This window comes from Chiloscyllium plagiosum, unplaced genomic scaffold, assembly GCF_037043375.1.
Source record: "Chiloscyllium plagiosum isolate Xiang-an unplaced genomic scaffold, Cpla_swu_hap1 HiC_scaffold_3, whole genome shotgun sequence".
NCBI lineage: Eukaryota > Metazoa > Chordata > Chondrichthyes > Orectolobiformes > Hemiscylliidae > Chiloscyllium > Chiloscyllium plagiosum.
This window is the reverse complement of record NW_028270141.1, coordinates 98,224,688-98,473,220: the sequence shown is the minus strand read 5'-3', so window position 1 is coordinate 98,473,220 and position 248,533 is coordinate 98,224,688. Positions and strand designations below refer to the sequence as shown.

The 248,533-nt window shown below is 40.4% G+C and overlaps 2 protein-coding genes and 1 long non-coding RNA gene across 6 annotated transcripts; 2 read left to right on the top strand and 1 right to left on the bottom strand.

Annotated features, from left to right (window-relative positions):
• Window positions 1-50,500: 50,500 nt before the first annotated feature.
• On the bottom strand, window positions 50,501-132,351 carry snx17 (sorting nexin 17). Of its 3 annotated transcripts, none has more exons than XM_087981782.1 (16): window positions 132,151-132,347; window positions 110,084-110,158; window positions 108,995-109,112; window positions 107,758-107,822; window positions 106,573-106,683; window positions 93,097-93,187; window positions 88,383-88,470; window positions 83,036-83,105; window positions 81,202-81,294; window positions 70,017-70,220; window positions 67,645-67,767; window positions 64,964-65,041; window positions 62,735-62,809; window positions 61,162-61,203; window positions 57,904-57,976; window positions 50,501-51,141 (listed from the first exon to the last, which is right to left on the bottom strand). In XM_087981782.1, exons 1-16 carry the CDS (start codon window positions 132,208-132,210, stop codon window positions 50,930-50,932), a joined length of 1,578 nt encoding a protein of 525 aa, XP_087837908.1. In that variant the 5' UTR covers window positions 132,211-132,347; the 3' UTR covers window positions 50,501-50,929. The 3 variants fall into 3 exon arrangements, with proteins under 3 accessions (XP_087837908.1, XP_087837909.1, XP_087837911.1); XM_087981783.1 differs by lacking the exon at window positions 50,501-51,141 and adding an exon at window positions 53,707-54,605 and having other exon boundaries at window positions 132,151-132,351; XM_087981785.1 differs by lacking the exon at window positions 50,501-51,141 and having other exon boundaries at window positions 53,707-57,976.
• A 7,549-nt stretch (window positions 132,352-139,900) lies between these two features.
• Window positions 139,901-199,255, top strand: eif2b4 (eukaryotic translation initiation factor 2B, subunit 4 delta). 2 transcript variants are annotated; one of them, XM_087981761.1, is made up of 13 exons: window positions 139,901-139,976; window positions 141,871-141,902; window positions 155,030-155,180; window positions 161,668-161,853; window positions 162,547-162,626; window positions 168,924-169,015; window positions 171,290-171,404; window positions 176,917-176,993; window positions 180,203-180,305; window positions 182,970-183,097; window positions 183,890-184,064; window positions 185,273-185,453; window positions 187,256-199,255. In XM_087981761.1, the coding sequence occupies exons 1-13, from the start codon at window positions 139,910-139,912 to the stop codon at window positions 187,450-187,452; spliced, it is 1,584 nt and encodes a 527-aa protein (XP_087837887.1). In that variant the 5' UTR covers window positions 139,901-139,909; the 3' UTR covers window positions 187,453-199,255. The 2 variants fall into 2 exon arrangements, with proteins under 2 accessions (XP_087837887.1, XP_087837884.1); XM_087981758.1 differs by having other exon boundaries at window positions 161,665-161,853.
• Window positions 199,256-214,304: 15,049 nt separating this feature from the next.
• On the top strand, window positions 214,305-224,069 carry LOC148150626 (uncharacterized). Its single transcript, XR_015751879.1, has 3 exons — window positions 214,305-214,377; window positions 218,698-218,895; window positions 222,835-224,069. It is a non-coding gene; the product is annotated as an uncharacterized LOC148150626 (long non-coding RNA).
• The last annotated feature ends 24,464 nt before the right edge of the window (window positions 224,070-248,533 follow it).

Below are 248,533 nucleotides of genomic sequence, written 5' to 3'. Positions count from 1 at the left end.
GCAGTCTCTCATTTTTTGACAGAAAATTTGAACTGATTTAATTATTTTAATAAGCTGGCATTCATGAGCAAATAGTACTGTATGTTTTCTCTTAAGAAACTGTTTGAAAGAACAATCTGTATAGTTGCAAATCACTGACTCTTCTGAGAAAAAATAATTATTGAAAATGCCATTATTGAAATGGATTGTAGCTTTTCTGTGCGAATTACTGGATTAAGATTTTGACTACTGTTGTAAAAGTAAGCATTTTAAGCCATTGAAAAATACTTATCTAATATTAATATATTTACATTTCCAAATTATTGGTGCAACTTTTTAATGCAATGTTATGCAAGTTATAAATGTGTGGTTCTGCGCGAGGTCAGAGGTTTATAAGTTTCTAAAACATAAATATCAAGAAAATCATTTTTGTATATAAAAGAGGACCAATAACTATCTCAATGATAATATATGAGCAAAGCCCTGAAGTGAGATACGCAATGATTATAGATCATATCCCTCAGTAATTCACATTTACTTCATTCTCTGTATTACTCACTAAAATTAACTGCAAAACCATGTTTTAAATATAACACAAATTGGGGACTTGTTTTAACCAAATCACTAAAATTATCCTTCACAGTTGTCATTTCTTAAAAGTATAAAATCTAATATGGTGACGTCCTGGCTCTCTCTCACCTATACAATGATCGTGGATAGTAGATCTTAGCCAGTTCATCATGTTTTCTAACTAACGTTTGAGATCTTTGTGTATTATGTTTGACTAAAGTAGAATCTTAACATTAACTATAATTTGTAACCACCAAAGTTCATAGATTACAAACGGAATCAAGCTTATAACTTTAACAATGAAAGTGATTCAAAAGGTGCGAAACCTTAAAAATCGATTCTTTTTAACTTTGATATTATGAAATGGCTAAAGACATTGGACCCATCAATAAGCCTTGACAACTTTGCAGCTCTACTGTTGGCTTGTGCTCTAGAATTAGTTGTGCCCCGAGCCAAGCTGTTCCAGTACAGCTACAGCATTGGCATCTATCAATGTGAAAAATAGCCCAGAGGTGCCCTGGCCACAAAAGGTAGGACATATCCAATCCAGCTTCTTACCATCCTGTATCAGTCTGTAGTCAATCATTAGAAAGTGAGGAAAGTATTGTTGACGGTGTTACCAAGCAGCACTTACTCATCAATAATCTGCTCACCAGTACTCTGTTTGGGCTTTGCCAGGTTCACTCAACTCTAGACCTCATAGCCTCTGCCTAAACGTAGATAAAAGATCTGCCTTCATGAGAGAAAAGTGATTATTTTTGTCGCACTAAATCAAATGTTGCCTTGTTGTCATTGTGGAGCCCTAGCAAAATTACTTTAATGATAATTGGAGAAAACTCAATTGACTGGAGTCCTATTTGGCAAAAGGAAAGTTGTTGTTGTTGTTGTTGTTGTTGTTGTAGAAAGCTGATCATCTCAAAACCAGGACCTCTCTGCCTGAATTCCTCAGGCTGGTGTCCCAGGCCCAACCGTGTTCAGCTACTTCATCGATGACCACCCAGCATAAGATCAAAGTGTTATCATTGACCAGAAAATGAACTGGACCAACTAAATTGACTCAGTGGTTAGCACTGCTGCCTCACAGCACCAGGAACCCAGGTTGTTTGTGTGGTGCTGGTTTGCGCATTCTTCCTGTGTCTGCATGGGTTACCTCCAGGTTCTCCGGTTTCCTCCTACAGTCCAAAGATGTGCAGGTTAGGTGAATTGGCCATGCTAGTCTTCAGGGATGTGTAGGCGCATTAGTCAGGGGAAATGTAGAATAATAGAGTACAAGAATGGGTCAGGGTGGGTTACTCTTTGGAGGGTTGGTGTGGACTTGTTAGGCCAAATGATTGTTTCCACACTAGATATTCTATGATAAATACTGTAACTCCCAAAGCAAGTCTGAGGCTGGAAATGTGAGCCATCTGACTCCAAAAAACTTGTCAACCATCACAAGTTTGGAATGTTCCACTAGTAATTTCATTCATCTGGATAATCTTCAAGAAGCTTGAGGCCATCCAAGACAAAGGAGACTAGTTGCTTATCTCTGTACCGTTGTAAATTTTCACTCATCACCATGCACAGTGGTTGCATGTGTATTATATGCAGGGTACACTACAGTAACTTGCCAAGTATCTTTGACAGTACTTTCCAAACTTGTAATCTCTACTACTCAAGTCAAGGGTAGGAGATGCATAGACCCATTACCTCATGCAAGTTCTCCTCCAAGCCATACACCAACCTGACTGGAACAAAATCATTGTTCACTCATTGGTCAAAATCCTGGAATTCCCTTTCTAACAACCCTGTTGATGTATTGATATCATGTTTACTACAGCGGTTCAATAAGCTAGCCAATCACCATTTTCCTGAGGACGATGAGGAATTAGCAACAAATCCTATTTTTGCCAGTGCTACTACATCCCATGAGTTTTTTTTTTAAAAGTCTGTTAAATGTATCTAATTATAAACGTCAAGGCCTACTTTCATCAGACATCTTTTTTTTTAAAAGACTAGGAGCTAGATAGCTATAAGGCTCTCAATTCATATGTTCTAGTGGTCAGCAAGTAATATTTGTTATGCAAATATCTTTTCAGTTTATCCATGACTCTCGTGCTTTTGAGAAGCAAGAACCTGCAAGATACAGGTATTGCAGATACCAAACGTAGCCGTTTCACATACGTCAGCCTGTAGATAGAAGAATTCGAAAAACAATCTCAGATCCTGATTACATTGGTCGAATCCGACATTATAATGATTGTGTGAAGTATGTGTGGTTGTTGCATAGGAACATTGTGTTTCCTCACTTGCTAAATGCATTTTAATTCCAATTACAGATTTCCATAAATCAGTTATAATTTTTTGGTGAAAGTATTTGGTCACACCAACATGAAAAATTCACAAATCCTGGTTCTTAAAGCATATAATATTTTAATGTTACTTGTCACTAGATCTATTAATTGACCAGTCTGATGGCTAGTAGGACATTGTTCATGGAGTTGTATTCCCATTATACAAAATTTCTTCACTTTTCTTTCTCCAGTGATATAAAGAAATCCCTGTGATAAGTGAAACAGTAGACCTAATGTCAAATGTTGGACGTTAAAAGACAAAAGTCTCTTTGCTTGCTAATCTTGCAAATTTAAAGGAGGAATAAGGCTGCTAAACTATAACATGCAGGTTGAGAAACAGAAGAGCATGTAAAATTTTATTTCACAAATGCAACATCTAATTAGTCCTTCCCACACTTGAGCCACACATTACTCCAGTTTTCTTAGCTTCAATTTAACTTACAAAATGTACATTTTAAATGAAATAACAATCTGTCTGCTAATGTTTGATGGCACATCCCAATGATGAGTACGTCTTTTTTTGGGAAATGTTCTACATTAGAATTTTCTTTCATTGGGATGTGAAAACAGAGTACATGATCCTTACTGTTATATATTTACCAGTTTTGTATATTAAATTACATATGTTTGCTGCTAATAAGTGTTTTTTCTGTTAATTTCCATGTTGTATTTCCTGTTAAATTTGAAAAGAAACACATGAATACATATCTGAAAATCAAAACCTTGAAGTGTAAGGGAAAGTAAATTTAATCTTTAGGCCCTTTATCGTCATGCCTCGTTTGTTAAACTTTTCAGAAGCTTTTTGGTCTTTCTGCTTTTTTTAAAACACTCTAAGCATGTGACTTAACTGATAATTTGTTTAATTCCAACTATTTTTCTGAAAGGTTGTCACGCCCTGGACTTAACTGGCCTCAGATGAGGGGAACCAAATGAGGAGATGAGGGTGGGATAGTGGACAGTCAACTAAAGGAACTCATTTACCCTAGTTACCTCTCTGCTAAAGGGAGTCAGTCCTTGCTGCCATATGTGAGCCAATGGACAGAAGGGTTGCAGAAAGGAAGTGGAGTCCTGTTTTAAATTATAAAAACGTAAGTTGCTGGAAAAGCTCAGGTGGTCTGGCAGCATCTGTGAAAAGAAATCAGTTAATGATTGGGGTCTGGTGACCCTTGCTTAGCAACCTTTGTTTTTGTTTCTGATTTACAGCATCCACAGTTCTTGTGGTTCCTGTTTTGAATATGTAGAGCTGACCTAAACTGCAACACCTATCAAAGGTTTGAGCTGAGAGTAGTGCTAACCGCATCAGTAGTTAAACATATCCTGGATCAGAAATTAAGATTTAACGTTTATTTTTATATTTCTTTCTTGTCCAGGAGCTCATCTCCATCCCATCAGAGTGCTGTGTTGCCATTTCACCAGCATACCCACCTCTGCTCACAGCAAGGCAAATCTATCTTTCAATATTTAGTATCACAAGCATGTTATCTCTTGCCAGTTCTGATTTACCCCCTCCCGATTGGCACCACCTGGGTGTTTGTTGAGTTAGTCTTTTGTGATGAAGACATTGCAGCAAGTTACTTAAGTGAAGCAATGCTCATTGAAATGCCATGCCTTGAATTGTTGGGTTTACCCATACACACCCACACCTTTTCAGCAAATAGCAGGGCCTTAACATTGATGCATTTAGACATAGCTGCACACGAAATAGAATTCCGCCACGCTGGAAGCAGGCCAATCAGCCCATTGAGTCAACACTGACTGTTCAAAGACCATCACACCCACCCCCTTACTCTTTCCTTGAAACCCTGCATATCCCATACTAATCCAGCTAGCGAGCACATCCTTGGACATTGAGCAATTTAGCATGGTCAATCCACCTAAACTGCACATCTTTGCTCTGTGGAGGAAACCGGAGTACATGGAGGAAATCCACGCTGACACTGAGAATGTGCAAACCTCATGAGACAATCGCCCGAGGCTGGAATCAAACCTGAGTTACTGGTGCTGCAAGACTAACCACTGAGGCTTCATATCGCCCACTCTTAGTAGCACATTCTTATTCATAACAACAGGAAATGATCTGTTGTGACAGAAAGGAAATTGATTTGACCATTTTTTTTGTTTTAATTGGGTTTCATTGTTTTTTAAATATGATTACACCTCTACAGAGGTTCATTCTGCACACAATGGTACTTATATCACACTACGCTGAAAGCTAGGTTCTTGAGTGAGAGAAGACCATATAGTCCATTGATTGTGCTCTGTCATTATGAGCTTTGGGTTGACATACACACACCCCCCCCCCACTCACCCCCCCCACCCCTGCCTGTTTCATTACCCTTCATCCCATGTTAGACCAAGGATTGGATTTTGATGGAGAAAGACAGATCATCTTTCCCCTTCCCCTTCCTCAGTGCCAAACAACTGGATTTAATAAACATGTAATAATCATTAATGACATTTAATAAAAACTCTAATAATTCGGCAACTCTAACAGTCCTAGCAGTAGCACAATACAACAATGGGTGTTGCTGACACTGTACTGAACCCCACAGAGATCAAAGTAGGATATGAGATAAAGGTAAATCCTGGGTTTTCAGGTCAGGGAGGATTCGACCTACTCGGGAGAGGAGCGAGTTTGCCAGGCCAGGCGAGCAGGTGCAAAGTGGGGCCTAGAAGAAAAAAACTGGAAAACTTTCGAATGACACCCACTGGCCCAATCCATATATTTTGGAATGGCGGTCTATTACAATAAGTACATTAATTTTTGTGTATTATAAGTTTCTCCCTCTAGGTATGTAAAATCTTTGTGATTGGTGCCTCTCAAATAACCAACGTCATCTTTCTGCCACCCTGCAGTGTATTATGGCAGTGGTAATATGTCGGCAATAATTGGCTGCATAAGGCCCTTAATAGACCTAAGGGCAGCTAGGTTGGTGGATGCCTTCCTCTGTTTCATGTCTAATAATAGACATGAATGCGGTGGTCTTTTGGACAATGCATCCTGCATGTTTTGTGTGTTCTCTCAAACCAAAACTGTTTTGGAGGGAGATTGTAACGTTCAACTTAAACATATTTAATCACACTACATCTACAACTCTGTCAAGAAGAGAAATTACTAAAGTTTTCAGATTTTTGCATGGACAGGAGAAAAATCCTCTTTGCAGTCTTAAGCGATTAGTCCCAGCCAGGCAAACAACCTCTGAATACTTACCCTATCAAATTGCTTCATAATTTGGAATATTTTAAGGAGATCACCTGTCATTCTTTTGAAACTCTGGAGAATAAAGACCTAATTTATTCAGCTTCTGTTCAGAACAACCCAGATATCCCAAGGATCAGTCTGTGAACCTGGTATTGCCTCAAATACAGGCATATCCTTCCAAACTGCACCCAATTTTGAGGCGTGCTCATGCCAAAGCCCTGCACAATTCTAGCAAGGCTCAGTATTCCTTGCATTCCGGTTCCCCTGCACTAAATATTAATACACCATTTGCTCTTATAGTTGTCTGCTATACCTGCATGCTGTGTTCCTTGTCCAAGAATATCCAAGTCTCATCAACTAATTTTCTGTTCTGAAGACAAAAGTGAATAGCTTTGCAATTTCTTATGTTTGCACTGTATCTACTCAGTGTCTGTATATATGTGAGGCAGAAATCACAATCAAAAGGAATTGTTGAGGGGTTTAATGTGGAGCTGGGTGTCAATGACATTCTTGAAGCCTTTTAGCCAATGTAACCAAGAAGATGGAAGAGAAACTGAAGGAAACAGGCATTATACAAATACAAAGTTGTACAAGTGAAGACATGTTTTAAGACTGCAATCATTGGCAAAATGTGCAAATGCCACATCACGGGTTAGAAATTATTTCTTTAGATCAATTACTGTTTGAAACCATGTGAAACCTTACTTAGTTTCATCAAATGTTGAAATATTGCACTAATGTGCATTAACATTGGTAATTATTGTTCATTTTTAGACTGAAGCTTCCACATTTACACTACTTGATATTGATTAACTTTAGTAATTTCAGTATAGCGAAAGTTCCCACAATGCTATTTAGATAGCACTTTTAACTGGTTTCCACTCTTGAGCAGTGACTTCTTTGCTCGAGAAGCTTCACTGACTTTGAGATGTTAAAGATGCTGTGTAAATGTACTTGACACAAACTTCAATTGATATATTCAATACAAATAGAGGACTAATCAATTTTGTCAATGTTTCTGCAGTGTAAAGGAAGGCATTTGTGATAATATCAAACTTTGTAATTTCTCATTACAAAATTTTGTAAATATCCCTAAGGCTTGTGGAAATCAGAATCCATTATTTTGCTAGTGAGGAATGACTAAACAATTGCTGGTTTCACTAAAACAGAGGAAAAATTAATTAGTTCAAGACTTCATTTAAGGGGTCGCCTATTCTGCAAGGATCGGTCACAGTTTGGTACTTGGGTATTGAAATATGGAACCATCAGAGCGATGCTGTCAGTCCCCACATTGCAGGGGCACTTGAATTGTATGCCTGGGTGGTTGCAATCACAATGAAGCTTCATTAATCAGTATCTGAATTACCTTTAACTATGGACAGCTGGCATGACCTCAATATTAATGCTAAAACATTCTCAATCATGTTGGAAGACACAGCACTAGAGAATAGTTTAAACTTTACTGCTGTGGGTGTGAAGTTCAAATAAAGTGAGATTACTGCTTGGGCCCCCTCTCTCACAGCTTGCAGAAATGTGTCATGTGACTTCACCTCCAAATGAGACAATGTTGATAGATTTAATTGAAGTATAATTAATTTGCGTCCACACACAGTCGAATATTTAGTACAACAACTAATGAGAGGCACAAGCTGTTTCCTAACTAAATTTAAAACATTGGATGGTCACCATGAATATATTCAGTTAAAAACTAAGCCATTCAAAGCAGGAAGTTGTAGGAGGTTATGTGATTGCAAGCTCAATGGGAAATTCACCATGAGTTTCTAAATGTGCTTGTTTTTCATTATGAACTTGTTTCTCACTTTTAATAAAAGCTTTAGTTTTGCTTGCTTATCTTTTCTCATTTGCAGCTCTGTCTTTTAAGTTGTTGATTCCTTTGTTGGGATCAGGTATTATCAAATATCCTGTAATATCACACTCAACTGGTCATAGTCATAGGTAACAAGCTAGGAACATAGCAATACACAATGTTGGCAAAGGGCAGGGTCTCTCAAAGGCTAGGTCAACATTTATCCAGATCATGTATTTATTGTGGGAGCTTGCTGTGCACAAATTGGGGACCTATTTCCTACTGTACAACAATGGTTAAATGTTAACAATATTTCATTGACAGTGAAGCACTTTGGCATGTCCTGACATTGTGAAAGGCACTATTTAAATAAAAGTTATTTCAAAACAAATTTTCAGCATTCACTTCATATAGAATTTAACACAATATTGTGACTATCTGTTCTATGTGGTCATTTAGTATTAAGGTATTTCAAGTGAAACAAGTTATGCAGCATAACTAGTATATATGCTATATACTATCTTCCATTCCCCTTTATCTCACCCATCAACATATCCTTCCATAGCTCTCTCATATTTACTTAGCATCCTTCAGTGCATATCTGCTTTTTACATTCAGATTGTTGTTTTAACTAGACTCTGGATTGAGGGTTCTCCTGAAATTCCTATTGGATTGATTAATGACTGTCTAATGTTTTTGCCCCTTAGTTCTGGTGCAATCCACAAGTGGAAACATCTTTTCTACATCTGCCCTATCAAATCCTTTCTATGCTGGTAACTTGTATCCGGTCAGTTCTCAGTCTTATATTTAGATTTTGTTGTCATTTACTCAAGTACAGGAGTACAGTGCAAAGTAGGCGAAAGTGAGGACTGCAGATGCTGGAGAATAGAGTTGAGAGTGTGGTGTCAGAAAAGCACAGCAGATCAGGCAGCTTCCGAGGAGCAGGAAAATCGACATTTCGGGCAAAAGCCCTTCATCAGGAATGAGTCTGGGAGCCTCGGGATGGAGAGATAAATGGAAGTGGGGTGGGGATGGGGCTGAGGGGGGTTAGGTGTAAGGTAGCTGAGAGTGCGATAGGTGGATGGAGGTGGGGGTAATGGTGATAGGTGGGAGGGAGAGGGTGGAGTAAATAGATGGGAAGGAAGATGAACAAGTCATAAGGGCGGTGCTGAGCTGAGTTGGAACTGGTATAAGGTGAGGAGAGGGGAAATGAGGAAACTGGTGAAATCCACATTGATGCTATGGGGTTGGAGTGTCCTGAGGCGAAAGATGAGGCATTCTTCCTCCAGGTGTCGGGTGATAAGAGAGTGGCGATAGAGCAGGCCCAGGACCTGCATGTCCTCGGCGGAATGGGAAGGGGAGTTGAAGCATTCGGCCATAGGACGGTAGAGTTGGTTGGTGTGGGTATCCTGGAGATGATCTCTGAAGCGCTCTGCGAGTAGGCGTTCGGTCTCCCCAATATAGAGGAGACCACATCAGGAGTAATGGATGGAGTAAATGATGTGTGGAAGTGCAGCTGAAACTTTGGTTGTGGAAGGCTCCTTTGAGGCCTTGAATGGAGGTGAGGGGGGAGGTGGGGGTGCAGGTTTTGCAATTCCCGCAGTGGCAGGGGAAGGTGCCAGGAGGGGAGGGTGGGTTGTTGGGGGGCATGGACCTGATCAGGTAGTCACAGAGGGAACGATCTTTACGGAAAGTGATAGGGGTGGGGAAGGAAATATATTTCTGGTGGTGGGGTCTGTTAGTAGGTAGCAAAAATGGGCAGATGATGCGAATTATATGGAGGTTGGTGGGGTGAAAGGTAAGAACCAGGGGGGTTCTGTCCTTGTTGCGGTTGGAGGAGTGGGGTTCAAGGGCGGAAGTGCGGGAAGTGGATGAGATGTGCATCATCAACCACGTAGGAGGGAAATTGCAGTCTTTAAAGAAGGAGGCCATCTGGTGTGTTCAGTGGTGGAACTAGTCCTCCTGGGAGCAGATGCGGCAGAGGCTGAAGAATTGGGAATAAGGGATAGCAATGTTACAGGAAGCAGGGTGGGAGGAGGTGTAATCCAGGTATCTGTCGGAGTTGTAGGTTTGTAGAAAATGTCAGTGTTGAGTCGGTCATTGTTGATAGTGATGGAGAGGTCCAGGAAGGGGAGGGAGGTGGCTGAGATGGCCCAAGTGAATTTAAGATCAGGGTGGAATATGTTGGTGAAGTTGATGTCTCATCCCTGTTTGACCCCTTTACTGTCAGGGAGGATCATTGCTGACATTTTGTTATGGAGGAGACAGGATAGGTTGATGAATTTTACTGGACAGCCAGCCTTTACCAGGGTCTTCCATAGGACTACCCGATTGACTGAGTCAAAAGTGAAAAGTGTCTAATGTCACCACACGCCATCTTGGGTACAAAGGTACCTAGGTACAAAAAAAAGGTACAAAGTAGTGAAAGAAACAAAGTTGAAAAAGTTGAACATTTTCATAGAATAAGTTGAAAAATAAAGTAGTAATGTAATAGTTAACATTGAAGCCCTTAATATAATTTAGAAAAATATAGGAATAAAGTTAGAAGTTCAACAGTCTTTGAGTTCTCCCCTTCGCTCATTCTCCAGGAGACCTCAGCTGCCTGTTCTTGCTGCTGCTGCAAATACTGGTGGACCTCCCTCACAGCTCACTCTTTCCACATTGGGCCACGATGCCTTCATTGCTGCTGTTGAAGCTGCTGCCTGTCTGATCTCGTCCTCCTGCCTCTGGAACGTGCCCGGGCAGAACCCGCTCGCACGCCAAGATACTGCCACTGGCCGCTGAGAGGCCGCCTCACCAGTTCCACACTGAGGCCAGGAGTGAAGAAAAGGAAAAATTCAGAAAGAAGCGAATTAGCTCTGGCTGAAGCATCCTACTCCGCAACCATCTGTGGCCACTTGTAAATTTAACTTTTTAAGGGAAGATTTGGAGGGTGTGTGCAAATGGCAGGGGAGTTGGAACAGATTTGCAGCATCTCTAGAGTGAGTGTATGTGGGCTGAATGGCCACCAGTTCCTGTGATCTGTGATACCGCTTCTTCTATTCTACTACAGAGTCTTCTCTCCACTACGGAGGTTGAGACCCAGTGTCCGCTTTACATCTCCCAGTATAATCCAGCATGAATTTGAACTTTGGACTCCATTCTCAAACACCATGACTCAGTTTCTTTGCACTTATCCAGCTACATAATTCGGCTTCCTCCAAGTTGATTTCTTCTGAATGAGGATCTTCCATGTGTTGCCATCTATATTGCATTTGGGGGAAGTCTTTAAGAAGTCTTTAAAACTCTTTCTTTTCCACCTCTCATTCGAGTGCCTTCCTTCAGCTGGGCGAAGAAGACTTGCTTTGGCGGTTGGAACTCAAGCAACCCACCAGAGTTGTTTTCAGATGATCATAGCCTTGATGCTGGTGCTATTGGCGGTTTCATGGACACTGAGATTAGTATCCTAGTCTTCCTCGCTGATGCACAGAAACCTTGTCAACCAGCATTGATGGTACTTCTCAAACGTGCTGAGGTGACATCGATACATAGTCCAGCCACATAGAAGAATTAGAAGGATGACTGACGCACGAACAATTATCTTGGTTTCAGTACAAATGTAACGATCCTCAAAGTTTCTTATCCTTATGCTTCCAAAGGCAGTATTCTTAGAATGGATGCAACGTTGAATCTCTGCATCAATGATTTGGAGATGCCGGTGTTGGACTGGGGTGTACAAAGTTAAAAATCACACAACACCAGGTTATAGTCCAACAGTTTTATTTGGAAGCACTAGCTTTTGGAGAGCTGCTCCTTCATCAGGTAGTTGTGCCATTAGCATAACCACCTGATGAAGGAGCAGTGCTCCGAAAGCTAGTGCTTCCAAATTAACCTGTTGGACTATAACCTGGGGCTGTGTGTTTTTTAAATTCTGCGTCAATGTTAGTCTTAGTTGAGGATTGGCTTCCCAGGTAGAGGAAATGTTTCACATTTGGGAGGATTTTTCTGTTGATCTTAATGGAGGGTTGGACCAGCCGAGTTGGTAAAGGATTTGAGTCTTCATGAGGTTGATGCGGAGACCCATTCTTCAGTGTGCTTTCGAGAAGGCATTCAGAGAAGCTTGAAGATTCTTTTCCAAGAGAGCAGAGGAGACACTGTAATCTGTAGACTGAAGGTCGGCCTCAGTTTGTTCTTGGATTTCAACTGGTTAACATTGACAACTTTTCCTTCCATTCTGTAGTCAATGTTCACACCACACGATCCAGCATTGTGGTGATGTAAGAAAGGGTGGAGACAATGTTGCATCGCTGTTTGACCCCTTTACCATTGGGGAGGATCATTGCTGACATCTTGTTATGGATGAGACAGAATAGGTTGATGTATTTCACAGGAAGCTAGTATTTACAAGGGTCTTCCATAGCACTACCTGATTGAGTCAAAAGCCTTGGTCAGATTGATGATGATGTAGCGTGGTTGGTGTTGTTCCTGACAACTCTCTTGGAATTACTCAGCAATGTAAATCATGTCCATAGATGCACAGTTTGATTGGAAGCTACCCTGGCTTTCAGGAAAGATTTCCTTCGAGCTAGGGAGAAGGTGCCTGGCGAGGATTTGGCAATAATCTTCTAAGCAATGGAGAATAGGGAGATTTCATGGTAGTTCCCACAGTCCACTTTGTCTTCTTTCTTGATAGCTGGTGGTGATGTCAGCATCCCTGTGATCGGTAAGGTTTTCTTCTTTGTTCCAAATTTTTAGGACTAGTTGATGGAGATGATGCATAAGGTCTGCTCCTCCAAGCTTAAACATTTCTGCTGGTATCCCAGCGACTCTTATTGCTTCTTCACATGTCTAATGATAGCTTCAACTTCAGCCATACTAGGTGAGAGTCCAAGATCATTTTTGATGGGGAGTTGGGGGATTTCCTTAAACACATCCTCATCAGCAATTGGATTATGGTTTAGGAGTTCTTTTACATGTTCTCTTCATTGGAGGCTGGTGTTTTCTCTGTCTCACAAAAGGGTTCCACACCTGTTTGAGGCCAAGGATATAGGGTCCATACATTATCTTCTTTGTAACTTGGAATTTGCTTTTGATGAGTTCTCCTCTTTACTTCACTGGTGATGTAGTTTTTACAGGCTTGGAGAGCCTTTTTTTGCTTGTCAATGAGGTCTTGGATGATATTGTAATGATCATCAAATCAGTCTTAGTGTTTCCTGGTCTTGTAGCTGGTGGATTCTTCACACCGTGAGATGAAGGTTGTTTTTAACATTTGCAGATTTACTCCACTCCATTAGAATGAACTCTTTTGAGATTTTAATGAAGACATTGTTAGAAGTTCACTGGTCTGCTTGGTTCTTCAAGCTGCTTAATGTTGAGTTTTTTTTCTGAACTGTTTCTTTGTCTTCAACTGCTTCTGGTGGCATTTGATGGACATTGAGGAGCAGATGAACCTGCAGTCTGTCCAGCAGTCATCTGCAATGGTCATCATTTTGGTAATTGTTCAATTCCAAGACCAAAACAATGGCATAGTTGATCTTGTACCAGTTCTTTGATCATGGATACCTCCGAAAAGTCTTGAACTTGCCTTTTTGGTGAAATAGTTTGTTGGCAATAACCAGCTGTTCTGCACGTTTAGTGAAAATCACATTGGACTTCAACTTCCTGACTCTTTCCTTTTCAATGGTTACTTTCCAGAGTTGGGAGTCCATTCCAACCCTGCTGTTGAAGTCTCCAAGTAGGATAATTTTATCTTGCTTAGCAATGGTGAGTATGGTGTCCAGGGTGGAGTAGAAACCTGCTTTAGGCTCATCAATGGCATCAGGTTTTGGCACATTGGCACACACAACCATTGCCTACAGGTTCTTGACAGATTGTTGGCAAGTGTCATGAGGTGATTATTGATTGGGATCATCCTGGATTGATCCTTAGGTTTTCCTTGCCATAAGACAATGTAATTGCCACCTTCTTCCCTCAGCTGCCCTTCAACTGCTCTGACTCTCCTGCAGAGCAGTGATATCAGTGTTGAAATGGATAAAAACAATGACTGCAGATGCTGGAAACCAGATTCTGGATTATAGTGGTGCTGGAAAAGCACAGCAGTTCAGGCAGCATCTGAGGAGCAGGAAAATCGACGTTTCAGGCAAAAGCCCTTCATCAGGAATAGAGCCTGATGAAGGGCTTTTGCCCAAAACGTCGATTTTCCTGCTCCTCGGATGCTGCCTGAACTGCTGTGCTTTTCCAGCACCACTCTAATCCAAAATCAGTGTTGAAATGCCTGAGTCCATGGGCAGTCAGCGCAGTTCTTCATTCAGGATGACTGTTTACTCGTTGACTATGAGGGTTTACACATTCCAGGTCATGAGATTGAGTTTGACTTTGGTTTTCAGTTCACAGGTAGATGAACCCATTTGATGCGGTTTTCTTATAATACAGACAACATAATACTCATCACACTCATTTAATATACTCACTTAATAATGCACATTTCATAGCACAGAACCTGAATATTGCTAAAAATTTGTTTTGCAATGATCATGACCAACACAAGAAAGCAAAATTTCAAATTATCCTAATATATTTTACAAGAGAAAAGCATGCTGATTGGTTAGCATCTTAATTCTTATTGGCTGAGGTATTTACTGAGAAATCAAAGAGGTTGCCAAGTTCCCAAATGACGCATAAAAGACACAAGAAAACAGATCCATGTTAAATATATGTAGCTTCTAGTGAACAAAGATGAGCTTCATTATCTTAAATTGGCTTTACATGTTACTGTTAGTGCATTCAGGATTGTTCAACGCTTTCTGAGCAATCACCGAATCACACCTTACAGCAGATGTTCGGTTTTAGTTTCGCAAGCATGGGTTGATTGATTTTGGTCTGTATTCATAACATAATGGACAACGCAAGGAACATGCAGTTCAGAACTTACTCAACCAAGTTGGGTTTGCAAAACCTAAAAGGAAACGCATGCTGTTAGATGTGATTCCACGACTAGATTACTGTTGCTGAACCATCAAGCATGTCCTTATAGTTACACTAAAAAGAAATAAAGATAATCATCAAGATCATAATGTGATTCATTTATGCTTGCTCAAAGTGACATACATTCATGTCACTATGAAACTAATGTGACAGAGTTAATGGTTCAGGTCCTATGACCCTTCTTCAGAACATTCTATTCCTCTGATAAAAATGGATATCCACATTAGACTCCTGCCAAATCTTAGCCCGTTCACCTAATCTATCCATATCCATTTGTACATTTCTTATTTTTTCATCTCAACATCACTGCATGCTGTATTCAGTCAGTCCTCCATTAGTGTGCATTCACTTCCCAATTTCCACACATTAGCCTTCCCAAATCATCCAGCCCCTTTTGTGTTAATAAAAGAAGCAAATATATTGCACATAGAGTCATAGAGATGTACAGCTTGCAAACAGACTCTTTGGTCCAACTTGGCCTTGCCAATCAGATATCCCAACTCAATCTAACCCCACCTGCCAGCACCCGGCCCATATCCCTCCAAACCCTTCCTATTCATATACCTATCCATATGCCTTTTAAATGTTGCAATTGTACCAGCCTCCAGCACCTCATTCCATACATGTACCACCCTCTGTGTGAAAAAGTTGCCCCTTCGGTCTCTTTTCTATCTTTCCCCTCTCACCCTAAACCTATGCCCTCTAGTTCTGGACTCTCCCACCCCAGGGAAAAGACTTTGTCTACTTATCCTATCTATGCTCCTCATAATTTTATAAACCTCTATAAGGTCAGCCCTCAGCCTCTGACGCTCCAGGGAAAACAGCCCCAGTCTGTTCAGCCTTCCCCTATAGCTCAAATCCTCCAACCCTGGCAACATCCTTGTAAATCTTTTCTGAACTCTTTCAAGTTCAACAACATCTTTCCAATAGAAAGGAGACCAGAAATGCCCGCAATATTCCAACAGTGGCCTAATCAATGTCCTGTACAGCTGCAACACGGTCTCTAACTCCTGTACTCAATACTCTGACCAATAAAGGAAAGCATACCAAACGCCACCTTCACTATCCCATCTACCTGCGACTCCACTTTCAAGGAGGTATGAACCTGCACTCCAAGGTCTCTTTGTTCAGCAACACTCCCTAGGACCTTACCATTAAGTGTATAAGTCTGCTAAGATTTGCTTTCCCAAAATGCACTACCTTGCATTTATCTTAATTAAACTCCATCTGCCACGTCTCAGCCCATTGGCCTATCTGATCAAGATCCCTTTGTAATCTGAGGTAACCTTCTTTGCTGTCCACTACATCTCCAATTTTGGTGTCATCTGCAAACTTATTAACCATACCTCTTATGCTCACATCAAAATCATTTATATAAATGACGAAAGAAAGTGGACCTAGCACCGATCCTTGTGGCACTCCACTGGTCACAGGCCTCCAGTCTGGAAAACAACCCTCCACCACCATCCTCTGTCTTCTACCTTTGAGCTAGTTCTGCATCCACATAGCAAGTTGTCCCTGTATTCCGTGAGATCTAACCTTGCTAATCAGTCTCCCATGGGGAACCTTGTTGAATGCCTTACTGAAGTCCATATAGATCACATCCACCGCTCTGCCCTCATCAATCCTCTTTGTTACTTCTTCAAAAAACTCAATCATTTTTGTGAGACATGATTTCCCACGCACAAAGCCATGTTAACTATCCCTATCCGTCCTTCCTTTTCCAAATACATGTACATCCTGTCCCTCAGGATTCCCTCCAACAACTTGCCCACTACCAACATCCGGCTCACTGGTCTATAGTTCCCTAGCTTGTCCTTACCACCTTTCTTAAACAGTAGCACCATGTTAGCCAACCTCCAGTCTTCCAGCACCTCACCTGTGACTATTGATGATACAAATATTTCAGTAAGAGACCCATCAAAACTGTTAGACACTTGCTCTGGTTAGGCCAGTTTTTAATTGATGTCTTGTGGATCTTTGTAAGCCAGTGACAAATGCCTTTATGAAAACTAAATCATTCGCAACCAATGAATTTCCATTTGCCTGCAAAATCTCACATTTCTTGAATAACCTGTTAACATTCACACCACACCTAACCTACATACATTTAACATGGATCTGTCTTCTTGTGTCTTTTAGGCATTATTTGGGAACTTGGCAACATCCTTGATTTCTCATTAAATGCCTCAACAATAAGAATTGACATGCTAACCAATCAGCATGGTTTTCTCTCGTAAAATATATTATTTGCATTTCACTATGCTTTCTTTAATATTTCTAATTCACAGCAGCTATTCGATCCATAGTCTACAGTTGTTGGCTAATCCCAATTCTCTTTCTTTGAGGATTTCCAATCTCCATGATTGGAAAATGACTGAAACTTCCATTATTATATGACTGAGTTAACCCCACACCCCCAACCTTGCCTGACCTTTCCTCACCTCTCATACATTAGTAGTTGGGGGAGTGGCACCTGACATTCAAATTAGATGCTTGGACGTGAATGCTGAGTGCCTTTTTACAAAACTTTGGAAAATCTGACTAACCAATTTAAAGAAAAGCTGATGCAAAAAAAGCATCATAAATCAAAAAAACATTGTAATGCTGAAAAATAGTCCTGAGTAAAAGCCTGTAATCATTGCTTCATGAAAGCTGGCTGAATTTCTATTTCCTTTACAGTGCAGTGCAGGAAAATTCTGGATAAAACCTTGGTCAGGAAAAGACTCATTCTCATATGTTTAGACCCATTCCCAAATGTTGAGACCATGAATCTATATTTATGTGGAGAAATGGAAGATATTGGATTATTTGGACACTTTGTGGATTAAACAGGGTTTCACCAAGGAACATATAATGATATTACCATTGCTGAATCTCCCACTATCACACTTCCACTGAAGAAGCTAAATGCAGGGAGGATGTTTGCAGTAGTTGGATAGTCGAGAATCAAAGGATCTAGGGTAGTCCATTTAGGACTGAGATGAGGGAATACCATTGAATAGAGAACCAACAATGATCATATTTAATGGTGGACAAGGCTTGAAGGGTTAAAGGCCTACTTCTGCTCCTAATTTCTCTACGCATAAATTATTCATTTGTGTTGCATTATCTTAGCTTTCCAACTCCATATATCCTTACTAAAAGAGACAATCTGCTGCAAAAGAGATGATCTTTCAATAATTGGTCTCTCAAGGAACCAGTCAGGAAATGATGTCACTAAGATGATTATTATTTTGAAATAAACCAATCAGAAATTGAACAGCCAATACCAAGTCAATCTAAGGTTGATCATGAATGGGTTCATGTACTAATAAGACAGAGTTTAGGATGTTTCTGATCATAAACTGGCATTAGCTGGCCTGTAAGGGTTAATAAGTGCTGTGCACAAGAAAGGAAAACTGAAGACAGAAGAAGAACTTCAACAGAAAAGAATAAGAGATCTGTGCAGTGTCAACCAGTGTTGCACACTGGAATCACTAAGTGAAATCACTAACTGAAAACTGTTGCTTTTATTAAAAATCACTTCTTTTGTCCTTATATGTTTGTACTTGGAATGGGTGTTGTAACGAATCAGGATTAGAAACAATTTAGATTTGTTCTTTCAAACTCAGTCTATAATTTTAACAGTTGAACTCTTTTCAATGTTCTCTCGATTCAGGATCAGTTCCTGCAGATTGGAGGGTGTCTAATCTTGTAGGGAGAAAGAAAACAGGGAATTATAGAGCGGTTAGCCTGACATCAGTGGTGCGAAAGATGCTGGAGTCAATTATAAAAGATGAAATTATGACTCATTTGAATAGTAGTAACAGGATAGGTCAGAGTCAGCATGGATTTATGAAGGGGAATCTGGAATTTTTTGACGACTTAACTATGAAGATGGACAAGGGAGAGCCAGTGGATGCAGTGTACCTGGGCTTTCAGAAAGCCTTTGATAGATTAGTGAGCAAAATTAAGGCACATGGTACTGGGGGCAAAATACTGACATGGATTGAAAATTGGCTGGCTGACAGGAAGCAAAGAGTAGTGCTAAACGGGTTCCTTTCGGAATGGCAGGCGGTGATCAGTGGGGTATCACAAATTTCAGTGCTGGGACCACAGCTGTTTACAATATACATTACTGATAGAGATGAAGGTATTAAAAGTAATATTAGCAAATTTGCTAATGACACAAAGCTGGGTGGCAGGGTGAAATGTGAGGAGGATGTTATGAGAATACAGGGTGATTCGGACAGGCTAGGTGAGCGGACGGATGCAATACAGATGCAATTTAATGTGGATAAATGTGTGGTTATCCACTTTGGTGGCAAGAACAGGAAGGCAGATTACTATCTAAATGGAGTCAAGTTTGGTAAAGGAGGTACAACGAGATCTAAGTGTTCTTGTACATCAGTCAATGAAAGCAAGCATGCAGGTACAACAGTCGGTGAAGAAAGCTAATGGCATGCTGGCCTTCATAACAAGAGGAATTGAGTATATGAGCAAAGAGGTCCTTCTGCAGCTGTACAGCAGCCTGGTGAGACCGCACCTGGAGTATTGTGTGCATTTTTGGTCTCCACATTTGTGGAAGGACATTCTGGCTATTGAGGGAGTGCAGCGTAGGCTCACGAGGTCAATTCCCGGAAAGGCGGGACTATCATATGTTGAAAGATTGGAGCGACTGGGCTTGTATACACTTGAGGTTAGAATGATGAGAGGGGATCTAATTGAGATATATAAGGTTATTACAGAATTGGACACTCTGGAAGCAGAAAGCATTTTCCGCTGATAGGTGAGTCCAGAACCAGAGGACAGAGTTTAAAAATAAGGGGTAGGCCATTTAGAACAGAGTTGAGTAGAAACCTCTTCACCCAGAGAGTGGTGGATATATGGAATGCTCTGCCCCAGAAGGCTGTGGAGGCCAAGTCTCTGGATACTTTCAAGAAAGAGATGGATAGAGCTCTTAAAGGGCGGCACAGTGCCTCAGTGGTTAGCACTGCTGCCTCACAGTGCCAGGAACCCGGGTTCGATTCCAGCCTTGGGTTACTGTCTGTGTGGAGTTTGCACATTCTCCCCATGTCTGTGTGGGTTTCCTCCGGGTGCTCTGGTTTCCTCCCACAGTCCAAAAATGTGCAGGTTAGGTGAATTGGTCATGCTAAATTGCCCGTAGAGTTAGGTGCATCATTCAGGGGGAATGGGTCTGGGTGGGTTGCTGTTCAGAGGGTTGGTGTGGATTAGTTGGGCCAAAGGGCCTGTTTCCACACTGTAGGGATGCTAAAAAAATGATAGTGGAATCAAGGGTTCTGGGGATAAGGCAGGAAAAGGATACTGATTGTGGATGATCAGCCATGATAATAATGAATGGCCTACTCCTGCACCTATTGTCTATTATGATGAGGTGGTGATGACCCTATTCTGAGCCAGGAGACCTGGGTTCAAGTCCCACTTGCTCCAGAGTGTGTAATAATATCTCTAAAGGTTGATTAGAAAATATCTATAATTATGTTTGACTTGAAAGGTTAAAGTGCAGCCCAAAATCGTACAGGGCATCTTTCTTCATCCACGACCGATTAAGACCTGTAAGCAGTCATTGAATGGTTTCTGAAAGGCATCAACCCACCACCTCCATGATCATTTGCTTCCCTGGTAGGCATGAAAATTGGTTAGTTTCCCAATCCGGAAGCTGTGGTGATATGTCTGTGGGTTGTGGAGGAGTTGCCGGGAGTAGTGAGGTGGGCAGAGGCATTTACTCCAATTAGCCCAATTAAGGGCAAATAGAGGAACAGATGGGGTTATGGAGGTGCCCTCTGAAAGCCACCTCACTGCCCTTAGCCCCTTTTCTCCTGATTCCCTCCTCCCACCACCCATGAGAAAAGCGCATAAAGCACACACCTTCATCCAGTTGAATCAGACTTCAGGACTGGCCTGTGATTGGCTAACAGCTTCTGGCGACCTGGGACACCAACAGCAAGGCCTGTGATTTGTCAAATCCTACTGGTTGGTTCTTAATGAGCTGATCGCCAGGCAGTATGGTACATTTTCTCGGTGGTGGGGGTTGGCCTGTTAGTTTTCATCTGACTCACTCGCTCCTACACTTGCTTCAAAAAAAGCAGCAACTGATGTTTGTTGAATGAATGGGAAAGGATGTTGCATGAACTTTACCCTGATATCCTGCTGTAGTATGGGTGTTTAAAAATTTGCTTTTATGAATTATAAACCTTACAACTGGGAGATCTTCTTGTTATTACTATAAGGTTATGGGATGTAAATATCTACCTTCAAATTCCTGTACTGCAGCTGTGCCATTAGGGGGTGTGTAGGTGACATGAAGTGGTGAGGGCATTGAAAAAACTGGTTAGCATCCAAATTTGATGGCAGCTTAGTTATGGAAGTAATGTTTCCAAACATCTCTCTGTCTAGTTATGTGCTGTTTCTTAGCAAAATGGCTGCACAGAATATGTTTGACTCTGGACAATACCTGAATTTTTTTTTCTCACCTCCTGAGTTGAGTGATCTTGATGTTTTCTGCAAAATAAAACAAATACAAAGCTTCACCACCAATTTACACCAAAAAAGAACTCAGACCTCACTTCTGGGTTGGGGATGAATTGGGAAGTTAATGCTTCGGTTTGCAAAGAACAACATTAAAAGAATATGTCATCCCTCCTTCAGAGAGAGGTATGTACATGCAGTTCCCTTTTTAGATCTCTGCATCTTTCCAATTCTGGCCTGTTCAGCAACTCCAGGTCATTAGGTAGCCCTGTCTTCAGATATGCCGACCCAAAAGTCTGGAATTTCCTGCTTAAACCTCTCTGCCTCAGTAACCCTTCTTTTCTTTCAATAGTTCCTTAAAATTTACTTCTGACCAAATTTTGCTTGCTTGTCCTAATATCTCTGTAAGTAATTCAATGCCAGTTTTTACTGATTGAGGCCTGTGAAGTACTTTTGACATTTTTAGTACAATAAAAACTCTATGAAATAGAAAAAACATAATAGAAGCACAGGTTGCACTTAATTAAAACAGCAATGATACTTCAAAAAAATTTCACTTTGAAGCACTTTAGATATTTTGAAATGCGCTATATATATGCAAATTTCTATCTTTCTGATGTTATTGGGAAAATAAAGGGGAAGATGAAAAGATTTTGGAGACTTGCACTTCCTCCCAAATTAAGTTATCTGAAACCTTATTACTAATTTGTAGATCTTACCAACTCATTGTGTACATGTGTGTTTACATCACTTTTGTGACTTTAGTTAATGCCTCGTACCCTGCCATCACATCCCATGTTACCACCGCTGTAATACACAGACAGTAGTTAGGGAGCATCAAGTTTGAACAGTTTCTGGTAAGCAACATCATACAATCAACTTTCTTGCCAATCTCTGGCTGTGTGTCAACACAATCCACAGACAAATATTCAGGGCAACTTTTGTTGAATTTATGACAAATGTTTAACTTTTGCAACCAGCAGCTATTGAAATAATGAGCACCTTTTTCAAATGAAAGTGAGGTGCAATTAATAATAAAACAGACATTAATCAGGGTTGACTAACAAAACTATGCTGTGCCACCAACTCAGCACACAGTGACTTTCATTAAAACTGTTAATATCAAGACAATCTTTCCAGATTGCAACATTTAAAAGGCATCTAGATGAGTACATGAATAGGAAGGGTTTGGAGGGATATGGGCCGGGTGCTGGCAGGTGGGACTAGATTGGGTTGGGATATCTGGTCGGCAAGGACAAGTTGGAACAAAGGGTCTGTTTCCTTGCTGTATATCTCAATGACTCTCTGTCTGCCACTAACTTTTGTGCCTCCATTCAAATACTGTATGACTGAAATGAAACTCTTCCCTCATTGACTGACAAAACTATGCTGTGTCATCAACTCAGCACACTGTGACATTCACTACAACTGAACTTTTGGCTGGTGCCCAATTGGAGCTTAAACATATTATCACATTTTTCTTTTAATTGAAACATTAAAATGCTGCTTCTATAAAATACCTTCTGCCACCTGAAGCATCAACTGTTTTAACTATGCAGGTGATTTCCAGACATAGGGAGAAGCTGGGTGGAAGTGCACTGTATACTTTTCACATTAGAAGTTTCATAAACAATCAGGGAATTCTAGTCAAACATAATTTCAAAAACTGTAACCTTTCAGGGTGTTGTCCACAGAAATATAATTCGATATATAAAAGAACCTTTTCTCAGTATTTTTTGGAAACCACGTTTTAACCTCTTGACTTCCTTTGCCGTTTCATTCCATGATGAGCAGCACTTTTCCAGAAAGTTCCAGTGTTGCTGCCCTCTATTCATATACTCACTCTGAAATTCTTTCTTCAAATTAGTTAAATCATTTTAAATTATCCCGTAAAATACTGTGAGTCATCATCTCTGTATAAGTGCTGTAGAAGAGATAAAATGCATTGAGACTACCCTTCTTTAGATGTGAACCTTGCATTGGTTGCAATCTGATGCAAGTCTACTAAAATGTGATGATCGGTTTAACAGTCTCCTCATCACAAACACAGGAGCAAGCATCTGTTCAATACCAGGCATCATCATAAATTGGTTTGCATGCTAATGGAATAAGTACGATAGCAATTAAGCAACTATGCTAAGCTTAAATCAGGGTAATTACCATAAGACCGTAAGACATAGGAGGGGAAGTAAGGCCATTTGGCCCAGCAAGTCCACTCCGCCATTCAATCATGGCTGATGGGCATTTCAACGCAACTTACCTGCACTCTCCCCATAACCCTTAATTCCTTGCGAGATCAAGAATTTATCAATCTCTGCCTTGAAGACACCCAACGTCCCAGCCTCCTCTGCGTTCCGTGGCAATGAATTCCACAGGCCCCACCACTCTCTGGCTGAAGAAATGTCTCCTCATTTCCGTTCTAAATTGACCCCCTCTAATTCTAAGGCTGTGCGCACGGGTCCTAGTCTCCCTGCCTAATGGAAACAACGTCCCAGCGTCCACCCTTTCTAAGCCATGCATTAGCTTGTAAGTTTCTATTAGATCTCACCTCAACATTCTAATCTCTAAGTGAATACAATCCAAGAATCCTCAGCCGTTCATCATATGTTAGGCATACCATTCCAGGGATCATCCGTGTGAATCTCCACTGGACATGCTCCAGTGTCAGTATCTCCATCCTGAGATGTGGGGCTCAAAACTGGACACAGTATTCTAAAGAGGCCTAACTAGAGTTTTATAAGTCTCAGAAGTACGTTGCTGCTTTTATATTCCAACCCTCTTGAGATAAATGTCAACATTACATTTGCTTTCTTAATCATGGACTCAATCTGTGAATCTTTAGAGAATTCTGGACTAGCACTCCCAGATCTCTTTGTACTTTGGCTTTATGAATTTTCTTAACATTTAAAAAAATAGTCCATGCCTGTATTCTTTCTTCCAAAGTGCAAGACCTTGCACTTTCTCACATTGAATTTCATCAGCCATTTCCTGGACCACTCTCCTAAACTGTCTAAATCTTTCTGCAGCCTCCCCACCTCCTCAGTATTACCTGCCTGTCTGCCTAACTTCGCATCATTGGCGAACTTCGCCAGAATGCCCCCAGTCTCTTCATCCAGATCATTGATATATAAAGTGAACAATTGCATCCCCCACACTGAACCCTGTGGGACCCCACTTGTCACCAGGAATGAGGGCAGTGCTGACTGGAGTGAACTGAGAAGGAGTTTAGCAGCAAAAATGGTTGAGGATCATATTAAAAGTTTGAGAAAATAATTCATGGCTCACAGAGAAGACATACTCCAGTGAGGAATACAAATTCTATAATGGGGATAAGCCAACCACAGTTAACCAGGGAAGTTAAGCATAAGAATGTTTTTTCAATCTGGCAAAAATTAATGGAAAGCCAGAAGATTGGGAAAGTTTTAAAAACCAACCAAACAATAGAACATAGAACATAGAAGAATACAGCGCAGTACAGGCCCTTTGGCCCTCGATGTTGCGCCGATCCAAGCCCACCTAACCTATACTAACCCACTATCCTCCATATACCTATCCAATGCCCGCTTAAATGCCCATAAAGAGGGAGAGTCCACCACTGCTGCTGGCAGGGCATTCCATGAACTTACGACTCGCTGAGTGAAGAACCTACCCCTAACTTCAGTCCTATATCTACCCCCCCTTAATTTAAAGCCTATATCTACCCCCCCTTGTAATAACCGACTACATACGCGGGAAAAGGTTCACACTGTCAACCCTATCTAACCCCCTAATCATCTTGTACACCTCAATCAAGTCACCCCTAAACCTTCTTTTCTCTAATGAAAACAGCCCCAAGTGTCTCAGTCTATCCTCATACGATCTTCCTTCCATACCAGGCAACATCCTGGTAAACCTCCTCTGCACCCGTTCCAGTGCCTCCACATCCTTCCTATAGTATGGCGACCAAAACTGCACACAATATTCCAGATGCGGCCGCACCAGAGTTTTATACAACTGCATCATGACCTCAGGACTCCGGAACTCAATTCCTCTACCAATAAAAGCCAGTACGCCATATGCCTTCCTCACCGCACTATTTACCTGGGTGGCAACTTTCAGAGATCTGTGTACATGGACACCAAGATCCCTCTGCTCATCCACACTACCAAGTATCCGACCATTAGCCCAGTACCCCATCTTTTTGTTATTCTTCCCAAAGTGAATCACCTCACATTTAGCTACATTGAATTCCATTTGCCACCTTTCTGCCCAGCTCTGCAGCTTCTCTATATCCTGCTGTAACCTGCCACATCCTTCCTCACTGTCAACAACTCCTCCGACTTTCGTATCATCCGCAAACTTGCTCACCCAACCTTCTAACCCCTCTTCCAGGTCATTTATAAAAATGACAAACAGCAATGGTCCCAAAACAGATCCTTGCGGAACACCGCTAGTGACGGCACTCCATGAAGAAACTTTGCCATCAACTACTACCCTCTGTCTTCTTCCATCCAGCCAATTCCTAATCCAAACCCCCAACTCACCCTCAATGCCATATCTCCGTATTTTCTGCAGTAGCCTACCATGGGGAACCTTATCAAACGCCTTACTAAAATCCATATATACCACATCTACCGCTTTCCCCTCATCAACCTCCTTCGTCACCTTTTCAAAGAATTCAATAAGGTTTGTGAGGCACGACCTGCCCTTCACAAAACCATGCTGACTATCCTTGATCACATTATTCCTATCCAGATGTGCATAAATCCTATCCCTTACAATTCTCTCTAAGACTTTGCCCACAACAGAAGTGAGACTCACCGGCCTATAGTTACTAGGGTTATCCCTACTCCCCTTTTTGAACAAAGGAACCACATTTGCTATCCTCCAGTCTTCTGGCACTACTCCTGTAGACAAAGAGGACATAAAAATCAAGGCCAATGGCTCTGCAATCTCCTCCCTTGCTTCCCAGAGAATCCTAGGATAAATGCCATCAGGCCCAGGGGACTTATCTATTTTCACCTTTTCCAGGATTTCCAACACCTCTTCTCTACATACCTCAAAGCCATCCATTCTACTTATTTGTGACTCAGTATTCACATCGACGACAATGCCCTGTTCCTGAGTAAATACTGAAGAAAAGTATTCATTCAGTGTCTCCCCAATCTCTTCCGCCTCCACACGCAACTTCCCACTACTATCCTTGACTGGACCTATTCCTACCCTAGTCATTCTTTTATTCCTAACATACCTATAGAAAGCCTTAGGGTTTTCCCTAATCCTACCGACTAAGGACCTTTCATGTCCCCTCCTTGCTGCTCTTAGCTCTCTCTTCAGGTCCTTCCTGGCTACCCTATAACTCTGAATCGCCCCAATTGAACCTTCACGTCTCATCTTGAGATAGGCCGCCCTCTTCCATTTCACAAGGGATTCCAATTCCTTATTAAACCACGGCTCCCTCGCACGACCCTTTCCTCCCTGCCTGACAGGTACATAATTATCAAGGACACTCAATAGTTGCTCCTTGAACAAGCTCCACATATCATTTACACTCTTGCCTTGGAGTCTACTTTTCCAAGCCACACATCCTAAGTCATGCCTCACCGCATCATAATTTCCCTGACCCCAGCTATAACTCTTGCCCTGTAGTACACACTTATCCCTCTCCATCACGAGAGTAAAAATCACCGAATTATGGTCACTATCCCCAAAGTGCTCACCTACCTCTAATTCTAACACCTGGCCTGGTTCGTTACCCAGAACCAAATCCAGTATAGCCTCACCTCTTGTTGGCCTGTCTACATATTGTGTCAGGAAACTCTCCTGCACACATTGAACAAACACTGACCCATCTAACGAACTTGAGCTATAGCTTTCCCAATCAATATCAGGAAAGTTAAAGTCCCCCATAACCACCACCCTATTACTGTCACTCATCTCCTGAATCACCTTCCCTATCCTTTCTTCTACGTTTCTAGGACTATTGGGAGGCCTGTAAAATGAAGAAATGATGGAGAAAATAAACTTTGAGGGTAAACTAGCAAATAATATCAAGAACAACTGCAACAGCTTCTTGAATTTACATAAGTCCTTTAGAGAATTAGGCTGGCAAATAATAATGGAGAACCAGGAAATGACAAAGGAATGACAAAGGAATTAAGTAAATAATTTGCATTACTATTCAAGTTAGAACACATTAATAGCATCCCAAAATTGCTAACTATTCAAGGGATAACAAAATGGAGGGAGAATAAATACAATAACTATTGTGAGAGAAAAAGTGCTTGGTAAACTGGAGTTGTAGATCGACAAGTCCCCTGGAAATGATGGGATGCATCCTAGGATAATGGATGCACCGGTAGTAATTTCCCAGGGATCCTTAGTATCAGGAAAAGTCCAAGAAGACTGAAAACTGCCAATGTAACCCAATTTTTCAACAAGGCATAGAGACAAAAGAAAAACAGATAACTATAAGCCAGTCAGTTTGACACTTTTTGTTGGAAAACTGTTAAAGTCTTTTATAAGGGGCATAATAGCAAAGCATTTGAAAATGCATAATGTAATCAAGCCAGAGTCAACATGGTTTCACAAAGGGGAAATTATGCCTGACAAAGTGATTGCAGTTCCTTGAGGAGGTAAGAAGCACAATAGATAAAGAGGAATCAGTTGTTGTAATGTACTTGGTTCTCTAAATGGTGTTTGATAAAGTACCACATGTAAGACTACCTAATAAAATAAGTATTCATGGTGTTGGAGGTAGAATATTGAATATAGAATATAGAACGTTACAGCGCAGTACAGGCCCTTTGGCCCTTAATGTTATGCTGACCTATGAAATTAATCTGATGCCCACCTAACCTACACCATTCCATTATTATCCATACGTATGTCCAATGCCCAGTTAAATGCCCTCAATGTCAGCAAGTCTACTACTGTTGCAGGCAAGCCATTCTATGCCCCGCCTACTCTGAGTGAAGAGACTACCTCTGATATCTGTCCTAAATCTATCATCCCTCAATTTAAAGCCATATCCCCTCATGTTAGCCTTCACCATCTGAGGGAAAAAGCTGTCACTGTCCATCCTATCAAACCATCTGATTATCTTATATGTCTCGATAAAGTTACCTCTCAACCTTCTTCTCTTCAATGAAAACATCCTCAGTTCTTTCCGCCTTTCCTCATAAAACCTCCCTTCCATACCAGGCAACATCCTAGTAAATCTCCTCTGAACCCTTTCCAAAGCTTCCACATTCTTCCTGTAATGCAGTGACCAGAACTGTACACAGTAATCCAGGTGCGGCCTTACCAGTGTCTTGTATAGCTGAAGCATGATCTCATGGCTCCAAAACTCATTCCCCCTACCAATAAATGCCGACACAGCATATGTCTTCTTCACAACCCTACCAACCTGGGTGGCAACTTTCAGGGATTTATGTACCTGGACACTGAAATCTCTCTGTTCATCTACACTGCCAAGAATTTTACCATTAGTGCAGTACTCTGCATTCCTGTTATTTCTTCCGAAGTGAACTATCTCACAAATTTTGCACATTAAACTCCATTTTCCCTTCTCAGCCCAACTCTGCATCTTATATAAGTCCCTCTGTAACCCATAACATCCTTCGGCACTATGCACAACCCTGCCTGCCTTAGTGTCATCCGCACATTTACTAACCCATCCTTCTACGCCCATATCCACATCATTTATAAAAATGACAAACAGCAGTGGCCCCAAAACAGATCCTTGTGGCACACCACTGGTAACTGAGCTCCAAGGTGAACATTTCCCATCAACCACGACCCTCTGTCTGTTAAATCACCTTCAATTCCAAAACTATGTATTTTGTGCAATAGCCTACCATGTGGAACCTTCTCAAACACCTTACTGAAATCCTTATACACCACATGAACCGCTTTATCTTCATCCACCTGTTTTGTCACCTTCTCAAAGAACTCAATAAGGTTAGTGAGGCACGTCCTACCCTTCACAAAACCATGTTGACTACCCTAATCAAATTATTCCTTTCTAGATTATTATAAATCCTGTCTCTTATAATCTTTTCCAACACATTAACCATAACCAAAGTAAGGTGCACTGGCCTATAATTACCAGGGTTGTCCCTACTCCCCTTCTTAAACAAGGGAACAACATTTGCTATCCTCCTGTCTTCTGGCACTACTGTTGTCGACAATGATGACATAAAGATCAAAGCCAAAGGCTCTGCAATCTCCTCCCTAGCTTCCCAAAGAATCCAAGGGTAAATCCCATCCGGCCCAGGGGTCTTATCTATTTTCAGATCTTCCAAATTTGTTAAGATCTCCTCTTTGTCCCATCTATTCTAGTAACCTGTATCTCAGTATTCTCACTAACATTGCCCTTTTCCAAAGTGAATACTGATGAAAAGGATTCATTAAGCACTTCCCCTATATCCTCAGATTCCACACACAACTTCCCACTACTGTCTTTGATTGGCCCTAATCTTACTCGAGTCATTCTTTTATTCCTGACATACCTATAGAAGGCCTTAGTGTTTTCTTTGATCCTATCCGCCAACAACTTCTCATGTCCCCTCCTGGCTCTTCTTAGCCCTCCCTTTAGATCTTTTCTGGCTAACTTATAACTCTAAAGCCCCCTAACTGAGCCTTCATGCCTCACATAAGCCTTCTTCTTCCTCTTGACAAGAGCTTCAACTTCTTTAGTAAACCATGGCTCCCTCTCTCAACAACTACCTCCCTGCTGACAGGTAGATACTTATCAAGGACCTGCAGTAGCTGCTCCTTGAATAAGCTCCATATTTCAAGTGTGTCCATCCCCTGCAGTTTCCTTCCCCATCCTATGCATCCTAAATCTTGCCTAATCGCATCATCATTGCCTTTCCCCCAGAAATACCTCTTTTCCTGTGCTATATACCTATCCCTGCCCATTGCTATTGTAAATGTAACCAAATTATGGTCACTATCACCAAAGTGCTCACCTACCTCCAAATCTAACATCTGACCAGGTTCATTTCCCAGTACCAAATCCAATATGGCATCACCCCTTGTTTGCATGGATAGAGGAATGGCTAACTTATAGAACACAGAAAGTACAGATAAAGAGAGCATTTTCAGGATGGCAGTCTGTAACTTCTGCCCACTGTTAATAACAATATCTTTCAATGACATGGATGATGGAAGAAGATGTACTGTCAGCAATTTGCTGCTGACACAAAAATAGGTGGGAAATCAAATAGTAAGGATAGCACAAGTAACCTACAGAGGAATACAGACTGGTTAAGTGAATGGGCAAAAATCTAACAGATGAAACATGTGGGAAAATATAAAGTTGGGCATTTTGGATTGAAGAATTTAATATTATTTAAAAAGGAAAGACTACAGAAAGCTGTAGCACAGAGGGACTTGGGGGTCCTCATACAAGATTCACAAAAAGCTAATGTCCAAGTTCATTGAGTAATGGGGAAGGTAAGTGGAATGTTAGCTTTTGTTTCATGGGAATGGAGGATAAAATAGGGATGTCTTGCTAAACCGTGCAAAGTACTAGTCTGACCACACCTAGAATACTATGAACATTTTGGTCCCCTTATCTGAGGAAAGATATATTGATATTGGAGGCAGCACAGAGAAGGTTCAAAGTGTTTGTCCCAGATATGCAGGAATTTTCCATCTATTGAGTATGGAGAGGTTGAGTATGTTGGACCTGTAATAATTGCAATTTAAAAGAATAAGGGGAGACATAATTGAGGTACATAATATTCTTAAGAGACTTGACAGGACAGATGTGGAAATATTCGTTCACCTTCTTCCAAAGGCATAATCTCCGAGTAAGGAATTACCTTTTAAGACAAAGATGAAGAGAATTATTTTCTCTTAGAGATTAGATTAGATTACTTTACAGTGTGGAAACAGGCCCTTCGGCCCAACAAGTCCACACCGACCCGCTGAAGCGCAACCCACCCATACCCCTACATTTACCCCTTACCTAACACTACGGACAATTTAGCATGGCCAATTCACCTGACCTGCACATCTTTGGACGTGGGAGGAAACCGGAGCACCCGGAGGAAACCCATGCAGACACGGGGAGAATGTGCAAACTCCACACAGTCAGTCGCCTGAGGCGGGAATTGAACCCGGGTCTCTGGCACTGTGAGGCAGCAGTGCTAACCACTGTGCCACCGTGCCGCCCATAGGCCCAGAGGGTAGTGAATCCATAGAATTCTTTACTGCAGAGGGCTGTTCAGGCTGTGTTGTTAAGTATTCTCAAAGCCGAGATAGACAGATTTTAATTTAGTAAGGGAATTAAGGGTTATGGGGAAAAGGCAGGAAAATGGAGTTGAGGGTTATCAGATCAGCCATGATCTCAATGAATGGCAATGTAAACTTGGTACGTCTCAAATTCTACTTCTGCTTCTATGTGTTATGGCTTTATGATATTCTGTTGAAACTGGTGAAGTAGTGTTTTAGTCTCCATCTCTGACATTTTTGATTATCTGGTGACTAAGTAATGATTAGTAATAAAAAGAGATGGGATAGTTATGGTTTCATAAGAACATGATTAAACTGTCATGCTGATAACCTTGACTAACTGCAAATGGAGAACAGCCACAAATCATTATCACTGTAATGTCAATTACTTGATACTTTTCTCATGTAATCATACAATTTTCATTATTGCATCACAGTAAATAAGTTGTTTCTTTAAATGTGCTGTACTAAAGTTTTTTTAAATGTAATCATATAACTCATCAATGCCACATAAACATGCACAGCAGAGAGCTATAAGCTTACTACAGCTAATGGCAAAAGCCATCATAAATGTTCAAAGTCTCATTTTATTCTCATTTTTTAATTTTTGTATTTCTTTGTCACTAAGATTGTTTCAATCTATTCAGCTGACTCTGCCTCAAGCACACCCAACCAAAAATCCTTTAATGCTGGCCTTTGCCCCGGCCCTGAACTCCAATCTCTCTCTCGTTCCTCTCCGAGCTATTGACATGCCCTCTCTGAGTTCACCTCATTCAGGAGATCAACCTTCTGTTGCTCAACCCTATTCCCACGAAACTGTTGAATACCTATCTTCCCCTTCTGGTTCCAATGTTACTTCCTGAAAGCGGTTTTCCCTTTTTAGGTGTTGTACCTCTCTCCTTTAAATCTGATATCCTTGCCCCTCACCTCAGATAAACAGTCCTCTTTACTCCAACATCTTTACAAACTACCCACCCAGCTATAACCTCCCTTTCTTCCCAAATCAATTCTTATCTTTCCCAGAACTCCATGTTTGAAGCTTCCCAATAACGTTTCAATCCCTGCCTCAGGAGCAAAATGGTTCTTATCCAAGCACAAATGACAACAATTGATTGGACAAAGGTAAGGTTGCTCTCCTTATCCTGATGTAATTGTCCACATCCTTTGACAATGTTTACAACATCATTCTTCTCCAATATTATCCATCTGGGTGGGACTGCACTCATGTGGTTCCACTCTTATTTATCTCATTGTTGTCAGAGACTCACTTGTCATCATTCACTCACCATTATCTCTGGTGCCTTCAAGGATGCATCCTTGGCCCACATCTATTTCTTATCTATCTGTTGCTATTTGGCGCCATCATCTGAAAGCAAAATTCTATCTCACAACAGTGCATCTTGACTCTTCCACTGTTGCTAAATTATGATTTTACTTATCTGACATCCAGTCTGGTTAAGCAGAATATGTTTCTTAGAAATTATTGAAAAACTGGGGCCACTGTTTTTGATCTCTACTCTAAACTTTATTCTCTAGCTACCAACTCCATTCCTCTCTTTGGCAACAGCCTATTGCAACCTTGGTGTCATATTTAATAGCAGGATCACGAATTTCATGTTTGTACTATCTTTAGAACTACCTATTCCTACTTTCATAATATCACCCAACTTCATCCTTGTTTCAGCTTACCTGCTGCTGAAACCCTCCTTTGTGCCTCTACTTAATTATTCCAAAACAATCCACATTTTACCCTCTGTAAATGTGAAGTCATTCAAAATTCTGCTGCTTAAGGTAAATTCTCCCCTCACTTAAGGCATGGTGACCCCCAGGTTAAACTACCACATCATCTCCCACTCCCTCTCTCTAATGAGAAAGGAGCCTCTGGTCCAGGACGTCCATGGAGACTTTACCTTATACTTTTACCCTTGTCTCTTCACTCACAGAAAGTCTTTTTCCTCTATAACCCCCGTGCTCACCGATGTACATCAGCTCATAGTCAAGTGATGCCTTAATTTCATAGTTCTTATCCTTCATTGTTTTCAAATCCCTTCATCATCTTGCCACTCTACATCTCTGTAATCTTCTCCAGCTCCCCCATCCTGCTGAAATATCATTCATACTCCTCTAATGATCATCCCGGTATATTCCCCATTTAATTCTTCCACTATTGATGGCTGTGCCTTTAATTGCCTAGGTCCCAAGTTCTGGAATTCTTTACCTTCATCTCACTACCTCACTTTCCTCCTTTATGGCATTCCTTAAAATTAATATCTTTGACCAAGGTTTTGGTCATCGAATCTATTATTTCCTTCGGTGGCTCAGTGTCTGTGAAACACTTTGGGATACTTCTCCATATTGAAGATGCTACAGAAACATCAGCTATTGTTGTTCAGTAGATCAGTCACAAACTGCAGAAAATCTTACGATCAGAATTTTATTTCATCCTGACAATGTAGACACAACGTGCTTAAGTGGACAGATTATGTTTCATTAGATTTGCTGCTGAAAGGGAATCACTGACAGTGTCGTGTGTTCTTTCTGTTTTTGCAGACTCCGAGGTTTTGGACTTCCTGCAGAGTGCCGATGAAGCTGGAAGCCTGCTGGACACAGGGAATGGAGCGGTGGAATCTGGCTCATTCCCAGGACTGTTACTTCCTCTCACTTGCCAGCGGTGTGGCATGGTGCTGGATGACTCTGTACGGGCAACTTGTTTGGTCGGCCAGCACTGCCCAAGGTGTGTCTTTGATGGCTTGATCCATGGTTTCGGGGAGGAAGGGGAAGGAGAGGATTTAGGAGGAGGACAGAACAGCCCAGAAAAAGGTGACAAGGTTTTCCCTTGCAAGCTGTGCACTTTTATCTCTCAGTATCCCAATCACCTGATGAGGCACATGAAAACCCACAGTGGTGAAAAACCATACAAATGCTCGCAATGCCAGTACGCTTCAGCTCACCTTGACAATCTCAAGAGGCATGTCCGCATTCATACTGGTGAGAAGCCCTTCAAGTGTGATCGGTGCAATTATGCCTGTGGCAACCTGGCGAACCTGAAGAGACATGAACGCATCCACTCGGGTGACAAACCATTTAAGTGCCATATCTGCAATTACAGCTGTAACCAGAGCATGAATCTCAAACGCCACATGCTGAGGCACACTGGAGAGAAGCCGTTCAAATGTCCCCAGTGTGAGTACACCACTGGACATTGGGACAACTACAAAAGGCACCAGAAGACACATGGATGGATGGATGGATCCCAGAAGGACTTCCAGGAACAAAGACAAGAATCAGGCATGACAGGCTTGAGGAACATGGATTGATTACTCTTTGTCAGGATGTTTTGTCAACAACTGGAACCTATATCAGTGCTACACAAATGGTTGAATTCCATTTTTATTGGACTTCTATTGTGAGTTTTTTTTCTAAGCAAAAGTCTGATTCGTACATACCACATGAGCCTCAGGAATACTTGACTTATAATCAAACCCGTCTCACAACATGCGCTTCTTGACAGTACGCCGAAGCATGACATCCTGCACCAAACCCTGCTCGTGTTACTAGAATCATAGAGTCATACAGCATGGAAACAGACCCTTCAGTCTAATCAGTCCATGCCGATCATAATCCCAAACTAAACCAGCCCCGTATCCCTCCAAACATTTCTTATTCATGAACTTATCGAAACGTCTTTTAAACATTGTAACTATATCCACATACTCCACTTCCTCTGGAAGTTCATTTCACACACGAACCACATACTCTCTGTAAAACAAAACTGCATCTGATGTCTTTTTAAAATCTTTCTCCTCTCACCTTAAAAATACCCCCCCAGTCTTGAAATCCCCTACCTTAGGGAAAAGACATCTGCCATTCACCTTATCTATACCCCTAATGATTATATAAACCTCTATAAAGTCACCTCTCAACCTCCTATACTCCAGTGAAAAAGTCCCAAGCAAGTTATAACGAGAGCAATCCAGCCTCTCGTTATAACTCAAACCCTCCATTCCAGCAACATCCTGGTAAATCTCTTTTGAACCCTCTCCATTTTAATAATATCCTTCCTATAACTGCACCAAACTGGACCAAACTGCACCAGAAGAGGTCTCACTAACATCCTGTACATCCTCAACATAACATCCCAACTCCTATATTCAAAGGTTGAGCAATGCAGGCAAGCATGCTAAATGTCTTCTTAATCACTTTATCTATATGTGATACAAACTTCAAAGAATTATGTACCTGAACTTCTAGGTCTGTCTGTTCTACAACACTACCCAAGGTCCTACTTTTAGTTGTATAAGTCTTGTCTTTTTTTTCCAAAATGTAATACATCACATTTACCTCAAATTGAACTCTATTTGCCACTCTTCAGCCCAATTGATCAAGATCTCTTTGTAATCTTAGACAACCTTCTTCACTGTTCACTAATCTTGGTGTCATCTGCAAACAAACATGCTTTCATTTTTTTTAACTCATTCTGTCTGAAAGCCACAAGGTTGCATAAATACTTCTGGACATAGAATTCATGTCAGTTTGTCAGAGAATGTGAGAGAAAGACAATTACAGGATGCTATAAATCACTTATCATAACTAACAGGTTAGCTGGACCCTCTGAGACTTACCTACCTGCTATATAGCTTTACAAATGGCAATCCCCGATTGAAGTATCATTGCCCTCAAGGTTTCAACTGAGTAATGTAATTGCAGCAAAGGGCGAAGTAAATCACCTGTTCACTCAACTATTTTCCGCTGGAAGCTACTTTCACTTCTACCTTCTGATAAGATATTCTATAGGGTAGAAATAAACTGTCTTCATCCATTCTTCTGTACCTGAGTGGAACTTACTCGAAAGGAGAGACTCATTCTCATATTAAAACATTGCCTTGTGAAACTTCCAGATTTCCAACAGATCCGGATTTTAAAAAATAATCTGACCGCTGCTATCAGTCAATTCACTGAATGTACTGTTTGGTTCTGGAAAACTGGAATTTCTGACTTACAAGCAAAAGGCTCTTGCTGGCAATCCTGTTATAGTGTTAATAATTGCGTAAACCACAGTTCATATATGACTGTAGGTAATGGGTACATAACTATGGAAACAGGAGTAAAACATTGGAAATTATCTGCTCTTGCGAAGGCAACGTCCTCAATCACCTTCACTATTGTTACTTTTCTTTTGGGTGGAACCCTTTCAGTAACAGTTCACACAAATGATTTCTCATTCCGAAATAAGAAGTTTACTTATCTTACTGGAAACAAAATGAGAACAGGAACCAAACAGCTCAGTCAGCATTTGCAAAGAGAAACAACAAATGAATGTATCAGGTTCATATCTACATCACAGTTGCCTCTCTTCTGGTAAAGACTCATATCCCACAGTGGATGAAATCCCAGAAAATTGTCGTTTTCCGCTAACTGTGAAAATGATGGACTGTGCATGTACAGCACTGCACTTTCTATTCCAGGAAGTAAGTTTTCTTTGAAATTATTTTTCTGTGTGGATAAGCAAACATTTGTCTCACAGTGAGTAGCAGTAAAGTGTACAATTAGTTATGAAGAGAACTTAGACTGGAGCTGCTTTCCTTGGAGCAAGGGAGACTGAGGGAGGCCATGACTGAGATGTATAAAATTACATGGGGCGTACATAGGGTAAACAGGAAGAAACTTCTCCCCTTGGTAGAGGGTTCAATGACATAGATTTCAGGTAAGAAGCAGAGTTTTAGAGGGGATGTGAGGAAAATCTTTTTCTCACCCAGATGTTAGTCGGAATCTGGAACTCACTGCCTGTAAACAGACAGAAACTCTCAGAGCCTTTAAGAAGTACTGTATTTAGACATGCACTTGTGATGGCAAGGCATACAAGTCTAGAAAGTGGGATTAAAATAGTTAGGTGCTTGTTTTTGACTGATACAGACTCAATGAACCTAAGAGCCATTTTCTATGCTGTAGACCTCCATGAATTCTGTAAGCAAATTAACAAAGGTGGAAACATGAAGGTGGGACTTTGCTGTCTATAATGAAAGGTTAACCTGTATTTTCTTTACCCAGATATGTTGCACTGACACATACGTAGCTCCAATGCAGTATTGAAGAATGACTACTTCAGTCAAGCAGGGAGGCAGAGCCTCCTATCCAGAAGCCATGCTCTGACAGCACTGATCCTCTACACACTGATGGAAAGCTCTTACCTTGGGAGCCCGATTCAAAGATAATGATAAATACCTCGCTACCTTGAGGGCTGAGTGGCTTGCTCAGCCATTTCAGAAAGCAGTGGAGAGTTAACAATCATGTTGTGAGTCTCGAGACACATGTGGGTGAAACCAACTAAAGATGACAGATTTTCTTCCTGAGGGAACAGCATGGTGGCCCAGTGGTTAGCACTGCTGCCTCACAGTGCCAAGGACCTGGATTCAATTCCAGCCTCGGGTGACTGTCTGTGGGGAGATTGCACATTATTCCCATGTCTGCGTGGGTTTCCTCTGGCTGCTCCAATTTCCTCCCACAATCCAAAGATGTGCAGATTTGGTGATTTGGATATGCTAAATTGTCTACAGTGTTCGGGGATGGGTAGGTTGGGTGCATTAGTCAGAGGCTAAGTGTAGGGGAATGGGTCTGGGTGGGCTACTCTTCGGAGGGTCGGTGTGGACTTGTTAGGCTGAAAGGACTGTTTCCGCACTGTCGGGATTCTAATTAGAACATGAGTGAACCAGAAGGAGTTTTACAACAATCAATAATGGTGACTGCGAAATTATTATTGAGACTAGACTTCAATTCAACACTTATTATTGAATTCAAATGCCACCAAATGTCCACCTCAGCGCATACCCAGGGCCTATGGATGCCTAGTCTAGTAATAATACCATGATGCCAGCATTTCCCCTAACTTGATGCATATAAATAGGCCCCCTGGTTAAAGTGGCCTATGTATGTGGCATCAAGACCTTCAATGCAAGAAAGTTGAAACAGTCCACCTTGTGTTCCCTTCTCCGAGTTGTCTTCTGCCCTCAATTGAAGCAGGTGATTCTACACATAATTCAGTCACTCTTTGTATGATTCCAGCCGCAGGATCTCCAATCAGAGTAGGCATCAGAACGAGGCCAGATCCTGTCCTTGCTGGAAATCCACATTTATTTCACAGCTAGTCAGGGTCACTGAAGTATGGTGAGGATCTGGACCCTTGGCTGATGGTTCTTTTCACTTGGAGCACATGAAGAAGTCTCTGCAGTTGTCCCAGTTGTGACCAGATAATTGAGTGGAGACAACAATCAAACCTGGACCCTTCAAAATTACATGCATTGCACATTTCCCAGTCGCATTATTGTGAAGCCAGCCTCTCTCTCTACTTCATAACAATCAAGTTTATGATCACACAGCAGTTCTAATTGATCATAATTGCAAGGACTTTGTGGTAGGATTTGTAAAGTAATCATAATGCGTAACTGCGGCAGTATTGGGGATTAGACTGAACTGTTCTGGAGTACTATTCTATCATTTACACTATGGACATTCTTAAATTGCCTACCTATGCTCAGTTTATGGGTTTCTCACACTCTTGTTATGACGCGGAGGTCGACACTCTCCAATTAAAACTAAACACCCAGAAAAGCTCGCCTCATCTCATGATCTGTTAAAATGTGAGTGAGTGACAGAGAATTTCTAATTTCCACGACTTAAAGAAACATAACAATTTATTTTCCTAACCCTAATAGTAAACACTAAACAAAAACTATTCACAAATCCAAGCCCCCTTTTCTTAACTACTTACCCGAACTCTATACAAATGCTGTACCAATAACACACTTACTAAACATTACATTAACTTAATCTCAAGTCCACACGCTCTCTTTCTTCTCCACTATCTTTGATCTTCTGTCTGCGGATCTCCCTGGGTCTTCTTTCTTTTTACTACAGGAAAAGGTACCTCTGATGGAGAGTGTCGTCTAATTTCTTTGAGAGCAAGATTTTCGATGGGCAGTTGCTCTCCTAATCAAATTTTCAAAATGCCCTGGTGTTATACCACCCAACATTGTTCCCTCTCATTTTTGTTCTCAAAACAATAAATTCAAATTCAATTAGGTTTTAGTATCCTGGTCATAATTTAAACTAATTGGTTAAATTTGAATTGTTGTTAAAACAGCAACCAAAACTCAGGTATCCATTTAACAGCCAATTATTACACGTATCTAGCACTATTCTAATCTGGACTCTATTTTGGAACAGCCCATCTCCCAGCTGTTCCATTCAGGCAGTTGAGCCTGCACTTTAAGTTTACTTCAATATTCAGAAAAAACTTTCTATTTTAAAGTGAACATACATGCTTTTGACTTTGTAACACTCTGAACAAAATAAATGCACCATTGTGACTGCAGTAACCTAGAAATGCAGACATCGCCACATGCCCTCCTTTAATTGAGTAGAATTCACAGCTTGCTGGATCTCTAAGTCTAACATAGTCAGTACTTCAGGATTACATAAGCAAAGCCAGCTCTCTCCTGAGTAAAATTCTTTAGTTAGTAAACAATAATAATATTCACATCTGTTATGATTTAACTACAGCAATCATTCCCATTGACCCTTAAAACCACAAGCACCAGAAAGCATCATTGTAACTTATGCTTCAATGGAGATGAAAAACAGATGCTAATGTATCAGCTACATGTTCTACTGTCCACCCAGTTCGAGTTAATGTGGCACAAGGGATGGCCCATACAACATTGCCCACTTGGCATCACTATTGTTCCTTGTGTTAGTGACTCATTGTATGAAGATCTTATCTAACATAAATTTGACTCTCCCATTACCTACCTCTGTTCCCTTGTCTTAATTTCTCAATTAGTTTTCCAGATCTACTTGATTTGTATCATTTACCATTTTATCTACTTTATAACTGAATAATATTAACAGCTATAAAACCCAAATTTACAATCTTTCACTTTAAGTTGATCTTCTGAAGCTAGGTAAAAGTCTTGTTTTTTTTAGAAGCTCTAAGGCTCCAATGTATCACTTGTATCTTAGTGAACCATCTTGGACATTAATATGATGCACTCTTGACCAGTAAATTTCAAAGCTTAAGAATCTCCTTTCCTGACTTATTCCCAGCTGTGTTTTGTTTAAAGATTTTTATTTGTGGATTACTGCTCCACTGTGATTGGACATCTGAAACATTTTGTTCCTTTAATTAGGTATTAATGAGTACAACTTGAGGATGTTGCTATTGTGATTGGTGATGTAACTTGTTATGATGCTTTCTGAAATGTTGCAGAGCAATGGGACCTTATTTAAATACAGGCATTACAAGTGCCATTAGTATATTGAAAGTTTCCCTGATCCAGTCCATCAGATGTTTCCCATCAGGGTGATTTACAATTGAATTATTTGACCATGTACGCTATCTATAGTGACTTTTTTTAATTTCAGGCATGCAATTTTATCTCTAGATTGTTTTCCAACTTTAAATGGTTGGTGTATGTCATACACAATTGCTCGCAATGGGTTCCATGGTTATCCTAGACCGGTGGACAATATGACTCTCTGTAGTCCTCCAGGTCTGTTATTGTTTGATTTTAAGAAAGAATTAATCATTCAGTTTCTCTGAGTGAAATCTTCACATCTCTGTAATTTCACGTCAAATGATTGTGATCCATACACCGGAATGACTTAGCAAAACAGCCCCAGCTGAGCACATTCCAGCTCCCTAATTGACCTTCCTGAAATTAACAGACTGGTTGCAGTTGACCTGCAATACTGACCATGGCACAATCTCATGATTGCAAGGACATGATTGGAACAAGCATCTAACTAACCACAGCTAAACATCTAGAATTGGACAAGCCTCTTGAATAACTGTGGCAGCATCCTTGACTAGCTTTGACCCTACAAAGGACTAATCCCCTTTGACTTGCACACAGGGTTATTTGGTTGAAGTGCAGTTTAAAATGCAGGGTGTTCGACACACAAGTTGCTGGCATGGCCTGTGGTTGTGATATTGATGTAACAGGTTCTATATCTCAACATGTCCACTCCCTTGACAATCAGTGCTGCTTACAAGCAGGAATAAACAATGCAAGTCACTGAGGCTAGCATTGTTCATTAAGCATGATATATACACGTACTAATATTGGAGAGAAACAGAGAAGATGAGTGTAGCTTTTCCAAGGAAGACATGCAAATTCGTGAAGAATGAATAAATGAAGCTACAATCCAGAAGATGCACTGTTTTGAGGTGAATGTGTGACCCTCCATGCAAAGTGACCAGGCAGAAGCAGGCAAGTTGTAGGTACCTGTGAACTCCAAAATCAAGTTCTGAAGGGCTGAGAGCTGGACCCAGAGCAGACATGATGATGTGCTGAGGCTGGTGGTTTGGCAATGTTGACTTGCTTGGACGAAGGCTGGTGGAGGATGGTGGTCATCGAACATGCAGCTGCATTGCGGTGAAGATAAAGTTGGATAAAGGCCTGCATTTGGATGAGGTTTGCACTGTTTTTCCTGGAGAGGTGATTTGACGGAAGTTTACAAGATCATGAAGGTCTAGGTGGAGTAGAAAGAGAGAAACTGTTCCTAACAGCTCAGACCTGCGTGTCGGGAATTTGTGCTGTTGAGTTTCTCAAGAAACAAGAGGAGAATTGGAAGTGGTGTTGAAATTCAGCAACAAATGAGGTGCAAATGCATGGAAATAAAGTGGTTGCTTTTTAATAAGAAGATTCGGACGTCTCCATGTTGCAAAGATTAGATTAGATTAGATTCCCTACAGTGAGGAAACAGGCCCTTCAGCCCAACCAGTCCACACCGACCCTCCGAAGAGTAACCCACCCAGACCCATTTCCCTCTGATTAATGCACCTAACACTATGGGCAATTTAGCGTGGCCAATTCACCTGGCCCACACACCTTTGGACTGTGGGAGGAAACCGGAGCACACAGAGGAAACCCACGCAGACATGGGGAGAATGTGATAGGTTCAGAGTTCTTTTTCATTTTTGCCCTATTTTCACAACTTTCTCCCCATTGCCCACTTTGATCCATGGAGGGAAACCTCCTATTCCTACTTGTGGATTTAAATTGCTTCTTTTGCAAATTATGTCTCATCTGTGTCCTTTTGTTCTCAATTCTTTTATAAGGAACAGTTTCTCTCTTTCTACTCCACCTAGACCTTCATGATCTTGTAAACTTCCGTCAAATCACCTCTCCAGGAAAAACAGTGCAAACCTCATCCATCTATCTACTCTCCCTTTGCAGCAAGTGTTCAAAACCCTCCTATCTGCCTTCAGTTGTTTAAAATGAACACTCTCGGATTTCTCTTACACCAAAACTGGCAAATTACGAGATATATGTTTTAAGTAACAGCATAGGATATTTAGAAAGGCCAGTGGCAGGAACTTCAAATGTTTTAAAAATTTTTAACTACCTCATAAGTGCTTGAGACATCAGACATCTATAAATGAGAGCTAAATTTGGCAGCAGAACTGTGAATACAAAGTGTGGAAATGAAATGTGATTTTCAATCTACTAAACCCACTTCTTTCATAAAATCATAAACTGATACAGCACAGAAGGAAACCTATCGCTCCACCATGCCTCTGCCTGTTTCTTGAAAGACTTATCTGTTTGGTCTCAGTGATCTTCTTCCATAGTTCAGCAATGTATTCTCACCAAGTATTTATTCAATTTTCTTTTGAATGTTACTGCTAAATCTGCTTCCACGGCCCTTTCAGACAGCATATTTCACAAGATAATTACTTATTTATTGTTCAAATAAATATCCTCATCCCTCTTCTGGTGCTTCTCCAAGTTAAATTGTAATATTCCATTTACTGATGCATTGGTGTAACTATATCATTATTCCTTAAAAGGCTGTTCAACAACAGCTTAAATTATCTTTTATTTTAAAGACAGCTACTTGGTTTATGTTGTGACTGGGATGGATCTTCTTGTTTGAGCATTGCAAAATACTTTTTGCCACAAAGGTGCAAGGAAAAGATTTGAATTCTGGAATTTGATTTACTACTGAGTTATGATGTCTGGATATGTGTCTCTTCAGCCTTGAAAGGTCAATGAAAAGGATTCTTGTCAAGCTAGCAACTAGAATAAGAACAATGTTAACATTGAGCCCTATTTCAAAAATTATGATTACAAGGAGAAGAGCACATCGTATAAACTGATAAAGGTTCAAGACTAATGACAGAAAGTACTTTTCCACGCAAAGTTATTATTGGATAGTAGAATCAAACGCTCAAAAGCCTTTCAGTCCTCAGTCAGATTCGTGATGGGAGGTTCTTGATTTCTTTGGAAAGAATTGTGGAATCTACTTCACCTTTGTGATTAATCAGCCAAATGTGTATCAGTACCAACATTATAGGATTCTAGTTATAACACTGTGCAGTGGCTGTCCTGTGGTGCAGTGGTAGCATCCCTATTCCTGGGCTGGGAGGTATAGGTTCAAGTGCAACCTGCTCCAGTGGTGTGCAAAAACATGCCTGAGCAGCTTGGTTTGAAAACTAGGTTAATTTAAAAAAAAACACACTGTGCAGCATAGTGGTCCTTGTGAAATAGCATCTTTCCTTAAATTTGGCATTGGTTCTGATGTACCTTTATTCTTTGTAATCACCCATGATATCTTATAATCATTCAGGTGAGTTCACTTTATGATTAATTCTATGGCTGTAGGTTTTAGAAATTCAGTAGATTATTTACCACATCCCTCTTGAAAGTTTTTCTTAATTTTACTGTACCTATTTAAATGTCTTATTTACTGTATCATGTGTCATTCTGATGTCTTTTATTGTATGGTATTATATTGTGTTTTGACTCTGAAAAGATTCTTTGTCTAAGTCTGTCTGTAAGTGAAAGCCATTATGTCTCAGATACAGAAATTGTTGGTTAAATATTAATAAAAGGTGATGTTCAAATTTTAGAGCATATTACATTGAGAATGATCATTTATAGAACCCTCTTTATCCCTTACCGTTTATTATTTTGTGTTATTGAAATCAGTTAGCTATTTCCTCAACAGAATACCCTTTTAAAATATTTTAGATACAATTCCAAAAGTTAAAGTCATAGAGATGTACAGCATGGAAACAGACCTTCAGTCCAACCCCGTCTATACCGACCAGATGTTCCAACCCAATCTAGTCCCATCTGCCAGCACCTGGCCCATATCCCTCCAAACCCTTCCTATTCATTTACAAGGCATCTGGTTGGGTATATGTTGCATTTGTACTAGCCTTCACCACTTCCTCTGGCAGCTCATTCCACACACATACCACCCTTTGAGTGAAAAAGTTGCCCCTTAGGTCTCTTTTATATCTTTCCCCTCTCACCCTAAACCTATGCCCTCTCATTCTGGACTCCCCCATCCAGGGATAAGACTTTGTCTATTTACCCTCTCCATGACCCTCATGATTTTATAAACCTCTAAGGTCACCCCTCAGCCCCCACCTATTCAACCTCTCCCTGTAGCTGAAATCCTCCAACCCTGGCAACATCCTTGCAAATCTTTTCTGAACCCTTTCAAGTTTCACAACATCTTTCCGAAAGGAAGACCAGAACTGCACACAATATTCAAACAGTGGCCTAACCAATGTCCTGTACAGCCGCAACATGACCTTCCAACTCCTGTACTCAATACTCTAACCATTAAAGAAAAAGCATACCAAACGCCTTCTTCACTATCCGGTCTACCGCAACTCCACTTCCAAGGAGCTATGAACCAGCACTCCAAGGTCTCTGTTCAACAACACTCCCTAGCACCTTACTATTAAGTGTATAAGTCCTGCAAAGATTTGCTTTCCCAAAATTCAACACCTCACATTTATCTGAATTAAACTCCATCTGCCACTCCTCAGCCCATTGGCCCATCTGATCAAGATCCTTTTGTAATCTGATGTAACCTTCTTAGTTGTCCACTACACCTCCAATGTTGGTGTCATTGGCAAACTTACTAACTATACCTCATGCTCACATCCAAATCATTTATATAAATGATGAATAGTAGTAGACTCAGCACCGATCCTTGTGGCACTCCACTGGTCACAGGCCTCCAGTCTGAAAAACAACCCTTCCCTGCCACCCTGTCTTCTACCTTCAAGCCAGTTCTGTATCCAGACAGCAAGTTCTCCTTGTATTCCATGAGATCTAACCTTGCTCACCAGTCTCCCATGGAACCTTGTCAAATGCTTTACTGAAGTCCATATAGATCAGATCTATTGCTCTGCCCTCATCAATCCTCTTTGTTACTTCTTTAAAAAACTCAATCAATCAATTTTGTGAGACATGATTTCCCACGCACAAAGCCATGTTGACTATCCCTAATCAGTCTTTGACTTTCCAAATACATGAACATCCTGTCCCTCAGGATTTCCCCCAACAACTTGCCCACCATCGATGTCAGGCTCACAGGTCTATAGTTCCCTGGCTTGTCCTTACCACCTTTCTTAGACAGTGACACCACATTAGCCAACCTCCAGTCTTCCGGCACCTCACATGTGACTATCAATGATACAAATATTTCAGCAAGAGGCCCAGCAATCACTTCTCTAGCTTCCCAGAGTTCTAGGGTACACCTGATCAGGTCCGGGGGGATTTATCCACTTGTGTTTCAAGACATCCAGCGGTTCCTCCTCTGTAAAATGGACATTTTTTCAAGATGTCACCATCTATTTCCCTACATTCTATATCTTCTATGTCCTTTTCTACAGTAAATACTGATGCAAAATACTTGTTTAGTATTTGCTCCATCTTTTGCAGCTCCACACAAAGGCCACCTTGCTGATCTTTAAGGGGCCCTTTTCTCTCCCTAATTATCCTTTTGTCCTTAATGTATTTGTAAAAACTCTTATTACAAAAATATTTCTGCGGTTGAATTTCTGCCTGTGTGTTTAGGCCCATACTATGCATTTAGATACTTATGAATATGTTCTACCAGATTACATGGTATTGAAGACCATATACCACATTCCCCAAAAGGAATAGCCCCTTAACAGATGTGAGCCTCTATGTGGCTCAGGAAGAGATGAGAATTTTTTCAACGTCAACCACACCAGGTTCCCACTAAGCCTTTTAACACAACCTGGCAACTTTCACAATTGTAATACCACTTTTACTGGAATCAACATTACAATTTATCACAGAAAAGCAGAGTACAGCAGTTGCTGATATAGAAACAGGAAATACTGGGAAAACTCAGCAGGTTAGGCAACATCTGTGGAGAGAAAAGCAGTTAATATTTCAGGTCAAACAGAAAAATGTTAACGATCTAATAGATCTGAGCAAGTGGTGTGTGGATCCAAGTCTGTGATGGGGTGAGTGGAAGCAGAGATTAATTAACAAAAGAACAGGTCCTCCAGCACCATCATGAACGGAAAGGGTAAAGAAAATAAACAAAAAAGTTGTACCAATAGCAAGAAGAAAAATTATTTAAAAATCAAGAAAATACAAATTGGGTACAAGATTTACCATCTGAAATCAATGAACTCGTGAACCCCATTATGTTTCATAGTGACCACATCTGTAGCAAGTGTTGGCTGCATGAGGAACTCCTACTCAGAGTCGATGAGCTGGAGTCTGAGTTTCAAAAACTGCAACACATCAGGAAGGGGGTGTGTTTCAGGAGGTAGTAACCCCTCAAATTTGGTCAGTGGTCAGGGACAGGAGGGTGGCCAAGGCAGGTAGAATGTTCTCAGAGATAGTGTTGAAGGCACCTCAGCCCTTGAGATTTGTGCTCCGTGTGTGGATGAGAGCAAGGGCTGAAGGGAAGATGAGCAGACTGATCATAACACCATGTTGTAGGGAGCCATTCGAGGACTGTAGTTGCAATTGGGGATAGTATAGTCAGGGGAATAGACAGTTTTCTGTGGCCAGGATTGACAGCCCTGAAGGTTGTGTTGCTTGCCTCGTGCCCAGGCTCTCATTTTGACTGCAGAGGAACTTAGAACGGGAAGGGCAAGATTCAGTTGGCATGGTTCATGTGCGTACGAACGATACAGGTAGAAAGCAGAAAGACATTCTATTGAGGGAATATGAGCAGTTACGGGCCAAATTAGAAAGCAAATCCAAAAAAGATAATAATTTCCAGATTACTACCTGAAGCATGAGCTAACTGACAGAGGGTGAAGAAGTGTAAGCCTGATTGGGAGCAGCACTAACATTGTGAACGAATTAAAGTGCAAACCTGATCTGGAGCATGACACGGGGCAGAGAGATCAAAGCACAAGCTTGAGAAGAAGCTGTGAGAAGATTACAATGACCTTCTGAATAGGAGCAGGGAGAGTACAGGGAGAGGATGAGAGGGTGATCTTCAACAGGAATAATGGAAACAGGTTATGACCAAGGTAGATTGGGAGCAATGAAAATGGATTAAACATGAAAGCCTGATGGAGAGTCATATAGTCAGTTTTTATAGTATGGAAAGAGACCCATTAGCCCATCATATTTGCACTGGGTCATCAAACATCCATCCATTCTCATCCCATTTTCCAGCATCCGACCAATATTAAACTAAATAGTTCTTAAATATCTTGCAGGTTTCTGCCTCTACCTTTTAGGTAGGAATTTTGATCACCTGGATGAAAACGTTTCCCCCTCCTGATTCTTACCTTAAAATTGTGCCCCTAGTTATTGATCCCTTGACTGAAGGGAAAGAGTTTTTTATCTACCCTGCTCACAGTCCTTAAAACCTCATGCACAAGCAGATCACCTCTTAGCCCTTCTCTGTTCTAAGGAAAAAAAACTCCAGCCTAAATCTATCTTCCTATCTGAAATACTCCAGCCTAGGCAACACTCTGGTGAATTTCATCTGCACACACTAATACAATTACATTCTTCCTGCAGTTCTTGTAATCAGTATCTCAACTAATAAAGGCCCTTATGTAATCTTAAATACCTTATCGAAGATTCTGTGGACATACACATCAAGTTCCCTCTGATCTTCTGCAATGCCCCAAAATGTTGAGCTACCAGTCCTGTCCCTCTCTCAACTATCTGTGATTTTAAAAAAATCACATCAAATCAACACCCTCAAGACGCCTTGCACCAAATGCCAACCAGCCTTGCCATGCTCTCCAGCCTTGACTATATTTATGCTGCCTAAATTAACTTGGTTCTATAACTTTTCTGTACATCACTCCCTATTGTACTTGCTCTCTGCATCCCATCCTCTGCTACATTATACATCCACAACTGCACTAACAATTTTTTCCTGTTACAACACAGCAGTGAAACCTTCTGTTAATTAAACCAAACACCCAGAAGAGCTCTCCTTGCCTCGTAATCTGCTAAAATATGAGTGATAGAAAACGTACAAATTACACTATTTAAAGAAAATATCAATTTATTCTTTAACTCAACGTGAACATTAAACAACTATTCACAACTCTTAGCTCCCCCCTCAACTGCTTGTTATCTGCCTCCAATTCTAACAATATACTGTTCCAATAAAAACCCGTATTAAAATTGCATCAATTTCAAAACCATAGAGCAGCCGTCATCTCCAGTGTTTTTCTTCTTTCAACTGAAGATCTCAGAGTCGTTGTCTTTCTGTGAAGATGTTTTACATGAAAAAGATACCTTTGACAGTGTTTTGCTAGCAGTCACTCTGTCTAACTTTCAAAACATTTGTTCTCTTTATACCACAAACATCTGATTGTCTCATTGGTTCGAGGTTGGCAAAAAAAAATTCAAACTCCACTGGGTTTTAGTATCCCGGGGCATAATTTGAACTGATTGGTTAAATTCAAATTGTCAAAACAGCAAGCAAAAGTCAGCTGTCCATTTCACAGCTAAATGTTTTACATATTTTCAATTTTCCAGTACACAGACTGCTAGATCTTCTTATAAAAAGGTGCTTGTAAGCTCTTAGCGAAAAACAGCATTCACTCTCAAAGATACAGTACACGTCTTCAAACTCATAACACTCCACAGATTTATTCTGTTCCATTTCTGAGCCTTGTAACGTCTTTTCCAGAAGTAACTGTAATGCAATCTCCTACTTATGTCCTTATGTTCTTGTTGCAAGGCCTCCTCTCTTTCTACTAACTTTATTGATTACAATCTGAACAACAATCTCGGGCAGTTCACCCTCCCCCTTCAGAATATCCTGCAGCTGTTCAGTAACATCCTTGACCCTGGCCTCAGGGAGGCAACATACCATCCTAACCAGATATGGCAAATCAATTATGCTTGCATTTTTCTCATTCAACCATCTTTTATTCAATTCAAATTGAATCATCTTCCACAATGATTTGACATGATAAACCCCAGACTAATGGTCTGCAGATTAGATTATTGGTCTTGTGATATTACCACTACACCACTTGTTCTTATTAGATTCGAGCAGTGAGTACATTACAAGTACTAACCTGATTGGGTGCAGTAAGGGAGAAGTGAGTGGATTAATATGAAAGCCTGATCAGGACCTTTGAGAGTACAGTGAAGAAGAAACCAGTGAGAGATTTGAAGTGAAAACCTGATCATGAACAGTGAGAAGACTAAAGCACAAGCCTGTTCTTCAGTAGTGACAGTAAATTAAGATGCCATCCTGATTGGGAGAGAATTAAAATGAAAGTCTAAATGGGAGCAGTGAACTGGATTAAAGGACAAACCTGAGTGGGAACAACGTGAAAGCAGAAAATTGGTCCTTTGTCCAACAACCTTCAGTGGCCTTGCCTCCATTATAAGGTTAGAAGTGGGGGATGTTCACTGTTAATTGCACAATATTCAGTACTATTCATGGACTGCTACAGTATCTGAGGGTCATATCAAAATGCAGCATGACCTATACATATCCAGATTTGGGTTGGTGAGCAGAAAGAAACAGTCAATATACATGTTCCAAGCAATGACCATCTCCAACAAAACAGTATCTAAGCACCACCCCTTGACAATCAATGGTATGACCATCACCAAATCTCCCATTATCAGCTCTGCTTTGTAGATCAACAGAATATACCAAATAAAATCACGTTATGAAAATATTTTTATTTGCATATTACACAATTCAAGCTTTTTTATACAAATTTAAGTCTGCTTATTCATGAGACATCTGCTGGTATAGGAACATACAGGAAAACAAGCTATAATACAAAACTAGGCAATTAGTGTTACATTAAGGTGCATTAGCTTTATTGGATACTGAGGATTAGATAAACATTTTTTTAATGCCACAAGATAATTCTTACAGCATGAATGTTAGAAAGCAATTAGTGCAATACCATTTATTGCAACACATGATCTGGAATAAACAATCTTTCACAAGTGTTCAGATGAGGAATGGAAATGGTGAGCACAAAGGAACCTGTTAAACCTTCAACATGCTGAAAATAATATGGAGTAGAAATCCATATTTAAACTATGCATTAATAATGATGAAATAATACCTCAATTCACATCAGTTGTTATAAAAAATCAAGTCTACTTCAGATCGATCAAATCCCAAAATGGTCATACCAATATTTAGAGCAAGTAAAGAAATTTTTTTATAAGATGGATCTGTCCCAATTGCCACTCTATAAAAGATACCGGTTACAGTTGCCATATATCTAAAATCTGTCGCTCTTTGGATCTGATCTTGTTTCCACTCCGAGGTTTCTCTGCACCTGTCTGGTTTTGTGAAATCAGAATAAAAGAGTCAACATCCTGTACCACCTACTCTCACCAAACAAAAAGTTGAAATAGGATTATATTTGAAACAGATTTTTAAAATCTGCAACTGGAGAATGGTACAACAGATTCCGGGATACATCTTAGAATAAGTTTTCAGCTTCATTAACACTCCTCCCTCCCTCCTTACTTTAAGGAATATGCATCTTGACAATAGAAACGTGGTCATACATATGTGCAAACATTCTGGTGAAAAAAAGTTTCAGAATTTAATTTCAATGTCAACATATTTTAAACTTTTTTTTACAAAAGTAACTCAGTATTTCAAAATTCTGACAATATATCCACATTAAATCCACAATTATTTGATCGGAATACTTGGCCTCATCTGAACACCAAAATATCAATGTCAGAAGCTCAAATAATGGCAGATTTCTAAATTATAAAGCAATTGCTACAAATTTTCCACAATTTAAAAATGAAAGCTTAGTTTGGAAAAGACTGCTATCAAAATGCCAACCAGGGGTTAGATCAGAAAAAAAAACTGTCAAAAATGCTCTTCCAAGAAATGTTTCCACTGTTATGAAAATACCCTGTATGAACAATGTCTACCACTGAACCATAACAAAGCAGCTCCTTGTTAACAAAATTAATTTGGTTTATAGCATGACTTATTATAGGGTAGTTGCTTTCTGAACCACATTTCCTGGATTTAGAAACTGAATAAGCATTAAATTCTGACTCTTAAAAATTCTAAGTTCCATTCCATTGTCTTTTGCTGAAGTGAATTTCGAACGAGTGTGTAGCACGGCATACAGACACCAAAAATGATACAGAACATATCGAGATTCAAGTTCCATTACAGTCTTGAGTTATGAAGCAATTAGCAAACAAATTCAGATGCTTTTTAATGAAAGGGTCACAAATAATTAGCTTCATATTTATTCATTGGTCTGATAAAGGATGCCTTCTATAGTCATTCGTGTTAACAAACTTAGTCAATATTGTCATTTGAAATAAGAATATTGAAATTAAAAACTTGCCCTCCAAACAATTAGATGGAAAATATAAAATAGATTATCCAAATGGTGGGGCAACAATGCAGATGAAGCTGTTGCAGATCAGGCGTCATAGGCAACTACACTGACTTAAGACAGCATTCTGTGGCCTACATTTCTGATAATAATGTAGACACATTTGATGTATTTTGTATTGTCAAACTCTTGTTGCATTTATGGAAATTGAAAACTTCTAAAGATATTATAAATTTTACAAAACAAAAATAGTTAGCTTATGTTATGGGCCACAATATAAAACATATGTTTCAATAAGCAGAATATTAAACAAAGGAGATTCCAAAGTACCTCAGAGCAACCATGGACTTTGCTGCAAGGCCCATCGGAAGTCTATGAATGCACTTCTGATTATGCTTGATATTTGTAAGTATCTTGTCCAGATGAATAGAGGAAATACAAGTCTGCACACATTAAAAGTCTTATTTTGAAAAAGCTGAATAAGATTTTCTCGACCATAAGCAAAAATATAAGTCTACATTTAAGGACAAAGCACAGTCTGATTGCCTATGCTGGCCACATATATGTAGAGAATAACCATATAGAGAAAAAAATTTATACAGCAAACAAATTAAATCTCCTAAATAAACTGGAATGCTTACTCGCACCTTTATGGTGCATTCATACAATCAGGTTATGACTTATCACCTAGAATTTAGTCCCTGCAGATTACTGTTAAAAACACAGCATTCAACTTCCTGGGACTGTCATGTAGGAATCCTACATAAAGCACTTACAAATTTTAAAAACAAAAAAAGGATCAGCAGGTTATATAAGGCATTACTTCTGCTAAATTTCTAAAATAAGAGATTAATAAGAATAATAATTGTGATAAGGAAGACGAACCAATACAATCCATAACTGGTTGCCTAAACAACCAACTCCCCAGTTTTCAAAAAGTGGAAACAGACAGCTTCATTGGCTACTTGGCCACAACTGCCATTTTCAGAAAAAATATTTCCAATCAACAACTAACAATGAACTCTCTCAATTTTGATAGAATTGGATCACATTCTGTTTTTTAGAAGGTTAGAGACTGCATACAACCCATAAAAATGTACATACTTATTAAGTTCACAAATGCCGTAAAGTTCACCTGTGTACTAATGGTTGCATTTCCTACATCAGGAGTGAGCAAGGAACATACTACATATGGAATTCCAAAGAATATCTCCCATTTGTCCAATGTGACTTCGAAAAGCCATAGAAATAAAAAGTGACATGCTTTTGTTTCCCTCCAGTGGCATCACAGCTCTTCTCTAATGAAAATCAGGGACTCCAAGCAAATTCAACTCCATCCATTTTCTGAACAGAGGGGAATAACACAAGACAGCACTAGTTCCTTAGAAATATTCTGAATGAGTGTGAACAGTTACACTTCATTGCTCTTTGCATTCCATCTATTCAATGATATTCATATTATTAACCCATCAAGGAATTTAAAGACAAGTTTGCTATTATCAATCTTGCATTTTTGTACTAATAATGGTAGGGAGAAATGGAAAATACTACAGCATCACAAATTAGCATTTTGATTTTTGGAAACATTTAAGGGAAAAAGTATCACACACGTTACCATCAGGAGTTTCTAAAATGGATTGTTTTTTCAGTTGTCTTCTTTGGAATTAGAAAATTTAACTAGTATGCCAAGTGATATTTACCAGTATATATCATAAAAGTCAAATAAGCCAGAAACTTTATATTTTGTATCAGAGTTTTCCTGTCCCTTCTCCATAAGCCAAAAATATGGAAAGATGGATTAAGATTTGAGCTTTAAAACACTAGCCATGCAACTGAGGAATAACTTATTAGGTAAGAGTTTTGGTAGTCACTGTACATATATCAAGCAATACAAAATGTTGGTTAAAATTAAGGACATTTAAAGATGAAAAGCAACTCCATTCAGATAAAATCAAAAGATGACTCCATTTGTACCACATACTTGGTGAGGTGTTCACAAATTATTGTAGTAGTGACCAGAAAGCACAATTAAAATATTGTGACTGAATATGGAGCCTGTGACCTCGTTGAAATTTAATTAAACAACTGCTATGGAGAAGCCAAAAACAGCATATTTGGTAATGTGAAAACTACATATGCAGTAGTCCCGTGTGTTGCAGGACCAATCTATCTAAACTGTGTTTGCACACTGCGAAGAACTATTTCCTTATTTATGTAAATAATTTTATGTAATTATAATGGCCAGGAGATGCAGTGAAAGAGGAATACTACAGTAGTTATACTTAAGATGATATATGAACTCTAATACTTCTAGTGCACCTTAAGTTTTGATGAAAGTTGAAAGCAACACATTAGTGTTAAGGCAAAATACTGCAGCTAATAGAAAACCTGAAACAGAATAGTGAAGCAATTCAGCAGGTCTTGCAGCATCTGGAGAGAAAAAGAGAGTTAACAGAGTTCAGTATGATTTGGAAACCAAAGAAATCATACAGACTTGAAACATTTCCTCTATTTCTCTATCTATAGATAATGAGACCTGTTGAGTTTCTCCAGCATTGTGTTTATTAAATATGAATTGCTCCATCTAGTTAAGACAGACTTCACTTTTATTCTTTTGATACTTCCAAGTTTAATTATTTTTCCAAACTTTATAAAGAATGAGGACCCAAATATTATTAGAGCACGCATCTTAAATATTCCTACAAATCTGCTCACTAGGTAGGCAGCCCACTGAATATGGATGTTGGATCAGCATCACCATTTCAGGTATAGTCAGATAAAAACAAAGGTGACACTAAAAAATAGAGATAGCTTAAAGCAAGGTTCTGAACTGTACATCTTGACAATGAAAATTAAATATTAAATCCTCCTCTCAACGTGTAATATACTTTCAATGTCTTAATTATTTTATTACAGTATCCTTTTGTATGATCAGATTGAAAGATTGAAAGCCCTTGATAAATGTCTTCCACATATGAACATTTCAATTTTATTTTATATTTGGTTTTGCAGAGTGCCAACTGCTGAAAGATGTAATAGGAAATGAATATATAAGCTATAACTCTTCACTAGAAAGAGGATCTAACTCATGACATTCTTATCCAGAAATATGTCCTACTGTATAGACAGACAGATACAAATACCTTGCTGCTATTTGAGAATAACAACTTACAGTAGGAAACATTACGTGAAATTAAGCCAATTTTCTAAACAAATTATTGAATCCAATTCTGACCATGATGCGTCCTCAATGTTCCTGGCTAGCCAAATGCACAATTATAATTAGACGCTTCTGGTGTGTCTAGATTGTCTTTTTGGAAAAATAATGCCCCAAAATTGTCAAAACTTCCATTTTAGTAATGCTCCTTGAAAAACAAACCTGGGCAAAGTTTGTGCGTGTGTGATTTGACATTTACAATTTTGTCCCAATGAGTTACCCTCACACTACATCAGATTTTATTTCTGATCATTCATTTTATCTTCCAGTTTTGTTATAACAAGTTTTGAATTCAATACTCTTCCAACAGTTTATCTTTGTTTCTTCTTCTATTGATGTACAATTCGCAGTTACCTCTTTACCTGCTCTTTACTGAATTCATGGAGAATACTGCTACCACTGTATTTACAGAGATAGCTTTACAATCAAACAGCATCAGGCTTTTGCAACACTATGTTGAAAATTCTCTGCCAAAATTTAGCCAGCTAAGCAATCAATGACTGGAATCAAGGCAACACAAGGTTTCAGAATATGGTCGTATAGGCTTGAATTATGTTTCTTTGGGCTACTTAAAATGGCTTCTGATCCTAACAAAGAGTTATAAGTAAAACAAAAGGCATCAAAAACTTTTGGCACCAACATCACGTCTTTGCTAACTAGTTTATGGGGTAGGGAAGGGCTTGGTTTAATATTAACTAAAGACAATAGCTACCAGTGAAGTACAGTACCATTACCAGAATGCTAGTATAAGAGAATGAGACAGCAATTAAAAGCTGTTTAACTAACAGAGGACTTCAAAGCTTTTAAAGCATTTGCATTTATTTTTGCTCAGACTGGTGGATGGCTAGTGGTTGTAAGAGAGTCAATAGTTGAATCTAAAATAGATGTTACACCTTGGTAAAAGGAGAAACGTACCATTTTTAGGAACAACAAAATGAATGGACTCTTTACTATCTTAATCTGTATCATACTTGCACATGTGCTATGTAGTTAATATAAGTCAACCAAGAAGCAATCTTCTAGTATCGCTGCATACCCATGTTATTGCTTAAATCACTTAACAGTAGAGTACTTCTACATGCATCCTGTCTGAAAAGAACTCAGAAGATTTTGAAGAGGATGGATGTACTCATTAGAATACAATAGCGATTTTCATTTCAAGAAGACTTAAATGCTTCACAGCTGACTTTACATAAATAACTTTAAGCATAGATCAAATAATTAGAAAGGAAATATGCAAAAATCTAACTCTGCTCAGTTTGGTACTAAGGTTTCAAACAACATTTCAGAAAGGAGTAAAAAAAATGATTGGAACCTCTGTAGGTTTGGCACTCATCAACAATGCAATCCTGAAGGCTTCAGCAGAATCTCTCAATCCTGCCTGCTGCAGTATTCTCTAAAGTTAAGATTTGGTCTGCATTAAGTTGTTAGCAATTCAATTGCAATTTTACGCTGAATTGTTTGGTTTTCCACATGCCTTGTTCTGAAGATGCAGATATTGTTCAAACAGGATTAAATTTGCAAGATGGATAGGGAAAACATTGATATTTTAGTGTGTCAATTAGAGGGCTAAAATAATTAAACCAATCTTAAAAATTAGGATCAGCTTTTTATGATCTACTCAATGAATAAGAGGGTTATCTAGATACAGCCTCCAATTTTCTGCAGTTGAAACCAAGACTGTGGACCAAAATTAAATCAAAAGTAAGTGAACAATTTGCCTTGTGCAAGTATAATATCAGGTCACTAAGTGGAATTAAATGTATTATTGCGCAAATAAACATTTAATGAGTTTATACAGATGGAAATATGATTGACACCAGCATAATGTACAGTTACTGCAAAGAAGAGAATACAAAGACATTTTGATCTTGTATTGAAATAATAAGATGGCATTCAGAATGTACAGTAACTTTGCCACAGTGATCACCAATGGAAAACAGGCTACACTTTTCTCTGCAACCTGGATTACATTTTAGTAGTCAATCTGGTGCTTTATATCTAAATGAAATCTTTAGTTTCTATACTAGCTGGGTGCTCTGGCTTGGCAACAAAACCACTGCTACAATTCCGTAAACAACTTAGTGTCACCGTTCAATTTTTTTTTAAAAAGTAGAAGACATTTTCAACTAACTTCAGTCTGCAACGACAGTTTTCAGGAATCATTGAGAAATACTGTTAACTTTCATTAATATTTTGTGTAAACATAAGCAAATCTTATGAATTTTCAAAAAAATTTGAATCATTGTGCAAAATACTCTAGTAAACGATAATTTGGTGTTAATCATGATCATAAACAAAAGATCATGACCGTTTAACTTTGTTGCTTCTTGACATATCATGATCCATGATGACATCTTCCAAACAACAATCATGGTTCAATCCTTCGGTAGATTCTGTGCAAACTGATCAGATGCAAGTGCAAGATTTCTGTTTTCCCCAGGCAGTGAATGGTTCACCTAGCAAAACTTCACAAATCATCATCACCAATTCCCTCAAAGGCATAGTTACCATGGAAGTCATTAGCACTGATGTCACTGGATGAAGTTCCGATTCCCCGGATGCTAACAGAAGACAGCTTACTCTACAAGATGACAGATGAAGAAAAAGATAAAAATTCAGTGAATAAAATCCTTCAGTTGAAAAGAAACAAAGTTAAAATATTTAAAACAACTAAAATATTTTATACCTGAAGAGGTTAGCACGTATTCAGAATTTAATAAACTGAATTAAGTGGATAACTAGTAAAATGGACATTGAATGGATCAGCACAGTATGGTCTTATCTTCATAAGTCAGAACTTAAGACTGCTAATGAGTGACATGATGCCAAAGCTTTTCATTATGCAGCTATCAGGATGCATGCAAGAATTCCAAACTTCAGTCAAAACTTTATCACAGGAGAAGAGGGGTACTGATTGGTGGCCAAATCTAGTTCTGATTGGCTGAGACACTACTATGGTGAATGCAACAAAATTAGGACTCACCCCTCTTAGACTTTGAAAGACTTTAAATTTAGTTGTACAGCTAATATTTTCTATCAACCTGCAAATAAGTGCTGAGAGACAAGTTCCTATGGAATACAATTTTAACATTCGTTAAGTGCATTCGTGAATTCAACTTCTTTGTGAAAAAAATTCCCATTCGCCAAATATGTTAAGGCTTGATTTCTACTAATGGACACACTTGCATATCAAACAGTTTCACCTTGAATTTTGAACACCTCTGTCAGGTATACTCATAATTTTGCGTTCTAAGAATCTCAGCTTCCCAAATCTCTTTCACACAATCTTCATTCCAGCAACACTCCCTTCTGCCGCTTAAGGATTGACAATTTTCCAAAACTAATGCTCCAAGAATTACACAGTTCATCAGAATCGAGAAAGCTATCCACTCACACTGGTTCAATGGGTTCAGAAATAGTTGATAAGTCCATTGCACAACCTGCAAACTTTGCCACATGTAGGACAAAGACTTGAAGGGCACTTTGCATGCTTTTGTATCTAGTACCTCAATTCACAAAGCCAAGTATGACAGGCACTTACCTAACTGCCTTATTAACTTGCCTCCTCTATACCTCAAAATATTCATGCTTCTGTGTCATTCAAAATTGTATGGCTCAAATTATATTGTTGCTCCATATTCTTCTAAAACAATGTATCACTTCACACTTAACCTGCAATTGCCAGGTGTCTATTCACTTTGCCAGGTGATGCACTCTTACAGCCTGCTGTTAACCTGCTTATTATTTCCTACATTGAAGGTTTTTTTTAATGGAAATTTGGTAAAGTTATATTCTTAATATCATACTTAGGCCAAAGATAAATGTGATAGCAATTGCCTAACAGTGACCTGGAGACTCCTATTTTATATTACCTTCTGTCAGGAAATCATTCAGTTACATCCTGCATTGTGAAGGAATAGGTACCTTTACCATCAAGTACCCAAGTTACCACCTCCCTTTAATTCCACGTACTTCTATTTATTCACACAAGGAAGGCGGGTGGTAATTATGTTTGTTTTCAAAGCAAATATGTACAACATTTACATAGTACCTTTCTCTGTCCTTGCTGTTTCAAAGAATTTAATCAGGTTGATCAGATACAAATAACCTTTAAAACTCTGTGCTAACAGTTCTTGAACTCATGCTTTCCAAGTAAAAATAAACTTTTTCTTTGACAATTGTGCCTTAATTTTTTATAGTCAAAATAGAAACAGACTCCCAGTCCATGACGACCAGATATCCCAATTTGATCAAGTCCCATTTTCAAGCATTTGGCCCATAACCCTTTAAACCCTAACTATTTATTTAGTCATCTAGATAGCTTTTAAATGTTGTGGACTAGGGTGGACGAAGTTAAAAAAAATCACACAACACCAGCTTATAGTCCATCAGGTTTATACGGAAGTACAAGCTTTCCAAGCACTGCTCCTTCATCAAGCAGCTACTGGGGCAGGATCATAGGACACAAAATCTATAGTAAAAGATCAAAGTGTCATACAACTGATGCAATGTATTAAACAAAATTCTGTGCCCTACGATCCTGCCCTAATAGCTATCTGAGGAAACAGCAGCTCTCTCGAAAACTTGTACTTCCAAATAAACCTATTGGACTATAACCTGGTGTTGTGTAATTTTTAAACTTTTAAATATTGTAATTGTACCTGCCTCCAGCAATTTGTTCCACACACACACATCACCCTCTGCATGAGAAAGTTACCCCTTGTGACCCTTTTAAAATGTTTCCCCGCTCACAATAAACTTATGCCTCGAGATTTTAGAGTCCTGCCCTGGGAAAAAGACCATGACCAATCACCCTACCCATGCCCTTCATGGTTTTATAAATCTGTGAGCTAAATGCCCAGTCTCCGATGCTCCAGGGAAAACAGCCACAAACTTTTCAGTCTATCTCTTTAGACCTTCCAGTTCCAGCAACATCTTTGTAAATCTTTTCTGAACCATTTCAAGTTTCACATCTTTCTGAAAACAAGGAGACCAGAATTAAATGCAGTATTCCAAAAGTGGCCTCAACAATGTCCTGGCCACAACATAATGCCCCAACACCTTTATTTAATGCACTGAACAATGAAGGCAAGCGTGCCAAATCTTTCTTCCCTGCCTGGTCTACCTGCCACTTTTCTTTCAAGGAGCTATGCACCTGCACCCCTAACTCTGTCTTCGCCAACACTTCCTAGGACCCTACCATTAACTGTATAAGTCCTGCCCTGACTCGCCTTACCAAAAATGCAACACTTCACATTTATCTAAATTAAACTTCATCTGCCATACCTTGGCCCACCTGATCTTTGTTTCTTCGTACTCAGATAACTTTCTTCACTGTCCACTACACCACCAACTTTCATCAATACTGTCTATTTATGCAGAAAAATATCCATTGAGCTAACTTTTGCCTGTTGTCTAAATATTCTAAATAGACGGTATACTCTGGAAAATACAGAACAATTTTTTTGATAAATGGAGTAACAACAATCTAAAATTTAACATGTAATTCACCATATTTCAATTTTTAAAAAAAATCCTAATACGTGATTTCTGCATCACAGTCAAATTACATGGAAAAGTAGCACACTCTAAAGATAGTTCATGTTTATTGTGTACAAGCAGCAACAGCCGTATTGATGGTTACCTAAACCTTTCATGTTAAGTTGAAAGAACACTGCTTAGACATCAGCTAAAGGAGTAGCAGACCAACATTTAGTCTGCAAAGTAAAAGTCTCATTTCAAGCCAGCTTGAATAATTTTACTCACTGAGAGCTTGACAATAGGTTCTCTGTTTGAATCAGGAGAATCCTAGAGAATTAAAAAAAAAGTTAAAGGAATGGCAACAAACAATCATCATAGAAAAGTGCTACACCCATTGATTTAACTTCAAAACAATTAATTTCACCATTTACTTCAAGGAAATACCAACAAAATTCTAGAAAACATTGAAAAAGGATCAGTTATTACTGTAGCAATTTATTTTGCAAGGTCAGTAAATGAAATACATTGATTGTATTGATGGTGTAAGTTGTATTTGGAGTGAGATGGTTTACATCAGTTAGGTCAAAAGTCAAATTGTAAGACTAATATGAAATCCCATAGTTATGCAGTTACTTGTTACTCAAAGCTAGATCACAAGTTATATTGCTTAGTCCTGGTCATGTACATTTTTCTTTGTAGTTTCCATTCCTGGGCACAAATATTGCTACCAAAGGCTGTATTTATTGCTCATCCACAACTGCTTGCAAAGGTGGTGGTTAGCCCCTTCTTGAATAGCTGTATTCAATAAAGACAAGGACAGAAATAGGACATTCTGCCTTTTGAGTCTGCTCTACCATTCAATTAGATCATGCTTGATCTGATAATCCTTAACCCCACTTTTCTTGCTTTATCCTCATAATCCTCGAATCCTTAATGATTACAAATCCATGTCTCTCAGCCTGGAATATACTTAATAACCACGCCTCTATGCGAAAAAATTCTACAAGTTTACTACCCTCACAAGAACTTCCTCATCTGCCCCTTAAATGGGTGATCCTTTATTGTGAGATTATGTATACTGGTTCAAGGTTCTCCCACAAGTGGAAATGAACTCTCCCTATCTACCCTGTCAAGCCATCCAAGTATCTTTGCTTCACTCAAATGGATTTCAATACAAAATTCTTTCTTACAAATGAAAATAAGAAAGAGATCAGTACATTAAGAATGCTGAACCACCTTCTTTCTCATTTTTCCTATTCCTTCTAAACTTCAAATATCCTTGGATATTCTGTTCCACTTAGTCACTCTGTGGCGAAGTCTCCATAATAGCAATTAAATCACACCCATTTACCATCATTTTCCCAAATGAAATTTATTCATTCGTTTGCCTAATTGTTTTTCTCTTTGGGCTTGATCTCCACCTATCATTTACTCATTCCTCCTCCCCTGCCCCTTCTTGAGCATATATACCAACCTTCACCTAGCTACAGTTCTGAAATATCACTGGACTCAAAGCATTCATTCTGTTTTCTCTCTACAGCTGCTGCCAGACCTGCTGCGTTTTTTTCCAGCAGTTTCCAATTTCCAGCATCCACAGTTTTTTCATTTTTTGGATTTAATAAATGGGTTAATGGCTTTGATGCAGCAAGCAGTTTCGTATATACATGACATAGCATGAGAGTCACGAAATGATCACAATACAAAGCCCCAGTTTCATCATCAGCTTTTTGCACTGTAAATGGTAGATCCCAAGATAGACAAGGGAGTTACGTTTATGGTGAACATGGCAACAAAAAGCTATCTCCTTTTACAGAACGTACTCAGTAGAAAACAAAATTGCAAATTAAAATTTTCTAACCAGGAGTGGAGGAGATTTCACAGCTTGCTGACTGTCTGACCGACGTAATGCACCATTCATGCGCTTCTTTAGCATCTAAAATTTGAAGAAAACAGAAAACATTTCAGATTTAAGTATGGTTCATTCTGACTGAACACACTTCACTTGTCTACATCTGGAGCAAACCAAGGATTTGATTGACAATCCCAAGGAAGCAATAATCGACATTTGTGGATTAGAGAAAACTTTATAGTGGTGCTTCCTGGGATTGACATGAGGATTCATGCTCTTTCTGATGTATATTAATGACCTACACCTTAGCACATAGGACAATTTCAAAATTTATAGATAATATAAAACTGCAAGTTGTGTGTGTTAGTACCAGGTCAATGTAGAATTTCAAAAGAACACATTGGTGGAGTGAGCAAAAAAGTGGCAGATGAATTTTTTGCAAAGGAATATAAGTGATTCAATTTGATAGGAAGAATGTAGAGAAACAATGTGAAGTAAATGGTACAATTCAAGGGAGGGTGCAGGAGCAATGAAACTGGCTGTTACGTGCATTAATTATTTAAGGTAGCAAGACAGATTGAGAGAGTGCATCATAAACGTGCACCATTAATGGTGACGGAAAATACAAAACCAAGTAAGTTATGTTAAACCTGGAGACATCAGTTTAGCCTCAATTGCTGCATTAAACCCAGGTCTGGGCACTATACTTTAAGAAGATTGGGAAAGGAATATATGCAAATGAGATTCACGAGCATAGTTCCAGGGATGAGGAACTTGAATTACATAGATAGAATGGAGAAAATGAAACTACTTTCCGTGGAGCAGAGAGAGCTGGGAGGAGATCAGATGATAAATTTTCAGAAGCATGAGGAGCTGGACAAAGTAGAGAAACTGCTCACACTGATGGAAGGACTGAGAATAAGCACGCACAGATTTATGGTAATTGGCAAAAACAGAAATAATGACAAGAGGAAAGCTTTTTCACTCAGAGCAGTGGAGGCAGATTCAACCAAAGTATTCAAAAGGAAATTGGAATATGGTCTTAAGAGGAAGAACATAACAGTGTGGCATTAGGTCATCTGCTCTTTTAAGAACCTGGCACAGGCATGGGGCAAGTGGCTCCTCCTGACCTGTAGCCATTTTGTGATATACCAGCTTACTTATGGACTTTGCCTCCCACTGCCGTGTTATGTAACGGATATGCTATTTGAGTCATCATCACTTTTTTAGTACTGCCTTCCAAATACAAGCTCCACCTGTAGGAGGCAAAGTGCAGCAGGTGTACTGAAATATCATTATTCAGGTCACACATCATATTGACTTGGACATATTATTACTCCTTTCTCATTGACACCATCACAAATCAGCCCACTTGACTGGCACCACATCTACAAGAATCCACTCCCTCCACCACAGATACTCAGTAGCAGTTTGCTACTATCTCCATGATGCACTGCAGAAATTCACTAAAGACAGCACCTTTCAAACCCACAGTCCATGTAGAAGGACAAGGGCAGCAGATGCATGGGAACACCACCTGCAAGTTCTTCTCCAAGCCACTCATCATCCTGACTTGAAATATTTTCATTCCTTCACAGTTGCTGGGTCAAAAGTTTGGAATTCCCTCCCTAATGGCATTGTTGGTCAACCTACAGCATGCAGACTGCAGTAGTTAAAGGAGACAGCTCACCACCATCTTCTGAAGGGCAACTAGGGATGGGAAATAAATGTTGACTAGCCAGCAATGCCCACACTCCATGAATGGAAAAAAAAAAGCATTGTAGAAGCATCTTCACTAAACATATAGTTGTGGCTTCATTTATTGTGCCACCATCTTCTCAGGAGGCATCTAGGAGATGAGTAATATATTGGCAAGAACATCAGTTTTTCAGGGATTAATTTTTGAAAAAAATTCCCCCAAACAGTTAAGTGAACTTTGATGAATCAGCACAGCATGTAGGCTTTTAACATTTATGTTTCGAACTAGGATCACTTTTCCATCTGACAATGTTCCTGTCAAACGCCTTGAAGTTGTTATGCTATGTTAAAAATATTTTAGTGCAAGTTATTGGTACTGAGGCAGGTTCATGCTCACATTATGCAAAACAAATGGACAGGCTGCATATTTCCCAGTAAGCATGGAACATGACATCCTACACCAGGGTTGTAGGATAGACTTTTGCTTAAAATTTATATACCTATATGACCTAAGAAACTTAAATAAAAATATTAATTCACCTTCTTTATGTTGCCACCTGATTTCTTCACCATTAGTTCATCCACCATTGCTTGCAAAGAAATACTCATCATTATTGCCTAATAAAAATATCAAAAGAAGTCAGACAAATTTCAGCTCTCGGCAATATATTAAAACAATGCATGTTTTACTATTGTATGTTGTTCACATATATGTTTAAGACTGCACCAATCATGGTGTTGCATCACAGAGTTCCACAGTGCTGCCATTAAGTTTAAAGCTAAATAACATTACGTCTCTAAGTGCAGACTGCTGATTGTACCTGGTTAGAGACAAAAACTGCAGATGCTGAAATCTAAAACAGGCAGGCAGGAAACTGGAATAACACAGGAAGTCGAGATTTCGGGTGTAACCCTTCTTCAGGATTGGGGTGGATTTGGGGGCAGGGCGGTGAAGTGGGGATAGGTAAAGACAGGTAGAGGATACGACCTGGTTGGTCAATGGGAGAAATGAATCCAGATAGTGGCAAGGAGCAGTGGAAGGAATGGAAGGGGCTGGGTAGGAAGTCAGGGGATGGGAAAGGAAGTTATTTGAAATTGGAAAGCTCAACATTGAGTCCTCTGGGCTACAGGCTATGAAGCAGAAGAGGTGGTGTTGTTTCTCCAATTTGTGGTGTGGTTCGTTGTGGCAATGGAGGGGGTCAAGGATGGTCATGTCGGAAAGGGAGTGGTTGGAGGAATTGAAAGGAGCGGTAACTGGGAGGTCCAGTTGGCTCCTGCGGGCCCCGCCATGATGCTCAGTCAGCCATTCACTAAGTTTATATTTGGTCTCACCCATGTACAGAGGACCACATTGGGAGCATCTGATGTAGTAAACTAGGTTGTAAGAGAGGCAGGTGAACCTCTGTCTCACCTGGATCACCAAGCATCACAGCCAAGACCAAAGGGGCCAACTGGACCTCCTACTCACTGCCCATTTCAATTCCTCTAACCACTCCCTTTCTGACATGACCATCCTTGGCCTCCACTCCTGTCACAATGAACCACTGCGCAAATTGGAGAAACAACACCTCATTTTCTGCCTAAGCACCGCATAGCCTGGAGGTCTCAATGTTGAGCTCTCAATTTCAAATAACCTCCCTTGCCATCCCCGAATCCATTCCCAGCCCCACACCATCCCTTCCACTACTCCCTCCCACCAACCGGATTCATTCCTCCCATTGACCAACCAGGTCGTACCCTCTATCTGTCTTCACCTATCTCCACTTCACCATCCTGCCCCAACCACCCTTTTTATCTGCAGCTCCCCCCATGCTCACCCCCAGTCCTGAAGAAGGGTTTACACCCGAAACGTTGACTTCTCCACCCCGATGCTGCCTGGCTTGCTGCGTTCCTCCAGCCTCCTGCCTATCTACACTGATGGTACCCAGCAGGAGCCAAAAAGGAGAAAACTTTAGAGGACAAAAGCTCAGAGTAGCCCTGGACACTACATAAAACTGCACGTCAGTATTGGCTGAGGCCTGCATGAAAATAGTGTCTTTAAGGTGGTGCTGAATTTGGGGAAAAAAGTCCAAACATCAAATTCAAATTCATGGAATTTAGAAATACAATTATGATGTTTCTGGGTATCTGAACCAACAACAGATTAATCTACAGAGAAATGAATGGTGTTAACTTATCAAATGCAATTATCCTTCATCAGTAGCGACTTGAAATGTTAACTGTGTTTCTCTCTATAGATACTGCCTGTAATTTCCCTTCTGTCTCCTTTTGTTGAAGGGATGAGTTGCATTCGATATTTTCGAATCGAAATAAACCTTCCTGACCCAAGAGTGTTCCAAAAAATTAAAACTGAACTTAATTATTTCACTAACCATTTAAGATCTGCGAATGAAGGTGATGAGGACTTAGCAAGTTGTCAGCCTGCTATTCCATACATTTATTCAGTTCTACTTCCTGGTGATTGTGATTTTCTTGAGTTGATTTCTCCCATTGTCTTCAGTATTTCTGGGATGTCATTTGTACCTACTATAATGGATCTGATGCAAAATAGCTCAATTCCCTATCTGCTACCTCATTCTCCCCCCCCCCCCATAGGTCCAATTTCATTTGATTAGCTTCTTTTAAATATCTATAGAAACTCTTCCAACTGCTTTACATTTTTAGCAATTTTCTCACATGCTCCAACTTAGTTCAGACAACAATCACATCAGCCAGGACCCTGTTGAATGGCAGAGGGGCCAAATGGCCTACTTCTGCTCCTAATTTACAGAACAACCTCAATTATCCGAACGAGATGGGTGGGGACTATTTTGTTCGGATAACTGATCTAATCGTAAACAAAGGAAGCCACACCGGGACCCTGAGATCTTGTTTGGATAGTCCAATTCAGATAATTGATGTTCAGATAACCGAGGTTGTTCTGTATGTGTTTGGATTAAAATAAATTTTTTTTAAAAAAACCATATTGATGCTTTGCCACCACTGAAACCTACTGCACTTAAAACAGATCCAAATTCAACCATCACTATTTTTAATGTGACGGAGAGATTCATTGAAATAAAGTCAAACTTGCAAACCCTGCGAAGTAAAAGTGGATATTCATTACAGGAGCTCTGTGGGTCAGATAACCTAACAGTGTCAAAGTGAATATCTCATTTACTTTATTACTAGGCCACTGTAAGTAAAATATTTTAATGGTTAAAATCAATCATGTGCCTCACCTGGGGGCTAGAAATGGTCACCCATTGGAGTCTGTCTTTGCTCATCAAATACTCAAAAGCCAATTCCAATTTGGTCTCTGTCTTTCCTGGGCTGTTTGCAGTGCCATTTGATAGTGGAACTTGCTAGCATTTAAGAACAGTAAAAATAATACAATTAAATATACAAGCAAGTTAAAGCAAATCTCAATTTGGTTCAACCTTTGGATTATCAAGAAACTGAATTCATGGCTTCTGCAGCTATTTAAATCACAGTAATCTTAAATTTAATACAAACAACTCTCATTCAAAATCAAGACTTTAAAAAAAAAGGACAACTGCTTAATACTATTTTCTGAATAAAGTTGGTTTATGGATTTAAGTCTTAGAAATATAGCTGATAACATCAAGATTATGTCAAAGACCATCTAAAGAAAAACCCACATTAAAAAGAAATGGTTACTTATACTAGAGAGAAAAGAGGAGGAGGAAGCTTTCAAACTAATAAATATTGATAATTAATAAGTAAATATTGATAACACCAACTATAAAATATTAGAACTGTCATACATTTGAAAATTCATAGCTTAGAAAACAATACCAAGTGGAGAAATGAATGGGAGCCTAAGAAGGACCTCAAAAGTTAAGTAATCACAAATATTGGGATGACTACAGCTACATAAAAAAGAACCCACTATCATTCTTCTAATTCAATGACCTACTGTCAGAGAAATATACAACAGCACCAACAATGCACTGAAAATAGGCCTCAGATGCATGGATTAGTTTAATATAATATTGCTCATTATTCCCGGCAAAGGAATTAAAAGCATGACTAAACAAATGCCACAAAAATTCATTCTTGATGTAGACAATATTGCAAGGACTCCAACTCAACTTTGATAGCTAATCTAGTACCATAATCACTATACTAATTATACCTAATAATTAAATCTTAAAGAGCTGGCACATCATTGGAAGCTAGGATAATTCATGTTATTGATTTAGTGAAAGGATGTATGTTGGCCAGGATACCAAGCATACCAGTTTCTGAGCTGTGCAAAAGCATATAGTGCAATTATCACATCCACCCGAGTAGAGTGATGGAGCACAAGTTTAACATTTCAATCAAAGGCTTACACATCAAAATATGCTGGATTTACTCAGTACCATACCTAACTATGCATTTTTTAGATTAGATTAGATTCCTTCCAGTATGGAAACAGGCCCTTTGGCCCAACAAGTCCACACTGAAGAGTAACCCACCCAGACCCATTCCCCTACCCTATATTTACCCCTGACTAATGGGCAATTTCGCATGGCCAATTCACCTGACCTGCACATCTTTGGATTGTGGGAGGAATCTGAAGGAACCCCACGCAGACACACTGGAAGAATGTACAAATTCCATACAGTCAGTCGGCCAAAGCTGGAATCAAACCCTGGTCCCTGGCGCAACGAGGCAGCAGCATTTCTACTATGTGTTCAAAACCGACCTTGACTTGAATATTTAATTTTCTGACAAAACGAGAGAGAGTGGGGCTACTATTGTTGTGTTAAAGCTGTTGTGCATCACTTTGAAAAGATTACTTGTCAAAATCAGTACAGTCTTGAGACAATGTGAAACTGTACGGTAAAGTTGCCATTGGCCCAGAAGACCATAGGGCTCCTCTTTCATTAGAGAGAGAAGACTGGTGATGATTTAACCTGAAAAGCACAAGCCTTCAGGCAAGGGGCGAGGCTGAGAAAATGTAATGTCAGTCAGTACTGTAATACTCCTTGGGTTACACAGGATCTGTAAATAGAGAGTCATAGAGATTGTACAGCATGGAAACAGACCCTTCGGTCCAACCCGTCCATGCTGACACGATATCCCAATCCAATCTAGTCCCATCTGCCAGCACCCAGCCCATATCCCTTCAAACCATTCCTATTCATATACCCATCCAAATGCCTCTTAAATGTCGCAATTGTACCAGTCTCCACCACTTCCTCTGGCAGCTCATTCCATACATGTACCACCCTCTGCGTGAAAACGTTGCCCCGTAGGTCTCTTTTATATCTTTCCCCTCTCACCCTAAACCTATGCTCTCTCGTTCTGGACTCCCCGACCCCAGGGAAAAGACTTTGTCTATTTATCCTATCCATGCCCCTCAATTTTGTAAACCTCTATAAGGTCACCCTTCAGCCTCCGACGCGCCAGGGAAAACAGCCCCAGCCTGTTCAGCCTCTCCCTAAAACCATAAAAGACAATAAATTTTGAGTTATTTAAATCAAAAATTGAGTGAAGAATTTAACGTAATTTTAACTCTTTAAAAAAGTTAAGAATTTTCTGTGGAGAGCTTGCCAGAAATAAAGGGACAGTAAGGTGTTTAAAAACCTTCCATAATACTTACTGAGGACGTGACACGCCAGCATCTCATGCGTGTGACCTTGAAACTACCTTCCTTGATTTGGTCACTGGGTAACTTGACATGAAAATTCAGTTCATTGTTACCAGCACTGACTATTACATGACATTCTTTCTCTGGAAAATCAGTGATGCAAGGGTCAAACTTGATATATCCATAATACTTCAGCGTTTGAGCCAGGCTGATAAACTGCACAAAAACAGAGATATTTACAGCTTTACAGTTGGTACCTTTAAGGGGTGATAAAATTCTTTGTTAATATGGAAAAATAAAATTATGCATACCAAAAACAAACAAAAAATGCTTTCTTCCATCAAGAAAGCAGGAGTCGATAGCATGGTGACCCATTAATTTTTACATACCACAAATGGAAAAAAAAAAGACTTCCATTATGCCTTATATTCCCTCAGGATTTTCCAAAACATACTGTGGCCAATTAAGTACTTTTGAAATGTATTCACTGTGCTAATGTAGAAATTACAAGCAATGCATGTAAAGCAAGGCTCACAAACAGCAATTACATAAACAAGTGGATTATTTTGTTAAATGCAGATTAAGAGATAAACCCTATCTTAGTCATTGGGGAGAGAACAGGTTTATAAGAAGCTCAAAAAAAATTAACCCTCATCTTAAGGGGGGACTGGATTACAAAGTGTTTGCAAATTATGCTGCAGCTGTATAAAGCTCTGGTTACACAGTCTCATTTGAAAGTGTTTATACACTTCGGACATGTTCACTGGTTTTGGAGGGCGTGCAGCAGGGACTCACCAGAATCACAGTAATATCAAACTGTTAAATCACTAAGATAGGTGCACAGGCTCACTTTCTATTATTCTGAGTACAAAATACTATGGAGTGATCTAAATAAGATGTCCACATGAACAAAGCATTTAATAGGATAGCGAGAAAGAAAATATTTTCTTTGGGTGGATGTGCAGAAGTGTGGAGCATAAACTTAAAATTAGAATTAGACTGATCAATGCCAGCAGTCCCTCTAAGCTGTGTGGCCATGCAACCACAGGATCTATGCATACTGCTGTACTGTTATATCCATTTGTAGTTTAAACAGCTATTGCCAAAAACACCTTGGAGGTCGACAAATCAGCTGAGAAAATTAGAGGGAACATATGTCAAGGAAACATTCAGGAGAATTATTTTACAAAACTGATAGTGGAACACTATAACACTCAATCTGAAGATAGAACATTCAGAAAATGTATACTATGGATTGGGATATGGATGAAAGGCAACTGATAAAAGTTTGTGATGCAGAGAGATCATCCATGATTTGACTGCATGACAGCAGCATTGTACTCCAACTTAATCTTCAACCTCATAGTCCAACAAAACCCCCACTCTATCATTACCATCAAGACAGGGGATCAACACGGGTTCAAAAAAAAAGTGCAGAGTGCATGCCTGGAGCAGCAGCATGCGTATAAAATGAGGTGTCCAGCTGAATCTACAAAACATAACTATTTGCATGATGAGCAGCAAATGACAGATGGAGTCAAGTGATTTCACAACCAATGAGTCAGATCTAAGCTCTGCAGTCCTGCCACATCGAGTCATGAACAGTAGTGGTCATTTAAACAATTCACTGGAGGAGGCATCTCCTCAAAAATCCCTATCCTCAATAATGGAGTCCAAAACATCAGTTCAAAAGGTATAGCTCAAGCATTAGCAACAATTTTCAGCCAAAAATGCTGAATTGATGATCTATCTTCTCCTTCTTCAGGAGGTCAACTACAATAATAAGTGCTTGACTTCAGCCACTTCTATTCACTCCACATGGCGTCAATAAACTTCTGGAGGCACTGGATACCACAAAAGGTTATCGGTCTAGACAACAATACTGAAGAACAGGCTGTTCTAGTAGAACACTGACATCTACCTGATCAGGTGAAGGATTGCCAATATACATCCTGTACTCAAAAAGCTGGACAAATCCAACTCGCCCATTTACCACCCATCAGTCTCCTCTCAGTCAGTAAAGTGATGGAAGATGTCATCAACACTGCTTCAAATAGCACTTGCTTAGCAATAATCTGCTCAGTGAATCTCAGCTCAGTGCTGCCAAGGCCACTGAGCATTTGACCTCATTACAGCCTTGATGCAAACATGTCCAAAAATGCCAAATTCCAGAGGTGAGATGTGACTGCCCTTGATATCAAAGCTGCAATAGACTCAGTATGGCATCTGGAATCGGAATCAGGGGAAAATTCTCTGCTGGTTGGAATCCTATCTGGCACAAAAGGAAGATAATTGCAATATTTGGAAGTCAGCCATCTCAGCTCCAGGACATCTCTGCAGATGTCCCTCGGGATATATCCTTGACTCAAACATTTTCAGCTGCTTCAATGACCTTCCCTCCATCACAAGATCAGAAATGGGGACATTCATTGATGACTGCACATTCGCAACTCAAATAATTCAAATGCAACATCAGGACAATAGCCAGGTTTGTGCTGACAAATGGCAAATAACATTCACACCACACTAATGCCTGGCAATGACCATGAACAGAGAATCTAACCATTACGCCTCGATATTCAATAGTATCACAACCATATAATTCCCGACTATCAACATCCTTGGGCCTACTATTGTCCAGAAACTGAACTGATGTGATCTGATTTCCCAAACCTTGGCAGCCTTTTGTAAAGTATAAGTCAAAGGTGTGATGAAATATTCCCCACTTGCCTGGATGAGTGCAGTTCCAAAACTCAAGCAGCTTATCATCCAGGAAAAAGCAACTTGTTTAATTGGGACTAGTTACAAACATTCAGTTCATCCACCTCCAATGCTCAGCAGCAGTGTGCACCATCTACAAAATATACTACCATCTAAAAACGACAAGGGCACCAGATGGATTTGTGAAGGGGAAATCATGCCTGACAAATCTGTTGGAATTTTATGCAGATGTAACTAGTAGAGTTGACAAAGGGGAGCCAGTTGATGTGTTATATTTGAACTTTCAGACAGCATTTGACAAAGTCCCACATAGGAGATTATTATTCAAGATTAAGCACATGGAATTGGGTTGGTGCATTGAGATGGATAGGAAACTAGTTGGCAGAGGGGAAACAAAGAGTAGGAATGAATGTGTCCTTTTCAAATTGGCAGGCAGTAACTAGTGAGACACCACAGGGATTGGTGCTGGGACTCCAGCTATTCACAATACATATTAATCATTTGGTTGAGGGAACAAAATGTAACATCGCAAAGTTTGCAGAGGATACCAAGTTGGGTGGGAAAGATGCAGAGATTCTTGAGCATGATCTGGAAAGGTTGCGTGAGTGGACAAATCAATGGCAGATGCAGTATAATTTGGATAATTGTAAGGTTACTCACTTTGTAAGCAAAAACAAGGAGACAGATTACGATCTGAATGGCTAATAAACTGGGCGAGGGGAGTGTGCACCAGGTGCTGAAGGTAAGCATGCAGGTGCAGCAGATGGTAAAGACGACAAATGGTATTTTGGCCTTCATTGTGAGTGGTTGCGAGCACAGGAGCAGGGATGTGCTGTTGCAGCTATTCAGGACCTTGGTGAGACCAGACCTAGAATACTGTGTGCAGTTTTGGTCTTTTTTTCTGAGGAAGGATGCTCCTGCTGTCAAGGGAGTACAGTGAAGGTTTACCAGGCTGATTTCAGGGATGGCAGGACTGACATAAGAGGTGATACTGACTAGGTTAGGATTGGATTTACTGGAGTTCAGATGAATGAGGCGGGTATCTCAGATTTATAAAATTCTAACAAGACAAGACAGGGTAGCTGCAGGGAGGATGTCCCTGGAATGTCATGTGCAGTTTTGGTCCCTTTATAGAAGGGAGGATATACTTGCCATAGAGGAGTGGATCACTGGACAAGTTCTATGGATGGTAGGACTGTCCTATGAGAAATTGACAAACTTTGCCTGGATTTTCTAGAGTTTAAGAACAAGAAGGGGATCTTGCAGAATTGCACAGAAATCTTAAAGGGCTAGAAACAGTAGATGGAAAAGGATGCCACTTGTGTCTGAGGGCTTAGAACCACAGGCCAGTTTAAATAAAAAGAACAAGCTAATAAGACTGAGATGAGGAAGAATGCCTTCACTCAGACATTACAGAGCTTTTGGGATTATCTATCCCAGACTGTCATGGAAGCTGGGAGAAAGTGAGGACTGCAGATGCTAGAGATTAGAGTCGAGGGTGTAGTGCTGGAAAAGAACAGGTCAGGCAGCATCCGAGAAGGAGAGAATTGACATTTTGGGAAAAAACCCTTCATCAGGAATAAGGCTTGTGAGCCAAGGGGGTGGGGAGATATATGGGAGGGGGGTGGGGAAGGTAGCTGTGAGTGCAATACGTAGATGAAAGTGGGAATAATTGTGATAGGTCAGAGAGGAGGATGGAGCAGATAAGTGGGAAGGAAGATGGACAGGTAGGACAGGTCATGAGGGAGACACTGAGTTGGAAGGTTGGATCTGGGATAAGGTGGGATGGGCGGGGCGGGGATTGAACTTCTTCCTCCTTAGAAAGTGAAACTAAAATACCAGGTCAGCTTCTTCAGTAAGGGATACATGTGTGTAACAATGGCCTTGGTTAAGATACTGACATGTCGACTGTTTGAGATGAATTAAGTAATAGCTGGAATGAGGACTTTCGGGGCAGCAGCAATATGAATCACAAGTGCAAGGTGATAGACATCAAAACTAGCGAGAAGGGGCAAAAAGAACACATTTAATATAAAACCCCAAAAACATGCAGGGTCTATCACGAATGTCATTACTGTCTAACAAATGTGATTTTCTAGAACTGCTATCACTAAGAGCCCACTGTCATTTGTTGCTTCATTCTTTCATTAGCTTTACTGTTGAAAGATTGACTTTCAAGTTCATATGTTCAATTTTCAAATGATTGAGTGTAGATTTTAGCACTTACAAAAAAGTTGCTGGTGACTGAAGTTCATTATACCAAAATAAAAGGGAATATTGATAACATCTAAATTAATTTGAAACATGTGCTTGAAAAGTTTATAAGTAGATAATCCAATATGCATCATGATATGGCATTCAAATGACAGACAAGATTGTTATGCATAGTCTATTTTCATTAGGCTTTAATTCTGTTCCATCAAAGGAGTCTATCAATTACTAAACTATTATATCTTCATGATTGAGCAAATATACCATGAAATAGGAAAGAACAGAGTAAGGTTACCTTGTATCAAAGTTTTAATGCTTGTGCTTCAAAAATACATGCATTTATGCACAAAAAGACCAGAAACAGGAAGAGGGAAGGGAAATAGTAAAGTACCCGACAGACGCCAATAAAAGGAACAGAAACAGAATTTGCTGGAAACTAAGTTCTGAGGAAGGGTAACCAGTTCCAAAATGTTAACTTTGATTTCCCTTCACAGATGCTGCCAGACTTGCTGAGCTTTTCCAGCAACTTCCGTATTTGTTTCTGATTTACAGTACCTGCAATTCTTTCAGCTTTTATTTACTGATAAAAGGAAAATCAGGATAAGGAATGCACACAAACTCATACGAAATGATAAAAATACTTTTTTCCCCCAAGATACCAAGACAAGGAATATGATGAGATGAGACGAGACATTAAAGAGAGCAAAGAAATAAAAATGTTACGACCGAAAAGCTGAGATATGAATGGCTCAAGCTAACAGGATAAAACCTGCTGTCCAAATTGGTAGTATCCTTACATATTATAAAACATTGGGGAAAAAGTGGCTGAGGACTTTTTACATAATGTATTAAGCAGAACAGTGACAGGCTGTCTTCATGCCATGGAGTTAAAGACAGATTCAGATCAGTGGCGAGGTAGGAAATGGTGCTCAACATAGATCAGTAACTGGAGCACTGCTGTCCAATATCTGCATAAATGAGATGACCTCAGGGATAGAATGTCAAAACCTGTAGGTAACAACAGGTGTCAGGTGTAGACAACTGTGAAAACGAGAGGAATAAATTAACAAAACTTGCAGAATGGGCATTTAATTGATAAATAACAGACAACTCAACAAGGTAGAACATTTTGGTATCAATTCAGAGGCTATGTACTCGAAATAGTATATATGGAGTGAGGAGCAGATAATTCCAAAAGTACACATACATAAATCAAAGTTGTGACACAGGTTAACAAAGTAATTGAAGTAGTAAGCAAAGCATGGGAGTTCACTTCAAAACAGAACTGAAAAGCAGAAAGGCTGCGAAAAGCACCTTTAAAAATTTGGTTGGGTCACACTAGTTCTACGCAGTTCTCATCTCATCTCATCTTAATGTTAAAGATACTGGCAAAGGTGCAATAGAAATCTATGATTATTACATTAAAATTGGAGGGGTCATCCCCATCAGCAATAATTGAACAGACTTCTCTTTCTACAAAACTGAAGAAAGAAACATGAAGGAAGGGCGAGTTGAGGCCTTTTAAGATTAAAGAAAAGTCTTGATGCTGTTAGAAAAAAAGACTCCACTTGTGGATAAGACCAGAACTCAGGGTCACAAATCTAAAACAGTCACAAATAAAATTTCAGACTTCAATAGCCTAGCTCAAAAACGTTCTGCAAATCTACCAGAGGAAGTAATTACTACGGATTGTTACAAGTGCCTCATTTTACGATTTGCGTTTGAGTGCAACTTCATTTTTAGGAATTAAATGTTTAATTACAAAAACAAAATGATACACATTGGCTGAAAATATTGGCAATATCTTTAAAATAACAACAATCCAAAAAGATGGTCCATGTTTACTTCAAGGGCTTAAAGTTAAAAGGTGAGGAAAAAGAAAAAAAAACAGATGATCCAACCTTGGCTTCACAATGGAAACTGAATCTGGTAAGACCGCAGCTGTTAGAAATACAAGTTATTCATTTGGGTCCCAAAACTGGAGGGATGTTTTGAAGTTAGTTAGTTTTACTATCTATCTGGGACAGCCTACATGTGGCACATTGCCATGGGGATAGATTGTTGGGTGATTTGTTTTTGGTTTGGGTTCCATTTGTGCACTTTTTGCACAGAAACAGCTTTACCTTGGACATAAATGTCACAGGACAGTGACATCTACACTTGCCATGGTGGGGAAGTCACCTTTCTAGGCTGGAAAAGGAGCTGAAATGTTTGCTTGGCCATAAGAACCATAAAGTTTTGTATACGGCTAAGAATAGTTTCTATATAGAGAAGAACCAACGTAATTTATGAGAGAAATGGCAGCCCTTGTTTAGAGCTATAAATGAATGAATCCTCAAAATCCTGTTAATGATATGCTTGAACAGGTTGATTTTAAGGAGGTGCTAGAAACTTTTAAAAAACAAGAGGAAAGATAAGTCCCCTGGCCCAGACACGATACACCTAAGGTTACTATGGAAAGGGAAGGAAGAGATTGTTGCACCTTTGGTGATGGTCTTTGCATCCTCACTGACCACTGGAGTAGTACCAGATGATTGGAGGGTGGCAAATGTTATTCACTTGTTCAAGAAAGGGAATAGGGATAATAGTGGGAATTACAGACCAGTCAATCTTATGTCGATGGTAAGCAAATTGGTGAAGAGGATTCTGAGAGACAAGACTTATAATTATTTGGAGAAGTATGGTTTGATTGGAGATAGGCAGCATGGCTTTGTTAGGGGCGAGTCATGCCTCACAAGCCTTATTGAATTCCTTTAGGATGTGACAAAATGCATTGACAAAGGTAGAGGAGATGATGTGGTGTATATGGATTTTGGCAAGGCATCTGATAAGGTTCCCCATGGTAGGCTCATTCAAAAAGTAAAGTGTCCCACAGGGATCTCTTCTTGGACACGTTATGTGAATTTTATAAATGACTAGTAAGTTTACCGATGACACGAAGGTTGGTGGAGTTGTGAATAGTGTGGAGGGCTGTTGCAGGTTGCAACAGGACTTTGACAGGTTGCAGAGCTGAGCTGAGAAGTGGCAAATGGAGTCCAATCTGTAAAAGTGCGAATAGATTAATTTTGGAAGGTTGAATTTGAATGCAGAATACAGGGATAAAGGCAGGATTCTTGGCAGTGTGGAGGAACAGACGGATCTTGGGAGTATATGTCCATAGATCCCTCGAAGTTGCCACCCAAGTTGATAGTGTTGTCAAGAAGGCATACGGTGTATTGGCTTTCATCAGCAGGGGAACTGAGCTTAAGTGCCGCGATGTCATACTGCAGCTCTATAGAGCCCTGGTTAGACCACACTTAGAATAGTGTGTTCGATTCTGGTCGCATCATTATAGGAAGCATGTGGACGCTTTAGAGAAGATTTTTGAGGATGCTGACTGGACTAAAAGGCATGTCTTATGAAGAAATGTTGAGCGCGCTCGGGCTTTTCTCACTGGACAGAAGGAGGATGAGAGTTAACTTGATAGAGGTGTACAAGATGTAAGGTATGGATAAAGTGGATAGCAAGAGACATTTTCCCAGGATGGAAACAGCTATCACAAGGGGGCATAATTTTAAAGTGATTGGAGAAAGGTTTAGGGAAAATGTCGGAGGTAGCTTCTTTACACAGGGAGTGGTGGGTGTGTGGAATGCACTGCCAGCAGTGGTAGTAGAGTCAGATACATGAGGGACATTCAAGCAACTCTTAGATAGGCACATGCATGATAGTAAAATGAAAAGGTATGTAGTTAGTTTGATCTTAGGGTAGGATAAAAGGTTGGCATGACATTGAAGGCTGAAGGACCTGTTCTGTGCTGTACTGTTCTATGTTGTGGTTCTGTTCGCCGAGCTGGGAATTTGTGTTGCAGACGTTTCGCCCCCTGTCTCGGTGACATCCTCAGTGCTTGGGAGCCGGTATATTGGGTCCAGGTCGATGTGCTTATTGATTGAATCTGTCAATTCAATCAATAAGCACATCGACCTGGACCCAATATACTGGCCACTGCAGCGGACAGCTGGAACTGACAACTGGAAGCGGCAGATACAAATCACTATAAACGCCGGAGGAAACATCACAGAAGCGCTTCACAGGAGGCTCCCGAGCACTGAGGATGTCACCTAGACAGGGGACGAAACGTCTGCAACACAAATTCCCAGCTCGGCAAACAGAACCACAACAACGAGCACCCGAGCTACAAATCTTCTCACAAACTTTGTACTGTTCTATGTTCTTTATGGAGAGCTTGTGTAGAAATGCAAGTGTTACATTGCAAAGTTACATTGAAATAAAAACAGCAAGTGCCGAAGAGGAGCTACATCAGACTCAATATATTACCTGTATGTCTCCACAGATACCACTAGACTGGTTGAGTTTCTCCAGTATTTTCAGGTTTTTGTCCCAGATTTCTAGTATAGGAAGTATTTTACTTAAGTTGTGTTGAGATTATTGGGTTTAATATGTTTCCAAAACATTTCAAGTTAGAAATTGCAATGCCCAACTGTTGTGAAGTAAATTTTTTTGTTCAGAACATGAACTCTTCCAATTAATTGTTTAGTCACTTTTTTTAAGATAACAGCAAAACCTAATAAAAGTGTCAGATTTAGGAATATCTTTGTGAAACGGCACTATATTAATGGCCACATCCAAAGGTGTGGTGCCCAAAACTGAAAGCAGTAAACTGTACAGAATCTGACCATAGCTCTACAAAACTGAAGAATAACGCTATTTTTTTTTAAAAAAACTATTCTTGGGATAGCTTATGACGCAAAGCTGTCTAGGAGGGTGAACAGTGAAGAGGATGCAGAGATGCTCCAGTGTGATTTGGACAATTTGAGTGAGCAAATGCATGACAGATGACATATACAGACCAATGTGTCAGAACTCCAAACATTTATCTTAGGGTGTGTTCTTCTACTCCTAACTCACAAGCTAGATAGATCAGAGCAGCCTGTGAAATGTTTCAAAAATAACCTTGAAACCTACTTGAAGTGCACCATCTATATGGGGAACCCTTCTTCACCTGTATATACTTCTTGTCACACTCCACCAATTCTTCTAAGCTATATCATGCTGACAAGTGGCCCCCTTGCTCCATAGGGGGTGCATTCAGGACTCTCAGGCTGGATTAATGCAGTCCACTGCAAATGGGCAACATTGTTAAATTAAAGTAGACCCAACCACAAACTATCAAGTTCCTGGCAGTGGAACAAGCCTCTCCGAATCAAGCTTTTGGATGGTAGGAACTGGTATAAGGTTAATTAATGAGCCAATAAACACCCATCATCCCAAGTCAACTGCAATTTAATTGTAGGTCTTGTGTAAAGTACAAAAGCCCATTGATCACCCTTCCAGATGTCAATACAGATAACATCCACAGATCTTTGCTGATCTCCAATTTTAGTTTACTCAAAACAATTGAACTAGAATAGTTTGACATGACCTTCCCCATAGAAATCAATGTCAGCATATGGATTAGTTCATAATAATCTAATTGCTCAGACACTAAGTCAATTATAGATTGCAGTAACTTCACTCCAACAGATTAAAAACTATCCCATGAACTTAGTGAAAGGGATAGAAATAACTGACACGTGGAAGGAAGGGAATGTTTAAAAAGGAACAAGTACCGAGTCAAAGTAAAATTTTTAATAAAAAGGTTGACCAAAAAGGTTTCAAATGGAGGGAAAAAAAACAGGCAGAAAGGTTTCAAAAGGGATTATCTGTAAAAGAATTAGGCAACTGAAAGCTTTACTTTTGAGTATTTTGATGAGTAATTTAAACTGTGCAGCAGAAAGCAGGGAGCTAGTGCAGACAAATGAGAACAAGAGGAAATAGTATTTATTAAATAACTGAATTGGAGGCTTGAATATAGGATGGAACACTGCCCAATGAGTAGAACCGATTTCCACATGTATTTGGCAAATTTGTAAAAAGCTATTTTGCAGTTAGTCAATTTACATGAAATACTTAATAAACACATTACTTCTGTGATTTGCTCAATGCTACAGTACATCACAATGAGATTTTTCAGAAATATTGTTAAGTTAATTTCAAAGCTACAATTAAGTGGCATAACTTCACATTTCTATTTTTCACTGTGAAGCTAAAATATTTCAACAGCATCCTCCATACACCTCCAAAATGAAATTATGCATCACAAAATTGTTAAATGGCATGGAGAAAATAAGAAGTTGAGTGTAAATGATTCTGTTTTCACAAAAGGCTGTATTTTTAGCACTAAAAAAGTTTCCTTTGTAGTATTTACACTTCACACCAGAGTCCTCACCTCTTTTTTGGAGCCCTTTTCTTGAAGTGATTTCAGCTGTCGGTGTTGCTCCTTATTGACCAGGATCCACCCTCGTTCAATATCAGCCACAGTCTGTGACAAGAAGAATTATTTTAGTTAGGGAGAACTAGCTTTTAAAAGTGTAGCTGAAATGCATGATCAAGATAATAATAACACGGATGCATGCCGTTTGCATGAGCCTTCACCGAGGAAGGATCATGAAGGTGGGCAATTGTATACACGTGGCATGAGAAATTTTGAATCAAATTGCCATTTATTTCACTTCACTTCTCATCCCATAAAAATGTGGGATTCACATTTGTACTCTGAAAATGCTAATCACCTGAACAGGAAAGCTCAATTGAATGTATTGTGCGTGCGTTTATAAAAATGGATTTTTCAGAGTAACGTGGCGCAAAATAACAGGTAATTCTGAACAACGGAAAAAGAAGAGGGAATTTATCACAAAGCATCTCCTAACCAAAATTCTTTTAAAGTGCAATCTCTGGAATAATGTAGGAAAATACAGTAGCTTGTTTGAGCACATGATCACACAAATATCATGGAGATAAATCTCCAGGTTATGATGTTTTGCATCATACATGCAAGATTTGTTTTAGTCTTTCTGCCATTATTTCATAATGCACTGAAAGGAGGAACACAAGTAGGCCATTCAGCCCTTGAGCGTGTTCCACCAATGAGATCATGACTGATCTGTGACCTCATTCTGTATACCTGCCTTTGGCCCCTATCCCTTAATACTTTTGCTGAACAAACATTTATTGACCTCAGACTTAAAATTACCAACTGATCAAGTATCCACTGCTGTTTGCTGAAGAGTTCCAAATATCTACTATCCTTTGTGTACTACTGTTTCCGAATCTCTGAGTGGTCTGTCCCCAATTCGCAGGCAGTGTCCCCTAGTTTTACAATCACCAGTGGAAACAGTTTATCTTTACCTACCTTGTCTTTGATGCAAAGCAGCCATTTAAAACCTCCATTAGGTCTTTGTATGCACTGCAAATGGTTCAGGGGTTAGCACTGCTGCCTCACAGCGCCAGGGACCTGGGTTCAATTCCCACCTCAGACAACTGTCTGTGTAGAGTTTGCACATTCTCCCAGTGTCTGCATGGGTTTCCTCCGGGTGCTCCGGTTTCCTCCCACAGTCCAAAGATGTGCAGTTAGGTGAATTGGCCATGCTAAATTGCCCGTAGTGTTAGGTGGATTAGTCAGGGGTAAATATAGGGGGGGTAGGTTTCTCTTTGGAGGGTCGGTGTGGACTTGTTGGGCCAAAGGGCCTGTTTCCACACTGTAGGTAATCTAATCTAATCATACTTCATTTTAAAAGATAATGTAATGAACATAAAACCTTGTTGGAGGAAATCCTATAATGGTGTTTAAGCACATGTAGTGAACTATTCAGACTACTCCATAGCCCAGCCTTCTGCTTCTTCTATTTTAAAAATTGAACTTCTCTATCATTTGTGCTAGAGTAAATTGTCAGGAAGGAAGGCTGTTCAAAATTGCTTAGATTAAGAAAATATATTTACGATTATTTTTTCTAATAAACACAAAATACATCAAGTAAAACACGAGGTGAGGTAGGAATATAGGATTTATAAAAAGTGAAGGAAGCAATATAGGACGAATGATAGAACATTTCAAATAAAAAAGGCAAGAGAAAGGAAAAACAATCTTCTGAGAGTCTTGCAGTCATTCACTTTGATATACTAATTTAAAACATACTGAAGGGCAAATGAATGTTGAAAAAAACTTCCATCTGATCACAATGCTCGAGTTGGATCAAATATTTGGCAACTATGACTTCTCTTACCTGAGCATATAAAAGGTTCAATCCAACCCGATTTTCCATAACATCATTGTCATAAGCAGTATCCCAATAGCTGTAAACAAAACATGGTTATCAGTACAAGGTAATAATTTGCACGTGCACCACCTCAAACTGGTTTTTTTTGATAAGTTTGAACTAAATGCAAACGGGATTAGGCACAATGTGCTGAATGAACGTGTACTGTTGGATTTTAAGATACTCAGACCACAGTCAAAAAAATTACAGTTGCACAACTTTTCTTTTGTTCATGCATGGAATGTGAGCATTGCTGGTTAGACCAGCATTTACTGCCTATCCCTAATTATCCAGAGGGAAGCTAGGAGTCAACCACACAGCTGTGGGTCTGCAGTCACAGGTAGGCCAGACCAGGTAAGGATAATAGTTTCATCCCCAAGGACATTAGTGAACTAGATGGGTTTTTCAGACAATTGACAATTGATTCAAAGTCGCCGTTAGACTCTCAATTCCAGATTTTTATTGAACTTGAATTCCACTGTCTACCTCCCCCACAATATTACTTGGGTTTCTAGATTAACAGTGATAATACCACGAGACTGTTGCTTCCCTAAGAAAAGCAAAATACTGTGATTCTGCAATTCTGAATTACACGTGGAAAAAGCTGACTAAGGTCAGGCAGCAGAGAGAAACAGAGTTAATTTTTCAGGTCTGTGACCTATTAGAGGACCTGCAATGTTTTTAAGTTCCGAAGCAGAGGGTGTCAGAGGGTTATAAAATAGAAATATTCAACAGATGCCACCAGCCCTGAGTATATCAGCACTTAATTTATATTCCATAAACATGCACTAAGTTGCTTGGCATTGTATATAAAGGAACACTATTGTAGAGAAGTGAAGACATTTGCAATCGCCAAAACAAAAATCTCTTCCTCCGAAAAACAACCTAGCCAAATTTTACGGCTGATATGAAGCTATCCTATCCAGCAAGTGAGCCACGTTGTTGCTTCTCCAGTGTTCCAACCAAATGAGGGGGAATGAATTGGTCCTGCCTTTTTTTCCTGTTAGTCACAACAAAGATTTGTCCTTTTTAAGCAAAAAAATAGTTTACCTCTATTCAATTAAAATGCAGTTAACCAATTCCTATTGGAGCAACAATGAGCTGTTACAATAATTTCTTGTAAGAACAAACTATTTTCTCATTGGCCAACATCCAAAATGAGCAACATCAAGCATAACGGGTACAAACTTTAGGGGATATTATCCAGTACAAAAGAAAGGAACATACAGTTTAAAGTCCTTAGAGTGTCCTTATGCATGAAATGCATTTAATCTGAGACTACAGCTTCTTGAATCATCAGTATTGTATACTCCCTTTGAGTTCGTAGTGTTCTGATGTTTCTTTTCAAATCAGTCTCATCACCAGATGCTTTTGCCTCAAGAGATAGGAAGTCAGCTTTCTCTATCAATCTTCTGCAATCCAAAATTCAGCTCCTTTTATTGCCACAAACTGCTACATGAAATATAAACTTATGTATTTCGGTATTGGAGTTCATTGCATCCTACGAACTGCAGGTAAAGTTTCTTATCCAATACATGAAAACCCATACATAATTGTTAATAAAAATAGGAGGCAAAGGCCTTGTTACAACTGACTTTTTGTAACTTTTGCTGAAATGTTAATTTTGTTTACTTCACGTTGATTGAGTGAAACATGACCAACTTGGGTGGCCAAGTTATTGCTGAAGCAATTTAACAAGTGCTTCTGTCCCTTTTCAAAAATTATTTTAGTTGATGCAAGTCCCAGGTATTCAATACAGACAAGAGAATTAAAAACAAAAGAAATCCATATTCCATCACCATCATGAAATTCAGTCAATAAGAAACTTGAGTGCAATTGAGTCATTGCATAGAAGGAAGGCACTCAATTCCTAGAGTTCAGACATCAATAAGATCATCTCTGAAGAGTATAAAAAGCTTTAACAATGGTGGTAATGCCACTGGAATAGTAACAGAGATCCAGGCTGCTGCTGAAGACTTGGGTTCAAATTACATTGCGGCGATGTGAAACATGAAATTAATAAATTGGAATTAAAATTTAAATTGGAATTAAAAGCAACTTTAATGGTGCTCCTAAGAAGAGTGTTGGGTGTCATTTTACTAGTGTTCTTTGGGAAAGGAAACATGCCATTATTACCTGCATGTCTGGTTCACACGCGCCAGACTCACTATGAAGTTGTCTCTTCAATATGTTGTTGAATCAAACCATTACAAAGTCTGAAGAAAGGAACGAGACTGGATGGAGCAACTAACATTGACCTCGCCACTGGAAAGTACAGGCAAAACCAGCTTGTTGACACTGTACAATCCTACCTCTCAACATTTCTACCAAAATGAGGAGAGCTGTCCCACAAATGGTCAAGCAACAGCTTGACATTATGTGTTATCATCATATTTTGTTGTGTCACAGACACCATCATCACCATGCCTGCGCACATCCTGGTCCACGAGCAAATGAGAACCATTGGATGTGGTGGTGCAGTGACATTCAATTCTCAGGAAGTTGGAAATACAACACTGACTCTGGACTCCAAGAAGTTTCTTGGCATCAGGTCAAATACAGACAAGGAAACTTACGGCTTATCACCTATTGGTTCCCACTTCAGCTGAATCAGTACTTCTCCATGTTGAACATTATTTAGAGAAATATTGTGAGACAAAGGCACAGGGTACACATGGGATGGGCGGGTGGGGGTACTTCAATATTTACAATAGACAGTAGCTTCATAGCACCACTAATGTCTGAGCAGGCAGAGTCCTTAAGTACTAACTGCTAGGCCAGGTGTTTTGAAGGTGTTGAGGGAAAACAAAAAAGAAAAACTTGCTTAACCTGGTTCTCTCCATCTACTGTTGCAGATGTGCCTGTCCATGAAACAGTCCTTTTAAGACAAATTCCCCTTAGATTGAGGATACCCTCTATCATATTGTGTGGCTTTATCACTGGAGTAGTTTCAAATAGCAATTCAAAACTGGGAATTGATGAGGTGCTGTGGGTGATCAGTAGCAGTACAATACTAACCTCACAGCTTGGGGTTATTCACCCGACTCTACTACTACCACCAAGATATGGGGAAAAATCTTAGTTCAAAGAAGAATGCAGAAGGGCCAGGAGCAGCATCAAGCATACCTAGAAATGTCAACCTGGTGAAACTTTGTAGGACTATACATTCTGCTTCTGCTGTTTCCAATGCAAGGGACAAGGCCAAATCGATTTCATAACCAACAGATCAGATCAAAGCTCTGTAATCTTGGTGCCGTCTGCCATGGATGGTGATTGACAGTTGAATTAACAGGAAGTGGTTCCACAAATATTCTCAGCCTCAGCAATGCAAGAGCCAAACAAGTGTTGCATCCAGCATCAGACAGATGTGCTAAATGGATGAATTCATCTCAGCCTCGAAGATCCCTAACATCACAGATACCATCTTTAGCCAATTTTATTGGCTAAATTATATTAAGAAACAACTGATGGCACTGGATACTGCAAAGCCTATGGGCTCTGGCAGCAAAGCAGCAGCACTGAAGATGTGCTACTGAACTAGCAATGCCTCTAGCGAAGCTGTTCCATTAGAGCTACAAACACTGGCATCTACACAAAGAACAGGACAAATCCAACCTGGTCAATCAACACTTTCTCAGTTCATTGCTGATTAAAGTGATGGAAGCAGTTGCTGATAGATCTTCAGTGGCACTTGGTCAGCAATTACCTGCTCATGTTGTTCAGTTGAGTTCCAAAAGAACCTTTCTGCTGCAGACCCCTTAACAGCCCTCAATAACAAGGCACTAAGGAACTTGGTGGTTATTAGAGGTCAATCATTTAAGTCCCAAGTCATCACTGAAAGTGTTCCTCAGGTTAGTTTCCTAGGCCCAAACATCCTCAGCTACTTCAATGGCATTCCCTCCATCATTAGATCAAAAGTGGAGATGTTTGTTGATGGTTGCGCAATGTGCGATATCATTGTTAACCTTCAGATACAAAAACAGCCGGCGTTCATACAGTACAAAACCTGCACAATATCCAGTCTTGGGTTGATAAATTGCAAGTAAAACATGTCACATACATGCCATCTTCAATAAGTGAGAATCTAATCATTATTCTTTGGTGTTCAATGGCATTACCATTACTAAATCTCTTAACATCCGGAGGGTTCCCACTGACCAAAAACTGAACTGGATTGCCATGCAAATATTGTGGCTACAAGAGCAAGGCAGAAACTAGGAACCCTGCAATGAGTAACTCATCTCCTGTCTCCTTGATGCATGTCCATCATCTACAAGGCACAAGTCAGGAATACTTTCCACTTGCTTGGATGAGTGCAGCTCCACTCAAGTACCACGATATCAGCCAGAACAAAGCAGCCCGCTCGATTAGAACCCCACTTTAACAAATACTCCCTTCACTGATGCACAGTGTCAGAAATATGGATCATCTACAAGCACTTCCGTGTCAATTTTTAAAAACAAGCCAGTTAATCATTTAAAGTAACACCCAAAGTGCAAGATCCATTACAGTATATTCCCAGGAAAAGTAAAACCCTCAACTAATCATTCACACATGCTTGTATAAGGCAGAATAGATTTTAAGCAAAAAGACTTAATTTAAAAAAATGAATAGATTTGAAAGATAACTTGATGAAGCAGAGCACAATATGAATTGACTCACTGTGTAAGGTGGTCAATGGGCACGACTTTAAACTATGTTTAATCACAAGAATGGCTATGGATTACTCTCACTGATATTGAGTGGTGATGCCCAACTCACTGACAATTCTCCCTTCCCTACTTAGAAATTATGTTTGGGAAGAGAAACAAGAAATTGCTCAGCAAACTACAGATATTGACCATCTCAATATAAACTCTTCCTATTCTTAAAATTATTAATACAATAATCAATTTAAAAAAGGCATGATAAAAGGATTCATCTGAAGGGCTTAAATAACAAAACAAGATATTGTTTATAAAAGTAATAACTTATTATTCCACCAGGAAATCTAAAAGAATTAACATTAAATATCTGAAACAATCAATAGGGTAATATCAGCAGTGTGCTAATAGCTGTTAGTACAAATAATATCTTAAGCTACTGATTAAGGGTTACAGAATTCTTAATCTGATTTGGTAGTTTCCTTTTTATCAGATAATTAAAAGGTAAGTACGATGAGTGCTCAGTTTAACCAAACTCTCACTGCAGTAATGTTCTAAATTCAAATCAGAACAAAATGCACCATTGCAACAGAAAGCAGTAATTTACTAAACAAAATTCAGGAAAAAGCATCTTTAAGAAATGATTTAAAATACAAAATTATGTTAATTACCTCTTTCGCAACACAATTCTATATTCTGTGTTTTTCAAACTTGTGACCGAAATATATGGCAGTTCAAACTCCTGAAGCTTGCGTACAACTGAAGAGCAATGATTCACAAAACTGATATTGGTAAGTGTTGAAAATCTTTAACAATACCAAAAATAAACATCATGGAGTATTTCTTTCAATTACACTTGTCTTGAGTTGCCTGAGTCAGCACTTAATCTCGCCTTGCACCAGTTAAATAGAACGTGAATGAGAAAAGATTGAAAGGCAAGGTAGGGCCAGAGGGAAGAAATAAAGGGTTATAAAGGAAAGGAGAGATGGGAGCAGGAAAGCAGTCACGAGGTAGACTGAACCGAAGCAAAGCATGAAAGACTCACATCTAGAATCAACTTCCAATTGAGTTGCACTATGCCCTTGATCATGCTGAATCAGATACTGCTTACTCATTCAGATCAATCAAAAACTAAGGCATACAAAGTGACAAAACTAATAGTAAGCTAGAGGGTTAGGTTTTTTGTTACAAATCAAGAGAGTGGATAACTAGAAAGCTAAAAAAAAATTATAAAATTGATTATGAAAATAGATTGACAAGTACGAAAAAAAACACCAAGAGCTTCTATGGTATATAGAAAGAGTCAATAGTTGAACTATGTGTGCGACCCTTGGAGGATGAAACTAAGAAATTAATAACAGGAAATGAAAATAGTAAACACTTTAAACCAAAATTTTGTATCAATCTTAACAGTGGAGGTCACTAGGAGTGTCCCAAAAACAACAGATAAGTAAATTGCTATTGGGAAAACACAATCTTTATCAAGAGGGATAAAGTATCTGACAAACTAAGGGGACTAAAGTCAGATAAGTCCCTAAGACCTAAAACAGCAAAGGGTTTGAAGGAATTGGTTGCAAATAAAATGGAGCCATTAGTTATAATATTCCAGAAGTCACCAGATTCTAGAAAGGTTTTAGTGGGTTAGAAAACCATTAACGTGACATCCCTTTTTAAGGGAGGGAGGGGATGAAGGGAGATAGATAGCAGGAAACCATTGGCTAGTTAGCCTAACATTTGTTGTTGGGAAAATGCTGGAAATGATTATTAAGGAAGAAACAGCATTTAGAAAAGCTAACCACAAATCAAAGAGTCAATATGGTTGTGTGAAAGGGAAATCACGTCTACTAAATTTGACAGTTCATTGAAGGTATGGTGAGTTGATAAAAGGAAACCAGTAGTGGAGTTCAATTTCCAGAAGGCATTTAATGAGGTGTTACAAAGGATTATTTCATAAGATAGGAGGTCAATGTATTAGGGGTAATATCGGTATATAGATCGAAGACTGGAAAAAACAAATGACAGTCTGCAATAATGGATCAACTTTAGGTTGGAAAGACATGACTAGAGGAGTGCTACAAGGATCAGTCTATTATCTTGCGTCTATATAAATAATTGAGGGGAGGGGCAGAGTGTAATGTATCCAAAGTTTGATGATATAAAATTAAATGTGGGAGAGCATAAAATAATGAGGACAAAAGGAATCTGCAAGGTTTTATAGACTGGTTGAGTGATTGGGCAAAAACTTGAGAGATGAAGTTTAATGTAGTGAAGTATACCGACTTGTCAGGAAGGATCAAAAGACAGACTGTTATTTAAAAAGAGGGAGATTGCAATACAATTTGCAGCAAGGAGGGACAAGATGTTACTGTGCATGAAATACAAAGTTAGCATGCAGATGCAGCAAGTAATTAAGGTGACAAATTGGATTTTGTCCTCTAGTGCTCAGGGTTTGGAGTTTAAAATAGCAAAATCTTATTACAACTGTATGGGGAGTTGGTGAGGTCACATTTGAAGTACTGTGTACAGTTTTGGTTCCTATATTTGAGAAAGGATGTACTGGCCTTGGAGGAATTCAGAAGAGATTCAGTAGGTGGATTCCTGAAGTGAAGGGCTGACTTATCAAGAACAGATAAACAGGTTTGACCTTTAATTCATTAGTTTAGAAGAATGATCTTACTGAACCATACAAGATTCTGGAGGGGGTTTATCAGATAGATATTGAGAAAAGCTTTCCATTAGTGGGGAAAATCTTGAATTAGGCAAAGTCAAATAAGGTGACACTAATTTAAAATTGAGATGCGAAGGAATTTCTTCTCCATGTGACAGTGATTCTTAATCCCAGAGGTGTGTGGAAGCTAGATCACAAAACATTTAGAGACGTCTGACTGATGAGAAAAGATTAAATGGACTAGTCCTTTATCTCCGGAGTTTAGAAGAAGTCAGATGTGACTTAATTAAAACACAAGATCCTGAAGGGACTTGACAACGTAGGTGCTGAAAGGATTTGTGAAAGGATATAGAAGTAGGGGCCATTGTTTAAAACTAAGGGGCCATCCATTTAAAACAAAGTTGAAGAAACTTCCTTTTCTGAAGGTTAACTGTCTTTGGAACTCCCTTCTTTAAACGGGTGTGGATGTAGAATAATTAAATATTTTAACGGCAAAGTAGGTAGATTCTTTATTACCAGTGGGATGACAGATTATTGGGGATTGCAGAGGTGAGTTTAAAATCAGGTCAGCCACGATCTTACTGAATGGCAAAGTGGGCTCTCACAGGGCCGAGTGGCCTTTTGTTCGTCATTTCTATGTTAGAGACGGGTAAATTCTTGAAATATTTGAGACGTGACAGCTATGACGAAAGAGGACTCGAGGCCTGGATTAGATCAGGTGACGATGTTACTTAATTGTAGGACAGTTGAGAGATCAAATGGCCTACACCTGTTCCTATTTCTTATGCTTTATGTACTTAGAGTCACGGAAACAGACCCTTCGGTCCAACCCGAATATTTTGGCACTCAAAATACATGATAAAGTTGGAACACTTTTTCCACACAAGTTGTTCAAGTTTTGATCCTCTTGACTTTAAGAACATTTGCCCAATGCTTCGGAGTGAATATCTCCCTGGACCATAGGGGGCTGAGCGGTGATCTCATACTGGTTTTGAAAATCATGAAGGCCATAGATGGATGAATAGCCAAGGTCTTTTCCCCAGGGTAGGGAAATCTATGCCCTCTAGTTTTAAGCTTAAGGTGAGAGGGATAAGATTTAAAAAGGCTTCTGAGGGGCAACGTTTTCCACAGAGATGATGTTGCAAATATGGAATGGACCACCAAAGGAGATCATGGAGGCAAGGACAATTACAACAGTTAAAAAGTTAAAAATCACACAACACCAGGTTATAGTCCAACAGGTTTAATTGGAAGCACACTAGCTTTCGGAGCGACGCTCCTTCATCAGGTGATTGTCACCCGATGAAGGAGCGTCGCTCCAAAAGCTAGTGTGCTTCCAATTAAACCTGTTGGACTATAACCTGGTGTTGTGTGATCTTTAACTTTGTACACCCCAGTCCAACACCGGCATCTCCAAATCATAACAGTTAAAAAGACAGTTGTATACATACACAGACAGGAGAGGTTTAGAGTAATAATGGGCCAAACACAGGTAAATGGGACTAGCTCAGCTTAGGAAACCTGATCAGCAGAGATGAGTTTGGTTGAAGGGTCTGTTTCCATGCTATATTACTCTATGACTATTTCCTATTTGGTGCAGATGTTTGCAGCATTGCTGACATTCAACTATTCCATCTGGGTTTTAAAAAAATTAGATACTGAGCACCTGCACAAAAAAAAATGAACATTTCAAAATCATGTCATGATGGTCCTGTAGAACTGACAGGAAAAGGATACAAATCAGTCTGAGCTGCAATGTAAGCTATAAAGAGCTGAAATGCTAGAATGCTGATCACGGTCTTAGTCAACCCATTTAATTTATTGTGGTTAGTACAACTATTTCTCTTTATTTTGGAATGATATAAGACTAGTTAATTTTCTGGCAGGATTATGGGCAGGCAGGACATTCTTCCAAGAGTTATTTTGCTTATGTTTTCTTGAGCTCGCCACTCACATGACAAAGTCAAGAAAACATGCCAACCTACCTCTGAGCTGGGTGGTTCAATTTCAGATGTTTCGTCAACACACTAGGTAACATCAATGAGCCTCTGGTAAAGCACTGGTGTTAGGGACCCACTTTCTATTTGTGTGTTTAGGTGATGTCATTTCCTGTGGTGATGTCAGTTCTTGTTATTTTCTCAGAAAAAGAACAGGGACTGACATCACCAACCCAAGGAAACCTAAACACACAAATAGAAAGTGGGTCATTAAGTGCTTCACCGGAGGCTTACTGATGTTACCTAGTATGGTGATGAAACATCTGAAAATGAACCTTCCAGTTCAGTGAGCAAACTTGTATCCAGAAACTCAACCTGAGATGCAAATCTTAAAACTCGCTATCACTTCTGAGCCTTCAAAACCCAACCACAAAATGCACATGTAATCTAGGATGTCATTTCTTACAAAGAATCATTTGGCATACACTTTCCGAGATGGCTGAATATTTATGTCAAAAATATCAATTTCTACAATACGGCCACAAAACGAAAGAAAAAGAACTTAAAAAATAGGAACCATTGAAATCAGAGAAGTTCATTACTCACAAATTAGCAGGTTGTTGCTCTAATTCATTTTAAATTTGAACAGAAATGGATAGTCAATCAGGACAAACTAAGATTTCCCAATTAAATATATGGATGCAAGTTTATATTGATAGTTTAACATTCTAAAAGATTTAATTGAAGGGAGAAATGTGGGAATTTAATCCATAAACTTACAAGAACAACTATCGTCACTTCCTTCCCGGATAAGAAAAAGACTGAAGTATCCAACCAGATCATCAGGAAGGTCCAGTTTTGCTGCAACTGCCTTTAAAAACAAAAAAAGTCAATACATCTGGAAATAAATATTAAAATTAATTTAAGATAAATTCCAGAGAAACCAGCATACAAATCAGAAGCATCAGATAGGCCAGCCTCTTCATTCTACTGTAACATTCAATATGACAACAGCTGATTAGATCACTCCACATTTCTGCCTTTCTATAATCCATCATCCTCTTATGAATTTATCACTATCCTAAAAATGCTTATAAAGATTCTGCTCTACCATGTTTTGATGAAGAGCTCCAAACATGACAATCTGACAGAAGATTCATGTTTCTAGTGTTGCCCTGTTTAGAAACAATGAGTGACCCCCAAGTTCTAAATTCTCCCAGAAGAAAAAACACCACCTCTGCATTCACCCTTTTATACACCATACCAAACTCCATTTAAACATTGTTGTGGTTCTGTTCGCCGAGCTGGAAGTTTTTGTTGCAAACGTTTCGTCCCCTGGCTAGGCTACATCATCAGTGCTTGGGAGCCTCCTGCGAAGCGCTTCTTTGATGTTTCCTCCGGTGTTTATAGTGGTCTGTCCCTGCCGCTTCCGGTTGTCAGTTTCAGCTGTCCGCTGTAGTGGTTGGTATATTGGGTCCAGGTCGATGTGTTTGTTGATGGAGTTTGTGGATGAATGCCATGCCTCTAGGAATTCCCTGGCTGTTCTCTGTCTGGCTTGCCCTATGATAGTAGTGTTGTCCCAGTCGAATTCATGTTGCTTGTTGTCTGCGTGTCCATTTAAACATAGCCAGATGGCCTACACACCTGTTATCTTATTGAAAGGCAAATGTAAGGCGCTAATGTTCCAGATGTAACTATTTGTTTAAAGCTGTGTGGTGTAACAAAACACACTTTATTCTCAATCCAGTGTCTGACAGACAAAAACTGGCTCAACAGAATAATTGAATATTTAACTAGTAAAGCAACTGTTCCAATATACTGACATCCCATAAACACAGCCTTGGCAAAGGCAAATTCAGCAAAACAGATTGTCTCACATACGCTGTTTCTCCAGTTTAGGAGGAAAGAACAAGACAAAATTCTGGCAGAGAGATGAAAACTCTAGCATTTTGCTGTAGCAGGGAGAGACATATGGGGGCGGCACCGTGGTTCAGTGGTTAGCACTGCTGCCCCACAGCACCAGGGACCCAGGTTCAATTCCCACCTCGGCGACTACATGTGGAGTTTACACATTCTCCCAGTGTCTGCGTGGGTTTCCTCCAGGCGCTCCAGTTTCCTCCCACACTCCAAAGATGTGCAAGTCAGGTGAACTGACCATGCTAAATTGTCCATAATGTTAGGTGCATTAGTCAGGGGTGAATGTAGGGTAGGGGAATGGGTCTGGTTGGGTTACTCTTTGGAGGGTCGGTGTGGACTTTTGGGGCCCAAAGGGCCTGTTTCCATACTGTAGAGAATTTAAATCTACTATGGCAGTTTCAAAACCCCAATTGCTGAAGACTAAACTAAAACTCTGGTTATCTGAGAGCCTGACTCCACCCATTCATGCTGCTCCTATTGTTCCAACTTTAAAAACAAACCTCAAGAACTCAAAAGCTGTTTACTTTATTGGCTTGGAGCAGATGGCTCAGTACCTCTGTCTCAACCTTGCTTTATATAAAAAAAAACACAATATACCACTTAAAGCCAAAGTATTGTCACAACCTTCTGAAGACTTCAGGATCAATTGAGTCACCTCCACTCAAGTAGATACAAACCTAGCCTAGCTTTCTTCACACTTTGAACCTGTATCTGCTGAGCGAACCTTCTCTGATCTGATTCTAATGCATTAACATCCTTCCTTAATGGAGACCTGAGTCACAGAATCAGTTTTTACAGCACAGAAAAAGGCCCTAAAGTCCTTTCTGTCCATCAAAAATTTATTTCAAACCCATTATCCAGACTTTGCCTTTAGGCTTGTTCATGCAATCACATCCTTCCTGCTGTGGTTCTGTTCGCCGAGCTGGAAGATTTTGTTGCAAACGTTTCGTCCCCTGTCTAGGTGACATCCTCAGTGCTTGGGAGCCTCCTGTGAAGCGCTTCTGTGGTGTTTCCTCCGGCATTTATAGTGGCCTGTCCCTGCCACTTCCGGTTGTCAGTTTCAGCTGTCTGCTGTAGTGGCCGGTATATTGGGTTCAGGTCGATGTGTTTGTTGATGGAGTTTGTGGAACACATCGACCTGGACCCAATATACCGGCCACTACAGCGGACAGCTGAAACTGACAACCGGAAGCGGCAGGGACAGGCCACTATAAATGCCGGAGGAAACACCACAGAAGCGCTTCACAGGAGGCTCCCAAGCACTGAGGATGTCACCTAGACAGGGGACGAAACGTTTGCAACAAAATCTTCCAGCTCGGCAAACAGAACCACAGCAACGAGCACCCGAGCTACAAATCTTCTCACAAACTTTGATCACATCCTTCCTATCAGTGCAAGTTCTCCATATGTGATCTCACCAATGTTCCGTATAATTATAGCATAATTTAGATTAGATTATTTACAGGGTGGAAACAGGCCCTTCAGCCCAACAAGTCCACACCGACCCGCATACCACCCAGACCCATACCCCTACACCTAACACTATGGGCAATTTAGCATGGCCAACTCACCTAACCTGCACATTTTTGGACTGTGGGAGGAAACTGGAGCACCCGGAGGAAACCCACGCAGACACGGGGAGAATGTGCAAACTCCACACAGAGTGTCACCTGAGGCGGGAATTGAACCCAGGTCTCTGGCGCTATGAGGCAGCAGTGCTAACCACTGTGCCACCGTAATCTTCCTACTTTTTTATTCAATTCCACTCACAATAAACAAGAACACTATTAGCTTTCTTAATTAATTGCTGTAGCTAATAGCATTTTGTATCTCATGCACTAGGACAGTCAAATGCCTATGTATATCAGAGCTCTGCAACCTCTCAACATTTATTCTTCCATGATTGTGGATACGTTTGTCAAGCTGGGAAGTTGATTTGTAGACATTTTGTCCCGTTTAGGTGACATTTTCAGCACTTCAGAGCCTCCTGTGAAGGGCTGCTGTACTGTCTCTTCTAGGATTTATTTGGTTTCGTTTTTGCTGCTTCTGGTTGATTGTTGTAGTGGCCGATATATGGTCAACATTCTTGTTGATGGAGTCCATGGGTGAGTTCCACGCTTCTAGAAATTCTCTGGCTCTCCTATGTTTAGCTTGTCCTATGATTGTTGTATTGTCCCAGATCGGATGTGATGGTACAAAGAACACAGAATGGTGAATGCACAACAGAAGTGTACAAGAAAGCCACACACACACACACACACACACACACACACACACACACACACACACAGCGACCACCTAAACACAAGCAAGAGAAGCTGCATTAGGACTTTTATCAAAGAGGCTACAACACACTGCAGTAGTCCCAACCCATGAAGGGAAGACGAACACCTCCAAAGTGTACTCGCAAAGAACAGATTTCCCCACAACTCCATCTGCAGATGGCTAACAGACACAACGTGACAAGGGCATGCCATGACCTAACTCACTAGCCACGCTACCTTACATAAAAAAATGCCTCGAACTGACACACAGACCTCCTTGACCACTGGGATTCATGACAGCCCATAAATCGACAGCTACACTCAGACAATAACTCATCATAACAAAAGACCCTATATTCATTAAGTGCAAGACTAATGTCATTTACAGGATTCCATGCAAAGACTGCAGGAAACACTATACAGAGGAACCTCGATTATCTGAATATCGGATTATTACCCGAGGTTCCGATAGAAACATTACGTCAAAGAACTGTTTCAACCCTGATTAAAAACGAACTTGGCTCACTGCTGCCAAGAACAGTCTTGGACAGTCCAGGCACCATCTCCAAATTACTGACCTCCTGCCCTCTTTCACTGGAGTTCTACAAAGGGGTGTACACTGAACCCCCACTTCACCAAACAATCTCTCCAACATTGTCCTGTACTGGGCAAAGGTGGAACCTTTCAAAATGTTGAGTTAAAAAATTGTCCGTATGGGGCATGTGTGGGGGGGCCTGTGGGGTGTGTGTGGTGTGCGCGCGCGTGGGGGCGTGGATGGATTGGGGGAGTGGGCTGGGAGCAGATGGAATTGGGGGGGACTGGGGGGTGGGGGCAGATGGTGTTTGGTGGGCGGGGTTTGTCAGGGTTGGGAGCAGGTAGGGTGGGAGCAATCGGAATGGGGGCAGGGTGGGTCGGACAGGATGGGGGGGGAGCGAACGATGTTGGGGGTGGGGTGGTGGTGGGCGGGGTGGAGGCGGGCAGCGGGGACAGGGTCTCATGCACAGTATGCTTTTGCCTAGTCTCCTGAACGGGGAGCAGACACAGAAAACTCCGAGCCCCAGAAGAAATCAATTAACCGAATAATCAATTATCCGAACAAAATAGTGCCCGCCCATCTCGTTCAGATAATCGACGTTTTTCTGCACAGGGCAAGCAGGCAGACAACCAGCAATCCACATCCATGGACACCAACTAGCCACTAAATTGCCACAACCAGCTGTCCCTTGTAGTCATACACACAGATGACAAGGACCACACATTTGACTGGGACAACACAACAATCATAGAACAAGCTAAACAGAGAAAAGCCAGAGAATTTCTAGAAGCATGGCATTCAGCCACGGACTCCATCAACAAACACAGACCGAGACCCAATATACTGACCACAACAACAAAACTGGAACCAGCAACTGGATGTACCAGAAATGGAACCAAATAAACTTCAGAAGAGACAGTACACAGGAGGCTCCAAAGCACTGAATATGTCACCTAGGCAGGGGACGAAACACCTGCAAATTAACTTCCCAACTTGGAAAACAACCATGACAACCGGCACCTGAGCTACAAATCTTCGCACAAGTCTTGAATTTATTCTTCCAGCTAAAATGAACAGTTTCACATTTTCCCTCATTATACTTCATTTGCCAAGTCTTTGTCAACTCACAATCTATATCCATTTGTAGTTTTTTCATATCTGCTTCATAACCTTCTCTCCTCCTGTCTTTATGTTATGAGCAAATTTAGCAACAATACTTTTGGTCCCTTCACTCAAGTCAAGTCATTTACTTATAAAAGGCCTAGGACCTAGTACAGATCTCTGTGGGACATCACTTATTGTATCTTCGCAAACAGGAAGTAACCCATTTCTGCCACTGCTTCCCACAAGCTAGCCTATTTTTGATCCATGCATTTATGCTGCCACACACCATGAGCTTTTACTTTCTGAAATAACTCTGGATGTGGCACATCAGTAATTGTCTCCTAGAAATCCAAATAATTCAAGAAATCCAGATACATTTCCCTATATCCATAGCTCATGCTATTTCCTCAAAGAATTCTGATAAATCATTGGCACGTTGGCTCAGTGGTTAGCACTGCAACCTCACAACACCAGTGATCGAGGTTCGATTCTGGCCTTGGGTGACTGTTCAAACTCTAAGCAGACACTGTCCCAATGTCTGCGTGGGTTTCCTCCGGGTGCTCTAGTTTCCTTCATCAGTTGGGGAGGTTAGGTGGATTGACCATGATAAATGTAGGGCTATGAGGACAGGGTAGAAGGCTATATCTGGATAGGATGTTCTTCGGAGGGTCGGTGTAGACTCGATGGGCTGAATGGCTCCTTTCTGAACTATAGGGATTCTATTAAATTGATTAAGCTTTACTTCCTTTTCAAAAAAAAAACCATGTTGATTCTGCCTTATTACGTTGAATTTTTCAAAGAGCCCTGCATTAATTTCTTTAATAGCTATGAACATTTTCCCTTTGATAGATGTTAAAGCAAGCTGCCTAGTATCATTCCCCTCCTTTTGAATAAAGTCCGAAGGAACCTGCCCAAATCTAAAGGAGTTTCAGAAAATTAAGAGTTCATATTCTACCTCACTAGGAAATTCTTTCAAGATCAGTGAATGAAGTACAACAGTACAACTGGGGACTTGTCAATCCGCAGTTCCAACAATTTTCTCAGCACCATTTCCCTCATGCAATTTGCTAGCGTCTTTGGCCCTTCCTTTTCCAGAGTTACAGCTTTTTATAGCATATTATGCTAATCCTTTTAGTGAAGACTGATGCAAAATACCAGTTCAATTCATCTGCCGCATTATTTTCCATTATTAATTCTCTGGCTCACTTTCTGTAGGACCAAAATTATTTTTTAAAAACACTTATTTTTAAAAAGCCTGCTCATGCTCCTGGACAACTTTCTCCTGGAGACTCTTTCCCTCCTTAACATAAAACAGAGCTAAGGATGTCTAAAATGTTAAGCCTGCAAGTTTGATACCATTACAAATGGCAGGTCCTCTTCTTTTTCTATAGTAGTCTCACAGAATTTGAAACATCAACTGTTTTCTCTCTCCCGAAGTCATTCTTATACTTGTGAGATTTTACATGTGTTTTCAGAATAGGAAGCAAAGGAGAGTTATGCAGACAGCCAAGGAGGGAAGGACAGTAATTGTTAAACTGCACTTTTTAAATTCAACATTAGTTAGTTAGTTTGTCTTTATGCACCAGTTTGATCTTTTGTTTCCCAGTTGGGAACTGACATTCAATAAACGTTACGGTGTCGGTACGACAAAAAAAAAAGAACTGCAGATGCTGTAACTTAGAGACAAACATAGAAATTGCTGGAAAAGGTAAGCATGTCTGGGAGCATCAGTAGAGAGAAATCAGAATTGATGTTTTGTTCTGAGGAAGGGTCACTCAGCTTGAAACATTAACTGATTTCTCTTCCACAGATGCTGTCAGACTTGCAGTGCTTTTCCAGCAATTTATATTGTTGTGTCTGTTACGGTGTAGGTACTGGAGGATAATTTGGCTCACAATAAACTTGGTCAAAAAATCCAAGTGATGGCTCTGTTGGTAGTTTAGGAGTTTGTTGACTTCTTTCTACAGGCTATATTTAACAAAAGCTAGCATGTATTTTAAGTAGCCAAACTGACCAACATTTAATCATTTTCATGGTAATGATCTCTCTTTTTGACTTGTGTTACATTTCTTCAAAATTTACAAACACTTTGTCATGAAAACTTTACTTTTAAAATGTGTTCTCTACCCATATATGATTCCAAGGGTTGGTTCCTTATCTTTGCCTTATGTAGCCATGCAGCCATGTAAAATCATCTACAGATACACTCCCTTTGGAATGTTATGACTGTTTCCATCCTTCACAATTATAACCAGCAGCATATTAACTATTGTACTCGTCAAGAAAGAAGAATTAGGGGAGGCAAAAAGATTTCTCAGGACATTTGGTTAGAAGTTGAATTCTACTTTTTGCTTCAGATATGAAAAAAGTAACCCCAAGGAAGGTAGCATTAGTGACAGATGACTCTGAATTGCAATATTTAAATCATTAAGAATTTCTTTTTGCACACTTTTCTCATATTTACCTTTTTTTTTCCAAAATCAATAGTCCTATTATTTGACAATCCAGCACTTAGCCTCTGAACTATCAAGCTCCTTGATCAGTCAAAACCACTATCACATTCCCAGTGACTATGATTTTAGGATAAATACATACACTTAAAGCCTACATATGTAAGTTAAATGTGACTTGGCAGGCCTAGCAGCGTTTCCCAAACTTTGGTAATGATTTTCCCAAACTGTGGGGTCACCAGCCAAAATGTTGGAGTCAGGAGCTCCAAAGCTCCAATCGAGTCCTGACAGCAGTTGTCCCTTTCTAAGTCCTCGCCAATTTTGTTTCAAGTAGTGGGCACAGTGTAACACGGCAACAAGAGTGGACATGTTTGAGGCAACAAGACACATGCTCTTTATTTTAAAAGACAGTCCGTGGATTAAACAACCGTCCTCTACTTTGAATCCACAGAGCAATAAAAATGAGATCACAATGGGAAAACTCTAAATCAATGTGACAAGCAATTAATTAAATCTGCTAATTGGTAAGTCAGCACCATACAAAATACCTCAAAAAACCTCAAAGTTCATGCTGGTTTACTATTATTATTATTCTGAGAATGGAAACTTGCCAATACATGAAATGTTCCACAATACATGGTTCGTTTCAAATCTCTTCTGAAGTGACGTAGTAAATGCTACAGAGGTCAGAAATAAAACACTCCCAACAATCAAATCAGACTGAAATAAAGTATCTTAGTCCTGGTGATTCTGCAAAAATCATGCTTGCAACCATCTGGGGGCTGCTCCTCAACTTTTCTAAAAATGGAGATAAGGACAATTATTGAAAACATGAAAACAGTAGATTCAAGGGATATGGTAAATTAGGTTAAAGATTAGATTAGATTACATTACAGCGTGGAAACAGGCCCTTCGGCCCAACAAGTCCACACCGCCCCGCCGAAGCGCAACCCACCCATACCTCTACATTTAACCCTTACCTAACACTACGGGCAATTTAGCATGGCCAATTCACCTAACCTGCACATCTTTGGACTGTGGGAGGAAACCGGAGCACCCGGAGGAAACCCACGCAGACACGGGGAGAACGTGCAAACTCCACATAGTCAGTCGCCTGAGGCAGGAATTGAACCCGGGTCTCAGGCGCTGTGAGGCAGCAGTGCTAACCACTGTGCCACCATGCCGCCCGCAAAAGGATAGGTCAATACAGATGTAGTGGAAAACATTCAAGGAGATATTTTAGAATATGCGGAACAGATAACATTCCAATTGGCAAGAATTATTCTAAGGATAGGTCCACCATCTGAGATTGGCTAGATATGTTGAAGATAGATTAAACTTATAAAAAATTATGCAAAGAGAGGTCAATAGATTGGACAGAATATTCAAAAATTAAAAAATTAATAAAAGGGGAAATTACTGTATAATTAATAACCCAAAATATTGAAATGGATAGTTGGGATTTACTTATATTTTTATTTAGAGAATAAACAAGACGTGTTGATTCTGTAGAAAGTCAAATTTGAGAAGGATTATTGGAAAGTAAGGAAATGGCAGACGTACTAATCAATTATTTTGTATCAGTTTTTGCTATAGAAAAATAATTCCAGAGGCAGTGATAAATCAGAAAATGGAATGGAGAGAGAAACTCAGGCAAATCACAATCATGAGATAAGTCATAGGGGTTGTGTGCTGTTATGTGGTCTTGCTGCACGACATCCTAGTTGTTGTTGGATTGGTTTTAATTAACTGAAACTCCCTTGATTTGGGTACAGCTCCACCTGAAAAGGGAGGGAGATAGAAAGCAGGTAAACTACCAGCCAGTTAGCTTAGTAGTGAAATAATAGCATAATAGTGAAAATGTTTGAAGATATTATGAAAATATTTCTACAGGACATTTGGATAAGTTCAAGATTAACAGCAGACCCAATGTTTTGAGAAAGAGATATCATGTTTAATTTTTTTTTAAAAAAGGAGATTTTACAAGTAATGTGCTGTGGGTGAATAGAAATCGGTGAATGTACTGTACTTATCAAATGCCTTCTGGAAATCAAGGTGTCAAATCAAATGTTATTGTAGAAAAGCTCATGAAGGCAGTAGTACAGTGGCATGGGTAGAAAATTGACTGGCTAATGGGAAGATAGTAGATGTGTTCAGACATTTACAAAGAGAGACCACGTGGCCCACTGTATCAGTCAACAAACATCTTTCTACATTAATTGCTTTCTCCAGTTTTTGGCCACAGCCCTGGATGCCATGGGAATGTAAGTGAATATCTGAAACCTGAATTTTTTTGAGTTTCTGACTCAATCGTCCCTTTGATTATTGACAACAAAAAGTGCCTTTCCATTCCCCTCTATTTTTAGATTTCTATCAAGTTCACTTTCAACCTTAGTTGCTCGAAGGACAACAGTCCCAGCTTATCCGATCTTTCAACATGGCTCAGACCCTCCAGCCCTAGGTCGTACCCCTGTAAGTGTCCTTGTATCCCTCCTGTGATGCGGGGACCAGAACGATATGCAGCATTCCTGTTGTGGCCTAATCAGTATTTTACAATTCCAGCATAACCTCCTTGCTCTTGTATTCTATGTTTCAGCTAATAAGAACAAGTATCCTAGATGCCTTCATAACCACCTTATCTACTTGTTTTACTACCTTCGGGATGAGTGGATGGTCCCTCTGATTCTCCAAACTTTCCAGGGTCTTATCTTACACAGTGTCATCCCTTACCGTGTTAGCACTCCCCAAGTACATTAGCTCACTTTCTAGGTTGCCACTGCTCCACCCACCTGTTGAGACTGGAGGCTTTGAGTTACAGGGGAGGCTGGTGAGGCTGGGACATTTTTTATTGGAGCACTGGAGGCTGAAGGCTGACCTTATAGAGATTTATAAAAGCATGAACGGCATTGATTGAGAGTGAATAGTAAGGTCTTTTCCTTAAGGTAGGGGAATTCAAAACGAGAGAGTATATTTTAAAGGTGATAGGAGAAAGATTTAAAAGGGATCGGAGGGCAACGTTTTCACATTGGGGTGGTTTGTATGTGGCATGAACTAACATTTAAAAGCCATTTGGGCCAGATACATGAACAGGAAATGTTTAGAGGATTATGGGCCAAATGCAGTCAAATGGGACTATTTTAGTTTGGGAAGCTTGATCAGCACGGGCGAATCAGACCAAAGGATCTGTTTCTGTGCTGTATAACCATATGAGGAACAAGTGACTTACTTAGGAAGAGGAGGAACTTCTGCAGTCAGAGGGTGGTGAATCTTTGGAAATCTGTACCCAGAGAGCTTGGAACCTAACTTTGCAATGAAATTCATGACAGGGATTAAGGTCATTAGTAATTACAAATCGATCAAAGGATATCTGGATAACATGGGAATGCACAGTTAGATGATCAGTCATGAATTGGAATGGCTCATACCTGCTCATTAACACAGTCAATAGACTCGGCTGGCATAGGCTGCAAGGATTATGGTTTATAAATAATTTTACTTGACAAAAATCAAATTAAATAATCCCTATGATCACTTCAGTAGTCAGTTAAATTAAAATATTAGAAGTCCAATGAACTTGGATTTTAATTTGAACGTTGTATTCCAACCCTATTTCATTCCCCATTTGTCTTGCATCAGAATTAGTTAAGACAGTTAAGTACCAGAAACTGATATACTGTTTAAAAGATTCTTGAGATTGAGATTTTTGAGTCAATTGTCCCTTCAAATATCCCAAAGTTGCAGATGCTTTGGTCAACACAGGCATCATTTGCATCCTAAGTTCTTAGCATTATTTTGCTGGAGCCTGGCATCTTTCTCTTTTCAGCTCAGCTACCCTAGAAGTTCATTGGAGTTTTAAACTCTTTGGCGAGCACACAAATGTTCAAATGAATTCTGCTTGAAAGAGGTATTTCCTGCAGCAAGCTTGCTCTAAAATAAAAAACCCTACCCTAGGTCAGAGGTATACTAAAAATCTACTTGCTTCTATAACTAATCTTTGGTTAATTCTGATGTCTATTGCTTATCACCCAGAAGACTTGATCACATGAACTGAACAGTCAGCTCATTCTTAAAAAAGTTATAAAATATTGTTGTGGTTCTGTTCGCCGAGCTGGAAGTTTTTGTTGCAAACGTTTCGTTCCCTGGCTAGGCTACATCATCAGTGCTTGGGAGCCTCCTGCGAAGCGCTTCTTTGATGTTTCCTCCGGTGTTTATAGTGGTCTGTCCCTGCCGCTTCCGGTTGTCAGTTTCAGCTGTCCGCTGTAGTGGTTGGTATATTGGGTCCAGGTCGATGTGTTTGTTGATGGAGTTTGTGGATGAATGCCATGCCTCTAGGAATTCCCTGACTGTTCTCTGTCTGGCTTGCCCTATGATAGTAGTGTCAACACTACTATCATAGGGCAAGCCAGACAGAGAACAGCCAGGGAATTCCTAGAGGCATGGCATTCATCCACAAACTCCATCAACAAACACATCGACCTGGACCCAATATACCAACCACTACAGCGGACAGCTGAAACTGACAACCGGAAGCGGCAGGGACAGACCACTATAAACACCGGAGGAAACATCAAAGAAGCGCTTCGCAGGAGGCTCCCAAGCACTGATGATGTAGCCTAGCCAGGGAACGAAACGTTTGCAACAAAAACTTCCAGCTCGGCGAACAGAACCACAACAACGAGCACCCGAGCTACAAATCTTCGCACAAACTTTGAGTTATAAAAATATTTTTCCCCCACACAAAAAAGAACACACAGGCACATACTATTTAATTTTGTTCAAAATTTGGCCTTACATCAGTCCGAGTGCACCATTCTCCTGAATTTCTCATCAGCATTAGGTATAATAACTGTTTAAATGATCTCATTTGTTGTGTCCCAAAAGCCCTTAAGGCTATCATATTATTCTGACCAAATGCTTACAAAAGCCGCACACCAGAACTAGCCAGTCCTATGACCAAACTTTTTATGCAACAATATGGTAACATTTGTCTGACAATGTGGAAAAGTGGCTCATTGTATCCTATTCACCAAAAGCAAGATAAATTCACTCTGCCCAGTTATCACCCTATTAACTTTTTCTCAAAGTTCAGCAAATTGATGGTAGCAGTTAGAGAAAAGAAAAAGGAATCTAGGAAAAGCAAAAGGTTGCATTGTGGAGGTGCAAACCTAGCCCTTAAATCATTTGAGAGGAAGGCAATCAAAGGAACAAGAAAAGTCTTTCCGGATGGATGAGCCACAATTGGGCACTTGCAATTCTTCTGCAAAAATTCCATGATCACAGCCATGAATTAGTCTGTAATTTTCAAGGCATATAATATGCTGGGGGACCAATATTCTAAGAAAACACATTTCTATACACAAAAAAAAATACCAGAATGGAATACTTTAGGAAGTACTTCCAATGATTTACAACTCTATTTACACATTGCAAGGCATCTTACAAAGCATTTTTAAAAAATTATTATTTACTCTTGGAATGTGGACTGGTTAGGTCAACCTTCATTACTTTGGAGAAGTAGTGAGCTGCCATCTTGAACCACTAGTTCTGGTTTATAACATTCGCCAATTTTATTTTCCTTCTTTCATAAGTGGTATTAAGTAGCAGGTCCAATACAAAATGAAGTCTGAAGCTATGAACACAACAATGTTGGACCAAAAGAATGGAGGTTTCATTTTATCCAGCATCTTTCAAAAGTCAATTCTCCATTTAAATGTTTTAAGATTTGTCATACAAGAATGCTCCAATCTTAAATAAAATAAACAATATTTAAATATTCAGTTGTTTACTAAGGAAGTTATTTAGCTTCAGAATTATGAAGTTGAAGTTCAGAAACAAACTTAAGAACTGCTAAACCTCCACTGAGCACAACCAAATGCTTCTTTGGAAACAAACCGAATATTTCTACACAGGTTATTACCAGATAGGATCCAAGTTTATTTGCTAATATGATTGAAGGGTTTCATTCATAACAGTTTTTTTTTTTTACCTCTAGCACATCTTCTGTCTGGTCTGAACTGAAAATATTAACTGTTACTTTCTGTCCATTGGATAGGTAGACATCAAGCTGTACCTCTTGTGTTGGAATCTGCTGAGTTTCCTAAATGTCCCAAAAGTAAGAACATAATTAAAAAAAAAAGAGCTGGATCAACTGGAATCTCTATCGATTAACTTGGATTAATTAACAATTGAGACATCTCTACACAAATAGAAACAGAAGTGATGTTACCAAACCAACATATAATTAATTACACGTACTTACAACGTCATTGACAGCAAATATTAAGCTAAACATTTAATGGGACAATCAAGTTTGAACATGTTATGTTAACTTCAAAAGTAGCAGGGTGCTATATTGGACTTTGCTTCATTGCAAGCACTTAAAATTGCATAAAAATGTTCTCAGCACTACTGCTGAAAATTAATCAAAGTATTACGGTTTCTTTTTGTGAATATTACAATTTCATTATTGGCAGGACTATTTAGCAGATTTAAAAACATTAGTCAATGTTATGCAAACTTTTTCTAAACAGGACTGCAAAGTCAACTAAACAGACACGTCACTTTGCCTAATGACAGATGAGAAGTTACCATCCACAAAGATAAGTAAAACCACACAGTCTGCCTCACCTTTTTCTCATTCTTTGACTTTAATGCTGACAAAACGATGACAAGAACAGACCTATCTGCCACTCTCCGGCATCTCTTTTTGAGTTTGTCATTGTGGCATAATAGAACATGGCTTCATAAGTTTATATATTAGAAAAGTTTCAGAAAATTTCTGGACTCGCAGGCAGAGTGGGAGACATTACATTACACAAAGGAAGATTTTTGTTCATGTCCAAAATAGTCCAACAATGTTTTTAAAACTCATTTGAACAGCTGACATGAGCTCATCTTATAATCACATCGTAAGGATAACACTGCATTAATAGTATACTGGAATGCCAGCATACAGTATATAGTTACACCCTGAGGTTTGGGATGAATTAACAGCCGTGAGTGCTACCAAGTAGAGGTCATATCAATGGGAAATAGAAAGAAAGTTACAGATCAAACATTAGACCACATCACAATAATTGTTGGGACTGAAGGGAAGTATCAAAAGGGAAGTATACACTACTTTTTCCAAACATTCCTTTTGACATATTCTTGGTCATGAACACCAACATACCTGTTGCGCTTTTCTCAGAAAGCTGTTGAATGCCTCACTGCCACCAAGCAAGGAATCTTGGCGTACTAAAGTGAAACAAGAATTATTTTTAACAAAATTATTTCTTTCCTCTCAGATGGACTATAGGAAAATCAGTCCCAAATAATACATTAATGCATGGATTCTCACCTTTAGGATGTTCCAATGACTAGTTGAGCCCAACACTACTACATTTTATAAGACATGCAGAAGTTGCAAAAGGGTACAAAAATAAAATTCAAGCATTACGTGAATGCTATTAAGCATACCAATGAGACTGACCAAGCAATTGGCCCAGAAAACTGGGTTACAGTATTGTTATGATTCAAACAATGATAAGTTCTATCCAACTGCAATGAAATATTGAAGTTTTAGTTTTCCCAACTGTCCCATCTGAGAGCTCTGCTGCATCTGTGTCAATAACTAAAGGGCAGTAAAAGCATTGAAATATCTTAATTATAATATTTTAGTTGGAGGGGAGGAGCTGAAAGGAGAAAAGGGCAAAGAACAACCGACAATCAGGTGGAAACTTTGTGAAGTGAGGTCAAGTAAGAGAACTACATAAACCTTGTTCAAATAACTGATCAGTGGTTGCCATGCAGAAGCAAATATTGAGTAAAATTGTTTCATTGCTCCTGTTCCTAACTCTTGGGTTTATTGATATGGTAAAGTTCAAGTATTTTTAGTTTAATCTTTCTTTGTAGAATACATATGCACAAATATTATTTAGAGGGTTTCCTGCCTAACATCAAGCTTCAGGATTGAACAAATGATAACTCCAACCATCATGTCAAGCAAAAAGTACATACAAATATGAAAAACCTCGTATCACCTACTAATTAAATTTATCCATATACATTTGGCAAAGGGGAGGGGAATGAAATGAAAATTAATTAAAATCAAAAAGAAGAAGTGGATCTAAACAGGAACTTGAATACTCAAAAAATATTATTTTCAAAATATAATGTAACTGAAGAGAATTAGGCTAAAAGGAGGAAGGAAACAGCCTTCCTCTATAGGGCTTCACAGAGGCAAAGAAATGTTAACTGAGCCTCTAATTCAGGCTTGAAGTGGACTGAGTGAAATTATCAACTTTCAGAATCCATACTAATTTAAATTACTTTAGCAACTGCTGTGCACAAGCCCAAACGTCAGAGCAAAAACTGCTAATTTTGATTCGAATTACAGGTTAAAAAGGAAATGCTTATCATGCTCTTACCGCTCTGAATGTACTTTTCTAATTGCTCTCGCCGCTGTTCTACTTCTGCAGTCGTTAATGTGAAAATCTTTTTAGGTGGAAAGTGAGGAAGTACATTGGCACCATATTCTTTTCTCAGCTGAAAGAAAATACAGGATCATACACAAAATGCACGACAAATTCTAAACACATGTTTCTTTAACAAAAACGCCTGCAAACTTGCATCTTGCTAATACCATGACATGTATTTGTTCAATCATCTTGGGAGAAGTTTTGCCAATTCATTAATCGCCTTCACCAAAACAGTTATTGGTGAACAAGTTAAAAGCAGCCCGACTTTGTTTAGTTGTGTTGGGCACATGTCATCTAAGGCAACATTAAGTTAAATACCAAGACTGGCTAAGAAGTAGATCTTATGAATCATCTTCAATGCGAAATGTAGTAAATTAGAGAATTTCAAGGAAGGAATTCCAGAGCTTAGGGCAAGGCAGCGAAGACCATCAATGGTACAACTTTAAACATTTTGCTATGTACATTCAAAACAAAACATAACACTGAAGCTGCTCAGAAGCAAAGTACAACCAAAAATATTGAAAATACTTAAGTCAGGCTGCATTTGTGGACAGACTTAATGTTTTTAGGTTAATAATCTTTTTTCAAAACTGCAGATGGATAGAGTTGTAAAGGTTTTAAGCCAGGAGAAGGGAGCAGGTGAAACAAAAGGAACTTCTAAGAGAGTACAGGCAGATTCTCTCATGATGCAAAAGTAAACAAATTGTTCACGGGTACAGCATATAAAAAAGACAAAGTTGTGCCTAGTTGAGGCGTGAATAAGGTATATACATTTGTTTTGCTAGTTTACTAAATACCTTTTCAAAATTATTCATGTTATTTTGTAGTGAAAATCCCTTCCGCCTTTTGAACCAAACTCATTGCTTTCAAGTTAAGGAACTTTCTCTTCAAAGAAACTAACTTCAAAGTAACTAAGTCACAGGCAAGAGAATGATTAATTCCTGTCCAGGAGACGTATCATCAGGAAATAATTTGACGGAAAATAACAGTTTGGGAAGGAAAAAGTATCATGCCTTGCGACTAGAAAAACATAATCACCTGCTCATGCAATCCATAGAGTTGACTGTATCGGACTCGACAGTGCAACACTCCATTCACATGAATGTTGTAAGCCTGTAGAAGAGAAATTAGAGTTACTGCATTTCTTATGGAGCAAAAAATGATACAAACTTAACTTCAAAGTGATAATGTTTTGTTCACATATTTCCAATTGACCAACGACTTTGTTAATGTTCTTGCTAAACACCTCACTTTACAGTGGCATTATACTCTCATTGCTTTTAGTGTGCAGTTTCCAAATTCAAATCTCTTATATCCTGTACGTGATAGGCCAATATAATGCTACTTAGTTAAATGTCCATGGGTTTCCGACTCTGTTGGCACTTGGGTTCAAACCATGGCAGGGACAGTCAAAAACAGCAGAGCGAACTCAGCAATTTTGCTCCCCCCGAATCACAAATATTAAAAAAAAAGGAAAGAACAATTATTGCCAGAGGAAACTATCTGTTGTGACAAGATCGATGGAGGCAGTCCTCAAATTGTTCTTGAGTGAAGAAAATGTTAGTTGGTCAGATTTTAAAATTAAACCCTCATATGGGATTGCACTCGGTGGACGTTTGTAAATTTGTGATCCCTTGCAATATTCAAACTCAGTTAACATATCTGGAAACAACTAAATTTATCTCCTCCCTTCACTAACTGCCATCCTGCACTCAAGCATCAAACCATTGATGGATCTTTATAACATACATCAATTTCCAATGAACTCTCCAAAATATTCAATAGGGTTTCTGTGTCTGTGTCTATCAGCTACTCCTTCACTATCAAAATTAACGTATTGTAATATCAACGCATCAAAATGCACATAATACTAGACCGCTTCTTCAGAATGCTATCACCAGCAGGATTATGGAAAATCTTGTAGATATTGTGCTACACTTAAAACAAAACATTAATTTGATATTGGTGTTGCTGGCCTGACCAGCATTTATTGCCCATTCCTAGCTGTTCTGGAGCTGGTGACAGTGAGTTATCATCTTGAACTGCTGCTGGCCAGATTGCTGTTCAGGAGGAAGTTCTACACTTTTGACTCAGCAACAATGAAGGAGCAGTGACATTCTTTCAAGTCAGGATGAATGCATTGGAAGGGAACTTGCACATGGTGGCATTCCCATGGATCTGCTGCTCTTATATTCTGATGCTGGTGGCAGTGAGTTTAGAAGGTGCTGTCTCAGGAGTCTTGGGTGAATTTCTGCAGTGCAACTTGCAAATGGCACTTGCTGCTACTAAGCAATCAAATGAATTTTTCTGTACTGTAAAATTCTATAATTCTATGAATGAATATCTGTAGATATATTGCCAGTCAAGTGTGCTGCTTGTCCTGAATGGTGTCAAACTCCTTGAGTTCTGTTGGGAGTGGCCTGATCCTTGCAGTAGAGTATTCTATCACACTCCTGACTTGTGCCTTGAAGGTAGTGGACAGGGCAATTAGGTAGAAAATTACTTGCTACAGGATTCTTAACTCCTGATCTGTGCTTGTAGCCACAGTAATTATATGACTAGTCCAGTTGAGTTTTTGGTTAATGATTGTGGAGAATTCAGTGATGGTCACATTAAGGAGCAATCACTGGATTCACTCTTGTTGGAGATGATCATTGCTTTTGCATTGTAGAGATTCCATGAACATTCCAATGGCATTTCCAATTACCTGCGAATTCTGATTGTGATTTATGTACAATGATTTCCAGATCCTTGTGCTGAAGCATTCTGCACTCTTTCTTAATTTAACTGACATTCAACTCCTGTATTTGCCCTGTCAAAAGTACAAATCGCACATTTTCCGCACATAATGCATCAATTGTCACAACTAACACCCTGGGATGAAATATATCAGAGCCCAGACACCTGTCAGCATATTGCTCCATTTGTCAGTTCCATTTCACTGGTGATTTTAATGTTCCTCCCACCCTTCCATTTCCTGATTTAATTGCTATTTCTGTGGTGTACATTTCACCAATTGCCTCAGAAAGCAAAGAATAAAGTAAAGGGCACAATGGTCACAGCACACTGCAGCTTCACTGTACTGACTATTGTTTCTGCTCTATTGGGACATCCTGATTTGGCAAATCTTCTCACAATGTCTCTTCAAAGGTTGACATCTGCTTGAACTTGTAACCACTAGAATTAAGAAAAGTCAGAGACCACTTCATTGAAACACATGATCCTAAGGAGTCTTGATAGGGTGCAAGAGGAAAAGAATGTTTATTTTGTGGAGTGATTTGGAGATGCCGGTGTTGGGTTGGGGTGTACAAAGTTAAAAATCACACAACACCAGGTTATAGTCCAATAAGTTTAATTGGAAGCACACTAGCTTTTGGAGCGACAGCTCGTGTGCTTCCAATTAAACCTATTGGACTATAACCTGGTGTTGTATGATTTTTAATTTTATTTTGTGGAGGATCTAGAACTAGGAATAACTGTTTCAAAATAAACTTAAGACAGATCTACAGGTGATTTTCTTCCTAAGAAGGTGCAGGTGAATCTGTGGCGGATATGGAAGTTTCCTTTGGGGCCTTGGAGGGACCTTGGAGGGACCTCCCTCCAAGGCCCCAAAGGAAACTTCCATATCCGCCACAGATTCACCTGCACCTCCACACATATCATCTATTGCATCCTCTGCACCCGATGTGGCCTCCTCTATATTGGGGAGACAGGCCGGCTACTTGCGGAGCGTTTCAGAGAACACCTCTGGGACACCCGGACCAACCAACCCAACCACCCTGTAGCTCAACATTTCAATTCCCCCTCCCACTCCACCAAGGATATGCAGGTCTTTGGACTCCTCCATCGTCAGACCACAACAAAACGACGGTTGGAGGAAGAACGCCTCATCTTCCGGCTAGGAACCCTCCAACCACAAGGGATGAACTCGGATTTCACCAGTTTCCTCATTTCCCCTCCCCCCACCCTGTCTCAGTCAAATCCATCAAATTCAGCACCGCCTTCCTAACCTGAGATCTTCTTCCCGACCTCTCCGCCCCCACCCCAGTCTGACCTATCACCCTCACCTTGACCTCTTTCCACCTATCACATTTCCGACGCCCCTCTCCCAAGTCCCTCCTCCCTACCTTTTATCTTAGCCTGCTGGACAAACTTTCCCCATTCCTGAAGAAGGGCTTATGCCCGAAACGTCGATTCTCCTGTTCCCTGGATGCTGCCTGACCTGCTGCGCTTTTCCAGCAACACATTTCCAGCTCTGATCTCCAGCATCTGCAGACCTCACTTTCTCCTCAATAACTTTCAATAGTCTATTTTAATCCAAAATGGCTCAATCACATCCAAGAATTGTATTTTGTTATATGTCACTGAAATTACAGAAGGGATTCCAGATCTTATGCTTCAGCAATTTTGAACAACGACTCTTCCAGAGTTTTATCTTAAATAAATGCTTGACATAAATGCAAGTCAGTGATTAAGTAACTTGGTCACCTCTAGCAATCAATTTTGTGCAGGTCAGTACTTGGAAAGTGAAATGTCATCCTCTGAGGGAAATACTAATGGTGGTGGAGATTGCTTTAAATAATATTCACAACTTAAATCAATGAAATAGTAACCACGAAGAGCCTAAAGTACTACAGATGGATTGCCTGTTACAGAAAATTGAACTATTTCTTGTTTAAATTGTTCTTGGTTCTACCAAATCTAGCCGCAGCCGATAAGATCAAAGAGGAGCAAATCAAGCCTGCTCCATCATTCAATAAGAACACAGAATTGATCTTGTTTATGCTTTGACTTTATTTTCCATCCTGTCCCCATAACACACAACTCCCATTTCATTCAAAAATCTGTCGAACTCACACTGGAACATATTCAATGACCAAGACACCACTATTTGCCATGAAAAGAATTCCACAGACTGAATCTTGTGGGAAAGGAAATTCAAAATGGAAACAAGAAGTTATTTTTACACTGTCCTCCCTACTTCTAGATTTCCACTCTACTCTTAACCTGATCCCAAGAGGAAATATCTTCCGAGCTAATTTTTCCCAAATCCTCTCTGAATCACTTTTCAAAAAGACCATCTCATTTTTCTAATTTTCAAGCAATACGCCCAACCTGAAAAAGTAATCCAATCACCTCAGGAAACAGCCTTATAAATGTCATCTGAACTCTTTCCAATGAAAATATACGTATGCTTAAGACAGAAGAACAAATCTGAACAGGTGTGGACTCAGTATTGCTCTCTACAATTGGAGAAAGACTTGGTATTTTCAAACTCCACCCTTTTTACAATAAAAGCTGACATTCCATTTGATTTCCTAATTACACAGTACACCTGCAATTCAGCTGTAGGTACAAGGGTGGCAAAGACAACAGTGCAAGTCCCACCTGTTCTATCGGTGAACAACTCTGAACAGTTTGAATAGAAAATATCTATAAGGATAGCATTCTGCAGTTTCTTTAAGTAATTTTGGTTTTCTATTCTTCCTGCTAAATATGTATATGTAAACACATTTCCAACATCATATTCTATTAAATTTTTGTCTCATTATATCACTTTATCGATTGGATCCTCCCCAAAACATGCTTTGCTACCTGTCTATCTCATTAGTAAATTTGACCACACACACACACACACACACACTTCAACCAAGGCATTAAGATAAATTTGAGTAGCTGACAGCCAAGCACCAATTCCTGTCGAACTCATTAGTTACCATCTGCCAACTTGAAAATAACACATTGATTCAGACTATGTTCCTATAAACTAGCCAATTCCTGGTGACGCTAATATGTAACACTGAATAACACAAGCGTATCCTTATCTTGTGAAGTGTTCTTGTGTGGCACCTTCTGAATTTTTTTTAAAGAATCCAAATATACTAAATCCACTGGCTGCCCTTCCTCCATGTTACTTGCTACATGTTCAATGAAATCTAATAGATTTGTCAACATCAGAAATATGTAGATGAAGATTTGTGTGGCAAAGTAGTAGTATCCCAACCTCTCTGCCAGAAGATGCAGGTTCAAATACCCCCTATCACAAATGTATGTCATAATAATGTGAAGGGATTGGTTAAACGTTTAGTTTAGGGAAAAGGTAGAGTAGGCATTCAACCCCTTGAGCTTCCTTTGCCATTCAACAGGATCTTGGCTGATCTTCTACCATAATGCCACATTCCTGTACTATTCCCATACCTCGTGAGGTCTTCAGTACATATGAGCCTCTACAATATTCTGGGGTAAAAGATTAATCATCCAGTGACTGAAAGAAGTTCTCTTCTCAGACCCAAACAGCTTACCACTAATCCACCGATGTTGCCCCATGGTTTCAGACCTAGTGACACACTCCCCTTCACAAAATATATCGACTATGTCTGATTGCATTATGATTTTCTGAGTATTTCCTTGGAGGAACTTGAATATTGCTGGAAAAATAGATTTTGTCAAAAACTTTAATCCTCATCAAGCAACATTTGCTACCCTCTTCCTTATGACACATTCATAGAAACCTACACCTGGTTTTGTATTTGATTTTTTATTAAGAAAAACTAACTACTGTTGACTGTTGTAGAAAGCCATCTGGTTCACTAATGTTCTTGTGGACAGAAAATCTGATATCCCTCTCTCATCTGGCTTACATATGGCTCCACAGCAATGTGGTTGACTCTTAATTGCCCTCTGGCTTAGGCAGCAAAACGCATTTTCCAATGAACTAATAAAAAAAAACACTGACCAATGCAGAAATACAAGAGTAGTTAGATATTATTTATAGTAATTAATGCACAATAACATTTTCACATCAGAAGACTTTCAAGCCATTGCAAACTTTTCAAAATTGAAATCTACATGGAAATTATCACATGCACCCTTAAAAAAAGAACCCAAAAAACAAAAATCAAGCAACACCACAAAAGGTTAACAGTAAAATCTCTAGTCTAGAAAACAAATGCTTTAAAAAAAAAGGTTGAATGCCTCTCCATGAGCTACAAATTCCATTCTTCTATAATTGTTTCCTTAAGTTGCTGCACGCAGACAGAGTCGGGTACTTAAATTGATTGAACATAATTGCAATTTGCAATGATTTCTTCCAACAGTTCAGAATTCTTGTCTTCAATTTTCATGGCTTGAAATGGTTCTTTTCAAACCTTTGCAAGAGGCAGAACAACTTCAGAAGGCTCTTAACATATATGGGACCTTTTGCATTATTAGAGGTATAAAAGCCAGGTTAAATCTTTATGTCTCATTGGTTCTATGCCCTAGGTGGAGGATTGTGCTCCATTCTGGGTACTGTACATCAAGAGGTATGCCAAAAGCTTTGAAGAGACTTACTAGAATGGAACCAGAAACGGTGAAATCTTGTAGAAGCTTTCGTTTATCTCCCGGATATTACAGGTGGCATTCCAAAAAAAAAATCAAAAAGGTTCCAATAGACTAAGCAAGTAAAATATGTTTCCAGTTCTAGGAAAAAAACCCAAGGGATGCAGATGTTTCGTAGTTTGCAAAATAACTAGGAGGTGAGGAGAATTTTCAAGTACATGCTGCATAACAGGAATGCACTGCCTAAAATGATGGTGGAAGTAGATTAATTTACAATCTACAAGACGAAAAACTGGATAGATACTTAAAAAGACGTAATATTTACAAAGGTAAGATAGTTAATTTGACAGCTCTATGTCAAAGAGCTAGAACAGACATGACACACCAAATAGCCTCTGTTGTACTATTCAACAAACTTAAATGTTTCAAACTCCCTGTGCTTCAAGGATTATCAAAAGCTGCTTCATGTGTACACACCAATTAAGATATTTTCACAGCCAGGGAGTTTAAGTGGCTGAAGAATTTCCAATTTGCCAATTGCAAATGGCAGACAAACTGTTTAATAATGTGCCCACAGCAGAAGAAATGATGAGAGAAACAAAGGACTCAGAATTTAAACCATATGTGAGTTCAGTTAATTTCATTGCCTTACTAAATCAGAAGAAAGTGTCAAGGAGCCAAAAAAGCTCAGTGACTCAATAGAGCAGTGGACCTCAAAATTGCAATGAACTTTGGATACAAACTCCACAATTTAAATTTTTAATATTTTTTTTAAATGCATTTAGGCATGATGTTCTCTATCAATGCAGTATAAGATTTTATTACATTCATTGTGGGCTTTGCTGACAAGGTCAGCATATACCGCCCGTCCCTAATTGTCCTTGCAAAGATGTTGGTGAGTTGCCTGCTTGGACTGCTACAGTCCATTTGGTGTAGGTACACCCACAATGCTGCTATGGAGGTATCTGTGAACTGTATTCTCTCACATTAGTGGTAACAGGTTTGGAAGGTGCTGTCTAACAATCCTTGGTGAATTTCGGCACTGCATCTTTGCATCTCGCGGATACTACTGTTTGTTTTGGGGGGGGGGGGGTCGGAACAACATGGGAATTGAATGTGATGACAATCAAGTAGGCTGCTTTGTTATGAAGGGTTTCAACCTTCTGGAGTACTATTGGGAGGTGTACACACATCTTGACAAGTGGGGGTATTCCATAACAGTCTTGACTTATCCTTTTTAGATGATGGGCAGTCTTTAGGGAGTCAGGTGGAGACAGTTATGCACTGCAGAATTCCTACCTTCTGACCTATTTCTCTGTGAAGACAGGGACAAAGTATTGATAACTGTCAGCCATGTTCTTACTCCTTGTTATAAATTCTCTTGTCTGCCATGAGCCCATGTTTGTTTTTGCTAATATTTTATTTTATCCCATACATCTAAAATCTCCTACAGTTCCTTTTCATAATTCTTGTTAATTTATGTTCATATTTTGTTTTCCATTTGTTTCAGTTACTTTGGTCTCCTTTGTTGAGCTATAAGTTGCCCTGAATCTTAAAGTTTACAATGATTTATTAACTTCATAAACCTTCTTTCATCTAAATCTTTAACTTCCCTGTTAGCCACAGTTGATTTATTATTCTAGTGATTATTCTCAAAACTAATGTAGGCTTATCATAAACCATGTTTCAATCCTTAACTACTTATCTACCAGCTTGCCTTTTCGTGTAGCCCCCTTATCTTCAAGAGCTACCTTGCCCCTTATACCACTGGAGTTTCTTTTTTTAGATTGAAGACAGTAATATTGATTGAAGTAGATTTTAAAAGTGAATATAAAATATCATACTGGGCACTCTTTAACAAAGACTAATTAACCCTTTATCATTGCACAATGACAGCCTAAAACAATCCACTACCTAATTGCTTCAGATTTTATTTCCTTATCACTTGCCTTAACAGAAAACTAACTTTATGTAATTCATTCTCCAGAACACCCAAATCCATCTTAACCATGAGTTCTGCAAGTGCTCTTCATTTAAATAGTAAATTGCTTTTCAATTATTCTTGCAAGAATGGAATTGTTCACATTTATTTCATGATACCCCATTTGCCAAATTTTTGCTACTCACTGAAACTACCCATATCTTTAGGCAGACTCTGTTTCTTCTAGACAACACTCTTTCACACTAATCTTGTTGTCATTCACAAATTCAGCAGCATCATCCAAATCATTCATCAATTGTAAAGAGATGAGAACCCAGCACTGATCCCTGTTGCATTCCATTAGTTACAACTTGCCAACTTTAAAAAACCCTCTAACAAGCTAAACAATCCTTTATCCATATGAATATGTTGCTCTTTACCCAAATGTGCTATTATTTTGTACAGCAACCTTTGATGTGGCTCCCTGTCAAAGGCCTTTTGGAAATCCAAGTACACCATAAGCACTGGTTCCCCTCTGTCCACCATGAATATTAATTTAGTCAAAAAAACACATTAAGCACAATTTCACTTTCACAAGGCCATGCTGGGCCAATGACAACTTTTTCTTAAAAAGGAATCCTGCTATGCCGACCTTACCACGAGATTCTTCTACTTTCCACGTGATAAACTGGTCTATAGTTTCTTTTTTGCCTAGCTTTCTTAAGCAAGTGCTTTTTTGCAAACTAATAGGACCTTTCTAGAATTTAAGAATTTTTGGAAGATTATAACTAAATAATCTTTTCTAAGTTACCATTTCTTAAAGAGCCTCAGATCAAGCCCTGAGTACATGGCAACCTCTACGTCCAAGAACTAGAATCAAGCTGGGCCTCAATGAATAGATTATTTACAGTGTGGAAACAGGCCCTTCGGCCCGACAAGTCCACACCGACCCACCGAAGCGCAACCAACCCAGACCCATTCCCCTACATTTACCCCTTCACCTAACACTATGGGCAATTTAGCATGGCCAATTCACACAACCTGCATGTTTTTGGATTGTGGGAGGAAACCAGAGCACCCGGAGGAAACCCACGCAGACACGGAGAGAATGTGCAAACTCCACACAGAGAGTCACCTGAGGTGGGAATTGAACCCAGGTCTCTGGCACTGTGAGGCAGCAGTGCTAACCACTGTGCCACCGTGCCGTCCAATAGTTTACTTAGCACCCCTTCCCTGCAAGACTGACTTTTCCAAATAAAAAAATCCCTCCCAATTAGGTTTCAATTATATTTGGGAAGTTTTCCCAAGCCTTCTGCTATGAATGCAAATTTAAAACACTGATTCAAAAGTTTCCAAAATTTCCTTGTTTTTCTTTAAAATACTTCCCAGATACTCCTGGCACTTGCTCACAAATTGACAATAACTTAACTTGCTCTTCTCTTTTTAAATATTTGTAGAAACGCTTCTTATCAATTTTTCAATCATGAGCCAACTTTTTTCTTATTCTCAGCTTTCTGCATCACTATCTTTTCACTCATCCTTTGTTGGTTCACAAAGTCAGTCCAATCCTCTGACATGACACTTAGTTTTCCAGATTTTTTTCAATTTATTACTAACCTTCACTTCCTTTTGTCGTCATGACTCATCCATCTCAGAGGTCTTCTTTCTCACTGGGATAAATCATTACTTAGACTTATTAAAATATCTCCTTAAAAATCTGCCCCTGTAACTGCAGATCTGTTGTACAACTAGTTCAATGTAGCCTACTTTGATCACAACAGCGAGATCGTCCCAAGACATTATTGATTAGTTCTGTCTCATTGCCAGGTCGAGGATAGCCTCCTCCCCAAACAGTTCTGGAACATACTGCTCGAAGAAACTGTCCCAATGCACGCTACAAACTCACTTACCTGGTGACCTTTACCAATCCGATTTAAATGGAGAGAGAAGTCACTCAATTATTGCATTGTGTTTCTTCCTGTATGATCAGTTCTCTGTAGCTACTGCTAGGGGCATATAACTGCTCCCACAAAAGATCTTGTACCTTTACTATCTATCTGTCACCAAAATGGATATAAAATCTTAGGTTTTCAAGCTGGCCATCTCTCAGTACTGAACTAACGTCATTTTGAACTGAGCTAACCAGCTTATCATTTTAGTTTAAATTCCCTTCAACATTCCAGGTCCATAAGTTATAGGAGTAGAATAAGGCCATTTGGCCCATCAAGTCTGCTCTGCCATTCAATTATTGTTGAGATGTTTCTCAGCCCCTTTCTCCAGTCTTCTCCTTGGCTCCTTTTACTAATCAAGAGCCTATTCTATTCGCTGTCTTAAAGAGACTGACTTGGCTCCACACCCTTCTGTGGCAATGAATCTCTCTGGTTCACCACAGTCCCAGTCTTGGTCATCCTCCAGATAACTTCCTGAATCAACCTGTTTAGAGATTATATTACACACATGTAGAGGAGGTGGGAGTTTAACCCAGCCTCTTAGCTCTGAAGTATGGACAATACTGCTGCAACACAAGTGCCTTTAATCGGTCATCTTCCAATCAAGTGAAACATACTTATCTCTACCTGTGCTAACAATTCATCTCTTTTCACTAACAAAGGCACGTGCTTTCAGACAGTGTTTGAAATGCTTTTTCAAGCTATTTTTGTAACTTCTGACCTTAGCTGTTGCTGTCAGAACTCTTAGATTTTTATGTTCTGTCCCTATCACATTCTAATAATTACCTACAGTGCTACTTTGCTCTTACTTTGTTGTTGCCCTTTCACTTGATCCCTCCCACTATTTAGTTTAAAATCGACTCGACTACCCTAGTTACACAATTCGCCAGAACACTTGTCTCAGCGGATACAACAGTACACCTCATTTCCCCAATGCTGATGCCAGTGCCCCAAAAATGAAACCCATTTCTCCCATACCTATCTTTAAGCAACACATTCACCATCTCTTAACCCGTTTGGTTTGTTTGCTCCTGTCTAAGATAATCATCTCTGGGTTAACTTTGAGGTTCTGATTTTTAAAATATAGTTCCCAGCACTCTTATTTCCTCAGCAAAGCTTTTTTAATATTAGCTGTTCGTACCTACGTGGACCACAACCACTGGTTCTACCTCTCCCGCTGCAAGATCTATTCCTGTCCAGAATGGAGGTCATAAAAGCAGATATTAAGCTTACAACAGTTGTTTGCACTCTTGTTCTTGGGTGAAGATAATCACACATAGTCCCTGACTACAGCGCCCCCAAATAGCACTACATTTCTATTCACTCCCTTGGCTTCCTGTACCACAAAGTTATGGTTAGTTTGCTCATTCATTCTGCATTTTTTCATCCATACAGGAACTAGGAAGCTGTTGGGATAATTGCAAAGGCCAAGACTCCTCCTCCTGCAGAGTCTCCATATCAGTCTTGACATCGATTAAATCATTCGACCAGCAAAACAAATTCTCACTCTGTTCCGAGCGATGACCACTCAGTTATACTGAGAAATGTTGAAAGTGGTTGTCGAGTCTTACTGTAATTTAACCTTCTCAGCTTTAAGGTGCACCAGAGTTTTATTTCATCCAAAATCATGTTTCAACTTTGGACAAATTAATATTTGAAAAGAACATTTTACATTTGACATGCCCCAGCCAAATATATCAGTATGCTGCATTTCAACATCATCAAATGTTGGCGAATGTTAACCAGATAAGACTAACGTTATGTCTACATTCTGGCTCTTCGAGTGGATTTTTTTTCCCCCAAATACACAAGTTAAGCCAGTGAAGCTTTGTTTTCGTAACCAGTAAAATTCAAAGCACCACTTCATTCATACTTAGGTAGCCCTTGGTAAGATGCAAACACCTAAACTAACAAATAACAGATGTTACATTCTAGGTATAGTTTATACTTCCTTAGGCCAAATTTTCTTCCCCTCATTTCCTAATGTCTGCATTTCACAGGGATTGTTCCTTCTAGACCACAGTCCATTCCACTACCCCCAACACCACAATATCTGCCCCTTCATCTTTTCCCTGCTCACCATCCAAGGGCCTAAATAGTCTTTCAAGGTGAAGCAGCATTTCACCTGTACCTCCTCCAAACTTGTATTTGCTGCACCTAATTGCCCTACTTTACATTGGAGAAACAAACGCAAACTGGGTGAATGCTTTGCAGGATACCTCTGGTCTGTATGCAAGCAGGACCCTGACCTCCTCGTAGCTGGCTATGTTAACACAGCATCCTGCTCGAATGTCTACATGTCTGTCCTTGGCATGCTGCACTGTTCCAGTGAATATCAGCCCAAACAGGGCACTTTACAGTACTCTGGACGTCATATGGAGTTCAACACCTTTAAAATGCGAACATTTCTTCCCTTTAGCTTGTCATGTTTGACTGATTTATTGTGCTGAAGTACAGTGAGACATTTTGTTTACAAGCAGTACAGGCAGATCACAATAAGCAAGGATGTACAGAACAAAAGATTTAGACAGAGGCATACATGAGAGATCAATGTCAGCAAGATCAGCATTATTTAAGGCTAGAGAATCCATTCAATAGTCTAATAACAACTGGGGAGCTGTCCCTGAACCTACTGGCGTGTGTGTTGAGACTGCTGTACAATCTGTTCGGTCAGGCAGAAGGTAAGAGAACATTACCAGCGCATGAAGAGTCTTTGATGATGTTGGCAGCCTTTCTGCAGCATTGAACCATGTAAGTGGAATCCATGGTTGGAAGGTTGGCTCCTGTGATGACCTGGGCTGTGCACACTTCTATGGTTTCCTATGATTGTGGACAGAGCAGTTGACATACCTGGCTGGTATGTCAACTGCTCTGTCCACAATCATAGGAAACCATAGAAGTGTCCTTATGGACATGCCAGAATTTACTGAGCCGCCTGAGGAAGAGGCATTATTGTGTCTTCTTGATCAGTGCATCTATATGGGAAGGCTTCCTCTCACTCCAGTCCACCTAATATCAAGCCTGCCTGGAGACATACCTTGTTCAGTCATGCTCACACTCTGATCACTTAAGCTGAACTTTCAGCATCTTTTCTCTCCCCACGCCCCCCCACCACGACCACCAAACTATAGCATAAATGCTGTTCCACACTCCAGCTCTGAGAAAGCATCATCTACAGTCGAAACGTTAGCTTGCTGTCTTGTACGGATACTCTCTGACCCACTATGATCTCTAGCATTTGTCGTATTCAGCACAGATTCTAGCACCTACAGTAATTTGTTCCGGAAAATCTGTTTATTTAAGCTTCAAGCAAAGAATGATAGAATGCAAATTCATTGTACCATAGGCAATGAGAACCTGTTTAGTATGCAAGTTGAATGCCACATTTTGTGACCAGATCATGATATACTGTGTCTAAGGACAGAGTCCCAGCAAGCTAGTACCATCTATCTAGGACTGAGTCTGCGATATTAAACTATGTTAAAATTTATAGAACAGAATTAAACTTAACATTCTCTTCATTCCTACTTACAAATGCTTTCATAACTGCTCTTTCATGATAGACAATTTTGAAATGTATCTTTGCTTAGGAACTGTTGCCCAAGTTATTTTGCATTCTTGCATCAGTAAACCTTCATCATAAAGGGCTTGCAAGAATTTTCCAGATCAAGTCAATCACTGGATGGATAAAAGCAAGACTGTTAAAAATCTAATCATTTTAAAATAGAAACTTGATCCCTTAACTAAGATCATTATTTAGAATGCCAGTGACCCTAGTTATGAGATAAATTATTAACCTAATTTTCTTTAAAACAGGCAGTGCTATGACAAAAATGCTCTACTGCTCCTTAATAAAACATACGAACCTTAATTTAATTGACGGTTTGCTGTCTTCCATTCTTCAACATTTTTTGAAGGGGAAGATCAACCGTCAGTCATAGAGACGTACAGCACGAAAATAGACCCTTGGGTCCAACTCATCCATGCTGACCAGATAACCTAAGTTAATATAGTCCCATTTACCAGCACTTGGCCCATATCCCTCTAAACCCTTTGTGTTCATATACTCATCCAGATGCCTTTTAAATATTGTAACTGTTCCTACCTCCACCACTTCCTCTGGCAGCTCATCCCATACACTCACAACCCTCTGCATGAGCAGGTTGCTCCTTAGGTCCCTTTTAAATTTTTCCCCTCTCACCCTAAATCTATGCCTTCTAGTTCTGGACTCCCCCACCCGAGGGAAAATACCTTGCCTACTTACCTTATCCATGTCCCTCATGATTTTATAAACTTCTATAAGGTCACCCTCCAATGCTCCAGGGAAAATAGCCCCAGCTTATTCGGGCTCTCCCAATAACTCTAACCCTTCAACATGGGAACATCCTTGTAAATCTTTTCCAAATCCTTTCAAATTTCACAACATAATTCTGATAAGAGACCAGAATTGCACGCAGTATTTCAAAAGTGGCCTAAACAAAGTTCTGTACAGCCACATGACTTCCCAACTCCTATATTCAGTGCTCTGACCAATAAAGAAAAGCATACCAAAAGCTGCCTTCACTATATTATCTACCTGTGACTCTACTTTGAAGAACTATGAAACTGCACTCCAAGGTCTCTTTGTTCAGCAACACTCCCCAGGACCATACCATTATGCGTATAAGTCCTGTCCTGATTTTCCTTTCCAAAATGCAGCACCTCAAATTTATTTAAATTAAACTCCACCTGCCACTCTTTGGCCCACTGGCCCTTCTGACCAAGATTCTAGTGTACACTGAGGTAAAGTTCTTCGCTGTCCACATAACCTCCAAACTTATTAACCATATTTCCTATGTTCACAGTTGTGGCACTTACCATCAGGACTAAAGAAATACATTTGAAAAAGGATGAGGCCTGACAAACTGAGTACAGGGAGTTCGGATCTAAATTTAAAAATAGGGCATCAAGAATTGTGATTCAGGATTATTACCAGTGCTATGTGCTAACAAGCAATGAAATCACAAGATATCCTCAGATTGCTGGGACAATGGATCAGTTCAGAAGAAGATGACACCAGTACGAACACATATTTGGTCAGAGTCCTATCCAGATGCATCGATGGCGGCAGGGGTGGGGGTACCTGGTAGTGCCATCATGGAGAATTTAAATTTGAATGGTGAAGGTAAGGAGCCTGATCGGAAGGGATACAAAAAAGAAGTGAGGTATATTCACAGTAAGGTAGATGAATTAACAACACAATTAGACATGGTTATGATATAGTTGCAGTTAGGGATGGCTGCAGGGTGACCAGAGATGGAGATTGAACTTTTGGGGTATGAAAACTTGAGGAGGTCAGAGAAATAGGCAAATGTGATGTAAATTGTTAGCAAATGAGCCCAATGCAATTGTGAAGAAGGATATATATATATATATATACTTAGAACATCATGGCGAGGAAATCTGTGCAAGTGGAGATAAGAAACACTAAGGACAGAAAACATCATTGAGAGTTGTCCATAGACCCCAAAAGGTGGCAGAGATATAATAAGGAAAGACATTAAACTGCAAATCCATGCAATAGCATGCAACTATAACCGTGGCAGACTTCACATACAAATTGGACAAACCAAACTAGCAATACTGCGGAGGAGGATTTCCTGGAATCTATACAATATTTTTTGGACCAGTATGTTGAGGAATCAATTAGAGATCATGAGATCCTAGATTGGCTAGTGTGCAATGAGAAAGGATTAATTAATAATCTTGCTGGGCAGGGTTCATTGGGGAAGAATGACCACAAATGGATAGAATTGTTCATTAAAATGAAGGAGGAAGAAACTGAATCAAGGACCGTGAATCTGAATAAAAAGAACGGCAGTGGAAGGTGTAATTTGGCAACAATGGATTGGAAAACCTTACAAAAAAGGGAAGAGTTAGCAGTGATTAATATCTAATAACAGCTAATATTTAAGGAATATATGCATGAATTGCAACAATTATTCATTCTGATCTGGTGCAAAAATAAATCAGGTAAAGTGGCTCAACCATGGGTTATAAAATAAATTAGATCTAATACCCCTGTCCTCCCCCTAGAGTGGGGACATATCAAATTGCCAGATAAAGCAGCAAGCCCGAGGACTGGGACAGTTTAGAACTCAGCAAAAAATGCCAAGATTAATCAGGTGAGAGAAAATAGAACGACAGCAAACTTGCAGCAAGACTGAACTGTGAAAGGTTCTAAAACTGTGAAAAACAATAGATTAGCAAAAACAAATCTAAGTCTCTTACAGACAGCAACCACAAATTATAATGGGGAGCAAAGAAATGATAGAAGTAGTGAACACACCTTTTGGTTCTTTCTTCAAATTAGGCCAAAATTTCTTAAATATTAGGAAACGAAGGATCTCATAGGGGAAAGAAATTAAGAAAATCAGTATGCGGTTAAAAAAGGATGACAGATATAATTAGGGGGAAGTTAAAGGCTGACAAATTTGAAGGGTTTGATATATGAACTAAAGGAAATGGATCTGGAAATATTGGACGTATTGGTGGTCATGTTCCAAAATTCTATATGCTCTGGAGCAGTTCGTACAGACTTGAGAATAGCAAATGTAACCCTACTATTTTAAAAAATAAACAAGTGAAAAGTAGAATAACAGAACAGCTTAAAGTAGGAGTGGGGAATATGCTGCACACTATTGTAAAAGGTATGATAACAGAATGTTTAAAGCATTCATGGGATGATACAAAGTCAGCAAGAGTTTAAGAAAGGAAAGCCATGCTTAACCAGTCTACTGGAGATTTTTTTTGAGGATATAAGTAGAAGAATATATTAAGATAGAATCAGTAGATGTGATGCATTTGGATTTCAAGAAAGTTTTTGATACACAGAAGAGATTAGTGACCAAAAATTAAAGCACATGGGATTGTGGGTAATATACTGGCATAGATTGAAAATTGGTTGACAGACCAGAAATAAAAAGTGAGAAGAAAGGTCTCTTTTTTTCTTGTATTTGATAGGTAGTGGGCTAGTGAAATACAACCAGGGCTTGACACACAGCCATTCACGAAATTTAAAATATTTGGATGAGGGAACCAAGATTCCCAAGTTGCTGGCAACATAAAACTATCCCAAAACTCCCAACACTAGGTTGGATTGAGAGTTGTCAGGAAAATGCAAGGATGTTTCAGGATGACCTAAGCAAGTTGACCATGGGGATAAGCACATGAAAGATGCAGTGCAATGTGGATAATTGTGAAGGTATATAATTTGGTGTGAAAGGCAGAGTATTACTTAAATGGCAATATATTGGGAAATCTGGATATACAAAAGGGATCTGGCTGTTCTTATACACTACTCAATTAAAGTATACAGGCAGGTGCCGCAAGCAATCAGAAAAGCAAAACGGCCTCTGGCCTTTGCTGCAAGAGGAAGGAGTTCAGAATTAGTGATGTCTTACTACAATTATACTGGGCTTTTGTGAGACTGCACCTAGGCCTGTGTGGGGTTTTGGTCTCTCTTCATTAAAGGGGGATATAGTTGCCATCGAGGAAGTACAGCAAAGGTTCACTGGATTGATATTGAGGATGACAGGACTGTCTTATAAGAAAAGATTGGCACGAATGACCTGCATTCACCAGAACTTTAGAAAGATGAGAGGGAAATATAAAACTCCAACAGACTAAATTTAGGGAGGATGTTTTCCCTGGTTGGCGAGTCCAGAACCAGGGTCATAGTCTCAAGATACAGGGTAGGCTATTTAAGTTTGGGAAAGGAGGAAAAGGTTAGGGACTATTTCTTCACCGAGGGTGTGCTAACACAGAAGGCTTGAAGGGTTGAGTCAGCAAGTACATCAAGAAAGATGAATCTTTCAGATACTAAAGACAAAGAGAGATACATAGAAGACAGAAATATGGCATTGAGATAGAGGTCAAACTATGTATATTGAGTGGTGGAACAGGCTCAATTATGGACTTCATAACAAAGTAACTTAGAATAAAAGTGGGAAATTATGTGGAATCTCATACCTAAAGCTTTAGTTAATCATAACTAGAGCATGAATGGTTAGAGTGACCATACTTAGCCAGGAAGTATAGGAGCTACTTTAAAAATTAAAGGAGAAAATTTACTAGATTGATTTTGAGGAAGGATTACAACTGCAAAATTAAAAAAAACAGGGACTGCTCTCTTTGAAAGGGATGTGATGAGAGAGAGGATTCTTTTTAGAAAAAAAAAGTAGAAAATTGTTGTAGGCTTAGCCAAAGGTACACAAAGAAATGCTGTTCCGATTAGCTTATGGCTTAAAGACCAGGGAACATACAGTTATGTTTCCAGGAAAGTGGGGTGAAAGGGCTGTGAAGAACTTTCCTCATCACACATGCGGTGGTATTAGTCTAGAATTCATTACCAGAGCAGTGAAGTGGAGACAATTCGTGATTTCAAAAGGAAATCTTATGAACTCAAAATAATTCAATGCAATTAAAAAGGGACAGAGTAGCAGAATGGGGCTGGCTGGTTGTTCAACATAATGTCATCAGAGGTTAAATTAGACAAATTGCCTCCCCTGCTGACTTCCTAAGCTATTGGACTGGATTGCTCTCCAGAGATTTGGTACAGACTTGAAGGGAAGGAAGGACCATTAAGAAGCTGATTGGTCATCTGAGCTGTGACCACCTTATATGTCATATGAAGTCTGCATTCTTGGAGACACTGTTTCTAACTATGAAGTTTTAAAATGTGTAATGGTTATAACATGATTCTGGCCTCATTAGCTTAAATGGTTTTATTATGAGATTTTCTTAACATGTCTGCATGAGAACAGAACTACCACGCTATAGCAGAATTGACTGCACTTGCATCACCACCAAAGGACAAATTTATAGTGAAACTTTAAGAAAATATATTCTTAACACTCCTCGGTCTATATGCAAAGCAGAAAAGACTTCATAGTCCAGGCTTTCAAACTAGTGAGAAACAATAAAGCCACTGCCAAAAAGACATTAGGAAGAATGGATGCAAGTTAAATACATATTATTAGTTATTACAAGGGAGAGACTGTGCCTAGGTGGGATGCTCAGTGCAGATTTAATGGGCCAAATGGCCTCTCCACACGATTCTAACCATTTAGCATGTGTGAGTCTTGTTCATTACTGGAATTGACCAGACAAAAATCACTTCACCAACTAAGAACAGCCATGCACCACTACCCACAGTATCGAGCAAAAGATATTAATCTGTCAAACAAAACACAAGCAATTACAGAAGCCCATCTTCAATTGCTTTGAGAAGTATTTGCTCTGTTTCCAAATAAGGCTCATGAAAAAGGTGTCTATGCAGTGAAATAAGAACTGAATTCAAAGCAGCATGCATACAACAGCCATTGCTATGATCACTTATTCTCCAGATCACAGACATTTCAAACCATAAACGTACAGCAGGTAAAGCTTGAAACTATGACTATTATTTGAAGCAGCTTGCACACCAAGTCAGCTAATTACTCAATAGGATCCAATCAACTAAACAGACATCACTAGAATTCAGTACAAATCTTGGCTCAGTGATGGAATTCTCATCTCTAATCAGCAGGTATGGATTCAATTCCCACTCCAAAGACTTAGGCAAATACTCGACATTAACACAACAATGAATGGAGGCCAATCATGAATTAGGCCATGCGGTACAATCTGATCATGATTGACTTAATGCCTTAACTCTACTTTCCCACATGCTCCACTATCTGTTGATACCCTACAACACAATATTAAAATAGATGTATGATATTCATGCAATGCCTTTAACAAAATTCCAAGGTACTTCATAGGAGAAATATAAAATGAAGAATAGAGACCGAATCACATAACAATACTACCAAAAACTTTGCTGAAGAGAAGTTTTAAGGCGTCGTCAAAGAAGAAAACAAGCAAGACAGAGGCGGACAGGTGTGTTTCAGAGCTTAAGGTGGAGACAATGGAAAGCATGATCATGAATTACAGAGTGTATAAAATCAGGGATGCTTAAGGCAATCAAGATAGAGAAGATCTGATGGTTCAGAGGCTTGTAGGGTGTAAGAGATTACAAAGATAGGAATTGCATGGAGAGATTTGAAAGACAGGATGATAATTTTAAAATTTAGTCATGTCAGCCAGGGAGCCAATGAAAGTTGGTGTAAAGCTATAAGCAACAGGATTTGGATGAATGCTACAAGGGACAGAAAGTGAATTTCTGTCAGAAGTGTAATGAGACTTCTGCAATTTTAAAGATGCATAAAACGCTGATTTGCACTCCCATCTCAGTTGTTTACAATTGACCCTCTACCCCGAGTTCACGGCCCTGTATTACAGGGAGTTAAAAACAACCTCAGAGTCTAGCTCTTCTGAATCAGAACAATGAGCAATTCTGTACTCAAACAAATCTTTCAAATCAGACATTAAATCAAGTTTCAACTCAGCTAGAATTGGAACCATCACATAGCACTATTCAGAGTGAGGAAGTTCACTGGATGAACCAACTAACATTTGTTCCTCAATCAACATCACCATTATCTACCAATTTACCTCATTGGATAGATACATGAACAGAAAAGGTTGGGAGGGATAAGGGTCAGGAGCAGGCAGGTGGGACTAATTTAGTTTGGGATAACGTTCAGCATGTACTGGTTGAACTGAACAGTCCATTTCCGTGCTGTACGACTATGACTTTATTTACTGTTTGCAGGATCGTCAGTGACTACTAGCTAATTCAATTGCTACAAAGTGCTTTGAAATGTCATGAGGGCCTGAAAAGCACTATTTGAGTGCAAATGGTTAAAGAACTTCCCCATTATTTAGATTAGCGTTTCAACAGTCCACTCTTTGAAATATTAAAGCAACTTAAAATTCACAAATGCTATTGCTTCACACGCTTGCCTAGGAGTATGCAGAGTTAAATTGGATCAGAAAAAAATAAAGTCGAGAGTGTGGTGCTGGAAAAGCACAGGTCAGACAGCATCCTAGGAGCAGGAGAATCGATCTTTCGGGCATAAGCCCTCTCGACTCTGATCTCTGACATGTGCAGTCCTCACTTTCTACTAAGAAAAAATGAAGACATTCATTTGATTGTTATTTCAGCAGCATCGTCTGAGTTATACTTCTCTCCGAACATACGTGCTCACGATCACAGCATCCAAGAGCACCTTGAAGAATTTTAGATATTGATTCCTTGCTAAAACGCATTTCTAGATATTCACCCAAATGTAGCCTTTTACTCATTTGTACCCTTCAAAGGGTTTATCTGAAATGGGCACCCGGTTCAGAGTCCAGTCCACCTCTTACCGTGCTAACTTTTAAAGATCCAGAGTCTGAGGGAAATCAGCCTGTTGAGCTTTCTTACAAATGTTCCCTTCGAATTTCAATAACCAATATGGATCATCGCTTCCACCGTGCGGAGAGTGTTTCTCCGGCAATTTCTACTTGGAACTAAAGCGATATCCAGCTTTAATACGATTGCCTCAAGCTTAAATCGGTGAATTTGACAGCATTTTCGACAAGAGCATTCAGCTTCAGTGAAACAAAACAGTGGATTGAGTGTTTCAGAAGGGCACAAACTCTTGGCCAAACTAAGAGGGGGGAGTTGGAAGAGTTTACCGCTGTTGTTTGCATTAGTTTTGTAACATCTTTCCTTCCCACCTCACCAGTGCCCAGAGGTGTCAGCAAATGCTCATTTCACCAAACAATCCTACACGTTCGCGTCGGTGGACTGGGAAAAAGAGATCATCGACGAATTACAACCAACATCCCCTTAACTGCCAATCTCCAGCTCACGGCTTCTGGTGAGAAGGGATCCTGTTCTGGCAAAGAACCCCCTCCTCCTCCTCGCCCTCTCTTACACACACCCCCCTCAACACTCTAATCACCAACCTCCGGGCGAGAAACTGGTGGCCGCTCCGTCTACTCACCACATAAGTGGATCCGTTATCGGCGCTCAGCACCTCAGTCTCCGGGATGGAAAAATGCATCGTATCCGCAGAGCGGCGCCCAGACCGAAGTTCCCCCCTACCCGACCTGGAAACTTCCAGCAAGCAACGGCACCCGCCACAAACAGCTCAGTCAGCAACCGACGCCCGCCATCTTGTCCGCGCGAGCCACCAAACTGGCGGGGGGGGGGAGGGGGAGGAGCCCTGTCTGCGGCGCACCGAGTTCCCAAACTCCGGCACGTAGCATCAGCACAACGACAACGTCACCCCTCCCCCTTTTTTACACAGTGGTCCGGCCCAACTCAGTGCGATTTCGCCAAGGTCTGGGTGCTATCAATTCTGAGGTGGGGAAGGACGGTCACAAATTCCTCCAGCACTCACCGTAAAATGAAACGATCGTGTCGAAGTTACGAACTGTCAGTAGCTTGGCCGCCCGTCATGTGTTTCGGTACGGGTTTATTCATGATTTCGGTTTGAGGACGGGTTGATGCTGACCTTCCTCACCCTCCCTCCCACCGCACACACAATGGCGGCTCCAGTTGGCCGAAGGTATGATTGGGTGAGTGTCCGGCTTTGGCGTCAGGCGGTGATGGCCACAGTGCAGGGCCGAGCCGGGCCTCCTGGCACAGGCAGTGGAACTGCGCGCTGCCGGGTGACAACTGCTGCTGCTGTTGCAGCTTTCAACACCAAAAGCGCACAAACCTGCAGATGCTGGAATCTGAACTGAAAAACAACAAGTGCTGGAGATCACAGCGACTCAGGAGAGAAATCAAGCTGACTTTTCCAGTAATGAAGTTCAGCTCTGACAAAGAGTCATCCTTCTCTCTCCATGGATGCTGCCTGACCCGCTGTGATCTGATTCTCCTACAGTGTGAAAACAGGGCCTTCGGCCCAACATGTCCACACCAACCCTCCGAAGAGTAACCCACCCAGACCCATTTCCCTCTGACTAATGCACCTAACACTAAGGGCAATTCACCTAACCTGCACATCTTTGGACTGTGCGAGGAAACCGGAGCACCCGGCAGAAACCCACGCAGACACGGGGAGGACGTGCAAACTCCACACAGACACTCGTCCGAGGCTGGAATTGAAACTCTCTAGCATTTTTTTGGGTTTTTAGTGAGCCTTTGAATATCTGCAGGGCTGAGATAAAAGTTTTGAATTTTGAGGCTGTCAAAGTTTTTAGGGGATGTGGAGGTGGGGCATCCAGTTGAGGCCAAGTTCAGATGCTTCTTGATCTTGTATTGAATGGCAGAGCAGGAGCTTGGTGAGAGAATGAATCCTGCTCTTATTTTTTCCGTACACTCACAGACGGACTTTGCTTCCGGATGTACACAGAAACCTCCCCTGTTAGAAAATCTCCCTTTACTACACAAAGATGCTTCTCACCTCCTGAAATGGCAATATCATTGGACTACTAATCAAAAAAAAACTCAGGCTAATGTTCTGGGACACACGTTCAAGTCCGTCCATGGCGGATACTGGTATTTGTATTCAATAAAATTAATCACAGAATGGCAACCATAAAACCGCTGGATTAATGGTGCTGGAAGAGCACAGCAGTTCAGGCAGCATCCGAGGAGCAGTAAAATTGACGTTTTGAGCTGAAACGTCGGTTTTACTGCTCCTCGGATGCTGCCTGAACTGCTGTGCTCTTCCAGCACCACTAATCCAGAATCTGGTTTCCAGCATCTGCAGTCTTTGTTTTTACCATAAAACCGCTGTCAATTATAACAACACATCTGGTTCACTAATGACCTTTCATGAAGAAAATCTGCTTTGTTGACTGATCAGGCTGACATGTGATTCCAGTCCCACAGCAATGTGGTTCATTCTTAACTACCCTCTCATTGACTAACTGGCCATCCTCCACATTCTATGAAGGATTGTAAACAAAGGTACTCCTCCACCACACACACAATTGTTACAATGCATAAAGAGTCAAAAAGCACTGGAAAAGCACAGCAGGTCAGGCAGCATCTAAGGAGCAGGATAAATGGCATTTTGGGCATAAGCCCTTCATCAAGAATGCTCCTTGGATGCTGCCTGACCTGCTGTGCTGTGCTGCACTGCACGTTTTGACTCTGATCTCCAGCATCTGCAGTCCTCACTTTTTCCTACAATGCATAAAGAGGCTGTCATGTCTACACCAACTCTGAATGTTTTGACTTGGTGACAAAGTCCTGTCTGTTTCCCATAACCCTGCACATCATTTCTATTTAACTGATCACCTAGTGCCCTCTTGGATGCCTTGCTTCGATGTGCCTCCACCACGCTTTGAGGCAATTCATTTCACACCCTGATCAGTGAAAGATATTTCCATCACTGTGTATTTGCCAGTTTTGCAAAACACTTAAAAATTGTGTCCTTTGATTTTGATCCTTTTACGAGTTTCTTCCTTTCTACTGTGTCCACACCCCTCATAATTTTGAAGCTTTTGTTCAATTTCCCATCATTCTTCTCTCCAATGTTTTCAAACAATCCTCCTCATCTCTGGAACCATTCTCATAAATTTCTTAAGTGTTCTCTGCAACACGTTCACATCCTTCCTAACATAGGGTGCACAGAATTTCATACAATACTCAAGCTAAGGTCTAACCAGTTACTGGTGATGGAAAAAATACACGGTGATGGAAAAATCTTTATATAGGTTCTCTACTCTTATACACAATTAATTAAGCCTAGATTTCTTTATGCTTAATTAACAACTTACTCTACATTCCTGATGAAGGGCTGTTGCCTGAAACATCGATTTTACTGCTCCTCGGATGCTGCCTGAACTGCTGTGCTCTTCCAGCACCGCTAATCCAGAATCTGGTTTCCAGCATCTGCAGTCATTGTTTTTACCTAACTTATTCTACCTACCTACCTCCTTTAATGACTTATTCACATTTACATTCATGCCTTACTGCTCTTGCACACCATTTAGAATGGTACCTTTACTTTATATTTTCTCTCCATATTCTTTGCACCAAAGTATATCACTTCACAATTTCACATAAAAATGTGTCTGCCACCTGTTCATCTAGGCCACCTATCTGTCTTTTTTGAAATTCTATATTGTCCTCACAATAGACAAGCACACCGTGTAGGGTTGGGGCTGAAGTACTGACTGTATTTAAATCTGTCTATCATGAGGCACAGTGGACGTGATGTTCACAGAAGCCAAGTCCAAAAGAAAGGGCAGAGAGCAGCAGAAGCATTCATATATGGCCTTCAATGACTTCACAGTAGCCTTTGATTCCATCAAACCACAGATACTATATAGCATCCTCATAGAATCATAGAATCCTTGCAGTATAGCAGCCCATCAAGTCTGAACTTACCCTTCAAAGAGCATCCCACCTAGATCCCAGGCCCCTAACATATCCCCATATTCTTGCAATCCCACATTTACCGTGGCTAATCCACCTAGCCAGCTAGCTCTATAAACTAAGGACAACTTAGCATGGCCAATCCACCTAACCTGCACAATTTTGGTCTGTGGGAGGAAACCAGGGCATGCAACAGAAACCCATGCAGACTCACACAGATAGTCACCAGGGCTGGACTCGAACTTGGGTCCCTAGCATTGTGATTGATTGATTGATTGTTGTTAGGCATGGGCATTAATAGTTATGGAATTGAGATATTTGGAAGTGGTTGTAATACAAAACAAAATAAATACAAATTGATCCTCATGAAAGTTTGGTCATTTAAAGTAATTTGTCATCATTCTCCCACATGACATGATCCTGACCTTCACAAACAGAACCATCGCAGAGCTAATATGTGTGCAAACTGGAATCAAGGAAGGCTATCATTCACAAGAAATGCTCTTCTCCATCTTCCTTGCTGAAACAATCACCCCATATCCATGAATCATCGTAGAAGACCATAAGATATAGGAGCAGAATTGCATCAATTCAAGCTTATGCTTGAAACATTGACTCTCCAGCTCCTCAGAGGCTGCCTGACTGTCTGTGCTTTACCAGTGCCATACTTTTTGACTCCTGTCATGAAATGCTGTCCTCTGATTATCAACATCTGTGGTTAGCCACTGGATCGATCAATTCTCATACCTTGGAAGCAGCTTTTCAGTGAGGGCAAATATCAACAATAAAATTCAAACTCCAGTGTGCCAACACAACCTTTGGCCATCTGGAATAATAGAAAATCATCCTTGCTTTTGACAGACCGCCTAAGAAAAAGGGTATTTCATAATAATGAATCATAGAAAGCCACATAGCCAGTTTTGTTCATGACAAAATAAGAGAAAATATCGTAAGCAGTGTTTTGCACTATCCCTGGCATGTATGCCTTTTCTGAGATAAGTAGACCAACACTGTACACAATACTCTAATTGTGGTCTCACCAAGTCTCTACACAATTGCTATAAAATTTCTGTACTCCAGTACCTTCAAAATGAAGACCACAATGCAATTTGCCTTTCTTATTGATTATTGCTTCATGCTAGCTTTTGGTGACTTGTAAATAAGGATGCCCAGGCTCCTTTAGATACCCAACACTTACCAGCCTCTCACTACATGTGAAATGTTGTCTTTATGATTTTTTATTAAAATGAATAACTTCACACACATTCATATTCCATTTGCCATGTGCTTGCTGTACACTTAGGGTATCCAAGTAGATTTCGACCCTACATGCACCTATCTTACAACATTCACATTTAGTTTTATCATCAACTGGTTTGGAAATATTTCAACTTTCCCGATATCCAATCAGTCATATAGATTAAATATGAAAGCAAAGTACTGTAGATTTTCAGAATTGGAAAACGAATAAGTGCTGGAAATACTGGTGCTAGCACCACTCGTGGAGAGAAAGAGACTACATTTAGGTGGTGGTAGTGGGAAAATTATTGGAAAAGATTCTCAGGGACAAGATGTGTATGAATTTAGAAACAAATGGAACTATTAGCTATACAGGAGGGGAGGCTGTGCCTCACTAACTTGCTCAAGCTTTTTGTGGAGATGACAAAGATGATTGATGAGGGAAAAGCGGTTGATGCTGTCTGCATGGACTTCAGTAAAGCCTTTGGCAAGGTCCCTCATGGCAGACTGCTCCATAAGACCATAAGACATAGGGGTGGAAGTAAGGCCATTCGGCCCATCAAGGTGAAGTCACATGGTATCAGAGGTGAGCTGGCAAGATGGGCTCAGAATGGCTCTGTCATAAGAGACAAAGGAGAGCATTGGAAGGATACCTTTTGGAATGGAGGGTTGTGACTAGTGGTGTTGGATAGGGATCAATGCTGGGACCTTTGCTGTTTATGGCCTATGCAAATGATTTGAAGGAAACTGTAGATGGTCCAATTAGTAAGTTTGTGGATGATAGAAAGATTGATGGAGTTGCAGATAGTGAGAGGATTGCCAGAGGATAAAGCAGGATATAAACCAGTTGGAGGCATAGGCAGAAAAATGGCAGATAGAGTTCAATCTGGACAAATGTGATGTGATGCATTTTGGAAGGTCAATTATAGGTGTAAATTGTACAGTGAATGACAGAACTGTTGGGAGTATTGATTTGTAGTGGAATCTAGATGTGCAGGTCCATGGATAACTGAAGGTAGCAGCACTGGTAGATAACTTAGCAAAAAAGGTAATACCTGTTCTGACTATTCCTGATGAACCTATTCCAACAGTCACTGCATCAGAGAGTAGATCAGTTTTCCTTTGTATGAATCCAAAGAAAGCAATGGGACGAGACGGAGTACCAGTCCTTACACTCAGAGCATGCGCAAATCAACTGGCAGAGGTCTTCTCAGACATCTTCAACTTCTCCCTGCAGTCCCTGCCTGTTTCAAGAGGGCCAACATCATCTCCGTACCTAAGAAGGCTCACGCAGCATGTCTCAATGATTACTGCCCAATGGCTTTAACGTTGGTGGTCATTAAGTGCTTTGAAAGGCTGATCAAGGCATTAATCAACTCCAGCCTCCCCAATGCTCTTGACTCACTCCAATTTGTCTATCAGACAAACAGATCCACGTCAGATGCCATATCACTTGCCCTTCACTCTTGACACCAAGAACAGCTACGTAAGAATCCTACTCATTGACTACAGTTCAGCCTTTAACACTATTATCCTCTCAAGACTGATCACGAAACTTAGTGATCTCGGACTAAGCCCCACTCTCTGCAACTGGATCCTCAATTCCCTGACCCAAAGGCCAACAATCAGTGAAGATTGGGGACAATATATCATCCTCACGAACACTCAACACTGGAGTCCCCCAGGGGTGCATACTCAGTCCCATACTGTATTCACTGTATACCCATGACTGTGTCACCAAATACCAGACTAATGCCATTTACAAGTTCACTGATGACACAGCCATAGTCAGTCGAATCTCAGATGGTGATGAAACAGACTACAGACTACAGGTGGAAGACCTGGAAAAATGATGCACTGAGAACAACCTAGCTCTCAATGCTGGCAAAACCAAGAAACTCATTATTGACTTTCGGCAGGGATGTTACTCATGCCCCCCTACACATTAATAGCACTGAGGTGGAATGAATGGAGAGTGTCAAGCTCCTGAGAGTGGTCATCCACTTGGACTCTTCAAGTGGACGCACTGGTTACAAAGGCCCAACAACATCTCTTCTTCCTCAGGCAGCTGAGGAAATTTGGCATGACAGAGAATACCCTTGCCAACTTTTATAGGTGTGCCATCAAGAGCATTCTGTCTGGATATATCACTACATGATATGGCAACTGTACCATTCAAGATCGGAGACGGTTACAGAGAATGGTGAACTCGGCCTGGACAATCACAAAGGCCAACCTCCCATCAATAGAATCCATCTACCAAGCCTGCTGCCAAGGAAAGGTCATCAGCATTCTTAAAGATCCATCCCACTCTGGCAATGTTATTCTACAACCTTTACCATTGGGGAGAAGGTACAGAAGCCTGAACACACGCACCAGGCCGGTTTCGCAACAGTTTCTACCCTTCTGTTGTTAGAATACTGAATGGACTCACAAACTCTTAAAATTCGCTTGTACTGTGTTTTTGTTTTTGCTGCTGTTTACCTATTATTTACTTATCTGTGCTACTTAACTATGTGATCTGCCTGTATTGCTTGCAAGACAAAGCTTTTCACTGTGCCTCGGTACACGTGACAATAAATTCAATTCAATTCAATTCTACATTCAGGCAAAATTATTTCTCGTGTTCGCAGTTCAACTATCACCTGCATAAATTGTATTGATATCTTATGATGGATAATCAACAGAAAATAAATATGAAACGTTAAAATCATTTGGTTAAATAAAAGTCATTTTGTGATATAACAGTTTTTTTTACTATTTAGATATTGCAACTCTGAATTTTTTTGTACCAAGTGATAGTGGTGTATGGGAGCAAAGTACTGCGGATGCTGGCCCAAGTTAAAGATCACAAAACACAGGTTATAGTCCAATAGGTTTATTCAGAAGCACTAGCTTTTGGAGCTCTCCACAACCACCTGATGAAGGAGCAGCGCTCCGAAAACCAGTGCTTCCAAATAAACCTGTTGGACAATAACCTGGTGTTGTGTGATTTTTAACTTTGGGCATCCCAGTGCAACCCCGGCATCTCCAAATCACTAATGCTGGAGATCACAGCGGGTTAGGTAGCATCCCTGGAGAGAGAGCAAGTGGTACACGTACAGACATCCACCTTATCACTCTGCTTTGTGAAGGGAAAGCTGGGGAGGAGGGGCGCGCAGGCGCAGTAGCGCATAGTGCATAGAATGTCTGAAGGAGATGGAACGAGTCCTGGAGTTCCGGGCAGCAGCGCGAGCACAGGCTCTGCACCGGGTAAGCTTCGAATAGCTCTCTCCAGTAATTCAACAGAAGGGATAGATTACAACTAAAAGAAAGTCTTGATCTTTTATTCATAAAAAGAAAGGACTGTTGGGCGGCCTCGTGTAAATGTATCACCGGAAGTTGATGCAATTCCCGCGACGGAGAATATGTTGCTTTCCTGAGGCTCCTGGTTTTGCCCATTCCAAGACATTTGTTTCAATTTTCGTCTGGGAAGAGCCCCAAAATGCATCCCCATTTTGTTTTGTAGGACTGTTATTCATCTTTGAGCCTTGCCATTTAATTCAGTAAATTCCTGTAGCAGATGCTTGGGATTGACACGTGATTTTCATATCTTTTCCACTAGGAATGCTGGATATCAGAAACAAAAACAGGAAATTGCTGGAAAAACGCAGCATCTGTGGAGAGAAAGCAGAGTTAACGTTTCGGGTCCAGTTACCTTTCATCAGAACCCGAATAATTAACTCTGCTTTCTCTCCATAGATGCTGTAGGATCTGCTGAGTTTTTTCAGCAATTTCTTTTTGTGTTTGTGAATGTATTATTCCTGCCCTTTTTGGTGAGTAGCATAATTTGTACAATGCAATCTGCGTAAAAAAAGGACAAATACAGAAAGAAGAATGTTGGAAAATCTCAGCTAGTCAAGTAGTATGTATGTGTCAATAAAGTTAATATTTGGTAATCTGGGAACTGAAAGTATTGTAGTTGGACTACCTACTTGTATACAGAACAAGTTCAAGAATGCCCTGTAAGGTGATTAGCCAGAAAACAGGTGATGTTTGACTGACATCCTTGTAAGACAAAAAGAAGCATATTGAGAATGAAAGATGTGTAAGGCCCAAGGACCATATGAATCATTAAAGCAGAACAATATATTGAGGGTAAGTATGAAAAAAACAAAGTGCAGCAAGTTTCATTGGTCTGGGACTTTTGGAGAAAGTTGAACACAGTTGGGATGCAGACATCATCCGAAATGAGGATCCTATCAGTATCTCTTCTGTTAACTTGGGAGTTAAGAATGTTAACTTCAGACAAAGGTTAAATCAGGAGTTAATTGCCTGAACCAAGTTTCATGTTCAAGGTCTTTTGTTTTACCTCATGATTTTATTTAAAAATTCTGAATATTCACTTGCATCTGTTTTAAAGATGTGACATTTGTAATACAGTCACATAGAGTTATAGAGATGTACAGCATAGAAACAGACCCTTCGGTCCATGTCGTCCATGCTGACCAGATGTCCCACCTGCCAGCACCCGGCCCATATCCCTTTAAATCCTTCCTGTTCATATACACATCCAGATGACTTTTAAATGTTGCAATTGTACTAGCCTCCACCACTTCCTCTGGCAGTGCGTTCCACACACCCACCACCCTCAGTGTGAAAATTTTGCCTCTTAAGTCTCTTTTATATCTAGACCCCTCACCCTAAACCTATGCCCTCGAGTTCTGGATTCCCCCACCCCAGTATTTAATAAATATGTGGGGCTATTACTGAATATGTTCTCAACCTTGAAACAATTTGTTGTTTTATAAATATGAGAAAGTATAATACTGGCATGGATGAGTTGGGCTGAATTGCCTGTTTTTGTGTAAATCCTGTGTACAGAAATCCAGTTTATGGTATTGTAAACCCTCAAGTGTTATAATTCATATACCTGAAATTAGAAACAGCCATCATATGAGATTCATTATATCAATAAAATCGAACATCATATTCCTTGGCTTCAACATTCCTTCCAAAAATTTCCAAGAAATAGAGCAAAGTATTGAGACTAAACCACACAAGGTCCTAAAAGTTAGTAGAAATGACTTATATTGTTGTCTTGTCTATGAAAAATGTATTAAACTTCATTGTAATCTTGTTGCTGCATTGTGTTTGCATATTTTAGATATCGAGGATAAGAAAATCAACACACAAAAGGTAAGTGCTGTCTTTTTTTTGTTGTCATGGTTGTTATAATCCTGGTCCATATTGCCAAAATTTATGGAAAGATCTGGCTAGGAATCAGTAATGTTTTTATGTTTGAAGTGTCAGATCCAGTGGACTTAGTAAGGGAATAAATCCACAAGACTCCATGGTTTTGAAAAGCAACAATGACCTTTACTAGACAATATTGCAATAGTCGTACATTCTGCAAAATGTGGATCAGAAGCTGAATTGGGGTTTCAAGGCAGCAATGACCTCTGTTTCACAAGTCCTCTTTCCGCATCTGTGCTTTCATTGATTTTTCTCCACTTCTACATTTTCACCAAGGTACTTAGAGCAATTTTCAAGCCTTGAAGTGGGCTCACAGTGGGAAAACGTGTGGGAAGTACTGATCTACAATATATATTCTTTCCTACACTCAAAAGTGACATGGTAGTTATGGGTAGTAGACTGATTCAGCACCACACAGCACAGGTGAAATAGCAAGCATGATGAAGATTGATGCCATAGGTTTCTCAGCAATTCCCCTGCATTGGATGATAATGACATCGTGGATCATCAAATTCAATAAACTTCACGAGGCTTCACAGTTCTTCGCTTGTACTCATCTGGTTTTTGGAATGTCCTCACAAAAACTGCTTGGTCATAGACTACCTCAATTACAGCTTCTGCTCTGGTGAATCACCCTCCTTTCCTAGGACTGCTGTACCCTGTACACATCAAAACATCACTCCAGGACTTATTCACGAGTGTGACTTTGGCTCCTTTCCACTGTCAATCAGCTTCAAATGAAAACAGTCCCTGGATTTTTCCTTGAGTTCTATATTCTCTCTAATCTTGTACGGTTTTCCCCACAAAATACTGTTTGTGGCCTATTGTCTGCATAGTTCCTCTGTGCTGCAGTATGTCGTTGCTCGTTGGAATAATGTTCTGATGCAGCTTCGATCATCCCAACATCCACAAACACAGCTGCAGAGGACAATCACCTATACAGTGTATTCAAAAAGAACGGGTACCCAATGAACAAGTCCACAGATTTCTCAGCAACAAACCCAACCAAGCTGACAAAACATGACCTGAAACCCAAGCCATTCTCCCTACATCAAGGACATCTCTGAAATGACTGCCAGACTACTCAGATCCCTTGGCATTATGGTAGCCCACAAATCCACCAACACATTAAAACAGCAGCTAATGAACTTGAAAGACCCTATACAGATTTCAAGCAAAACTAATGTCATTTACAAAATACCGTACAAGGACTGTAACAAACACTACATTGGAAAACAGGCAGAAAACTAGGAACCAGGATATATGAACATCAACTAGCCACAAAATGACATGACCCTCTCTCACTAGTATCCTTAGATTCAGATGAGGAAGGACACCACCTCAACTGGGACAGCACATCCATCCTAGGACAAACCAAACAGAGACAGTCACAAGAATTTCTATAAGCATGGCAGTCCAACCGGAACTCTATCAATAAATTGATTTGGACCCGGGTTTATCACCACCCTGAGAAAAAGAACAGGAAATGACATCACCAACCCAAAGAAACCCAAACATATAAATAGAAAGTAGGAATCATCAGCAGTGCTTCGTCCGGAGGCTCACAGAAGATGTTACCTTGTATGGTGATGAAATGTCTGAAAATGAACCTTCCAGCTCAGCGAGCAAACCTACATCCAAAACCTCAACCTGAGCCTCAAATCTTCTCAAAACTTACGAATGGACACACTTAAGCTTTGAGTAATTTACAAAGCAGTTGGTACTAGTTTGATTTGAGTGGATCAGATAAAGCAAACCTCCCATATCTGTTGAATTCCAGCAAGCCTTTAGTTTGTGTTAATGGTCACGTGATTTGTAACTTTCTCTGCAAGCAGTAAAATAAAAGTAAAAGGAAATAATATAATGGAAAAAAATGAACTAAGCACCATTGTATTAAAATTTTTGTTTCCCCACTTTAATCCTACGGAAACTGTATAAAAAAAGGAAGTAATTCTATTGGGTCTGCTACAGTGTTGCTAGGTGAAAATAGAACAATAATAAACATCTTTTACATAAAATAGAATCATAGTAGGAGGGTCATAGAGTTATGCAGCAGGGAAACAGACCCTTTAGTGCAATTTGCCTGCATCGTCCAGAGATCCTAAACTGATCAAGTCCTGGTTGCAAGCATTTGGCCCGTATCCCCCTCAACTCTTATTATTGGTTTATCCATTTAGATGACTTTTAAAGTTTGTAATTGAACCCACATCCACCACCACCTCTTGCAGGTTGTTATACAGCATGAAAATAGATTTATATCAGCATTTAAAAATATTGTTATTACGGTTGTGATGATTTTTTAGAAAGTAACTTGAAATGACCTATCATGTTATGGTCAGAAAAACTGGGTCACAATGTACCCAAGCTGGTTTCTAGCCTGCAGCAGTAAATGTGAAGAGTTGATGGACTTTGTCACTCTGATCAAGACCATCTAATAAATTGCCCTTGTCCAAAATCACTTCTCTCTCAAACTTATTTCCTACCTCCTGTCATGTACTTTCTGTGTTCACCTGGGCCATAAGACTCATTTTGCTCCCTTCATCGTAATCCCATTAAACAACTAACTGCCGAACTTCCTTTTTGATCCCCATGTTATCCAAATTGTTAATTGCTCTCTCTCGTTTGGTATTGTATGTATGTTTGTCTGCCTCACTGTCTGTCCCTCTCTCTGTCTCACACTCTGTCTTTCTGTGTGTGTGTGTCTGTCTGTCTGTCTGTCTCTGCTCCTCTTTCTATCTGTCATATATCTCTCTCCCTCTCTGTCCCTTCGCAACCCCCTCTGCCCCTACCTCCTGTATTTTTGAAAAATCTTTTCTTTTAAAAAAAGTTGACTGCATCTTCCTTGCTAATTATCACCTCATCCTATTTATACTGTCTGATCCCTGAACATTCTGTCTTCTGAATCCCTGCCAATTTTTCCCAAAATTCCATTATTGATGCACTCCCATCAGGCTTCAGCCAAACACTACCAAAACATTACAAAAAATGTCCGCTTTGTCTGTACAAAGGATACAATTCTTGCTTATTGTTTTTGACCCATCTGCAGTTTTTGACGCATTTAACCTCCTTATTGCTTAAATGACTTTCCACTTCCACACTAGTGTCCCACAAACATCAATCCTTGGCCCCTGCCTATATCCTGTGTGTGTGCTGCTCCTTGTAAAGTACAATGTTTTAGCTTGTTCATTGTGGGCACCCAACTCTGCCTTGCCATTAGTTCTCTTGAATCCTTTGCTTGCTTAGCGAAAAAAGAAAACTAACAGATAACTAACTGAAAGTCAAAACAAATTTGCTTACCTAACTAGGAGATAGTAAGGACTGCAAATGCTGAAAGTCCGAGTCAATAGGTGTGAAGCTGGAAAAGCACAGCAGGTCAGACAGTATCTGAGGAGCAGCAAAGTCAACATTTCTGGCCAAAACCCTTTGTCAGGACTGGGGAGGGAGCACAGAAGTATATAGAGGGAGTGGAGTTGGGCTGGGTGAAAGGTAGGTGGGATGGGGATAGGTGAATTTAAGTAGGGAGTTGTTGTAATTGGTCAGTGGGAAGGGTGGAGTGGATAGGTGACTAGGAAAATGGGCAAGTTAGAATAGATCAGAGAGGTGAGGAGGAGGAGTGGGGCTGGACATGGGATAAGGCTGGGGAAGGAGGGTTTGGAAGGTGCTGTATGAGAGTCTTGGTGAATGTAAAGAAAATTGTAGCTTCTGCCATCACGATTTGTAGCTGCAGACTACATGTATATAAATATGTATGTTGTCACAGCAGCTCTGACCCAATGAGGTCAGGTTAGTTCAGATGTGGATCAGATTGGTGTCAAACTGTGGGGTTCCCATTGTGGATTTGGGGTTTGCCTCCTTGCCCTGCCAGTGGTCTAAGTTTCCTTTGGATAGAGAAGTGAAGAAAAGGTGATAAATGGATAGGGAAGACATATTTCCCTTAACTAAATGGTCAATAACTAGGGATAGATTTAAAGTAATTAACAAACATGGGAAGGATGTCAAGGAGAAATTCTCCCACCCAGCTGATTGAGGGTATCAACAAGTTGCTGCATAAAATGATGATAGAGGCAGCAATCTTCATCGTATTAGAGAAAACTATACTTGGAAGTGCGTGAAAGGAGATTTCCCCTGATCTTCATTATCTCCTTGAATGAACATCTTGAGAGCAGTCTTTCCCACTACACTTTGGAAATTCAGCTCTTTTGTCCATGTTTTGAAGTCTGAAACTGAATGACTTTATTGGCATCTAAAATGAGCATATGGAGCAGGTTATTGAAGAGTTGATGTTGAGATTTAATTGTCATGACACCTTCCACCAACCTATTGCTAATTGAATGTAAATTAATTGGAACGGTATTTGGCCATATTGGATTTGTCTGGCCATTTTGCAGATACGACGTAACGAGGCAGCTTTATACTACCCAGTGTTACAGCTGAATTGAAATAGTCAAAAGAGACAGTGGAGGTCTTCAGCACTACAGTTGAAATGGCTGCCAGTGAAACAATTACTGTAGACATAAGTGTAGACATGACTGTAGACATAAGTGTAGACATGCCATTCTTTAAGTTCATAATTGCCATATAATAGCTAAGTGAAGTGATTGAAGCAAAATGTTGTGTGAAAGTCTGACACATTCACAGCAGGGTAACTCTTGACGGGCCTACTATGAACATGTTTTGTACAGAGAATACTAAAACACAATGTAATTGAAGCCTGTCAACATACCTTTTGGGAACAAAAACAGAAGTTGCTGTAAAATCTCAGCAGGTCTGGCAGCATCTGTGCAGAGAAATCAAAATTAACGTTTCTGGTCTGGTGACCCTTCCTCAGAATCTTTTGGGATACTGGTTGACTTGCAGTCATGGTAAAGGGATGAAACTATCACCTAACAAAGTAACTGACAAGTGTGTTGGATCACGTACTGTCTTTGATTCAGCTAGACTGTAGATTTGCCAGTGCAGTAAATGCCATAGAACTAATTAGTATATTGTGATTTAGTGGCGTTGCATTCAAAAATAAAATCATAAATTGATGCAAGTCATAGAGATATACAACATGGAAACAGACCCTTTGCTCCATGCTGACAAGATGTCGTACATTAATATAGTCCCAGTTCCCAGCATTTGGCCCATAGACCTCAAAACCCTTCCTATTCATATACCTATCCAGATGTCTTCTAAATATATTAATTTTACCAGTCTCCAGTATTTCCTCTGCAACCTCATTCCATGCATGCACAAACCTCTGTGTGAAACAGTTGCCCCATAAGTCCCTTTTAAATCTTTCTCCTGTCACCTTAAGCCTATGGCCTCTAGCTTTGGGCTTCCTCACCCCAGGAAAAAGATCTTGTCTATTTACCATATCCATACCCCTCATGATTTTATAAACTTCTATAAGGTCACCCCTCAGCCTCTGATGCTCCAGGGAAAATAGCCCTAGTCTATTCAGCCTCTCCCAATAGCTCAAGCCTTCCAAGCCCAGCAACATCCTTGGACATCTTTTCTGATCACTTCCAAGTTTCCCAACATTTTTCCTATCAGAGGGAGACCAGAATTGCATGCAGTATTCCAAAAGTGGCTTAACCTGTGCAGCTGCAACATTACCTCCCAACATTATCTACGCAAGTATTCTGGATCGGTATTTTTCCATAACAAAGCTTACTAAAGTAAACATATAATGAATGGCTAGTGTCTGGAGTAAACTCTGTGATATTGCTGACTAATTTCCTTGCTGACAAATACATTTGTTCTAAAATGTTAATAATGTTAAATTTTGTTTTGACTCTTTATGTTCAGGCAGTAAATGGCACTGGCCCAAATTAAATGCCTTTCTGCAAAATCAAGTCTTGAGATTTAGGAAACTCGCACCCTACTCAGAATTTAATTATATGTGTAATACAGTTTTGTGAAATAATAATCAGATGTATCTTTGTAACATAACTCACAGTAGATGAATAATGTATCACCCAGGCATTCTTCTTCCAGTGAATACTGAATACGATGGGAAGTATGTTGGCCGAGCTGTTAGCTTGTATTGTATAGCTTAATATATTGTATTGCACAGCTTAATGAATGTAAAAGATGATTTATTTCAATTTTCTGAAAAAAAGAAATAAGACAGACCCATTTATTTGAAATCCATAATTGGAAAGATGCTTAGCATAATCATTTGGGAAGCAATGTATGACTACTTTGCCAAAGAGAGATGTGTTAAGGACATGTCTTATAAATTATATACGTAGTTTGAAGATAGTATTGGATGAGTGAAGCTGATTAAACATTGTTGATTGAGACTTCCAAGAAAACAAAGCATGATAAGACAAAACATTGAATCCTTGAAATGTGTGTTTTTGGACCTGGCCTATGACGAGCCATAAGCTGTATTTTCCTTGCAGTCTGCCAAATAGTTATCTGCTGTCAGCTTTGTAGGAAAGTGTGATTGCCGGCAGTAATAAATACGGCTATCTTTTATTGAAATTCTGCATTTTTGTGGGCGGCACGGTGGCATAGTGGTTAGCATTGCTGCCTCACAGCGCCTGAGACCCGGGTTCAATTCCCGCCTCAGGCGACTGACTGTGTGGAGTTTGCACGTTCTCCCCGTGTCTGCGTGGGTTTCCTCCGGGTGCTCCGGTTTCCTCCCACAGTCCAAAGATGTGCAGGTCAGGTGAATTGGCCATGCTAAATTGCCCGTAGTGTTAGGTAAGGGGTAAATGTAGGGGTATGGGTGCGTTGCACTTTGGCGGGTCGGTGTGGACATGTTGGGTCGAAGGGCCTGTTTCCACACTGTAATGTAATCTAATCTAATCTATTACGGACTTTCTGACTGTCTTGAATACTTGTTTATGTAAATGAGGAACTGAACATTTATTATTTAAAATTAGTGTTGAAACTTTATTGCTGGAACAGCACAGCAGGTCAGGCAGCATCCAGGGAACAGGAGATTCGACGTTTCGGGCACAGGCCCTTCTTCAGGAATGAGCAGAGAGTGTTCAGCAGGAGAAGATAAAAGGTAGGGAGGAGGGACTTGGAGGAGGGGCGTTGGAAATGTGATAGGTGGAAAGAGGTCAAGGTGAAGGTGATAGGTCGGAGTAGGGTGGAGGCGGAGAGGTCAAGAAGAAGACTGCAGGTCAGGAAGGCGGTGCCGGGCTGGAGGGATTCGGCTGAGACAAGGTGGGGGGAGGGGGGATGAAGAAACTGGTGAAGTCCAAGTTCATCCCCTGTGGTTGGAGGGTTCCCAGTCGGAAGATAAGACGCTCCTCCTCCGACTGTCACGTTGCTGTGGTTTGGCGGTGGATGAGTCCAATGACCTGCATATCCTCAGTGGAGTGGGAGGGGGAGTTGAAATGCTGTGCTACAGGGTGGTTGGGTTGGTTCGTCCGGGTGGCCCAGAGGTGCTCTCTGAATCGCTCCGCAAGTAGGCGGCCTGTCTCCCCAATATAGAGGAGGCCACACCGGCTGCAGCGGATGCAGTAGATGATGTGGGTAGAGGTGCAGGTGAATCTGTGGCGGATATGGAAGTTTCCTTTGGGGCCTTGGAGAGAAGTGAGGGGGGAGGTGTGGGCGCAAGTGTTGCACCTCCTGCGGTTGCAAGGGAAGGTGCCGGGAGTGGAGGTTGGGTCGGTGGGGGGTGTGGATCTGACAAGGGAGTCGCGGAGGGAGTGGTCTCTACGGAAAGCTGATAGGGGAGGGGAGGGAAATATATCCTTGGTGCTGGGGTCTGTTTGGAGGTGGCGGAAGTGACGGCGGATGATGCGCTGTACATGGAGATTGGTGGGGTGGTAGGTGAGGACCAGTGGGGTTCTGTCCTGGTGGCGGTTGGAGGGGCGGGGCTCAAGGGCGGAGGAGCGGGAAGTGGAGGAGATGCGGTGGAGGGCACCGTCGACCACGTCGGGGGGGAAAAACCCTCCAACCACAGGGGATGAACTTGGACTTCACCAGTTTCTTCATCCCCCCTCCCCCCGCCTTGTCTCAGCCGAATCCCTCCAGCCCAGCACCGCCTTCCTGACCTGCAGTCGTCTTCTTGACCTCTCCGCCTCCATCCTACTCCAACCTATCACCCTCACCTTGACCTCTTTCCACCTATCACATTTCCAACGCCCCTCCTCCAAGTCCCTCCTCCCTACCTTTTATCTTCTCCTGCTGAACACTCTCTGCTCATTCCTGAAGAAGGGCCTGTGCCCGAAACGTCGAATCTCCTGTTCCCTGGATGCTGCCTGACCTGCTGTGCTGTTCCAGCAATAAAGTTTCAACTTTGACCTCACTTTCTCCTTATTTAAAATTAGGACTCAGGTTTGTTGATTTGTGTTGGAATCTCTATTTCTAACCCAGATCAGACAAACCTTCACTCACTTAGCTATCTGGGATCCTTCTGAATAGACTTCTAAGACAAAACCCTGCATAACAGAAGCAGTCCGGCAAGTCACACATGTGGCATTGCAGAAACCAGTCCATCCTACATCACAATAGCTCCTTTATTCTCTGTTTACAGGGGAACCTCGATTATCCGAACGTGATGGGCGGGCACTATTTCGTTCGGATAATCGATTGAGTGCCTTTCCTCTGGGGCTCGACATTTTAAAAGTCTGCTCCCTGTTCAGGAGACTGCAGCAGCACACAGCGCGTCAACCCCCGCCCCAACACTGACCCCCATGCCGTCAGACACTGCCTCCCCACCCCCAACTCCGTCTAACACTGCCCCGCCCCCTCAACACCACCCACCCAACACCACCCCCCACCCCCAACCCCATGCAACACCTCCCACCACCCCCCTGCCCCAACCCTGTCCAACACTGCCCCCGCCCCCAAACCCATCTAACACTGCCCCTGCCCCCAACACCTCCACCCCACCCCAACCCCATCCAACACTGCCTCCCACACCCAACACCGTCCCCCCGCCCCCAACACCGTCCCCCTGCCCCACCCCTGTCAAACACCGCCCCCCGCCCCCAATACCGTTCAACACTGCCCCCCTGCCCTGAACACCGCCCCAACCCTGTCCCCCCGCCCCCAACATCATCCAACTCTGCCCCCCCCGCCCCCAATCCCGTCCCCCTGCCCCCAATCCTGTTCCCTGCCCCCAACACCGTCCCCCTCGCCCCCAATCCTGTCCAACACTGCCCCCTGCCCCCAACCTAGTCCAACACTGCCCCCTGCCCCCAATCCAGTCCAACACTGCCCCCTGCCCCCAACCCTGTCCAACACCCGCTCTCTGCCCCCAACCCCATCCAACACCTCCCCCTTCCCGCAAAACCGCCACCCCACCCCAACCCCATCCAATGCCCCCCGCCCCAACACTGTCCAACACTGCCCCCCGCCCCCAACCCAGTCCAACACTGGCCCCCGTCCCCCTGCACCCAACCCCACCCAACACTGCCCCCAGCACCCAACCCCGTCCAACATCGCCCACCGCCCCCCAGTTCCCAACTCTGTCCAACACTGCCCCAGTCCCCAACTCTGTCCAACACTGCCCCAGTCCCCAACCCCGTCCAACACAGCCCACTGCCCCCAGCCACCAACCCCATCCAACACTGCCCCCAGCCCTCAACCTTGTCCAACACTGCCCCCAACCCCGTTCAACACTGGCCCCCAACACTGCCCCCAGCCCCCCCAACCCTGTCCAACCCTGTCCAACACTGCCCCCCAACATTGCCCCCAGTGCCCCACCCTGTCCAACACCACCCCCTCGTCCCCCAGCCTCCAACCCTGTCCAACACTGCCCCTAGCCCCAACCCTGTCCAACACTGCCCCCGTCCCCAACACCGTCCCCCCAGCCCCCAACCCTGTCTAACCCCGCCCTCAACCTCCAACCCTGCCCCCCAACCCTATACAACACCGCCCCCGCCCCCCCGCCCCCAATCCTGTCCAACACCGCCCCCCCAATCCTGTCCAACACCGCCCCCCCAATCCTGTCCAACACCGCCCCCTCAATCCTGTCCAACACTGCCTCCGCACCCCCGCCCCCAATCCTGTCCAACACCGCCCTCCAGCCCCCAACAACGCCCCCCGTCCCCAACCCTGTCTAACATTGTCCCCAGCCCCTAACCCTGTCCAACACTGCCCCCAGCCCCCAACCCTGTCCAACCCCGCCCCGACCCTGTCCAACACTGCCCCCAACCTCGTCCAACCCCAACCCTGTCCAACACTGCCCCAGCCTCCAACCCCGCCCCCAACACCATCCAACACTGCCCCCAGCCCCCAACCCTGTCCAACACTGTCACCGCGCCCCAGCCCCCAACCCTGTCCAACACCGTCCCCCAGCCCCCAACACCACCCCCTCTGCCCCCAACCCCCAACCCCGTCCAACACTGCCCCCGCCCCCAACACCACCACCTGCCCCAACCTTGTCCAACACTGCCCACCACACCCCCACCCACCCAAACCCATCCAAACCTGCCCCCTGCCTCCTGTCTCTAACACTGCCCCCCGCCCCCAACCTCGTCCAACACTGCCCCCCTGTCCCCAAACCCGTCCAACACTGCCCCCCGCCCCCAAACCCATCCAGCCTTGCACCCTGTCCCCAACCTCGTCCAACACTGCCCCCTGCCCCAACACCGCCCCCAACACCACCCCCCTGCCCCCAGCCCCATCCAACACCACCCCCCTGCCCCCAACCCCTTCCAACACCGCCCCCTGCCCCCAACACCGCCCCGCCTCAACCCTGTCCAACACTGCCCCCTCTCGACCCCAACACCACCCTCGCCCCCAAACCCGTCCAACACTGCCCCCCACCTTCAACTCTATCCAACACCATCTCCACCGCTCCCAACACCACCCTCGCCCCCTCACCCCAACCCAGTCCAACACTGCTTCTCCCCCCCCCCCCCCCAAAAAACCCTGTACACATCGGCCCCTCTTCGGGGCAGCCGAACTGGACACTAATAGTAAGACTGCAGCTGCCTTTGTGGAATAAGTTTCCAAAAGGTGCAAGCGCGCGCGCACACACACAACCTTTTACTGCAACTTTTTGACAGGTTCCATCTTTGCCCTGTACAGGACAATGTTGGAGAAATTACCTGGGGATGGGGGTTTAGGGTACAACCCTGTGTAGAACTCCAGGGAAAGTGTGTGTATGGAGAGAGAGAGGGCGGGACGTCAGTCATTGGAGACTGTGCCTGTTTAATCACTGTAAACAAAAGACACGATCGCTATTGGAAACACGTCTTTGATGTAATGTTTCCATGGGGACTTCAAGATCTCCTTCGGATAATCCAATTTTCAGATAATTGGTTATCGGAAATCAAGGTTCCTCTGTACAAGTAAAATGCTATGGATGCTGGAAATCTGAATTAAACACAGCAAGTGTGAAGCAACGTAAAGCAAATCTGGTAGCATCTGTGGAGAGAGAAACCAGGTTATAGTTTTGAGCCTGATTTGCATGGTGGCTCAGTGGTTAGCACTTCTGCCTCACAGCGCCAGGGACCCAAGTTCGATTCCATCCTCAGGCAACTGTCTGTATGGAGTTGGCACATTCTCCCTGTGTCTGTGTGGTTTCCTCCCACAGTCCAAAGATGTGCAGGTTAGGTGGATTGGCCATGCTAAACTGTCCAAAGTGTTCATGCATGTGTAGGTTAGTTGCGTTAGTCAGGGGAAATGTAAAGTAATAGGGTAGAGGAATGGTTCTGGGTGGGATGTTCCTTGGCGGGTCAGTGTGGACTTGTTGGACTGAGGACTACAGGTATCAAGTTGGTGAGGGCATACAAGTGGCAGGTGCGTGTGTGTATGGTGCCAAGTGGGTGAGGGATACAGATGACAGATACGTGGGTGACAGCATAGGCAAGGTCATGTGTGTGGGCATGGGTTGTATTTAAGTATCCAAGTTTGATGAGGGGTGGGAGTATGATACCTGGTCTGTTGGGTGCCTGTAATGGCCAGGGCTGTCAGGTGTCTGCGGGATTTGGGGGAAGTTAGTCAGGGGTTTGTTGTGGGGAGGAGGTTGGCCAGATCTCACTGGAAGTGGTGGTCAGTAAGATGTCCTTGGTGGGTGTGGTTGAGGTAGAATCATTCTGTGGGTGTTGGATGTGTTGAGCCTTGTCTGGTGTGTGGTAGGTTTGGTTGGTATAAGTGATTAGCAGATTGGTTGTACGGTTAACCAGGTTTTAATCCCATTAACATTTCCTCAGTAACTGTTTACACAAGCTGGAAGTTTCTGAAGTCTCAGATTTCAGAGTTAGTGACTTTCTTGAAAGGTTCCAGATGTTAGGACTATTGAGAGATCTTCACGTGAATCTCTCAGGGTATGTTCGCTCTCCAACTATCCAGAGACCAGAATGTCTGTGTCTGTTTCTAGCTGAAACTTTATTGCTGGAACAGCACAGCAGGTCAGGCAGCATCTAGGGAACAGAAGATTCGACGTTTCGGGCACATGCCCTTCTTCAGGAGGCATGTGCCCGAAACGTCGAATCTTCTGTTCCCTAGATGCTGCCTGACCTGCTGTGCTGTTCCAGCAATAAAGTTTCAGCTTTGATCTCCAGCGTCTGCAGACCTCACTTTCTCCTGTGTCTGTTTCTATTATTGTCAAGAAATGGTTAGTTGATATTCTTGGTTTGTGAGAGTGTGACTTAAGAGTATGTCCTCTCTTTAATTATTTTCAATTTGAATTTGGCCTATGGTGATTCATTTCCCTTTTCTTCAGGTGAGGAGATAATTATTTTTATTAAATATGGTAGCATCATTAAAAACTATAGGCCAATTAGCTTAATGTCTGTGAATGGGAAAATGTTATAGAGGATGCAAAAGCAGAGCATTTAGACATTGGTAATATTATCAAGTAGAGACTTTGTTAAGTATGGCTTCATAGTGGGGAAATCGTGCCTGATATCTTAGAATAGTTTGAGCATAACAGTTTTAAGGAACATTGGATAGCAACAGCAGTTATTTACCGTTCTTTGAAGTTTTTTTCCCCTCTCAATACATTATTAATCAAGACTTGTTCCCATTTCACAGAAAGATTTAGATTTCCCCAGGTCTGATGTCATATTCTGTTAAACGATTTTCCTGTATAATGTAAGTGGCCTCTCTCTTCCTCAACAAATCCAATGGCATAAAAGCTGTTCTTTGTTTATTTTCTTTGATAGTTAGAAGGGCAAGAGTTGTCCAAGGAAGAAAAGCAGCGATTGAGGAAGGAGAAGAAACAGCAGAAGAAAAACAGGAAGCAAGATAAGACCACAGATGGTGGTAATTCTTTTTCGACAGATGACCCAAATAAACAGCAGCAACAGCAGAAAAGTAAACTACACAATCTATTTCTCTCTCGTGGCTAATTTATTTTTGCATGCAGTCTCAGGTTAGCAGTGTCAGGATTAGAACAGCTCTTCTAGCAATAGAGTCATAGAGATGTACAGCATGGAAACAGACCCTTCGGTCCAACCCGACCAGGTATCCTAACCCAATCTAGTCCCACCTGCCAGCACCCGGCCCGTATCCCTCCAAACCCTTCCTATTAATATACCCATCCAAATGCCTCTTAAATGTTGCAATTGTACCAGCCTCCACCACTTCCTCTGGCAGCTCATTCCATACACGTACCACCCTCTGTGTGGAAAAAGTTGCCCCGTAGGTCTCTCTTGTATGTTTCCCCTCTCACCCTAAACCTATATCCTCTAGTTCTGGACTCTCCGACCCCAGGGAAAATACTTTGCCTATTTATCCTATCCATGCACCTCATAATTTTGTAGACCTCTATAAGGTCACCCCTCAGCCTCTGACGCTCCATGGAAAACAGCCCAGCCTGTTCAGCCTCTCCCTTTGGCTTAAATCCTCCACCCCTGGCAACATCCTTGTAAATCTTTTCTGAACCCTTTCAGGTTTCACAGCATCTTTCCGATCAAAGTGGTCAAAGTGGGGCTGAAAAGACTAGTGTGGGTATCTTATCTACCATTATAAGAAGATTTACTGAAGATTTCTAAAATTGAGATTTGTAAAACTTACAAAAAAGGCTGGATGAGTCTTTAAAATACATGTATTGATACCTGTCCACAAATTGTATTTCCATGTCAATAATCTGTAAAGTCCTACTTTGTCAAAGAGTTCAAACAGATTAAAGCGTATTTAGTACATTGTTTTTAAGATCTAATGAGTGACTAAAGTTGTCACAGTTTGTCAGGATCAATGTCAATACACACAATTTGGCACTTGGTAAATGAATGTCTGCACGATTTTGAGGAAGAATAATGCAAGTTGTGATTTGCTATTCCTATTCTTGTCCAGGTTTCTGATCTTGATTTAGTTTAGACTGGACATAACATCCAATTTACGAGTGTGGAGCCCTTCTAAGTCCGAATGCACTGACTCCATGAGATTTGCCCAGGAAGTTTGAATTCCTGATAGGTAATTATCCTACTTCCCAGGACTCTCTTTTAAAAATAAAATCCCATGGAATTAGAATCAGAGATTCTATCCAACATACTGAGCTGAGGAGCGATTCAAGAAATGTTGGACAGTTTGAATCCACGAATGACACTTAAGTAACTATACAACTGACATTTTGCTTCTTCCAGCTTTTCCCTATCTGACATTCCAACTCCCACATAAATTCTTCCCACACCTCTGACTTGCTCCCCCTCGGCCTTCCGACTTTCCCAAGCACTTAATTCCCTTTCCGTGAACTGACCATGTGATGCCCTAGTGCACCTGATCTGCTGCATCCATTCCACTCTACCAACTCTTCCCACCCTTATTTACTTAAATACCATTTCTATTCGAGTAATAGTCGATCTCCTGTAAAACTTGACCCCCTATTTTTTGGCCAAATAACCTGGAAGTTTCCATATATCTTGTGTAAAAGCGGACCCTAGACCTTCACAGATAACAGAGCAACGTTTGTGAGCCAGTGTGCGGGTCGTCACGTTCTGCTCCAGCTTTCCAATCTGCTGGTTGTTCTGCTTCGCTCCTGGTCCTCCAGTCCGCTAGCTGTTGTATTCTGCTTCAGGTTTTCAGACTTACTATAATTCACTTTTTTTTTCTTTTATTCATAAAGTTGTAGAGATGTACAGCATGGAAACAGACCCTTCAGTCCAACTCGTCCATGCTGACCAGATATCCAACCCTAATCTATCCCATTGCCAGCACATGGACTATATCTCTTTAAACCCTTCCTATTCATATACACATCCAGATGCCTTTTAATATTGTACCAGCCTCCACCACTTGCCCTGACAGCTCATTCCATACATGCACCACTCTTTGCATGAAAGACTTGCCCCTTAGGTCCCTTTTATATCTTTCCCCTCTCATTCTAAACCTATGCCCTCTAGTTCTGGGCTTCCTCAACCCAGGGAAAAGGCTTTGCCAATTTACCCTCTCCATGACCCTTATGATTTTATAAACCTCTATAAGGTCACCCCTCAGCCTCCAATCAGCCCTAGCCTATTAATCCTCTCCCTATAGCTCAAATCCTCCAACCCTGGCAACATCCTTGTGAATCTTTTCTGAATCCTTTCAAGTTTCACAACATCCTTCCGACAGGAAGGAGACTAGGATTGCACGCAATATTCCAAAAGTAGCCTAACCAATGTCCTGTACAGCTGCAACATGACCTCCCAACTCCTGTACTCTGACCAATAAAGGAAAGCATACCAAACGCTGCCTTCACTATCCTATCTACCTGTGACTTCACTTTCAAGGAGCTATGAACCTGCATTCTAAGGTCTCTTTAGATTAGGTTAGATTAGGTTACTTACAGTGTGGAAACAGGCCCTTCGGCCCAACAAGTCCACATCGACCCGCCGAAGCACAACCCACCCAGACCCATTCCCCTACATTTACCCCTACACCTAACACTACGGGCAATTTAGCCAGGCCAATTCACCTAACCTTTGTTCAGCAACACTCCCTCGGACCTTATCATTAAGTGTATATGTCCTGCTAAGATTTACTTTTCCAAAATGCAGTTCCTCACATTTATCTGAATTAAACTCCATCTGCCACTTCTCAGTCCATTGGCTCATCTAATCAAGATCCCATTTTCATCTGAGGTAACCTTCTTTGCTGTCCACTGCACCACCAGATTTGGTGTCATCGACAAACTTACTAACTATACCTCTTATGCTGACATCCAAATCATTCATACAAAAGACAAAAAAGAGTGGACCCAACACCAATCCTTGTGACACTCCACTGGTCACAGGCCTCCAGTCTGAAAAGCAACCCTCCACCACCACCCTCTGTCTTCTACCTTTGAGCCAGTTCTATATCCAAATGGCTTGTTCTCCTTGTATTTCATGAGATCTAATCTTGCTAACCAGTCTCCCATGGGGAACCTTGTCGAATGCCTTACTATGAAGTCCATATAGATCAAGTCCACAGCTCTGCCCTCATCAATCCTTTTTGTTACTTCTTCAAAAAACTCAATCAAGTTTGTGAGACATGATTTCCCATGCACGAAGCCATGTTGACTATTCCTAATCAATTCCTGCCTTTCCAAATACATGTAAATCCTGTCCCTCAGGATTCCTTCCAACAACTTGCCCACCACTGATGTCAGGTTCACTGGTCTATCATTCCCTGGCTTGTCCTTACCACCTTTGTTAAACAGTGGCACCACATTAGCCAATCTTCAGTCTTCAGGCACCTCACCTGTGACTATCGATGATACAAGTATCTCAGCAAGAGGCCCAGCAATCACTTCCCCAGCTTCCCACAGAGTTCTAGGGTACATCTGATCAGGTCCATGGGCATTTAACCACTTTTATGCGTTTCAAAAGATCCAGCACCACCACCTCTGTAATATGGACATTTTTCAAGATGTCACCATCTATTTCCCTACAATCTATATCTTCCGTGTCCTTCTCCACAGTAAATACTGATGCAAAATACTTGTTTAGTATCTCCCCCATCTCCTGCACTCTACACAAATGCTGCCTTGCTGATCTTTGAGGGACCCGATTCTCTCCCTAGTCACCCTTTTGTCCTTAATGTATTTGTAAAAACCCTTTGGATTCTCCTTAATGCTATTTGATGTTCCCTTTTTGCCCTCCTGATTTCCTTCGTAAGTATGCTCATACTGCTTTTATCCTGTTTTGAGGATTCACTCAATCTCTCCTGTCTATACCTGACATATGCTTCTTTTTCTTAACCAAACCCCAATTTCTCTAGTTATCCAGCATTCCCTATTCCTGCCAGCCTTTCCTTTCACCCTAACAGGAATATACTTTTTCTGGACTCTCATGACCTAATTTCTGAAAGACTCCCCATTTTCCAGCCATCCCTTTACGTGCAAACATCTGCCCCCAATCAGCTTTTGAAAGTTCTTGCCTAATACCATCAAAATTGGCTTTTCTCCAATTTAGAGCTTCAACTTTTAGGTCTGGTCTATCCTTTTCCATCACTATTTTAAAACTAGTAGAATTATGGTCGCTGGCCCGAAAATGCTCCCCGACTGACACCTCACTCACCTGCTCTGCCTTGTTTTCCAAGAGTAGGTCAAGGTTTGCACCTTCTCTAGTAGGTACATCCACATACTGAATCAGAAAATGTTCTTGTACACGCTTAACAAATTCCTCTCCATCTAATACCTTAACACGATGGCAGTCCCAGTCTATGTTTGGAAACGTAAAATCCCCTAGCATAACCACCCTATTATTCTTACAGATGATTGACATCTCCTGACAAATTTGCTTCTCAATTTCCCGCTGGCTATTAAGGGGCTCTATAATACAGTCGCAGTAAGGTGATCATCCCTTTCTTATTTCTCAGTTCCACCCAAATAACCTCCTTGGATGCATTCCCAGGAATATCCTCGCTAGTACAGCTGTAATGTTACCCCTTATCAAAAATGCTACTGCCTCTCCTCTCTTGCCCTCCTTTCTATCCTTCCTATACCATTTTTGTATCCTGGAACATTCAGCTGCCAGTGCTGTCCATCCCTGAGCCACATTTCTGTAATTGCTATGAAATCCCAGTCCCATGTTCCTAACTATGCCCTGAGTTCATCTGGAAATGTGTTGCTGGAAAAGCGCAGCAGGTCAGGCAGCATCCAGGGAACAGGAGAATCGACGTTTCGGGCATAAGCCCTTCTTCAGGAAGTTCATCTGCCTTCCCTGTTAGGCCTCTTGCATTGAAATAAATGCAGTTTAGTTTATCAGTCCTACCTTGTTCTCTACTTTGTCCCTGCCTGCCCTGATTGTTTGACTTGCTTCTTTTATCAACTGTACCACTCTCAGATTGATCTCTTTCCTCACTATCTGTCTGGATTCCACTCCCCACCTTAATAGCTTAAATCCTCCTGAGCAGTTGTAGCAAATCTCCCTGCCAGTATATTAGTCCCCTTCAAATTCAGGTGCAATCTGTCCTTCTTGTGCAGGTCACTTCGACTCCAGAAGAGATTCCAATGATCCAAAAATGTGAAGCCTTCTCCCTGCAGCAGCTCCTCAGCCATGCATTCATCTGCTCTATTCTCCTAATCCTACTCTCATTCGCTCGCAGCACCTGGATAATCCAGACATTACTACCCTTGAGGACCTTTTTTAAAATTTCTGCCTTTCTGTATTCTCCCTTCAGACGTTTAGTGATCAGTTGGGCTTCTGCTGATGATATGGTCTGAATTTTGATAGGCATGAGTGTCAGCCCCTCAAAAGTAGTATCCATGTAATAGTTGACCCCGTAAATTTAATCTTAAAAAGTCGTCAAAAAAGTTTGACTATTACTCGAGTATATGTGATACTTGAAAAGCAGCTTAAATATTCTAAAGCTTTTCAGTGTACAGCTCTATCAAAAGGGGAGGAGGTGCATGAAGGACAGGTACAAATGTGGATATGATGGAATATGTTGATCAACTCAATGAAGAAGGACTCCGAATTACGCTTTAATCTCTGAAGAGGACAGGCTTGCGACTCCTGGCCAGAAATGTGTAGCTCTGTTGCTGCAAGACAAAATTGGAGAGGAGCAGTAATCTGTGGTTGCCATTCCTTCGAATGATCAGACTGGTGCTAAAGGCCTGAATTTAGAATGACTTCTAGTCATGCAGCAAAAGCATTTGTAGTTAAATATACATGAATAAAAGTTGAAATTTTATGGTGATATAAGCATATTGGAATTCTGTTACTGTAGTGTTGAATGTTCGGTTTGTATTCAAGCAGTTCAAAATTCTGCATAGAGTAAATAGAACAAACTGTTCTCATTGGTCGGCGGGTTGAGTGCTCACGGACATGGATTTAAAATGACTGAGCAGAACCAAAGGCAACATAAAGAAAAACATTTTTACATACTGAGTGGTAGGATCGCCCATGTCCTGCCCGAGGGTCTGATGGAAGCAGATGCAATAGAGATTTTCAGAAAAGATATTGATGATCATAATCATCTTCATCTTGAAGGATTTGTTTGTTTAAATAGTAGGATCATGATATGAGGTGAGAAAGATTGTAAGAGTGCAGGGAAAAACCAGGAAGTTGACTTGTTGAGTTGCCCTTATATAGAACCAGACATGACAGTTTGAGTGATGTGAACATTCCATGTTTCTTTTATAATTTAATTTCAGTTTTACTAATGTACAAGTACTTAGCAAATTCAATATTTTCTCTCAAGATAATTTTGTTCACTGATATTTACTTAGGTTGGATCTTGGGTGAACTCTCACTACCGTGGGAGGAGGAATTGTTACAAGCTACTCATATCATTTACTTTTCACTAAATACTGTTGAAAAACTGAAGTGAATCAAATATTAGTAAATCCTTATTAACTTTCACCCTTGTTCTCCTTTATTTTGACTTCAAGTAGCAAATACAACATTAAATGAAACGTTTGTCAATAGTGATAAAGTTTCAGCTGGGAAAAGCAAAGCTGAACTTCGAGCAGAAAGGAAAGCAAAGCAAGAAGACCGTTCAAAACAGTCCAAGAGATCTGACCAGAGCCAGCCTGCTGCTTTATTGAAGCCAAAAGTTGTAGCCAGTGAGCCTCAGCAAGGTAAAAAGAAACATAATCAGTATACTGTAATGGGTGGTTGAGTGCAACAGAGGAAAAGGAAGAAGCAGCAAGTCCTTCAAAACTGATTGCTGACATTGAAATTTATGGAGTTGAAATAGTTGAAAACTGTTCTCGTATCAGCATGTTTTGTATTACTAAACAAGTAAATAAGCAATTTTGTGTAATGCACTTTTCAAAAATTTCTATTTAAATGTTTTTAAATAATCCATTTTTGGATAGCTATTCCCTTTGCATTCACAGCTATTAAATTAGTAAGTAAAAAGTTTATATTTTTGTGAAAATTGTAGTTCAGTTGCAAGGGAAAGGTGTTGTGCATGCAGTCTGATAGAGGAGTCCGATCAGTTTGAACTGGCTAACCTCATCTCTTATTGATTTGAACCCCCACTAACAGAAGGAACTTGGCTTAAATGATTTGTAACTTTTTCCCCAAATCTGAAATAAAATTGACACACTACCTACTGTCACCAGTGTTTCATATAATGTTCTGGTGTTTTGTTAACATTGTTGCTTGCCATTTATGAATGTTACTTGACTTCCAAGAAAGAATGCACCAAAGACCGTTTTGAAGTTCTAAAGAAAGATTTTAAAGAAATTGAGGATTTAATAAGTGTGTTTTTATTTCCTTGCATTCTCCTGAGTAATGAGTACATCTTCTCAACACCTTTTCCACAGTAAAGCGACTCCCAGATCATGTTCAGGCAGATGACCCAGCAGCTCTCAAAAAACTGGCCAAAAAACTGGAGCGGCAACAGGTAGCATTTTAATATTAAAATGTTCTGGTTGAAACAACAAAGTAAATGTTTTTGATTCACCTTTTTAAATTCTATTTTCTAACTTGTATATATTTCAGTCAGATTTTCTCTGGTGTAGTCTTATTATCTGTCAGAATAATGGAATAAAGATAACAAGAGTTGAGTTACCTTACAATTTTTAATCTAGAGATATTCCAGCTTCTGACTGAATGTTGGAGAATAACAGGCATGACCCTGATCATTGTTAGATTTTAGATTAGATTTAGATTCTAATGTACATGTCTTGGAATGCAGCATGTTGAAACACTTACCTGTCTCTGCAGTGGCCTTCATTGCAAATCATTTTTTCTATTTTGTATTACTTCAATTCCAGTAATGTTTTGTCAAGATGCCAAAACAGGTTTCCAAAATCATTCTTATTAATTTGCAGCACTTGAGCATTTCTGGTGATATTGTTAGCTATTCCTAAATACTCCTCACATAACAGTGATGATGTGTCTTAGCTATCCAGAAGTTCATATGGTGAAGATATTTCACAGTAACGTGTCAGGAACAGAGTTCCAGGAATTTGTTTCAGTATCATTGAAAGAATAATAATATATTCTCAAGTCAGGAATTTGTGAAATTAGTGGAAACTCTGAGGTGATTGTGTTCCCAAACGCTTGCTGTTTGAAAGTGATAGATGACATGGATTTGGAAAATGCTGTCTGGAAAGCTTTTGATGAATTGCTGCAGTTTATCTTGTAGATGTTGCATATTGTGTTCATATTATATCTTTGATGAAGGGAGTGAATGCTGAATGTGAATGAAGCTGATAAAACAGGCTGCTTTGTCATGATAATGCTCAGCTTCTAGGTTTATAGAGCTGTACTCACCCTGGCAAATCATCTTGACTTATGCCTTGTAAATTAAGGAATGGCTTTGTGGAACACAGAATATCAAGCTTGTGCCCTTGTCCCTCAATGTCTACTCAGTGTTCAATTTTACTGCCACACATATTTTTCTAGAACCTTTGCTGTCAATATTTGAGGCAGCCTATGGGATATTTGAACAGAAACTGGAGATCTAAACTTGAGTTTGTAGATTTTTTGAAACCTACCATGTTTTCACATATTTTTCTCCTTACTTCTTCATGAATCTATCACATTAGAATGGCGTGTCATGGCTGTCCCTGAATCTATAAATTCAGATCGTAAACCAATGTGCAGTCGCTAGCTGTATTTTACATCCATTAAGGAATTGTTGATTTTATTGACAATTCAGGAAGCTCAAGACCTTGTGTTACAGAAGAAGCTGCAAACCTATATGTGACTGTTTTTTGGTGCCCTTGCCTTGTTGTATGTTTTAACCTATTTTAGAACAAAACCATGAGCCCATGTCTTAAGGTCCATTGCTTACTTTGTTGGTTTTGATGACTACTCTATTAATATTTTTGTCCAGAATGATATATGGGTTTACATTTAATTTAGTTTGGTGCTAAAACTGATCAAACTGGTTCATGTCATTTGGTGGTGTACTTATTGTGAATGTCTCTTACAGACTGATTCAGCTGATTGCTTTAAAAACGTTTCCAAGTTTAAGGTTTGAACTGTGTGCTAATTGTTTGTTTCCTTGCTTCGTGATTAAGATTTTAATTGGTAATTGTGCGAGTTCACAGCGTTACTGCATGGTTCAGAGGAGTATTATTCAGTTTGCATTATCGAAAAGTAACATCTTTTATTATATGCACATAACCAATTCTGACCAGCTCAAACTAGAGTCAAGCTTCTTGCAGGCTAAATTAATGCAACTTGGAGGTGAAGCAGGTGAATTTAGTGTACTGTATTTACTGCTGCCAATGTGGTTTTCCCCACTTCAGGGAGACCAAATGCAGGCACGGCAGCTGGCTTGCAGAACACCTCCACTCAGTTTGCAAGCACGACCTCGGGCTTCCTGTTTCCTACAATGTTAATTCTGCACCTTGCTCTCTGTCTCATTTCTTGTCACTACTTGCTGCAGTGTTTCATTGAAACTCAATTCACACTCGAGGAAAAGCACCTCAACAACTTCATTTGGCATTTTATTAGACAGTTGTGGGCTTCTAGACTCAACATTGACCATAACCTCTGTTCTGATTCTGTTCTCCTTGACATGTCTTAATCTTGTTTTTTATATGTTCTGCTCCCAGATGTTTTGCAAAATTATTACATTGCACCGTTTTGGTTTTAGTTCCTTCACACCTTTGACATTTAATCTCTCCCCGTCCACCCTATCACTGACCTTCCTTTTTACTGTTCCTCTCCTCCCTTTCATTTGCAATGAACACATCATGTTTCTAACTCCGAACTGTTTCTCTGTCCACAGATGTTGCTCAGCCTGCTGAGTATATACAGCACTTTTTGTTAGTTTTCAGATTTCCAGAAACCAAAATCTATTGCTGTTATTTTAATGTCACATGTCCTCAGTTTGACTGTGTTCATACTAGTTATCTCTCATTTTGCTGGTAGCATTTCTACTTTTAGTGCATTTGTCTATTCATTATTTACTCTTGCGATTTCAGTCATTGTTTCTCACCTAAGAACTTTAGTTTTCTTTAAGGCAACTTAAAATATTTAGTCTGCCACAAAATATTTTGTTTGGTAATTATGCTTTGGTCAGCAAAATGTTGCTTTGTCATTGGCTAAGTGCCAGACTGATGGCATTGGTGACATAGTGGAGTTTGGAAACTTTTCTAGTCAGTGTGACAGTGTTGTCGGAGTTCTAGTTAAATTGATCTTTAATATTGTTTTGTTACTTGCATCACCTCTGACCACTTGGTTTTCTTTCATTCATCCTTCCAGTGGTGATTAGACATTCCAACCTTTCACATAGATAGCATGTTCGAAAGACTCCCATTTGTCTTCTATGATATTATTTCAGAGTTCTCTTGATCTTATGGTCTAATTCATTACTACTTTGTTGGACCTTTTCTCCACCCAGTTTACCTGACATCACCCCACTGAGGCTGTTATCTGTCACCAAGTCACCCTTATATTTACACATGAACAGTCCTTGACTTTAGTACCGACTCATTCAGTCAGCTACCAGCGTGTTAAGATCTCTGACAGTCCCCTCTTTATGGCAGCCAATCGTTTACATGAGCAGCACCCAATCAGGGAACTCATTCTGTGAGGTCCAATTGGCTGACCTCAGTACAATCACTACGTCAGCTTTCTGTTTCTCCTTCAGCACAACACTGTCAAGTTGTTGTTTTCCTTTCTTCCTCTCTTCTGAAGCTGCGAGCTTCATGTCAATAATTCATTAATGGCCAGAAATAATCTCGTAGGATTGGGATTCTTGCTTCCAGACTCTAACTGATGTTCTTTATAATGTTGCTTAATTTAAAACATCGTTTGGCTGCTCTATTCGTGTAACAGATTTTATTACTGCCTTTAACAGTTGATGTTGCTGTGCTTCTTTGAAAGTTGAATTGATTGACATGTTCTAACATCATTCCATTGACAACAATGTTGCCTACTGGCATGTCCTTTTTATGTTATCACTATTATGTGTGTTTTCAAACAGCTAAGTGTAGGCAGTATCTTTTTGCCTGGGATTCATTGATCTTTGCACATTAGAGTCAGAGAGGTGTACAGCATGGTCCAACTCGTCCATGCCAACCAGTTATCCCCACCTGCCAGAACCCGGTCCATATCCCTCCAAACCCTTCCTATTCATGTACCTATCCAGATGCCTTTTAAATGTTGCAATTGTACTAGCCTCCACCACTTTCTCTGGCAGCTCATTCCATACATGTACCACTGTCTGTGAAAATGTTGCCCCTTAGCTCTTTTTTATATCTTTTCCCTCTCACCCTAAACCTATGCCCTCTAGTTCTGGACTTCCTCACCTCAGGGAAGAGACTTTGCCTATTTATCCTGCCCATGCCCCTCATGATTTTACAAACATCTATAAGGTCACCCCTCAACCTCCAATGCTGCAGAGAAAACAGCCCCAGCCTATTCAACCTCCTCGCTGTAGCTCAAATCCACCAACCCTGGCAACATGCTTGTAAATCTTTTCCAAGCCCTTTCAAGTTTCAGAACATCTTTCCGATAGGAAGGAGACCAGAATTGCATGCAATATTCCAACAGTGGCCTAACCAATGTCCTGTACAGTCGCAACATGACCTCCCAACTTCTTACTCAGTACTCTGACCAATAAAGTAAAGCGTACCAAACGGCTTCTTCGCTATCCTATCGACCAGCGACTCCACTTTCAGGGAGCTATGAACCTGCACTCCAAGATCTCTTTGTTCAGCAACACTCCCTAGGACCTTACCATTAAGTGTATAAGTCCTGCTCAGATTGCTTTCCCAAAATGCAGTACCTTACTTTTAACTAAATTGAACTCAATCTGCCACTTCATTGTCTTCATTTGTTGGTGTGTGATATCATTGGCTGAGCAGTTGTAGCTGGTGACTTTTTCTCCTACCTTTTATACCATGCATTTCTTTAAGTCCACTGAGAAACAGTCTGATGAGAGATTGAAGCCTTGTCTCACCCTTCTTTGGTCTGTTTGTCCATTCTCATATTTGATCACTGCTACCTGATTCTTATGATTCAAAATTGATGTTAGCTAAATGCTATAAACCATAAGCGGGAGTAGGCATAATGGTAGTGGGTAAAGCTGTTCAGTTGTGTGTAAGAGCACTTCTGGATAGGGGAGGAAAAGGAGCATACATAGATCACTTAGCCTGTCCAATCAACCCTGACATTCACTGAGATCATAACTGATTTGATAATCCTCAGCTCCATTCCTCATAACCCTTACTGGTTAAAAATCTGTCTTCTTGGTCTTGACTGTACTTAAAGACCCAATGTTGACAGCCCTCTGTGCTAAATGTGTCCTATCTGGGAATGAAAATTGTGCCAGGAATTTTAATGACAATAGCTTCAAAGTGATCTTATAATGATTTAAAAAATAACTAGCTGAAATTGAGGATGATATTTGTGATTGGGTACTCAATGAAGTGCCTGGGAGATTAATTAGAATTTTTCTGAGATTTAGGGACTTTAGGTTGGGAGGAAACAGGGCTGTTTTCTTTGGAACAAAGATGTATAAAAGACTTTATGGAGATGACAAGGATGTGATGGGCTTGAATAAAGCATACAAAGACAAGCTGTTCCAAAGATCTGATTGGAGCTAGCGTATATGATTATAAGGAGAAGGGTATATAATTAAAGGTTTTGGACAAGAGATTTAGGGTGATTATGAGGAACGGCATTTAATGCAGCATGTAATAACATTGAACTCTTAACGAATGAGGGTTCTAGAAGCAGAGACAATGTAATATTTTATAAGAAAATTATATTTATCACTGAAGGGAAATAAACAATGGGGGCAGACTGGATTGCTGTATAGACCATTGGTGTGAAATTGGTGACCTGAATGACCACCTTCTGTACCTTTGGCTCGATGACTCAGTGAAGATGTGCTAATCTGTGAGCTTCTATTGTGTCTTATTGAAATAGTATAGGAGGTAGAGAACAAAAATATGCAATTGAAAGTAGGGTGGACAAGCAACTGGAAGCTCGAGACCACCCTTGCAAGCTAATGGAAGTGTGGAGTCACAGTATGTTTGATCTCTCAAATATAGAGGACACTGCACTTTAAGTACAAAATTATGGTAGTAAATCTTTCCACAACTCTGAGAACAACATTCGTTATGCTTATGCAGCCTATTGTTCTATTCTCATTTTAATAGATCCTCCGTTTGTGTTGATTAACAGTAGTACGTATTTAACAATTTGTTGATCTTGATCCAATTCATAGTATTTCCAGAGAGTAGAAGCTTTAGGAAGGACTAAATAGATTAATTAGCTTCAAAAGAAGTTGTTGATTTTCTTTTAACATGCAATATGAATGGAATCTAAAAATAGTGCTAAGGTCACCAATCCCATTTGAGTGTTTGTTGGATTTTACCACAATGCACCTCTTTTGAGGAAAATTAAATTTCAGTTTTGAAGTTAGGAATATCCTTACTTGTACAGAAGGACTGTACAGTGCCACTGGGTACAGAAATAAAAGTGAAGAATTCTATCCACATAACCATAATATTCTTGCAAGTTTCAGCTGCAGTGAAGTAATGAAAGTTGTTTGTACCTCAGGGACACAAAAACATTAATACAAGTACAAAATTTGATATGTCACCAAAGAATATCCGTAATTTTCCTTGAAGTATTGGTAGTATTGATGTGTCAATTTCGTTTTAGTTTGATACATAAAAACATTCATTTTATTTTAAACAAGTACTTAAAATATTTTGATTTATTCTAGGTTCCACTTAGGCAAGATTATGGCAGCAAAGTCATTCTCTTTTCACATTTGCACCAATACAGCCGTAAATTGCCATTGACGCAGCAGCTGACGTAAGTAGGCATGTTTTAATAGTTGTTTTATTGAATGTAGTAACATTCTAGTTAAGTTGGAGACATGAACAACTTGCCTACAAGTGCAGTGTTGTTGATGTTTTCTGTCCCGAATTGCAAATGTTTTAGACCACCATTTGTAAATTTGTTGAGAGGTTATTTACAATCGCAAAGCTGCTTTAGTCTGTCTTGTTGGTATTGAAGAAGCCCGATAAGTAATTTATTTCTAGTTGGAACCCTAATTTAAGCTTTGTTATTTTCATTAAACATTTTTTAGTGTAATTTCTGGAATATAAACATGGGAATTTCCTCAAGCCAAACGGGTCCTGCAGTATTTAACGCTTCCTTTTGATTATTTAACCCCATTTCTGCAAAAACCTCTACCAATGACTAATACATCTGAAAAATGAAATGAGTTCACATTGCCAATATAGCTGTGAAATAGATTGCAACAATACAGGAAAACCAAACAAGGGATCACCACTCGTCCCTGTTCCCCGACTTTGCTCAGAATTTTCTTTATTGGTTCTGAAGAAGGGCCACTGGACCTAAAGTACAAACTTTGCTTTCTCTCCACCGATTTGCCCGACTTGCTGAGATTTTCCAGCAATTTCTGTTTCCAGCATCTGCAGTTCTTTAGATTTGTTTTTCTGTATAGTTGTTTTGTAGTACAAAGCTTTAATCTTGCGTTTAAAAAAAGCTCTATGTCTTACATTCATCAGGACATTTTGCAAGAATACCAATATAAGAGGGAAGCCAACATTTATAGTGCATGTGACTAGTGTCCTGATTTGGTGGCAACTGTTCTCTAATTGGTAGAAGCATTGCTATAGAGCAATTATCCATTAATACTGTTTGACAGTCAGGCTTTGTTAAATTACAAATTAGGAAGGTGTCTTTGGTCAGGGCATTATGTTCAGAAGTGAACCAGCAAATGGCTGTCATCTGTTTTGTTGACTTTACATGGGTGTGTGCATGTACATGTTCCTTCAGTTTGCAAAGAATACAGTCTGTATGAATATACGTAAGTTCCAAGACACCCAAGTGCACGACAATGCAAGCCTGATTGACAATCCTAAATTTGTTGTCAGCTCTGACTAAGTGGTAGCAGTAAGAGTGGTGTTTGCCACTAACAGGATGCTACTGTCAAACCAAAAAGATATTCTGCCAATCACACAAGTGAGTAATGTGGTGTATGAATGTCCGTGCTGATGTGATGCTGGGTTTGTAGTCTGTACATCCCAAAGACTGGCAGATTGTATCAAACAGCATAAGTCAGCTATTCGGAACAAGAAAGATATTGTTCGTACCAAACAGTTCATCCTTGCATAGCTGATGATATAATGTACAATATTACATGTGATTCTGAAATTGGACAACACTGTTTGGATAATCCTCAGTGTGCAAAGAATTACTCTGACAGCCAATTTTGGATTATAATTTTTTTGAATCAACCTGTTCAGACATGTTAGGATGCATCTCTGGAGTAGGCAACACCTGAATCAAGCTTGAACCAGGCCCTGGCTCAGAGGCAGTTTCACGCCACTGCGTCCCAGAGCCGCAGCTGTTTTGCTTTAAAATGTAAACGCAGTCTCATTGTTAATTATCAATCAGCATTAGCGGGTGCATTCTCCATGGCAGTGTCTCTGCTAAATTGAGTTCTATTCCCAACCCATCAGCACTTTTGTTTTGTGCCGTATCAGTGTTGGTTTTCCTTTGAATTTGTCTTCCTGTCTGGAAGAGTGAAAGATCAAAAGCTTTGTCAAAATGTATCTTTTGCTGAGCATTACTCAACTTCCTTCGGTGGCACAACACAAAGTGAAATTTGATGTTGAAAGAGGTCACCTCTGTTTTTCTTTGGTTTTTGGAGTTGGGTTTTTGCTTTTGACACGTTACAGCTTGACTTGTATGTCATCAAGTTCATACTTAGAAGATTTGAAGATCCTCAAGCATCAGATACAAAACTTTAATCTCTTGTTCTGTGTGGCAATCTAATGATGTCTACAGTTATTGAGTTTCAACGCAGTTTGAATACTGTTCAGTGGCTTAATTGCTGGTTTTAGATATCTAAATAGTAAATTGACTGTCAAAGTTTATGTTTACATCAACAGCATATTAATTCTATTATTGTGGTTTTTACCATGCTAGTTATGTTCAGCAATTACCTTTACTGGTGTAGCAAGCTTCATTTTAGATACTGGCCTTAACCTAATTAAAACACTGTTCACAAGTGTAATTGACATTTATACTGCTATTTCTTTTGATTCTTTGCAGCATCCCATCGACTGTGCTTCACCCTGCTATTGTACGTCTAGGATTACAGTATTCTCAGGGAATTATCGTAGGATCTAATGCACGATGCATAGCATTACTACATGCTTTTAAACAGGTATGGGATACATTAATCTATGCCCTGAAGAACAGATAAGACATATAGTATTAATGAAATAGCCCATCAAAAATATAATTTAGCCTTCATAAGGTAATTATTTTTCTTTTTTGTCCCTATTATTGGCTTTCTGAGGTGAGGTCATTGGAAGTCATCCCAAAATGGTATTGCCTGAAATGGAGAGTTATTGTTTCTTCCTGTGTGTTGACGAGCAGAACAATTTAAGCTGACTTAATTGTTCCCCGTAGTGCCAAGTTGACTTTTGTGTTGCATGGATTTAATGCAAAAGTCATTTACTTATGACATTCTGATGACATACCTAGATAGAAACAATTACTCTTCTGGCATTTTATCCTTTGGGCTGTTGGATGAATCTTGTTGTTTTTGGCAGTGTTCTCTTTTAGATCTGTGGATGCTTTTTACTTCAAGCTGGAAATTGTATTTTTACTTTACAGGTTAATTTTTTGGTCACTTTTTTAGTGGCCCATCACTCATTCTTTTTAAATAAAATCTGAAAGAAAAAACAAATAATAGATAATAAAAAATCCGAAGCTGGAAATGCTGGAAGATGACAGCAGATCAGTCACCATCTGTGAACGGAGCAGATCAGATGTTCTTTCTTCAAAATGAAAAATAAGAGGCATTAAAATAGGACGGGGGGTGGAATATGCTGTTGTCTGCATTAAAAGGGACTTCTTGGCAGGGGAGGGGAGAAAAAAAAGACTTTACAAAGCTTTTTGCGAAAAGTAGAGTTATCAAAGCAAAGTTCTGAGTTAGTGGAATCAATGAATAGTCCTGCATAGGGGGAGGTCCATTCAGTCCTTTGAGTCCACACTATTTCTTTTGAAGATAAATCAGTCCAATTCCATCCCCTCTTCTACCACCCTCCACCACATATCCATACCCTTCAATTATTTGTTTATCCACCTTTTGAAAGTGACTGCAAAACCTGTATCCACCACCCTATCAGAGAGAGCCATATGTGAACAAGGAACATGAGTAGGCCACTCAGCCTTTAGACCCTGCTCCATCAATCCATAAAATGTAGATGATCTAATTTTAACCTCATCTTTACTTTCCTGCATATCTCTGATAATCTTTCATCTTTGTGATAATCGAGAAACTATTTACCTCAGCCAAAAAAATATTTTAAAATACTGAATCTACTTTTTTGAAGAAGGCAATTCTAAAGACTAGCCATCCCTTTGAGAGCAATATTTATCCCTCATCTCTGTCTGAACTGGGTGACCCCTTATTCTTAAAGTATGAATTCAAATTCTAACCATGCATTGTGTAAAACAAGCTTTTCCTCACTTTGCTGAGTGCAAACAAAAAATGATTCTTAAGTCTGTACCCTCTGTTTTAATTTGAGTAAAATGTTGGAAATAATTTCTTCTCGTTTACTCGATCAAATTGCTTAATAAATACCTCTCTATCAAATATCCTCTTTGTCTTCTCTGCTGTTTGGATAGCTGCCCCAGCTTCTCCAGTTTAACCACGCTCCTCTACACTCTGATCCCTGTAAATGTTTTAGTGAGTCTTTCCTTTGCCTTTTTATGGAAGCCTTCACATCCTCTCTCAGACATTGACATCCTTCCTAAAGCACGGTTCTCAGAACTGAACACGGTATTCCAGTTGGAACCAAACTCATTTTATCTTGGCTTGGCATAACTTCCTGGCTATTGTAAATGTTCCATCAATTTCTAGACCCCTTTGTTACCTGCTTCATTAATCTGCTCTGCTATCTTTTAAAGATTTCTGCACAAACGCCTCATGTCTCTATTCTTGCATCCATATAAAGATTCTACAATTTAGCTTATCATTTCTTTCAGTTTTTCCTAGCACGGTATATCACCTCACATTTTTCTGCATTGAATTTCATATAATGTCTCTGCCAATTTCACTAGCCTGTCTACCTTCTCGAAATGTATTGCTTGCTTTCTTTACTGCATTGGCGGCACCTCGTGCTCCAGCGAGGAGGTTGAGCAATTCATCAAGTTCACCAACACATTCCACCCTGACCTTAAATTTACCTGGATCATCTCTGATACCTCCCTCCCATTCCTGGAACATCTCCATCTCCATTAATGACGACCGACTTGGCACCGACATTTTTTACAAACCCACTGACTCCCACAGCTACCTGGATTACACCTCTTCCCAGCCTATCTCCCGCAAAAATGCCATCCCGTATTCCCAATTCCTCCGCCTCCGCCATATCTGCTCCCAGGAGGACCAGTTCCACCACAGAACACACCAGATGGCCTCCTCCTTTAGAGACCGCAATTTCCCATCCCACGTGGTTAAAGATGCCCTCCAACGCATCTTGTCCACGTCCTGCACCTCCACCCTCAGACCTCAACGCTCCAACCATAACAAGGACAGAACCCCCCTGGTGCTCACCTTCCACCCTACTAATCTTTGCATAAACCAAATCATCCGCCGACATTTCCGCCACCTCCAAACGGACCCCACCACCAGAGATATATTTCCCTCTCCACCCCTTTCCGCCTTCCGCAAAGACCGTTCTCTCCGTGACTACCTGGTCAGGTCCACGCCCTCCCAACAACCCACCCTCCCATCCTGGCACCTTCCCCTGCCACCACAGGAATTGCAAAACCTGCGCCTTCACCTCCATCCAAGGCCCTAAAGGAGCCTTCCACATCCATCAAAGTTTTACCTGCACATCCACCAATATTATTTATTGTATCCGTTGCTCCTGATGCGGTCTCCTCTACATTGGGAAGACTGGACGCCTTGTAGCAGTGCACTTTAGGGAACATCTCTGGGACACCCGCACCAATCAACCACACCGCCCCGTGGCCCAACATTTCAACTCCCCTTCCCTTTCTGCCGAGGACATGGAGGTCCTGGGCCTCCTTCACTGCTGCTCCCCCACCACCTGATGCCTGGAGGAAGAACGTCTCATCTTCTGCCTCGGAACACTTCAACCCCAGGGCATCAATGTGGACTTCACCAGTTTCCTCATTTCCCCTTCCCAACCTCACCCCAATTTCAAACTTCCAGCTCAGCACCATCCCCATGACTTGTCCTACCTGCCTATCTTCCTTTCCCACCTACCCACTCCACCCTTCTCCCTGACCTATCACCTTCATCCCCACCCCCACTCACCTATTGTACTCTATGCTAGTTTCTCCCCACCCCACCCTCCTCTCATTTATCTCTCCACCCTTCAGGCACTCTGCCTGTATTCCTGATGAAGGGTTTTTGCCCGAACCGTCGATTTTCCTGCTCCTTGGATGCTGCCTGAACTGCTGTGCTTTTCCAGCACCACTCTAATCCAGAATCTGGTTTCCAGCATCTGCAGTCATTGTTTTTACCTTGCAAATTTCATGTCATCTGCAGATTTCTGAGTTGTGCACTGTATCCACTCCTCCATGTTCTAGTTACAATGTCCATCAAAAGCTGTCCCATGGGGACCACCCCTGTACATGCCCCCTTTGGTTGTGCCTTTAGCTGCAACTTTACTATCCTTCAACCTTTGTGTCTCTGCTGCTTTAAATTTGCCAACAAGTTTAATATGTGATCCTAATGCAGCAAATGACTTTTGGAAGTCATAATCAGAATCATCGATGCTGCCCTCATTCACCCTCTCCTTTACCTCATCAAAAAACAACAAGTTTCTTGATCAAATCAATGCTTGCTCTGCTTTCTTAGTTTGTATTTGTCCAAGTGGGTGTTCATGTTCTTTGGGATTATTGTTTCCATAAACTTGTCCAGCACCTAGAATCAAATTTTTGGTAAATGCCAGGTTTGCCCTTGTCCTTTTATTTTGGAACAGGTTGTAATATTTGCAAATCTTCAGTTCCCTGGAACCATCCCTATATCTGAGGAGGTCTGATAGCTTGTTCTGAGCACCTCCTCAGTTTCCACCCTTTTTTCCCCTCCGCAGTCTAAATTGGACTTTGTCAAGAATGGTCAGCTTATCCAATTTGTACCAGCCTTTCTATTTCATATTTTCCACCTTTGATTCATTATCCCAATTTAAGAGACATGGATGCAACAGAGGGACTAACAAATGAAATCAAAATAGTGTAGTTGCTGGAGACCTGAGATAAAACACAGCAAAGTTTTGCTATTTTGTACATTTTTCCCTTCTCTCCTTTCTCAACAGCATAAAACCCATCGTATTTCCATCTGTCCCTGGTTCTGAAGAAGAATAATAGTAAACTTGATAAATTAACTCTGGAAAGAGTAACATTGATGCTGTCGACCTGCTGACTTTCATCAGCAATTTGTGGTTTCATTTTGGGTCTAGCTAAGTACCCAATCAAAGACAAGGATAAAGGATTTCAATAAAGATGAATAGGACGATATCTTAAAAAAAAAACTTTTTCAAGAGGTTGGCAGATATTTTCTTTGAACTTAAAAGGAGAAGAGGGCCGATTTAAGGTGTTCATAAAAGACGTTAGGTCCCATCTCAGGTTTTAATGGTTAGAAGCCTTAATATATTAAAGCAATAAGACATACCAATAATAGGGAAATATAAACAAATTTCCATGCCAAGGACTGTTTCGTCATAGAAAGCATCCCAATTGAAAATGTTCATGTTCTGTGCTGAAAACTATCTCATTTGCAGTTTATAAACGAGTTATTTAATAGCAATCAAGACCGAGAACCTGGCTGATTCATTTTTTTTTAACCTTTCATGGATTTTATAGCAGTATCTCAACTATTGGTCCAGTTTAGCCAACTTGGCATAGGCCAGGAGGTGAACTTAAGACCTTCTTATTTATCTTGTTCATTGCCACACACAACAGTAGCTTTACCCACCAGGTCATTCGCCTGACTTTCAATCCCACTTGTCAGATTTGGATTTGGACCAAAGGGAATTTGTATGAATGTATGAAAGGTGTGCACAGCTTAAACAAAAATCATTAAAATAAAATACCTTTGGATTGGGCCAATGTTTAATTGGGATACAATTAGAAAAAAACTTGACCTTTGCCAAAGCAGTATATTACTTCTGTGCTTAATGTTAGTACTGAAACTGTTCTGGTGAATCATTTGCTCTTGAAATTTGATCTACAGGCAAAAATCTATAAACATGTAACATTAAAAAATTGGCAGCTTCTTTGAGGTGAGGTGTGACTGTCCTGTAATATCCTGTCAATTCTTGTTAATGGCAAACTGCTCTCACCCTCTTAAGTGAAGCTATAACTCGGTGCACAACTTTTTGCACAAACTACAGCTATTAGTGAAGTTACAACTATTTGCACAAACAAAGTGAAAAGTATCACTTTGTCTTTGGTGTCATTAGGGACAATAATGTGTCAATACTGGAAAAATGTCCAGATAGCTTTTACATGCCCTTGTTTCTACCACAATATCTGACAACAACAGGTATGACTTGAAAAAGTTTTTATCTGTTATAGCTGTTAAAATGTGACAGATCTTAGAATGTGTGATGCCAAATATGGATAATCTCATATTTATTTCAAATGCTACTCTCTTAAAGCAAATGTAACTGTTAGTTCCTGCCCTGCTTCAGGTCATTCGTGACTACTCAACTCCGCCTAATGAAGAGTTGTCAAGAGACTTGGTCAACAAACTGAAACCAGATATCAGGTATTTCTCAATTTTCAGTCAGAAAGCTCTCAGTAACTTAGTGCTAGGTATAGCAAGAACAAATGTTTTCTCTATGACATGGTTTTAATTTTGGTGTTTCTACTTTGTTTAAAGTTTTTCATTTATGACCTGACCCTAAAATGTAACTGGTTTGATATCCATTTTGTGTTTGTGTGTGTGTCCATATGAGCGTGTATTTATGAAGGCATAAAAAATATATGTTTCCATATTTTATCGTATGGAAACAGTAATTAATAGTAGATATTCTTCTTCTACATTGTAAATGTTTTAAGTAAAGCTGACTATAGAGTATAGTGTTCTGCCTGCATAATTTTCTTGTGACAGCCCCTTCCATAAGTATATACAGTCACCAATGCTGTTTTTGATTTGTTCAGGAAGTTCCTTAATAGGGGATACTGTAAAATTGTTATGCTGGAGAAACTTAAAAGGACACAGTCACTTAAAATTAAGTGTTGCATGTACAAAAGCTCCTAAAGCACTCAAAAAAGGTTCCGAAGCTTTATAATCATTCGTTTGCCTACACTAAGAATAGAGAGAACTTGAAAGACAGAATTAAAATTTTATGGAGCTGGGATAATTTTGAGATCCTGACCCCACTCACTCCCACACCTTGTATCATAGGTATACCTTACAATGTGATCTCATGGGAGGCAACAAGTAAACAGACTACACCCATTATGGCTGTCCATCTGGGGACAGCAGTTGACAGATAGTTATGGGGGGCATTTGCAAGAGCTTAAGGGACGGCCAGCTGTCAGTCCCTCTGCGGAATGAAATGGCGCTACAAGTTAGAATCACTCATTTGAAGGTTCAGATGGAATTATTTGAGTAGTGAACAGAGCTTTTTGCATCAGTGTGCAGGGGTCTCCCTGTGGGTGCATTGCTTAATTATGCTATGTACTTGAATCTAAAAACTCATAGGTCGATACTCTAGTCTTCAACTACGGGATCTTTATTGATATGTTGTCCGTCTCCAGCTCAGCAAGGGGTAATGTCAGGGGTGCTGTGGGCTGTCACTAAAATTTCATTAGGTTATCAGAATAGTAGATCATTGTCTTTTAAATGTCTTAATTGGCTCCCAGCACTGCTACTTGGTCTCTGCTTTTGAGAATAGCCCATTGAGTGGAAACATGTCAGAGATTTTCAATTCCTCTCTGGTCGCAGGAGAGGTGCCTGCAAACCGGAAGACAGCAATGTGGTACCAGTATTCATGAAGGGACCAACGAATAAACCAGGAATCTACAATCCACTCAGTCTAACCTCGAGGTGGAGAAACTACTGGAAACAATTCTGAAGGACAAAGTTAATCAACATTTGGAGAGGCAGGGATTAATCAAGAACAAAGGAGAAAGTGAAGACTGCAGATGCTGGAGATCAGAGCTGAAAATGTGTTGCTGGAAAAGTGCAGCAGGTCAGGCAGCATTCAAGGAGCAAGAGAATCGATGTTTCGGGCATGAGCCCTGAAGAAGGGCTCATGCCCGAAACACCGATTCTCCTGCTCCTTGGATACTACCTAACCTGCTGCGCTTTTCCAGCAACACATTTTCAGCATTGTTTTGATAGCAAGGTCATGTCAAACCAACTTGTCTGAACTTTTTGAAGAGGTGACCATGTGTGTCTATGTGGACTTACAGTAATACTTTTAAAAAGGACCACATGGGAGACTGATTGCAAAGGTAAGAGCCCATGGGACCCCAGAAAATTTGGCTAATTGGATCCAGAATTGGCTAAGTGGCAGGAAGCAGCGGGTGATGGTTGAGAGGTATTTTTGTGAGTGGAAGCCTGTGATCGGAGGTGTTCCATTGGGATCAGTGTTGGATCAGTTTAGCTGTTTGTGGTATATAAGGTCTCTTAAGTTAGCTAAAGTGATTAAGAAGGCACATGGGATGTTTTATTAACCGAGGTATGGAGTTTTAAGAACCGGGAAGATATACTGGAACTGTGCAAAGCCTTGATTGGGCCATGGGTTTGGAAGCCATATAAACGATGTGGATGTAATTGCTCTGGAGAGGGTGCAGAGGAGATTGCCTGGGCAGGACAGTTTTAGTTATGAAAAGAAATTGAATAGACTGGAGTTGTTTCTCTTGGAGCAGAGGAGACTGAGGATGGGCACGATTGAGATGTATGAAGTTATGAGGGGCATAGAGTAGACAGGAGGGAACATTTCCCTTTGCTGGTCTGATCAATTACCAGAGTGCATAGATTTCACACAAGGGACTGAAAGTTTAGAAGGAATGTGAGAAAGTTTTGTTTCACCCAGAGGGTGGCAAGAATTGTGAACTGACTGCCTGAAAGGGTGGTGGAGGCAGAAACCCACTTGCAATACACAGGCGTACGGGACTATGGACCAAGTGCTGTAAAATGGGTCTAGAATAGTTGGGTGGTTGTTTCCAATCAGTGCAGACTTGATGGGCTAAAGGGCTTTTTGCTGTACTGTAGACCTCTATTAAACGCAGACCTGAAGGATCTCAAATTTCCACATTCACTCACCTCCAAAGCCAAGTCCAATGAGTCAGAAGAATTCAGGCTAGAATGTACCCAGCAGTAATGAATCAAAGAAGGAAGAGCCAATATGGTGACACAATATGAATGTTGGAGACGAGTGTCATAACGCCTGGTCATTGCTGACAAAGTAGATTTTATGTTCTTCGTGTGTTGTGAGATTATCCTGATTTTGTTATCTAAAAGCCCTGGGATAAAACCTTCATCAACTAAGCTGAAATGATTCAAGAGGGTAGCTGATCAACACCATCTCGAGGGCAATTAGGAATGGGTAATTCACCCACGTCTCCTCATTTTAAAACAAAAAAAATTCCTATTTGTAATTCCTCCCCATCATGCAGTGTGGACGATAAAATGGCAAGAGCTGTTATGACAGGAGCATGCCCTTGGTGAAGTTACTTGGCCTGCAGCAAGTAACACAATTTGCCTTCAACAAGTTTGTGTTTCTTTGTCCACAGATCCTTTTGGTAATTTAACAATTCTTTATAATGATGAACATTTAATGTCTTTCCATGCTTATCCCAATAATTTTTGAATAGTAGTGTGTCTTCCCAGTGGCTGCACCATCACAACTATCACTTCCAGTGATCTTGGTTGAAAATGATACTCCAGTTAATGGACAGTATTTCTATGTGTTCTGTTCTTTTAAGAATTTATTTTGTTGATATATTGTTTCTGCCTTCCAGTTTCCTGAACCAGTGCCGATCACTCTCAACGAGTATGGGCAATGCTATCAAATTCGTTAAGAAGGAAATCTCAAATATTTCTGCAAGCGTAAAGGAGGATGAGGTAAGAACAGTTCTTATAATTTAATGTGATACTTTTCTTCTTAGAAAGTTACTTTTCAAGAAACCCCAAATTTACCACAGATGTTATTTTGTGTGTAAGTCATAAAAATGACTGATTAATTTCAGAAGGGGAAGAAAAAGAAAACTTTAATTCAATAGGAATGTACTTTATATCCATTTTGTTAAATACTGATTCAATCAAGCAAAGATATAGGCTCAGTTACAACCCTGCTCTTGAATCATCACTGATATCGTGTTCCTTTTCTATGGCCTTGCTAAAACTGTTTGGGTATTGAGGATACCTTATCATAACAATCTGATCCAAAATGTTTCACTGTTTGGAAGTGACATACTTGGCTCAGCCTCCCTTGTGAACGAAAGGAGTCTGACAAGGAAAGAAAATAATCATTGGCAAAGCAGTTCCACATCTTTCTAAACCCTGCAGTCTACAAAAGCTAAAACCTTTCAGAAAAATAATGGTTTATACTGATGCTGAATTTACTTAAACTTACTTAATTTAGAACCATGGTTTGGGTCATGGGCTGGCTTTAGCATAATTGGATGACCCTAATCCAGCACTTCAATTTATAGTTATAGAGTCACAGAGATCTAAAGCACAGAAAAAAGGCCTTCAATCCATCAGTCTGCGCTAGTCAAAACCAACCACCTAACTGTTCCAATTCCATTTTCTAGCACTTGTCCTATAGTTTTGTATGACTTGGCATTGCAAGTGTACATCTAAATGCTTCTTAAATGTTATGAGGGTTTCTGTCTCTACTACCCAAACAGGCTTGAGTTCTGGATTCCCTCCAACACATGCAAGTTTTACTGATTGTTAATGTAACTTGCCCTTGGAATCTAACTGTTATATTCAATAAGTGTTTAAAGTAATTCGGCGAAAGTGGATACTGCAGATGCTGGAGATTACAGATAAGATTAGAGCTCAAAAAACACAGTAGGCCAGGCAGCATCCGAGGAGCAGGAAGATCAACGTTTCGAGCAAAAGCCCTTCATCAGTAAAGTAATTAGTCAATGAGCAAATAAAAATGTTATGATTATAGAAATGCCATTATTATATTTCGATTAATTTAGCAGCAAAGGTGTAATTTAAGTATATAATTAGCCTTCTCTTCCTGTTCGAGTATTTTAGTAGAGCTGTATATATTGTAATAACATCTATAGTGTTCTATTCTGATATAATATTGCAACATCAATAAACCCTGACAGCACATTCTATGATAAATAATAGTTCACATTTCGTGGCCTGTTAAATCATGGAGAAAAATAGATTTGATTCTTAATTTTCCTAAGATGGTCACATAAGATTTAAGCTCTTTAATCATTGGCAGGTTCAGGGAAATTTCTGTCACAAAGATCAAATGACTGAGATAGCCATGCAGCGTGTTAAGTTTATCAGTGATTTTGACTTTGAGATATAGAGGTTTGCAGCATGGAAACAGGCCCTTTTGGCCCAATTTGTCCATGCTGCTCAGTTTTCACAATTAAATTAGATAGGTGGGAAGGAAGATTGGCAGATAGGACAGGTCATGAGGATGGTGCTGAGCTGGCAGGTTGGAACTGGGGTAAGGTGGGGGGGAGGGGAAATGAGGAAACTGGCGAAGTTCACATTGATGCCCTGGGGTTGAAGTGTTCCGAGGTGGAAGTGTTCTTCCTCCATGCGTTGTGTGGTGGGGGAGCAGTGGTGGAGGAGGTCCAGGACCTCCATGTCCTCAGCACAGTGGGAGGGGGAATTGAAATGTTTGACCACGGTGTGGTGGGGTTGATGTTCCCTAAAGTGTTCTGCTAGGAGGCGTCCAGTCTCCCCAATGTAGAGAAGACCGCATTGGGAGCAACGGATACCATAAATGATATTGGTGGATGTGCAGGTGAAACTTTGGATGTGGAAGGCTCCTTTGGGGCCTTGGATGGAGATGAGGGGGGAGGTGTGGGCGCAGGTTTTCAAAATGTGACCTAACCAACATCTTGTAAGCTGCATCAAGGCATGCCAACTATTATACTCAGTGTTCTGACTGATGAAAGCGAGCATGCTGAAAGCCTTCATCACTACCTTGTCCAGCTTATGACTGATGTCTTTGGTTGACTGCCCCACAAGATGTGTTGTGGCCTGCTGACACCAGGTTACTCAGTTAGGTGACATGCCTCTGACCTGTACTCAGAGTAAACATATTTTCTACATTTAAGTTAGCAAAAATTTCCGAAAGATTCATCTATTTCCGTATTACTGTTCCAACCTCTTGTAACTGGTTGAACCAAGATGAATAATTTATTCTTTGGCTATAAAACCCTTTTCATGTAAGGCGAGTCTTGAGTTTGGAACAATTGTTCAGACCCCATTTTGATTCCATTCTGTACTCCCTGGTGGTATGACATTTTTTTCCTGCTGAGGTGGTTTGATGCCCTGTTCCTTTTACTTTATATATTGATGGATTGCTTAAAATCTTAAAATCTTTTTGGCTTTGCTGAATTTTTGAAATCCATTCTGGATGTGCTGCACATGTCCTGCTTTTTTTTTTGTTGACAGTAGGGGACCAACTTTTAATGCAGTCCCAAATGACTTTCATTGTGCATGATCTTTTGTTTCTTATTCTATCTAAAAATAAGAAGAAACAAATATCTGTAAGCTTATCTTTTGTTTTACTTTCAGGCAAAAGAAATGCTATTAAATTGTATAGATAAATACGTAAATGAGAAGATTCACCTGGCTGCTGAAGCCATATCAAAATCAGCATCGGAGAAAATTAATGATGATGATGTAATTCTGGTATATGGATGGTAAGTAATATTGGAAATGTTGAGTTGTTTAAATCATTAGTCCCTTGTTAGTATTAGATAGATTTCCTACAGTGTGGAAACAGGCCCTTTGGTCCAACCAGTCCCCACTGACCCTCCGAAGAGCAACCCACCCAGACCCATTTCCCTCTGAATGATGCACCTAACACTGTGGGCAATTTAGCGTGGCCAGTTCACCTGACCAGCACATCCTTGGACTGTGGGAGGAAACCAGAATACCCGGAGGAAACCCCGCAGCCACAGGGAGAATGTGCAAACTCCACACAGCCCGAGGCTGGAATCAAACCTGGGACCCTGGTGCTGTGGGGCAGCAGTGCTAACCACTGAGCCACCGTGCCATGAGATTATCTTGGACTATGGTGCAGTAGCTACAAAGTAAAATAGTTGTCTGAAATGATAATGTTTGCATGCAAGAACATGTCTAAATTTAAATGTTTCTGTTTTAAATTGGAGACCCACGTGTCTGTGCAGTGCACCAATTAGATGTGTATCTTATTCTATATCACTGTTTATCCGAGAATAGGTTAGCACTTTTTTGAAGATGAACTGTCATTCTGTGAGCATAATGACATGAAGGGAAGTTGTTATTTGCAAATTGGAAATATCAAATAAGATTCCTTGACTTGAAAGTTAGTTAAACTTTCTTGAAAACAATGATTGTCGAATGATAAAGCACAGGGATTGTGTTGGTGCATCATGCTCTGTGCTATCTCTGAATTGTAAATCGTAGCTTTATGCCTCAAATTGTATTCTGATTTTATTACCTTTTTTCAGTTCTTCTTTAGTGACCTCTATCCTTTGTGATGCACACAAGGCAAAGAAGTTCAAGGTGATAGTGGTAGACAGCCGGCCTAAACTGGAAGGAAGAGAGGCACTCCGGAGATTAGTGCGGAATGGGATTCACTGCACTTACATTCTGATTAGTGCTGTGTCTTATATTCTACCTGAGGTGTGTTTGTAAATATCCTTAAATGTCTTTCTGTTTATCACTTTTTCTGCTTAGGGTGTCCTGCCTTTTTTGAAAAACAAACTTTTTTCTGTTCAATGAGACACAACGTCTTGGGGAACTGTATGACAAGAAAATACTACTTTTTGTTCTATCCATTTTAGATCTTTTGAGTGCACATAACATTGTTTTGGTTTTGACTAGAAAGGTTGCTGATAATGACACTGAAAGATTAGCATTGACACCTGCCAGACAACACTGTTGCACTACCTCCTTACCATCACTAGATGCTCACGAATTTCCTTTGGGGCCAAAAGTAATGCTTTGCTGATTGAGTTCTATGTAAGAGTGTATTAAAAATTAAGCTAATGCCCCAGTTGGTCAGGACTTTATAGCCAGAGAAAAGCATCTTCGTTTCTGTGTCAGTGTGATGTTTCGAGCTTTGTGATTGGCTTTGACACTGTGATCATTGTGAAAGGTACAGAGAGAAGCAGTGACAAAGTGCACATAAGTTATTCTGTGAAACATGCAGAAGGAGGGGTGTACATAAAAATATATCTAAAAACAAGACATTTCATATGTTGGGAATCTTAAATAAAAACTGGAAGTGCTGGAAATACCTTGGCTCTGGAAACATTTGTGGTGCAGGAAACAGTTAATGTTTCAAGTCATGACCTTGAATTATAAATATCTCGTGCATTCAATGAAAATGAGTAAACAAACAAACACAGAATAGAACTCTTGGGCTGGGGTGTGGCAGCAAGTGTGTAAATGAGGTCATTATGTGAATAAAATATAACAGGAGAGAATGTAGCTGAAATTGTTGGAGGAAAGCAGCACACTCAGTGGAAGACTAGGAAAGAATGACAGAATCTGAATGTGAGATCAGCAAAGATGGGACTTATTTTTCAAATACAAATTCTGTGCAATGTCACAGCAAGTTAAGTGGAGTAAGTTTTAAAATGCTGTCTCACCTATCACAGTTTTCGCCTGTCTTCAAAATGTATGTGACATCTGAAATTACAGAAAAAAATTGTATGATTCAAATTTTGTATAGTATTTGGTGATTGAAAACATTATTCAACATTTGCATAGCCTTTCCTGTCCTCCCATGTAATTAATTTAGCTGCTTGGAAATATTTTATTTTTTGGAATGACATTTGGTCTACCCCAAGGTTTGCATTAACTATCCAACATCATTTTTCACATAGGTTTCTAAAGTGTTCCTGGGTGCACATGCCCTCCTGGCGAATGGCTATGTAATGTCACGTGTGGGGACATCACAGATCGCACTTTTGGCCAAAGCATTCAATGTCCCAGTCCTGGTGTGTTGTGAAACATACAAGTTTTGTGAAAGAGTTCAGACGGATTCATTTGTATCGAATGAACTAGGTAAGTATTATATTTTCTTTCTCTCTTAAACAGTTACAGTTTTGAATGAAGGAGTGGTCTATTTATGAAGTTATATAATAGAACTTATGTTAAATGAAGGCACATTAGTAATATGGCCTATTCACTAGTGTTTGTGGAGGGTGCAAATAACGCTGGCTACTCATTTGAAAAACGATAATCTGATTTTCTTGAAAACTATTTCTGTTCAATGTCTCCTTAGCTAGCACCATTGTTTGTGATGTCAGATACAAAGTTCCATGCTACCCTCCACCTGGCCCTGGTAGTATTAGGGAAGTTAGCATAGGAGTGAACATAAAACGTATTCTATAGAAAAATGAGGAATTTTCTTTCTGTTCAGGACGATAAATTAAAGTGGACAGTTCAGGAATTGTTTGTGGAGAGTGATGTTAACCTTCACTTACTATTTATGTCAATACTGAAATGTAATAATATTGAATTACTTTCTGTTTTTATAGTTTTGTCTATTGTTTTATCATATATCCTCTTTCAAGCTGTGACTTGTTGCACAGTAGTCTATACCCCAACTGCTTCGACTGTTTATTTCATCATGGTCTTCAGCTGTGCTTGTGCTATACAATCCTAATAGTGTGGAGAAAGTGAGGTCTGCAGATGCTGGAGATCAGAGCTGGAAATGTGTTGCTGGAAAAGCGCAGCAGGTCAGGCAGCATCCAGGGAACAGGAGAATCGACGTTTCGGGACATTTCCTGAAGAAGGGCTTATGCCCGAAAAGTCGATTCTCCTGTTCCCTGGATGCTGCCTGACCTGCTGCGCTTTTCCAGCAACACATTTCCAATCCTAATAGTGTGGTCATTTAATTCTTGTATCAGATTCGGCATGGGTAGTGAAATATTATATTAGACTTCACAACTGAAATTAAACAATTAAGAAATTAAAGATAATTATTTATATTTCACTTTTCTGTCTCCACTACTTTAATTTTTGTTTTCTCTATGGATACTTTAGTATTTATTAAATTTGGCTTTACATAAAAAATGAGATATTTATTTGCTTTCTGTTGCGTACAAGTTTCATTGCACCTTTTGGAACTGAGAATAAGATGGGAAAATTTGGCTCTTGACAGAAAAGTGACTACAAAGGTTTATGTCGATAACTTTGGTCTCATTATTATTGCAAGTGCTTAATCTTCTAAGGAATTTGTTTTTAAAAATACAACGTTTGTTGTGGCGGAACAGAGTATTCTGTTCATAGGCCTAACAGACCAGTTATATCTTGAAAAGGTAACTTATCTATGGGTTAATTGTGACAACATGTATACGGCATGGTGGCACAGTGGTTAGCACTGCTGCCTCACAATGCCAGAGACCCGGGTTCAATTCCCGCCTCAGGCAACTGACTGTGTGGAGTTTGCACATTCTCCCCGTGTCCGCGTGGGTTTCCTCCGGGTGCTCTGGTTTCCTCCCACAATCCAAAAATGTGCAGGTTAGGTGAATTGGCCATGCTAAATTGCCCATCGTGTTAGGTGAAGGGGTAAATGTAGGGGAATGGGTCTGGGTGGGATGCTCTTCGGAAGGTCGATGTGGACTGGTTGGGCCAAAGGGCCTGTTTCCACACTGTATGTAATCTAATCTAATTTTCATGTGTTATTAACCTCATAGATGAATAAACCATTGCTGATCTCCTATTTCTGAATTATTATTGAGTGAAAGAAATACTTGCATTGTTACAGCACCTTTTTCTAGCACAAGATATCCCAAGACATCTTCCAACCAATAAAGTTCAGTTATAGGTCTAAGTTCATAGTGAATTTCCTCAATTTTCAGATGACCCGGATGATCTTTTGATGACTCGGAATGGAAGCACTCCACTGAAGAGTTGGCACTCAAATCCTAAACTGCACCTTCTTAACTTGGTATATGACGTCACACCACCTGACTTCGTTGATTTGGTAATCACAGACTTGGGAATGATCCCGTGTACCTCAGTTCCAGTTGTACTCCGTGTAAAGAATGTGGAGTAGTGGAACATTGTGAAACCATCTGATCAATTGCTATGGACCGTGATGATTGTGGCTACAGTGTTAATCAAGTTTCACTGGCATCTATAATAAAAAAAAAAGGTTCGTTCATTCTTTGTGTTCTTCTGTGGAATGACCATGAGAAAATTTGTTGAATTTGTTTCAACGTGATTGTACTTGCTGAACATGCTCACAATGTCCTCTTTCAAGTAACTCCCATAGATCCTGTTGAACAAGTTAGAGCGAAAATATTTGGTTTAATCTTCAGTCCTTGATAGACGTCATAGGAAGGATGTACCAACCATTTCATTTGTTCAGCTTTCCAACTGGGAGGATCTGGGAGCGGCATGAGATGAGTCACTCATCCCCATATGACATTACAACAACAAAAACATTGTTTTTTTTTTGCTTCTATCCTTGTTGTCAACGGATTTCACAAAGACTTATGAGCAGTGGAAGGGGATATCAGAAGGTGCAATCAGATTCTTGGACAAACAGTTGAGTATTATGGGGGGAGTTCTTAAGACAGAAAGGTTTAGCCAGGGAATCCCATAGCTTCATGACTGAAAGCATCACTAACAATAGTGAGATGAAGGAGATTTGCAAGAGACAATGTAATAAATAGCAATCTGCATTCTGACAAAAGATCATTGGACTCAAAACTTTAACACTGTGTTCTCTCTGCAGATGCTGCCAGACCTGCTGAGTTTCTCCAGCAGTTTATGTTGTTGTAATGAATAACAAGATTTGGCTTAGTATGAGGTTTTAAAAATTGAGAGAGGCATAGATGCATGAGGATTTCTGCAAATGTATACCAAATTTAAATGGATGTTTGGGAGTTGCTGACGTAGTGGTGTTATCAGTGGATTAGGCAGCTAGAGGTACAGGCTCATTCTGAGAGGACTTGGGTTCAAATCCTATCATGGCAGCTGATGGAATTGATGTTGCAGTAAAAGAAAATCTGGACTTAAAAGTTGGTAAGAGCGGTCACTATGGCAACTATATTGATTTTTGTCAAAGCCCATTCAAGTTGATTGATATCCTTTAGAGAAGGAAGTCCGTAAACTTTACGTGGACTGGTGCATATGTAATTCCAGATCCATTGTAAAGATGAATGCAATTGCCTTCTGAAATTGCCAAAAGCCACTACGTTCAAGGGCAGTTAGAGAGGGGACAGAGACCCTTGCCATTCTTAGAAATGACAAAGTGAGTCAACAAAAGCATGGGTGCTAGATGATTGAGACTTCTTGATTATATGTTTTATTGAGCTATGTCTCTTGACTAAACTTAAAATATAAACCATAAGTATTAATTTAACCTGGCGCAGTGTTTTGTAGAGGAATAAGACAGTGCTATGTTCTGGGTCTGTAAATTGAAAGAACAAAAATGGCCCTTAGTAGAGTGAATTGCTCTTTTTGTCGGATGTGGGAGTTTAGGGAGAGTTTACGGGTTACTGAGGATTATATTTGCAATAAATGCCGTTGGTTGCGAATCCTATCAGATCGAATGGGTTGGTTGGAGAAACAGTTAGAAGCAATGAGGAATTTACAAGAGCAAGGGGATGTGATGGATGGCAGTTATAGGAAGGGGTTTAAGTCTCAGATACAGTCACATAGGAGTTAACTCCAGGAAAGGTAAGAGAGGTAGGCAGGTAGTGCAGGAGTCTTCTGTGGCTATCCCCATTTTAAGTAAGTGTGCTGTTTTGCAAAATGTAGGGGGTGAAGGATTCTCAGGGAAACATAGCACGAACAGCCAAGTTTCTGGTATTGAGACTGTCTCTAATGCAATGAGAGGTACGTCGGGTTCCAAGAGATCAATTGTGTTAGGGGATTCTGTAGTTAGAGGTACAGACAGATGTTTCTGTGGCCAGCAGAGAAAAAGCAGAATAGTGTGTTGTTTCCCTGGTGCCAGGATCAAGGATGTCTCAGAGAGGGTGCAGAATGTTCTCACGGGGGAGAAGGGCCAGCAGGAGGTCATTGTACACAATGGAACCAGGAAGGGGAAATAGGAAGAGGAAAGATTGAGATTCTGAAGGGAGATTAAAGAGAGTTAGGCAGGAATTTTAAAAGGAGGTCCTCGAGAGCAGTAATATCTGGATTGCTCCCGGTGCTACAAGCTCCTGAGGGTAGGAATAGGAGGATAGAGCAGATGAATGCATGGCTGAGGAGCTGGTTTATGGGAGAAGGATTCACATTTTTGGATCATTGGAAGCTGTTTTGGGGTAGAAGTGACCTGTACAAGAAGGACGGATTGCACCTAAATTGGGAGGGGACTAATATACTGGCAGGGTGATTTGTTAGAGCTGCTCGGGAAGATTTAAACTAGTAAGGTGGGAGGGTCGGACCCAGGTGGATAGTGAGGAAAGATTTCAATTTGAGACTGGTACAGTTGAGAACAAAGGTGAATCAAATAGTCGAGGAAGGCAGGGACATAGCAGAGAACAAGGTAGGACAGATAAATTAAACTGCATTTATTTCAATGCAAGAGGCCTAACAGGGAAGGCACATGAACTCAGGGCATGGTTAGGAACATGGGACTGGGATATCATAGCAATTACAGAAATATGACTCAGGGATGGACAGCATTGGCAGCTGAATGTTCCAGGATACAAAAATGGTATAGGAAGGATAGAAGGAGAGGCGTTTTTGATAAGGGATAGCATTGCAGCTGTGCCTAGGGAAGATATTCCTGGAAATACATCCAGGCAAGTTATTTGGTTGGAACTGAGAAATAAGAAAGGGATGATCACCTTATTGGGTTTGTATTATAGACCCCTAACAGTCAGAAGGAAATTGAGAAACACATTTGTAAGGAGATGTCAGTTATCCGTAAGAATGATAGGGTGGTTATGGTAGGGGATTTTAATTTTCCAAACATAGACTGGGACTGCCATTTTGTTACGGGTTTAGATGCAGAGGAATTTGTTAAATATGTACAAGAACATTTTCTGATTCAGTATGTGGATGTACCTACTAGAGAAGGTGCAAAACCTGACCTACTCTTGGGAAATTAGACAGGGCAGGTGAATGAGGTGTCACTGGGGAAGCACTTTGGGGCCAGCAACCATAATTCTATTAGTTTTAAAATAGTGATGGAAAAGGATAGACTAGATCTAAAAGTCGAAGTTCTAAATTGGAGGAAGGCAAATTTTGACGGTATTAGAACTTTCAAAAGCTGACTGGGTGAGATGTTCGCAGATAAAGGGACAGCTGGAAAATGGGAAGCCTTCAGAAATTAGATAACGAGAATCCAGAGAAAGTGTATTCCTGTTAGGTTAAAAGGAAAGGCTGGTAAGAATAAGGAATGCTGGATAACTAAAGAAATTGAGGGTTTGGTTAAGAAAAAGAAGGTAGCATATGTCAGGTACAGACAGGATAGATTGAGTATGAAGGCAATAGGAGTATACTTAAGAGAGAAATCAGGAGGGCAAAAAGGGGCCATGAGATAGCTTTGGCAAATAGAATTACGGAGAATCCAAAGGGTGTTTACAAATACATTAAGAACAAAAAGGTAACTAGGGAGAGAATAGGGCCCCTCAAAGATCAGCAACGCGGCCTTTGTGTGGAACCACAGGAGATGGGGGAGATACTAAACGAGTATTTTGCATCAGTATTTACTGTGGAAAAGGACATGTAAGATATAGACTGTAGGAAATTAGATGGTGACATCTTGAAAAACGTCCATTTTACAGAGGAGGAAGTGCTGGATGTCTTGAAATACATAAAAATAGATAAATCCCCAGTACCTGATCAGGTGTACCTTAGACCTCTGTGGGAAGCTAGGGAAGTGATTGCTGGGCCTCTTACTGAGATATTTGTATCATGGATAGTCACAGGTGAGGTGCCGGAAGACTGGAGGTTGGCTAACGTGGTGCCACTGTTTAAGAAAGGTGCTAAGGACAAGCCAGGGAACTATAGACCAGTGAGCCTGATGTTGGTGGGCAAGTTGTTGGAGGGAATCCTAAGGGACAGGATGTACATGTATTTGGAAAGGCAAGAACTGATTAGGGATAGTCAACATGGCTTTATGCGTGGGAAATTATGTCTCACGAACTTGATTGAGCTTTTTGAAGAGGTAACAGAGGAATGATGAGGGCAGAGCAGTAGATGTGATCTATATGGACTTCAGTAAGGTGTTCGACAAGATTCCCCATGGGAGTCTGGTGAGCAAGGTTAGATGTCATGAAATACAAGGAGAACTCGTAATTTGGATACAGAACTGGCTCAAAGGTAGAAGACAGAGGGTGGTGGTGGAGGGTTGTTTTTCAGACTGGAGGCCTGTGACCAGTGGAGTGCCACAAGGATCGGTGCTGTGTCCACTGCTTTTAATCATTTATACAAATGATTTGGATGTGAGCATAAGACGTACAGTTAGTAAGTTTGCCAATGACACCAAAATTGGAGGTGTAGTGGATAGCGAAGAAGGTTACCTCAGATTACAACGGGATGTTGATCAGATGGGCCCGTGGGCTGAGAAGTGGCAGATGGAGTTTAGTTCAGATAAATGCGAGGTGCTGCATTTTGGGAAAGCAAGTCTGAGCTGGACTTGTACACTTAATGGTAAGGTCCTAGGGAGTGTTGCTGAACAAAGAGACCTTGGAGTGCAGGTTCATAGCTCCTTGAAAGTGGAGTTGCAGGTAGATGGGATAGTGAAGGCGGCATTTGGTATGCTTTCCTTTATTGGTCAGAGTATTGAATACAGGAGTTGGGAGATCATTTTAGGTTAGGGCACTGTTGGAATATTGAGTGCAATTCTGGTCTCCTTTCTATCGGAAAGATGTTGTGAAACTTGAAACGGTTCAGAAAAGATTTACAAGGATGTTGCCAGAGTTGGAGGACTTGAGCTATAGGGAGAGGTTGAATAGGCTGGGGCTGTTTTCCCTGGAGTGTCGGAGGCTGAGAGGTGTCATTGTAGAGGTTTATAAAATCATGGGGGGCATGGATAGGATAAACAGACAAAGTCTTTCCCCTGGGGTGGGGGAGTCCAGAACTGGAGGGCATTGGTTTACGGTGAGAGGAGAAAGATATGATATAAGTGGCAACTTTTTCACGCAGAGAGTGGTATGTGTATGGAATGAGCTGCCAGAGGAAGTGGTGGAGGCTGGAACAATTGCAACATTTAAAAGGCATCTGGATGGTTATATGAATAGGAAGGGTTTGGAGGGATATGGGCCAGGTGCTGGTAGGTGGTACTAGATTGGGTTGGGATATGTGGTCAGCATGGATGGGTTGGACCAAAGGGTCTGCTTCCATGCTGTACAATCCCTATGACTCTATGACCTGATGCAGGATATGAGCCAGACACGGGATATTTAAATTCACTGGAGCTTCATAGTGGATGGGAGACCTGTGAAAAGAGAATTGGTTTAGTCTGGTCTGGAGGTGAGAAAGAAATGGAAGAGGACTTCACTGGGAGATAAGCATTGTGGAGAGATGAAGCAAATGGTGTTATAGAGATGGACACCACTATAGCCTAGATGCTGGAGAGAATGTTGGGAAGAAATTTTTGCTCAGTTGCATTGTAGTGATGCTATACCTCCTAAACTCACCAAACAGCGAAACATGCATCATCCCCATGAAACTCTCTTTTTCGGGTGTTGGGGTGGGGGGAGGAGGAAACAGTGCCACAAGATATACATAACTGAAAGTTTGCAACACTGTACAAGGTCACCATACAGCTTTCAAGAAGAAATTTCCCTAATTAGCATAGTGGTTTTAAAAATCCACTCTCCAGCACTGCTTTTCATTTTATTACTTTTTCAACAAACTCACAAGTTAAAGTACAAATGCATACACTATGAGTATCTGTTAAGACTGTATCCTTAATAACTGGGTCTCTATTACATTTTGTTTTTAGTTGCTAGTCAGAATTGGAACAATTACTTTGGGGATATGGCTAATTCATTGTGCAAACACAAATGTAATTAACATTATTTGTAGTTTTATATACTGTTATACTGCTCGTTGAAGGAGAACGTTGCACTTTTATTTACTAACTTAGAAAGTACATCCTATGGAACTGCTCCCATCTCTCAGTTTTAAAATTAATCCAGAAATTTTACTTGACCCTTATTTAAAGAGTTACCTCCTCCTATTTCCCTTCTTGAGCCTTCCCTTACAATGCATAGCTACTTGAGAGATGCAGTCAATCTAATCTTAAACCAGTCGGTATTGTTCACAATTAGTTGCAAGGCACATTGTTCTGCCAATATTTTGATGTTTTCAGTCACATTATTACAGTAAAAGTGTGAACTGTGTGAACATGACTGCAGCTTTTAAATGGGAGGATTTTACTTTTGCCAATAGATGGCAGTAGTATTCTGAATAATGGCAGAGATTTCAACAAATGCCCAATTTAAACTTCAGTTCTCATTCCTAAATGTTATCACTTTAACAAAATCCAACTTTTAATTTACTTGTGCTTTTCCTTTATGGCTCAGTGTGAGATTGTGTTTTAGAATGCTCATTTAAAGTGCCTTTAGAATTTCTATGATGTTATAAAGGCATATACAAATAAGCTATTGTCATCATTGCCTCTCTTGTTTGTCTCCCTTAAATGGGGGGGTAGGGGGGAAATCAAGTGATAATGGCATCTAAGACCTGAATAATGGTACAGAATTACATCACAAAACAAGGATTGTAGAGCATTACGGCAACTTTTGGTTGGGTTGGGGACTGTGCATAAGCTGTTGTGATAGGAACAGGTCTGTTCAATGCTGTTACTGCTGTTCTTGCATTCTGCTCAGTTGCACTTTTTTTCTCATTCTCTTAGGATAACCAGTGGAGCTTGTAATGTGGCTCAGTAGAAAGTATTATTGACTTGCTAGAAGCAACTTATATTCATGGGTACGCACCTGTTTGTTGTAAACAAAAGCTTTCTTTGAATTGCCACATGTTTGGGCCGGCTGCAGTTCCCTGTTGCTTTCTCCATGGTAATGCTGTGGCCAATCAGTCATGTTACCAACCAATCACCATATTTTCTCCTGTCATATAAATTGGTGTGATTGTTTGAAATTTTGCAATCTTACATTTGTACTAATGGGTGAGAGACTAAACAAAGTCAGTAACAAGAATTTCTGTTCACAATATTGTAGCTATGTGTTACAAAGTGGATGTAAAATTGCATGGACTTTGTCTTGTTAGTATTCCCCGAAGCCACACTTGGTCAAATGCTACTTTGATTGAAGGCAGTTGCACTCACCTCACTCTGGAAGACAACTCTTTAATCCTTACTTGGACTAAGGCTGTAACTGAGGCCTAGCTCTAAATAGACCTGGAGGAACCCAAACTGAGCATTGATGGACAAGTTATTGCTGAAAAAGTGCCAATTGATTGCAATGTTGATGAAGTTCCAATACTTCTTTCTGATTGCGAATAGATCAACAAAGTAGTAATTTGAAATTTTTTTAAAAATCAGAAAATAGTAGAAATATTAAGCTGATTTGGCAGGAACTGTATGTTTTATAAAAAAGTTAACATCTGAAGCTGACGACTTTTTATCAGAACTCATCATTGTTCTCCAACCGCTGCAAGACAGCAATCAACACATTAAAGAAAATGTTGAACTATATCACCATATGGTAAGTACATGGCAGAGACAGTGATACTCAACCTGTGAGATACTCTGGTTATGGTGATCTGCAAGTTGAAACATGGGGAAGACCTTCCAGCCAAGCAAAATCACATGTTAGTCGAAAAATGGGTTCTGACGGATGGTCACAGACCTGAAAAGTTAATTCTATATTCCTACCATTTTCTTTTGATTTCAGATGTTAACATGACAAGCTTTATTTTTTTTTAAAAGAGGTGGTTCTAAAGAAGTTGTAAGTGGCCACAGCAGAATCATTGTTAACAGGTATCTGCTGGGGATGAAAATGGGAGCGGTGTGTTATAATCTGAAATTGTTGAGCTCAGTAATGATGAGTGCAAAGCTGAAAAGTGACTAATTTTTAATTAAAAGGTTAGGTGGTGTTCCTCAAGCTTCCATTAAGCTTTATTACAAGGTAGGAGACTGAAAACGGGAAGCTTAGATTATAAGTGGGACAGTGTGTTATGAAGATGTGGGTGTACTGTACCTTTAAGAAAGTTAAAAGCTAGTAGAACTACCTGACAGCACCAAGTGTTCTGAACAACATATAATGTAACCTTTTGGTCCAGTTGCTAGGGTAGCTGGTTACCTGGAAACAAAAAGAAACAAATTTGAATTAGGCCAATCAGTTTAAATTATACCGTGAAAAATACCAAACTCCGATCCAGTTTGAATTTAGTATATTGACAGTATTAAAAATCAGTGGCACAAGCACGGTGGCACAGTGGTTAGCACTGCTGCCTCGCAGCGCCAGAGACCCGGGTTCAATTCCCGCCTCAGGCGACTGACTGTGTGGAGTTTGCACGTTCTCCCCGTGTCTGCGTGGGTTTCCTCCGGGTGCTCCGGTTTCCTCCCACAGTCCAAAGATGTGCAGGTCAGGTGAATTGGCCATGCTAAATTGCCCGTAGTGTTAGGTAAGGGGTAAATGTAGGGGTATGGGTGGGTTACGCTTCGGCGGGTCGGTGTGGACTTGTTGGGCCGAAGGGCCTGTTTCCACACTGTAAAGTAATCTAATCTAATCCGATGCTTTGGGGGTATAAGACCAGGGAAAATTGAACAGTTGAGGGCGAACTACCAAACCAACAACATGAAGAAGAACAACAACAACAACCAACAACAGACTGCCTGAAGAATAGCTCTCTTAAAGGTACCTTTATCGATCAGTGACCTATGAAACGGAAAACCCTAAGAAGAAGAAAAGAAGACAGAGGAAGATACAAAGAGAAGATTCAACAGCTGGCTGGTTTTGAAATCTTAATCGGGGTTTTATTGGATTAGTAAGATGTAGGTTAGAGGAAGGAGTTGTAAATAGTTGGTAGTTAATTGTTCTCTGTTATACATTAAGAAATAAATTTGTTAAAATTTTACTTAATAGTTCTTGGCCTCTCGAATTTTCACATATTACAGCATGAAATAAATCTTTTCAGTTTTGCTGATTTAAATTAAGCAGGGCAGTTTACCCTGTGACGTCACAAGTGAATTATATCAACCAGGATCTTGCTTGTGGTCTGAATGGAGATGGTCCATGCTTCTTACAGTACAACATGCAACTTTTAACAAATGTTAAAACATTATTAAAAGCTCAGTTCTGACATCCATAGTGGAACCTAATTTATGGACTAATGCTCTCAGCTATCCCAAAATATTTAAGGCCAAATGTTTCTCAGCCAAAGTCATGGCCCTATCATTAGTGAAAGCTGGTTGTAGTTTTGAATGTAATAAAATCAGAAACTTGCAACTTTTTTTTAACATTTTATACTTATATTTCAAATTTCCATCAGCTACGGTATTTTTTTTGCATGAATGCAGATAGTGTCTTGGAAGAGAATGAGGCTGTGAAGTTTAGAAAGGGACTGAATAGTTCTGATTGCATTAGTTTGAAAATATATTTACTAATATTGTGCTTATACCAGTTCCTGATTTACATGCTGCACTCTGAGTTAAGTAGTCAGGTTGGAGACTGCTCCTTTGCAACGCCTGGGTCTTTTACAAATAGTGCATTTACCGGCAGCTATAATAACTGGATGGTTAAGTTTTTCAATCAAGTTTGCTATTGCATCTTGAAAATGTTATTAATGCTAATCTAAGACTTTAGCCACAGTAGTGAATTCTGTATCTGACAGATGCTCTTAACAGGGTGGTTCTTTTTAATCAGGTCAGCCGATTTGTATATGACATCTTTCATGCTGCAGGGCCCTGAGGAACATGCTGCGGGGGCCATCATTTGAGCCAAATACCATCAGCATGACAGCACGCTGGAGTGCTTTATGAAAAAAAGATGCTTGAAATACATCAAGCAAACATTTTGGAGTCTTTGAATTCTCATTGCTGAAATTCTTAAAAGGCTGAATGACAATCTATTGCAATTTTTATGCAGGTAATTAACATGAGTAAATAACACCCCAGTGTAATTTTGGGACACCACATAGTACAGTGAATTAACATAGTAATCGCTCATTCTTTACGGAGCTCTGGATTGATTTTCATTTGTTATTGATGAAAACCCTTTTCCTGCTTGTTTATAAGGGTTTTTAAAAAGTTATTTATTTATTGGAGATGGGCAGTCAGGACTAATTGGCATCTGGAATTGAACTTGAGACGGAGGTGCTGAGCTGACATTTTGATTTCAACTGAGACACTTGCTAGGCCAAATGGTTTGAGTCAACGACTCAATTATGAAGCCTATGTAAGCCAGACAAGGTAAGGATGGTAGATTTCTTCCCTTAAGAACATTTATGACCCAGATGGGGTTTTATGATACTTTAGTTTTGGTAAGATCCTCATTGCCAGTGCAAGCATTTTATGATAATTGTATTTCATTAACTGAACTTGAATTTCCCACCTGCATGGTTGTGGTTAGTTGTCTTGATTACTATGCTTGAAAATTGAGACATGTTCTTGTATGCACTATGAGCTCCAGGAGATTGTTAACCTCAATGGTGAAATTGAAAATCACTTGCTGTGTACACATTTTCAGCTGCTTTTTGTTCTGTCAAAGAATAATTTTGCTTCCTTTAAAATTACATTTCTCGTTTTAGCTTACACATAAGAACCAGGGGCCACTCAGCCTCTCATGTCTACTATGTCATTCAATAAGATCATAGCTAATATTATTTTGTCCTCAACTTTACATTCCTCTTTACCCCTTTTTATTTATACATGGACTGGAATCGATCAGCTATAAGTCTGTCATCACTTGTGTCAGCTTTTGGCTTGTAACTTTTTGTGCCTTGAACAAGTGATGCTATTTCTAAGATTAACAAGCATCCAACATTGTGAGGAGTCAAATGGCACAAAATATATCTTTCAGTCATTTCATTATGATTTCAATGCAGTTATCAATGTCGAGTGTAATTCAAAGACAAATAGCTTAAGATGTGGCAGGATCTGTTCTACCCTCCAGCTCAATCACTGATGGGAGAAGAATGGAAATGCCCTTCCTTCTCAAAGAGAGTTGTTCCAGTATCGAAATGTTAACTCTCTGCCAAACCTGTTGAATTTCGCCAGCAATCCCTGTGTTTGTTTCAGATTTCCAGCATTGCAGTATTCAGTTCCTTTTTATCCTCCAGCTCTCTGCGTTATCATTGAAAAGACCAACAGAAACTTTTCACAAACATGTGCTCTTACTGTTATTGAAACTCTGCATCTCTGATCATGTTATTTTTCTTCTGTTATAAAAATCAACCTATTGTATAAGTGACAGTGCTGCAGTGGTGGCTTTGCTAGGAATGTAGGATCTGGTACCTAATTTTAACGCTGGAGTTTGTGTTAGTTTCTGCCAATGGCATAAAACCAACAGTTTTTCGCTTTTCATTTGCCTGGCAAATCATAGTTGAATTTAAGAAATGTGACCAGCAAATACCAAATTTCAGAGGATTTGAAGTTTGCAATGATGCTGAATCTTTCTGAGGACTTTACTTAAACTATCAGCCAATCTAAAGTATATCATCATCAGCTTTTATTGGTTAGTATTTGATTTTAATCCAGAATGCAGCTATGTTTAGGAAATTTTGACTGAGTGGAACCTGATCACAACAACATTGCTGCCAGAAGGAACAAGAAAATGAGGTTTCTGGAACAAACCTTACATGTACACCATTTCCTGTTAACAACCAGTGCTTGCTTCTGTAAGTTTGTCACATGTTTGTAGCACTGTTTTGCATTATAAATTCCTATTCTTGCTTGCATAAAATAAATGGTTTCTATAAAGTTGTCACAATTAGTTGTAGTATATTTCCTCAATTTTACAATTTCTGCTTTCTCAGCCTGTAGTATAATTAAGTCCCCTCATGGTTTGGATTTTACAATCAAATAATGACCATGCGAAACACTGACCCAGTCACCCAATCTAGTGGTATCTGAGTATTTCCACTTGTCAGATATTAGTTTGAATCTGACACCAAGTCAAGGTGATTGCCAGCAACAGTGATATTATCAAGCAGGACAGACTGCCATTGAATCATCCTCTCAACAGACCAGGGATTAAAATGTATTGATTATCTTTCACTTTTAATTAAGATTTACAGAGAGAAACATAAATGATTGGAGCATACATAAAAGTGATAGAGTCATACAGCATGGAGACAGACCCGACGGTCCAATGCAACCTGGTTTCCCAAACTGAACTAGTCCTATTTACCTGTATTTGACACATATCCCTCTAAAGCTTTCTTGTTCATGTATCTGTCTAAGTGTCTTTTAAATGTTGTAACTGTTGCCATGTCAACCACTTCCTCTCCTGTTCCTTGGATGCTGCCTGACCTGCTGTGCTTTTCCAGCAACACATTTTCAGCTCCATCCCATTTATATGTCACCTTTAGTGTGAAAATGTTACCCCTCAGGCCCCTTCTCTCACCTTAAAGCTTTGCCCTCTAGTTTTGGACTCCCCTGAATAGGGGAGCCCTTTGGTATTCACCTTATCTATGCTCCCAAGTTCGAAGTTTAAATATCATGAATAAACTTTGAAAATTCACTCTTTCGTAGTATTTGTGAACTTAGAGTCATGGAGATGTACAGCACGGAAACAGACACTTCCGTCCAACCCGTCCATGCCAACCAGATATCCCAACCCAATTTAGTCCCACCCACCAACACCCGGCCCATATCCCTCCAAACCCTTCCTATTCATATACCCATCCAGATGCCTTTTAAATGTTGCAATTGTACTAGCCTCTACCACTTCCTCTGGCAGCTCATTCCATATACGTACCACCCTCTGCGTGAAAATGTTGCCCCTTAGGTCTCTCTCATCTCTTTCCCCGCTCAATCCTAAACCTATGCCCTCTAGTTCTGGACTCTTCCACCTCAAAGAAAATACTTTGTCTATTTATCCTCTCCATGCCTCTCATGATTTTATAAACCTCTATAAGGTCACCCCTCAACCTCCGACACTTCAGGGAAAACAGCCCTAGCCTATTCAACCTCTCTTTATAGCTCAAATCCTCCAACCCTGGCAAAATCCTTATAAATCTTTTCAGAACCCTTTCAAGTTTCACAACATCTTTCTGATAGAAAGGAGACTAGAATTTCACGCAATATTCCAACAGTGGCCTAACCAATGTCCTGTACAGCCATAACATGACCTCCCAACTCCTGTACTCAATACTCTGACCAATAAAGGAAAGCATACCAAACACCGCCTTCACTATCCTATCTACCTGCGACTCCATTTTCAAGGAGCTGTGAACCTGCACTCCAAGGTCTCTTTGTTCAGCAACACTCCCTAGGACTTTACCACTAAATGTGTAAGTTCTACTAAGATTTGCTTCTCCAAAATGCAGTACCTCACACTTATCCGAATTAAACTCCATCTGAGAAGTGGCAGATGGAGTTTTAAGTTATGCCTGATTCAGCAAAGTAACTTTTCAGAGGTTTTAACTGTGATGCTTTTCTAATTGATTGTAGTTTGAGGACACTTCAGTCTGTGGAGTGGTGTAGAATCATTGACAGAAACTACAGTTAAAAATTCCTGTGAAAGTTCCAGACATTAACATTATTTTCAGATGAATGATGATGGCCAACTGGGCTAAATCTTACTTATGGTCACTCTGATTCATTATGGTCTGGCAGCTATTTTTGAAAAACAGTAAATTATGCAAACATAAAAGGAATGGAGAGTCCAGTTCTGAAGATAAACTGTCAGGCTCCATGCGTTAACTCTGTTTCACCACAAACGCTGCCAGACCTGCTAGGTTTTGGAACACTTTCTACTTTTATTGCAGACCCCAAGTTCAGTTTTATTGTTTAAAATACATAATTATCCCAAAACAGAGATCATCTATGACAACAAGAATCATGAAAGATCTGTTGTTGCATGACAATTGTTTTCCCTTCCATTACACGCACTACCTGAAACAAGCAAGGGTTGTAAATTAACTTAAAAACCAAGAGAACTGCAGTTGATGTAAATCAGAAACAAAACAGAAGTTGCTTGATAAAGGTCAACAGTTCTGGCAGCATCTGTGAAGAGAAATCAGAGTTTCGGGTCTGGTGACGCTTCCTCAGAACTGGACTCAAAACATTAACTCTTGATTTCTCTGCACATTTGCTGAGCTTTTCCAGCAACTTCTGTTTTGTTTGTAAATAAATTTAGTTGGTCGAACATGATAATGGTGCATCATTCGTAGGGTAAAGCTTTAATCTAAGGTTGTAATTAGCAGAAGTTCAAGAGGATTAACCATCAGTCTTCCCTCACGTACATGCATTTGCTAATTGTGCTTCAATACCATGAATGCCCTCTCACTGATGATAGCAGTGTCTTCAACTCATTCTTTGCAAAGTCCCCTATGGTTTCAGCTATTTGATTCCCTCTTCTAAGCTTTTACCAGTTTTGGGAACAGAAACAAACAAAAATGCTATACCAGGATTGCTCTTCAGAAAGAATGCATGTGTGACCTAGTCTAATATTCAGACTGAGCCAATATTCTTGCCAGAAGGGTGAGAAATAGAGGCAGGCACTACGCATAGAGGGGTAACTTGGACGTGGGCAAATAAGCCTTCTGATACTTTTCAAGTTTACTTTTCAGAGTTAATTTTAGAAAGGTCTAGAGACCCACTGCAAGCTCTAAAAATGCAAACTCATATGTATCTTCAAAGTTGATCTCTTGTGATGAAGAATATTCACTGTGTAATTCGTTTGACCTGTGGAGCTGAAGTATGCCCTTATCAATACTTCAAAGGCTAAAAATATGATATATTCTGTTCAAACACACATTTTTTGACCAAGGAAAAAGTAAAGTCCTTTGCAACTTGCTGTTCGTGTATTAAAATAACTTTGCAATATCACTATATAAAAGGATAACATTCCTGATGTGGAACTGGATGCAGCAATTAATTTCTTGACTTTGATGTACTTTTGATAAAACTGATAGATACTCTGAGAACAATTAAAAGGTGTTTGTTATAATGTGGATAATTAGTCTCATTTTCCTGAGCTATTTCTTGGAAAACCTGAGGTGGCACGGTGGCTCAGTGGTTAGCACTAATGCCTCACTCTGCCAGAGACCCAGGTTCAATTTCAGCTTCAGGTGACTGCCTGGATTTTGTATATTTTCCCCTTGTCTGTGTGCTAACTGGTGCTCAGGTACCCTCCACAGTCCAAAGATGTGCAGATTAGATGAACTAGCCATGTTAAATTGCCCTGTAGTCTCTCGAGATGTGTAGGCTAGATGGATTAGCTACGGGAAATGTGGAGTTACAGGGATGGGAGTGGGGGTGCTGGTTCTGGGTGGAATCCTCTTCTGAGGATTTGTGCAGACTTAGAACATAGAACATAGAACAATACAGCACAGAACAGGCCCTTCGGCCCACGATGTTGTGCCGAACTTCTAACCTTGATTAAGTACCCATCCATGTACCTATCCAAATGCCGCTTAAAGGTCGCCAATGATTCCGACTCTACCACTCCCACGGGCAGCGCATTCCATGCCCCCACCACTCTCTGGGTAAAGAACCCACCCCTGACATCTCCCCTATACCTTCCACCCTTCACCTTAAATTTATGTCCCCTTGTAACACTCTGTTGTACCCGGGGAAAAAGTTTCTGACTGTCTACTCTATCTATTCCTCTGATCATCTTATAAACCTCTATCAAGTCACCCCTCATCCTTCGCCGTTCCAACGAGAAAAGGCCGAGAACTCTCAACCTATCCTCGTACGACTTCCTCTCCATTCCAGGCAACATCCTGGTAAATCTTCTCTGCACCCTCTCCAAAGCTTCCACATCTTTCCTAAAGTGAGGTGACCAGAACTGCACACAGTACTCCAACTGTGGCCTAACTAAAGTCCTGTACAGCTGCAACATCACTTCACGACTCTTGAATTCAATCCCTCTGCTAATGAACGATAATACTCCATAGGCCTTCTTACAAACTCTATCCACCTGAGTGGCAACCTTCAAAGATCTATGTACATAGACCCCAAGATCCCTCTGTTCCTCCACCTGACTAAGACTTGATGAGCTGAATGACCTGTTTTCGCATTGTAGGGATTCTATGAAAATGGCTGAATGTTATTATTCATATTGGCTTACCTAGACTAGTGCTGACATTGGTTTGAGTAAAGGACATTCATTACAACAAAAAATAGAGATAAAAAAGATGTAGTATGGACATCTAGCCTTGCATTCCAAATGAGATTTGTTGTTTTAGCATGAAGTATAGAAAGAAACTGAAGTTGGACTTAATAGCATGCCTGTCATTTTATCTGGAAAGCTCCACAATCAGATTTTAAACTGAATTTCAAAAGCGCAAAATATGTAAGATCTATTGTGTTAGTTTGAGCTGCATCAACCAGTTCCAGAGCAAAGGGGTCCAACTGGGTTTTTTATGCGACTGTTATCCTTCTCTTCAAGTTAATGATATTTACGTTCTTAGAGCAAATAAGTATTTGGTGGTTGTGTTCATGAGAAAATTAGATTTTAGATGCAGTGCAATTTGCCATCTAACAAGCAAAACGGTCACATTTTGTATTGAGAAAATGTTTTGTCTTCAAATGTCAGATTTCTATTATAAACACTAGACTATTGGAATACATCCAACTTGAATAGTCAAGTTGCCCCATCCTGAAATATCACGTGCCAGACTAAAATTGTGACCTGTGAGATAATTAGATTTATTATAAGATTTTACATGTAATATATAAAATTGGATTATGCTACTTTAAAATAGTACTGATTTACAAAGTAAGGAACATAAGACCAATGGTTTAGCCATACTTTCCTCAATTATCAGCTGGCTTGGTTTATGACTGCTGGAGGATATATCCATAATAGAAATTGTTCAAATCCAAATGATATACAGTACATCAGTGGGTCTGGCAGTCATATTCTATGCCTTGTTCCATCGTGCTGTATCTTTGCCATACTCAATCTTGGTTTAATAGTTCCCCAGAGAAACATCTTGAACAATGCATGCATTCTGTTAAGCAAATTGTATGAGAATTATAAAGGTAACATTGGAAAACATAATTAATTTTAGCTATAATAGACATCTTTGACATCACTTTCTTCCTCACTGGCAGTGGTAATCTAATTTATTGAGTAAGATAGTTTTCAATTTTCTTAAATGTTGTGGTTCAATTTAAATATGTTACATTATCAATAGATTTTAGAAACCAATTAAATTAATAAGAGCAGAAGCAGGTTAAAAGACAAAAGGCCTGAAATTCAACCATGGACTATAGTAAGCCAATGCTAAACACATTTCTCTGAATTTGTTTCCCTGCCATTATTAGTGGAAGCATTCACCCACATAAAATATGAGAGAGATCCTAATGTTGTGCAATAATATAATTGAAACCAAATCGGTTTTGCATCTCTTCTCATTCTTGTCCCTGTTAAGTTCAATGGAACTGAAAGTCAGAAAATATAAAATGAGTTACTGACTTGTTATCACCCTTCTTGCAATACTGTCTTGCAAAAAGACAGTTATGTACCCCAAAAATATTGACTGCTATGTGTTGGCCTAACATAATTTCAAGATTGCAATAAATTATCCTTTAGGTAAACAGTGGAAACCTTTGGGTAGTTGAGCTATTTTCTTATGAATTGAAAAAGGCTTTCACAATTAAGAACATAATCCAAAGTATTGAACAAAAGCATTAATCATCATTTTTTTGGTTTGAATTTCTCAACAGCATGGGTGTATTCTACTAAGACAATTTATTCTAATGAAGTGGCAAAAGGTGTCAGTTTATCCCTTTAACTCTCATATTTTGGATTCCAGCCCTGTTGAAATGCTGTGCTTCTGAGAGGAGACACTGTAGGTACCATCTTTAATATTAATTCAAATGAGGACAATACTTTGAAGTTAAAATTTATACAACACTTCAGATCTGTTTTTGTGAACACTTATTCAGGATTAAGCAAGATGCAGCTGTTACAGTCAATGATTCTCTACAGGCTAACAGATAATTCAGAGAACACTTATTTCCAAACAAGTCAGACTGCAAAATATCTTCTGATTTTGAATCAGTATTGATGATACATTTGGATTCATCAGTGCAAACTTTAAAGAATTTTTGTTTTAAGTTTCAGTAACAGTCGCATGGTCAAAAATACCTGGAATGTGACCTTTCTCTCTCAGTGCATTGAATGACCTTAATGAAAGAATAATTAAAAGCAGTTCTAATGTCCTACAATAAAATTGTAATGATAAACATCTCAGCTCAGGATCTTTATGCTGGTAAATTAATATTTTTTTTGAAGAAGTAACTTACATTATGGTACAGAGATTTTAAAAAGTAATAATTTGGTTTATAATTTTGTAAATATATATTTTTACAGAATTTAGAGTTTTCAATTTTTTTGTTAACAAGGTTTAGATTTGCAATAGGACAAGTATCCTCATGTTTTTAATATTTGCACTGAAAGTATATATCCCTAATTTCCTATGTGACATGCTAACTTTTTCTGTACATTTAAATGCTCTGGCTCTTTTACAACAAAAGCAAATTTCAGCAATTTAGTGTTCAGATTCCTAATTGCCAATGTTTTTAGTCAAAGGACATTAAGACATATGGTAGAATTCAGTTTGAATTTCTTGATTGGGTTTTTCAGGGCAATTAGATTTTTCTTTATCCCCTTCATAATTACTTGTGTGAAATTATGCAACATTTTAGAGAGTTTCATAGCTTAAGTAATTACTGCTGTGTCTGCTGACATGCAGAATTCCCATTCATCTTATATCCAAGATAGAAACTTAAATGCTTAATTTTTAAAAAAAGACTCAATTCCTAGCAATTTAAAGAGTGCAGTCAATTAACAAATCTAAAATCCCTGAAAAATTATTTAAAATAATGCCCCAATCAATTGCTATGCATACAGTAATGGATGGTGGCACAAGATGATCAAATCAGTGTGAGTAAGAATCTGTGAAATGCAAATTTTCCCTTAAAAGAAATAGACAAACGGTTTACTTTACAAAATGCAATTACGTTGAAGTGTGGTTAACCTAGGGTTGGCGGGGTTGGAAGATAGGTGGTCGTAGATGAATAGCCTGTTATGCAAAGATTTAGATTTTCCTTCCCTGGATTAGAAAATCAAGAAAAAAGTACAGTTGAAGACATTCTAGCATGCCAGGCTTCACCTGAAGCCCCTGGAAAGGTGGGCACGAGGCATGTCATCAGAATGGTCCATGAATTAAGAATTTATATAAGCTCGTTTGTAGCATCCTTTCTGTTTTTGAGTGTTTCAATTTTAAATACAACCAGCAGTATTGATTTCTGCTTTAAACAAGATATAAGATTAGTTTATCACACAACTATTGTACAAAACATTTTAAATATAATGTGATAACAGTTTTGGTTAAAATACAGATATAATGAGTTGTGGGCCAGGCTTGATTGAAGATTCTTTCTGAAGGGAAGACTTTCAAACTCGAAGCCAAATTCAGCCCTGCGATGACTTCTATCACCAAATAGTTGGAGATTGAATCTGGGTTCTGGCAATGAGTGAAGACTCCTTTATTTCACTTTTGTTGGCAGGTGATGGCTCTTGGTCTATTAGAACAATCTAGGAACCTTCGTCTGACTCCCTGTTGAGTGGCAGTAGTTTTTTCTATAATGTATCTCTCATGATGAGATAAATTTCCTCTGTACAAAGTGAATGTTCACAGTCATATTTTTATACAATTCAAAACTTAGCAATTGTTGCTATCTCAAACTTGCTTGAATTATGTATTAAGCTGTAGGTTAGGTCATCACCTGAACAATAGGCCCATCCATTGATTTTTAGTTAAGGTAAATTGGCTGCAGCTTGCCAATTCCATATCCTGGCAAGTATCTAACTGTGTCTTCGCACAACATTCCTGCATATTATGTTGCCACCAGGGTCCTCAACACTTCTCTTATGATCCCAATTAATGGTAAACAAGTCAGTCACCAGAATAAAAACCATCTTGGTAGATGAGATGTTTGATATTTTTGGTTGGTCACTGAAACATATTCACATGTTCTTTAATAACAACATATGTTTTACTTCCTAAAAGAAAGACCTTCATGTAAACAGCAAAACAACATTTTCGTCTGTTTTCCAAACCTAACCATTTTACAGACATTCAATTTCAGAGAAAGTTTAGTTCCATATCAGACCTTTAAGTTTTACTGAACTGATTTCTCCCAGTTTCTTTCTCTTGGACTGCTGAGACAATATTATGATTCCTTTCCAGATCTGCTAGCACGAACATTTTATAATTTTGTTGGCTTAAACCTTTTCAATTTTGATAATCTTCGAAACTTGACAAGCTAAAAGATTTCAGCTATATGAATGGTTCTTGGCAGTAAAATTCAGTTCTCCTGCTAGAAGAAAACTAAAAGATTCTGAATTCAACTCATCATTTTTTGATATAATTCATTAACAGAAAGTTCAATTTCCCTGATATGTATATGCTATGTGTCATAAACTCAATAATATAAACATTTTATCCATTAATACAACAGATGTTACTGCCAAGAACTTAGCTGCGTTCACATACTTTTTTGAATGTTTTGCATTTGGGTCACTGTACCCAAATGACTTTCTGAACTTTTTTTTTTAACAAATTTGTTCACAGAATTGGGCCACACCACCTGTCTGTATTTTGAAATCCAACCCCCCAAAACAGAATATACTATACTACACCTTTCATCTCGCATCATTCAAGCAAATTGACAAAAGCAAGCCACCATCTTCTTTACACCATCAGCACTGCTCTTGGACGAACACTCACAAATCAGCCCTTTGACCCTTTGGATGCATACAACTTGCATGCTTCAGCCAGAATCCTTTGATCTCATGTGCACACTAAGTGTTTACTCTCATTCACTTGTGTTTACTGTGGAAGCTTGCGCTTAGAAGGAGAAGCACGTGTATTAAAAAGGACTGGGTGTCAATCCCATCCATTGTCTGACAAGGTTGCAATTGCCCTGACATTCTTTGCCAACAGCTTGCTTCAAAGACCCACAGTGGACCTATGTGGCCTATCCCAATATTCCATTTTGTCCGAATCAATGTTGTATATACACTTCATCTGCAATGAGAATCAAGCAATTTGGGCACTGGAATTTCACTGTCGCTGTCTTCCCTCATATGCAAGGTACTATCAACTGCAGCAGTGTTGCTATGAGAATGCCATCTCACCAATTTGCAGAGTGCTTCAACAGAAAAGGCTGCCTCACTGTTCAAGTTATGAGAGATCATTGATGACAAATCTTGGAAGTCCAGGTCAGGTTTCCTGGGGGCTGCTGTGACTCTTACAGATTGGAGAACTCCTTGGTTTCTTCCTCCTTCCAATCTTCTCGCACCATGTATGGATGGCTGCCGGGAGACAAGGGCATCCCCTTCCAAACATGATTCATGGCACCTATACAAATGTCTCAAACTGACACAGAATGAAGATGCGATGTTGCACATGTATAGGGGTGCTCTAAGATAAGGTTTTTAATGCCCAGACCACTCTGACAGAGCCTGACAGGAAAGCCCAGAAAAGGTGAGCCACATTATTGAGGCATGCTGTATCCTTCGGAGCTGGAGGGGGCAAAAGTGTAGTGTGTGTGGGAGGGTGGGGTATGAAAGGGTGAGAGTTTGCAAGTCATTTAGGCTCTATGAGTCTTTCATTACGTCTCCACTCCATGCTAAAGGCAGGCTTTCTGCTCTGCCCACATCAATACCAGACAGCCTCCACTGTTAGTGTCACTCGAGCCTGCCTCCGAGGGAATAACACCAACCCTGAATGAAAACCAGATGTCATGAATCAGATTTTCCTGAATCAGATTTGTAGAGTTGGGAAATGTTTCTTGCTGATGATCCCAACCCGGATGATGTCCAAGTCCTGCCTGACTTTGTGATCTGAGAGTGGCCAATTAATAGATCACCTCCTGGAGCTCTGTTCAATCAATGATGATGGGTTCCACAGTGGATGGTTCAATTGAAACACTCTAGACTGAAGCCTTAAAAGTGGTTAGAATAGGTTGTTCACAGTTGCCTGACAACCTGTGTTAAGTGATAATCACTCCACAGGATAGTTGTGTCTTTAGCTGTTGCTGGGTGGCAGCCACAGCTCTGTGGCGTGGGGGTAGTTATTAAAGCAAGTCTTTCTAGACCCCAAGACCAGCTTTCAAGTAGCTAACTCCAGCCTTTCACCATGCTTCAGCCACAGTCAGGAGACCATTCATAGTCAGAAGGAACTGGTAGTGTCACAAGCTTTACTGCCAGTGGACACTTTGTTTATGAAGAATCTATCTGTTGCTGCCTTAAAATATTCAAGTATAGCTACAGAAAATTGTGATTCAGAAGAGGTGTTAATGAAAAATGCAAAATCTTTACAAAATCTGCCCTCCAAAAACAACCTAACAAAAAATACGCAATATTCCTCTAAGTCAATCATTTGCAAACATTTCTGGAAGGGACCCATTTGCAGTTCTTGGGGATTTTCAATAAATTCTAACACATTTTAGAAACCATCTGGCAATATTGGCATACTGCAGGATATAGGAGAAAGTGAGGACTGCAGATGCTGGAGATCAGAGTTGATAATGGGATGCTGGAAAAGCACAGCAAGTCAGGCAGCATCTGAGGAGCAAGAGAATTAATGTTGCGGGCATAAGCCCTTCATCAGGAAGGCTATTCTGGCTATTGAGGGAGTGCAGCGTAGGTTCATGAGGTCAATTCCTGGAATGGCAGGATTACCGTACACTGAAAGACTGAAGCGACTGGGCTTGTACACCCTTGAGTTTCGAAGATTGAGAGGGGATCTGATTGAGACGTATAAGATTATGAAAGGATTGGACACTCTGGCAGTAGGAAACATATTTCCCCTGATGGGTGAGTGCCGAACCAGAGGACACAGCTTAAAAATACGGGGTAGACCATTTAGGACAGAGCTCAGGAGAAACTTCTTCACCCAGAGAGTGGTGGCTGTGTGGAATGCTCTGCCACAGAGGGCAGTGGAGGCCCACTCTCTGGATTCATTTAAGAAGGAGTTGGATAGAGCTCTCAAAGATAGTGGAATCAAGGGTTATGGAGATAAGGCAGGAACAGGATACTGATTAGGAATGATCAGCCATGATTATATTGAATGGCGGTGCAGGGTCGAAGGGCTGAATGGCCTACTCCTGCACCTATTGTCTATTGAGGGCTTATGCCTGAAACATCGATTCTCCTGCTCCTCGGATGCTGCCTGACCTGCTGTGCTTTTCCAGCACCCAACCTCGATACTGCAGGATATAGTAGTCAATTAAAGGAAAACTATAAACCCGACAGCGTTTTTATCTATGTTGCAATAGTAATAACAACGGCCTTGGTTTGAAAGGATCAGGCAGATACTATTCACATGAGCCTCACAAGAGATGACACATATCTGTGAAATCTGAAGATATGAAGACCTGACCATTTTATGACTGGATCTCGAATAATTAAATGTTCTCAGAGTCCTATCCAAACCCGGCCAGATCCTGTGCCTCAGGCAGGAGGAATTCAGTGGCAAGAAGCTGTTGCTGGGGGCTCAGTGAGAATGAAATTCAGAACATTACCTGGGTCTCTGGATTAACAGTCCAGTGATAATATCACTAGGCCATCACTTCCACTCATTATTATAAAGTTCGTAATTTTGACCCTTGCAATAGAAATGCCCATTTAGATTGCTATTTGTATAAATTGGTAAGAAGAAAATTTTGCTTAGGTTTTTATTGGATTTGATCAGGGACCTTGAAGTAAAGGAGCCATTAGGAGGTAGTCTCCATAATATGATACATAATATGATACCTTCTCTTTCCTGAAGAAGGGCTTATGCCCGAAACGTCGATTCTCCTGTTCCCTGGATGCTGCCTGACCTGCTGCGCTTTTCCAGCAACACATTTCCAGCTCTGATCTCCAGCATCTGCAGACCTCACTTTCTCCTCCATAATATGATATGAAGGGAGAATCAGAAGTGTCAGTATTGCAGTTGAACAAAGGGAACTATGGAGCTATGAGGGAGGAGCTGGCCAAAGTTCAATGGTTCAATACCATAGCAGGGATGGCAGTGGAACAACAATGGCAGGTATTTCTGGATACAATGCAGAAAGTGCAGGATCAGCTCATTCCAAAGAGGAAGAAAGATCCTAAGGGGAGGCAGGGGTGGCCATGGCTGACCAGGGAAGTTAAGGACTGTATAAAGATAAAAGAGAAAAAGTATAACATAGCAAAGATGAGTGGGAAATGAAGGACTGGGAAACTTTTAAAGAGCAACACAGGATAACTAAAAAGGCAATAGACAGAGAAAAAATGAGGTATGAAGGCAAACTGGCCAAAAATATAAAGGAGGATAAGTAAAAGCCTTTTTAGGTATGTGAAAAGAAAAAAAATGATTAAGACTAAAATTGGGCCCTTGAAGACAGAAACGGCAGTATTTATCATGGGGAGCAAGGAAATGGCAGAAGAGTTGAATAGGTACTTTGGATCTGTCTTCACTGGGGAAGACGCAAGCAACCTCCCAGATGTAATAGTGGCTGAAGGACCGAGGGTAATGGATAACTGAAGGGAATTTATATTAGGCAGGAAATGGTGTTGGATAGATTGTTAGGTCTGAAGGCTGGTAAGTCCCTGGGACCTGATGGTCTGCATCCCAGGGTCCTGAAGGAGGTGACTCGAGAAAGTGTGGACGCATTGGTAATTATTTTCCAATGTTCTATAGATTCAGAACCAGTTCCTGTGGATTGGAGGGTGGCTACTATTGTCCCACTTTTCAAGAAAGGAGAGAGAGAGAAAACAGGGAATTATAGACTGACTAGCCTGACGTCAGTGTTGGGAAAGATGCTGTAGTCAATTATAAAAGATGAAATTATGACTCATTCAGATAGCAGTAACAGGATAGGTTAGAGTCAGCATGGATTTACGAAGGGGAAATCATGCTTGACTAACCTTCTGGAATGAGTTGAGGATCACTATAAAGATGGACAAGGGAGAGCCAGTGGATGTAGTGGATGTACCTGGACTTTCAGAAAGTCTTTGGTGAAGTCCCACATAGGAGATTAATGAGCAAAGTTAGGGCACATGGTATTGGAGGCAAAATACTGACTTGGATTGAAAATTGGCTGGCTGACAGGAAGCAAAGAGTAGTGATAAATGGGTCCCTTTTGGAATGGCAGGCGGTGACCAGTGGGGTATCACATGGTTCAGTACTGGGACCACTGCTGTTTGCAACATATATTAATGATATAAATGAAGGTATTAAAAATAATATTAGCAAATTTGCTGATGACACAAAGCTGGGGGCAGGGTGAAATGTGAGGAGGATGTTATGAGAATACAGGGTGATTCAGACAGGCTAGGTGAGTAGTCAGATGCATGGTAGATGCAGTTTAATGTGGATCAATGTGTGGTTATCCTCTTTGGTGGCAAGAACAGGAAGGCAGATTACGACCTAAATGGAGTCAAGTTATGTAAAGAGGAAGTGTTCTTGTACATCAGTCAATGAAAGCAAGCATGCCGGTACAGCAGGCAGTGAAGAAAGCTAATGGCATGCTGGCCTTCATAACAAGAGGAATTGAGTATAGAAGCAAAGAGGTTCTTCTGCAGCCGTACAGGGCTCTGGTGAGACCATACCTGGAGTATTGGATGCAGTTTTGGTCTCCAAATTTGAGGAAGGACATTCTGGCTATTGAGGGAGTGCAGCGTAAGTTCACGAGGTCAATTCCTGGAATGGAGGGACTATCATATGTTGAACGATTGGAGCGACTGGGCTTGTATACACTTAAGTTTAGAAGGCTGAGAGGGGATCTGATTGAGACGTATAAAATTATTAAAGGATTGGACACTCTGGACGCAGGAAGCATGTTTCTGCTGATGCGTGAGTCTAGAACCAGAGGACAGAGTTTAAAAATAAGGGGTAGGCCATTTAGAACAGAGTTGAGAAACTTCTCCAGAGAGTGGTGGATATATGAAATGTTCTGTCCCAGAAGGCACTGGAGGCCAAGTCTCTGGATACTTTCAAGAAAGAGATTGATAGAGCTCTTAAAGATAGTGGATTCAAGGGTTATGGGAATAAGGCAGGAACAAGATACTGATTGTGGATGATCAGCCATGATCATAATGAATGGTGGTGCTGGCTCGAAGGGCTGAATGGCCAACTCCTGCACCTATTGTCTATTGTTGGAATGAAACTATTTTTTAATCTTGAGTACCAGTGGGAGGTGATACGTAGCTAACTATAAATTTTGTTGCATCTGATTGGGCTACGTGCTCTGGAGAGTGGAGTGGTGGCTGTGAACAGGAGATTTTTCAGTTACAGGGAACGGGAAAGGGTACTAGAGTAATTTAGATTAGATTCCCTACACTGTGGAAACAGGCCCTTCGGCCCAACCAGTCCACACCGACCCTCCGAAGAGTAACCCGCCGAGACCCATTTCCCTCTGAATGATGGGCAATTTAGCATGGCCAATTCACCTGATCTGTGCATCTTTGCACTGTGGGAGGAAACCGGAGCACCCAGAGGAAACCCACGCGGACACAGGGAGAATGTGCCAACTCCACACAGACAGTCACCTGAGGCTGGAATCAAACCTGGGACCCTGGTGCTGTGAGGCAACAGTGCTAACCACTGAGCCACCATGTAGTTTGAATGAAAGAGTGGTTCAGAGTGTTCTGAGGCTATCAGAGGCAATTGAGAACGAAAAAGGGCCTTTGGCTGGAGGAGCTTCAAACTCATCCAATATAATTATCTATATTTTGAACAAAGGCTTGACAGACCTGTCAAAGTATTTAATATCTGATAATAAAGCATTATTTTGTATTTGTTTGACAGGCTGCAACGCATGGTTGAAACTGGTGACTTGCTGTCCTGACCACAGAATTTATTTTTTTGTCTTCCAGAGTTCCTATTCAACAAGGTAGAATTTAGTCTTTTTTAAAATTCATTTACAGGATGCATTTGTCTCCCGTTCCTATTGCTCTTAAGAGTCAATCACATGGCTATATCACATAGCAACCAGACCGGGTAAGGACAGCAGTTTCCTTCCCACAGGACATTAGTAAACCAGATGAGTTTTTCCCACAATCGGCAATCGATTTATAGTCATCATAAGAGTCTTAATTCCAGATTTTCGTTGATTTCAAATTCCACCACCTGCTGTGGCAATTCAAACCCTAATCTCGGAACATTACCTCGGTCCTGGATTGACAGTCCAGCAATAATGTCATTCGCCCATCAACTTCCCCTCATTGGTATAAAGTTAATAATTTTGACCCTTACAACAGACATGAACAATTAGATTGCTATTGTGTATAAATTGGTAAGAAGAAAATTTTTGTTGGAATGAAACTGCCTTTTTTAAATCTAGAGTGCCAGTAGGAGGCGATATTTAGCTAACTATAAATACATCTATATAACAAGTTAGTGCTATGCTTGAAATCAGGAGGATTATGACAATGGAAAAATTAATAGCAGAAGACATTTTTCCTTTTTGTAAATTATTTCATATGCACCTTCCACCATCCAACCAAATCTGGGGAACAATGGACATGGTGGATTATTCTTTCCAGTACTTTTTTCTTGGCAGTTAGTGAGAACTAAATGAGATTGCGAACCCACTCTGATGTTCTGAAAGTTCAATGGAGGAAGCATCTTGTTTACTATTGATCCTTAGTTTTTTTTAAATTCAATCACAGAATGTGGGCATCACTGGCTGGGCCAGCATTCATTGCACATGCCTAATTGCTCGGAGGCCAGTTAAAAGTGAAGCACATTGCTGTGGTTTTGCAGTCTGTTTGCAGACATGGTGAACAGTGCAGATTACAGTGGCGACTGCGAAGGAAGCAGAGCAGGTCAGGCAGCATCTGAGGAGCAGGAGAATAGACTTTTCTGGTATAAGCCCTTCATCAGCCACATGATTAATCTGATTGGAAGTGTATGTAATTATTGATTGTTCTGTAATTGCTACAGGAAGACTGAACATAGGTGTATAAAATATATGTCCTTTCTTTGTTTGATGAAGAAGCTTCTGGATTTTCAAAGGTTTCTTCCCAACGGTGTAATTGCAATGAGCTCTTTGTGGAAGTAGATCCTGGGTGTTGAGTGATTTATTTGGTCACTCCATCCCAACACCATCACCTCCCTCGTATCTTATTTCAGATCTCCAACATCTACAATGTTTTGCTTTTGTGAATATAAACCACATGCTTCGTTTCATGTAAATCTTGTAAATACTCCCTTGTCTAACCCTAATGTTGGTAATGATCTGATGTCAGTAGAATAAAATAATCCTTGCTTCATGATCTTTGTGGACGTCAGCAAGGCGTTTGACAAGGTTCTGCGTGGTAGACTGGTTAGCAAGTTTAGATCACATGGAATCCAACCAATTGGGTACAAAATTGGCTGGAAGATAGGAGACAGAGCATGATGGTACAAAGTTGTTTTTTTTCCACACTGAAGACCTGCAACCAGTGGAGTGCCACAAGGATCGGTGCTGGGTCCACTGCTTTTCATCATTTATATAAATGATTTGGATGTGAATATAGGAAGCGGCCTTTATGTGGAGCTGCAGAAAATGGGGGAGATACTAAACGAGTATTTTGCATCAGTATTTACTGTGAAAAAGGACATGGAAGATATAGAATGTAGGGAAATAGATGGTGACATCTTGCAAATGTCCATATTACAGAGGAGGAAGTGCTGGATGTCTGGAAACGGATAATGGTGGATAAATCCCCAGGACCTGATCAGGTGTACCCTAGAACTCTGTGGGAAGCTAGAGAAGTGATTGCTGGGCCTATTGCTGAGATATTTTTATCATCGATAGTCACAGGTGAGGTGCCGGAAGACTGGAAGTTGGCTTAACGTGGTGCACTGTTTAAAAAGGGTGGTAAGGACAAACCAAGGAATTACAGACCAGTGAGCCTGACCTAATTAATTGTGGTGGACAAATTATTGGAGGAAATCCTGAGGGAAAGGATGTACATGTATTAGGAAAGGCAAGGACTAATTAGGGATAGTCAACATGGCTTTGTGTGTGGGAAATCATGTCTCACAAACTTGATTGAGAGTTTTGAGGAAGTAACAAAGAGGATTGATGAGGGCAGAGCGGTAGATGTGATCTATATGGACTTCAGTAAGGCATTCAACAAGGTTCCCCATGGGAGACTGGTTAGCAAGGTTAGATCTCACAGAATACAGGGAGAACTAACCATTTGGAGACAGAACTGGCTCAAAGGTAGAAGACAGAGGGTGGTGGTGGAGGGTTGTTTTTCAGACTGGAAGCCTATGACCAGTGGAGTGCTACAAGGATCGGTGTTGGGTCCTCTACTTTTTGTTATTTACATAAATGATTTGGATGCGAGTATAAGAGGTACAGTTAGTAAGTTTGCAGATGACACCAAAATTGGAGATGTAGTGGACTGCGAAGAGGGTTACCTCAGATTACAACAGGATCTGGACCAGATGGGCCAATGGGCTGCGAAGTGGCAAATGGAGTTTAATTCCGATAAATGCGAGGTGCTGCATTTTGGGAAAGCAAATCTTAGCAGGACTTATACACTTAATGATAAGGTCCTAGGGAGTGTTGCTGAACAAAGAGACCTTGGAGTGCAGGTTCATAGCACCTTGAAAAGTGGGTCGCAGGTAGATAGGATAGTGAAGAAGGCATTTTCTTTATTGGTCAGATTATTGAGTACAGGAGTTGGGAGGTCATGTTGCGGCTGTACAGGACATTGGTTAGGCCACTGTTGGAATATTGCATGCAATTCTGGTCTCCTTTGTATTGGAAAGATGTTGTGAAACTTGAAAGGGTTCAGAAAAGATTTACAAGGATGTTGCCAGGGTTGGAGGATTTGAGCTATAGGGAGATGCTGAACAGGCTGGGGCTGTTTTCCCTGGAGTGTTGGAGACTGAGTGGTGACCTTATAGAGGTTTACAAAATTATGAGGGGTATGGATAGGGTAAATAGGCAAAGTCTTTTCCCTGGGGTGGGACAGTCCAGAACTAGGTTTAGGGTGAGAGGGGAAAATATAAAAGAGACCTATGGGGCATCTTTTTCACACACAGGGTCTTACGTGTATGGAATGAGCTGCCAGAGGATGTGGTGAAGGCTGGTACAATTGCAACATTTAAGAGGCATCTGAATGGGTATAAGAATAGGTAGGGTTTGGAGGGAAATGGGCCGGGTGCTGGCAGGTGGGACTTGATTGGGTTGGGATATCTGGTCGGCACAGACGGGTTGGACCAAAGGGTCTGTTTCCATGCTGTACATCTCTATGACTCTATGTATGGTTAGTCAGTTTACAAATGACACCAGAATTGGAAGTATAGTGGACAGTGAAGAAGGTATTTCACAGTACAACAGAACCTTGATCAAGGAGTGGCCAATGAAGTTTAATTTGGATAAATGTGAGATGTTGCATTTTGGTAAGGCAAACCAGAGCAAGACTTCTACAGTTAATGATAGGGCCCTGGAGATCAACAAAGAGATCTATTGGGTGTAGATGCATTGTTCCTTGGAAGTGGAACTGCAGGTAGGCAGGATGGTGAAAAAGGCGTTTGACATGTTTGAATTAATTGGTCAGTGCAGGAGTTGAGGCATCATGTTGCTGCTGTACAGGACAATTTGGAAGGTTTCAGAAAAGATTTGCAAGGATCATGCTGGGATTGGGGGAGGTTATGCCAACGGGAGAGTCTGAATAGAATGGGGCTTATTCTCCATGGAACATCAGAGGCTTAGGGGTGGCCTTATACAGGTTTATCGTGAGGGACATGGTGGAGTGAATAGCCAAGGTCTTTTTCTCAAGAGTACAGGAGTCCAGCACTAGAGGGCATAGGTTTAAGGTGAATAGGGAAAGATTTAAAAGAGACCTGAGTGGCAACTTTTTCACATAGAGGGTGGTGAATGTACGGAACAAGCTGCCAGAGGAAGTGGTGGAGGTAGGTACAATTACAATATTTAAAATACATCTGTAAGGGTACATAAATGGGAAGGGGTTGGAGGGATATGGGTCAAATGCTGGCAAATGGAACCAGATCAGTTTCGGATATCTGGTTGACATAGACAAGTTGGATCAAAGGGTCGGTTTCCATGCTGTACATCTCTATGACTCTGTGACCCCATGACTCTTTAGTTTAAGTAGTCAACACCCTATATAGAATATTGTGCATTGTCTTAACACTCTTTTAAAAAATTTTGAGACACTGAATCCATTGCTATTTGGTCTGTTTGATCTAGCATTAGATACCCTTGATGAAGAAGATCAATGACAATTTTGTTGTTCATGAGTTCTTGTCGTAAGTTTCAATACCTGCATGGTTGAGGGTGTACTTAAGGATCTTTAATGAGGCTACTCACAGACTCTCCTAGTCCCGCCACAGTCTAAATGTTCTGGAAGTGGAAAATTGATCAAAATCTGCTGGAAGATTGTCAAATGTAAGTTGTTTTTCATTTATTTGTTATTTGCATAACTAGTGATCTGATTACCTTCCTGTATAATAGAGCAAAGTGCTAATCTGTTCTTCATTTGATTTAATGTGTAATCCAGAAGCTGTTTGAAATCTTTGGAATTGCTCTTTCTATGTCACTGATCATTCAAATGGATCTGAAAATACCATATTTTTTACTGGAATGTTTGGTGTAGGTGAATTTTGTTACATTGTTTGATAGTTGATAAGTATGCGGTATTGTTAATTATTTTCTTGATTTGGAAGAATATTGTTAGGACTTTGATCTCCTTCCATTATAATCATTTAATTGCCTTGAAAGGCTTTTTATTCATTAAAGTTGTGGCTGAACTTTTGTTGTGTATGAAAATTGAAAGCCGTTGAAGTTTCTGCCATTTTCAATTCTGTTTTAATGTAAAAAAATTGGTTTTCCTTTACCATTTGGCATCTTCATAGAAAAAATGAGAATACTCCTTTTCCGATAAAAGCAAAGTTCCGAAGAAATCATATCAAACTCAACGTTAACTCAATTTCTCAGTTCATGGATGCTGCCAGACCTGCTGAGGTTTTCCAGCCATCTCTGTTTATTTTCCTGTTTTAAGATGGCTGACGTATTTCCAAAGGATTGGTGATAGAACTTCCTAAAAATGTCATCAATGAATAAGATAAAATGTTTTTTTTTGATTGTGTCAAAGTTTTCTGCTGTGAAATTGTTTGGACTGATATTTTTTCATTTTTAGGAATTTTTTTGTGCTGAATTTGACATCACCTGATCTGATTCATGCCTTCTTTTGTTATATGATTTTTCATATTTTAATGAATAAAATTAATAAAAATTCTTGGTTATCAAATCTTTTGAAATTACTATTCAATCATTAAACTAATAAAGATTTCACTAACTTCACTGTTAGGACTCTGATACTTTGAATTTCAATAATATATTCTTATTCCCAATTTTTATTTTCCTTTGTCAATCAATATTATTTAAGCTTGTGCTGAAGAATTGTCTTAAATTTCTGCTGTTAACTTTGTCAGTAAGTATATTGTTCAGAAATTTGTTAATTCTCTGTTAGAATTGATTATGCTCCCGTGCCTAGTTTTTACATTTTTGTTCCTTTCCTTAAGGCTTTGTAAAAGGTTACTTTTTGTGGGTATTCAATTTGGATTTTTTCCTTTAGGTGCCAGTGGACTTTTACTGCTCTAACTCCTTCTTTAATAGTTTGTTTCCTGCATTATTGACTGTAAATCTGTTCTTAAGACTTCATGTTTTGGTCGTTTCTCTGGAAGAGCTTTCTGTGCAGTGATGTTTCCTCCTCAGCTCTGTAGCTTTCCTGGATGCTTGTTGGTCTTTAAATTCTATGAACATGCAAAAATGCAATTCAGGAGTGGGGGTAAGCCATTCATCCACTCCAACCGAAGAGCTTTTTTTCGCTTTCCACTTACTGCTTGTTGAATTGCTTGAGATTATGAGTGCAATAAAACATTCCTCCTTTTTAAAAATATATTCACACAGTGTGTGTATTGTTAGCTAGGCCAACATTAATTCCCATCCCTAAGTGCACTTGAGAAGGTGGCGGTGAACTGCTTTCTTGCAGCATCATTTTATACTATGGTGCAGCATATTATAACAGTAACTTCTTCCAGTAAACTGCAGTTAAGCAGACTATATCCATGTTTTCAAAATTATTAAATACAATGAAATGCCTTTCAGCACAGTTAACAAAAATGATTTATAAAATGGTAAATTAATAACAATTTTGTATATTCTGCAAATATATTTTATGTCAGGACAATGTAGTACAGTCCTGACACTCACACAGATAGACCTTCAGAATGGTAATGGATGGAATCTTCCCTAGCTCTTGCACAAGGTGGACAATGGCTGGTCAGTTGGGAAAATAAGGTTTGATCAGCAGAAATGAGATTCTGTTGATTGTTGAGAAAATCATGTCTGGTTTTGCAACCAAGTGTTGAATGGCAAGATGTGAATCGTGCAAATGAGCAGCCAGAGACCTATTTGCATCTACTTGCATGTTTTAGCATTCTATTATTGCATAATCTTGCCTCATTGATATGCAGTTTCCCATTCTTTTACCTGCTGGATAGAAATTAGACAGCAACAATTCCCAGCTTGAAAGCCAGGACAAATAGCTGGTGACTTCAGTTCATTGCTTCCTCCCCCAGGCCTTCATCTTGGGCATCAGTCACTAACACCTCAGGGCACATTCCATATGCAGTGACTACCCATACCCCCTGTCCACAGAGTTGACATCTGACATGTATAAGTCTCACTGCACCCTCATGGTACATCTCCAATGCAGTTCTTGGTGCAAACCACATCTTTCATTGTCATGCTGTTCTCTGGACATTTCATATGCAGGACAGGGACTCAACTTGTGGATTTGACCAGGCTGCTTCTCAGAGCTCCTTGTTTGCTCTCTTACACTCACTCACTTTGTGCCTGCTTAGATGCTGACAGCAATGCCTTGCCTTTTTGTGCTTTGTCTCTTCAGCCCAAATTTAAAGCCTCGCAATACTTAACTGTTGCCTTGTCTTTTAGTGCAGACATAAAGCCAAGCAGCTTGTCATGGTCACCAGCTGTAATCAGTCAATCTGTTGGACATGTTGCTGTATGGTATTGTGCTATATCAATGTCACTTTGTCACTTTCTGATAAATTCAATCTTGTGTTTTAAATGTGCAAGAAGGCAACTTAAATCCATGAAAGATGGATCTATTCTTTAATACAACATTATTTTTGGAAGGAGGGAGTGAACTATCTGTAGATAGTAATTTTACGATACATAGATTTGCATATAACAACAGAAAAATTTCACGTCATTCCACCTAATAATTCTGTGCCAGTTTATGCTCCACATGATTTTCCTCGCATTTTACTTAATCTTACTCTATCAATATATCCCTTTCCTTCTTTAAGCCTCCTGTAATTATCCAGTTTCCCCTATATGCAGTGATGCATGATTAAATATGTTACTAAACAGTGGTTAACAGTGTTAGATTAATGTGTATAAATTAAAAACTGAACAGGTTATAAATGCTGTTTTTGTTTCAGGTTATATTTCATATTTCTAGCATTCACAGTATTTTCTTTCGCATTAATGTCCTTGAGATTTGCTTCATTACTTTTGGAAATGGGAGAATATCTGTGATGAGCTTCCCTTCAAATCTAATAACGTAAACTGAATAGGGTCAGTGGAAAGTCTAGTCTTGAGGGTCGGAATGGCTTTTTTCCTTTGGCTTCTAGTATCCAAAGCAAAATAGCAGGGCAAATTTAACTCTTAGCCATAAGCTGCGTGCACTGAGGCTGAATCAAATAGATGATGTTGATTATGAGATTTTAATTGCCAAATTTCATATCAGACCCTTCACACATATAATGATCTAATGGAATAAGTTGGGATAAAAACAGTTGAAAGAAAGGATCTTAGCAGAGAAAATCAGAACCAATATTAACAACAAAAAGCAAAAACACTGATGAGTTGTTCATAGTTCCTAACAATCTTTAATGTATAGGGCACAGTGTAAATCAGAAAGTTAATTCTGCATGTAGTAAGAGTCTTACATTAACCATAGGGAACTTTAATCTTAAATATACACTGGATAATTCAAATCTGTCGTAATAATGCAAAGGGTGAATTCTTGGAATATTTACAATATTTGGCTTAGAATGTTAAGGAACCAACTGTGGATTTTTTTTTGGATCTAGTGTTGTGTAATAAAAAATGATATTAATAACTTGTTGTAAAGCAGACTGTAAGGAAGAGTGACCATGATAAAATAGAATTTTCTACTGTGTTTGAAAGTGATTTAGGTAAGTTCGAAGCTACATGGAATATATGTCCTAGAAACAGGCTATTCAGTGTAACCAGTCCATGTTCATGTTTGTGCTCCATTTGAACCTTTTTTAGCATCTGTGGAAATGAAGGTCTTCATTGAAGAGAGATTAAGAAGGAAGCTACATTCAAACTATAATAATAGGACAAGTGTTGGTTCACATTTAAAAATTAATACCGTATGGATTTATGGAAAAGCTAAGCTAAGTTAGTAGCCACACACGCAGACAACAAGCAACATGAATTCGACTGGGACAACACTACTATCGTGGGGCAAGCCAGACAGAGAACAGCCAGGGAATTCCAAGAGGCATGGCATTCATCCACAAACTCCATCAACAAACACATCGACCTGGACCCAATATACACTACAGCGGACAGCTGAAACTGACAACCGGAAGCGGCAGGGACAGACCACTATAAACACCGGAGGAAACATCAAAGAAGCGCTTCGCAGGAGGCTCCCAAGCACTGATGATGTCGCATAGCCAGGGGACGAAACGTTTGCAACAAAAACTTCCAGCTCGGCAAACAGAACCACAACAACGAGCACCCGAGCTACAAATCTTCGCACAAACTTTGAGCTAAGTTAAATATTTAGACAAAAAGACGGGAGCAGACTTCTTCTGTGAGTAATGTTATGGAGAGTTTGAAATTACCTTCTTCCATCACTTAGCTTTAGTAAAGTTGTCAGTCTGGAGACTGTTTCCACCAGCCCTGTCCCCCAAAGTAGTGCCAAGCAACCAAAAATACACAGACACAAGGAACTGAACAGCCAGCTTCAAAGGTGTGCTCCTCAGTGATTCTATTTCCTAGGTGCCAGGGGAGTTTGACTTGAGCAACAAACCAAAGATAAGTGTACAGTGCTTTTTAAAACTTGGGATAGACTTATACTTAAAAAAATGAACGATACTTTGGTCAAACATCAGGTCAACTTACATGAAATAACCTTTGCTTGAGTAATTGCAACAAACACATTCCATTAAAGCATAGAAAGTTCACCCAATATTGATGGAATTTTCAGGTCACCTTTTACAATTTTATTTATGTAGAATATTTGAGATTTCCTCCCTAACATTGTCTTACTTCCTTCCCACTAACCTCATGTATGCCTACTGCCTGCAATTGAAACATGTTCCCTTTGAAGAGAGATTCCTATTTCATGAGCACCACTCTCATGTGCAGCTCTAAGTACAAAACAATTTGGATCATTTATTTTGAATTTTCGTTTATCACTGTCTGAAGTAGGATGGAATCGCCTCAACAAGGTATTATTAAGGAAGGATTTTAATAGTTTACATAATTAGTAAATGTTGAAAACAAGACAATTTTGAAAAGTCTGGAATAAAGTTCAAGTAATTACTTTGTTTATAAAAGTTTTTTGGAAAAAATTGAAACTCTTCTACAGTCATAATTCCTGAGCCATATATCCTAACTTAATTTGGCATTCTGTTTATATTTGGTGTCACAGTTACACAAGTTAAAGTTTGTGATTTCAAATAAATCTTTTGGATTATAGCCTGGTGTCATGTGACTTCTGTCATTTCTTCAAGTTAGCTGGAGTGAGATCTCCAGAGAGGAGTTTTGATACAATGTGGAACGATGCCAGCTTCAGTACAGGATACTGCAACAGGGTATTATCTCATCAATCTGCAAATTTTTCATTGAACTGCAATGCCAACAGTTTGTTGTGATTTTTCTTACTAAGTATGTTTTCATCCTGGATTTACCTTTGTGCTCTCTTGTGGATGGGAAAACCAGTAGGCAAAAAACATTCCAGCCAGTCTGTTATCAGCTTTAGCACAACCTTTCAACTAGCTGTTTAGGTTGATATATATTAAAGTCTATTCTGTGGTCATCCATCACTTATTATACTTTAATCTTTGGGATGGTTTTGCTATTTGTCACATGATCTTATAGGGGTATTATCATTGTCATGTTAAACATTCACTGGCATTACATTGTTGAAACTGGCAGCAACTTCACACACCATAACACAGATATCACTCTTGTAGAGGTCGATAACCAAATTTGAACTCCCAGTGACCAACTTAAAGTAATTGAATGAGGAAATTTCAAGTTTTACGATTTTTCTGTAACAACCTGAAAACAATCTTGATGAAGCTCAATTTTGTAGGAGTCTTATATTCTAAGCTATGGAAGAATTCCTTTGATAATGTTTTATCATGCCATAAATGTCTTCTACGTTATAATTTACTCTGTCCCATAAGTGGATACTTCGTTCTCCAGGAACTAGTGAAGTGATTTTTGGGTCCGAATTTTTGCCGTGGTCAAATTTGACTTGTAAGACAGCCTGCAAAGAGCTGGACCCAGTGTATTAATATCTGGATATCATCACACTGGTCTGATTATTATGGAGGTTGAGTGGATACAGAAATCAGAAGCACTCCTGTCGTTTTCAAATCACTGATTACAAAGTATTGAGCTTCTTAAAGATCCAATTTGATGCAATTTTTCTTGACCTTGACATTTTTTGACAAGAATGATTGCAAAGAATTTGTGTGGTCTTTATGCCGAGCATGAGGAGGCAGCACAAGGATGGACATAAAAACCTTCCACTGGAAACATAGCTTCAGGTAGCAGCAGTGTTTGCTAATGAGGGTAGCAACATTGCTATGATTTTAGATTTTCAACAACTTTTAACAATTTTGAGCCTGGCATTAGAAATAAAGAGTGTTTGAGAGGCCAGCCTAGCTTTAGATCGGTGGCTGTGACCCACTTCCTGTTCCTGCCTCCTTCATGACATCCAGGCGAAAATGTCTGACCCTCCCCATTCCCTGAACCCCTTCCCAGCCCCTTCCCCCTCCCTTCCACTGGTCCCTGCCACCAACTGGGTTCATTCCTCCCATTGACCAACCAGGTTGTACCCTTTACCTGTGTTCACCTATCCCCACTTCACTACCCTGCTCCTGCCTCCTCCTTTATCTGCACGTCCCCCCACACCTACCCCCAATCCTGAAGAAGGGTTACACCCAAAACATCGACTTCTGCACCTCCTGATGCTGCCTGGCTTCCCGTGTTCTTCCAGCCTCCTGCTTTGGATGTCTGATTGGGCTCCCAGCTTCCTCTTTGCTCTGCTGATTGGCCACTTCCTACCAGAGGCCCTAATACTGGCCTTACTGAGCTGAGATGGCAGAGACAAGAGCAAGTGGAGTACTCATTTTCCATTCTGTCTCACTCACACCACCAAAAATTGTAAAACAAGTCTCAAGATCTCCTATGCCATTTCTGGAGGCTGTCACCAATATAAAGCAAAGCCACAAAGAATGAACATGGAAGTTAGGAACTTATGGTACATCTTAGTGCATATGGGACATTTTAACAAAAGGAACAATTGAAACAAATGCCATTGTATCTTTAAATTGACTATTTGAAATCTATGTAATTAAGGTGTCTGGGGACTGCACAGAGTTGTGAGATTACTTTACAAATAGCTCACACAGGTATGATGCTAATCTGTAAACTCTTTGTGTTTTTATCTAAACCATAAACCATTCTGAGCCATCAGTAAATCACCTTCTGTGCGCACTATGTGAGGTGCCGGCATCGCATTAGCAATGTAATGGAAATTAGTTCCAGGAATGAGCAAATAATTGGGAGCTCCTTATGTGTTCCTTGTCTTTTAAAGGGCTATTGTGAAGCATGTGGCAAAAAATGGCTAGCGCACATTTCTCTTTGCATTAAATACACTAATTTGAGCTGCAGTTAATCTGCACAGAATAACACTTCTGTACTTCGAGGAGAGCTCACTGCTGTGTGCTGACAGAAGGAATAGGGAAGCAAAGTTGACGCCATCTGAATCCACAATCTTTCAGGGAGAAAAAGACATTCAAAAGAAGCATCTAATGGAGATGATGCGGAACATTTGATATATCATGGGGAGAAAGTGAAACAAACTTGTGCCAGAATTGTGGACTGCTGCACAAGATATGCAGCGACTGAGGGGGCTGGATCCATGTCATGTGGAGGTTGGTTCCTCCCTGGAATTCTGTATCTCCAGCAATAGTCACCTTCAGGCACTTCAATTCTTTTTGAGCAGCAGGACTGAAATGGGCAAGAACTGCTATTTTTAATGAGTTGTTTTTAGTCCAACACACTTAAAGGGGCACCATCTCTGTTATATTGTAAGTTGCTTTTTCCTTTATGTTTGCAAACTGGTGTTCGCTTCGAAAACCTGATTATGAATCGGGGACATTGAGACTTGAGCCAATAATGTTCACCATGGATGCTCATGATCCAGTGTTGTTGTCCTGGCACCAAAACTGGGAGCTGAGCACAGAATGATAAGCAGCAGGACCCTGGGCAGCTTCTTTACAGGCAGCGGTCAATGAAGAGGCTGATGTCAACATGGCCATCTGATCTGAGGGAAGTGGTCCGTCTCCCAGAGCTGCCAGCCCCCTCAGATCCAGCTCAGCCACTTTACTCTTTTATTCCTTTCTCCACCATTAACAGTCCCTATGTCTTTGCACTGGCCCTCTGCCGTTGTCAAAAGTATTAAGATAAAACATTTTCCAAACTTGTTCAGTTCTGATGAACACTCATCCTTATCTCGAAACCTTACCTCTGTTTCCCTCTCTCCATAGATGCTGTCAGACCTATTTAGATTCTCCAGCATTCTCTTTTTTTTTCACATTAACAACCTTCTGACAGAAATATTTCTCCTCATCTCTGTCTATCTTATCTCCTTATCTTTCTGCATGCAAAATTGGGTTCAGCATTTTGAATCATAATCTTTGCCTCCATTTTGTTCTTTTATTTTAATTTGTACACAAAACTTTCTTTGTTCACTATATCTGCTATCTCTGGCTGTGGCACTGTGTTATTGAGTTTCTCATGGTGTTTACCATTTTGTAGACATTTGTCTTTGTTCTTCCTAATCCTCTCGCCTTCCACTGGCTTAAAAACAATTACATTTCTTTGTTTCTACAGTTCTAATGAAAGGTCATCAGCCTGAAATATTAACTTTGTTTCTCTCTACAGATATTGCCTGAACTGACTGCTATTCTTTGGTCTAAATCCAGATGCTAGCTGGTCAAGCTAGTAAAGCTTGTTAAGAGCCTTTTTAACAGCAACAGGTTGAGTTTTCTGAATCAGCAGGAGGCAGCTTGCTTGGAGGTTGGACGTGAAACGTTGACTTCTCCACCTCCAGGTGCTGCTTGGCTTGCTCTGTTCTTCCAGCCTCCTGCTTGTCCACCTTGGATTCTAGCATCTGCAGTTTTTTTGTCCCTAATCTATGTTGGAATCCAGTGGCAGGCTAAGAAGCCAAGGGACCCAGGCTAGCCTCGAGGCCAACCCCTGCTGCTTATTCTCGGTACAACAACCAACAACGCTATAGTAGGCGACCCATCCATTATCCTTTCCAATTATACCTCTTATGCTCACATCCAAATCATTTATATAAATGATGAAAAGCAGTGGACCCAGCACTGATCCTTGTGGCACTCCACTGGCTACAGGCCTTCAGTCTGAAAGGCAACCCTCCGCCATCACCCTCTGTCTTCTACCTCCCAAACTGTGAAATTTCCAGATAAGAATGAACTGGCTCTTATTTATTCACCACAAAGTTAATTTAAAAAAGATCCCTTCCCTGCAGATGTCTTCTCCCGGACCCACATAAAATATTGTTCCATAAGGAGCCAATCCAAACAGATTTACTTGAATTAACAATTAACAATTAGATTCAAAACCACCAGCAACAGTTCTCCTTCAGGATCCTTCGCTCCACACTTGCAGCCATGCGGCGGCACCTAACCTCTCTACAGTCAGCCCTGCCTCAGTTGAGGGCCACACTCTCTCAGAACTGCAAAGGACCCCTTCTGTACTATATTCTAAGAAGAATTCATACTCTCAACAAATAGTATTTCAACACCATCTCAAACACCAAAAACTATAAGTACAACAAACTTTTATACACCCACCTCCCTAACCAGTGCTCCTCAAACATTCCAGAAGATTCCCCCGACCTCTGGAACTGCTCGGATGCCATTTGCCATGTGGCTGGTACAGCTACCATCCCCACGGTGATCAATGACATCACTTCCGCCACCATCATGGTCACTTCCACAGCCACTTCCCCCCCTCACGATTCCTCATGCACCACACGTGACATCACTTCCGCTCCCACTTCATCGCTGATGTCACATGTTCAATGACTTCTGTCCCCTCTACTGCCGTGTTCACCATCACTTCCGCCCACATCAACGCCACTCACCTGCATTCTGCCAACACGCAGTCCGCAGATCCCACAGTCACCATCCACGCCCCCAGAACCCTGAGGGGAACATCACCCCTGCTCATGACTCCACTCCCATTCCCCCACCACCACGTCCACTCCAGTTACAGGCTGCACCCCTACTCCCAGCTACACCAGGTCCCAGGTCCTAGCTTCCAGCCCTGCCGAGTTTTCACCATCCCCCCAGACCTTCCCCTCACTGAGGACGAACGATCAGTCCTCAGCAAAGGCCTCATTCCTTTATCCCTTTCCGTCCATGCATCAATGAATTTAATACACGCTGTGACGTCGAACACCTCTTCCGCCTCCGAGCTTACTTTTACAATCAGGACTACCGTTACCTTCCGAGCACCCCTTCACATGCCTCCAACACACTCCATCCACCTGGACACCCCGTGCTGGCCTATTACCCGCCCTCGATCTCTTCATTTCCAACTGCTGCCGAGACTTTAACCGCCTCAACCTGTCTACCCACTCCAACCTCTCACCATCACAACGCGCAGCCCTCCACTCCCTCTGCTCCAATCCCAACCTCACCATCAAACCGGCAGATCAAGGGAATGCAGTGGTAGTTTGGCGTACTGACCTCTACTCCGCTGAAGCCAGATGCCAACTCAAATACACCTCCTCCTAACGCCCCCTCGACCATGACCCCACCCCCCATCACTGAACCATCATCTCACAGACCATACAGAGCCACATCACCTCAGGAGATCTCCCACCCAGAGCTTCCAACCTCATAGTTCGGGAGCCCCACACCGTCCGATTCTACTTCCTTCCCAAGATCCACAAGCCTGACCACCCTGGCCGACCCATTGTCTCAGCCTGCTCCTGCCCCACCGAACTCATCTCCACCTACCTCGATACTGTCCTATCCCCCCAGTCCAGGAACTCTCCACGTTTGAGACACCGCCATGCCCTCCACCTCCTTTAAGGCTTCCGTTTCCCCGGCCCCCAACGCCTCATCTTCAAGTTAGATATCCAATCCCTCTAAACTGCCATCCGTCATGACCAACGCCTCCAAGCCCTCCGTTTCTTCCTCTCCCGACGTCCCCAACAGTACCCTTCCACTGATATATTCTCATTCGTTTGGTTGAACTGGTCTTAACAATGTCTCCTTTGAATCCTCCCACTTCCTCCAGACCACAGGGGTAGCCATGGGCACCTGTATGGGCCCCAGCTATGCTTGTCTCTTTGTTGACTACGTAGAACAGTCCGTCTTCCGTAGTTACCGGCACCACTCCCCACTTCTTCCTCCGCTACATTGGTGACTGCATCGACGCCACCTTGTGCTCCCACGAGGAGGTTGAGCAATTCATCAACTTCACCAACAGATTCCACACTGACCTTAAATTCACCTGGACCATCTCTGACACCTCCCTCCCCTTCCTGGACCTCCCCATCTTCATTAATGACGACCGAATTGCCACCGACATTTTTTACAAACCCACCGATTCCCACAGCTACCTGGATTACACCTCTTCCCACCCTACCTCCTGCAAAAATGCCATCCCGTATTCCTAATTCCTCCGCCTCCACCGTATCTGCTCCCAGGAGGACCAGTTCCACCACGGAACACACCAGATGGCTTCCTTCTTTAGAGATCGCAATGTCCCTTCTCACATGGTTGAAGATGTCCTCCAACGCATCTCATCCACATCCTGCACCTCCGCCCTCAAATCCCACCCCTCCAACCGTAACAAGGACAGAATCCCCCTGGTCCTCATTTTCCACCCTACCAACCTTTGCATTAACCGTATCATCAGCCGACATTTCCGCCACCTCCAAACGGACCCTACCACCAGAGATATATTTCCCTCCCCACCCCTTTCTGCTTTCCGCAAAGACCGTTCCCTCCATGACTATCTGGTAAGTCCATGCCCCACAACAAACCACCCTCCCGTCCTGGCACCTTCCCCTGCCACTGCAGGAATTGTAAAACCTGTGCCCACACCTCCTCCCTCACCACCATCTAAGGCCCCAAAGGAGCTTTCCACATCCCTCAAAGTTTCACCTGCACATCCACCAATATCATTTATTGTACCCATTGCTCCTGATGCGGTCTCCTCTACACCGGGGAGACTGGACGCCTCCTCACAGAGTGCTTTAGAGAATATGTCCGGAATATCCGCCCCAATCAACCCCACCACCCTGTGGCCCAACATTTCAACTCCCCCTCCCACGCTGCCGAGGACATGCAGGTCCTGGGCCTCCTCCACTGCTGCTCCCTCACCACCCAACACCTGGAGGAAGAACGCCTCATCTTCCGCCTCGGGACACTTTAACCCCAGGGCATCAATGTGGATTTCACTAGTTTCGTCATTTCCCCTCCCCCCACCTCACCCCAGTTCCAACCTTCCAGTTCAGCACTGTCCTCATGACCTGTCCTACCTACCAATCTCCCTTCTCACCTATTCGCTCCAGCCTCCTCTCTGACCTATCACCTCCATCCCCACCTCCATCCACCTATTGTACTCTTTGCCACCTTCTCCCCAGCATCCGCCCTCATTTATCTCTCCACACTGGAGGCTTCCTGCCTCTATTCCTGATGAAGCTTACTGGCAGCATTGACCTTGATAGGTGAACAGTTGGCTTCACGATTCTTAGTTTTGTAGTTTGATTTAAATTCTTAGTTCTGATTCCTTTTGACTACAATTGAATTACAGCATCCAGAGGGAGAAGGAGAGTCTTTTGTTGCCCTGTTTCCTTTTTAACTGGTTTGCAGCACTTGAAATTAGAAAGGATCTTTACCTGTAATGCGGGCAATTAGGGTATAGGTCTTTACTATGAACATCACAGCAGCATATTGCTCAATCTCAGGATGATATACATGGGTAAGTTCAGTCCCACTATTCTTCTCCAGTATAATTGAAATTGACTTATTAACCCCTTGTGTCATGTGTATTCCTGGAAGGTAAAACAGATATGTCTGCAAGAGGTGGCTTTCTGATGAGAGGGGAGAGATAGTCATTTTCCCCTCATTAATTCTTCTTGTTCAGTCTCTCTGTTTTAAATTTCCATGATAGTTTATCTGTGCAACATTTCTTTGGGTTCACACATGACTTTGTCACACAGTCATCAAACTAAATCTGCAGTTTTCTGCAGCAGTCCTCTCTTTTAAATACAACCCAATTTGGAGTTGAAAGTGAAAAAAAGTCTATGAATACTTCAGGGTTCTGATCTATTATCATAACAGAAAGGAGGCAATGTGCATGGTTAGAGGGAGAAGGCAGGAGATTGGTGCTAAAATGCTCAGACAGCCAGAGCAGTCATGATGGGCTGAATGGCCTCCTTCTATACTGAACCAATTCTTTGATTCTACAACTGCGTCTCAGTGCAGGTTAAGTGAAAATCCCAATCAGTGACCAATTCCCCTGTGGCATGTTTAGGATATTGAAACAATCCCTATCCCGTGTAGAGAAAAAAAGATGTAACCTCTTGTACTGACAACTCTTTATTTTTGGATATTCTCCTTTCTATTATCACACATTGCCTTCCAGACTTTAGTTGGTTAGGTTTCACATTTCCGTTCCCTTTCTGAAACTTGGCCTCCTCAACTCCTTTCCCTCATTTTAAGCCCCACCTTTGATTGAGTTTTTGATTATTCCAGGTAATCTTTTAACATTTGGTTCATAAACTTTCAACGTTAAATGTTTTGAACTCGAGTCAAGAAGTCACAGGAAAACTTGTGTCAATGGGACTCAGGAGGAAAACTCTCCACTGTGTGAGTCATAACCTGGCACAAAAGAAGATGGATGTAATTGTTCGAGGTCAATCATCTCTGCCTCAGAACATCTCTGCAGTAGTTCTTCAGGGCAGTATCCTTGGCCCAACCATCTTCAATTGCTTCACCAATGAATTTCCCTCCATCATAATCATCGCGTTCACAAAGATTCAGTCTGTCCATCACTGATGCTTTGTTGCAACCATATTTACTACCTACAAGATGCACTGCAGAAATTCACCAAGGCTCCTTCCAATTCCACAACCACTACCATTTAGAAGAACAGGGGCAGGAGATATATGGGAACAGGAGAAAGTGAGGTCTGCAGATGCTGGAGATCAAAGTTGAAACTTTATTGCTGGAACAGCACAGCAGGTCAGGCAGCATCCAGGGAACAGGAGATTCGACGTTTCGGGCACAGGCCCTTCTTCAGGAATAAGGGCCTGTGCCCGAAACGTCGAATCTCCGATATATGGGAACACCATCACTTGCAGGTTCTTCTTGAAGCCACTCACAAACCTGACTTGTAAATATCTCGCTGCTTCAGTGTTACTGGGTCAAAATCTTAGAACTCCCTTCATCATGGAATAATGTGTCCACTGAGAGTAAATAGACTTCAGAATTCAAGGAGGTGGCTAACCATTGTTTTCTGATCGCCAACTGCAGAAGGACGATAAATGCTGGTCCAGTAAGCAGCACCCACATCCTGTGAAAGGAAAAAAGACTTGGTTTTGTTCTTCAGTCGCTGTTGTGAAGAGCAGAAGAAACCTTTCTTCATGTCTCACTAATAATGTGCTCATTGGAGTGTAGAATAATGGAAGGCTAGCTTATTAAAACAAATAAAAGCTTTAATTTTGCACATAATACTGAGATCAACAATAGAGGAGTAAAACGTTATCAAAAATACAGCAATAGCTGTTAACTGTATGTTGATTTTCTTGGTATTTTGAAATCTAACATCAGCTGAGATTCTATATACAGGATTTGGAAAAGTTTTAAGAAGCAATAATATATTAACATTATCCTATTCTTTACATTAAATGGCATTTACATTTTTGTAGTTGAGCTTTAGAGACCAAAAATTAAACACCTGTCCCTAAACATCGCAGGATTTATTCATTGAATCTCATTTTTGTTTGTAGCTAATCATTTATAAATTCCTGTTAATTATTGTTCATGGTAAATATAATTTGAAAAGTTGGCATGATTTTGTAGTTGATCACAACATAACATTTCTTTTTGAAATTCTGATGGTTGAAACGTGAGGACAATGTAATAAGTTTCTTTGGTTTGACTTGCGTACTTTACATAGCCTACCAAAAGAAATAGGAACAGCCTCCTGTCTGTACTCTGCCATTGAAGAGGATCATGGTTGAACCAACGTTCCTCACGTCCACTTTCTTACCTTCTCTCCATAATCATTGATTCCCTGATTGATTAAGAATCAATCTGTCTCAGCCTTAAATATACACAAGGTTTCTGCACCTGCAGCTCTCTGGGGTAAAGAGTTCCAAAAACACTCAACTCTCTGAGAGAAGAGATTCCTCCTGATCTCAATCTTAAATTGGCACCCTTCCATTCTGAGAGCAAGCCTTCTGGTTCTCCATGCTCCCAGAGGGGAAACATCCTTTCAGCATTTACCCTGTCAAGCCCCTTAAGGATTCTTTATGTTTCAAGGTCAGCTGCAAACTTTTTCTGAAACAGTATTCCAATGATCACACAATTTTCTGACTCACAAGTAGAAATGCTATTGCTCATACAGTATATGGAAATTGGAAAGATAAATGTTTTTGATGATCAGGACAAGAGTAGCCTTGTGACTGGGAGGGTGTTGTTAATCATTTACTCTGAATGACATTGTGTGCAAGAATGAAAGTCCAACAACTGGACTGCTGAGCAGGAACAATATCTTTGATGAATATGGGAGAATTGGTTATATTCATTAGAGTGAGAAAAACAATGTCAAAAGCTAAGCTAGTGACAGATGATGGTGACCTGATGTCTCCAGGTGGATGAGGTGTTCCTAATTTTTTACTTCAACCAATAAGTGAGTACAAAGTACATCTGTTGGATTCTGGTGGAGTCCTTTCTCTCTTATCCATATCGGGTCCTAAAGAGATCAATGAGACCTGACTGCAGTTTCAACTGGGTGGCCTGTGTAAGACGTAACAGTGGCTTTTGTGGCCTCTGAGTCTGTGGGAACTGCGCTGTTCCCAGAGGAAATTGAAACAGATTTGTTTTTCATTTTCCTTCCTTCGGGGGCCTAAAGGAGCATTCCTCTTCCTCCAGAACCTATAGATTCATTACCACAGGAAGTAGTTGTTTTCAAAACATTGTATGTATTCAATGGGTGGCTAGATCTAGCATTTGGGGCGAATGGAACCAAAGGTTATGGGGACAAAGCAGGATTAGGCTAATTGGATGATCAACCATGATTGTGATGATTGGAGAAGCAGGCTCAAAGGGCCAAATGGCCTCCTGTTCCTTTCTTCTATGTTTCTTTTTTTTACAAAGAAAGCTTAGATTATCTCTCTAGAAGAACTTTAGACGCCGCCAGAGCTGTAGCATTTTCCATCATCTCATGTTTTCATTTCAGCTTTCCAGCATCCACTAGTTTTGCTTTTATTTAAACTTTTCCTTTTCTAGGTGTGGATTCTCTGCATCACTGAATTACTTGCCTCGATAAGAAACCAGCAAGGCTTGAGGCTATGCTTTCGGGAGTAACAAAGGCAAAAGGCAGCGGAGACTTGCAAAGAATATAAGAAAGAGTGAAAAATATTGTAATGGCAGTAATAATGCAACTTGATTTTTCAGTTGTAGTATAAGTGGTTAGTGTTAAAGTTAGACCAGAGTGGAATTGAATAGAAATATTGTGAAGAATTAGAAATCACAAATTTGTAAATTAGTTTTTGCAATAACGATTGCTTTGACTCAAGAGCATATGAAGATCAATAAAACAGAATACAACGAATTATGTCAGAAGGAATGCACCCTAAATACTCAAGCAAAAGGGGAAGAAAATTAACCAAAATGTAATTTATATTCATAAGATTTTTCAGAACCTAAAAATTAAGGAGGAAATGTTAATATTTAAACAAGGTAAGCCAGGAGTCCAGAAAGTATTAATGATTTCAGCTCACAGTAGGAGAACAGTTTTTACTGGATGCTATTCAGTTTTGCTAAGAGTTCAGAAGTCAATTAGTTTTATTAGCAGTATATCACATCTTGTGACCTTTGTGTCCTTTTAAGGAGGTATCTTTGCCATCTCCAATTTTGATTATTCCATTGCTCTCCAGATTAACAGCTTGTCCCAATCTGATGAATAGAGAGCAAAGCTCCTCTCCTTTCAATGCCTTCTCTGTCAGTCAAACAAATATTGTTTAATCTATCCTTTTACTGTATGAAGTGATTGTACTTCAATTGGTTGAGTTGACCAGATCAAAAATAAAGGCCAAACAATTATAAAACCTTTGAGTGAAAGAGACTGGTCTTCTATTACCTAAAAAGGAAAAAAAGAAACACAAACAAACACACACAAAAAAACAATTCATGAGCTTAAAGAAGGTGGAAGGAGTGGCACCTGCTACAGACAGGAAAGTAATGGTAGCTGCAATTTAAAGTTACTTTTATATTCTTTGAATTGTGAGTGAAATCTGACACCCAGTTGTTTAGCTATTGTTTTGTTTCCTTCATAGCGGTAAAGTTCCAGATGTACAGAGTCCTCAATAAATCATTGCTATTATTCCAGGTTGCTTTTCATTAGCAAGTGTTAAAGATTGAAGGAGAGGGAGAGAGGGTCATCTCTGTATTCAGTCCATGTTGCTTTCTTTCTCACAACAAGTGACTGACTTTTAGTTCTTTGTATATTCCCAGTCTAGCTTCATTAGCTTCTCTAAACTGATCATGTCATGGGTAACATTTATTTTCAATACATGAAGTTTTCGGGCAAGTGTGAATGAAACAGTAGGTGCAAATTTATTGACACTTCTGAGTTTTCCAGCTTTCTGATTAAAATGATAATTCTAAGGCAACTTTATTTCTGTGTGGGTGTCGCCTGGGCTTGTCAGATGATCACAGCAACCATTTTAGATGAGCTTCTTTTCTGAAAAAACAATTTAGTCCATGAAAGTCTCCGGTATTAAAGTCAAATTATGAAAGTTGATTAAAGCTCTGCTCGTAACCTATTCTACACACAAGTCTCACTTGCCTATCAGCCTCATCCTCGCTGAGCTATTATTCCATTCCACAAGCTTTAGGTTTACAGATCTCATCCTGGTGTTCAAGTCCAACTATGGCCTCTTTATTCCTATTTCTGTAGTCTCCTCCACAATTAAAGTGCTCCACATATTTTCCATTTCATTTTCTTATTCTCTTTTCCCTTGCATTGGCTGTCAGCTGCCTAAACTCCACATTCTGGAATTCTATCAGCTTCTCTCTTGAGAGTTTCTTTGAAAACGACCTCTAGTAGCTCCATGTAGACTCAGAATCCAACTTTTCTCTTACTTTTCACTCTGTGAAGGGTCTTGTAACATTTTTCTATGTTAAAGTTGCTGTATAAATTAAAGTTGTTATAATAAATGACTAACCAATAATTATACATACTTGTATTTTCAGAAGTCATTCAGGTGGCACGGTGGCTCAGTGGTTAGCACTGCTGCCTCATAGCACCAGAGTCCTAGGTTCGATTCCAGCCTTGGGTGACTATTTCGATAGAACCTTTCAAACACAACCACTACCATCTAGAAGGACATGGGTAGGAGTTATATGGAAACACCTCCAACTGCAGGTTCCCCTTGAAGCCACTCGCAATCTTAACTTGGAAACATATTACTGTTCTTTCAGTGTCACTGGATCAAAATCCTAGAACTCCCTTCTTAACAGTATTGTGGGCTGGAAGTAGCAGTGGTTCAAGAAGACAGCTCACCACCACCTTCTCAAAGGCAATAGAGACAATGGCCCAGCCATTGACACCTGATATGTTATTGGTAATGAGTTAGGACAGGTCCTCTACACTCAATTGTTTGTGCATTTCCAAACTAATGAATGATTGACTGTACAGCTCACATAGTAATATTTATTCTCCAGGTAACTGTGCATATATATGTGCAAGGGAAAATGTTTACTTGCCACAAATACCTTTTTTAAAAACTCATTAACAAGATATTTACCCTTTCCATAAATAATTTTCCATCAACTCAAACTATAAATAATTCCACTATTATGTTTACTAACATTAGGCATAGTGAACAGCAGTAATATTGTTCAGTAATATTATTCTAAAATGCATGTTTCCCTGCCAACTTGATATTTTCCAATTAAATTTTCATTTCCCCTCTATAAGAAATTGAAAAATAAAACTGAACGTAATGGATTTGCAATAGTTAAAAGCCTCTAAAATATGATAGTGAGTTCAAGGTATGTAAAATCTTCACTGAAAAATGTGTTGCTGGAAAGGCGCAGCAGATCAGGCAGCATCAAAGGAGCAGGAGAATCGACGTTTCGGGCTGCCTGACCTGCTGCGCTTTTCAGGCAACACATTTTTCAGCTCTGATCTCCAGTATCTGCAGACCTCACTTTCTCCATGTAAAATCTTCACCAGCTCTTGTTCCTTTTCAGTATTGTCTGACTTGTAAGCCAAGTAAGTGTGTACTTGGATAAGGAATTTAATAATTGCCCAAACTTGATAAAGAACTAACTTTTGTATTACTGTACACAGCTTCTAATAAAATTCCTCAATTTGATGTACAGTTCTGAAATAGCATTGCATGTGTAGCCATTAATACTCTTGAATGATCAATCAATCTGTATTATAGATATTTTTAATCACCTTGTTCAAATCTATGATGACATACCTCCAGGGCAGGTGGGACTTGAAGCCGGACATAGGGACATCGCCATTGTGTTACAAAATCAACAATCCATAGTATATTCTTAGTGGGAAATATTGAATTGAAAAGTAACTTTTAACAAATTGATTGTGCAATGCCACTAATTATGTAAATTATTTTTGTTACAAGTCTTAAGTCAATTCCATGGGAATTTATCATAATATATATTTCAGTGGAAACGTTTTAGAGATTGGAAAACAATATATTATCCATGCAGTGAGAGTTTCAAACACATCTAGATCACTCTGTCCCAACTGTATGTTTATAATCTTGCCAATTGAACCTCTAGTCTCAGAGCAGCACTCCATTCTACATCGCTGTTTTGTTTCTTGCACAAGCCAGATTTGTGACTTTCCAGAAGTAGATCACCAATTAGGTTCAAACTGAGTGAAGTTCCACGCTGTTAATCAGTGTCATCCAAAATGGTTCTGAAGCAAGGAAAATCCTTTTCTTGTGGGAACCCTACAATTGCGGCTCGAGGATACTTTTATCTCATTAGCCTGGGCTGGATTTAAATGCAGTCTCCACAGGTGAAAACTGAATGACCTAACCAATTTATCATCCATTTCCCCTCGATAATCAGCTTTGGTGTTGAGTTGAGAGGTTGCAGTAGTACAAACAGCAGGAAGCCAGTCTTTCTTTCTGTGGGAGATCAACTAATAATTCAGAAGGAAATCTTTAGCCATGTGGCCAGGTATGTTCACGTTAGGACAAAATAACTTTGAGGACCAACTGGCCGTTTTCTTGCTCCAAACCTATTTAGGCTTTCAAATCTTGAAATTATATTTTTATGTAGCAACATTAGGGATCATTTCATAACTTATGACACCCATACTCACCTATGATGGAGTGAGCTAGAATTTTGCTTAATAAAAACATAAATACAAGATAACAAGCTTTATGTGTTATGGCATTTTCTCCCTTTAGTCACCACAGGATCTTAAATGTGGGGGTCAAATAAATGTTTAATTCCTGTGCTTTAGAGGAACCAAGGAGAGGACAGGAAAGGTTGGAAAATCTGCATGCACTTAAAATCTAAGCATAATAAAACACCCAATTAAACTACTTAGATAAAATAAGTGAGCCCAGTGAATATTAATTACATATTAAATATTGAAATGAATACAATACCTGTATTAAAAGAATTATTCAAGTTCTATTGTTAATCAGTCCAGTGACAGGTAATTCCTTCCTAACAATCAAACACATTTCTGCTTTCTACAAATTTGGTTGTCTACTGCAGTCCAGCTTTAGATGTGAACTCAAGTATCAGTCCAACAGAAGATAGCTTTGACAGAGGAACATGGGTCACACAGCCTCTGGAAGATAAAAATATTCCAGTCAAAGTACGAGCTCTTTGCTATCATCATTTCTGATATAAAGAATAAATGATTATAATCAGAATAGAATCAGCTTGTTTTATTGGAATTTTCAGATGCTTCTCAAAACTTTTTTACCCTTAAACAAAAAAGGTCAGTTTTTCAAATGTTGAATTCGAGAAGAACATATGGGAGCTAGCAGGTTCTTCCGGTAGACAAAACATGATAAGCATTATGTTGGTGCATGACGGATTGGCCTTGTCAAGTCCTCTTATTTAACTGGTTTACTCTCAATAATGACTTAATAAACTCACTGAGGTCATGAGAAGTGGGAGGGGTAGACTCATTATTCAGTTCACCTTTTACTATCCTGTCTGTTACATGATACAGTGATACAGATCACAGATGATCAAATTGAACAGAGGAATAGGCTTGGCCTACTTCTGTTCCTATAATAAATTTGTAGAAAAATTGTAGCAATCAATCTCTATCAAATAATTTACAACAGACCCAGATGTGAGGCATGGAAAACCCCAGTGATGGAGACTTTTGAGAACCTTAGTTCCACCTGTTCCTCTCAAGTGGGGCTGAATTTAACATATGTCATGTCTCCAATTAATCAAAACCTATGTCTCAAAATAGTATTTTCTGAAACAATAATTACTAAAGCTTTGGTCCTGTACAGCAGCTGATAGCTTAGGCAATCCTGAAAAATGAGATATTTGTATGCTACCTTGCTAAACACAATTGAGAAATAGATTGCAATGGATCTGATGCTCAACAGGAGGAATAGCATTCAAGAGAGGACTGACTGTGGTGAATTCTGGGAGAAGTCACCTTGCTGACCACAGCTGAGAAGGGGATCATGGAGAACCCTGTGTCAAAGAACAGTGAAACCCTCAAACATGACAATAGTTATCGCTCCTTCCTTTCTCCTTGAAGCAAAAAAGGACAGAGGGGCTGTTAGAGGTTTTGCTCGTGCCTTAGACCCAGCAGTGAGATCAATGTCCTGCTGTTGAGGTCAAATTGCAGGCTTGGGCTTCACTGAGGAGGGTAAGTGGCAAGGTAAAGCTTTCCCATTTCTTTTAATCCAGTAATTACTAGAGGGATAGTAATAGCAATAATGGAGTGGTATGCTCCTCCTGTGAAATGTGGGTGTGGAATTCAAATATCCCTGATAAGTACATCAGCAGGAAATGTGTCCACCTCCAGCTCCTCTCTAACCCAATGGATTGGTTAGAGCAGCAGCTGGACTCATTGAGGAGCATACAGGAGGCAGTAAGTTTTATAGAGAGGAGTTTCAGGGATGTGGTCACACCAAAAGTTCAGCCAGATAGATGGATGACTGCTAGGAGCGGTGGGAGGCAGTGCAGGATTCCCTTGTGGTCATTCCTTTTTCAGCTAAGTATACCATTCTGGATGGTATTGGGGAAATGGTCTCTCATGGGAAAACAACAACAGCAGCCAGATCAGTTACACTACAATTTATACAGCAGGAAAAGTCAAAGTGTAGTGAAAGGGGATTCTATAGCTGGGGCACAGACAGGCATTTCTATGGCTATGAGCATGACTCCAGAATGATTTGCCTGCCAGGATCAAGGATGTCTCTGAGCAGGCACAGGATATTCTGAAAGTGGAGAATGAGCTGCTACAAATTATTGCCACACTGGTACTAATACCATAGGCAGGAAGAGAGATGACATCCTGCAAAGAGACATTACAGAGATATGAAAGTTGAAAAGCAGAACTTTTAAGCTCAGAATTCCTTCCTGTGTCATGTGCTAGTGAGGCCAGACATAGGAAGATAATAAAACTGAATGCATGGCTAAAGAGCTGGTGCAGGAGGGAGGGCTTCAGATATCTGCAGCATTAAGGTCTCTTCCAGTGCAGGAGGAGCCTGCACAAAAAAAGATAGATTGCAAGGAGGTTTGCTAGTGCTGCTGGAGAGAGTTTAAAACAGTGCGGCAGAGGGGTGGGAACCACAGCAGTGGGTCAGCATGTGGAGTGATTGAGAAAAAGGTGGAGTTAAAGTCAAGCAAGTCTAATAAGAAGAACAGGTAGAATCATGCTAATGAATGTGGTGGGACTGGCAGTCTGAAGTGTGTTTGTTTGCATGAAAGGAATATAACAGGTAAGGTAGATGAGCTTAGAGTCTGCATTAGTACACAGAACTTTGATGTTGTAACCATTACAGAAACTTGTTTGAGAGAAGGGCAGGACTAACAACTCAACATTCCAGTGTTTAGAGAAGATAGAGAAGGATGCAAAATGAGTGAAGTGTTGCATTACTGGTTAAGGAGAATGTCACAGTGACACTAATAGAGGAAATCTTGGAGGGCTCATCCAGTGAGGCCATATGGGCAGAATTTAGGAACAAAAAGGGTGCAATAACTATGATGGGGTTATATTATTGCCCTCCTAATAGCCAGTGGAAGATAGAGGAGCAGATATGTAGGCAGATCATGGAAAGATGTGAAAACAAGAAGGTGATTGTTTTAGGTGATGGCAGTGGATGATTTTAACTTCCTGATTATTCACTGGGACTCCCTTAATGCCAGGAGCTTAGAGGGGCAGACCTTGATAGGTATATCCAGGACAGTTTCTTGAAACAACTTGCAGATGGTCCAAGTAACGAAGGAGCAATAGACTTTGTACGAAGGATGAGCCTGACCAGGTGATTGAAGTTTCACTGGGGAAGCACTTTGGGAAGAATGATCATAATTCTGTAGATTATAAGACACTTAAAGATAAAGGTGATACTTGTCCTTGGGTGAAAAAAACTGAATTGTGGGAAGGTTAATTATCACAATATTTGGCTGGAACTGGAGAAATTAGACTGAATGTTTGAGAGTAAATCCGCATCTGACATGTGGGAAAAATTTTAAGGCCAATTGATTAGAGTTCAGGACCATTGTGTTCCTGAATGGTAAGATTCAGGAACCCTGGATGACATGAGAATTTGAAAGTTTTATCATAAAAGAAAAAGAAGCAGATGTAAGATTTAGGAAACTGAAGTTACACAAGGCTCTTGAGGAATAAACAGGAAGCAGGAAAGAAGTAAAATAAGGAATTATGAGGGCTAAAAGGGGCCATGAAATATCCTTGGCAAGTAGGATTAAGGGGAATCCCAAGGCATTTCATACATATATTCAGAGCAAGAGGATAGCTAGGGAAAGGGTAGGTTCATTCAAGGACAAAGGGGAAATTAATGCGTAGAGCAAGACAACTTAGGTGAAGTCCTTTAATTAGTATTTTGCATCAAAGAGAAGACCATGGGTGATGATTAGACTTGGGAGGTGTATGTTTTCTGGGAGATTGTGATATTAAGAATGAGCTGAAGGATGCAAGGGAGGAAATTGCTGGAACATTGACAGAGATTTTTGTACCCTCTTTAGTCACAAGATTAGATCCGATAAGAGTAGAGAATAGCCAATGATGTTCTTTTGTTTGAGAAGGGTAACGGGGATAATCCAGGAAATTATAGGTTGGTGAGTCTTACATCAGTGGTAGGGTAATTATTGTAGAAGATGCTTAGAGACAGGACTTACTCACATTTTGAAAAGAATGGACTTATCAGGGTCAGTCAGCATGGCTCTGTGCAGAGGAGGTCTTTGTCTCGCAAACTTGATTAAGTTTTTTGAAAAAAATGACAAAGATGATTGATGATGGTAGGGCATTGGATGTTGTCTACATGGACTTTACTAAAGCTTTTGACAAGATCCCTCATGCTGGTTCAGAAGATTAAGTCACATGGGATCCAAGGTGAATTGTTAAGTTGAATACAAAATTAGTTTGGTCAGCAGAGGGTAGTTGTCGATGGGTGTTTCTCAGTTTGGAGATCTGAGGCCTGTTGTGTTCTACAGGGGTCAGTTATGGGAACCTGTTGTTTGTAACATATATAAATGATTTAGCAGAGAATGTAGGTAGTCTGATTAGTAAATTTGCAGACTACTCAAAGATTGGGGGATCTGTGGATAGTGAGGAGGATGGCTAAAAGATACAATAGGATGTAGATAGGCTAGAGACTTTGGTGAAGAAATGTCAGATGGAATTTAATCAGGACAAACACAAGGTGATGCATTTTAGAAGATCTAATGCAGAAGGAAATTATACAGTAAATGGCAGGACCCTTATTGGCATCAACATATAAAGGGATCTAGGCATACAGATCCACAGTTCCCTGAAAATGGCAATACAAGTGGATACAGGGTCAAGAAGATGTAAGACATACTTGCCTTCATTGCTGGCAGCACTGAGAGTAAAAGTTGGAAAGTCCTTTAGGGAAGGAAACTGCCATCCATACCTAGTCTGACCTACATGTGACTTCAGACCCACTGCAATGTGGTTGACTTTTAACTGCCTTCTGGGCAATTAAGGCGGGGCAATAAATTCTAGCCTAGCCAGTGATACCTTTATCCCATAAATGAATAAAAACAAGTTCATATTGCAACTTGGTCTAACTTTAGTTAGACCAAGTCTGGAGTGCTGCGCGCAGTTCTGAATGCCACACTATATGAAGGATGAGGAGACTTTGGAAAGGGTGCAAAATAGATTGTTGCCTGGATTGGAGTGTACCATATTAGCTATATGGAGAGTCATAGTGTCATACAGCAGGGAAACAGACCTTTCAGTCCAACCAGTCCATGCTGAACATAATCCTAACCTAAACTAGTCCCATCTGCCTGTTCCTGGCCCATATCCCTCCAAACCTTTCCTATTCATGTACTTATCCAAATGGATTGGACAAACTTGCATTGATTTCGCTGGAGTATTGGAGGATCAGGGACGAACTGGTAGAAATATATAAAATGATGAGAGGTATGGATAGGATGGATATTCGGAGGTTTGCGTTTTTTACACAGAGTTGTAGATGCCTGGGACATGCTGCCAGGGGAGGTGGTAGAAACAGATACAATTGCAATATGTAAGAGGCATTTAGACAGACACATGAATAGCTGAAAATGTGTTGCTGGAAAAGCGCAGCAGGTCAGGCAGCATCCAAGGAGCAGGAGAATCGACGTTTCGGGCATGAGCCCTTCAGGAATTCAGCTCTGATCTCCAGCATCTGCAGTCCTCACTTTCTCCTCAGACACATGAATAGCCAATTAATGGCTAAGCTGGAATAAAACCTACCTATAATGCTTTCAGGAACAGTAAATACAGTCTGTGAAAGAAATGAAAGGTGTGGGTGGTGGGATTTGTTGTACATGTCTAAGGTGGGGGAAGGGGTGTTAGTTAAAAGCTTATGTTGGAAAGTCAATGGTTTTTCACCTTGCAGTAGAGATAATGGTGGAGAGATAGAGAGATGTATAAGATTATGACACGTTTTGATAAGGAAAAGCTCAACACATTAACCGGTTATATGAGGATTAAAGGACAAACATTTGAGATGTTTGAGATGGTTAACAAGAAATGCCAGGGGAATGTGTGGATGACTTTTATTACACAGAGAGTGATAATTATCCAGAACTCAATGCCCACAAAGATGCTGGATGTGGAAACGGTTAAAGATTTCAGAGGAAATTAGATGGGTACTTTAAGAAAATAAACTAGAAGGGCTATAGATCTGAATGGGGGAGGTGATTGAATGGATTTTCTCTGGGAAGCTGTCATGAACTTCATGGACTGAATTACCTTATTTGTTGCCATAAATGACACAATGGCAGAGTCTCCTGCTTTCACTGGCAATTAGCGTGAGGTGAGAAGGGCATGCAATATGGCAGGTTGGTGGCATACCTGAACCCTGCTACCTACCTGCCTCACCAGATTTAATTTCTGGATGGGAAGGCTAACATCCCACCATGTCTTTCTGTCCCATTGCCAAGTAAAGCCCTTAAATGACCAACTAATGGCTTCATCCTTAACTGTTAATCAATTGATAAACTTAAACCATGGTAGATATAATTCTATTGTTAGAAATTGTTTGCTGAATGATCACGAGGGTGTTAGGAATTATAAAACAATCAATTTAAGTTTATTAGGCAGGCTCATAATGTAGCTTGCTTACATTTCCTATAGTCTTCACATATGCATTCAGCAGGCCTGTCCTCTGGAGAGAAAAGGAACATGCCCAGGAATTGTGATTTTGTTGAATTAAACAAAAGCAGAAGAAATAGTTCCTTGATACATTCTCTATGGTAATGAATTGACCAATCAGAACTGACTAGTCAACCAATCTGCACCTTTTTCTTGTGCTGTCAATTGTTGTGTCTGTGTAGGAGAGACCAAGCTGAAGAACTTCAGTGATGCTCAAAGATATATGTTGACAGTTAATGAGGGGGTGTGGGGCAGGAGGAGACAGTTGGGAGTGCACCATTTTTATCGTGCAGATGTTAATCTTTACCAGCAAGACTGCCTGGCTTTTAAAGAAAAGCCTTTGTGCATGAAAATTGTTTTGGGGGGAACCTTGTGATATTCCATTGCAGGAAAGTTGAATTTGAGGCTTAAGTCAGAAACACAAGAGTTACTCCCCCTCTAAGCTACAGGTTAATTTCCAGTAGAAACAGCCATCCCCAGAGGGTGCATGGATGCAAATAAGAAGATAATGTCGCTGCCACAGTCTTTCTGTAATCTATGCCAACTCACTGTTCTCCTCTGGCATATGTATTAAAATCAGATGAAATATTTCCTTTCAACTGACAAATATGCAACAAGAGTTCTGAATTACGGTGCTCAAAAAGGGGCTGTGATTTTGTGTTTCTCCTGAGAGGAACAGTATGAATAGGTCAAACTGTCTACAATGACAGTGATTTTGAGATGAGTACTGAAATTAAGGAAGTCACATTTTCATTACTATTTTTGTAAATAGTAATTTGAATCAATGATTCCATCCAATTAATCTTCAGCTTTCACCGTACTCCTGGCTGCTGAATAACCAGACTGGCTGGAGCTAGAAAATGTTTGCACCATTCGATTAACCATTTTGGGTATTGCTTCTCTATTTTTTAATCCACTGTCTGGCAGGGAGAGCCCAGTATTACCATCTAGCAAAAGAACTTGTTCTATAATGTCATTACTGATGCTATTGCTTGTAACTGATCTACACCTACCTTGGTTTGTATTTATATAAAAACGTATTGCTATGGATTGCACCTTTGTCTCATTACTTTCATAGGACCATCTTATAAGATTAACACCAAAATGCTCCAGATGTTGAAAATCTGAAATACAAACAAAAGTGCTAGTAATATTCAGCAGGTCGAGCATTGAAGATCATTGATCTAAACTTTAACTGCTGCTCTTGACATAGGCGATGCAGACCTGCTGAATATTTCCAGCATTTTCTGTTTCTATTCTTCTCATGTTAAAATTAAAATGTTTATACAATAGGTTAGTTCATCTCAAAATTAACTTCTAGTCAGAAAGTGTCAATCCTCTGTGCACACAGGGGATTGTTTAGTTCTTCTTTGATTCGATTTGATGTGATTTATTACTGTCATGTGTACCGAGGTACAGTGAAATGTGTTATTTTTTATTGTTGTAGGGACTCCCTTTACAAAAGAATTAATTGTTTGACAAAATATTAGATGCAACTGGATCTCTTCACTGTTCATCAGGACTGATGAAGCTTTATCATTCTTTCATATATTACAGGGTAAACAGATGAATTTCAATTTAACATTTTTGTTCTGGCGTATTTATCAGCTCCGGTCAGTTTAAAACAAGGTTCACTCACCATGCCTTAGTTTCAATATGGCAGAAAACCGAGAGGAACAGTGTGACATATGTTTCGCTGCTTACACTTTTTGCACAGGGATTTCACCAGCCTTTTACAAAAGTTATAGAAAGGAATTAGGAGAACCTTGTTGCAATTCTCCCTTCATTCATTACACCTGGGCAGGTGTGTTTCTTGCTACGAGGCTGAGTGAATTTTCTCACCAATTCTGACCAAATCATCACATCAATTGGGGGCATGGTGCCTCAGTGGTTAGCGCTGCTGCCTCACAGCACCAGGGACCCAAGTTTGATTCCAGCCTTGGGCGGCTGTCTGTGTGGAGTTTGCACATTCTCCCCGTGTCTGCGTGGGTTTCCTCCAGGTGCTCAGGTTTCCTCCCACAATCCAAAATATGCAGGTTAGGTGGATTGGCCATGCTAAATTGCCCATAGTGTCCACTGATGTGCAGGCTAGGTGGATTAGTCAGGGATAAATGTAGAATATTAGGGGAGGGGAATGGGTCTGGGTGGGTTACCCTTTGGAGAGTTGGTGTGGACCTGTTAGGCCGAAGGGCCTGTTTCCACACTGTAGGGATCCTATAATTGCCCCTTCTGCCCCAATGGCACTTATCTCACATATGGTTTCTACCCTATCTTGCCACGCACCAATCCCAGAAAAACCTACCACTCACTGGTGATCCCTAAATTGATTGGCATCCCTGGCACCATTGCTATCTTTAAAAGTCTGTTGTGCACCGGACAAACACTGTCAACCCAGTGTTGCCTTTCATGGTTTCTGATATTTGCCCTGGATATGGCAGTTAGAGGGATATTGGTGCCCTGCTTTACAAATGATCCTGGAACTGCTGCCACTGCTGTACTGGGTGGGTCACAGTGCTATCTCCTCTTCCCTCAGGACCAGGAGAGGACGCCATGA

What these genes read in the sequence shown, in the direction of transcription:
- snx17 (XM_087981782.1), bottom strand. Translation starts at nt 132,210, where the DNA reads ATGCATTTTTCCATCCCGGAGACTGAGGTGCTGAGCGCCGATAACGGA. An exon ending in AGACAGAAGATGTGCTAGAG is followed by an intron (nt 93,188 to 106,572) that starts GTAAAAAAAAAA and finishes TTGTTTTTAAAG; the next exon opens with GCAGTTGCAGCAAAACTGGA. An exon ending in AGAATTGTGTTGCGAAAGAG is followed by an intron (nt 83,106 to 88,382) that starts GTAATTAACATA and finishes TTTTGTTTACAG; the next exon opens with CTATTGGGATACTGCTTATG.
- eif2b4 (XM_087981758.1), top strand. Translation starts at nt 139,910, where the DNA reads ATGTCTGAAGGAGATGGAACGAGTCCTGGAGTTCCGGGCAGCAGCGCG. An exon ending in GAGCACAGGCTCTGCACCGG is followed by an intron (nt 139,977 to 141,870) that starts GTAAGCTTCGAA and finishes TGCATATTTTAG; the next exon opens with ATATCGAGGATAAGAAAATC. An exon ending in AAAAACTGGAGCGGCAACAG is followed by an intron (nt 162,627 to 168,923) that starts GTAGCATTTTAA and finishes GATTTATTCTAG; the next exon opens with GTTCCACTTAGGCAAGATTA.